At 40.8% G+C, this 253,644-nt stretch overlaps 7 protein-coding genes and 1 pseudogene across 17 annotated transcripts; 5 read left to right on the forward strand and 3 right to left on the reverse strand.

The window, feature by feature from the left end:
• Positions 1-6,307: 6,307 nt before the first annotated feature.
• PRSS37 (serine protease 37) lies at positions 6,308-12,006 on the reverse strand. The gene is made up of 6 exons (XM_003983114.5): positions 11,947-12,006; positions 11,508-11,605; positions 9,329-9,470; positions 7,814-8,067; positions 7,098-7,234; positions 6,308-6,553 (listed from the first exon to the last, which is right to left on the reverse strand). The coding sequence occupies exons 2-6, from the start codon at positions 11,539-11,541 to the stop codon at positions 6,413-6,415; spliced, it is 708 nt and encodes a 235-aa protein (XP_003983163.1). The 5' UTR covers positions 11,542-11,605; positions 11,947-12,006; the 3' UTR covers positions 6,308-6,412.
• Positions 12,007-12,124: 118 nt separating this feature from the next.
• Positions 12,125-242,209, forward strand: MGAM (maltase-glucoamylase). Of its 10 annotated transcripts, none has more exons than XM_045052868.1 (57): positions 12,125-12,447; positions 14,576-14,917; positions 25,340-25,481; positions 31,167-31,414; positions 32,234-32,370; positions 70,977-71,053; positions 98,127-98,176; positions 98,974-99,086; positions 136,953-137,055; positions 145,201-145,337; positions 168,522-168,648; positions 170,241-170,335; positions 177,766-177,886; positions 179,098-179,207; positions 179,763-179,914; positions 180,506-180,677; positions 182,881-182,980; positions 185,108-185,220; positions 185,750-185,875; positions 187,170-187,301; positions 187,462-187,578; positions 189,283-189,396; positions 190,492-190,576; positions 192,294-192,411; positions 193,533-193,704; positions 195,001-195,117; positions 195,670-195,824; positions 197,145-197,229; positions 197,975-198,031; positions 198,535-198,659; positions 201,920-202,008; positions 202,674-202,723; positions 203,951-204,118; positions 207,313-207,465; positions 207,803-208,003; positions 209,987-210,141; positions 211,122-211,290; positions 211,546-211,642; positions 213,250-213,362; positions 214,358-214,483; positions 215,426-215,554; positions 215,815-215,925; positions 216,240-216,302; positions 220,331-220,465; positions 220,894-220,981; positions 222,044-222,182; positions 223,021-223,154; positions 223,287-223,321; positions 223,415-223,531; positions 227,058-227,206; positions 227,817-227,901; positions 228,531-228,587; positions 236,226-236,350; positions 237,465-237,553; positions 239,049-239,098; positions 239,867-240,037; positions 242,009-242,209. In XM_045052868.1, exons 11-57 carry the CDS (start codon positions 168,522-168,524, stop codon positions 242,090-242,092), a joined length of 5,475 nt encoding a protein of 1,824 aa, XP_044908803.1. In that variant the 5' UTR covers positions 12,125-12,447; positions 14,576-14,917; positions 25,340-25,481; positions 31,167-31,414; positions 32,234-32,370; positions 70,977-71,053; positions 98,127-98,176; positions 98,974-99,086; positions 136,953-137,055; positions 145,201-145,337; the 3' UTR covers positions 242,093-242,209. The 10 variants fall into 10 exon arrangements, with proteins under 10 accessions (XP_044908803.1, XP_044908804.1, XP_044908802.1 ...); XM_045052869.1 differs by having other exon boundaries at positions 14,618-14,917; XM_045052867.1 differs by lacking the exon at positions 12,125-12,447 and adding an exon at positions 24,120-24,241 and having other exon boundaries at positions 14,395-14,917.
• On the forward strand, positions 47,567-53,196 carry LOC123384058 (annotated as a pseudogene).
• On the forward strand, positions 63,018-66,532 carry LOC101083668 (putative olfactory receptor 9A1). The gene has a single exon (XM_045052874.1). It carries the CDS (start codon positions 65,523-65,525, stop codon positions 66,465-66,467), a length of 945 nt encoding a protein of 314 aa, XP_044908809.1. The 5' UTR covers positions 63,018-65,522; the 3' UTR covers positions 66,468-66,532.
• LOC101083922 (olfactory receptor 9A4-like) lies at positions 82,316-84,463 on the forward strand. The gene has a single exon (XM_003983116.5). It carries the CDS (start codon positions 82,577-82,579, stop codon positions 83,519-83,521), a length of 945 nt encoding a protein of 314 aa, XP_003983165.3. The 5' UTR covers positions 82,316-82,576; the 3' UTR covers positions 83,522-84,463.
• LOC101084183 (olfactory receptor 9A4) lies at positions 92,342-96,422 on the forward strand. The gene has a single exon (XM_045052873.1). It carries the CDS (start codon positions 95,307-95,309, stop codon positions 96,249-96,251), a length of 945 nt encoding a protein of 314 aa, XP_044908808.1. The 5' UTR covers positions 92,342-95,306; the 3' UTR covers positions 96,252-96,422.
• On the reverse strand, positions 107,201-118,313 carry CLEC5A (C-type lectin domain containing 5A). Of its 2 annotated transcripts, XM_003983118.5 has the most exons (7): positions 118,140-118,313; positions 117,556-117,654; positions 116,669-116,728; positions 114,712-114,771; positions 114,261-114,397; positions 111,038-111,141; positions 107,201-109,857 (listed from the first exon to the last, which is right to left on the reverse strand). In XM_003983118.5, the coding sequence occupies exons 2-7, from the start codon at positions 117,632-117,634 to the stop codon at positions 109,743-109,745; spliced, it is 555 nt and encodes a 184-aa protein (XP_003983167.1). In that variant the 5' UTR covers positions 117,635-117,654; positions 118,140-118,313; the 3' UTR covers positions 107,201-109,742. The 2 variants fall into 2 exon arrangements, with proteins under 2 accessions (XP_003983167.1, XP_019681490.1); XM_019825931.3 differs by lacking the exon at positions 116,669-116,728.
• On the reverse strand, positions 138,648-139,652 carry TAS2R38 (taste 2 receptor member 38). The gene has a single exon (XM_003983119.2). The coding sequence runs from the start codon at positions 139,650-139,652 to the stop codon at positions 138,648-138,650; it is 1,005 nt and encodes a 334-aa protein (XP_003983168.2).
• Positions 242,210-253,644: the final 11,435 nt, after the last annotated feature.

Raw genomic sequence — 253,644 nt, forward strand, 5'->3', positions numbered from 1 at the left:
CTATACTATGTTATAAACTGAACTTTATACTTAAAGTTTTCTTGCCATTACATATTCTTCTACAAAACCATTTTCCTTTTTTATTTTTATGTTTTTTTTTAATCTGAGTATAGTTGACACACATTGGTACATTAGTTACAGGTGTATGACATACTGTTTCAACTTCTCTACATGTTATGCTGTACTCACCAGAAGTATAGTGACCATCTGTCACCACACAATGGTACTGCGATATCATTGAAATACCCTATGCTATGCCTCCCCCCCCCATGACTTATTCATTCCATAACTAGAAGCTTGTATCTCCTACTCCCCTTCACCCATTTTGACCATCCCCCACCCCCTTTCCTCCAGCAAACTTCAATTTGTTCTCTGTATTTATACGTCTGATTCTGCTCTTTCTACAATACCATTTAAAAATTTTTTTTTCAACTTTTATTTATTTTTGGGACAGAGAGAGAGAGAGCATGAACGGGGGAGGGGCAGACAGAGAGGGAGACACAGAATCGGAAGCAGGCTCCAGGCTCTGAGCCATCAGCCCAGAGCCTGACGCGGGGCTCGAACTCACGGACCGCGAGATTGTGACCTGGCTGAAGTCGGACGCTTAACCGACTGCGCCACCCAGGCGCCCCTACAATACCATTTTAAATGACCGGATATATTATTGTTTATGATTGCAATGCTTTTTATTTTTTTTATAAGCAACAGTCTATGGCTGGACATTTTTTAAAATGAAATTTATTGTCAAATTGGTTTCCATACACCACCCAGTGCTCATCCCGACAAGTGCTCTCCTCAATGCCCATCACCCACTTTCCCCTCTCCCCCACCCCCCATCAACCCTCAGTTTGTTCTCAGTATTTAAGAGTCTCTTATGGTTTGCCTCCTTCTCTCTCTGTAACTTTTTTTCCCCCTTTCCCCTCCCCCCTGGTCCTCTGCTGAGTTTCTCAGAATCCACATATGAGTGAAAACATATGGTACCTGTTCTTCTCTGCCTGACTTATTTCACTTAGCATAACACTTTCCAGTTCCATCCACGTTGCTACAAATGGCCAGATTTCATTCTTTCTCATTGCCAAGTAGTTTTCCACTGTATATATAAACCACATCTTCTTTATCCATTCGTCGGTTGATGGACATTTAGGCTCTTTCCATAATTTGGCTATTGTTGAAAGTGCTGCCATAAACACCGGGGTACAAATGCCCCTGTGCATCAGCACTCCTGTATCCCTTGGGTAAATTCCTAGCAGTGCTATTGCTGGGTCACAGGGTAGATCTATTTTTAATTTTTTGAGGAATCTCCACAGTGTTTTCCAGAGCAGCTGCACCAGTTTGCATTCCCACCAACAGTGCAAGAGGGTTTCCATTTCTCCACAGCCTTTTGGCTGGACATTTTTATTACCACCACCAATCACCCTGTTTTTTGCTCTTTATAGTGCTACAGCAAACATCTTTGAAAAGCTGTAAAAGCAGAAGCCTAAAAGCAGTGAATAAGCATAATTATAAGGTTTCTCATATGCATTGTCAGATTTTCATAGAAGATGAATATTTACATGTACTTCCATCAGTGGTGGGGGTTCTAATTTTAAACAGGGTAGTCAGATAAGACTTTGCTGAGAAAATAACATTTAAGCAAAAATTTTAGGAAGTAAGCCATGCATGCATCTGGGAAAAGTACAAAAATTTTGAGGCAAGTAAGTGTCTCACATGCTCAAAGAAGAGCTAGAAGGCTGGTGTGGCTGGAGGAGAGGTGGGAGATTAGATCAAAGGGGCTTGGGATTTTTAAGGTCCTTATAGACCACTGTGCAGACTTAGTCCTTTATTCTGAGATGGGGAGCCTTTGGAGGGTTTTTAGCAGAGGCAAGTGGTAAAACTTGGCTTACATTTTAAAAGATCACTTTGGAGGCTCCTGGGTGGCCCAGTCGGTTGAGTGTCCGGCTTTGGCTCAGATCATGATCTGAGTTCAAGCCCTGAGTCAGGCTCTGTGCTGACAGCTCGGAGCCTGGAGCCTGTTTCAGATTCCGTGTCTCCCTGTTTCTCTGCTCCTCCCCTGCTGGTGCTCTGTCTCTCTCTCTCTCTCTCAAAAATAAATAAATAAGCACTAAAAAACATTTAAAAGATCACTTTGGTCATTGTATTGAGAATAGGTTGAGTTTAATAAGGCAAAGGTAGCAGAAGAGAGATGAGTTAAGAGGATATCACAATAATCTAGGCTTACCAGGGTGGTAGCAGTGGAGGCAGGGAAAAGTAATAAGATCGTGGAAATGTTTTGAAGTGGAACTGGCAAGATTTTCCTGTAGATTGAAAATGAGACAACAGAGAGGAATCAAAAGTGACTCCAGAATTTTTGGCCTGAGTAAATTGCAGGCTCCTCAGATTGTCATCAGTTTATATGGGGAAGACTGTGGGTGGAGCAGGTCCATCTTCAATAAGACTTGGAGTTCAGTTGGACATATTAAGTTTGAGATATAGATTAGATATCAAAATGTAGCTGTTGAGTAGACAGCTGAGTATATGAGACTGACAGTCAAGGGCAAAGCCCAAGCTGGAGATACACATTTGGGCACTGTTAGATTATGTATGGTATAGATCACTAAGGAAGTAGGTGAGTATAGATAGAAGAAGTCCAAGACTAAACTTGGGGAGCTGTGATGTTAGGAGGTTGGAGAGATGTGGTGGAATCAGCACAGCAGACTGGTTCCTCCTTCAAAGCTATTTAACAAAATACGTAATTTGAAATGATATTGCCAATCACCTGTTGATAGCTAGTTATACCTATCTTGGGATTAAATCTATCGCTTTCTGGAATATAGAAATAGAATATTATGAAGTGGTCCCCAGAGAAGCCTTAATTTTAGATAGGAACCCTGAAGACTCTCTATCTACAGACCTCAAAGAATATTTCACTGGGAGCTAAAATCAGAGATCATGGGAGAAGCCATAAAACTTCTTATGTTATCTAAATAGGAGCTTTTTGCCTTATGTGAGGAAAAAAGCAAGAGTAAGTATGTAGGAAACATCTGTGTATTTAGAAATGTAGTTATGGGAAAACAGAAAGGAAATGGCACAGGCTTTGGAGTCAGTTGGATCAAGGTTTGTATCCTTGGTCTGCTGTTTATTAACTATATGGTCTTGGGAAAGTTACTAGCTGTGTTTTTTTCAGAAACCTCAAGTAAGTGGAGGAATATAAATTTGAAGAGTTACATGCAAAGAATGCATATCAAAATGTCTAACACAGTGCCTAATGTATAGTAGATGTTCAAACTATAATGGCCTATGTGCCTTTATTATTTTTATTAAGTTCATGCAAATGAACAAAGCAGATTTTGTTATGACACTCCAGGCTCCAGTGTGTTTCCAGGTTCCAGATGAGGCCATGGCCCTGAGGATCTCTATAATGAGAAGTAGAGATCTAAGAAAGAAATGAGAATTGGGTGACCCTCAATGGCCCCTGTTTAAAACTATATTTTTATTTTGGAGTAAACTTGCCTCTGTCCAAGGCAGAATGCAATATAAAAAACCCTTTTGGGGACGTAGGGATTGAGATCAGTGAAATAACATTAGTGAAGTCCAGCTGGCACTTCCCTCAAGGGGAGAACACAGTACAACCTTGGATGTAGGAGTCAGGAGTGCAGGGAATAGTAGAGGGAAAGGGATCTGTGAAATGCAGCTTGGCACTCAGAGAAGTCTTGATGGTTCATAGTCTTGATAGTTCAGCCCCTAAACCCATGCTGCTGGTCACTGTGCTTGGATAAGTCACTCTAATAATTGGGGCTGAAAAAATTGTTAGAAAAAACTTATACTGAGGAGTTGATTGAATAGTGATCAATATGATTTGTTTTTGTGTAAGTCATAGGCAATGGGTGAAGAGGAAATATCTTGCCTGGAATATGGTTGCTCTTGCCTTCAACACTTGAAGACTTGACTTCAGCTTGAGGAATTTTTTTTTGTTAAAGGTTTATTTGTAAACCTTTTAATTTTTTTTTTTACCGTTTATTTATTTTTCAGAGAGAGAGAGAGAGAGAGAGAGAGAGAGAGAGAGAGAGAGAGAGAATGTGAGCAGGGGAGGGGCAGAGACAGAGGGAGACACAGAATCCGAAGCAGGCTCCAGGCTCTGAGCTGTCAGCACAGAGCCCCACGCGGGGCTCGAACTCACGAGCTGTGAGATGGTGATCTGAGCTGAAGTTGGACACTTAACCGACTGAGCCACCCAGGTGCCCCAAGGAATTTTTTTTAATGGCTCTAACTTTGTTAAATCTGGGTCTTGACCAGGTTGCCAACTTAAAATACAGAGAGCACTGGGCTTTTTTTTTTTTTTTTTAACATTTTCTTCTGATATTTCTTTTACTCATATTTGCATTTCACAGAGTCAAGTGGCAGAAGATATATTTAGAAATATTTTGGGAGTATATGGGTAGGGTGGGTGGGAGGTCTCAAGGAGGTTTGGATGCCATTCTGATGGTTTTAGAGTTTATTTCAGGACAATTGGGAACAATTGAAGGTTTTTACCTCCCAATATAGAAACCAGTTCTTTTATTTTTTAAATGTTTATTTATTTATCAGAGAGAGATTGGGGGTGGGGAGAAGGGCTGAGAGAGAGAGAGGGAGAGAGAAAATCCCAAGCAGGCTCCTCACTGTCAGCACAGAGCCCAATGTGGGGGTTAATCTCATGAACCAGGAGATCATGACCTGAGCTATAATCAAGAGTTAGATGCTTAACCAGCTGAGCACCCCAGAAAGAAGTTCTTCTAGAGACTATGTTTTAAAGGTTGTATTGGTTTTCTATGGCTCCTATAACAAATTATCAGAAACACCTTAACACAAATTTCTTATGTTACAATACTGTAGGTCAGAAGTTTGACCAGTTTTAATGGGCTAAAATCAAAGTGTTGTCAAGGTTGTGCTTCTTGTTAGAGAGAATCCATTTCCTTGCCTATTTTGGTTGTTGTTAGAATTCAGTTCCTTGCAATTGTAGTACTAAAGTTCCCATTTCTTTGCTAGCTGGAAGCTGAGGTTCGCTCTCAGTTTCTAGAGACTGCTTACATTTCTTGCTTTGTAGCTCCCTTCTTCCATTTTCAAAACCTGCAATGGCAGCTCAGGTCTTTCTCATGCTTTGAATCTCTGCTGCCTTTCTGTTGTCACATCTCTTTGCCCAAATATTCTCTCTTCTTCTTCTATTTTTAACAGCCCATATGATTGCACTGGCCCCACCCACATAATCCAGGATAATCTCCCCATCCTCAAGTCCATAAGCATAATCACAGCTGCAAAACTGGCTTTTTCATGGAAAAAAACCCATATTTATGGGTTCTGGGGATTAGGGTGTGGACATCTTTGGGGAGCCATTATTCTGCCTAACACCAAGGTCTTTAATGTATAGATTGTGTTTTAAATTTAGGGAATAGGAAATATTATCCAAGGGTAGTGTGTGGTTGTTTCCTCAGTCTACATCTGTTGGAAGATTACCCATCCTTGTCCTGTATTCCCCAGTCTCTTGGATATCCAGAATTCCCTGATCATTTCCAGATTTGGGGCCCTGGAGTTCTCAGTTTTCAAGTTCTTTACCATGTCTTCAACCAGAGGACTGGTACCTGCTTTCTTGACCTTATTAATCCCGTGGTCTGTGTGTAGCTAAGCCCAATTTCTGCCCTTCCTTCACCTCCTCTCAGCCATATCTGCTTCTGGAATCTTCCACTGCCCTGAGATTATACTCTTCTTGGATCTAGATGACTTCTTCACCCTGTTCTGGAGCTGCCAGGCTTCCTGTTGGACTTGATTTATGGCAGTGACCCTGTCCTGAAGTTCTCTTTGTTAGCCTCTTATGCATCCGCTAACTCTCTCCCTGTAGCATGCTGCAGTCAGTGTAGCAGTGAGAGGGAGCATGGCCGTTCTTAGGAGAGATTATTCCAGTACCCAGGATTTTAGCCACAAGGGAAAGCTTCAAGCTCTTTGAATGATAAGAGAAGTGGCAGAAAAACAGAAGCCAAAATCTGTTGTGATGCCACAGACTCCCCTATAATTTTGAGGCTGAGAGCATGGGATTGAGAAACGATATTTGGAGGTTCTATTCTAGGCTCTGATGTCTGTCAGCTTTGGATAATGTTAAGTACTCTCTTTTAGTCTCATTTTTCTCATTTGTAAAGTGAGGATAAAAGATAACCTCAGAGGATTGTTGTGAGCATTAAACGAGATAATGGGTACAACCCTACTACTGTGTGAAGAGTGCTCATGTCATGTTTTGTCCTTGGTTCTTCACATCGTTATGGGATATGGGAAGAGACACAACCAAGAAAACATAGGCTACTGGTGTAATGCATTTCTGTTTGGAGATTTTTATTTTGAGTTTGGAGGAAATAGTGGCCTGTATAGTCAATGACTAGAGCCAGTGGGATACAGAGAGCGTAGAAGGGTGTCATTTATCCTTAGTGATGTTCTCGATCCAGGAGGTATATTTGTGAACATTGGTGTAGATTCCGACATCCCCTCCCATGAAGTGACCGACCTCGATTCCCTGGAGCTTGTTTTTGCAGATGACAGTAGCGACGGCCACCTCCTACCAGAGATCATGCAGAGGGAGAGAGACAAGAGAGATATGATCGGATCTTCTCACAGGAGCCCTCTAGTCCCCCAGTGGGATGAGCCCTGCCCAGAGGTAGGCTCATGGGTTATGAAAACAGCACCGAATTGGGAGATAGGAAACTGGAGTCATTTACCTAGCTTTGTTGTAACTAGCCTTGTTTCATCTTGAGAAAGTCAGAGAAAAACTTCTCTAGAACTCACATGTAAAATGAGTCAAACCCCATTTATTTGGACTGGTGAAGCGAGTTTCCCTTGTGAAAAATTTGAATTCTTTTTTAAAGCAATGCCTGTTTTTTCTTGCAGCTATGAGAGTAATAAATCTAGCAAAGTGTTATTAACTAGAGCAATTGCATGCCACACTTTAATGGATAAAGGCATCTGTAAGGAGGGCCTGGTGCAGCCTTATCAAATTCTCAAAAGATTGCGAGAGGATGAGGGCTTTCTAATTTTCTAATCGCTGTCATGATTAAACTAGACACATACAAGCAAATGAATGTTGAATATAGAGGAAAGATTACCCCAAAAATTCGGCTGAACACTTTCACAAATTTCACGCATAAGGAGTTCCTGTGGCTTTTTCCTTGTTCAGTTTTCTGGCAATCTTTATCAGACATCACAGGAGCCTCCAGGTTCTGCCTTAAATCAGGATGCCTGCCTGAGGGAAGACAGGATAAAAAAGGTTGACTGCTCGCAATTGTTATTTAGACTCTTCAGTCACTGCCCTGTGTTTCAACTGGTGTTTTGTGTGTATGTCTGAAGAAAAAAGGGCTGAGAAAAGGCAAGGATCTTGTGCATGGTTATGAGAGTTAATCTAGAGGATTGAAAAAATAGCCTGCATGACTCTTTTAAGAAGTGGTTTTCTTTCCATCGTATCTAGTCTTGGAGGAATATGGGGTGACCTGACTCAAGTCCTCAGAGGTGTCCCCTATGTGCAAAATGAGCCTGGATGCAAGGGAGGAGCACAGCCTCCCTGATGTGAACCATGTGTCTGGCAGTCAGGAATAGTGTGGCCTGTGTGCAGAGTCCGATGGCCTGGTGGCCCCGGCTGCTGGAGCCTGGAGGAGGTAGCTCTGTGTCATCGTGTCATCACTGGGTTGGGAGGAGCTTTGGACTTCCGGATGAGTCTCTTTTTCCTAGCACCCTCATGGTCTCCATCCATTCTCCTCTCCTCTCTTCTCAGCTCTGTGGACATGGGTGACTGATGACCCTGATTTGCTGTGGAAGGTACACTCACCATTGTTATCTTGGCTCCAGTCCAAACCTGAGAGCAGACAGACAGTGCCTGGCCGGACATTGCTGGTGGCGAGGGAAAGTGGCTGGACTTTGTTGTTGAAGTTGGCAGGCTTAGCCAGCTTAATGAGCATGAGGTCATCCTGGGGAGCGCTATGGCTGTAGTTCCAGTAGCGGATAATCTGAATGGGGTTAATTGTCTGCTCTGTGCCATCTCTGACTCTGATCCTGAAATTTCCCAGCATCACTTTCAGGTTTCTGGAGGGAGAAGGGGGTGGGAGTAATCACTGTCATCATCACCATCACCGCCACCACCACCACCACCACCACCATCATCATCAAAGATATTAAATGTTATAATGTGTCAGGTACTATGCCAATTGCTCGGTCTGCATTCTGGATTACCTCATTTACTACTTACAACAAAACTATGAAGTGTATTCTATCTTTAATCCATTTAACAGATGATGGAACCACATAGCAGTAATTCCTCCATGGTCACACAGTAGGTGGTGGAGCCTTAACCACTGTGTTTTCATGTAGCATCCTTAATGTCGTAAAGAGGAAAATCATGCATGGCATAGAAATAATATTTTCCCTCCACTCCAGCTCCAGCCTCTCCAACTGAGCATTTCCATTCTGGTGGAGGTAAGACAATGGCATGACCTGAGTGGTGGAGATCCGTTGGTTTCATTAGACCCACTCACAACCCTGCTTCATCCTGCTCTCTGCCTTTGGAAGGTGTTACATATGGATTAAGCCAATGGGTTCTCCTGTCCTCTGCTCTCTGCTTGGGTTTCGGTTGATAGCAAGCACCAGGAAGTAGTTAGAGGAGAAGAGTGAGGTTCGAGTATTTATCCTCCAAGCTCCCTTCATGCAGGGCTGCCCCAGCTTCTATCAGGCAATCCCTGTACACAGGGCTTCCTCTCTTCCTTTCTCTCTCCTCCCACCCTCCCCTGCTCCCCTCTCCTTTGAACCAACCTCTCCTCTTGCCCCTTTAGGTCTAGGGGGAGTAACTATACCCTTCTAATACTAATCCTGGGGGCACTGAACTCTTCTTTGTGCTTCCCCTATAACTTGTCCGTGCCTTTGTCGTTAGTCATTTTTAAAAATTCTCCTCAATTTGTCCAATTTGAGTGTACCCTCAGTTACCTGCTGGTCCCTTAATTAATAAAACACATTTATCTCATCAGTAAAAAACTTGAAACAAACTGATGGGAGACTGAGGAGGCACAGTGTATGGAACAGGTTTCCTTCCCAGCAGCAGTAGTGACATTTGGAGCCGGGTAATTGTTGAGGGGGTGCACATTGTAGAATGTTTAGTAGCATCCTTGCCATGGGCCCTATTCTCTAGATAGATGCCAGTAGCACAGCACCCCTCAGTCCACTGTGACAACCGAAAATATCTTCACTTTGCCAAATGTACCCTGGAAGGAAAAGTTGCCTCCCTTTGAGAACCACTCATGTAGAATGAATCAGGCTGTTTCAGGGGGTGGGAGTGAGGGTTCCCAACACTCACGGTAAGTAGCAGTGAGCTGGAGCCAGCACCCAGTTGTTTTTGATGAGGACACCCACACAGGGGTTGAAGTGTGACTTGAGGTATACCAAGTAGGGAGCATGGTCGTCTTTCTGTACAGATGCGTGAGTAGAGAAAACTGTCCCTGAGAAAATAATTAGTATTCTTAACATATAAAACATTCTTAATATAGAAGACATATCTTAGGACAAATAAGACAGTTAACAGTTTCCTAGTTGAAAGGAACATGGATAGTTTTCTTTCTTTCTTTCTTTCTTTCTTTCTTTCTTTCTTTCTTTCTTTCTTTCTTTCTTTCTCTCTCTCTCTCTCTCTCTCTCTCTCTCTCTCTCTCTCTCTCTTTCTTTCTTTCTTTCTTTCTTTCTTTCTTTCTTTTTTTCTTTCTTATTATTTTAATGTCTATTTCATTTTTGAGAGAGAGAGAGCCAGAGTATGAGCAGGGAGGGGGAGAGAGGGAGACAGAATCTGAAGCAGGCTTCAGGCTCTGAGCTGTTAGCCCAGAGCCCGAGATGGGGTTCGAACTCATGAACCGTGAGATCATGACCTGAGCCAAAGTCAGATGCTTAGCTGACTGAGCCACCCAGGTGCCCCTAGAATATGGATAATTTTAAAGAAATAATTGATTGGCCAGGAAATATGAAAATGTTTGACCCTCTTTTTCTAATAAAATGTAAATTAAAATGATATACCATTTTATCTGATACTTATAATATTAATTTTTGGTTTAATGTTGATAATATTGAATCTAAGAAAGTACAATGAAGAGACTCTTTTACTACATGTAGCAACGTGAATTGATTCTTTTTGAAAAGCAATTTAGAAATAGGCATCAAAAGTGTAAATAGTTCATCACTTGTGACCTAATAGTTCCAACCCTAAGAATCTGTCCTAAAATAATCAGATATAGACAAAGATTATGAATGTGTGCTCATTTTAACACTATTTATAATAGGTAAACACTGGAAATATAAGTGTCCAATATAGTAATGAAATAAAAAAGTACATCAATATATGGAAATATTAAAATTGTATTTATAAAGAATATTAAACAGCAAAGAAAATATTAATAACCTTTCTTTAAGTTAAAAATGATAATGAAATGTATATTAATCTAGTAATCCAGTTGTCTAAAAACAAGCAAAGAAACAAAAAGATAAACCATTTGCATGACAAATAAATAAATGAAGCCTGAGAGTAAGTTGAAGTGTTAGCATGTGTAGACTGTGAGGTGAGGTTATGAAGTGTTTATTTTTTTCCTACTTTTTAATATTTCTAACTTTTTAATATTAACATGTAATATTTAAAAAATGACTTATTAAAGAAAAACACTTAAGAAAGGGAGGAAGGCTGCTTGTAGTATCAGAAATAAAATACTGTTCTTACCTCGGCTGCCCTTGGTTCTTCCATTTATCCTTCCCAAGTCTTGGCCTCCACCTCCCCATACCCTTTTATGATCACATAGTTAGAAATCCCAAGGGAAAAAGGACAGGAGGCATTGAGGCATTGAGCTCTTGTTCTAAGTGCTTTACATGGATTTATTTAACACTTTCACAACATCTCTATGATGTAGTTAGTAATATCCCCATTTTGATTGAAGAAACTAAAGCATGGGTAGATTGACTTGTCTGTGCTCACACGGCTAATAGTGATGCAACATAGATGGTCTGGAGGTGGTGGGAGATGCCTCACCAGCAAATTCTGCCATCAGAAGGACTCGTGGAAGTCAGGGAGTGCAGGGGTTAGGGCCCTTGCATTTGATCTTTTGTTTCTACCTTCTTCATTCCCTGCTTTCTGAGTCTCTAAGCTTCTGGAATAGGGGGGATATCAGACTTCGGAATGTGTTCTTTGTCCCTGTGACCACACTGGGACTTGCCCAGTGGGTGATGAAGCCCACATTTTGGAATCACCAGTGGGGAATGCTCACTGTTGAGCACTCTCCAAGGCAAGTGAGCACCATCACCCGTCCCATAGCTTAGCACTGGAAGGGTGAGCTCAGCCTCATGGGAGCCTATGGGTGTGGTCTGGGACAGGAGATACCTACTTCTGTCCATGACCGCTTTTCTTGGACTCTTCTTTTGTATCCTCTACACACCCCAATCTGCCTTCCTCCAGCCTGCATTAACCTGTGCCTTATAGGACAGAGTAGAAGCTCATGGATACATACCAGCAAGGACACCCAAATAAAAGATAAATTTCATAGCAGTCCAGATCTTTCCCCGTGAGATGCAGAAGATCAGCAGAGTATGGAACTCTCAGGAACACCTGGTAGAATCAATGGCTATGGTTAGGCGTGGGGACCCAAAATAGGATGGGAAAGCAGATCTGGGCATAAATGGGGGGAGGGAAGAAGGCCCCAGGTAGACAGATGAAGGTCCTTCTGCTCCAGGGAGGCTGGGGGATGGGAGACTGTGCCTCTCTTGGGTCTTTCAAAGAAGGAAAAAGAAGCCTTGTTCCTTAGACTTCCAGATCCAGGCTCCTCTCCCTGCTATGCCTCAAAGCCCATCTGCCCAAGTCAGCTGTCTATGGGAAAGGGACTCTGGCTCAGGACTCATCTTCCTCAGGGAGTTTCTGAGGCCAGGGCTGTGGGGGACAAGATGCTCCACCTTAGCTCAGGTAGACAGTGTCCCCAGGTTTGCTCTGAACACCCTAATGGTTACTTATACTTTCCCTTAGCCCCTCCCATCTTTATTACACTGGCTTCACCTTTCCCTGTGACCACTGTTTCATCACTCAGTCATCATCACCACCAGGTCTGGTGGTCCTGATCACCAGCTTTGAGCCAAGGAAATGTGGAAATGAAAAGCACTCACAGAACAGTTATTTTGGCAGTTGGAGAATGGTGTACATTCTGGATTATATTAAATTTAGGATCTTCTGTGTTTTGGTGACAGTTCACAAGGCAGGACCTGTTGGTGCTTTTTACCGAATGGAAAGATTTCTCTGGCAATGATAAATGGCTAGGGTCATCCTTGGCTAATTTGGAGACACTCTAACAAGAACAGTTTCACTATTAGCTAACATTCATTGAACACTTGCCAAATCCGAGGCACTGAGCTACATTCTTTACTTCTGTATGGACATTGTCCATGGGGATCTTGTATCAGGTCAGTCTGAGATTTGTAAAATTACTATACTTTGTGCCACTCTAATCCTTCAGGGTTTCTTAAACCCATAATCTCATTCCAGTGGCACAACAAGCTGCAAAGAGGAGACAGGGCTGGGGTGGTTTTTTTCTTGATCTGTAGGTGGCCGAACTGAAACAGAATTTAAGTCATTTTCTCAAAGTCACACATGATTGGAAAGATAGAAGTAGAATCCTGATCTCCTTATTGGGTACACACAGCTTTTCAACTATATCCTCCAGGCTTTGACTAATCAACTAGCATTCCTAGACCTTGGAAGGTCCATTCCATCATGCAACTTCCCTGAGAATAGGGCTTCGGTATGAAATATGCTTGAGGTTCAAAGACAGGATGGAGCTATGGAAGGTTTTCTGTTGGTGAGGGTAGGAGTAGTTAGCACAGGTGAAAAGTTGAGAAAGAGATATTCTTTACTCTGACGTTGTTTGTCCTAGATTTTTTGTAAAGTTTATGGACCAGGAAGGGAGTTTGGGTCCTTTCCAAAAACAACAGATTTTCTGGAGGAGGCTGTTACTGGGGACAGCTACCGGTCTATGAGTCTCAAATTAGTATCTCCAGCCCAGACCACCTGTCCCACAGATACAACTGCCTCCTGGAAACCTTTTTTTTTTTTTTTTTTTTTGCATCTGCTTTAGCTCCCTGAGATCTTGAGATTTAGCATGTCAAAATTTAACCCTTCATGCCTCCAGCCTTTTAAATGCATTCTTTGCCTGTTTTTCTTATTTTAGGAGATAACTCTGCCTTCCATTTGTTTGATTTCTCTCTTTCTGACCACTCAACCTCAAACCATCCTACTTCCAGATGTCTCTTAAATCCATCCTGATCTTTCCATCCTCACTGCTGTCATCCTGATCTAGGCCACAATCGTTGTGCTTGAACTCCTGTATATGCCCATCTAGTGTTGCTCAACTTGGCCTTCTCTTTTGTACTCAGAATTGGTTTTTTCCCCCTGAAATGCAGATGAGATCATTCCAGTCTCCTTTTAAAAACTCTTCAGTAGTTCCCTGCTGCCAGTAGCATAATCCCCCAGCATGCTTTAGGGGCCTCCCTTGATCCTCATCCCATTTTGTCCTCTTCAGTCCTCTCTGCTCAGCTTCTCTCTGCCTCCCCTCTCCCACCCACCTACCCCACACACTTTTCTCCAGGCCTACCAAACCACTTTCAGTTGCAGGTTTTCTTGTTTCAATACTAATACCTTTTTAACATTAGCCTTTGAATGCTCTCTGCAGTTTGCTAATCCCATTTATTTTTTCCTTTTTTGTTTTAGGATACTGATATCTGATATGGACATTGTTCTTTAAGCTTCTTTTTGAAAAAATAATTTTAGAATTCTATGGAGGGATGGATGGGTGTGTGTGCGTGTGTGTGCGTGTGTGTGTGTGTGTGTGTGTGTGTGTGTGAGATATTAAATATTTCCTCATATGTTCGTAATTTTTTGTTATGAAGTTCCTTATTGGTATTATCACAGATTCTGTGTACACATGGGGACATATCTGTCCATAGCCTCATTCCACAAACCATCAGGTTTATAGAGACTCTAATTGTAGTGTTGCATTTTGCCATCTGACTGATTTTCTGTTTAGGTAATATTCTTCTTATATTCTGCCACCAAAAATCAATTTGAAAAAGGCAGCTACAGAGAAAGGAGAGAATGAGAGAGAGAGACAGCGAGTGAGAGAGAGAGAGAGAGAGCGAGCGAGCTGCAGCCAGGAGGGCAGTGTAATAACAGATTTAGAGATCTGACAAGAACCACTTGTGTTGGTATTGATTGGGAACTTTTATTCAAATGGTGTCTGTGGTTGTGAGACAAGACCTGCGCAAGTCAAGCAGTTCTGAGGAGGGGTGGTCTGGGCATCACCTGCATAGAGGGGAGGGGGTCAGTGTCACACAGAAGGGTGGGACTCAGCTCTGCTTCATCAGAGTGGCCCGGAAAGGAAAAGGGTCAATGGGACATGTAGAAGGAGGGATGCTAGTCACACATTGTGGGGAAGGGACCAGTGGAAAGAACTGAGAGGCCAGGGGAGAAACTTGGGATGAATTTGAACTCCACAGAAGGTCTGCTTGACTCCTGCTTTGGAATTCTTTTCCCTAGATGAGGTGGATAAAGCTCAGATCCCTGCTCATCTTCCCATAGGGCCGGCCTCGTCAGACTGAGGTTTCCGTGCCTACTGACAGAGGTGGGCGGCTGCGACTGATGAACCTGCTTTCACACTGAGGGTCCAGAGTGGAAGGAGATGCCCCTAGATGATAGACTTCTGTAGAATCCGTATCCTCGGATCTCCTGCCTGCACCTTCTTCACCTGCTGTTCAGAATCCCCAAGCAGGGCATAAGTTCTGTCCCTGTCTTGTGCATGTTAGTTTCCATCCATATCCTCAGCACAGGATTCAGACATCAGCATGAATCGTATCCTGTTAACCTTGCTGATGGTGACTGGTAAGTGACCGAAGGGATCTCTTTGTCACGGTTATTAGGACGCTGTCGTCTATTAGGACGCTGTCTGGGGGTGAGGCTATGGAGCTGTGTCGGGGAGGAGAGCTGGAGGGTCAAGGGCATGCAAGTTTGGGAGGGGGAGGATACGTTACTCCTTTTCTGTACAGTCTCAGTCATTTGTAGGACCTAAGTAAAACTTTCTTTTTGGGATTCAAATCTCCTCTCAATATATGATAAAGTTCTTGGGCAATCCGGAAAGGAAGGTGGAGATAGGAGCCTGGAAGGGTGTATAGGAACTTATAAAACACGTAGGAAACAAAGCAGCAAGTATTCTGCTGTAGGGTTCAAAAGGAAAATGTCACTTTTGCCCTTTGTGGTTTAAATGTAATGTGCAATGATAATAATAATAATAATAATAATCATCATCATCATCATCACCATCACTGCCGCCACCATAAAAACATATACCTATATAGTGCTTATATAATAGACACTGCTCTTTACGTGTTAACTCATTAAATTCTTTTTTTAAGTTTATTTATTTTTGAGAGAGAAAGAGAGAGTGCTAGTGCACATGCTTGTGCAGGGGAGCACAGGAGGCAGGGAGGGGCCGAGAGAAAGGGAGAGAGAGAATCCCAGGAGCCCCACAGGGGGCTCAAACCCACGAACCTCTGATATCATGACCTGAGCCGAAATCAAGAGTTAGTCGCTGAGCCAAGTGAGCCACCCAGGTGCCTCTAACCCATTTAATTCTTAAAACAACTTTGTGCCATAAGTATTATTGCTGTCATTTTTTTTTGATGAGGAAACCAAGGCACAGAGTAATTATAACATGCCCATAATGAAGTTGGTATGGCTCTGTAATTAGGCATTTATGCTCTCTTACCTAGTTAGGGACAGATACCCTAACCTCTCTGAACCTCAGTTTCTGTATGTGCAACATGAGAAAAATATGTATCTTTTAACGACATGCCGTGATTCCTATATACCTATGTTAGAATGAGTGGAGTTAACCAAGTTAATTGGGTAGGGACTGGGTAGGTCATTTTAGATAGAGGAGCCAGTAAGTGTGAAGGTCATGAGGTGTGACATGTTTAACTAAAAGCCCATCTGTGTGGTTGGAGCACAGAGGAAGGAAGTAGATTAAGAATCATATAGTAGAGGGTCTTTTAGCCTTAATTTTAGAAATGATCCTGAGTATAATAGGAATCCTTTAAAGAGTTTTAAATATGAGAGTTATATTACCACATTTATGATTGTAAAATATTCATGTGACTTCAGTAGGAGAATGGATTTGAGTAGAGATATGGGTTGTGGGTGGGAAAGATCTGGGGAGAAATTTAAGAGACTGTTGCAACTCTCAGGGCAACAGAGTAGACTAGGGTGGTGGCAGTGAGGATGTAAGAAAGTAAAAGGATTCCGGAGGTAACAAGGAGATAGAAGTTGTGATCAGTTGAATGTGAGGAATGAAGGGTAGGAAAAAGTAAAGGGTGTCATCCAGATTTCTGGTTGGGTGAATGGTGGTACAATTTACTGAAATAGGGAACACTGGAAAAGAAGGAGGCATTTGGGGAAGAAGACAAATTACATTTTTGACTTACTGAGTTCGAAGTGCTTTTGAGATATCAAATGGAGATGTCCACCTGAATCCAAGGGTCGGGAACCCACGACAGGAGTCTGAGCTGGGATACAGATTTGGGAATTTGGGAATTTTGAAAGGATTTGAATTCATAGGAATGAGTGAAAAAGATTACTTGGAAAGAATTTACAGAAAATAAATGTGTAAAAGACAGAACTATGAAGAATTCCAGTTGCCTTTCTTGGTTTAAAATTTTTATTTTGAAATAATTATGCATTTATAGGAAGTTGCAAGAAATGTACAGAGGAGTCCCACGTGTCCTTCCTGTAGTTTCCACCATGGTAACATCTTGTGTAACTATGGCACGATAGCAAATCATGGGAGTAACATTGGTATGATCCACAGAGTTTATTCAGCTTTCCCCAGTTTTACCTGTGTGTGTGTGTGTGTGTGTGTGTGTGTGTGTGTGTGTGTGTGTACAACTTCACATGTGTAGGTCTGTGCATCCACCACCATTTTCAGGACACAGAACAGTCCATCAGCAGAGCCTCCTTCCTATTGCCCTTCTACCCACACACCATTTCATTCTCCCTCCTCCACACCGCCCCCCTTCCCTAACCCATGGCAACTACTAACGTGTTCTCCATTTCTGTAATTTTCTTGTTTCAAGAATATTATACAAATGGAATCGTACAGTATATTGTATTTTAGGATTGGCTCTTTTCATTTAGCATAATCCCCTAGAGATTTGTCCAAGATGTGTGTATATTAACTATTAATTCTTTTTATTATTATTATTCTGTGGAATGGATGTACTCTGGTTTGCTTAATCATTCATCCATTGAAGGACATCTAGGTTGTTTTCAGGTTTTAACTTTTAAGAATAAACCTGATGCATTTTTGTTTGATAGTAAGTTTTTGTTTGTCTGGGATGTAAGTCCAAGAGTGCAGTTTCTGCCATATGGTAATTGTATGTTTAGTTTTATAGCATATTGTTTTTCAGGTTGGCTTCACCATTTTAGATTCTCACCAACAATATGTAAGTGACCTATTTTCTCTACCTCCATGCCAGCATTTGGTGTTGTCACCAAATTGCACTATTTTTCATACTAGCTGTTCTGTTAGATACATAGTAATACCTCATTGAAATTTTAATGTTTATTTTTCCTGTGACTGAGGATGTTGAATATCTCTTCATATGCCTGTTTACCTCATGGATATTTTCTTTAGTGAAGCGTTTTTTCTTGTCTTTTTCCTATTTTCTAATCAGACTGTTGAGTCTGAGAGTATGTATATAGATCAGATACAAGTCTTTTCTCAGCTAGGAGGTTTGCACATATATTTCCAAGTCTATAACTTGTCTTTAAACTGTCTTCAGAGGGTCTTTTATAAAGCAATTGTTTTTAATTTTGATGAGTATACCCAGGGAAGTTGGTGTTAGGCTGTTCCTTAAGTCCCCAGGTTCCTTAGGCAGTCCCCTTACTTCTTTCCATTATTCAGAGGCTTTCTATCTTTGTTTGTTGTGTTTGTTGTGCAGGGGCTTTCAGTTGAGGAACTGAAGAGCTGGGGGGAATGGGGCTACTTTCTTGGATCAAATAGAAAGGTGAGCTCTAATGCTTTAGGGGCTGCTGGAAGAGGAGAGCCCAGGAAAGTACCTTATGAGGCAGGAGAAAATAAAAGTGTAATATACACCATCAGAGGAGCTGTTTCTAGGAGGAGGAGGTAGTTAATGTGTTCTGTGTCTGTGGCAAGTTAAGAAACTTAAAGCTGCAGACGCAGTGGAGGCAGATGTTGCGTGAATACGGAGTTAAGATTTGCCCAGTTGAAGTATGACTCAAGGACATTAGGACAAGGGAGTTCTGAAGAGTAATAAGAATATCATTAAAATGATGAATAAAGGAATCTGACTCAGGTAGAGAGGGAAGGTAAAACAGGCAAGGACCGATTGGAATGGAAGGAAAGGAGGCAATGTGTAAGTTTCTAGCACATTCTTAGAATCAGTGACTTTGTAAAGCTCAGTCAAGAGTGAGTTAGGGCACCAGGGGTTTGGTGGAAAGAAATCTGAGAAGTTTTAGAGTAAATGACCCATATTTAGTTGGGGGCTCAGCCAGGTATATTAGGAGAAAATGTGTTCCTCAGCTTTCCTTGGAAGTCCCTGTGGCTTGAAGGAGCTCTGTCTTGTTGCTGCAGGTAAGAAGGAGCTAGTGTAGTGCATACTTCTTAAAGGCCAACCAGAGAAGGTCTGGAGTCAGGGACAGATTGTGGGAATTAAATAAGACTTAGATTTATACACTGGAATATCTTAGAGTGAAGGAACGTGAAGATTTTCTGTGTCAATGGTTCTCAACTTTTCTGAGCATGAGAACCCCTTTTAGTCTTAAAATTTATTTATTTATTTATTTATTTACTTACTTACTTACTTACTTATAGTGCAAGTGGGGGAGAGGAGCAGAAGGAAAGAGAGAGAGAGAGAGAGAGAGAGAGAGAGAATCCCAAGTAGGCAAGTAGGCTCCACTCTCAGCATGGAGCCTGACACAGGGCTTGATCCCACAACCCTGGGATCATGACCTGAGTTGAAATCAAGAGTCAGATGCTCAACTGATTGAGCCACCCAGGCACCCCTATTTTGAATCTTTTAATGATAATTATTGATTGAATACTTATGTAATGAGAAGGTAGATAATCTTTGTTAAAGCAATGTGTATCTTATTATCAGAATACTGTTTAAATGGATTTCCTGTCAGTTTTATTTTTGAAATAGGTCTTATGTCCATCCATCCACTTAGATGCTCTTCTCCAACTCCCCCACTGCTACTTCAGTGCAAGGCACATCACTTTTTGCCAGGTCACTTCAGTAAGCGCGACTGTTTCTATAATCCATTTCTAATAAAAATCCAGTGATTTTTTTTTTAAATCCAGTGATTTTTAAAAAAATTATTGGATCACATGACTTCTGTACATTCAAATTCTTTAATAGATTTTTTATTACACTTAGAATAAAATCCTCCTCTCAAGGCTCCTCTTTGGCCAATCTTTTCCTCTCCCACTAGGCTTCAATTTCTTTGGCTCTCTTCAGACTCCTGAGCATTTCCCAGTTCTTTCCCATCCTTGAGCCTTTGCACATGCAGTTCTGGAAAAGCTCTTTCTTCTGCTCTTCCCATGGCTGGTTTTTCTCATCTTTGCTGTCTCAGATTACCCGTCACCCAGCAAGTACTTTTTTGCCCACGCAAACTAAATTAGATCCTTTGTTTACCCTCTCTTCTTATTCTTTCTCATGGAACATTCTATCTCATCCAACTTATAGCTATCTATTGATGTGTTTATTTGCTTATTGTCTCCCTCCCTCATTTCATGAAGGCAAAGTCTACTTCTATTGAATACCCTTTTATATTAACAGCAAATATGTTTCCTGGCACATAGTGGATATTCAGGAAATATTTTTTTAAACAAATGCATGCATATATGAATTTGGGAAAAAAGTACACACACATATACATAACATTAGGTCTTAGTCTTCTGATGATGGTTGCTTCACTTATGGATTCAGAAAACCATTTCATTAATTTCAGAGCCTCCCAGTGGATCCCTGCATACAAGGTGAATTTTACTCCAATCACTCATACATTTTGAGTTCCTACCATGTGCCAGACACTGTCCCAGATAGTGGGGGATATTGTACACATCATTGTTCCTTCACTACTTATCGTCTATAGGTGAAAACCCTAGGACCCAGAAACATAAATTGACAAAGCAAGAGAAACCCAAATTGGAACAAAGTGACAAAGACAAGAAAGGATCAGAGAAAATCTCCAGAAACAATAACAAAACAAGTAATAAAATGGCAGTAAATACATATCTATCAATAATTACTTTGAATGTAAGTGGACTAAATGCTCCAATCAAAAGACAGAGGTGTACGAATGTATTTAAAAACAGACCCAACTAGGTGTGCCTAGGTGGCTCAGTCGGTTAAGTGTCTGACTTTGGCTCAGGTCATGATATCATGGTTCATGAGTTCAAGCCCCACGTTGGGCTGTGTGCTGACAGCTCAGAGCCTGGAGCCTGCTTCAGATTCTGTGTCTCCCTCTCTCTCTGCCCCTCCCCAACTCACACTCTGTCACTCTCTCTCTCAAAAACAAATAAACATTAAAAAAAACCCAACTATATACTGCCTATAAGAAACTCATTTTATACCTGAAAACACCTGCAGATTGAAAGTGAGGGGGTGGAGAAACATTTATCATGTAAATGGAGGTCAAAAGAAAGCACAGAGTAGCAATATTTATATCAGACCAGCTAAACTTTAAAACAAAGACTGTTACAAGATAAAAGAAGGGTACTATATAATAGTAAAGGGGACAATCCAACAAGATCTAATAATTATAAATATTTATGCCTCCAACATGAAAACACCCAAATATGTAAAAGTTAATAACAAGCATAAAGGAACTGATTGATAATAACACAATAATAGTAGGGGACTTTAACACCCCACTTACATCAATGGATAGAGCATCTAAACAGAAAATAGACAAGAAAACAGTGGCTTTGAATGACACTGGACCAGATGGATATAACATATATTCAGAATATTCCATCCTAAACCAGCAGAATACACATTCTTTTCAAGTGCACATGGAAAATTCTCCAGAATAGGTCTCAAGTTAGGTCATAAAACAGGCCTCAATAAATACTAAAAAGATTGAAATCATATGGTACACCTTTTTTTGACCACAACATTATGAACCTAGAATTCAACCACAAGAAAATTTGTGGAGACTACAAATGCATGGAAGTTAAACTACATGCTACTAAAACTGAACCAGGGAATCAAAGAAGAAATTTTAAAAATATATGGAAACACATAAAAATGAAAACACAACAGTCCAAAACATTGGGATACAGCAAAAGCAGTCCTAAGAGGGAAATATGTAGCAATACAGGTCTACGTCAAGAAGCAAAAGAAATCTCAAATAAACAACCTAACCTTACACCTAAAGGAGCTAGAAGAAGAACAACAAACAAAGCCTAAAGCCAGCAGAAGGAAGGAAATTACAAAGATTAGAGCAGAAATAAAGGATGTAGAAACTAAAAAACAAAACAAAAATAGAACAGATGAATGAAACCAGGAGTTGGTTCTTTGAAAAAATTAATAAAATTGATAATTAATAAAATCACAAATGAGAGAGGAGAAATAACAACCAGCATCACAGAAATACAAACAATTGTAAGAGCATATTATGAAAAACTATGCAAACAAGTTGGATAACCTAGAAGAAATGGATAAATTCCTAGAAACATATAAACTACCAAAACTGAAATAGGAATCAACATTTAGAAATCTGTTGCATTTCTATATACCAGTAATGAGGCAGCAGAAAGAGAAATTAAGGAATCAGTCCCATTTACAACTGCACCAAAACCCTTAAGATACCTAAGCTAAACCAAACCAAAGAGGTGAAAGACCTGTACTCTGAAAACTATAAAACACTGATGAAAGAAATTGAAGATGACACAAAGAAACAGACATTCCATGCTCATGGATTGGAAGAAAAATATTATTAAAATGTCTATACTACCCAAAGCAATCTACGCATTTATTGCAATCCTTATCAAAATATCAATAGCATTTCTCATAGAACTTGAACAAAGAATCCTAAAATCCCGCAAAAGACCTGAACAGCCAAAGCAATCTTGAAGAAAAAACCATTCAAAATGGATTAAAGACCTAAATGTGAGACCTGAAGCCATAAAAATGGTCTTTGACATTGGCAATAGCAACTTTTTTCTAGATATGTCCCCTGAGGCAAGGGAAACAAAAGTAAACATAAACTATAGGGGCTTCATAAAATAAAAAGCATATGCACAGTGAAGGAAATAATCAACAAAAGTAAAAGGCAGTCTACTGAATGGGAGAAAATATTTGCAAATGACATACCTGATAAAGGGTTAGTACCCAAAATATATAAAGAACTTATAAAACTTAGTACCCCCCCCCAAATGAATAATCCAATTAAAAAATGGGCAGAAGACATAAGTAGACATTTGTCAGAAGAAGACATACAGATGGCCAACAGATACATGAAGAGATGCTCAACATCACTCATCAGAGAAGTGCAACTCAAAACCACAATGAGATCACCTCACATGTGTGAGAATGGCTAAAATCAAAAACAAAATAAACAAGTGTTGGGTGAGGATGTGGGAAAAAAAGAACTCATACTGCTGGTGGGAATGCAAACTGGTACAGTCACTGTGGAAACCAGTATGGAGGTTCCTCAAAAAGTTAAAAACAGAACTACCCTGTGATCTAGCACATCTGCTAGTTGAAAGGAATACATGCACCCCAATGTTTATAGCAGCATTATCTACCATAGCCAAACTATGGAAGCAATCCAAGTATCCATTGACCGATAAATGGATAAAGATGTGATATATATTCACAATGGAATATTACTCAGCCATAAAAAAGAATGAAATCTTGCCATATGCAATGATGTTGATAGAGCTAGAGAGTATTATGCCAAATGAAATAAGTTAGAGAAAGACAAATACCATGATTTCACTCCTGTGTGGTATTTAAAAAACAAAGCAAACAAGCAAAGAGGAAAAAAGAGAGGCAAACCAAGAAACAGACTCTTAACTATAGAGAACAAACTGATGGTTAGGAAGAGAGGTGGGCGGGGGGATGGATGAAATAGGTGATAAGGATTAAGGAGGGCACTTGTTGTGATGGGTGCTGGGTGTTGTATGGAAGTGTTAAATTACTATATTGTACACTCAGAACTGACAGCACTGTATATTAACTAACTGGAATTAAAATAAAAACTTAAAAAATAGTTTTCTATTTTCCTGCTGTTCCTAAACTGGAGAAAGCAGGATTTAATCTGCCTTTGTTGTACCCATCAACCAAATGGCACCAAGAACACAGCAATAATGAGAATAGTGAGGTGTTTTATTTTTCTTTATGCAGTGGGAAGAACACACTCCAGAGAACCTCAGAAGTACCCCAGATGGGAGGGGCATCTTACAGGGTTTGAGCTTATGCTGGATAATTTTGAAGATGGATTTAGAGAAATGGGATCAGTTCAGAATTGGGTTTCTCAAAAGGTTTTTTTTAAGGAAGTGGAGGATTAAAATAGAGCTGTCACTGATAATAGCAATAATGCAAAGAAAAGACGTATCAGTTAATAGCTGGTGTTTAGTCATTTTGGGGATCATGAAAGGGCTTTGTCTTTGTCTCATTTTGAACATTGTTTTGCACTTTCTCAACATTAAAATATACTTGAAGCTGAATTAGTAAGAAATAACATTTACTGAACACACATTATACATGAAACATTCTTCCAAACAATTTACATATATTACCACATTTATTTCTCACAGAAACCCTAGGAAAGAAGTTGTTATGATCTCAGTGTACAAGTAAGGAAATTAACATAGGGATCTACATAATTTGTTCAAGTCCATACTACTAAGGATACAGCCCAAATTTGAATCAAGGCATCTGTTTCCAGAGGATAAGTAGTGTACTATACTTCAGTGTCTGTATAGAGTATCTCTCTCTATATTCTTTTGCCAGAATTAAAGTTTTATTTTTAATTACTTATTTTTTTTTTCCTGCAGGAGTTATGATGACTGGTCTCAGAGTGTCCCTGTAGTCAACCAGTAGGAAAAATCAGGGAGCTATAGGAAAGGCTGCATTGCTTGACTGTGGATACAGCCAAGAATCCTTAAGCCTTTGGAAGGTTAGAAATGAGCTAAGTCACTCTGGAAAGCAGCAAACTGGGTGAGGAGAGGCAGGGAGGTCCTGTAGAAGAGAAGTGCGTAAATGGGATTTGGAATCACATGGACTGAAGTCTGAATCCTTGAACCAACCATCATTCACTGGTCGTATGACCTCGTGTGCTAATTTTATTTAAATAAAAAAATTGAATACAGTTGACACACAACATTACAGGTCTACAGCATAGTGATTCAGTGATTCCACGAGTTTATACATTATACTATGCTCACCATAATTATAGTTACCATCTGGCACCATACTAGCTTTTAGAATATCATGGACTGTATTCCCATGACTTATTTATTCTATAGAAACTTGTGCCCATTTTTTCCATCCTCTCATCCCCCTGCCCTCTGTTAACCATCAGTTTGTTCTCTGTATTTATAGGCCTATTTCTCTTTTTTGTTTGTTTATTTATCAGATTTTTTTAGATTCCACGTATGTGGTATTTGTCTTTCTCAGTCTGACATATTTCACTTTGCATGATACCCTCTAGGTCTATTCATATCATTGCAAATGGCACTATCACATCCTTTTTTATGGCTGCCTAATATTCCATTATATTGTCTATCTTGAGAAAGAACAACAAAGCTGGAGACCTCGCAATTCCAGGTTTCAAGTCGTACTACAAAGCTGTATAGTAAAACAGTATGGTACTGTCACAAAAACACATAGATCACTGGAACAGAATAGAGAGCCCAGAAATAAACCCATGATTATATGGCCAATTAATCTATGACAAAGAAGACTAGAATATTCAATGTGGAAAAGACACTCTCTTCAATAAATTCTTAATCTGTAAGATAATATAAAATTTATACACCCTATAGTTTTTTTTCCTGTGAAAAATAAAAAAAAAAATTAAAAAGTACATCAAGTACTTTAATACAGTGTTTTGTACAGTATGGTTCTCTAGTACCTTAGAGTAGGGGCTAAGTGATTAATAAGTGGTAAATATTCATATTAACTGATACCAGCATTCTGAAATCTCTATAAGCACCTTGAGTTCTCTTTAGTCAGCCAGTTTATATCCCTTGATTCTCTTCTCTCTGTCTTCCAGGTGGTGTTTCATTTGTTAGTGAAGACATAGAAGGGTTAAATCACCTTCTCTACTTATTTTACCTGAATTCCAGTTATCGGTCCTGTGTGGGGACTCTGATTGCCCCTCAGTGGGTGTTGACGGCTGCACACTGCTTCTTACCGTAAGTGATGGGGGTCCATCCACTCTGTTCCCAGGCTCCGAGGCTGGGCCTCCGCACTTCTTATGGGAATTCTAAAAACTTTGTGGTCAAGAAATTCTAGGACTATCATGGTAAAAGGGAGGTCAGCTACTCAGATACAACTTGACTAAGGAATGTTCCACATTCTTATGTTTGACATGTCCCAAAAGGAAAAGTAATACGGTGTAATATGATACCTTACATATAGGTAAAAATAACTTTGCAGGTCACTCTTTTTTTAAAAAATATTTATTTATTTATTTTTGAGAGAGAGAGAGAGAGATAAAGAGTGATCAGGGGAGGGGCAGAGAGAGAGGGAGACAGAATCCCAAGCAGGCTCTGCACTGTCAGCCCAGAGCCCGTTGCGGGGCTCCAACTCCCCAACTGTGAGATCATGACCTGAGCAGAAATCAAGAGTCGATGCTCAACTGACTGAGCCACCCAGGCACCCTGACCTTGCAAATCATTCTTAATGTTTTTAAGATTCATCCAAAATGTTAGGGATATGATTATATTTCATTTTTCATTACAGTATAATATTTAAATGTGACTATCACAATTTGTTCATTCTTTTCTTGGTAGACATTTGAGTTATTTCTAGGTTTCTGCTATTGTGAATGGTTACTGTAATCATAGTTGTACCATGTACCTTGGAAGGTATTCTCATGTGTATATCTGCAATACACACACACATATAGATGTATATATATACACATATACATACATACATATCGGTGTATCTGCAACAACATCTCCTGGATGTCATAGAGGATGAAAATGTTCACTTTACACATCCTCCAGCAATTTAGAAGCATTTTCCAGCAATGAGTATTGTCCAACTTTTTTATTATTTTGCTGATTGTGTTAAATTTCTTGTTATGCTCATAATTTTATTATCTTTATTAGTAGCGATGATTGGCTTATTTTTTTCTCCTCCTCCTTGTCCTTCTCCATCCTCTTCCTTCTGCTATTAATATTTCTTCTGGGAAATATTCTTTCATGTTTTTTGAACATTTTGTGACTTTTCAAAAAAAATTGCTTTGTAGAACTTCTATAAATGCCCTAGATATAACTCTTTTGTCAATTACGTATGTTGAAAATATCTTCTTTGTGGCTTGATCTTCTCTTTAATGGTGTATTTTGATTAATAAGAGCTCTTCATTTGACTATAATATGATTTAACACTTAAATTATCAATCTTTATTTGTGGTTGTTGGGTATTGTGATTGGTTGAAAATATTCTTTATGACATCAAGATCAGAAAGATATTTCTTTAAGGTTATTTCTAGAGATTCTAAAGACTTGATTTTATATTTAAGTATTTATATCATTTGGAACTGATTTTTGTGAATGCTGTGAAGTAGGGATCCAGTTTTGTTGTTTTTAACATAGTAAGCTAAATATCCACATGCCATTTATCTAATGGTCTCTTCTTTCTCCAACAACCTGCAACACCACTTCTGACATCTATCAAAATTCTTTATTTTTGCATGGGTCTGTTTTGGGTCTCTCTGTCTCTGTACTGCTCTTTGGGTTATTTATTATAGACCAATTCCACAGTGTCTTAACAATTATGACTTTATTATAATTTGTGATGTCTGATAGGGTAGGCCAACCATGTTTTTATTTATCAGGAACACTTAGGTATTCTTTTAAATAACTTTTCAAGCTTTATGAAAAACTCTGTTGTGATTTATTTGGAATTGCTTTAGCTCTATGTATCAGCTGAGGAGAATTGATATTTTTCTGATATTGATTATTCCCAGCCATGGATCTGGCATATCTCTCCACTTATTTAGCTCTCCCTTTAATGCGTTTCAAGACATTTATTTTATCTGAATACATGTCTTGCACATATCTTATTAAATTTATTCTTAAAGTGCTTTATATTTTGCTATTATATTTTAATTGATGTACTTTCAGAAAATTATATTTTCTACTTGTTAGTGATGATGGAAATGTAATTGGTGTTCATAAATTGATCTAATGGCTTGTTGATTTGTTATATTCTCCTACTGTTTCTAGTAATTTATATATATGTTCCTGTGGATTTTCTATTTGCCATCTTTGAAAAGGGCCATTTTCATTATTATTTTAATTCTAAATAATTTTTAAAAATTTCCTCATGATTAAATCTTTCATTCATAATTTTAGAATATGGAGGGGTAAATTTTGAGGGGTAACTTTCCAAATTAAAAAAAATTCTTTGGGTTCTAGTTTAGTTGTTTTTGTGGTCAGAGAGTGTGATCTATGTGATACTAATTCTTTGAAAAGAATTGGGACTTGCTTTTCAGACCAGTATCAAGTCAATTTTTGCAACCCCCCATGTTATGAAAGAATGTATACACTCTAATTTTAGGGTAGAAGTCTCTCTATATATCAAACTTCAATTGTGTAGTTTAAGTCTTTGGTATCCTTACTATTTTTGTTTTTGTTTTTGTTTTTGTTTTGCTTAATAAATCAATAATTGAGAGATTTAAGTTGAAATATTCTTCTGTATTAGTAGATTGAGCAAAATAGTCCTATAACTTTATTACTTTTTTAAAAAATGTTTTTTAGGGTATTTTATTAAATATATGTAAATTTAGGTACATTTATAATGTAGGTACTTTGTGTACATTCCCAATAAATCAAGGCTATTACTGTATGTCATTACTTTCTCTCATATATATAATATTGTTTGTCTTAGAGCCTATTTATCAGATATTAACATGCCAATTCTGGTTGGTTGTTTGGTTGGTTAGTATTGTCCTGGTATATCATTTTACATCTTTACTTTTCTGCATCTTTTTAATTTAAGCACATCTCTTAATTTACATATAGCAGGATTTCTAAAAATACAGTTTGTAATTTCTGTCTTTTAACTGATGAGTTTAGGCCATTTGTATTTATTTTGATTATTATTATTATACTCAGATTTTTTCTACCTATTTTGAATTTCTACTCTTTATATTTGTGTGAAAATGCTTTTCCCCTTTTACTTGATTAATATTTTAGATACCTTTTAATTCTTCTTTCATTTTTGTTGTCGAATATACACATGTCCTATTCTTTTAGTCATTGCTTTATAAATTTTAATATGGAAATTTAATGTAACAGAATTCAAAGTTAAACAATATCTGAATGCCTTCCTTATACCCCTTTTTCATTATGGTCCATCCATATCCCTCAGAGGCAACCACTATTCTCTTGTTTTTCCACCATAGTTTAGTTTTACATGTCATAGAGCTGCCTTAAACTGAAATGCACTCACTATAATTTGCCTGAATCATCTATTTATCATAAATTCTTTAAAATATAAACTTCTGCAATTACTTATAAATATATTTTATGATAAGTCACAAAATTTCTTAACAGAAGGAAAAAAGAGAAATAGAGGAAGGATAAAATATTAGAGGGCACTGGTTTTAGTTATTAAATCAACACTATAAACATGAATGACTTTCCTTCAGCAAGAAAGGAGAGTAATCTTAGAAACAGAAAAAGCCAATTTGACACACAAGACACACAAGAGAGTTGCTAAAACTGATTTAAACAAGTTTGTTTATTTATTTTGAGAGAGAGAGAGAGAGAGAGAGAGAGAGAGCACATGCATGGGAGGGGCAGAGAGAGAGAGAGAGGGAGAGAGAGAGAAACCCAAGCAGGCTCCGCACTGTCAGCGTGGAGCCTGATGTGGGGCTTGAACCCATGAACCGTGAGATCATGCACTGAGCCAAAATCAAGAATTGGACGCCTAACTGACTGAACCACCCAGGTTCAGCTGTAGAAGTTGTATAATTTAAGTTGTATAATTAAAACACCAGTACTCATTAATTCCCAAGGTATGGAAATGGAGGGACGAAGGTCATTAAGTGATCTCTCATTTAGAAAGATAAAAGAGAAAGAATCTTATCATGAAGGCTTCTTTCCTTTTTGTTCTAATGTATCTATCAAATGGACAACCTTGCTCTTGTCAAAAGTTCCTCTGAGGGGCGACTGTACTTTCTTATTGTCCTTGGGGAATTATGCCAACTGGAGAGCTATCACATGAATTTAAACACAAAGGGAGCATGTGTTTGGTACAAAGAACCAAATAGACTAAGATGATCCAATGAGAACTGTAACAGTCAGTTACGATACCCTGGCCAAAGACCAGTCATCCCCATCTAAGCACCTAGCAGAATCCTTCACTCCAAGCAGATGAAACTAAGTATGGTAGTTCTCAGGAACACAACAAAACTAAAGAAAGTCCTTATAATGTATAATATCTTGTAAAAGCGAGCCAAAGCAAAATTTGTCTAAAGGATGCTGCTCTGATGAGATCTTTTAAACTTGTCAGTCCTTGGGATTGACTGAAGGATGAATTTATCAGGCCTATTTCTGTCCTCTCTCTTTAGACTTTATCTGATAACTGTCCATAAGGCGACAAAGACAGACTGAGAGACAAATGGTACTGTTGTTAGGAGACAATATAAACTTAGCATTTGGGAGCTCAACAACAACAAAAATTGATGCTCAGTACCAGTGTGGTACCTATCTCACTGTTGTCGCTAGAGAAATCCCTGCGTGACTGACTCAGGGGCCTCACAGGAGTGCCCTGTTCTGAATTTCGGGTTAAAAAAATTTTTTTTAACATTTATTCATTTATGAGAGACGGAGAGCACAAGCAGGGGAGGGGAAAAGAGAGGGAGACACAGAATCCAAAGCAGTCTCCAGGCTCCGAGCTGTCAGCACAGAGCCCAACGCAGGGCTCAAACTCACAAGCTGTGAGATCATGATCTGAGCCAAAGTCAGACGCTTAACCGACTGAGCCACCCAGGTGCCCCTGAATTTAGGGTTTTGAGCCATGTTAGTGAGAGTGGATCTCAACTGGATCTCAGTGGAAAACCAGGATCTTTCACTACTGTTTTCCCAAAGATCTACCGGAAGACCCTGTTAATCCAGCAGTTTTGATAGACATGAGTAAAGCATAGTATGTTCAGGTGATCCTCCATACCTTTAAAATATTTAACCTCTCGAAGCTGTTACTCATTTCCTCTTTACAATTTCACATTTCCTGTTTCCCCAACTCCCAAAGAAGCCTCCCTAACAGAACCTACTACTTTCATAAAAGCCTTGACTATCCATTTGCATGCTTCTTTCTGCTGTTTCTAGGTCTTGAATTGGAGCTTCTCTCGAGAATTATGCTAAGAGTAGAGCCCAAGCCATTGCACTGCTTAACTCCTGGAGGCACCATCCCCATTATAGTCTATGTGAATGGTAACCCATTGACTTGTATAGTGTATCACCTGCATGACCCCATGTGGCACCTACATATAAAAGATCAAATGGACAGGGGCACTGGGTGGCTCAGTCATTTGAGCGTCTGACTTTGGCTCAGGTTGTGATCTCATGGTTTGTGGGTTCGAGCCCTGTGTCAGCCTCTGTGCCGATAGCTCAGAGCCTGGAGCCTGTTTTGGATTCTGTGTCTCCTTCTCTCTCTGCCCCTCCCCTGCTCGCGCCCTCTCTCTCTCAAAAATAAATAAACATTAAAAAAATTAAAAAAGATCAAATGGGCAAACATGAGAGGAAAAGATTAAATGGGTTACTATAGAAGGAAATTGTGTGTGTGTGTGTGGGGGGGGGCGCGGTGATAAGCCTTGTGACCTGTGAGTGTCAATCCTTTTTTTTTTCTTTTTCATTTTCCAGAGATCTTTGGGTCATCTTTCATGATAGTTCCGCAAATCTTCGAGACTTTCATGGGGAGATTTTACCTTATGAGAAGATCATTGTTCACCCAAACTTCACTGCCACCTCTCCTAAAAATGACCTCATGCTGATAAAGTTGTCTGTACCTTTCACTTTCTTCTCCACCAATATGTTTCAGTTGCCTACTCTCAAGAATGCAGTTAAAGATTGCTTGATTCACACCTGGTTACAGACTAAAGACTTTATTGGTGAGTGACTATCAAAAAGAAGAGATAGTTCTAGGATATATTCACATCTTCAAGATCTCTGAGGAATTAGGGGAAGGAATTGGAACTTAGAGGCCTAGTGTCAGATTTCTAAGCCTGTGTGGAAAACTAGAAATGGCACGAGCGGTATTGGCTTTCTACAGGAGAAGAGATGATCTTTTGGGCCTTGAGAATCGATTCCTAGATCAAGGTGTTACATGTGTGTATCCCATTGGCACACCCTGCAGGGACTGGAACTCAGGGATCTATGTTTGAGTATTGGTTCTACCATTCATTGTAGGTTTATGAACAAATTCTTTAACTTCTTTGGATCTTAATTTGCAAATTGGTGAAAAATCCTACTTTCCCTTGACCTAACAGGAGTGATATTGTTATCAATTACAATGATAATGACTACCATTTGCTGATCGCTGATTACCTACCAAGCACTAAGCATCCTATAGATATTATACAGTCATCATCACATATCATGTAGATAAGTTTTCTTGGGATTAATACCTTATAAAAGAGGAAACTAAGACTTTGGGAAATTAATTATCCAAGATCATGAACTTGGTGATGACAGAGCTTGGATTCAGATCTTGTTTGATGTGTGGAGTGTCTTCTCACCAACCATCCCTTGATGCTCATCATCTTTCAGAGATGATAAACAGAGCAGGAGAATGTGTTTGACCCATGGTGTGTTCCATCAGTTCTTCTGCAGTCCATTCTTACTGAGAAGAAGGCTTGAAGGAGAAGGAGGTAGGATGTCTTATGAAAAGGCAAACAGGAATGAAAGTCTCCTTTATTTCTTGTGCTTAGGAAATTCACATAGTAAGCTGCAAAGTGTCACGGCTCAATTGAACTTTAATGTAAACTGCAAAAAAATACTGGGTGAAAAACTCCTTGAAGACATGTTCTGTATGGGACCCACGCTAGGAAGTCAGGATCACTGCCAGGTAAGTCTTCTTACCTCATTTGTGCATAAACTCAGTCTCTGTGTCTCTCCTCCTTCATCGAGGGTCCATCTGGATTTTTCAGTAGGCTAGGAGCTCAGAGAATAAGGGGGTAAAGAATGATGACTCTTCTCCACCCTGTGATAGAGACAAGAGAAATAGATTTTCGAGGAGTGGAAAGCTGTCTTCCAGATAGTTCTTTGAAATATCTGTCTAGGGATGAGTGGGAGGTATAAGGGTAGTTAGTGCATTGGAAAGAAGCTTTCATACTAGATTCTTATATCCTGGACCCCTTTGCATGACAAATATAGTGGCTTTCATTTTTGTTCAGGTATGAAATCTCAGGTGGTAAGGAAGTTCTCATTCCTGTACTCTATCTGGCAGGTGGTCACAGCTGCACCAGCCATATGTGGCGGTGAATTACAAGGGATTTTGTCTTGGGAAACCGGATGTATTCTAACAGGATACATTGTTGTCTTCACTGACCTACACAGCTACATGCCATGGATCAAGAACATTATTTCTACAAAATAAGCTGATGTAGAGCTCCACTGATACCCTTACCTCCCAGCTGATCCACGGCAACCACATTATGTATCACAGTCCCAGTCTTTCCTAGGATCTAGGCTTGATTGGAGTTTCAAAAAAGATCATTGATGATTCCTGGGTGTTGGCATGACTCTAGTCTCTCTTTTTATTTTATTTTTTTTTAACATTTATTCATTTTTGAGAGACAGAGAGAGCATGAGTGGGGGAATGGCACAGAGAGAGCGAGACACGATCTGAAGCAGGCTGCAAACTCTGAGCTGTCAGCACAGAACCCAGCCTGGGGCTCCAACTCATGGAGCACGAGATCATGACCTGAGCTGAAGTCAGATGCTTAACTGACTGAGGCACCCAGGCATTCCTAGTATCTCTTTTTAAATGTTATTTATTTTTGAGAGAGAGCGCATGTGTGAGAGAGAGCAGGGGAGGGACAGAGAGAGAGGGAGACAGAGAATCCAAAGCAGGCTGTGTGCTGTCCAGCGCAAAGCCCTATGTGGGTCTCCAACCCACAAATTGTGAGATTATGACCTGAACTGAAGTCAGACACTCAACCAACTGAGCCACCCAGGCACCCTGACTCTAGTCTCTTTAATGTTCCTAACACTGAAAACGTGAATGCTGGCCTCAAGAAGTGGAGTTCACCCAGGAGGCTTTTGGGATTCTACCAATTCAGATATTTCTGTTAAAATACTCCCTGCCATATCTTAAGAACACAAAAAACGAGTGGAAATGAGGGATAATAACTACCAAGAGTTTATTTGAGCGAAGTGTAAACCACATAGCTGAGCAGTAATTTGCCAAAAGTTGGCCAGATGATTAGCACTTTTTCTAATGACCAAGTGTCTCCTGGGTATGTGTATGCGTGTATGTGTGTGCACGTTTGTGTGTACAGGTGGTGTAGTTAGTTTCCATTAGTTACTTAAAAGATCTATAGAATTCAAGTTTGCCTAGGTTTACTGAGGCCACCCAAATGTCTTTGTAATATTTGGAATAAGGATTTCTGTATTTTGAACTATAGCTGTAATGCATACTCATAAATGATAGATGAGGTGTTTTTCCAGGACATTTTCCTTTCAGTTTATTGCTTTTTATTTAAAATCACACATACTTTCTTAAAGGGGTACAAAGTGGTGGAATTCATGAGGATTTTGCCTTGGAGTTTTCATACATGCCCCTGAATACAACCTTCGATACGACGTGTGAATTCATGAGCACACACTTCCATCCACAAGCACACTCAAAAAACACTTGTCATTCCAAAAATGTGTTCTCTACATATTATTTTTCTTTAGTTCATGATAGATTAAACTGATTTTAAACTAAAGCCTGTCTATTTTCATATAAAATATTGACTTCAAGAAATTTGTGCCTGAAATGTGAAATGCATTTTTGTTTTTCCCATGCTGTGAAATGTTGGGATTTCCTAAAATTAAAATTGCCACCCAGTTGATTAAATCACATACTTTTCCAAAGATTCAGAAAACTAAAACAGTTTTCTTTTTAAGACTCTTATGGGGATCAGAGATAATGTGGGAAACGTTTTGTATGCAGAGGAATAGTATAGGGATTGGCAGCGGTTAGTAGTTTTGACAGTTTCCACCTGTTTCACCCTTTTGCCTATTTAATTCCTACTACTCCAAGTTGCTAACAATCCTTTTCGCCTTTATCATATGCCAGGCTGTCTATTGTCATCAGCCGGCTGAACTTGTTGCAACTGAACTTTTTACTGAGATGATCTTCCTAACAACCTACCCTGATTCCTGTCCTTTGTTTTTTTTCTTGCCTCTTACCTAGAGCTCTTACTGTCTCCATTCCACTGCAGTTGTTCTAGGCTGAATTGGATGTTTTAATTATAAGCCTTTCCTTATTGATTAGGTCATAAATTCTTCCATTATTGGGCATTTTTACTTCTTTATATTTTCTGGACTTGAGTTTTCCTTGTATGAGTTTTCCTTCTCTCCATCTCATCTCACTCCTCAATTTGAAAAGGAAAAGGTAAGTCTGTCTCTCCAGCTGTGTCTGTCTGTCTATCTATCTATCTATCTATCTATCTATCTATCTATCCATCTAATCAACATCTCATCATCATCTGCTTGTCTAACCGAGACTGGGCTGTTTGTCGCACGACTAATTTTTGGAGTGTGCAAAAACGTTTCTAATTATCCTGTCAATTTCACCTAAACTCCAATTCTGCATATGACTGGTTCCAAAGACTATTTTAAGTTAGTTTACCAAGAATTTCACGTGTCACATCCACCTTCCCCTCCTGACATTCCCACCAACCACAGCTCATTTCCTTTCTGGTTCCTTATTCTCTCGTACATGGGCTGGAGCTAATGCTCCATGACCTACCTTCTCTGTAGCTTAAGTACATTGCAGTAAAATGGATCCCTGATACCAACCAACAGATTTCAGCATAGTAAATGGAGAATAGGGACAGGAATGCTTGCCCTGTTTGATCAAGTGGATGGCTCTTCTCTGCACTCTGGTTTCCCATCTTATCTCCAAGCTTGTGATTCAATCATGTCTGACCTTCAGCTCAGGAGGAGAGGGATCACCTCTTGGGTACATAATTTTATTTATATATTACTTCAAAGATCCTTTCTGAATTCGTGTGTATATGTTACATATTTGGCTTCTATTTACCCCTCACTTATTTATTCATCTTAGACCCATTCCAGCTTCCTGGGGAGTTCATTCAGAAATCTGTTTCTGGGTCTTCATGTCTATTGTTTCCCTGGGTAAACTATTGTAACCTCACCATACTTGCCGACCACTTAATGCTTCTGGCATCACAGTTTTTCTTCCTCAGTCCATGTCCTTCTTTGGAGGAGATTGATATCCAGTTTCAGTAGACTGTGGTTCAGTTCTTAGCCTAGAATTGACAAACTATAAATTTGGGAAATCAATGAGCTTTGATTTTTAGATTGGCTTTATGTATAAAACAAAAAGAGTTAGACTGGATGATCTCAGTAATGGACACTGTAACTGCCCTCCCACAGTCCTCTCCACCCCTCCTCTGTTAGGTCACAGTCATCCCCTAGGGTGCAGTCTGACCTAAACTTATCAGTGAGCTCCCTGTGTCTGGCTCAGGGATGGATATATGATGCAATTTGGCCTATGAAACATCAGTGTCTTAATGTTCAGTGTTGAGATAACATTGTAATGAGCTCTGTTGAGACCTTGTGTGGGCAGTGTGGCAGGTGAATGAGACATCAGAATTGCTGCTGTCGGGGAAGCTGCCTAAGGATCACATGCATTCACAGAGGAAGTTGAAACAAGAGAATGGCCCAGAAATGTAGCTATAGCTGAAGTCCTGATTAAACCATTCCAGAATTTAAGTCTTTTCTCTGGATAGTTTTAGTAATATAATCTACTACTAAATTCCTTTCAGTGTTTAGGACAATTTGAGTTGGGCTTTCTGTTGCTATAATTAAAAACATCTCCAGGGATACAGTTTCCAAGTCCCTTCTGTCTCTGCTATCAATCTAGACTAATGTGTGCTAAATGCCCGATGTATCCATTCTTATTAATTTTCAGAAATACCTGTGGGCTCATTTTTATTAGACACAAACATTCTGCATCTTCTCAAATTTTTAGTTTTATTCATTATAGTCAGAAAATACACTTTGAATGATTTCAGTCTTTGTAACCTTATTGAGACTTGTGGCCTAATGTGACCTATCTTGGATAATGTTCTGTGTGCACTTGAGAAGAATGTGTATTCTCTGCTTTTGTTGGGTGGAGTGAACTCTGTTTATTAGGCCTAGTTAGTTTATTTTATTGTTCAAGTATTCTATTTCCTTACTAATCTTCTGTTTACATGTTTTACTGAAAGTGACATAATGAAGTTCTTCCTTCAATTTTGTTAATATTTGCTTCATATAATGTGGGTCTTTGTTGTTTGGAACATATATAATCATTTTTTTTTGCTAAATTGAATTTTTTATTAATGTATAATGTCTTTTGTCTTTTGCAACAGTTTTTGACTCAAAGTCTATTTTGTCTGATATTAGTATAGTTACTTTAGCTCTCTTTTGGGTAGTATTTATATGGAGTATCTTCTTCCATCTGCTCAACCTATTTGTGTCTTTGGATCTAAAGTGAATTTCATGTAGCTTATGAAAGAAATTGAAGGATACACAAAGAAATGGAAAAATATTCCATGCTTAAAGATTGGAATAACAAATATTGTTAAAATTTCAATACTATCCAAAGCAATCAACACATTCAGTGCAATCCCTACCAAAATAGCACCAGCATTCTTCACAGAGCTAGAACAAACAATCCTAAAATTTGTATGGAACCACAAAAGACCCCAAATGGCCAAAGTAATGTTGGAAAAGAAAACTAAAGCTGGAAGCATCCAAATATCAGACTTTTAACCTGTACTACAAAGCTGTAATCATCAAGACAGATGGTATTGGCATAAAAACAGACACATAGATCAATGGAACAGAATAGAGAACCCAGAAATGGACCCACAAATACATGGTCAACTAATCTTCAACAAAACAGGAAAGAGTATCCAGTGGAAAAAAGACAGTCTCTTTAGCAAATGGTGCTGGGAGCACTGGACAACAACATGCAGAATGAAACTAGACCACTGTCTTACACCATACACAAAAATAAATCCAAAATGGGTGAAAGACCTAAACGTGAGACAGGAAACCATCAAAATCCTAGAGAAGAAAACAGGCAGCAACCTCTTTGACCTAGGCTGCAGCAACTTCTCACTTGACATGTTTCTAGAGGCAAGGGAAACAAAAGCAAAAGTGATCTATTGGGACCTCATTGAGATAAAAAGCTTCTACGGGTGTCCTGGTGGCTCAGTTAAGCATGCCACTTCAGCTCAGGTCATGATCTCATGGTTTGTGAGTTTGAGCCCTGCATCCGGCTCTGTGCTGACAGCTAAGAGCGTGGAGCCTGCTTCAGATTCTCTCTCTCTCTCTCTCTCTCTCTCTCTCTCTCTCTGCCCCTCCCCACTCACGCTCTGTCTGTCTCTCTTAAAAATGAATAAACATTAAAAAATTAAAAGATAAAAAGCTTCTGCACAGCAAAGGAAACAATCAATAAAACTAAAGGCAAACAACAGAATGGGAGAAGATATTTGCAAATGACATATCGCATAAAGGGTTAGTATCTAAAATCTATAAAGAACTTATCTAACTCAACACCCAAAAAACAAATAATCCAGTGAAGAAATTGACAGAAGACATGAATAGACACTTTTCCAAAGAAGACATCCAGATTACTAACAGACACATGAAAAGATGCTCAACACCACTCATCATCAGGGAAATATAAATCAAAGCCACAATGAGATACCACCTCACACCTGTCAGAATGGTTAAAATTAAGAACTCAGAAAATAGCAGATGTTGGTGAGGATGTGGAGAAAGGGGATCCCTATTGCACTGGCACATTGGGAATGCAAACTGGTGTTGCCACTCTGGGAAACAATGTGGAGGTTCCTCAAAAAATTAAAAATAGAACTACTGTATGACAGCAATTGCGCTACAAGGAATTTATCCAAAGGACAAACATGCTGATTTGAAGGGGCACATGCACCCCAATGTTTATAGCAGCACTATCAACAACAACTATTGGAAAGAGCCCAAATGTCCATCAACTGATGAATGGATTAAGAAGATGTGGTACACACACACACACACACACACACACACACACACACACACACACACTGGAATACTACTTGGCAATTAAAAAGAATGAAATCTTGCCATTTGCAACAACATGGATGCTATTGGAGGGTATTATGCTAAACAAAATAAGTCATAGAAAGAAAGATACCACATGATCTCATTCATATGTAGAAGTTGAGAAACTTAACAGATGAACATAGGGGAAAGGAAGAAAAAACAAGATAAAAACAAAGAGGGAGGAGAAGCGGCAAGATGGCGGCTTAGGAGGACGCTGGGCTCACCGCGCGTCCTGCTGATCACTTAGATTCCACCTACACCTGCCTAAATAACCCAGAAAATCGTCAGAGGATTAGCAGAACGGAGTCGCTGGAGCCAAACGCAGACGAGAGGCCCACGGAATAGGGTAGGAAGGGCGGCGAGGCGGTGCGCGCTCCACGGACTGGCGGGAGGGAGCCGGGGCGGAGGGGCGGCTCGCCGGCCAAGCAGAGCCCCCGAGTCTGGCTTGCAAAAGCGGAGGGGCCTGAAGGACTGTGTTCCCACAACAAGCGCGACTTAGCGTCTGGGAGGTCATAAGTTAACAGCTCTGCTTGGAAAGCGGGAAGGCTGGAGGACAAAGGGAGGGAGAGCTGCTGAGCCCCCTGACGACAGAGCTCAGCTTGGTGGGGAACAAAGGCGCTCGCCAGCGCCATCTCCCCCGCCCATCCCCCAGCCAAAATCCCAAAGAGAACCAGTTCCTGCCAGGGAACTTGCTCGCTCCGCGCAAACACCCAACTCTGTGCTTCTGTGGAGCCAAACCTCCGGCAGCGGATCTGACTCCCTCCCGCTGCCACAGGGCCCCTCCTGAAGAGGATCACCTAAGGAGAAGCGATCTAAGCCTGCCCCTCCTGCCCCCGTGCACCTTGCCTACCCACCCCAGCTAATACACCAGATCCCCAGCATCACAAGCCCGGCAGTGTGCAAGTAGCCCAGACGGGCCACACCACCCCACAGTGAATCCCGCCCCTAGGAGAGGGGAAGAGAAGGCACACACCAGTCTGACTGTGGCCCCAGCGGTGGGCTGGGGGCAGACATCAGGTCTGACTGCGGCCCCGCCCACCAACTCCAGTTATACACCACAACACAGGGGAAGGGCCCTGCAGGTCCTCACCACGCCAGGGACTATCCAAAATGACCAAGCGGAAGAATTCCCCTCAGAAGAATCTCCAGGAAATAACAACAGCTAATGAGCTGATCAAAAAGGATTTAAATAATATCACAGAAAGTGAATTTAGAATAATAGTCATAAAATTAATCGCTGGGCTTGAAAACAGTATACAGGACAGCAGAGAATCTCTTGCTACAGAGATCAAGGGACTAAGGAACAGTCACGAGGAGCTGAAAAACGCTTTAAACGAAATGCATAACAAAATGGAAACCACCACAGCTCGGCTTGAAGAGGCAGAGGAGAGAATAGGTGAACTAGAGGATAAAGTTATGGAAAAAGAGGAAGCTGAGAAAAAGAGAGATAAAAAAATCCAGGAGTATGAGGGGAAAATTAGAGAACTAAGTGATACACTAAAAAGAAATAATATACGCATAATTGGTATCCCAGAGGAGGAAGAGAGAGGGAAAGGTGCTGAAGGGGTACTTGAAGAAATAATAGCTGAGAACTTCCCTGAACTGGGGAAGGAAAAAGGCATTGAAATCCAAGAGGCACAGAGAACTCCCTTCAGACGTAACTTGAATCGATCTTCTGCACGACATATCATAGTGAAACTGGCAAAATACAAGGATAAAGAGAAAATTCTGAAAGCAGCAAGGGGTAAACGTGCCCTCACATATAAAGGGAGACCTATAAGACTCGTGACTGATCTCTCTTTTGAAACTTGGCAGGCCAGAAAGAATTGGCAGGAGATTTTCAGGGTGCTAGACAGAAAAAATATGCAGCCGAGAATCCTTTACCCAGCAAGTCTGTCATTTAGAATAGAAGGAGAGATAAAGGTTTTCCCAAACAAACAAAAACTGAAGGAATTTGTCACCACTAAACCAGCCCTACAAGAGATCCTAAGGGGGACCCTGTGAGACAAAGTCCCAGAGACATCACTACAAGCATAAAACATACAGACATCACAATGACTCCAACCTGTATCTTTCTATAATAACACTGAATGTAAATGGATTAAATGCACCAACCAAAAGACATAGGGTATCAGAATGGATAAAAAAACAAGACCCATCTATTTGCTGTCTACAAGAGACTCATTTTAGACCTGAGGACACCTTTAGATTGAGAGTGAGGGGATGGAGAACTATTTATCATGCGACTGGAAGCCAAAAGAAAGCTGGAGTAGCCATACTTATATCAGACAAACTAGACTTTAAATTAAAGGCCATAACAAGAGATGAAGAAGGACATTATATAATAGTTACAGGGTCTATCCATCAGGAAGAGCTAACAATTATAAATGTCTATGCGCCGAATACCGGAGCCCCCAAATATATAAAACAATTACTCATAAACATAAGCAACCTTATTGATAAGAATGTGGTAATTGCAGGGGACTTTAACACCCCACTCACAGAAATGGACAGATCATCTAGACACACGGTCAATAAAGAAACAAGGGCCCTGAATGAGACATTGGATCAGATGGACTTGACAGATATATTTAGAACTCTACATCCCAAAGCAACAGAATATACTTTCTTCTCGAGTGCACATGGAACATTCTCCAAGATAGATCATATACTGGGTCACAAAACAGCCCTTCATAAGTTTACAAGAATTGAAATTATACCATGCATACTTTCAGACCACAATGCTATGAAGCTTGAAATCAACCACAGGAAAAAGTCTGGAAAACCTCCAAAGGCATGGAGGTTAAAGAACACCCTACTAACGAATGAGTGGGTCAACCAGGCAATTAGAGAAGAAATTAAAAAATATATGGAAACAAACGAAAATGAAAATACAACAATCCAAACGCTTTGGGACGCAGCGAAGGCAGTCCTGAGAGGAAAATACATTGCAATCCAGGCCTATCTCAAGAAACAAGAAAAATCCCAAATACAAAATCTAACAGCACACCTAAAGGAACTAGAAGCAGAACAGCAAAGGCAGCCTAAACCCAGCAGAAGAAGAGAAATAATAAAGATCAGAGCAGAAATAAACAATATAGAATCTAAAAAAACTGTAGAGCAGATCAACGAAACCAAGAGTTGGTTTTTTGAAAAAATAAACAAAATTGACAAACCTCTAGCCAGGCTTCTCAAAAAGAAAAGGGAAATGACCCAAATAGATAAAATCATGAATGAAAATGGAATTATTACAACCAATCCCTCAGAGATACAAACAATTATCAGGGAATACTATGAAAAATTATATGCCAACAAATTGGACAACCTGGAAGAAATGGACAAATTCCTGAACACCCACACTCTTCCAAAACTCAATCAGGAGGAAATAGAAAGCTTGAACAGACCCATAACCAGCGAAGAAATTGAATCGGTTATCAAAAATCTCCCAACAAATAAGAGTCCAGGACCAGACGGCTTCCCAGGGGAGTTCTACCAGACGTTTAAAGCAGAGATAATACCTATCCTTCTCAAGCTATTCCAAGAAATAGAAAGGGAAGGAAAACTTCCAGACTCATTCTATGAAGCCAGTATTACTTTGATTCCTAAACCAGACAGAGACCCAGTCAAAAAAGAGAACTACAGGCCAATATCCCTGATGAATACGGATGCAAAAATTCTCAATAAGATACTAGCAAATCGAATTCAACGGCATATAAAAAGAATTATTCACCATGATCAAGTGGGATTCATTCCTGGGATGCAGGGCTGGTTCAACATCCGCAAATCAATCAATGTGATACATCACATCAACAAAAAAAAAGAGAAGAACCATATGATCCTGTCAATCGATGCAGAAAAGGCCTTTGACAAAATCCAGCACCCTTTCTTAATAAAAACCCTTGAGAAAGTCGGGATAGAAGGAACATACTTAAAGATCATAAAAGCCATTTATGAAAAGCCCACAGCTAACATCATCCTCAACGGGGAAAAACTGAGAGCTTTTTCCCTGAGATCAGGAACACGACAAGGATGCCCACTCTCACCGCTGCTGTTTAACATAGTGCTGGAAGTTCTAGCATCAGCAATCAGACAACAAAAGGAAATCAAAGGCATCAAAATTGGCAAAGACGAAGTCAAGCTTTCGCTTTTTGCAGATGACATGATATTATACATGGAAAATCCGATAGACTCCACCAAAAGTCTACTAGAACTGATACATGAATTCAGCAAAGTTGCAGGATACAAAATCAATGTACAGAAATCAGTTGCATTCTTATACACTAACAATGAAGCAACAGAAAGACAAATAAAGAAACTGATCCCATTCACAATTGCACCAAGAAGCATAAAATACCTAGGAATAAATCTAACCAAAGATGTAAAGGATCTGTATGCTGAAAACTATAGAAAGCTTATGAAGGAAATTGAAGAAGATTTAAAGAAATGGAAAGACATTCCCTGCTCATGGATTGGAAAAATAAATATTGTCAAAATGTCAATACTACCCAAAGCTATCTACACATTCAATGCAATCCCAATAAAAATTGCACCAGCATTCTTCTCGAAGCTAGAACAAGCAATCCTAAAATTCATATGGAACCACAAAAGGCCCCGAATAGCCAAAGGAATTTTGAAGAAGAAGACCAAAGCAGGAGGCATCACAATCCCAGACTTTAGCCTCTACTACAAAGCTGTCATCATCAAGACAGCATGGTATTGGCACAGAAACAGACACATAGACCAATGGAATAGAATAGAAACCCCAGAACTAGACCCACAAACGTATGGCCAACTCATCTTCGACAAAGCAGGAAAGAACATCCAATGGAAAAAAGACAGCCTCTTTAACAAATGGTGCTGGGAGAACTGGACAGCAACATGCAGAAGGTTGAAACTAGACCACTTTCTCACACCATTTACAAAAATAAACTCCAAATGGATAAAGGACCTAAACGTGAGACAGGAAACCATCAAAACCTTAGAGGAGAAAGCAGGAAAAGACCTCTCTGACCTCAGCCGTAGCAATCTCTTACTCGACACATCCCCAAAGGCAAGGGAATTAAAAGCAAAATTGAATTATTGGGACCTTATGAAGATAAAAAGCTTCTGCACAGCAAAGGAAACAACCAACAAAACTAAAAGGCAACCAACGGAATGGGAAAAGATATTCGCAAATGACATATCGGACAAAGGGCTAGTATCCAAAATCTATAAAGAGCTCACCAAACTCCACACCCAAAAAACAAATAACCCAGTGAAGAAATGGGCAGAAAACATGAATAGACACTTCTCTAAAGAGGACATCCGGATGGCCAACAGGCACATGAAAAGATGTTCAGCGTCGCTCCTTATCAGGGAAATACAAATCAAAACCACACTCAGGTATCACCTCACGCCAGTCAGAGTGGCCAAAATGAACAAATCAGGAGACTCTAGATGCTGGAGAGGATGTGGAGAAACGGGAACCCTCTTGCACTGTTGGTGGGAATGCAAATTGGTGCAGCCGCTCTGGAAAGCAGTGTGGAGGTTCCTCAGAAAATTAAAAATAGACCTACCCTATGACCCAGCAATAGCACTGCTAGGAATTTATCCAAGGGATACAGGAGTACTGATGCATAGGGCCACTTGTACCCCAATGTTCATAGCAGCACTCTCAACAATAGCCAAATTATGGAAAGAGCCTAAATGTCCATCAGTTGATGAATGGATAAAGAAATTGTGGTTTATATACACAATGGAATATTACGTGGCAATGAGAAAAAATGAAATATGGCCTTTTGTAGCAACGTGGATGGAACTGGAGAGTGTGATGCTAAGTGAAATAAGCCATACAGAGAAAGACAGATACCATATGGTTTCACTCTTATGTGGACCCTGAGAAATTAACAGGAACCCATGGGGGAGGGGAAGGAAAAAAAAAAAAAAACAGGTTAGAGTGGGAGAGAGCCAAAGCATAAGAGACTCTTAAAAACTGAGAACAAACTGAGGGTTGATGGGGGGTGGGAGGGAGGAGAGGGTGGGTGATGGGTAATGAGGAGGGCACCTTTTGGGATGAGCACTGGGTGTTGTATGGAAACTAATTTGTCAATAAATTTCATAAAAAAAATAAATAAATAAATAAATAAAAACAAAGAGGGAGGCAAATCATAAGAGACTCTTAAACACAGAGGGTTGATGGGAGGGGTGAGTGGGGGGATCGGTTAAATGGGTTATAGTCATCATAGAGGGCACTTTCTGGGATCAGCACTGGTTGTCATATGTAAGAGATGAATCACTGGGTTCTACTCTGAAGCCAAGACTACACTCTATGTTAATTAACTTGAGAATAAAAAAAATAAGTAAAGGGAGTTTCATGTAGACAGCGTACACACAGGCTAATTTAAAAAAATTCCTGCTAGTCTCTGTATTTTGATTGAAGAATTTAATCCATTTTATGTTGAAAGTAGTTGCTGATAAGGAAGGACTTCTGTAATTTTGCTGTTTGTTTTGTGCAAGTCTTAGACTTTTCTGTCTTTCATTTTCTTCATCCCTTTATTTCCTTCATTACTGTCTTCTGTTTTGTTGTGTTGATTTTTCTTGCAGTAAACTGATTCCCTTATATTTTCCTTCTGTGTATATATTTTTAGCTATTTTTTTCTGTGATTATATTTAACATCCTAAATTTATAACATGTAGTTTGAATTGATACCAACTTTACTTTAGTAGCATACAAAAACTCTGTTCTATATAGCACTATTCCCCTTTATATGTTGTCAAAAGTTACGTAATTATACATTATTTGCCCAATAAAATGGATTTATAATATTTTATGCATTTGTATTTTAAATTATGTATAAAATGAAATGTGGAGTTACAAAAACCAAAAATACAATAAAGCTGACTTTAATATTAGCCCATTAGTTATCTTTAGTGGAGATCTTTATATTTTTATTTTCAAGTTACTGTCTGTTGTTCTTTGATTTCAAACTGAAGTATTTCCTTTAGCATTTCATTTAGGACAAGTCTACTGGCAACAGACTCTCTCAGCTTTTATTTATCCAGAATTATCTTCATTTCTCACTCATTTTTGAAGGACAGTTTTGCTGGATTCAGAATTTTTTGGTTGACATTTTTTTCTTTCAGCACTTTAAATATGCCACCCCACTGCCCTCTGTCCTATATAATTTTTTATGAAAATTTGGCTGTTAATCTTCTGAGAATTCCTTGTATGTGAAAAGGTGCTTCTCTCTTGCTGCTTTCAGATTGTCCCTTGTCTTTGTCTTTTTACTGATTATAATGTGCCTTGATGTGGATCTGAGTTTATCCTACATAAAGCAAAAGATTAGGGTCTTCTCAGGTCTTTTCTGAGCATGCATCTTTCCCTGTACATGGGTGTGGTTTTTAAGTTCCCCGGTGTATGTAGCTGCTTTTAAATTCCTTAATTTCCCAAAGACGCTTACCCCAACTTTCCCTGTGAGTCTTTAGATGGTCTATTGTATGTCTCAACAGTAACTTTTCTTGCCCCACATCTGCTCTGCTTCCTCAGGGACTGAGGTCCCACAATGAGAATGCAGGTTGCCATTTTCAAGACTTCTGCCAGGCTAGAAAGAGTGTGGGCAAGGGTAAATGAAAATACCACAAAGCTTTCCTAGCATTTTTCAATTTTCTTTTTCTTGAACCAGTGTTTCCATGGTTGCTATAAATCTTTTAATGTTTTCCAGAGTTCTGACACAGTTTTGACAGTTTCTGCTTGTTTTCTATGGTTTCTGTGGAGGGACAATAGCTTAGGGCTGCCTGTCCACCATTTCGCTCACATTATTACTCATCTCTGGCATGCGAGTTTTTGCTTTATGTCTTGAATTGTTTGTGGTGTCTTCTACTTGGGGGTGTCAAGGCTCTGTAGGGCAAATGTAATCAGGCAGATGCACAGAAGAGAGCAGGGTCTGGTTTGAACTGGTTTGTGGTAACCAGGACTTGGAGCCTGGGAGGAGGGCAGCCTGCAGGCTGAGAAACTTCCAACAAGGGAGATTTCAAGTTTGGCCACTAAAAAAACTTTCAAGAGTTCTAAAATTTGATTAACCTCAGGGGATAAGGGCTGAAAGTTTCTCTGGGTTTCCCTTGACTGCGTCAGACTTGGTTCCTCAGTGCATAACCCTTCTTGGGGACAATGAAGAGTAGGAAAGAAGGAGAGAGAAAGTCAGAGGGAGATAGTTGGCTTCCATAGCACTATTATTACTGGACTTTTCCCTAAGTTCTTGTGTGAAGACAGTTTTCTCTTGCACTGAGAATGAGAACAGCAGCAGCTTTCTTTGGGCCACACAGCACTAGTCAGGCAGGAGGAAGCCTGGGCTGATCCCTGGAGAGCTGTAGAACATTCCAGTTCAGTCTCTTTCTCTGGAGGTGAGTGTCTGCCAGGGTTCCCCTCTGTAAAGGAGAGAGCAAGAGAGGATCAGCATGGGAAGTTCTGGGCCTAGATGCTCTCTAGAACAAGGACATCTACAGCAGAATGGATGACCTCATCTTCAAATCTGCCATGCACAGCAGAGAGCAGATTTGACCTGACTCAGTGCTGGGCATAGGCATAGACCCTTGCTCTTGTCAGGACACTCTTCTATCCTTTGATTGTATCTCGTCCTGGCTAAACAAAAATTATGGAAGGAGACTTCTGCTAATAAGTCTGTTCTTGATCCTTGTCACCCAACTGTCATTTCCAAAGGGATCTCCAGAGAGAGGGCTGCATATTGACAGGGCAGCATTTCAGCAAAGACCAAAGGGAGAGGAAGCAGAGTTTGGTCATAGCTGGGGGTGCCTGGGTGACTCAGTTGGTTGAACTTCTGACTCTTGATTTTGGCTCAGGTCATGATCTCAGGCTGGGATCAAGTCCTGTGTCAGGCTCTGTGCTGAGCATTGAGCCTGCTTAGGATTCTCTTTCTCTCTTCCTCCGCCCCTCTCCCCTGCTCACTTGCTCTTTCTCTAAAATAAAAAAAAAAAATCAAAAGTTTGGCCATAGCCAGGACTAAATAAGCTTTGTTCATAGATTTCGTTCTTAATTGATTCATTGATTTATTCATTTAAAAATAATTGAATGTCAGGAACAGTAAACAAGCATGACAAAGTTTTTACTTTTTATGGTGCTTACCTTATAATAGGAGACAGATAGTAAACAAAAAGTAAAAACACAATTTTAGATGAGGAGAGCAAAGGAGATAAATAGATTCTGGTGAGCTGATAGGGAGTAAAGGGTAGAATGTGTTTTTTGTTTTGTTTTGTTTTTTTTGTTTTTTTAGGAAGGATCATGAGGAAAGGCTCCCTGAGCTTGGGCACTTGAGCAAATACCTGAAGGAAATGGGGGATGTATGTCAGAAATTGTAAGGGGCTCAGGACCTTGGGTCTGTTTTATTGACAGCTGAATTTTTTCATTTGATTTTGGAGGAAAAACCTATTTGTTATCTCTGAGAAGACTCGCCTTACTTTCTGTTGGATTGAGACCATGGCTACTTATGTGTAGGCCTTGGGCTGAGCCCAGAGTTCACATTTGGTGGCTTTGGCTCCCTGCTGGATCCAGGGTTTTGAGCTCTCACGAAGGCAGGGGGTGTTGAAATTGGACCTTTAGCCTCTTGTCTGCCAGTTCCAACATGAGGTGATATGGGACAGCTGGAGGTTGAGGATGGCAGTTCCTCCCATGCCCTCTTCTGGACTTCCCCTATCAGTCTGGTGGATTGTTGGTATGAGGGTTGGGAGAGAGAGGCCTCTGACTAATTAAGCCTGGGTGCTGTTTAGCCTGTCACCTATGAAAAGACACATTTACTGGGGAGAAAAGCAAGGCAGGATTCCCCTTCCAAGAATAGAGGGCATAAAGTGAGAATTCACTCCAGCAGCTAGCTGACCTGTAGTCGGAGAAATACTCAGGCCTTGCCCTCAAGATCTTACAGAAAATCCTCAAAGAGTTGTCCATACCCATGCCTAACAGTGTGACACCTATGGTGATACAAGTAAAAGGAAAAACTTTCAAATGGATCTAGGGCAAATGGACCTTATGTCTTGGAGAAGCAAAGTAAACATGTACCTGCTCTGGGTAGGAGTGGGCAGAAAGACTTTTCTATAGTCTGGAGCAGGACTCAAAGGACAGAATATATTTGGTGGATCGCATAGTTTAGGACATTCATGATGGAAGTGAGTTAGTGGTAAAAAGGAACACACTGGTCAGGGAGGCAGACTCGGTGGCTATTCACAGCACGATGGAAGGCAGGAAGACCTGTGGAATGAGAGATGTGGGTGGTGCACCCTGGGCAGGAGCTGGCTGTCTTGCCTATGGTATGCCATTGGTGACTGGGCTCGTCTTCCTGGCCAGATTTAATTTTCTTCATATATCATGATGGTCTTTAAAAAGATCAATACTGATCATGTAGGGGGAACAGTAGGACATGAACCCTTCCTAGACATGTTGTGGAGTCTGTGAACAGGAGAGGAATATTTTCTTTACCTGAAACTGTTTTTATTTTGGGATCAGAAGCAGTGTGATCTCTTTTTTACTCTCTAGATTTCACAAGGAACAACCTCTCAGGACTAAATGTTGGAGAGTCACTCTAGTGCCACTGACTTCTATCTCATAGGCTTCCCTGGATCCCCAGAATTATGCCATCTTCTATTTGCTACCTTCTTCTTCTTCTGTTTGGTGACTCATGGGGAACATGTTCATCCTTGTGATTGTCTGTGTTGATAAATGTTTGCAGTCCCTCATGTATTTCTTCCTTGGCCACCTCTCTGTCCTAGAAATCTTGCTCATATCTACTGCTGTTCCCTTGGTGCTCTGCAGGTTGCTGCTTCCTGGGATGCAGACAATATCTTTGACAACATGTGGTGCACAATTATATTTATACCTTTCTTTGGGCACGTCGGAATTCATATTAATGGGAGTGATGGCTGTAGACCGTTATGTGGCTGTCTGTAACCCTTTGAGGTACAACATCATTATGGACAGCCACACCTGCATCTGGGTGGTTATTGTGTCATGGGTGTTTTGGTTTCTATTTCAAATCTGGCCAGTCTATGCCATGTTTCAGCTTACCTTCTGCAAATCAAATGTGATAGACCATTTTTTTATGTGACCGAGGGCAATTGTTTGAACTATCCTGTGATGACAGCCATTTCACACAGTTTATTCTTTTTTAAATGGCTGTATTCATTATTGTTGGTTCTATGATCCCTACAATCATCTCCTACACCTACATCATCTCTACCATCCTCAAGATCCCCTCAGCCTCAGGCCGGAGCAAAGCCTTCCCTACGTGTGCCTCTCACTTCACATTTGTTGTGATCGGCTGTGGCACCTGCTTGTTCCTCTATGTGAAACCCAAGCAAATGCAGGCAGCTTGAGTACAACAGGGTAGCGTCACTGATGGTTTTAGTGGTGACCCCTTTCCTGAACCCATTCATCTTCACCCTCCGGAATGACAAATTCATAGAGGCCTTTCGAGATGTCATGAAACGCTGCTCACTGCTATCAACTCCTCAAGGATTAGCTGTGTCCTAAAGACAATCATGAACTCATTATTGTGGACATGAATAATCTCAAAGCACTAATTCAGTCTGAAATGATCATTTTCAACACCACGTGGTTTGTGATCTACAAGGGCATTTTAAGACACAGCTAGCCTTCCAATTTATAATCAGATGATTCCTACATGGGAGATCACATTATTTTTTTACCTGGACATATATGTTTATATACTCTTCTGTAGTTATAATACAACTTACAATATAGATTTAACAGGTGTAAATGTACAAAATATGTGTGTTTTTTTTAAAGAACACTCAGCTTTTTGAATGGGAAAATCCAGGAAAAGTATAATTCTCTCCATGGCCGCTGACACACATGTTTGATTCTAGGTGCTGGAGTCATCTTCCCATATGTTTTCCTCTGCTTTCATGATTTCCTCACTGCCTAAAGCACCTTCTGTTTCTTTTTTTTTTTTAATATATGAAATTTATTATCAAATTGGTTTCCATACAACACCCAGTGCTCATCCCAAAAGGAAGCACCTTCTGTCTCTTATGTGAGTGGCTTCAAATCCAGCTTAAGGTCCTACCCTTTCTTGAGATTCCCTCCCCAACGTCCAACAGGGATGTACATACCTCTCTGTAAATCTTCTCAACTGGCAGTTGTGAGAGTGAACTCACTCCACAGTCCTGACTCCTCCCCAACCTCAGGGCCAGATGATTCAGATACATCTCTAATTGTTGTACTTTCTCATAGTGAGGAGGTCGGGCAATGCCTTAGAAAGAGGCATTTTCTCATCTGGCATGAGTCTCATGATCACACCAGTCCCAAATGTGGGAGGGCAACTGGCTGGTTTTGGGAATTGAAGTGACAAGGGTGAACTGATCTTGCTGTGCCCCTGGGCTGAAGCAGGTGTGCATGGAGGGCAGGAAAAGGGCAGCTGGTCACTTCTCCTCATAGTCCTCACATTGGTCAATCCTGACACAGGGCATTCCATCTCCCTTCTCTCTCAGCTACATTTCTGGGTTCCCTTCCTTCTCCCCCCTCACAAGGACCAGGTTTACCAAGCTGTCTTCCGGCTCTACAGTGAGCTTTCTCATCCACTTTGCAGTTCCAGTATTGTGCCATCCTGGCCCCTTTCCTGTCACAACAGTATTTCAACTAATATTTCTGTGTCATATGACACTGGTTTACTGATTTTTTTCTGTATCACTATTTGTAAATACACAAATAGAATATTAGTCATCCAAATGTATTATCAAAAGGAGGCTACTTAAAGAATTTACGTAACTTCCAGACTATCAGATATTTTACAGCTGTAAGAACAATGAGGAAGTTTTCTGTGCCATTAAGAGAAAGATCTCCACGATACACTGTTGAGTAAGAAAAGCAAAGTGCAGAGCATTTTGTTTAGTTTCTTAACTTTTTCTAAGACAAAAGTAGAATATACTTTATATTATTATTTGCATGGAGAGAAGTTTGGGAAGGGAGCACAGGAGGCTGGTGGTTGGGGAGGTGGCAGTGAGAGGGGGACTGAGGAGGAGTGCTGGGAGTGAGGTCTTTACATGGTTCTGAACTCCACATCATTCTATGCCTTACTAAGTCAAAAATAAAAGTAACCATCCTGCCTCTAATTGCCAAAAACGTTTGCTTGTTTCTACAAATACATCACTGTAGCAGAGAAGACATTTTGGCAGAAGAATCTTTGGTAAGTCTGGACGCTCTATAAGGTTTCCGTAGGGCTGAGTAGAGCAAATGGGAGAAGAGTTGGGATGGAACAGAGCAACAGAGCTTCACATTTTTCTTGTCCTGAGTCCTTGGCTACTTTTGTAGGGATATGGAGATCATCTTTAAATATCACGGATATACACCTCTTGTTATCTGATGGTTATGTTGGAAGTACCTTTTGTGAATCGGGGTTTTGTCTTTTCACTTTTTAATTGAAATATTCTGTCATGCAGAAGTGTTAACTTTGTTGTTGTCAAACGTAATTTTTATCTGTGATGTGTATGTGTGTATATTGCTTTAAAAGTGCTTTTCCATTCAAAGGACGTGAACAACAGTCTCTTGTGATAACTATAGCCTCTGACAATGTAGATATAGGACAACCATTCTTTAAAATAGGAGAAGAATGGGAAGAGCACATGCAAAGTATTTTTTAACAGTTTTCAGTAATGACAGTGGTGGAGATAGTATTAGCAGTATTATTCTAGGACTGTTGTGTGTGTAACATAAGCTAAAGACAATGAATAATTATGGAATATTCTAGTTCTGAAAATAATATAGAGGAGGTTAGGTAAAGCCTCTAGGGTCTTGTATTTAAATTGTATATATCAGGATGGACTCATTTTATATAAATGGGCCCATTTTATATGTCCCTAGGTGTAGGTTGTTGCATTCTTGCAATACTATTTCCCAAGATGAGTAATAGGACTTCTTGGAGAAATGGCTCTTTCCAGGTCTGGGCAAGAAATCTGTAAGATGAGCTTGTAATATCTTATCATAATGGGGATCAAAGATTACTGGGGTGATGTTAACAGGTATCAGGAGCTGACTGGAGGAGACTTCTACTGGCCAAAGATGAGAGAAGGTACACTTCAAAAAAATACAGTGGTTGCAACCATTGGAAATCTATCAAATATATTTAAGTCCATGAGTTCATAATGGTGTTCCAAAAGCAGCCACCCTCAAAAGGTTACCTTCATTATTTGTCAGACCCAAGCCAGATCAAGGCTCTGGAACCAGCTACTAGTTACAGAAAGACATGCAGAGAACAGAAAGACATGTTTAACTGTGCCCTGAAGATGGAGTCACCATAATGTGGACTGTGGGAAACTCTACAGTAAAAACCCCGATTCTTCAACAAAGAGATTGGAAGAAAATTAAAGAGCTGTAGAGAGAATCTATAGATTAAAATAGACTAAAAAACATATGAAATAAAAATGTAGAATACTAAGCTATAGTGTGTAGCACTTCAGACTGGCCTGATAAAATTGTTAAGAAGTGCAAGGAAGTGATTACTTCAAGGTCTGGATTGCAGTCACTTTTTTTTTTTAATTTTTTTTCAACGTTTATTTATTTTTGGGACAGAGAGAGACAGGGCATGAACGGGGGAGGGGCAGAGAGAGAGGGAGACACAGAGTCGGAAACAGGCTCCAGGCTCTGAGCCATCAGCCCAGAGCCCGATGCGGGGCTCGAACTCAGGGACTGCGAGATCGTGACCTGGCTGAAGTCGGATGCTTAACCGACTGCGCCACCCAGGCGCCCCTGGATTGCAGTCACTTTTGAGAATATGAGGATTGCAGTTGGAATGGGGCAATGGAAATGTTTCTGGGGTTGCTATCAAATCTCTATTTCTTGATCTGGGTAGTGGTTTATAAGGGTATTCACCTCATAATTTATTAAGCTATATGTATGTTCAGTGTGGTCTTTCTGTATTCATGTTTTATATTAAAATGAAATGATTAAAAAGGCCTTCTACGGTGCAGCCACTGTGGGAGTCAGTATGGAAATTCCTCAAAAAATTAAAAACAGAATTACCATACGATCCAGGAATTCTACAACTGGGCATTTACCTGAAGGAAATGAAAACACTACTTTGAAAAGACATACGTATCCCCATGTTTATTGCAGCATTATTTACAATAGCCAAGATATGGAAGCAGTCCAAGTGTCCACTGATCGGTGAATGGCTAATGAGGATGTGGTTGTATATAGTGGAATATTACCCAGCCACAAAAAAGAATGGAATCTTTTGTTTGCAATGATGTGGATGGAGCTAGAGAGTATAATGCAAAGTGAAATAAGACAGTCAGAGAAAGACAAATACCATGTGATTTCACTCGTATGTGGAATTTAAGAAACAAAACAAATGAAAAAGAAAAAAAGAGACAAACAGAAAAGTATTGTCCTAAATAGAGAACAAACTGGTGGTTACCAGAGGGAAGGTGGCTAGGGGGATGGGTGAAATAGATAAAGGGGATTAAGAGGATGCTTATCATGATGAGCACTGAAAAATGTGTAGAATTATTGAATAATTATATTGTATACCTGAAACCAGTGTAACACTGTGTGTTAATTATACTTGAATAAAAAATAATTGAAAAAAGTCTTGTATATATTCTAATAGTTTTAATTTTTGGAGTTAGACATTTATATTTTTTAAACAAATGATTATTAATTTTGGGACAGGCAAAAGGTTAGTGATAACCTGCATTCTCTACAAATCATGAGCCTTAGGCAAGGATTAGCCTCTAAAGACTTATTTAGGAGGCTATAATCTGAGTAGAGCAAAAGTACAAGAAATTAGACAGAAAAGGATGGGAAACAATGCAGTGTGATAAATACCATGCTGACTACTGTTTTGTGATGGGTCTTGACTGTGCAGGATAATTGTGGTCAGGTTTTCTGGAGAAATTGTGCTCTGAAGAGTCCTTTGAAGTGAGATAGGGATAGGGAATTTGCTTGTCTCTTCCAAGTAGGGATTCTGGGAGTGGGGCTTGTTTGCCTAAGGAGGTGGTAGTTAGGACTGAACAAAAGATGGAAGAAACATGTAAGGTTAAGAAATAATAGAGATCTAATGTTTTATTCCTATGTAGATAATCGGTTGTTACAGTACAGTTTATTGAAAAATCAGGCCTTTCCACATTGATTTGAAATGTCATACTGTCTTATAAGGAGTGCTTTTATTTCATGGATCTGTTTCTGAGCTCTCTATTTTATTTATATGATGTATTGGTTTATGCTTATAGTACAGACCCCATACAGATTTATAATAAATATTACTATTAGTAGGCCTTATCCAATCTCCTTTTTCATTAGAACTAATTTGGCTATTCTTGACTATCTCCAAACTCTTACATATGAGTTTAAAATAATTTTGCATTTGTGTGTAGATGTGTGTGTGTGTGTGTGTGTGTGTGTGTGTGTGTGTCTATGTCATGAACAAATGTCCTGAGGATTTTAATTGACATTTCATTGACACTCCCAAATCATTTAATGAGGCCAGCATTGCATTAATATAAAAACCATACAGAGCAACAAAAGTTTACAACATTATCTCTTATGAATGCAGGCACTGAAACCTCAACGCCATTTTAGCAAATCCCATCCAGCAACACATAAAAAGGATAACATATCACAAACAAGTAGATTTCATTCCAAGATATATGATTGTTTCAGGATTCAACAATTAATCAATATAATTAATCATATAAATAGATTAAAAAAGAAAAAATATGATCATGTTAGTATAGAAAGAGCCTTTGACAAATTCAACAACCATTCATTATAAAACTTTCAATATGGGGTACTAAAAAACCCTACTGCTAACATCTTCTATAGTGGGGACAGACTGAATGCCTTCTCCCCTGCTAAGGTTGGGAACAAGGCAAGGATGTCCTCTCTCACTACTCCTATTTAATATTGTACTGGAAGTCCTAGCTAGTGTGGTTACGTGAGATAAAATAAAGGGCATATGGAATGTAAAAAAAGAAAAATTTGTCTTTATTCACAGATGACATGATTGTCTATGTAGAAGTCCCCTAAGAATCTACCGAAAAACCTCTTGAAAGTAATAAGTGATTTTAGCAAAGTCTCAGTATACAAAGTCATTATGCGAAAGTCAATTGTTTTCCTACGTATTAACAACAATTATAATTGAAATATAAGAAGTAATACAATTTTTGATAGCAACAAAGAAGCGAAGTTCTTAGATATAAATCTAATAAAATGTGTTCAGAATCTGTAGTGGAAAACTATGAATCACCAATGAAAGCTCCAAGTAAATACAAAAGTATACAATGAGTATGGATTGGAAGACTCAATAGTGTTATGATGTTAATTCTTTCCAATTTCATTCTATAGGTACATTGCAATCCCAAATAAATTCTAGCAGGCTTTTATGTAGATATTGACAAAATGATTATACAATTTATAAGGAAATGCAAAGGAGTAGAATAGCCAAAGCAATTGTAAAAATTCATAGGACTCATATTATCCGATTTCAAGGTTTTCCATGGAGTTATATTGATCAACACGGTATAGTATTGTAAACACAATAGACAGATTAATGGAAGATAATAGAGAGCCCAGAAATAGACCTAAACAAATACAACTTATTTTTGACAAAGTTTCAAAGGAAATTCAATAAAGAAATGTTAATCTTTTCCAAAAATACTGCTGGAAAAATTGGCTGTCTCTATGCGGTAAAATGAGCCTCAACACATACCTTGCACTTTACATAAAAATTATCTAAAATTACCTAAATGTAAATGCAAAACTATGAAACTTCTAGGAGAACATCTGCATGACCTTGGGTTTGGTGGTGAGTTTTTAGATACAACACCAAAGCATCATCCATGAAAGAAGAGAATGAAAAATGGAAGTTTATCAAGTTGAAACGTTTTACTGTGCTAAAGTCACTGTGAATAGAATGAAAAGATTAGTCACAGACTGGTGCAAGTATTTGAAAACTCACAGATATGATAATTGATATGTGTATCCAGAATACATACATAAAAAATAAAACTTAGTTTTTTAATATCTGCTTTTGAGCTCCCTCAGGCTGTTGGAAGAATTTATCTCCTTTTTAAAAAGTTTATTTATTTATTTTTGAGAGAGAGAAAGAGAGAGAGAGAGAGAATGTGAATGGGTGGGGGGCAGAGAAAGAGGGAGAGAGAGAATCCCAAGTAGGCTCCATGCTGTCAGCACAGAGCCTGACATGGGGCTCTATCTCTTGAACCATGAGATCATGACCTGAACTTAAATCAAGGGATACTTAGCCAACTGAGACACCCAGGTGCCCCCCAAAATAAAACATTTAAAACTTAACACTAAGAAACAAACAGCCCCCAAAATGGGGAAATGATCTGAGCACATGCATGCCAGAGAAGATATAAGGATGGCAACTTAGAGTATGAAAAGATGTTTAACATCATTTGTGATAGGTGAATGCAAATTAAAACAACAATGAGATACCACTATATACCTACTAGAATAGCTAAAAATTAAAAAAAAAACCCTGACATTTCCACATGTTAGAGAGGATATATAAAAAATCAGAAATGCTCATTCATTGCTGCTTGAAATGCAGAATGTCACAACCACTTTGGAAGGCAGTTTGGCAACATCTTATAAAGTTAAAGATAGACTTAGCATACAACCCAGAAATTGTGCCTCCAAAATGAATGGAAAATTTACTTCCACACAAAACCTTGTGCACAAATGTTTATAGAAACTTTAGTCATAATTGGAAACGACCACAGTGTTTCTCAGTAGGTGAATAGATGAACAAACTATGATCCATCCATACAATGTGAATACTATTCAACAATAAACAGGGATGAGCTAATAACTCACATAATAACATGAAAAAAATCTTAAATGCATTTTACCAAAGGAAAGAAGCCAGAACAAAAGGCTACATGTTGTATAATTCAATTCTAATGACATTATGCAAAAAGGAAAAACTACAAGGGATGGAAAATAGATAAGTGGATACATATCTCTTTAGGAGAAGTAAGGGGACAGTGACTAGGGAAATGCAGGGAATTCGGGAGCAATGGAATGAATCTGTTTGGCACTCTAGTGGTGGATACATTATTTTGTCAAACTCATAGGAGTTTACAGTATATAAAGTGAACTATAATGTATACAAATTGAAAAAAAATCAACCAGGAGTTTGGGGGATCCCAGGACGGAATGCAGACAAAAGAATTTACTGTGATATGAATGTGTGATACAGGCTTACTGAAGAGGTTGGTGTAAAAGGACCAAGGAAACTTTGGATATCAGCATAGTTCTAAGCAAGTCCTATGCAACTTTGGAAAACAGTATTTTGACTAAAAACTCCAGGGCTAAAGACCAAAAGAACTGTGTATAATCACTGTACTCTAACTGGCAATGCTGCTTCTGTAAAATAAATTTTCAACATGAATTAATCATAATTCAGAGGCATTTACAAATATGAAACAACACTGGAAATTAGAAAACTTAACCCTCAGAATAGAAATGCACAAGAAAACAGATTGTGAAGAACTATTAAGTAAATTCAAGAAGTTGAAAAAAGTCAAAATCATCTCAACCAAAGACTGAATTACAGGGTACTCAAGGAGGACTATATTTTGTGAAAATAAGTGATATTGGGAAGAGGAAGCAAAGGACAACAATGACAACAAAAACCTAAAATAAAATAAAAAGCTAGAAATTATCAGAGAAAATGTGATCAATTAAAACAAATTAAAAAGACAAAGTAATCAAACGAACCTTAAGAGGATCTTTGATTTAAAAAAAAAGGTATAAATATATTGGGGGAAATTTTGGAAAATTTCAATATGGACTATACATTTTATATTACTGAATTAAAGGTTAGTTTTCTCATATGTGATAATGGGATTCTTGTTACGTAGGAGAATGTCCTTATTCAACATAAAGTTTTTGCTCTGCACTGTGAGCATAGTAGGTACAATCGCTAACCAGGATGCAGGTGAAGCATATGGGAAGCATCGTGATCCACAAGACGAAACCCCAGCAAGCCATTTTAGGCTACTCTTGCGGAAGAGTAGTGAATAGATGACATAAGTAGTCTCTGTGCTGTGCTCACCATCAATCAGTCAGATAAGGAATTGAAAAATCAACTCTGCTCTTTGGGTTTTAAAAGAGACACTGTGAAACGAATCCAAGGATTCCATCTAGCAAGCTGCTAGATGCCTCACTGCAAACCCCATCCCAGAGTTGCTCACATTATATTACATACACCCATGGTCCCTGTTAAATCAAGAGAAAGTGTAAGGACGCCAAAGAATCTATGGCTCAATCTTTCCAGGACAGATTTTTTCCCAATTTTCAAGACACCCTTTCTTCCAATCCTAATGAGGTTATGGAAACTGAAAGATTTGGTATAGCCTATTCAAGTCAAGAGTTCCTTTTATTTTATTTTTAAAAATTTATTTAAATTCAAGTTAGTTAACATAAGGTGTAGTATTAGTTTCAGGGTAGAACCCAGTGACTCATCACTTATTTATAACACCTGGTTCATTCCAACAAGTGCCCTCCTTAATACCCATTGCCCATCCAGCCCATCCTCCCACCCAACACCCCACCAGCAACCCTCTAGTTGTTCTCTGTATCTAAGAGTCTCTTATGGTTTGCCTCCCTCTCTGTTTTTATCATATTTTTTCTTCCCTATGTTCATCTGTTGTGTTTCATAAATTCCATATATGAGTGAAATCATATGATATTTGTCTTTCTCTGACTGACTTAGTGGAGGAAGAGATTATTGTAGATGTTGGAGAAGGTAAAAATGAATTTGTTCTTAAAAGATTGTACCCACATTGTACTACTACCTTTTGTAGCTATTACCACTATCTTTTGGGCAGTTGAAATGTGTTTAGTCCGCATTGAGATGTGCTGTAAGTGTTAAAATATATTGAGTGGCTTAAATGAACAATTCAGGAAACAACAGATGTTGGCCAGGATGTGGAGAAAGAGGAACCCTTTTGCACTGTTGGTGGGAATGCAAACTGATGCAGCCACTGTGGAAAACAGTATGGAGGTTCCTCAAAAAATTAAAAATAGAACTACCCCATAACCCAGGAATTTCACTACTAGGTATTTATCCAGGGGATACAAAAATGGTAAATCAAAGGGCTACACGCACCCCAATGTTTATAGCAACCCTACCAACAATAGCCAAAGTATGGAAAGAGCCCAAATGTCCATTGAGTGATGAATGGATAAAGAAGATGTGGTGTATATAATCAATGGAATATTGCTGAGTGATCAGAAAGAATGAAATCTTGCCATTTGTAACAACATGGATGAAACTAGAGTATATTATGCTAAGTAAGTCAGAACAAGACAAATAGCAAGTCAAGCATTCTCAGGTTCTAACCCTCAGAACTCTATCTCCAGAAATGGGATATGGAAAATAGTTACCAAGGAAAAAGGTCTTTAGAAATTAATGGCAAATACTTCATTAAATATTAAGTACTCCTTTAGCAGGGTCCTCCAGGCCCCAAGATTAGGAAAATATCTAATAATGGCCTGATAAATTTTATTTTATAAATAACCTCATTTAAAAATTAAAAAACAATTTTTTTGATGTTTATTCATTTTTGAGAGAAAGAGAGACAGCATGTGAGCAGGGGAGGGGCAGAGAGAGAGGGAGACACAGAATCTGAAGCAGGCTGCAGGCTCTGAGCTGTCAGCACAGAGCCTGACGTGGAGCTCAAACCTATGAGCTGTGAGATCATGACCTGAGTCGAGGTCAGACACCCAACCAACTGAGCCACCTAGGCATCCCTCATTTTTAAAATTTAAACCTGAGACAGGGTTGTTCCTCTGTGATGGTGGTGATGCTGGGGTAATTACTTTTTCCTAAACCAAGTTCCTAAAACCCAGAAGTCAACAATTAAATCACTTTAGAAGGGGAGAGTAAGAAAAAAAAAAAAAGAGCTTTCTGTGGTTGATTTGTGATGGGAGGAGAGGCATGATTAAGTGGGTGGAGAGTTGCAGTGGAGAGTCCCTGAAGATAAAATTCTGAGTGATTTTGTGCCCTGACATATTAGTAGGAGCTGAGTGAAGGTGAATGCCATCTAGGAAGGAGATAATTGCTTTTATGCCTTACAAAGTTTTCAAGTGAGGAAATTAATTAGTCCCTTGTGAGCCAGTACAAAAAAAACTTTTCAGGTGGAGAAAAATGTTTTCCTAGTTTAGAGATGATTTCCAACACTTACACATGCTCAAAGATGGAGAAATCTCCACCTTACTGTCCAGTGTCACTTGGAGACACCTCTTAATTAAGGGTTAAACAGTTATATATTTACTAGAGATTGACATCCATAAGTTGTGTTTCTATGATGTGTTCATGTGTACGCATGCATGCACGTGCCCACACACTGGAGTGTAACCAGTCTCTCCACCTCCAGTGCGACACCAGCAACCTTGATCAGAGGGTAGCCCTGCTCTGTGAGATCTGTGTTACAGATTATGAGGGGTGCTTCTTGTCCAGTTATAGTGAAATGGCATTAACTTCGGAAGTGACCTAGCTTGGTTCCTTGAGCTATTTAGGACCTATTTATAACTGTTCTTTTTTCTACTTTCCTAATCCTGACCCTTTTTCCAAGCTCAGTCTAGACCAAGAAAACAGGATATTTTCCAAGGCTCTGTGATCTGAGCTATTCAAACAGGCATCCTCCCCATGACTCCCTAAGCAAAAGAGAGAGCTCAGAGAAGGCATCTCTCCTAAATCTGCCCTTTTTTCGACCCTTATTCCTCTCTCTTCACCAAAACACAGCCCTAGTTCATTCTTCCTCTAGTCCACATTGGACCATGTTCACTCTAAATGAATGCCCTAATAAGTCCAGGGCCAGTGGTGCCTGGGTGGCTCAGTCAGTGAAGCTTCTGATTCTTGGTTTTGGCTTAGGACATGATGTCATGGTTTGTGAGATTGAGCCCCACGGCAGGCTCTGCACTGACAGAGTCTGCTTGGAATTCTCTCCTCTCTTTCTCTCCCCCACCCCTCTCTCTTTCTCTCTCAAAATAAATAAATAAAAATTAAAGAGAATAAGTCCAGGGCCAGAAGATAGGGGAGAAAGCATCGGGGAGGACCAAGGTAACTGACAAGCAGACAACTAACCCTTCCTTTAAGATGCTATGGTTAAGTTCTAGAGAAAAGAAGAAATAAGTAGCCTGACTTTCTGTTTATGATCAACTGATCATCCATTTTCCCTTCCTCCCCTAACTATATTAAGAGGCATTATGAGAATACAGAAAAATAAGGTAATTAACAGGGGCAAAGAGAATGTGGAAAATGGTACGATGGATGATATTTTGTGAATTATTTTTGATGAGGGGAAGCAGAGAGAAGTGTTTCCAAAGCAACAAGACTGTAATACAAATGAAGCTTTTGCAAAGGAAACAATAACAGCAGCCCCCCCCCCCCCCCCCCCCCCCCGCAATTGCGTTTCCTCAACAGAACTGTTAAAAGGATCTACCATGGAAGGTGAGGGTGAGGAATTGAAATGGGGGTATTGGTTAAAAGTTTGTTTATACAGCCATTGGGCACCAACAGTCCCTTGCATTTTCTGAGTAGCCAACGAAATATCTGTTTCACAGGCAGGGTGCTGCTTGTCTCACTTTGCCAAGGGCTGTCCCAGTTTTATTTTTTTATTAAAATTTTTTTTTAACATTTATTCATCTTTGAGAGAGAGAGAGAGAGACAGAGCATGAATGGAGAAGGGGCAGAGGGAGGGAGACACAAAATCTGAAGCAGGCTCCAGGCTTCTGAGCTGTCAGCACAGAGCCTGACATGGGGCTTGAACCCATGAGCTGCAAGATCATAACCCAAGCCGAAGTCGGACGCTCAACCTACTGAGCCACCCAGGCACCCCAGGGCTGTCCCAGTTTTAAAATGGCAAGTGCCACATCCTGGGAGCTCCCCGTGTCGGCTGGCTACCCAGGCTACCCAGTTCGCTCTATGGACCTTCCACCCAACCCCTCCCCCCCAACAGCCGGAAGAGACAAGACTTTATTGTCATTAAGAAGAATTGAACTGGGAAAGTTCCAGATTTTAGGACCACAGGTATAAAATGTATGGCTTAAAACAAATGACCTTGCAAGTGCCGCAAACACTGATATCGCAGTTAAAAATAAACTTCAGCGAGTAGATGAATTTACAAGTATGGAATCTGTGAATGAGGAGGAATGACTATCATTCTCTTATTGATGGGTGTTTATTTTGTGTCAGTTGTTATAATGAATTAAACCGCTGTGAACATTTTTTTAAATTTTTATTAAAAAAAATTTTTTTACACTTATTTATTTTTGATAAAGACAGAGCACAAGTGGGGGAGGGGCAGAGAGAGAAGGAGACACAGAATCTGAAGCAGGCTCCAGGCTCTGAGCTGTCAGCACAGAGCTATTTGTTGGCCACTTGGTTTTTGGCAAGTGTCTTGGAATCATTTGCGGTGTTTTCTGCTTACGGGTCGCTCCGCCTCTCGCGGGACTAATTGGAATGAGGTAGTGGCACAAAACAGAGCAGGGGTTGGCTGTTTAGGGCTCAGACTATCTGATGATTACCAGGACTTGAGGTCTGGGTACAAGGCAGCCTGGGTGTTAAGAAACTCCTGACTAGGAGATTCCAAGTTTGTAATGACCTACATCATTACACAAAACTTGCCCATGTTCTAAAAACTTGATTAGCCTCAGGAGGGAAGGGTGAAAGTTTTTCTGGCTTTTCCTTGACTGCATCCCCAGGGTTTCTCTGAATTTGACAAATGTAGTTTCTTAGAGAATAACTCGCCTTGGGACAGACAGTAGAAGGAAAGAAGGAGAGAGAGAGAGAGAGACAGAGGAGACAACAGGGCTTCCACAGCACTGTTATCACTGGACTTTTCCTTAAGTGCTCATATGAAGACAGTTTTCTCTTGCACTGAGAGTGAGGACAGCACACAGAGCATGCTCTGCCCTAGTCAGGCAGGAGGTAGCCTGGGCTGATCCCTGGAGAGCTGTAGGATTTTCCAGGTCAGTCTCTTTCTCTAGAGGTGAGTGTCTGCTCGGGGCTCCCCTCTGCGAAGGAGAGTAAGAGAGGATCAGCATGGGAAGTTCTGGGCTTCATTGCTGTCTAAAATGAGGACACCTTCCCTGGAGCATGAACAGTAGGCTAGGGGAGCCGCATAATGGAGGAGCTCAAATCAAATCCTCCCTCCACAGCAGAGAGCATATTCAGCTCTTTTCGGTACTTGTGATAGACACAGCTCTCTGCTCTGACCTAAGACTCTGCTCTCTCATTTGTCCTTATTTCTTGTTTTTGTAATCTGGCCATTGTGTAGGGGATCTCCAGGGAGAGGACCACAGCTTGACCAGACAATGCCTTAGTAAAGAGTGAAGAGAGACTATTTTATAACAAGAGGAAAAGCAGATCAGGGTGGATAGTTTTTGCTCATTCACTGACACGTTTGAACAAATGTTTCGAATAAATATTAAAAGAGCACATACTTACCCTGTGTCAGACTCTGTTCTTGGCACTGGAGATGTGAGAGTGAACAAGAAAGACAAAAGTGCTTCAATATCAGCTATTGATGAGAGCCAGTAAGAAGAAAATCCCACCAAATAAGAGGGTAAAATGTGAGGCACTTTTGCTGTTTTAGAGAGGATGATTGGAGAGGGCCCCTGGGTTGGAGACATTTGAGCAATGACCTGCATGTGTGAGGGAAGGAGCCCAGATTTACTGACCAGATCAGTGTGAGCCTTTTGGGTGTTTTCTGACACTTTTCCATATTTGTAGGTCTCTGGAGAAAGCAGGAGGACACAGACAGCAGATAATCTCTGGGGACTTCTCCAAGGTTCTCTATAGGATGCAGACCATGGCTGGTTGGAAATAGACACAGACTGCCTTTTGGGAGGTCTTATCTCCTTGCTGAAACTAGAGATTTGAGACATGGGGAAGGCAGAGGGTGTTGCTTGTTTTCTTGTTCCCTGGTGCCAGGGTGGAGATTATACAGGACAGATGGGAGTTGGGGATAAAAGTCCCAGCCCCCTCTTTACTCCTCTGGACTCCTACTCCCTGGTGTCCTCTGGTGTCAGAAGGAACAATCTCAGAGCTACAAGTTTCCAACTGGAAGCTAATGAGGTTCTTCCTACCAGGAAGAACAGTCGCCGAAATGAGAGACAGAGATGGCATTCATGATAAGAATAAGGAGGAAAAAAGTGGATAATCCACTTCAGGGAGTCAGCTCCCCAGAAGTCAGGGAAAGACTCCGTGCTTTGTTTCGAAATAGCTGTTATCTTATGACAGTTTTCTGGGTAGACCCACCACCCTGCCGGCTGGCTCTACTGATGGGCTGAAATGATGATACAGGTAGCCGAAGCAAGAACTGTAAGTGGACAGAAGTTAAATGGAGCCCACATTCAGAGGAGATGAAGGAAATATGTAAACGTATCTGGGTGGGATTGGCAAGATTTTGTAGGACATGGACGTAAGAGACAGAGAAGAAATCGTAGGGCATTTAGGGTGGAAGCATTGGTGGCATAAATGAACACACTGTGGTCAGGGAACTGGACAGGGTGGCAGGTCAGAGCAGAGATGGAGGCAGGATGATGATGAATTGAAAGACAAGAGTGCCTACAGGGGTGGGTGGGCTTTCAAGCCTAGGCTGTGGTGTTAGTGACTATTGCTCATCTTCTTGCATATATATGTTTATTTTCATATGTATTTTCTTCATAAAACATTCAACATCAGCCTTGTACAGCAAATAGTGGAAGATGAACCCGCTTGGTCATGATGCAGCCTAAGAGCAGAGATGATATTTCCTCCACCTGGGAATAGCTTTAGTCCTGTGAAATTAGAAGGCTGTGAACTCTCCTTTGTTCCCTAGATTCCATAAAGAACAAGAGCACAGGACTAAATGTTGAAGAATTATTCTAGCGCCACTGAATTTTATCTACTTGGCTTCCATGGCTCCAAAGAACTACACGATATTCTTTTTGCCACTTTCTTCTTTCTCTACTCAGTGACAGTCATGGGGAACATGGTCATCATTGTGATTGTCTGTGTTGATAAACGTCTGCAGTCCCCCATGTATTTCTTCCTTCGCCACCTCTCAGTCCTAGAGATCCTGATCACATCGGTTGCTGTCCCCTTAATGCTCTGGGGGCTGCTGCTTCCAGGGATGCAGGCAATGTCTTTGACAGCCTGTAGTGCACAATTATATTTGTACCTCTCTTTGGGTACGTCGGAGTTAGTATTAATTGGAGCAATGGCTGTGGACCGTTATGTGGCTGTCTGTAACCCTCTGAGGTACAACATCATTATGGACAGCCACACCTGCATCTGGGTGGTCATTGTGTCATGGGTGTTTGGGTTCCTATTTCAAATCTGGCCAGTCTATGCCACATTTCAGCTTACCTTCTGCAAATCAAATGTGATAGACCATTTTTTATGTGACCGAGGGCAACTGCTCAAACTATCCTGTGATGATAGCCTTTTCACAGAGTTTATCCTTTTCTTAATGGCTGTATTCATTATTGTTGGTTCTATGATCCCTACAATCATCTCCTACACCTACATCATCTCTACCATCCTCAAGATCCCCTCAGCCTCGGGCCGGAGGAAAGCTTTCTCTACTTGTGCCTCTCACTTCACCTTTGTTGTGATTGGCTATGGTACCTGCTTGTTCCTCTATGTGAAACCCAAGCAAACGCAGGCAGCTGAGTACAACAGGGTAGCGTCACTGATGGTTTTAGTGGTGACCCCTTTCCTGAACCCATTCATCTTCACCCTTCGGAATGACAAATTCATAGAGGCCTTTCGAGATGTCATGAAACGCTGCTATCAACTCCTCAAGGATTAGCTGTGTCCTAAGGACAATAATGAACTCATCATCATGGACCTGAGTAATCTTAAAACACTAATTCAACCTGAAATGATCATTTTCATCATCAAATAGTTTGTGATGCACAAAGGAATCCTAAAAATTTTTCATAGGAATTTTAAAACATGGCTGGTTCTCCAATTTATAATTAGATGATTCCTACATGGGAGATCACATTATTATTTTTTATATTATATGTTTATACACTCTTCTATACTTATGATACATCTTACAATATAAAGTTAACAGGTGTAAATGTACAAAATATGGGGTTTTTTTAGAACTCTGAACTCTGACTGGGAAAAGCAAGGAAAAGCATAATTCACTCCATGGTTGCTGAGCTATGTGTTTGATTCTAGGTACTAGGGTCATTTTCCCATATTTTGTCCTGTGATTTGATGATATTTTCACTGCCTAAAGACCTTCTGTTTCTTCTGTAAGTGACAAGTCCAGCCTCATGTACAACCTTTTCCTGAGGTTCCTGCTCCAACGTTCAACAGGGACAGTACCTCCCTGTGGTTCTCAACTGACAGTTGTGAGAGTGAACTCACTCCATAGTCCTGACACCTCCCAACCTCAGGGCTAAATGTGTGTTAATTCAGGCACATCTACAATTGGTAGACTTTCTCAGAGTGAAGAGGGAGGGTTTTGGAAAGAAGTATTTTCTCATCTGTCATTGACTCTCATTATAACACCAGCCCCACATGTGGGAGGGGAACTGGCTAGTTTTGGGAATTGAAGTGACGAGGCTGAGCTGATCTTGCTGTGTCCCTGGGCTGAAGCAGGTGTGCATGGAGGGCAGAAAAATGGCAGCTCTGGTCACTTCTCCCCATAGTCCTCACATTGGTCAATCCTGACACAGGGCATTCCATCTCCCTTCTCTCTCAGCTACATTTCTAGGTTCCCTTCCTCCTCCCCCCCTCACAAGGACCAACTTTGCCAAGCTGTCTTCCAACGCTACGGTGAGTTTCCTTGTCCGCATCTCAATTCCTTTATTGTCCCATCCTGGCCTCTCTCCTTTCACACCACCATTGTCAATATTTCTGCCATTCTTATGTGGCTAAGCAGGGGTCAAAAGACTGTGCACATGAAACTTCCTTCCCAACATTATACATGTATGTTGTGAACTCACTGAAGGGACTGGGAAAAAAGAATGTGACATACATAACTGAAAAATAGTGTTTTGACTGGAATCTGTAAGACTAGGAGTGGAACTGAGCATGATCATAATAGTATTGTTAATAAAGTTGTTTCCCACTGAGAGTATGAGTTAACAATTCTGCAATTGCTATACTTGTATACTACAGGTGAACAAATAAAGATAACAACTGGTGGGAGCCAGGTCTGTCACTGTGGATGGGTATGTTACAGAGAAGCAAGAGGAGAAGGCTAGAATTAGCCATGTGGCACTGGATTCAAATTGGTGCATCAGTGTGCACGCATATTAGAAGATTATATGTATGTAGGTGGGTTGATTAATATATGATATAAATAAATGATATGAAAAATGACTCTTCTTTTTCATAACTATTTTGGCTATTGTCATTCTCTTTCCATATAAATTTAGGAGTCAGTTTGTAGATATCTACAAAATGCTTGCTGGGCTATTGATTGGGACTGTGTTCAATTGTTAGTTAGATTATTAAAACGCTGAGATCTAGGACTCCTTGCATTTGTATATGATTGTAAATTTTCTGCCTGACCATGGGGTTGAGTAGGGGTTCTTTGACGGTAAGAGGTCAATCCCTGTTCTTTCCTCCCTCTCATGTACTTGTTCTCTATGGCTCTTTTCAAATGTAGGCAAATATTTGTCTTTCTTCTGTGACATTAGGCTTGCTCCTGAATCTTTCACTGGCACACACCAATGGCTTGACCTTTACATTTTATACCTTTATATTGTGTCAGTACCATTGTACAGAAGTGTCTCGTAGGCTTTACAACTCCTCAGAGGCCATTTACATGTATCAGGCCATCCTAGTCTATTAGAGTCCTCCTCCATTTTTCCTGCAACCTCCATCCCTCCAGTCCAACGAGCCAGTATTGTTTTTGAGCACTGTGCCTGATGTCATCTGCCCCTCTCAGGGGCACCACCAGTAGTCAGAAACTGTGTTCCTTATTTAGACTCTGAATCAGGGCCGCTGCCCCACATGCTGGAGATTTTCCTGTTCACATGCTGTATGTGAACACTTGCTTTTATACCGAAACATTCATATAACTTGGTATTAATAATTCTTAAGACTCCAAAGCAAGAGGAAACAGAAGCTTTATTCACAATCAAAGCAGCATTCCTTACAATTGTCAAAAAGTGGAAGTGACCCAAAAGCCTCTCCACAGATAAGGAAACAGATGAATGTGTAAACAAAAGGTGGTATATGCGTACAATGAAATTTTATTCAGACTTAAAAAACAACGAAATTCTGATACATGCTGTCATATAGACGACCCTTGAAAATATTGCTAAATGAAAGAAAGTGAATATAAAAGGGAAAATATTGTATGTTTCCATTTATGTGAGGTACTTAGAATAGTCCAGTTCCTAGAGACAGAAAGTAGAATAGTGAGCAGCAGGGGTTGGGGAAGGGGGAAATGGGAGCTACTAATTAATGGCGGCCAAGAGTCAGCTTAGGATGGTAAAGTGTTCTGGAGATGGAGGGTGGTGATGGTCGCACAACAGTGTGAATGGACTTAATGCTACTGAATTGATCACTTAAGATGGTTAAAAATGGCAAAATTGTGTTATATATTTTTTACCACAATAAAAAAGAAAAAATATTAAATAATTCTAAATGATTTTTTATGATGAATCATCAGAGCTTTGATCCCCTCTTTGTTTTTTTTCCAATTTTTTATTTTTATTTTTTTCAATATATGAAGTTTATTGTCAAATTGGTTTCCATACAACACCCAGTGCTCATCCCAAAAGGTGCCCTCCTCAATACCCATCACCCACCCACCCCTCCCTCCCACCCCTCATCAACCCTCAGTTAGTTCTCAGTTTTTAACAGTCTCTTATGCTTTGGCTCTCTCCCACTCTAACCTCTTTTTTTTTTTCTTCCCCTCCCCCATGGGTTTCTGTTAAGTTTCTCAGGATCCACATAAGAGTGAAACCATATGGTATCTGTCTTTCTCTGTATGGCTTATTTCACTTAGCATAACACTCTCCAGTTCCATCCATGTTGCTACAAAGGGCCATATTTCATTCTTTCTCATTGCCACGTAGTACTCCATTGTGTATATAAACCACAATTTCTTTATCCATTCATCAGTTGATGGACATTTAGGCTCTTTCCATAATTTGGCTATTGTTGAGAGTGCTTCTATAAACATTGGGGTACAAGTGCCCCTATGCATCAGTACTCCTGTATCCCTTGGGTAAGTTCCTAGCAGTGCTATTGCTGGGTCCTAGGGTAGGTCTATTTTTAATTTTTTGAGGAACCTCCACACTGTTTTCCAGAGTGGCTGCACCAATTTGCATTCCCACCAAGAGTGCAAGAGGGTTCCTGTTTCTCCACATCCTCTCCAGCATCTATAGTCTCTTGATTTGTTCATTTTGGCCACTCTGACTGGCGTGAGGTGATATCTGAGTGTGGTTTTGATTTGTATTTCCCTGATGAGGAGCGACATTGAGCATCTTTTCATGTGCCTGTTGGCCATCTGGATGTCTTCTTCAGAGAAGTGTCTATTCATGTTTTCTGCCCATTTCTTCACTGGATTATTTGTTTTTTGGGTGTGGAGTTTGGTGAGCTCCTTATAGATTTTGGATACTAGCCCTTTGTCTGATATGTCATTTGCAAATATCTTTTCCCATTCCGTTGGTTGCCTTTTAGTTTTGTTGGTTGTTTCCTTTGCTGTGCAGAAGCTTTTTATCTTCATAAGGTCCAAGTAGTTCATTTTTGCTTTTAATTCCCTTGCCTTTGGGGATGTGTCAAGTAAGAAATTGCTACGGCTGAGGTCAGAGAGGTCTTTTCCTGCTTTCTCCTCTAGGGTTTTGATAGTTTCCTGTCTCACATTCAGGTCCTTTATCCATTTTGAGTTTATTTTTGTGAATGGTGTGAGAAAGCGGTCTAGTTTCAGTCTTCTGCATGTTGCTGTCCAGTTCTTCCAGCACCATTTGTTAAAGAGACTGTCTTTTTTCCATTGGATATTCTTTCCTGCTTTGTCAAAGATGAGTTGGCCATATGTTTGTGGGTCTAGTCCTGGGGTTTCTATTCTATTCCATTGGTCTATGTGTCTGTTTTTGTGCCAATACCCTTTGATCCCCTCTTTGATTCTCTTCACACTCTTCAGAGGTGACTGTGTTCAACTGTTTCTACTGGGATATATAGATAATATACCGACATTTTGTGATTTATCAAGTTGTTTTTTCTTTAGTTAATCACCTTATTTTAAAATTTTGATCAAATATTCATCCTGTTTTTTCTTCTTGTTTACCCTTACAGATACCATAAACCTAACAATAAATTATTCCTTGTGCTTTGTGCTCCATAGGTCTTCTTACTTGGTGTGCTTCTAAGTTTTGATGGGGCAGATTTTCCAGCATCCCTCTAACAGAGAACTCATAAAAGGTAAGCTATTTTGGATGTTTTTATTCCAGCTTCATACTTCATTGTCACTTTGGTCAGATGAAAACACCCACACACCAGCCACTGGGGATGCCTTGGCTGCAGATCCCCCAGCATCTAATGTACCTCACCCTGGTGCCCAGACCCAAAGGCAGCTTGGATGAGCTTTGGGCACAGGCTATTGAACACGCCCAGAAACTCACCCAGAATCTGTAGGCCAAAGAGAGACCACAAATGTGAGCATTAGCTCTTTCCTTTGGGAAAGCTAAAGGGAGGTTTTCAGCACCTGGCCTGGTGCATTACATGATCTAGAAGACAAACAAGCTGAAGAATTCACCAAGAGAGGGCTCAAGAAACAAGTGTATCCATACAAGTCCTGAGAAAGCCTCTGAATCACTAGAATCACTCAGAATCAGTAGCCTAGCCTGGCTGATAGTAGGTCTTTTTCTCCTGAAGCCAGTCACTAACTTAATCTGATCCATTAATGAGAAATGAAGTATTATTCAACCATAAAAAAGAAGAAAATCCTGTCATTTGCTAACAACATGAATAGCAAAATAGTAACATGGATAAATCTTGAGGGCATTATGCCAAGGGAAATAGATCAGACAGAGGAAGACAAATATTGTATATTTTCCCTTATATGTGGAATCTAAAAAAGCCAAACTCCTAGGAATAGAGAGTAGACTGGTGGTTACTAGGGGCTGGGGAATGGGGGAAATTTTGAGCTGTTGCTTGTAACTCTTATAAGTTATAACTCCCAGTTGTAAGATAGGTAAGTTTGTGGACCTAATGTACAGCATGGTGACTACAGAACTATGCTACGTTGTATACTTGAAAGTTACTAATAGAATAGATATTAAATGTCCTCACCATGAAATAAAAAGTAATTTTGTGAGGGGACAGATGTGCTAACTAAATTTATTATGGTAATCAGTTCACAGCATATATGTATATCAAATTATTCATATTTGCATAATTACATGAGGAAAAGTCTGAAAGTCAAGGTAGGTAACTGATTACCAACTGGGCTATTAGGAGTAGGAGTGAAAGAAGTATTTCTTATTGAATAACCTTTTATATTGTTTTGGTGTGTGTTTCATGAGAATGTATTACCAATGAAATTCTATATTATCAATTTAAAAATAAAAGCATAAGAGACTCTTAAAAACTGAGAACAAACTGAGGGTTGATGGGGGGTGGGAGGGAGGGGAGGGTGAGGGATGGGTATTGAGGAGGGCACCTTTTGGGATGAACACTGGGTGTTGTATGGAAACTAATTTGACAATAAATTTCATATATTGAAAAAAAATAAAAGAAGTAAAATTATTGTGTGTTTTTCCAATGTCTTTGAGTCATACTAATTAAACTCTAGCTTTCAATTGCCAGGAAGGTTTGATTGTTTATGAGGATATCTCATTATTTTTAGCAAACTTTACTCTGTAAAGTTTCTGTTTAGCTGAAGGTAGAAAATGGGAGAACAGTAGGGGAGGAGGGATGGAATTTCACATTTTTCTACTTGGGCCTTTGGTTACTTTGCATGACATTCAGGGGTTCTTCAGATATTGAGCACACGTATCCGATATTATCTTACATGCACATTGGAAATACCTTTTATCAGTCTAGTTTTTCTATTCGTTAAAAAAAATTCAATTCCAGCATGGCTAACGTGCAGCGTTGTTTCAGGTGTACAATATAGCAATTCAACAGTTCTATACATTACTCAGTGCTCATGAAGGTTAAGTGTGCTCTCAATCCCCAACCCCTATTTCACCCATCCCCCTACCCACCTCCCCTTAGGTAGCCATGTTTGTTCCCTATAGTTAATAGTGTATTTGTTGGTTTGTCTAATTTTTTCTTCGTTTGTTTTATTTCTTACATTCCATATATGAGTGAAATCATATGGTAATTGTCTTTCTCTAACTTATTTCACTTAGTACAATACATTTTAGACTTTGGATCCATCCATACTGTTGCAAATGGCAACATTTCATTCTTCTTATGGATGAGTAATATTTCATTATATATATTGAATATATATATACACACATTACATACACACACGTGTGTATATATATATATATATATGTATATATATATATATATATATATATATATATATATATACCCTCTTTTCTTTATCCATTTGCTTATCAATGGACATTTGGGTTGTTTATGTAGTTTGGCTATTTCAGTAATGCTATAATAAACATAGAGGTGCATATATCTTTTTGAATTAGTGTTTTTGTATTCTTTGGGTAAATACCTAGTAGTGGAATTACTGGGTTATATGGCCATTCTATGTTTAATTTTTTGAGGAACCTCTGTACTGTTTCCGCAGTGGCTGCGCCAGTTTGCATTCTCACCAACAGTGTGAGAGGGTTCCTTTTTCTCCACATCCTTACCAACTCCTTACCAACCATTCAGTAGGTTGTCTTTGTTTTCTTGTGTTTCTGATTTTAGCCATTCTGACAGGTGTGAGGTGATAGCTCATTGTAGTTTTGATTTGAATTTCCCTGATGATGAGTGATGTTGAGCATCTTTTCATGTGTCTGTTGACCATCCATATGTTTTCTTTGGAGAAATGTCTGTTAATGTCTTCTGCCCATTTTTAATTTTGTTTTTTGGGTGTTGAGTTGTATCAGTTCTGTATACATTTTGGAAAGTAACCCTTTATTGGGTATGTCATTGCAAATATCTTCTCCCATTCAGTAGGTTGTCTTTTTGCTTTGTTGAGTGTTTCTTTTGCTATGCAGAAGCTTTTCATTTCAGTATAGTCCCAATTCTTTATTTTTGCTTTTGTTTTCCTTGCTTCCGGAGACACATCTGGAAAAATGTTTCCACTGATGTCAGAGAAATGACTGCCTGTGCTCTCTCCTAGGATGTTTATGGTTTCAGGTTTCACATTTTGGTGTTTCACCCATTCTGAGTTTATTTTTGTTTATGGTGTAAGAAAGTGGTCCAGTTTCATTCATTCTTTTTGCATGTTGCTGCCCAGTTATCCCAGCGCCATTTGTTGAAGAGACCGTCTTTCCCATTCATGTTCTTGCCTCCTGTGTCAAAGATTAATTGACCTGTAAGTGTTGGTTTATTTCTTGTTTCTCTATTGTGTTTCCTTGATTATGAGCCTGTTTTTGTGCCAGTATTGTACTGCTTTGATCACTACAGCTTTGTAGTATATCTTGAAATCTGAGATTGTGTTAATACCTCCAGTTTTCTTCTTTTTTTCAACATTACTTGGGCTATTGAGGGTCTTTTGTGGTTCCATATAATTTTTAAGATTGTTTGTTCTAGTTCCATGAAACACGCTGTTGGTATTTTGGTAGGGATTGCAGTAAAGCTGTAGATGGCTTTGGGTTGTATCGACATTTTAATAATATTTATTCTCCCAATCCATGAGCATGGATATCATTGCATTTGTTTGTATCCTATACAATTTCTTTCATCAATGTTTTATAGTTTTCAGAGTACAGGTCTTTTACCTCCTCAATTAAGTTTATTCCTAGGTTTCTTATTATTTTTGGTGCAATTATAAACGGGATTTGTTCCTTGATTTCTCTTTATGTTGCTTCATTAATGGTGTATAGAAAAGCAACAGATTTTTGAATGTTGATTTTGTATTCTGTGACTTGACTAAATTTGTGTATCTGTTCTAGCAACTTTTTGGTGGAGTTTATTGGGTTTTGAATTTAGAGTATCATGTTACCTGCAAAAAGTGAAAGTCTGATTTCTACCCTGTTGATTTGGATGCCTTTTATTTATTTTGTTGTCTGACTGCTGAGGCTAGGTATTCCAGTACTATGTGAAATAACAGTGGTGAGAGTGGACATCCCTGTCTTGTTCCTGACCGTAGGGGAAAGCTCTCACTTTTTCCCCATTGAGGATGTTGTTAGCTGTGGGTTTTCCATATATGGACTTTATTTTGTTGAGGTATGTCCCTCTAAACCTACTTTGTTGAGGGTTTTTATCATGTATTTTACTTTGTCACATGCTTTTTCTGCATCTATTGAAATGATCATATAGTTTTTATCCTTTCTCTTATTGAAGTGATGTATCATGTTGATTGATTTGTGAAGATTGAACCACCTTGCATCGTAGGAATTTATCCCACTTGATCGTGGTGAATGACTTTTTAAATTATTTAAATCATTGGCTTCTGTTTGTTAATATTTTTGTGGGGATTATCACATCTATGTTCATCAGCAATATGGGTCTGTAGTTCCCTGTTTTTTGTAGCATCTTTTAAAAAGTTTATTTATTTTTGAGAGAGGGGGAGGGCAGAGAGAGAGGAGACAGAGAATTATAAGCGTGGAGCCTGATGCGGGGCTCAAACTCATGAACCATAAGATCATGACGAGCTGAAATCAAGAGTTAGGCCCTTAACTGCCTGAGCCACCCAGGAGTCCCTTTTGTAGTGCCTTTATCTGGGTATTTATTATTATTGGGTAATGCTAGCCTCACAGAATGAATTTGGAACCTTTCCTTTCTCTGCTATTATTTGGAATAGTTTGAGAAGATTAAGTTTTCTTTAAAGTTAATTTTTTTAAAGTTTATTCATTTATTTTGAGGAGAGACAGAGTGAGTAGGGGAGGGACAGAGAGAGAGTGGGAGGGAGAGATTCCCAAGTGGCCTCCATGCTGCTAGCACAGAGCCCAACACAGGGCTCGAACTCATTTAACTGAGATCATGACCTGAGCCGAAACCAAGAGTCAGATGCTTAACCAACTGAGCTGCCCAGGTATCCCATGTCTTCTTTACATTTTTTGTTGAATTCGCTTGTGAAGTCATCTGGTCCTGGATTTTGTTTGTTGGGATTTTTTTATTTTATTACTGATTCAATTTTGTAGCTGGTAATCAATGTGTTCAAATTTTCTATTTCTTCTGGATTCAGTTTTGGATTCAGTTATGTTTCTAGGAATCTATCCATTTTTTCTAGGTGTCCAAGTTCTTGACATATAATTTTTTAATAACATTCTCTTATAATCCTTTGTATTTCTGATTCAGTTATTTCTCTCTTTAATTTCTGATTGTCAACCAAATCCCAGTAAGTTATTTTGTAGATAATGACAAGGTGATACTAATGTTTATATGGAAAGGGAAAAGGCTCAGAATAGCCAATATAATAGAAGAACAGAGTTGAAGGTATTGTCTCTACTCAACTTCAAGACTTATTATAGAGCTGTAGTTTTCAAGACAGAGTGTTATTGGTGAAATAATAGAGAAATATATCAGTGGAAAAGAACAGAAAGCCCAGAAATAGACACACACAGATATCATCAACTGATGTGTAACAAAAAACAAAGGCAGTTCCATGAAGAAGGATAGTCTTTTCAACAAAAGGTGCCGGAACAACTGGACATCTTCATGAAAAATAATTCTGGACACAGACTTTACACCTTTCACAAAAGCAAACTCAACTTGGAACAGAGACCTAAATGTCAAATGCAAAGCTACAAAACATCATAACGTAACAGTGGAGAAAACTAGGTGACCTTGTGTTTGATGACTATGTTTTAGATACAACACCAAAAGCATGATTTAGGAAACAAAAAATTGAAAACATGAACTTCTGCTCTGGGAAAGACTGTTAAGAGAATGAAATGACAAACCACAGTTTGGGAGAAGATACTTATAAAGCACATATGAAATATTGCACATGTATCCAAAATATACAAAGAACTCTTCAAACTCAACAATAAGAACACATAACTAGACGGACATTGAGGAGGGCACCTGTTGGGATGAGCACTGGATGTTGTATAGAAACTAATTTGACAGTAAATTTCATATTAAAAAAATAAGAACACATAACTCAATTAAAAAATGGACAAAAGATCTGAACAGACCCTTCACTAAAGAACATATGCAGGTGATAAATAAGCATATAAAAAATGGTCAATATCCTATGTCATCAGGAAATTGCAAATTAAACAACAATGAATGTTAATGAATGTTAACACCTAAGAGAATGGCTAGAATCTAAAACACCAAATGCTGGTGACAATGTGGAACAAGTGGAATTCTCATTATTGCTGTTGGGAATGAAAAATGGTACAGTCACTTTGAAAGACAATTTGGCAATTTCTTGCAAAGCTAAATATACTCTTACCATTCAACCCAGCAATTATCTTCCTTAGTATACACACAAATGAGTTGAAAACTTATGTCCACACATAATCTTGCACAGAATGTTTACTGTAAGTATATTCATATTTTCCCCAATTTGGAAGGAGCCAAGACCTCTGTTATGGGTTGAATTATGTCTGTCAACATTCATATGTTGAAGTTCTAACCTCCCAGTACATCAGCATGTGAACTTGGTTGGAAATGGGGTGGTTGCAGATGTAATCAGTGAAGACGAGGCCATAGTGGATCCCTATCCTAATGATTGGCACCCTTATAAATAGAATACCATATGAAGAGACACACATAGGGATAATGCCTTGAGCACATGAAACTTAAACCAGATAGCAATAGAGAAGACTCAATAAAGCCAAATGTAATGTCTTGGAAAAGAATAATATAATTGGTCAATCCCTAACAAGAATGACCGAGGAAAAAATAGAAACACAAATTACCAACGTCACAAATGGAAACAAGGGATATCACAATGGTACCATAATTCTTAAATCTATAAAAATGGGTATCATGAACAACTTTGTCAATAAACTTGACAGATGAATTAAGCAATTCACCTTGCAAACACAATCTGAAGTAGAAGTTTTGAATAGACCTTTAGCTACTAAAGATGTTTCACCTGTAAATACTTTCTCATAGAGAAAACTCTTGGGCTAGAGGTCCTCACTAGACATGGAGTTTCCCCAACAACTTAGAAGGAGATAATACAAACTTTTCCCACATAAAATAGGAGAGAGCATATTTTCCAATTCATTTTATGATAACCAAAATTACCTTCATGCCAAAACCTGACAAGGACCTTACATAAAGGAAAATTAAAGCTAATGCCTTTCATTAACATAGAGGCCAAAATCCTGAATAAAAGGCTAATCTATATAATCCAATAAGTTAAAAATGATAGTGAACATACCTCCATACAATATGCATTTTTGGTGTCTGACCTTTTCATTCATTGTAATGTACTTGAATTCAACCATTTTGTGTCTATCAACAGTTTGTTACTTTTTGTTGCTGAGTAGTATTTCTTCATATGAATATATCCATCTCTGTTGATACATATTTATTTTATGTTATTTTAGTTACAATGAATACAGGCACTATGAACATTATAACAGAAGTATGTTTTGATTCATTTTAGGAAACTGTTTACAAGTAGAATTGCTGAATCATTCATATATATATATATGTATATATATATATACATATATATATATATGAACATATATATATTATTTAAGTTTTTAAGAAATGAAACTTTTTCTGAAGGAGTTTTAATACTTTATGTTCCTTCTTCCTTCTCCATTTCTACTCTTCCAGTGTATAGTGGAAAATACTGTAAAGGTATCTAGAAAACTGAACCATGCCTTGAATTAAGAAAATTGATTCTGGGGGAGCCTGGGTGGCTCAGTCGGTTGGGTGTCCAACTCTTGATTTCCGCTTAGGTCTTGATTTCACCTTTTGTGAGTTTGAGCCCCGCATCGGACTTGTACTGGCAACCCAGGGCCTGCTTGGTATTCTCTCTCTCTCTCTCTCTCTCTCTCTCTCTCTCTCTCTCTCTCTGCCCCTCCCCCACTCGTGCTCTGTCTGTCTGTCTCTCTCTCACTCTCTCTCTCAAAAAAAAAGAAACATTAAAAAAATTTTAAAAAAAGAAAAGAAATACCTGACCAGAGACTCTTTGGATGGGCCCAATACAATCTCATTTAAAAAAACAAAACAAATGAGCAAAGGAGAAAAATGATAGAGAAGTAAACCAAGAAAGACTCTTAACTATAGAAAACAAACTGATGATTACCAGAGGGGAGGTGGGGGTGGGTGGGTGAAGTGGGTGATGGGGATTAAGGAGGGCACTTGTTATGATGATCACCAGGTGATGTATGGAAGTGTTGAATCATTGTATTGTACACCTGAAACTACTATTCCACTGCATGTTAACTAACAGGAATTTAAATAAAAACTTAAAAAAAAGATTATAAATTATTGTAACTTTGGAGAATGAATGGTAACAGCTAATAATTTAATACAATTAAAAAGTTGTACAAATCATACAAGAGAGTATTTATTGCATCAATAATATACACATGAAAAATTGGAGAAGATGTTTGTGAATCAGCATATTCATTAATTAATGATCAGTATTTTCATAAGCAAATATTTGTTAAGCAATTACATAAAATGTGATTAACATATTTTTAATATGGAAAAGTTTAATAGACACACAAGCATGTGTACATACACACATATATATATTAAGAAGAAGGTAGCAGGAAAGTATGTTAATTAAAACATATTTTACTTAAAAAGAATATATAAAGATATTCTTGTAAACACACAGAAAATTCTGTATGAATAGACTAGAAATTTTTAATAATAATTTATAATAATATTTAGCTCTAGGAGATGGATCAGGAGAATCAAGCAGATGGGGAGAGAGATATTTATGCTTTACCTTACATCCTTCCATTTGATTTTTAAATAACACCTGTGCTAATTTCATGAAAGATGGCAGTTGTTTTCAACGTTAAAAGTAAATGTTTTAAGTGTGATTTTGCTTTTAAACTCAGCATCCCAGCCATTCTCTCTTTTATGCAGTATTTTGTTGTTGTTGTTGTTGTTGTTAACTCTGAATAGTGTTTCTTCAAGTTTGACCCCTCAGTTCAAGCAGCACAGGGAGGTGACCTGAGAGCATTTGAAGATCTAGAAGGGAAATGTATGGCTGAACACCCAGAGTTGGGTGCATGTTGGAGGGACTGGAATGGGCTGTGGCATTATCAGAAGGTGACATTGGAGTAGGTGGCAGGTCCTCTCTATTTGTCTTGCCAGGTTCCCATAACTGTGGACAGAGGGTATGTGGTTTCGAGTGTGCAGAGATCATCGGGAAAGCTGTGCTTCCGGAAACCTTGGAGATGAAGAAGAAGAAGATTTAGTGGCCCCTAAGTTTGTGAGTCTGTCCTGGAGTCATCAGCTTGGGGGCAGCGCAGGCTCTGTAGGGCTAAACGGAGTCAGGGAGAAGCAGAGAGCAGATGAGGGGGCTGAGTGTTCACAGCTTGGTAGTGGTGATAACTAAGGGTCTGGGAGGATGGCAGCCTGAAAGTTGAGAAATTCCTGAGTAGGAGTGTTTAAGTTTTCCCAATGCAGAGAACTTTACCGGGATCTAAAACTTGATTATCCTCAGGAGGGAAGAGTGAAAGTTTCTTCAGCTTTTCCTTGACTACATCCCTAGTGTGTCGCTGAACCTGTGCAAATTATTCCTCAGTGTATAACTATCCATCCCTAAGGATGGATAGTTAGAAGGCAGAGAGAATGAGGGGGAGGGAGATAGCTAGATTCCTCTCAGCACTACTTCTGCACTTTTTCCGGAGCTCCTGTGTGTCGATAGTATTTTTCACCATGAGTGGAGACAGCAGGAACTACTCATTGTCTCCCAAGCATGGCTCTTTACTAACCATGGGTAGCCTGGGTTGATGCTTGAAGAGCCAAAGGACGTTCCAACCCTTTTCTGGAGGTGAGTGTCTTTCAGGCATGCCCCTCGGTGAAGGAGAGAGTTCAAGGGCATTATCATTGGGAGGGTCTAGGCTTGGCTGCCTGGTGGAATAAGGACACCTAGAGCCTGAAGAGTAGGACTAAGGCAGCGGCAGATTAGATGACCTTCCATCAAATCATCCCTCCATAGTAAAGAGCAGCTTCATGGTGCCCAGTGCTGGTGACGAGCACACGCTCTGCCATCACCTAAGTTCCTGTTCTCTCATATGTCTTCATCTCTTCCATATACCTCCTTGCCATCTTGTGGGGATCTCTGGGAAGAAAGATTGCAGGTTGACTGGGCGATGCTTTGGAGAAAAGTGAATGGAAGGAAAGATGCTCTTTGTTTATTCATTGATTTGTTCTTTAACCTGTTAATTGTTAAAGCCATTTAAAAATATTTATAGAACACGTACTTTGTGAGACTCTGTTCTTGTCACAAGTAGTAATACCAGAAAGATAAAAAACTTGCCTCAAGGTACTTAATTCTAATGTGGGATTTTGATGATGATAAATTAATAAACAAATGTATTATATTATTTGAGCTATTTCTGAGAGCCAGTAGCAAAATACAATCCAAAGAGGTTGGAAGTGAAATTATGCATGGTGCATGAATTATTTGAAGGGGATGTGTGAGAAAGTGCTGTGGAGAGGAGATATTTGAGCAAAGACCTGCATGTGCTGAGGCAAGGAGCTCACACCTCCTGAGGAACTCAGTATGATTTATATCAGTGTCTTCTAACTATTTTCTTACCCTAGGGTCTGGGGAAAATAGAAGGTCATAGAAAAGCATATGTGCTCTTTGGAATTTTCTAAATTGTTCTACAAGACTGGGATCCTGGCAGTTCAGTTAGAGGGATAGGTTGCCCATTTGGAGGTCTTGTCTCTCATCTGGAACTAGACATTTGTGACCTGGGGGAATATGGAGGATTTTGTCTCTATATGACAGCTGTTTTCTTGCCTTCTGACCCCAGGGTGGAGACTGCAGTACAGACAGGACTTCCTTCTGCAGACATCCTTCCTGTTGTCATTTACTGACCAGGAGAATCATAATCTCAGTGTTAGTGGTCACTATAGGGGAAATTAGAGTGTCTTTGCTCTTGGAGGATAAACATTCACTGAAATGAGAAAAGGAGGATGACTCATTATGAGAACAAGAAGGAGGAGGTGAATAATCCATCCAGGGAGGCAGCTTTTTAGAAGTCAGGGAAAGACTCACTAGTTTGTCTCAAAATAGCTGTTCTCTTATGACAGTGTGCTAGAAATGTCTCACTTGGTAGCCACACCATAAAGTTGATAATATAATCGAGGCAGAAATTTAATATGAATACAATGCAAATGGAGTCTGTGTTTAGAGGACACAAAGAAAGGAGGAACCATGTCTGGGTGTGCTTGGGTATCATGGGGATTGGTTATTCTCAGAACTCTTGAAATGTAGCAAGATTATGCAGAGGATGCATATGAGAGGCAGAGAAGACACTTTTGGGCCCTGGAGATGGAGGAGTGGATGGTATAAATGAGAACAATGTGGTCAGGGACGGGGTGGCAGGTCAGGGCAGGGCTGGAGGCAGGATGGCTGGTGAACTGGGAGACGGGTACATACTGGGTGGGTGGGTTTTCATGCCTCAGGTGTGGTGTTGGTGGCTACTGCTCTTCTTTTTGGGCATTTACGTTTACCTTCATATATTACACATATCCTTCATAAAACATTTAACACCAACCTTGTATAAAATAGTAGCATTATGTTGTGAAGTCGAAGAGTAGGATATATTTCCTCAAACTGGAATTGCCTTGAATCTTCCTGTGATCAGAAACTTGTTTTCTCTCTTTGGTCTTTAGATTCAACAAGGAACAAGAGCTCAGAACTAAATGTTGGGGAATCACTCTAGTGCCACTGAATTTTATCTCCTTGGCTTCCCTGGCTCCCGAGAACTACATCATATTCTCTTTGCTATCTTCTTCTTCTTCTACTCAGTGACATTAATGGGAAACATGGTCATCATTGTGATTGTCTGTGTGGACAGACGTCTGCAGTCCCCCATGTATTTCTTCCTTGGTCATCTCTCTGCCTTGGAGATCTTGGTTACTACTAATATCGTGCCCATGATGCTTTGGGGGCTGCTGCTCCCTGGGATGCAGACAATATCTCTGGCTGCATGTGTCACCCAGCTCTTCCTGTACCTTTCTTTGGGGACCACAGAGTTTGCATTACTGGGAGCGATGGCTGTGGACCGTTACGTGGCTGTCTGTAACCCTCTGAGGTACGACATCATTATGAACAGCCGCACCTGCATCTGGGTGGTCATTATGTCATGGGTGTTTGGGTTCCTTTCTGAAATCTGGCCAATTTATGCCACATTTCAGCTTACCTTCTGCAAATCAAATGTGGTGAACAATTTCTTCTGTGACCGAGGGCAATTGCTCAATCTATCCTGCAATAATACCCTTTTCATAGAGTTTGTCCTATTCTTAATGGCTGTTTTTATTCTTTTTGGTTCTCTTATCCCTACAATCATCTCCTACACCTATATCATCTCCACTATCATCAAGATTCCCTCAGTCTCTGGCCGGAGGAAAGCCTTCTCTACTTGTGCATCCCACTTCACTTGTGTTGTGATCGGCTATGGGACCTGCTTGTTCCTCTATGTGAAACCCAAGCAAACGCAGGCAGCTGAGTACAACAGGGTAGCGTCACTGATGGTTTTAGTGGTGACCCCTTTTCTAAACCCATTTATCTTCACCCTACGGAATGAAAAATTCATAGAGGTCTTTCGAGATGTCATGAAACGCTGCTCTCAACTCCTCAAGGGTTAGCTGGTTCCTAAGTACAAACATGAACTCATCATCATGGACCTGAGCAGTCACATAGCACTAACTCATTTTCATCATCAAATAGTTTGTCATCTGCAAGGGATTCTACAAAATTCTTCAAGGGAATTTTAAGACACTGATAGTCCACCAACTTATATTCGGATTTTTCCTTATTGGAGGTCACATTATTATTTTCTAATTGAATATAGACATTTGTATATTCTTCTGTAGTTATAGTACCTCTTACAATATACATTTTCGAAGTGTAAGTGTACAAAATATATGTAATATTTTTAAGGACACTCAGCTCTGGGAGCCCCTGGGTCATTTAGTCGGTAAGCGACTAACTTCATCTCAGGTCATGATCTTGTGGTTCATGAATTGAGCACGATCATAATATTATTGTTAATAAAGTTGTTTCCCACTGGGGGTATGAGTTAGCAATTCTGCAATTGCTGTACACATATACTACAGGTGAACGAATGAAGATAACAACTAGTGGGAGCCAGTTTCTTATGTGGACAGGTATGTTCCAGAGAAGCAAGAGGAGAAGGCTAGAATCAGCCATGTGGCACTGGATTCAAATTGGTGCATCAGTGTGCACGCATATTAGAAGATTATATGTATGTAGGTGGGTTGATTAATATGTGATATAAATAAATGATATGAAAAATGACTCTTCTTTTTCATAACTATTTTGGCTATTCTCTTGTCATTCTCTTTCCATATAAATTTTGAAGTCGGTTTGTAGATATCTACAAAATGCTTGCTGGGCTATTGATTGGGACTGTGTTCAATCGTTAGTTAGATTATTAAAACGCTGAGATCTAGGACTCCTTGCATTTGTATATGATTGTAAATTTTCTGCCTGACCATGGGGTTGAGTAGGGGTTCTTTGACGGTAAGAGGTCAATCCCTGTTCTTTTCTCCCTCTCGCGTACTTGTTCTCTATGTCTCTTTTCTTTTTTTTTAATACGAAATATTGTCAAATTGGTTTCCATACAACACCCAGTGCTCATCCCAAAAGGTGCCCTCCTCAATACCCATGACCCACCCTCCCCTCCCTCCCACCCCCCATCAACCCTCAGTTTGTTCTCAGTTTTTAAGAGTCTCTTATGCTTTGGCTCTCTCCCTCTCTAATCTATTTTTTTTCCTTCCCCTGCCCCATAGACTTCTGTTAAGTTTCTCAGGATCCACATAAGAGTGAAAACATATGGTATCTATCTTTCTCTGTATGACTTATTTCACTTAGCATAACACTCTCCAGTTCCATCCACATTGCTACAAAAGGCCATATTTCATTCTTTCTCATTGCCATGTAGTATTCCATTGTGTATATAAACCACAATTTCTTTATCCATTCGTCAGTTGATGGACATTTAGGCTCTTTCCAGATCCCATCGAAGCAGGACCACAAGTCTATGGCTCTTTTCAAATGTAGGCAAATATTTGTCATTCTTCTGTGACATTAGGCTTGCTCCTGAATCTTTCACTGGCACACACCAATGGCTTGACCTTTACATTTTATGCCTTTATATTGTGTCAGTACCATTGTACAGAAGTGTCTCGTAAGCTTTACAACTCCTCAGAGGCCATTTACGTGTATCAGGCCATCCTAGTCTATTAGAGTCCTCCTCCATTTTTCCTGCAACCTCCATCCCTCCAGTCCAACGAGCCAGTATTGTTTTTGAGCACTGTGCCTGATGTCATCTGTCCCTCTCAGGGGCACCACCAGTAGTCAGAAACTGTGTTCCTTATTTAGACTCTGAATCAGGGCCGCTGCCCCACATGCTGGAGATTTTCCTGTTCACATGCTGTATGTGAACACTTGCTTTTATACCGAAACATTCATATAACTTGGTATTAAGAATTCTTAAGACTCCGAAGCAAGAGGAAACAGAAGCTTTATTCACAATCAAAGCAGCATTCCTTACAATTGTCAAAAAGTGGAAGTGACCCAAAAGCCTCTCCACAGATGAGGAAACAGATGAATGTGTAAACAAAAGGTGGTATATGCGTACAATGGAATTTTATTCAGACTTAAAAAACAACGAAATTCTGATACATGCTGTCATATAGACGACCCTTGAAAATATTGCTAAATGAAAGAAAGTGAATATAAAAGGGAAAATATTGTATGTTTCCGTTTATGTGAGGTACTTAGAATAGCCCAGTTCCTAGAGACAGAAAGTAGAATAGTGAGCAGCAGGGGTTGGGGAAGGGGGAAATGGGAGCTACTAATTAATGGCGGCCAAGAGTCAGCTTAGGATGGTAAAGTGTTCTGGAGATGGAGGGTGGTGATGGTCGCACAATAATGTGAGTGGACTTAATGCTACTGAATTGATCACTTAAGATGGTTAAAAATGGCAAACTTGTGTTATATATTTTTTACCACAATAAAAAAGAAAAAATATCCAATAATTCTAAATGATTTTCATAGTGAATCATCAGACTGTTGCCATTTCCCTTCTGATCCATGGTTCTCTTCACACTCTTCAGAGGTGACTGTCTTCAAGTGTTTCTACTGGGATATATTTATAAACAATATAAAGGTATTTCTTGACTTGTCAGGTTGTTCTTCCTTATGTTAATAATTGCCTTGTTTAAAAATTCTACTGAGTACGTACACTAATTTTTTTTCTGCTTGTATACTCTTATCGATATCATGAGCCTCACAATAAACTATTCCTTGTGCTTTGTGCTCTGTAGGCCTTCTTACTTGGTGTGCTTCCACGTTTTGATGGGGCAGCCTTTCTACCATCCCTGTAAGAGAACTCGTCAGTGGTAGGCTTTTTTTGATGTTTTTATTCCAGCATCATACTTCATTGTCACTTTGGCCAGATAAAAACACCTGCATGTCAGCCACTGGGGATACCTTGCCTGCAGTTCCCCTCAACTGATCTATGGGCAGTCCAGCCTCACCCAGGCCCCTTGACTCAATGGCAGTGAAGAAATAAAAGAACTAAAAGTGAAGAAACAAAGGCTTTCTTGGACAGAATTTGAAGGAATTTGTCATGAGTACACCTGCTTTGCAAGCAATGTTAAAACAGTTGTTTAAGGAGAAGGAAAATAATATAGTTCATAAATTTATCCTGTAGAAAGAAAGGAGGAACTTTAGAGAAGGAATAAAATAAAACCTTTAATTTTTCTTGTACTTACCCGATCTCAGAGACAACAGTTTTCAGAATGACACAGCAGCATGTTGGATGATTATAGCTTATGAATAAGTGAAGTGTATAACAGCAATGTTTAGGAATATGTATGAGGAACTGAGGATATTCTGTTATAAGATACCTGTACTATCAGTGAAGTGGTATAGATAGTGTTATTTAAAAATGATTATAGCAAGGTCGCAGGATATGTTTGGTATACAAAGTAAATCGCTTTCCTGTGTACTTGTGAACTTATATACTAGCAATGAAAAACTAGATTTTGAAATTAAAAACACAGTGCTTTTGAAATTAGCACCAAAAAATAGGTACAAAACTAACAAAATTCATGCAAGATCTACATGAGGAAAACTACGGAATCTTTCAAACTCTGATGAAAGAAATAAAAGGATCTATATAAGCGCAGAAATACCCCATATGCATGCACAGGAAAGAAGTGTTATGAAGATATCAATCTTTGTCAACCTGATCTAGAGATTCAATTAAATCTCAGCTAAATCCCAGTAGGTATTATATAGATAATGACAAAGTGATACTAATGTTTATATGGAAAGGGGAAAGGCCCTGAATAGCCAACACAATCCTGTGAAGAACAGTTGAAGGTATTGTCTCTACTCAACTTCAAGACTTATTATAAAGCTGTAATGATCAAGACAGTATGTTATTGGTGAAATAATAGAGAAATGTATCAGAGGAAGAGAACAGAAAGCCCAGAAATAGACACACACAGATATCATCAACTGACCTGTAACAAAAAACAAAGGCAGTTCCATGAAGAAGGGATAGTCTTTTCAACAAAAGATGCCAGAACAACTGGAGATCTTTATGAAAAATAATTCTGGACACAGACCTTACACCGTTCACAAAAATAAACTCAACCTGCAGCAGACACCTAAATGTCAAATGCAAAGCTACAAAACATCACAACCTAACAGAGGAGGAAACTAGGTGACCTTGTGTTTGATGACTATGTTTTAGATACAACACCAAAAGCATGATTTAGGAAACAAAAAATTGAAAACATGAACTTCTGCTCTGGGAAAGACTGTTAAGAGAATGAAAAGACAAGCCACCATTTGGGAGAACATACTTGCAAAGCACATATGAAAAATTGCTCATGTATCCAAAATATACAAAGAACTCCTAAAAGTCAAAAATAAGAACACACAACTCAATTAAAAAATGGACGGGGGCGCCTGGGTGGCACAGTCGGTTAAGCGTCCGACTTCAGCCAGGTCACGATCTCACAGTCTGTGAGTTCGAGCCCCGCGTCAGGCTCTGGGCTGATGGCTCAGAGCCTGGAGCCTGTTTCCGATTCTGTGTCTCCCTCTCTCTCTGCCCCTCCCCCGTTCATGCTCTGTCTCTCTCTGTCCCAAAAATAAATAAACGTTGAAAAAAAAATTAAAAAAAAATGGACAAAAGATCTGAACAGACCCTTCACTAAAGAACATATGCAGGTGATAAATAAACACATAAAAAATGATCAACATCCTATGTCATCAGGAAATTGCAAATTAAAAAAGTAATGAAATACCACCCCGCACCCAGTAGAATGACTAAAATTCCAAAATACCGAACATTGGAGAGGATGGGAGCTACCAGAACTCTCATTCATTGCTGGTGGGAATGCAAAATGGTACAGTCACTTTGAAAGACAATTGGGCAAATTCTTGCAAAGCTAAATTATACTCTTACCATACAAACCAGCAATTATCTTCCTTAGTATATGCACAAATGAATTGAAAGCTTATGTCTACACGTAATTTTGAACCTGAATGTTTACTATATTCATAATTGCCCCAAATTGGAAGAAAACAAGACTTCTGTTACGGATGGAAATATGTCTGTCAACATTCTTATGTTGAAGTTCTACCCTCCCAGTACGTTGGAATGTGAAAGTGCTGCTATAATTTGATTGGGAATGGGTCTTTGCAGATATAATTATAGAAGATGAAGTCATAGTGGAGTAGGGTGGGTCCCTAATCCTAATGACTGTTGTCTTTACAAGTAGGACACCCTGTGTGAAGAGACACACATAGGGAGAATGACTTGAGAACATGAAATATGAGCCAGATATCTGCTTTATATTATATTCCATATTCCAGAAATGGAAATAAGAGGTATCACAATAGTAAAATAATCCTTAAAAGTGTAAAAATGGGTATCATGAACAGCTTTATGTCAATAAACTTGACAACTTAGATGAATTAAGCAATTCACCTGAAAAACTCAAACTGAAGTTGAAGTTTTGAGTAGTCCTATAGCTACGAAAGACGTTTCACCTATAAATACTTTCTCACAAAGAGAACTCCTGGCCTAGATGTCCTCACTGGTGGATTTTTCCACACATTTTAGGAGGAAATAATACATTTTCCCCCATAAAATAAAGGGGGCAGGAGAGCATATTTTCCAACTCATTTTATGATAACCAAAATTGCCATCATGCAAAACATGACAAGGACCTTACATAAAAGAAAACTATAGGCCAATATCTCTCATTAACAGGCCAAAATGCTGAATAAAAAGCTAATCAATATAATCCAATAATTTAAAAATGATGGCTGTCAAACCTCAGACTACTCATCTAATCTTTCCCAATTTCTCTTCAGCACTGAGGCAATCATTGTTGGGGTTTCTTTAACTACAGATTATTTTGTATCTATTCTAGAGTATATGACACCATACAGTATGCATTTTTTTGGTGTCTGACCTTTTCATTCATTGTAATTTATTTGAATTCATCCATTTGGTGTCTATCAGCAGGTTTTTACTTTTTGTTGCCGAATAACAGTTCCTCATAACAATATATCATTCTCTGTTGATGGATATTTATTTTCTGTCACAATTAGTTATAATGAATGAAGGCACTGTGAACATTATAACAGAGGTATTTGTGAGGACATACATTTTGATTTATTTTAGGGAACTACCTACAGATAGAATTGCTGAATCATACGGAGATATATATTTAAGTTTATGAGAAACTACTTTTTCCAAAGTAGTTTTTTTTTATATGACTTCCTACTTCTCCATTTCTGCTCTTCCAATGTATAGTTGAAAATACTAGAAAGGTATCTAGAGGAAACCAACCATGCCTTAAATTAAGAAAGCTGGTTCTTTTGTATATATAAACCACATCTTCTTTATCCATTCGTCAGCTGATGGACATTTAGGCTCTTTCCATAATTTGACTATTGTTGAAAGTGCTGCTATAAATATTGGGGTACTGGTGCCCCTGTGCATCACCACTCCTGTATCCTTTGGGTAGATCCCTAGCAGTGCTATTACTGGGTCATAGGGCAGTTTTATTTTTAATTTTTTGAGGAACCTCCACACTGTTTTCCAGAGCGGCTGCACCAGTTTGCATTCCCACCAGCTGTGCAAGAGGGTTCCCATTTCTCCACATCCTCACCAGCATCTATAGTCTCCTGATTTGTTCATTTTGGCCAATACTACTTGGCAATGAGAAAGAATGAAATCTGGCCATTTGCAGCAACGTGGATGCAACTGGAGGGTATTATGCTATGTGAAATAAGTGAGGCAGAGAAAGACAGATACCATATGTGTTCACTCATAAGTGGATCCTGAGAAACTTAACAGAAGACCATGGGGGAGGGGAAGGGGGGAAAAGTTACAGAGAGGGAGGGAGGCAAACCATAGGATACTCTTAAGGACTGAGAACAAACTAAGGGTTGATGAGGGGTGGGGAGGGAGGGGAAAGTGGGTGATGGGCATTGAGGAGGGCACCTGTTGGGATGAGCACTGGGTGTTGTATGGAAACCAATTTGACACTAAATTATATTAAAAATAATAAAATAAAATAAAATAAAATAAAATGATGATTAAAAGAAAAAGAAAAAAGAGAAAGCTGGTTCTTCAGTAAAGGTTCTGAGACAGAGTCCATTCTCCTCAGATTTCCTCATTTGACAGCAACCTTCCTTCACTTTTGTCCAAGAGTCATAACAAGCCCCAACACAGCCACTCAGAGGCTAACAGGCAGATGCTGGGACGAAGGTGTTGTGGGCAGCTATCAGCACACTTGCCATGGGGATGAGGCCCTCAAGCTTGGGTCTTTACTTCACAGTATGATCAGTGACTCCTGTTATGTTAGTATCATTCTAGGATCTGCATGGGAAGTACTACACTGAAATAGAAATGCCCTGACCACAGGCTCTCAGGAGAGGCCTGATACAATCTCATTTAAGAAACAAAATAAAGAAATGGCGCTTGGGTGGCTCAGTCAGTTAAGTCTCCAACTCTTGATTTCAGCTCAGGTCATGATCTCACAATTCATGAGATCAAGCCCTGTATTGGGCTCTGTGCTGACATCATGGAGCCTGCTTGGGATTCTCTCTTTGCCTCTCTCTCTCTCTCTCTGCCCCTTCCTGGCTCAAAATAAGTGAGTAGACTTTAAAAAAAAGAAACAAATGAGCAATAAGGAAAATAAAGGAGACAGAAAGGCAAACCAAGAAACCGACTCTTAACTACAGAGAACATTCTGATGGTTACCAGAGGGGAGGTGGGGGTGGGTGGGTGACATAGTTGATGGGGATTTAGGAGGGTACTTGTGATGACCAACAGGTATGGTATGGAAGTGTTGAATCACTGTATTGTACACCTGAAACTAATATTACAGTGTATGTTAACTAACAGGAATTTAAATAAAACTTAAAAAGAAGACATTATAAATTAATGCAACTTTTTGAGAGTGATTTGATAACAGCTCATAATTTAATGCAATTAAAAAGTTGTATTTGTACAACTTTTCAGACATGAAAATATTTTTTAATATAATTTATTGACAAATTGGTTTCCATAGAACACCCAGTGCTCATCCCAAAAAGTGCCCTCCTCAATGCCCATCACGCACTTTCCCCTCTTCCCCAGCCCTCATTAATGTTCAGTTTGTTCTCAGTATCCAAGAGTCTCTTATGGTTTGCCTCCCATTCTCTCTGTAACTTTTTTTTCCCCTTCCCCTCCCCCATGGTCTTCTATTAAGTTTCTCAGACATGAGAATATTTAGTGCAGCAGCAATACAGACATGAAAAATTGGAGAAAATGCAATGTTCATCAGCACATTCATTAAACAATGATCAGTATTTCATAAGTGAGTATTAGATAAGCAGTAACTTAAAATGTGATTGACATATTATTTTATTTGAGAGAGAGAGAGAGTGAGAGAGCATGTAAGCAGGAGAATGGGGCAGAGGGAGAGAGAAAGAGAACTTTAAGGAGGCTCCATGGTCAGCTCTGAGCCCAATGCAGGGCTAAATCCCACGACACGGGGTACACGACCTGAGCCGAATCAAGAGTCGGTCGGTCAACCGAATGAGCCACCCAAGAGCCCCATATATCATCAACAATATGGGGAGTTTAATATACACCCAAACATGCATATGCGCACACACACACACACACAGACATACACACACACACACATCAAGAAAAAGGAAGCAGGAAAGTATTTTTATTTAAATATATATATATATATATTTAAATATAATTTATTAAAAACTATATATATATATATATACTCTTGTAAACACACAGAAAACTTCTGTATGAATATGCTGGAAAATTATAATAATAATAATTTATAATATTTAGCTCTAGCAGATGGATCAGGAGAATCAAGCAGATAGGGAGAGAGATATTTATGCTTTACCTTATATCCTTCCATTTGATTTTTAAATAATACCTGTGCTAATTTTATGAAAGATGGCAGTTGTTTTTCAACATTAAAAGTAAATGTTTTAAGTATGATTTTGCTTTTAAACTCAGCATCCCAGCCATTCTCTCTTTTATGCAGTATTTTGTTGTTGTTGTTGTTGTTGTTGTTAACTCTGAATAGTGTTTCTTCAAGTTTGACCCCTCAGTTCAAGCAGCACAGGGAGGTGACCTGAGAGCATTTGAAGATCTAGAAGGGAAATGTATGGCTGAACACCCAGAGTTGGGTGCATGTTGGAAGGACTGGAATGGGCTGTGGCATTATCAGAAGGTGACATTGGAGTAGGTGGCAGGTCCTCTCTGTCTTGCCAGGTTCCCATAACTGTGGACAGAGGGTATGTGGTTTCGAGTGTGCAGAGATCATCGGGAAAGCTGTGCTTCCGGAAACCTTGGAGATGAAGAAGAAGAAGATTTAGTGGCCCCTAAGTTTGTGAGTCTGTCCTGGAGTCATCAGCTTGGGGGCAGCGCAGGCTCTGTAGGGCTAAACGGAGTCAGGGAGAAGCAGAGAGCAGATGAGGGGGCTGAGTGTTCACAGCTTGGTAGTGGTGATAACTAAGGGTCTGGGAGGATGGCAGCCTGAAAGTTGAGAAATTCCTGAGTAGGAGTGTTTAAGTTTCCCCAATGCAGAGAACTTTACCGGGATCTAAAACTTGATTATCCTCAGGAGGGAAGAGTGAAAGTTTCTCCAGCTTTTCCTTGACTACATCCCTAGTGTGTCGCTGAACCTGTGCAAATTATTCCTCAGTGTATAACTATCCATCCCTAAGGATGGATAGTTAGAAGGCAGAGAGAATGAGGGGGAGGGAGATAGCTAGATTCCTCTCAGCACTACTTCTGCACTTTTTCCTGAGCTCCTGGGTGTGGACAGTGTTCTTCACCATGAGTGGAGACAGCAGGAGCTGCCCTTGTCTCCGAAGCATGGCTCTTTACTAGCTGTGGGAGCCTGCGTGATGCCTGAAGTGCAATAGAACTTTCCAGTCCAGTCCGTTCCCTACAGGTGAGTGTCTTCCAGGTATGCCCCTCGGTGAAGGAGAGAGTTACCAGAGCATTAGGAGGGGGAGGGTCTAGGTTTGGCTGCCAGGTACAATAAGGACACCTAGAGCCTGAAGAGTGGATTAAGGCAGCTGCAGGTTAGATGGCCCTCCATCAAATCATCCCTCCATAGCAGAGAGCAGCTTCACGGTGCCCAGTGCTGGCGATGAGCACACTCTCTGCCATCACCTCAGTTCCTGTTCTCTCATATCTCTTCATTTCTTCCTTTTATCTGCTTGCCTTCTTGTGGGGATCTCTGGGAAGAGAGATTGCAGGTTGGCTGGGCAATGCTTTAGAGAAAAGTGAATGGAGGGAAAGGTAGAAAGGTTGGGTACTCTTTGTTTATTCATTGGTTTGTTCTTTAGCCTGTTAATTGATAAAGTCACTTAAAAATATTTATAGAACACATACTTTGTCAGACTCTGTTCTTGTCACAGGTGATAATACAAGAAAGCTAAAGAACTTGCTTCAAGTTACTTAATTCTAATGTGGGATTTTGAGGATGATAAACTAATAAACAATTAAACACATAATATGGTTTGAGCTACTGATGAGAGCCAATAGAATAAAAATACAGCCTAACAAGGTTAGAGAGTGAAACTGTGCATGTAGTGTTTTGAAGGGGATGTTGGGAAAGTGCTGTGGAGAGGAGATATTTGAGCAAAGACCTGCATGTGGTGAGGGAAGAAGTCCAGACCTCCTGAAGAACTCAGTATGATTTATATTGATGTCTTCTAACATTTTCTTACCCTAGGGCTCTAGAGAAAATAGAAGGTCGTAGATAAGCATATGCACTCTTTGAGTTTTCCAAGTTGCTCTATGGGACTGAGACCATTGCAGTTCGGTTAGAGCGATAGGCTGCCCATTTCGAGGTTTTGTCTCTGTCTGGAACTAGACATTTGAGACCGGGGGAATATGGAGGATTTTGCCTCTATATCACCACTGTTTTCTTGTCTTCTGGTCCCAGGGTGGAGACTGCAGTACAGACAGGACTTCCTTCTGGCACCCGCCTCCCCATTGTCATCTACAGAACAGAGGAATAAAAGATCTCAGAGTTAGAGGTCACTAACAGGGAATTGGAGAGGCCTTCCTTCCTGGAGGATATACATTCACAGATATGAGAAATGGTGGATGCCTTTCATCCTGAGAATAAGGAGGGAGAAGTTGATAATCCACACCACGGAGCCAGCTTCCAGAAGTCAGGAAAAGACTCAATATTTTGTCTCAAAACAGTTCTTATGACAATGTCCTAGATAGGTCCCACTTGCTAACAACATTGCAGAGTTCTTAGTATAATTGAGGCAGAAACTTAGAATGAATATAATGCAAATGGAACCTATGTTAAAGGATACAAACAAAAGAAGTAATCATGTCTTTGTGTGATTGGCTAAGGTTGGGATTCTCTGAACTGTTGAAATGTAGCAGGAGTTTGCAGGACATGGATACAAGAGGCAGAGAAGACACTTTTGGGCACTGGAGATGAAGTGTTGGTGGCATGAATGAGCACTTTGTGACCAGGGAAGTGAATAGAATGGCAGGTCAGGACAGGGTTGGAGGCAGGATGGCTGGTGAACTGGGAGACGGGTACATACGGGGTGAGTGGGTTTTCATGCCTCAGGTGTGGTGTTGGTGGCTACTGCTCATCTTCTTGGGCATTTACGTTTACCTTCATAAGTTACACATATCCTTCATGAAACATTTAATATCAACCTTGTATAAAATAGTAGCATTATGTTGTGAAGTCTAGGAGTAGGATATATTTCCTCAAACTGGAATTGCCTTGAATCTTCCTGTGGTCAGAAACTTGTTTTCTCTCTTTTGCTCTTTAGATTCCACAAGGAACAAGAGCTCAGAACTAAATGTTGGGGAATCACTCTAGTGCCACTGAATTTTATCTCCTTGGCTTCCCTGGCTCCCGAGAACTACATCATATTCTCTTTGCTATCTTCTTCTTCTTCTACTCAGTGACATTAATGGGAAACATGGTCATCATTGTGATTGTCTGTGTGGACAGACGTCTGCAGTCCCCCATGTATTTCTTCCTTGGTCATCTCTCTGCCTTGGAGATCTTGGTTACAACTATTATCGTGCCCATGATGCTTTGGGGGCTGCTGCTCCCTGGGATGCAGACAATATCTCTGGCTGCATGTGTCACCCAGCTCTTCCTGTACCTTTCTTTGGGGACCACAGAGTTTGCATTACTGGGAGCGATGGCTGTGGACCGTTACGTGGCTGTCTGTAACCCTCTGAGGTACGACATCATTATGAACAGCCGCACCTGCATCTGGGTGGTCATTATGTCATGGGTGTTTGGGTTCCTTTTTCAAATCTGGCCAGTTTATGCCACATTTCAGCTTACCTTCTGCAAATCAAATGTGGTGAACAATTTCTTCTGTGACCGAGGGCAATTGCTCAAACTGTCCTGCAACAATACCCTTTTTATAGAGTTCATACTGTTCTTAATGGCTGTTTTTGTTCTTTTTGGTTCTCTTATCCCTACAGTCATCTCGTACAGCTATATCATCTCCACAATCCTCAGGATCCCCTCAGCCTCTGGCCGGAGGAAAGCCTTTTCTACATGTGCCTCTCACTTCACATGTGTCGTGATTGGGTACGGCAGTTGCTTGTTCCTCTATGTGAAACCCAAGCAAACTCAAGCAGCTGATTACAATAGGGTGGTGTCCTTGATGGTTTCAGTAGTTACTCCTTTCCTCAATCCCTTCATCTTCACCCTCCGAAATGACAAAGTCATAGAAGCCCTTCGGGACGGAGCAAAGCACTGGTGTCAACTATTCAGGAATTAGTCTTGTCTTAATTATTATGGATTTTATAATGCTCTGAAAAAACATACTCCTCTTTGATCTGCATCATAACCATCATCAAATATTCTGTGTACAACAAAAGCCTTTTAAGTTATGGCCATGGTTTTTAACATGGTTGTTTGTTATTAAAAATTCACTTCTTTTTAAACATATATCTATACATGTGTACATATGTGTGTGTGTATATATATATATAGTTATAGATATACATATACATACTGTTATCAAAATATGATACATTTCACAATAAAAGTTAAAAATTAAATGTAAAAATAATACATGTATGTGTGATATTTGTATTTCTGAACAGGAAAAGCTAGGAAAAATATTCCCCAACTGCAAAATGGAATGACTACTCATTTCTAGGTTGCTGATTCATCTCTTCATGTAAAATGTCCTGTGGTTTAGGTTCTCTGGCCATGTAAGCTCCCTACTCCTTCCCTGACTCAAACATATTCTCTCTCTCTCAACAGATACAACGAGACTATTCTTTCACTTCTATAAATGTGACATTTCTAATTTCAATGATAGATATGAAGACCTAAGACACTGCCCTCAATCACCTGGGGATCTTGTTGAAATGCACATTATAATTCAGAGGTCTAGACTAAAGCTGGAGAGTCTACATTTCTAATCAGCTTCAGCTGATGTTGATGCTGTTGGGGGTGAGGGTGAGGGACGAATTACCTCTGCCCTTGGTTTCCTGTTCCAAAGTCTGTTGCCTTAGTACTTCTCTGCATATTTTCTTGGCTGGCATAATTCCACAATTCTGGACACCATTACAATCCCAGGAATGGTTGTTTTTTAAAAGACACATCTCTAATTAGTGGGCTTCCTCAGGGTGTGGGAGGAAGAGCTAGATAAGGTGGTATTCTCTCACCTGAAAGCACCCACATCATGGTGCCTGCTGCCCAAAGGATGTGGGACAACAACAGAGCTGCCGTGACAAGGGAGAGCTGGCCCCGCGGGGTCCCTGGGCTCTGGAGGAGTGTAGAGAGGGCAGAGGAAGAGGCAGCCTCTGGCCCCTCTCACATTCCTCAGTCCTTTCAAGGTTCATGTTACCTGGCCCCTGATTCCTATCCCCTTCAATTGTTCATCCTCTCTTGCCCACTTTCTTTCCTGATTCTTCTTTGTAGCTCTCTTTCTGTGGCTCCAGTTCCCCATCTCACTTCTGCATTCCTCGTTGCCTTTCCCCCTCATGGACCAAGCTTAGCGTGCTGTCATCCAGCTTCCCACAAGGCAGCCCTTGCGCCTCTGTGCCAGCACATCAACCTCACTCACTCTTCCCCTAGTCAGCCCCTCTTTGGTTCCAATCAGTGATTCCCTTTCTGATGTCATAAGCACACATTTTATCCACTATGGCATTTTTGTAATAACAAAATATTGATAACCAAATGGATATCAGTAGGTGACTGGTTAAATAAATTGTTTCACTGATACAATGAAATACTATGCAGCCATAAAAAGAATAAAAAACCTCTTTCTGCAATGATTAGAAATGATCCCCAGGCTGTATTGTTACGTGAGAAAAGCAAAGCACATTGAACTTAGTATTCACTTTTGGGTAAGAAAGAAGTAGAAATAATATTCATATAATAATATTCATATTTGCTTGTGGACCACATTGTAAGAAATTAAGAAGTAATTACTTGTAGAACTATGGACAGGTAGAATGGGAAAAGAATGAGACTTCTCACTGTTTGCCTTCTAATATTCTCTCTGTTTTTTTTGTAACCATGTTTAGGTATTGCCTATAAAAATAAAATAATAAATTTCATTTATGTACTTTAAGGGATGTAGTAATTCAATCTTACCTTTTTATTTATTCAAATATTTATTTATTTTTCTCTTATTCAGGAGCACCTGCTTATTTATATGAATACATTTCTCTAACTGGAAGATATGTGGTAAGTGGAGCTTCCGTTAAATTAAAATATTTTGGAAAATATTCCTGGAGCATAACATAGAAGCCAGGAGCTCAAGAAGAATATCAAGAGAAGGAGGCCTGTGTAGAAGTGACTATATGCTTTCTTGAACTTGGGGTCTCGGTTAGTGTGTCTGATAGGGAAGAAATATCACTCTCAGCAGAAGAGAAGAGGCTGTTCCATTCTAAAGAATCTTGCTCTGTCACACAGTACTTACTTATTTGTATACTAGGTAATTAGAACCAGAGAGAACTATCCATCTAGAGCTCCATACTCCAAAGCAGTATAGCACTGAAGTTAAATACTCGAGAAGCCCAGTGCCTAAACTCCCTATCCCCAACTTTTCAGGCAATAATTTTCTGCTATGCTGAATACCTCTCTCTACTTCCCAAAATGGATCACAGAAATGCTTGATGTATATGTATGATGTGAACAATAATAATGATATTAACAACCAATACTTCATATTATGCATGTCAGGAATGCTTTTCAAATTTAGCCCTAGGGATTCCCTGTTGATTTCACCAAAAAGGGACCTACTTGGCATCCAAGTCCATGCATGGACAGCCCAGAAATTGTGGGAAGTTACTCCCAATTGGATGTAATATGACCAATGAAAGTAGACACCAGTAGATAATTTTTCCCCTTTTCCCCTCTGAGGGATAGTTATGAAACAGAGTTTATACATATCCTAAGGTGTGAGTAGTACCAAAGATCACACAATTAGTTGCACTTAGGGGCAGGAAGCTTGATAAAGCATCCTTTTATTGGTTTTACAGTGTTCCATGGTTCATATCTTTTGTCATTCATGCCTGCCCTCATGGACTGTATTCCCCAATGAATAGCCGATAAGTCCTTGGCCTCTTGAGGAAACCAAGCTAAGAAATACTGCGTAAGTCTCACTCTTTAATTTTTACTACTAAACAACTCATTTAAATCATATAAGAACTCCCTAGGGTAACTACTATTATTACTCAAGGAACTCTGGCACAGAGACAATAAGTGACTTACCCAAAGTCACATTGTTAGTATGCAAAGGCCTAGGATCCAAACCTAGGCAGTCTGGCTCCGGTTTATTCTCTTAACCACTATGCTAGATAGCCTACAGTGCTACATCATGAAATGCTAATTGTTTATCTTTATCTGAGCTACTTGTTATTTATTCTTACATCAGTCAGGATAGTCTAGGTTATGTTGTGGTAAAAGTAGTCTCAAGATCCTTGTATCCCACAACAACAAATGCTTGTTTCTGTTCCCATTATTTGTCTGCTATGGGTCAGTTGCTCCTCTGCTCCCTATCATCTTTATTTTGGTTAAGGCTAATGGGGCAGTCTCTAACTGGGACTTGGCTGGTCTTGAGATAGTGGGAAAAGAGTATGGCAAATCATGGTCAGATTCACCAAAGTAAGGGACCAGGCCAAACTTGCTGTCAGTGTTAATGCCTAATTTCAACCTAGAATATAAAATTTTATATATATATATATACATATACATATATATATATGTATATGTATATGTATATATGTATATGTATATATATGTGTGTGTGTATATATATATATATATATATATATGAAAAAATTAACTTTATATGTTGTAATTTTCTTGGATTGTTATAGTCTGTTTCTTCCATAACCTAGATACATACTTATACACAGTGTAAAGAAGGGAAAAACTCATATGATATTTGTCTTTCTCTGACTTATTTTGCTTAGCATATTACTCTAGTTCCATCCGTGTTACTCTAAATGGCAAGATTTCATTCTTCTTGATTGCTGAGTAGTATTCCATTGTATATATATGCCACACCTTTATTCATTCTTTTTAAAAAAAAATTTTTTTTTTCAACGTTTATTTATTTTTTTGGGGACAGAGAGAGACAGAGCATGAACGGGGGAGGGGCAGAGAGAGAGGGAGACACAGAATTGGAAACAGGCTCCAGGCTCCCAGCCATCAGCCCAGAGCCCGACGCGGGGCTCGAACTCACGGACCGCGAGATCGTGACCTGGCTGAAGTCGGATGCTTAACCGACTGCGCCACCCAGGCGCCCCTATTCATTCTTTAGTCAATGGACATTTGGGCTCTTTCCATAATTTGGCTATTGTTGTTAGTGCTGCTATAAACATTGGGGTGTGTGTGCCCCTTTGAATCAGCATTTTTGTATCCTTTGGATAAATACCTAGTAGTGCAATTGCTGGGCGATAGGGTAGTTCTATTTTTAATTTTTTTGTGGAACCTCCATACTGTTTTCTAGAGTGGCTGTACCAGTTTGCATTACAACTGTGCAGGAGGGTTCCCCTTCCTCTGCATCCTCTCTAACATCTGTTGTTGCCTGAGTTGTTAATTTTAGCCATTCTGACAGGTGTGAGGTGGTATCTAACTGGGGTTTTGATTTGTCTTTTTTTGATGATGAGTGATGTTGAGCATCTTTTCATGTGTCTGTTAGCCATCTGGTTGTCTTCTTTGGAAAAGTGTCTATTTATGTCTTCTACCCATTTCTTCACTGGATTGTTTGGTTTTTGGGTGTTGGGTTTGATAAGTACTTTATAGATTTTTGGATACTAACCCTTTAACAGATATGTCATTTGCAAATAATCTTCTCCCATTCTGTCAGCCTTTTAGTTTTGTTAATTGTTTCCTTCGCTGTGCAGAAGATTTTTATCTTAATGAGGTCCCAATAGTTCAGTTTTGCTTTTGTTTCCCTTGCCTCTGGGATATGTCTAGTAGGAAGTTGCTGCAGCCAAGGTCAAAGAGGTTGTTCTGTCTTCTCCTCTAGAATTTTTTTAAGTTTAATTAATTTATTTTGAAAGAGAGAGAGAGAGAGAGAGAGAGAGAGAGAGAGACAGAGAGAGAGAACAAGTGGCGGAGGGGCAGAGAGAGAGAGAGAGAGAGAGAGAGAGAGAGAGGATCCCAAGCAGGCTCCACACTGTCAGAACAGAGCCCGATATGGAGCTTGAACTAATGAACCATGATGACCTGAGCTGAAATCAAGAGTTGGACGCTTAATTGACTGAGCCACCCAGGCACCCTTCTCCTCTAGGATTTTGATGTTTTCTTGTCTCGCATTTAGGTCTTTCCTCCATTTTGAGTTGATTTTTGTATATGGTGTAAGAAAGTGGTCCAGGTTCATTCTTCTGCATGTCACTGTCCCGTTTTCTCAACACCATTTGCTGAAGAGACTGTCTTTTTTCCATTAGATATTCTTTCTCGATTTGTTGAAGATTAGTTGACCATACATTTGTAGGTCAATTTCTGGGTTCTGTATTCTGTACCATTGATCTATGTGTCTATTTTTGTGCCAGTGCCATACTGTCTTGATGATTATAGCTTTGTGATACAGCTTGAAGTCCGGGATTGTGATGCTTCCAGATTTTTGTTTTCAACATTACTTTGGCTATTTGGCGTCTTTTCTGGTTCCATACAAATTTTAGAATTGTTTGTTCTAGCTCTGTGAAGAACGCTGGTGTTATTTTGATAGGGATTTCATTGAATATGGAGATTGCTTTGGGTGGTATCAACATTTTAACAATATTTGTTTTTCCAGTCCATGTGCAGGCTTTATTTTTGAGGTGATCATTGCAATTATCTGTGAATATACCAAAAAGCATTTAATTGTGCAGTTTAAATGGGTGACTTTTGTGCTATGTGAATTATATCTCAATAAACTTGTTAAAAATAGTATGTTAGATTGTGAAAAAGTTTTATGAAGAAAAGTGAAATAGGACTGTATGGGACCATCTATTGATGGAGTCTTGAAATTTTAAGTAGGGTTGTTAGGGAAAGCTTGAGAGAATGAAGTACAAAGCCCTTTGGATGCCCATTACAGAACACCCCAGGCATAGTGAACAACAAATGGAGAGACCCTTGGGCAAGCGTAGGTAAAGATGCCGGAATGGAGCAAGTATAGGGAGTGTAAGAGCAAATTCAGTCAGAGAAGTAATCAGGATTTAGATCATACAGAGCCTTGTAAGCTTTTAAAAGACTTTTGCCTTTTCGAGGAGTGAGTTGGAAAGTATTGCAAGTTGTTGAAAAAGAGTGACAGAATCTGTCCAATGTTTTAATGAGATTATTCTGACTGCTATGTAGACAGTTGATTAAAGGCCAGTAAGAGAGAAGGAGGGAGACCACTTAGGAGATTATATCAGTTAGCTTCTGCTATATAAGAGCTAAGCATAAAACTCCAGGGGCATACAACAATAAACTTTTATTTTTATGCATTAGGGCTTCAGCCTATCTAGGCCAGGCTCAGCTGGTGGTTCTGCTAATCTCAGGTCAGCTTGTGTGTGAGTCAAAGGGTTGGATGGCAGGTGGCTGGTCTAGGCTGGGTCCACACTGATGTTTCAACTGGGGTGTCTCTCCTCTTCTTCTTGGCGCCAGCAGGCTTACCTGAGCACTTCTTCCTCTGATAGTGGCAGGACACAAGAAAACACAGATGGAAATACTAAAGGCCTCCTAAGGCCTGGGCTGAGAACTGGCACACTGAAGTTTCGGTCTCATTCTGTTGATCAAAGCCAGTTACATGGAAGAATCCAGAATCAATGTATGGAGAAGTGCATCACTTGAGGAAATTAGGGCAGAAAGGGGTTGACCAAGACAGCCATAGTGTTTCTCTTGCCTCTCTGAACTTTAGATAGGCTTCTTCCTGACTCCAGACCCTTGCCATCCCTATTCTTAGATTATTTACTTTAGAGCACTTATAATTGTAAATTCTTTTTCTTCACCCTTTACAGACTCAGGAGCAGCTCAATGTGCTTACCCCATTGATCAATCTCTCCATTAAGGTACTTCAGTACTTTTCTGGTAGCACATCTCAGGGCTTAAAAACTCTCCCATTCTTTGTTTTAGTGGAGTTGAATTCAGGCTGAGTTCTGGCCCCCCTCTCCTATTTCAGTAACCTTGAATAAAGTCTTCTAGGCCTGTTTAACTTTGTCTGGGGGAAATTTTTGCTTTGATGGGTGAAAAGTGAATATTTTCAATAGTCTAATTTACCACAAAGACTGTTACAGTGATGTAACCTAGAGATGATAAGCACCTGGATCAGAATGAAAGCAGTGAAGGGGGCCACACAAGCAAATAGATAGGAATCAACAAAGGAGGCGGGGGACTAGTGGCCACACAACTAGACACAAACCAGGAGAAGATGGTGTCTCAAAAGCTCAGTGGAGGATGTTTTTTAAGGAGTTGATGAAGAATGTCACATGGTCCTTGGAGATCAAGTAAAGTGACACCTAAGAATTGACCACTAGACTTAGCTATTTGGAGGTCATTGATGACTTTGATTGACATTGTGATGACCTCACAAGCGAAATTCTTGTGAAACGTTTTCTCTATCACTCTGAAACTCAGGGAACATCAAAGTGTTTTATATCTTCAACTTCTGAATGTTTCCCTGATCCTCATGCTTTATTTGAAACATACATCCTCTAAGGACGCCCACAGCTCCTCTGACGTCATGATTTGTTTTCACTCCTCTGAGCCTGGGTGTGGGTTAGGTGTCTTTCTTATTTATTATTACCTTCTTATAACCACTATGCATTTCCCCCACCCTTGGCTTTAAGTTTTGCCTAGCTTTGAAGCTGTTGTTCTGCCAGCCATTTTTTCCCTGCTAGTTGCAGTCATCTGCAAACCTTTGGGCCATGTTAGCTAATTTTTTAAAAAGATTTTAATATCTAGATCACCATCATTTTCTATATTTCTACTGTTGTCTCACTAATTCTGGTTCCCAAAGACTTCTGGCCTCATCACCTAATACTCTCTTTCTCATTCATTGTGTTACAAACATAGTAGCCTCCTTGGTATTTCTTGAATCCACTGAGAACAGTCTTGTCCCAGGACCAGGTGGAATTACCCAAGATATTTGTATGAAGCAGTTTCTCACTTGCCAGAAATTACTTCTTCAAAGTCACCTCAAGGAAGCTTCCTCTAAACATTAAATGAAAAATAACAAACCTACACCTACACTCTAACAGTCCTTGTCCCCCTATAATTCTGCATTTTATTCATAATACTTATTACCACCTAATACACATTAATTAATTTATTTATTGTTGGTATCATCCCACTAGATTATATGCTTTGTGAGGACAGATACTTTGTTTTATTTTCTGCTGTATCGTTAGTACCTTAAAATAGTGCTTGGCACTAAGTTGTTTTTTTTTAATTTTATTTTTTATTTTTTAAAATTTACATCCAAATTAGTTAGCATGTGGTGAAACAATGATTTCAGGAGTAGATTCCTTAATGCCCCTTACCCATTTAGCCCATCCCCCCCTCCCACAACCCCTCCAGCAACCCTCAGTTTGTTCTCCATATTTATGAGTCTCTTCTGTTTTGTCCCCCTCCCTGTTTTTATATTATTTTTGTTTCCCATCGTTTATGTTCATCTGTTTTGTCTCTTAAAGTCCTCATATGAGTGAAGTCATATGATTTTTGTCTTTCTCTGACTCACTTAGCATAATACACTCCAGTTCCATCCACGTAGTTGCAAATGGCAAGATTTCATTCTTTTTGATTGCCGAGTAATACATCCCATTCATTATATGCTTTGTGAGGACAGGTACTTTGTTTTATTTTCTGCTGTATCCTTAGTACCTTAAAACAGTGCTTGGCACTAAGTTTTTGAGAGATTAGGTAATTTCTCCAAGGCTTCCCAAATAGGAAATGAACAGAACAAAGATTCTACCAATAGATATCTAATTTAAGGTGTATGTTTTTAACTAGTACATTCTACATCATTTTGGCAGTATCATGGTAATACAAGATTAGTTACAGCTAAGTGATTCAGTATTAATCAGAGACCATCATACAGGAGTGAGAGGAAGGATGCCGAGCATCCTCTGTCTGTAGCTTCAGGGCTTTGGAACAGAGAAGCAAAGCTCCAGGCAAGATGGTAGATAAAAGGGTAAGGGTCAGAGTGAATTATTCTAGAGTAAGTGAGTTACACTTCAGGAGAAGCAACTGGTGGCATGCTTAGTTTACTCAAAGACACAAGATAAATCATGTCACATTATCCTTAAGTATCAATTTTATTGATGGTAAGTAAACATTGTGCATATTAAAGCAAATCTATCTTCAATTTCTTGCATAAGCTTTCTATAATTTTTAGCATACAGATCTTTTACCTCTTTGGTCAGGCTTATTCCTAGGTATTTTATGGTTTTCAGTGCATATATAAATGGGATCGATTCCTTTATTTCTCTTTCTGCTGCTTCATTATTGGTGGATAGAAATGCAACCAATTTGTGTACATTGATTTTGTATCCTGTGACTTCAGAGGTTCTAGCCGTTTTTTGGTGGAGTCTTTCAGGTTTTCACGAAATGGAAAAACATTCCATGCTCATGGATTAGAAGAACAAATATTGTTAAAATGTTGATACTACCCAAAACAATCTACACATTCAGTGCAATCCCTATCAAAATAACACTAGCATTTTTCACAGAGCTAGAACAAACAATTCTAAAATTTGTATGGAACCAGAAAAGACCCCAAAAAGCCAAAGTAATGTTGAAAAAGAAAACCAAACCTGGAGGCATCACAATCTCAGACTTCAAGCTGTATTACAAAGCTGTAATCATCAAGAAAGTATGGTGTTGGCACAAGAACAGACACATATAGATCAATAGAACAAAATAGAGAACCCAGAAATGAACCCACAAGTGTATGGCCAACTAATCTTCCAAAAATCAAGAAAGAATATCTAATGGGAAAAAAAGCAGTCTCTTCAGCAAATTGTGCTGGGAAAACTGGATAGTGACATGCAGAAGAATGAACCTGGACTGCTTTCTTACACCATACCCAAAAATAAACTCAAAATGGAGGAAAGACCTCAATGTGAGACAGGAAAACATCAAAATCCTAGAGGAGAAAACAGACAACAACCTCTTTGACTCCAGCCACAGCAACCTCTTACTTGACATGTCTCCAGGGGCAAGGGAAACAATAGCAAAAATGAATTATTGGGACCTCATTAAGATAAAACGCTTCTGCACAGTGAAGGAGAAAATCAGCAAAATTAAAAGGCAACTGACAGAACGGGAGAAGATTATTTGCAAATGACGTATCACATAAAGGGTTAGTATCCAAAAATCTATAAAGTACTTATCAAACTCAACACCCGAAAAACAAATAATCCAGTTAAGAAATGGGCATAAGACATGAATAAATACTTTTCCAAAGAAGACATCCAGATGGCTAACAGACATATGAAAAGATGCTCAACATCATTCATCATCAGAAAAAGACAAATCAAGACCACAATGAGACACCACCCATCTGTCAGAATGACTAAAATTAACAACTCAAGCAATAACGGATGTTGGAGTGGATGCAGAGAAAGGTGTCCCCTCTTGCTCTGTTGGTGGGAATGCAAACTGGTACAGCCACTCAAGAAAACAGTATGGAGGTTCCAAAAAAAAATTAAAAATAGAACTACCCTATCGCCTAGCAGTTGCACTACTAGGTGTTTATCCAAAGGATAAAAAAATGCTGATTTGAAGGGGCACATGCACCCCAATGTTTATAGCAGTGCTATCTACAATAGCCAAATTATGGAAAGAGCCCAAATGCCATCGACTATGAATGGATAAAGAAGATGTTATATATATAACATCATAGTTGACATAATAGTTGAGTGACCAATTCCTTGCAGGAGTTCTAGTCTCTATGAGAGGGTATGGTAAAAGTGGAGGGTAAGACTTTTGCTGCATTAATACTTAGCCTGTGCTGAAGGAGACCCAGGAAGTGAAGCAGGACTATTCAGAAGGCACAGGTCACCAAAGGATATGGCTTCTGAGGATGGGATTTGGCAACAGCAGGGAAAATAGGTAAAGGTTACCCATACCTGATGTTTTCAGGCCTGAACAGTACTGATCTGTCAATATCCGAGGACAGGGTTCAGTGACTTTGGTCATTGGACCATTAGCTCACACAGACAAGATGGGTGATTTGAATGTAAGTCAGAGTCATGGAAAGTATGTTTTTGACAATTAATAGAATTTTTGAAGCACTTGACTTAGGCATATTTTTATTCTCATATTTTAAATGAATAAACAGAAAATCTGAGAAATTAAGTGGCTTTTCTACATTCAGCTTTTAGCAAACTGAAGAGCCACTTTGATAAAGATCTCAACTTCAAATCTTCCACAGAGTGCTTCCCCCATTGTTTATTGCCACGAGGGACATAGTGGGAGTTTTGTTTAATATACACAAGAATTTTGTGATGGGGGTATTACTGCCTCATTTTATAGTAAAGAAATTAAGGGACAGAAAGAGTAAGAAATATGTAAAAATTCACATTGTATATTGGAAGCAAAGTAAAAAACTCTAATCTAGTGGCTTAGTAAATTTCTGTTGCTTGAAAAAAACCCATACACTGCTGCCCAATAAGGTCACATTTACCTACCCTCTTAAGGATCCGGCAGCCCCTGCACCCCCAGGAATGAATTTAAAACAAAGTGTTCATATTCCCCATGTGCTCCCTACCCCTACCCCTCCCCCACCTTAGCCCGCTGGGCTTCTTTTAGAACCTTCACAGAAGTATGCCCTCATCTTGGGTGAAATTTGGGCTGTCTGCTAGGGAAATTACTAGATGTCTACATTTCCTGACTATAGACATCTGAAGTTTGTTATGTCATAAAACAGGAAGTGTGGCAATAACTTTCCCTTCTCAAAACAGAAGGGCTGCAGTTTCCTTTCTATTATCTGGATCGTGGGGATTACTTTTGGTGTAGAATTCTGTTTATTTCTTTATCTACTATAGACTCGGCCTCTCCCCTCTCCTCAACTGCAGTATTTATTCTTTGCTAACACCACAAAAGAACTTGTGTCTTCACAGAATACTGATATAATTCTAACATCCCCTCCACCCCAACACATATTATTGCTGGTAACTTCCTTTAGGCAAGTTCTAACACTTAATGTATTATCTCATTTTTTAAAACTATAGGTGACCATGCAAATTGGACAAAAATTAAGAATCATAGGAATATAGGACTAGAGCTTAGTAATAAAAAATAAAATGACAATTTTCTTTGACATATATCTGATGATATTCATAGTCATTGTGGTATGTTGTTACTAGACATAGATTGGTGAGCAGTTCACTTAGGTGACTATAATTTCCATTAGTTTTATAGTTTTCCCTTATGGCTTAATTCTTTTTACTCAGAACACACAGACATCTCTTTTTTCCATTTACTGAGAAAGGTATGTAGTTAATTTTGTTGCAAGTGCAGAGAATAGCCAGGATGCTCCAAGACTTTTCTACCCTTTTCTTGCCTTTCTTCCAGTGTGGCCAAATGAGCTCTGTTTCCTCCTGGAAATGATTTCCATTTGTCTCTGGTGTTCCCTTGCTACTACTGTATGCCTACTTTTTGCCTACTCCCCATGCTTCCTTGAGCAGTCCTCCTCATTTTTACTGTTTGGTCAACTGGACCAGCTCTGAGTTGGTGTGATGCCAACGTGGATAAGGCTGTGGCATCTTTGGGTCACTAAGCTGTACCTGCTCATAGAGTCTTTCTAAACTGTAGGCAGGAATATCTTCTGAACACTGGGGTCCAAGAGACTATTACAAATTCTTAAAATATACTAGAAAAAACCATGATCAAGAGTAAATATCTACTGAAATGGAGATTCAGCTCAAGACCAGGAAAATTTAAGCATGAGTATGTCTTCAGGGCTTTGTTGAAAAACATTGATCAGTTTGCTTGGTCATGTTAGCTGTCTGATTATTTTCAAAGGGGTTTTCTGGAAGATTCCTGCTCTGGCCAGACCTTTGTCCATTCCCATGAATAAGCCAAGCTTGGCTCCAGGAGCCCTTCCCCAGGCCTGACCTCAATTCAGACTGAGGAGGACCTCTGCTATCCTATCTTGGGTAGGGGTGGGATGCATGTGAACATGGGTCTCTTGGGAACACAGGTGAAGTCAACAAGCTGAGTTTATCCCTCTTCTACCCTGGCTACTCTCTAAATCATGTTTTTGCCTGCTCAGTCTGCACTTTCTCTGTGGTGCTGGGTATGTGCTCTGAGGATAAAACAGACCTGGCAATAGGCCAAAATAAACCCTGTCGATCAGTCAGAAATGCTCAGTTCTATACAAACAGACCTCATCACTATATCAACTGAGTTGTCTATCTAAAAGTGACCCTGTCTCCTGGAGGTGACTGACATCCAGTCCTCCAAAGCAGAAGATCACTTCCAACACAGGCAAGGGCCTCTCATAGTAGAGAGATGGAGAAAGGGATCATTGATTAGATGTCTGGTACAGATCTAAAAAGAGTCACAGCTATGACACTCATAGGAAGTGGAGTGTTGGGGGGAACTGCTGACTCAGAATGGGAAGTTTGTCTCTGTTATGTGTATGCAAGTATATTTGTGGAGGGGCTGGAGCATTAGCCCCAAGGATTTGGTCAGGGAGCTCTGCCAGTAACCCGTGGAAGATGGACACAGTAATTTGATGTTCTGTATTTCCTGTACCAATCCCAATCATATTCTTTTTGCTTTCTCCACAAGTGTGTTTGTTATTCTTGTCAGAGGCCACAGAGAACTGCAATCATTTCGCCAGCTTCTCACAAATCCAGCGCAAGTTGATGTTACATGGTGCAGCATCGAATGTATTTGTTAGGCCTATGGTCACACAGTCGAAGTTCTGATGCTGATTGACAATGCTAAATGGGAAAGGAAGTGTGGTTAAGGCCCATTGTTTCAGTCCTGCCTTTTGCCAATTCCAGTCCCCCTTCTCCTATCCCCAAATCTAGCCCTACGCTGGCCCTTTTCTGTGAGCCTTCTCACAGCCTTCTCCTGTGAGGTGGACTCACAGTCTTGGATTAAATCACTCTTGTGCGTGGTAGAAACATCTCATCTGTCTTTGTCTCCTAGAAATAATGTTTTAGTACTGTATGTGCTATGTTCACAGCAGGAGGATCGAGAGGTTGCTCTTCCTTTCCTAGGCACCAGCTGGCTTTAGGAGAAACTCTGTTGGCCTTTCCCCACCTCTTTTTCTCCCATTCAGCCCCTTTCAATCTGACTGGAAAGGGTCTGGTTTCATGGAAATGCCATGAGTTTTGGAGTCAAGTGGATGTGGCAGAGCCACAATTTAATCTACCCAGCTTGGTGATATTCAATACATTTTTAAGCCTCCCATCCTCAGTTCACCTGTCTGTTAAATGAGAATTAATAAAAGCTTTGTCTACAGCATCATTGTGAATACTGCAGGAAATGACATGAGTAAATGCTTAGCAAGTGCCTGGCATTTAGTAGACAGTGAATGAATCTTCCTTGCCTTCCTTCTGTGAGAAGCCCAATTATAGGCTGGGGAACTGACTTGCTTTCTGTCTGACTCCACATCTTCTTGTGTATACCAGGAGTGTCACATTCTCCACCAACACTTATGTCCATGGAATGATACACAGGAGGTAGCTCTTGGGAATTGACGTTCATAGCTTTAAGGTATAGACAGTTGCTAATAATAAACTTCCTTTACATAAAGAAGTCCCATCTGAGGAACTTGTAAAAACTTCGTAATAAAATGTAGTCTGTGAGTTAAAAGAGACTTATGAGATATATCAAACAAATGGTATGTATGTGCATTTGTCTGCATCTTGATTTGAACAGAAAAACTCATTGGATGAATACTCTTCTCTCTACTTAGAAAAGTTTGACATTTTCCTTACTAAAAGTTTACCAAAAATGTATCTCTGAGAATAGGTGCACTGGAAGAAAGGAGAGGAATAAAACAAAAAGCCAAGTCTCAGCTTTTGTGCTCTTCCAGGATAAACTCACTGAATCTCAGGTCTGGTCTCTTTAGGCAAACTAAGATTCTTAGAAAAACGTGAGATATTCACATACTTGCCATTGAATGGGGAGTTGTTGATCCAACGCCATGTTTTCTCTGTATCCTGGTATAAGCCAATAAAATACTTCTCAGCACCAATTATGTCCTGCAGAAATTTCTAGAAGTTAAAAAATAAACAGTTCAACAAAAAGGTTTATTTTTTATTTTTTATTATTATTAAAAAAAATTTTTTTTCTGTCGTCTCCCTTGTGCCAAAAGGCCCTGATTATATCTGATTCTGGGAACAGGAAGGCTGGTAAGGGACTCTGGGGCTGGCTGTAGCTGGCATCACCATAAACCCTAGAGTAGTTTTCGGTATACACAGAGCATCAGGATCACCTAGAGGTCTTGTTAAAACACAGCTTGATGGGCTCCTGATCCCTGGGAGGTCTAGTTTAGGGGACCAAGAATTTACATTCCTACCAAATTCCCAGGTGATGCTGATGCTGCTTTCCAGGGACCACACTATGAAAATGAAGAGGAAGGGTACTATATGATCTAAAAAGGGACAATTTCAAATAATTCTTTTTTTACTTAGCATGCCTCTCTGTTTCACTGCCAGAAAGTTTACATTCCAAATGAGGTTGGATCGAGTGAATTTCTTGAATTCTTAGCAAGGCAATATAGTTGGGGAGATTTAAAAGTGTGTTGAGAAATAATCAGTGAATTTTGAGTATTTGCTAAATTGACCCAATCTATGATATCTTAGTTTCTTTATTAAACTAATGAATCACAAATCACTCTAGCCAGAAGTCTGGGAGCCCCTGGGCTCTTTTCTGTACTCTTTATAAACCTCCTGTCATAAGTGAATGGGTATCCAAGTTCACTTGGATATTTCTCTATCCCAGGGATATTGGCTTTATTCCTCTTTTTCCAATATTCTCCTTCCCTGAAATGTCTCATTTCATTATTCTTTAAGATTAATTACTGTATTTACTTATTTAACAAAGATTTCTTGAGTATCCCGTGAGCCATTGTATGAGGCTGGGACATGGAAACAAATTGGTTTCTCCTTAAAAAATTTATGATCTGAAACAAGGGTTGGCAAACTACAGCCAGTGGTCAAAATCCAGACTTTAGCCTGTTTTGTAAATAAGGTTTTAGTGGAACACATCCAGGCCCATTTTTTACATATCATCTATGGCTGCTTTGAGCTACCAGGGCAGCATTAAGCGGTTGTGATAGAGACCGTATGACCTAAAAATATAAAATATTTACTCTCTGACCACCTGACCATTTTTTAAGAAAAATTTGCTGACAAATGGTTTAAAATAAGGGTTCTTAACCCTTAACTCTCTTGCACTGATCCATGGATGGTTATGAAGGGGATTCATGAAGCTGTTGGAACTTTACTCAAAATATTATGCTTATGCAATGTTTCTGGGAAGAGGTGTATAGCTTTCATCACCATTGTTAAAATGTCAGTGATCCCAACATGTTGAAGATCCACAGGTCTAATAAGAGAAGATAGATGAGTTAATAAGCATAGTGAGGTCTCCCAGGTGTAGAGCTAGGGAATATGTACTAGGTATAGAACAGACAGAAAGGAGGAAGTGATCAATTCTACATGGATTTGGGGTCTTCTAGAAAGATGAAGTGATACTTGAGATGAATTCTGAAAAATAGCTGTTTGTCAGGAAAATGCTAGGGGAGGGTGTGGGATTCCCTGGAAAAGGGAGCATCCGATCACAGGTGGACTTCAGGGCGCCTGAATGTGGTTATGTAGAGGGAGAAGGGAGGCTGGTGGAGAGACAAGACTGGCAAGAAGGGAGGTGCTAGACTACACAAGGCCTTATATGTCATGCTAGGAAAACTGGACTTTAACCCACGTTGATTTGGAAAATGGCACAGACAGTTTAGAGTCTTAGAGATATTTTTGTGTGGGTTCTATGGAGGATAGGTAAGAAGGGGCAAAATCGGGGGTAAGGAGAGGAGTTGGAAGAATTCTGAAGAAATCCAGGTGAAAGATGAATAATTTTCTTTGGGGACAGAGAGGAAAAGAGTTGGTTAGCAACTCATTTGGGGGAGAAGAGAAGAGGTAAAGTCTCAGAAAACCATCAGCATTCAATCTTGGGTGACATGACTACTCGCCAGTATTTGGATCACAAAAGGAGGAAGAGCATTTGAGGTAAAATATAATTCGGCTCAGTTTTGAACATGATGAGTTTGGGGTGCTTTTGAAGGATCAAAGTGGATTTTGATATACAGTCTGGTCTAGAGAAGACTAGCTAGGGATACATACTTGAGATCACTAGCAAATTGTTAGCATGATGAGCTTTTTCTGCAGAATGCCAAGGATGACACTTGAGATGCACCAGAACTTGAGGGTTGAGTAGAGGAAGAGTCAATTTCCTCTACTCAACCCCCTTTTCCCCTCTCCTTTTCTCCTTTCTGCCCCACAGCTTACTCCTGGCTTTCTACTGTAAGGCATTTCCCCTTAGCCTCAGAGGATCTGTAGCATCCTGACCCCTGCTCTTTGTTGGACACCTGTCACCAAGATTCAGAGAGGGCCCTCTTATGAGTTCTCTTCAATCACAGGAGGACTTTATAGATGAGAGGTGAAAGATAGAGAGCAGAGAAGCAGCAGTGGAGTATGTAGCACATGCCTACCACTCAGCAGATGTTGGGATTTGAAGGAGAGGCAATGATCAAGAAGAAAACTTATGATCTAAAATTGATTAGAGCATGGGTTTTAGAGTTAGAGAGAACTCAATTCAATCCTGTCCTGTCATTAGTGTGTGTACAACCTGGATCAAATTATTTTTCTCTACCTTAGCTTCCTCATATACAAGATGTGGGTAATGATACCCCCTCATAATCTTTATGAGGATAAAAAGAGGTAGTAAAATAAAGGTTTTTCCATTGTGTTTCCCTTTTTAACTATCCTAACTGTATACCACTATCCCAGTTCTATGACTTGATGCTTTCATGCACATCAGCTCATTTGGTCATTCCCTGCACTTTAAATGTAGTGACCCATCCTGAGGACTGGACCAGTGCACTGCTAAGCTTCATGGGAGAGACGATACAGTGTGGATTTCCCTAGCTCAAATGACCTGAGGAATATACCCCACTGCTACTGTAGTCTCCCACCTTCCGATTCAGAGCAAGGAACTTGGGCTCTCAGCCAGCCACCTCTCCATGTCTCACCTCCACCCTGCCCCTACTCTACCAAATCACCCCACCATCTCCACCTGCTGAGGCTACTGTAGCATGGGCTTTTCCCAGTGCACTCACCAGTTTCTCTGGTGTGTTGACAATGGCCAAAGTGGATCCTTCTGTTTTGCAAAAGTCCCTGCTTTTGTTCCAAGACATTTCAAAAGGGGACAACCAAAAGCATTCTCCTTGATGAAAATACCACCTGTTGGGGCAGACTAAAGAAATGCGACAAAAGAGAGTATAGGATTAGTGGTTTGGAGCGTGAACCCTGGAATGGAGTCATAACATAGTAGGGCATGAATGTCTTTATAGCAGTTATATCTCTAGAAATCATCCTCAATCCAGGAAGAAATCCCATGCAGTCTAGTATTAGTTTCCCTGTGGACAACATGACAGGGATGAATTGGAAGGTCTTTATGGCCCTTTTGGGCAAAAAAGTTCCATAAGAAAGGAGACAATGGGAGAAGTGTCTAAGAATTCAGCACTTAAGAACCTCATGTCGAGGGGAGATAATTGTCATGCACTTTACCTGTTCCATAGCTCTGTGTGGGAAGTAGGGTGACATTACTGCTCCTGAAAGTCAGTGGGACTGAAACAAAAAGAAATTCTGAAGGCAACTGCATCATGAATACAACACAGAGCAGGTACTGCGTCCCTGATTTGTCTCTGGACAGTGGCAAAGACGAGACACTCTTGGCCACCCCCTGCGAGAATTTTTCATTTTCTTTCTTTGAAGCTTCCAGCTAACTACTACTATTTTTTGTCATGCCCTGCACCCCAAGTCCTATTTCATATCTTTGTGTGTGTGTGTGTGTGTGTGTGTGTGTGTGTGTGTGGCAGTAGGTGTGAAATGTTGAGAAAAAGAACAGGAGAAAAGAAGAGGAGTGGGTGAATTTAGTACCAGGAGGGAAATTTCTCACTCCTTTCTATATATACTTTTGACAGTGTTCCCCTCTCCCAGGCGCTGTTTGGAGCACTGCCCTCTGGGCTCCACAGAGCAGGTGCCACTCATCCCATGTCTGATCTCCCACCACCCCCCTCCCACCCCGCTCCCCACCCCTGTGAGCCCTCCTTCCGCAGGCATCTCTTGGCTCCCTCTTATGGGAACCTGTCAATTCTAAGAATTGAGGCTAACTGGAACTAGGTTCAAGACTGGGGGTACTGGCAGACATGGAGGCAGGTGAACATTCCAGAGATTTCCTACAAGCAGAGTCCATTTATTTCTTTAAACATAAATAGGGGAACTGATAGGCCTCTAAGAAGTCTCATTTTCCCCAGTTGGCCAAGCAGATATTGCAGTGGCTTCAGACGCTGGTCAAAACCTCTCCTCAGCTGCCCAGTTATTTGTCTTGTGTGGTTGAAGACCAATTTAGTTTACCCAGTCACCAAATCAGCAACTTAAATTATATTAATGAAACATACAAGTGAGCATTCACTTTTCATTTCAGTCCCCAGCTCAAAGGCTCTTTGTAATGTAAAATAACCTGGTTTTCATGAGAAACTATTTTGGGATTATAGCTGCACAGAACTTTATAAGTATTTCATGAATATTTCCTCCATTTAACTCACTGTTCTGGGAGCCTCAGCTGATATGAAGATGAACAAGAAATTATCTTTCTCCTAAAGATGTTTGTAGTAATTAATGTTTTAAGAGGAAGTGAGAGGGAGGTCCTTGGAAAAGCTTTAAGAGGAGGAGGTTTGATAGGGAAAGCCCTCGTTTTTGCCCCTTCGCTTCTGGCATGGGGCTTTGTGCTTTATAGAGGACAGCTGACTGGTATCTCCTGTTCGCACTCTTCTGTTGGTCTAGCAGAGTGATCGGCACACAAAAAAATAGTGATTATAATCTTTGAGTTTTTTTGTGGGACATGTTTTTTTTTTTTTTTTATGGCAATTCCTGTAGGTGTACAACATGTCAGAGTTTATAAGGTACTTTCTAATTACATTATGGTAATTATATACAAATCATCCTCATACCCAGGAGGAAAACTGAGGATCAGAAATTTCAATCAGCTTAGTCTAGGTTTCCCATCGATAAAAGCGAGGAAGTTAATTAGATCCTTTTTCTTCTGGGAGTGCTGCACTTTCCCCCCTCACTTTGAGATATAAACATTGTGTAAGTTTAATTAGGTGTACAAGGTGATGATTTGATCCATGTATATATTACAAAATTATTAACTACACAGTAAGGCTAGTTAACACCCCCGTCACGTCACATAATTCCCCCCCCCCTCTTTTTTGGTGGTGAGAATATTTAAGATCTAGTCTTTTAGCAACTTTCAAGTAGTGTGTAATACAGTCTTGTAAACTATAGTCATCACGCTATACGTTAGATCCCCAGAATGTATTCTTCTTATAGCAATTAGAGTATCTTTATGGACCCTTCCTGCAAATGAATTTCTTGAGAAAGAAGGGCTGGAGAAAGGTCTGTAAGAAGTCAGCACACAAGAACCTGGAGGTGCAGAGGAGATACTTGTCATGCACATTACCTGTTCCATAGCTCTCTGTGGGAAGGAAGCTGACATTACTTCCGCCAAAAATCTGTGGGACTGCAAAGAAAATCAGTTGTTGGCTCAGTCCCAAAGGTGGCTACACGATGAATATAACAAACCAACATCACTGCGGGGGCTTCTGGGGCGCCATGATTGTTACTGTGTGATCAGAAGCTCTCTGACTCAGGTCAACAAAGATGTGTAGGTGGTTTTTTTTTTTTTTTTGTAAATGTGTTTACTTATTCATATTCATATTTTCTTCCTGCTCTCTTCTGTGATAGGAAATGCAGCTTCAGTTTGAGTCAGAGGGAAGACACCTTTTACTCAACTGCCTCTTTCACTCGTGTTTCCTTCCTCATTCATGTTCCCTACCAGTTTCTGGGGCTGGAGAAGATTCTCACTACAACTGCAGTGAAACCCTTTGCTATGGAGACTCTTCTCCTAAGCATCTGGATGGAAGTTTCTATGGACACAGGGGGAAATCTGTCCCCTAGTAAGATCCCATTACCTTATTACGCAGCTCTTACCTCAGCCTTGTCATTGGGTTGAACTGACACTGATTTTCAAGTTTGAGCAGCAATAAGAAGCACTGACAAGTATTTTACCTCAGATTACCCAACTAACATTGTAGTGGCGAAAGCTTTGTGTGGTGTTCAACCGTCAGACACTGGTCGGTTCTACATACCCAAGGCAGACCAAGGCACCTGGCCCATTGTGTGTGCTGGGAAGTGAGACGAGTGTTGTCAGTTGCCCCTACACTGGGTCCCTGCCCTCAACTGGAAAGACTTAGGCACATAACCTTTATATTCAACTACACATTTTGGGAAAAAAGTCAAAGAACAAGACCGTATGAGGTTAGGGTAAGAGGTTGCTCAGATACTCACAATAAAGCAGGAAAAAGGTCATTCCAACCATTTTAAGCACCACTATGATAAGCCCAGAGATTATCATATGCCAATTCATGATGAAGGAGATGAGAAGGCCTGTGGGGATTAGAGCGCAGTACCACATTCAGAATCTGGGAACAAGGCTTCTTTCCGGCAGGACTTATGCCTCTTTTCCAGAGCACCCTTGGGGGGCTTGGAAGGCAGGCATGCCATTGACAGCTAGCTACAAGTATGAGATTTGACCCATGCCCAGAAGATGCATAGGATCTTGTACTGATGGAATGCTCCCTCTCCTTCACCCACACTTTAGCTCTAGACTTTATCCATGTCTATTTGTGGCCTCCTAAACTCTGTCTAATGAAATAAATCCTCTCCTGGACTCTTTGAGAACCTTTAGCTTTGAAATGACCCTGATCTCTGGGACCTACTCTGTGGTCTTGGCCATACAGACTACAGCTGTCAGAAGACCCAGTCTCTAAAAGCCTATGCCAGGACTCTGACAGACAGGACAGGTGTCCCCGAAGGTCTTGGCGTTGGGGAAGGGCCAACAATCTGTGCCGAGAACAGACAAACAGACTCACCTGCTCTCTCTTGGGAAGGTTGGCTTAGTTTGCAGATGGGGTCTTATGCTTGGTGTGGTGGGGAGAGGCACCTTCAGAGAATATGCTCCTTCTGTTCAAGCACCGTCCTTCCTTCTTCACACAGTGTTTCTATCTTAGCAGCATCCCTGAGCAAACACTTCTTCCTGTTAAGTCTTCTTGGTAATGGGAGTGGGTGGGGCAAGGAGGAGAAGGGAGATTTTAGACTCTGCAAGAGGAAGCTTCCTGCCAGAGGGGATCTAGTAAAGGGGAACATTTTTAGAGGACTTCGGAAAACCACCTTGACACAGACTCACCCTTTCTATGTGTCTGAATCTACTTGAAATACAGTAGAAAGGAAAGGTAGTAAAAGGTTAACAAATAGGGAATCTGGGTGAAGGATATCTGGAAATTATTTGTACTTTCCTTGCAACATTTCTGCATAGCTGAAATTATGTCAAAAATAAAAATTTTAAGCAAAAGAAATCCATCTGAAGTCACTAATGTTAATGAGAAGGTCCACTCACTGTCTGCTCCATTCACTGCCATACAGCTCTGCACAGTACCTTTCATCATGGACTCCTCTCTGGTCCCAGACCAGGTGCCACCTGAAGATGGGGACCATTCAGTATTTCTTGAGCATGGCACTCTGCTAGATGGAGGAAGTGAAGTGAGGGTGAACAATACTAACGTCTTATTATCAGGGAATTTTTACTGCATATTAAATTTGAAGTTTTCCTTTTATTATATTTCCCTAATAGAAAAGCTACATGTGCTTATTACAAAAAATGGTTAGAAAATATTCACAGGGAAAATTGAAAAAACAAAAATGTCTACATAAATCCACACATTCAGCTGTGATCACTGTTAACATCTCTGGTCGTATATTCTTTCTAAATGAGTAGATAATAGAAAGATAGATGGTAGATTAGATAGATAGATAGATGATAGATTAGATAGATAGATAGATAGATAGATAGATAGATAGATAGATAATAGACGACAGGTAGATGCTGGTTCATTTAGAAAAATGGTATCGTATTATATATGTTGTTTTGTAACCAAATCCTATAGGTTAAGCTGGCACTATATGGATATCCTTCCATATTAAAATATGGATTTTGGTAATGTATTATTTTAAAGTTTATTTATTTATTCATTATTTATTTTAAAGTAATCTCTATACCCAACGTGGCCTAGAACTCACAACTCTGAGATCAAGTCACATGCTCCACCGACTGAGCCAGCCAGGTGTCCTGGTAATATATTATTTAATATACATATAGTATTTAAGTATAAACATATATGATTTACTTAACAATTGACATCTGTAATCCTTCGGGTAAAGTGTACTGGATATGAAAAAAAGTTTTAAGTTAGTCCTGGGTTACTGGTAACTTTAAGTTAGTCTTGGTTACTGCTTCTGCCATTTACTAGCTAGGATGTCCTTGACTAAGTTCCTTAATCTCTTTCCATTTCTTCATTTAGTAATAGGAGTAATTATAGTAAATGCCAGATAACATTGTTGTGAGAATTAGCCAAGGTAATGCTTACAATTTTATTAGCATGATACCTGTCACCTTGATATAATTTCTTAGTACTCTACCTATTTTGTAATGTTGACATCAAAAGCTTTTGGAGTCCACAGCCCATTTGGGAAGATTACTGGAAAGGGCCTTCTAGCTGCATGGTTGTAAGGAAGGTGTCATACATTGTTCTCTGAAGAAAGATGAGATCACTGTAATCCTCAATCAGATGTTATAGGCTGAGATATAAGATTTTCTGCTTTGTGGGTCCAATTAGACATTTTTCCTCCAGACCAAGCCCTAAAAATACAGGAGAAAGTCTTTCTTAAAGAAGAAAACTGAGTTTAATGGGTATAGAGTTTGATTTTACAAGAAGACAAGAGCTATGGAAATGGATGGTGGTGATGGCTGCACAAAATTATGAGTGCACTTACCAGTGGTCAAGGTGGAAAATTTGATGTATATTTTACCACCATTAAAATATTGAAAAAGAAACCCTGAAGTTTGACTTTGGTAGTCTTCACATGATATAAAGATGAAAATGCAGTCTTTAGGATGTATATTATGCAATATGATAATTGTCTTTCTAAGACAGTGGAGTCCCCTGTAAACTGAAAGCACCAAAGAGATCAGGGAGATAGAAAGCCTTTCCCATACCTGTTTTTGGAAAAACTTTGAAGGGGACACAGTATATAGCTAAACAAGGCTTCTGGGTGTACTCTGGGTGTGTTGGGGGGGGAAATAGCATGTGTGTGTGTGTGTGTGTGTGTGTGTGTGTGAGAGAGAGAGAGAGAGAGAGAGAGAGAGAGAGAGAGAGGGAATTGAAATGGATAGTCATTAACAGCTCTTCTAAGGAAGAACAGAAGTAGAGACAATGGAGTATCCCTTCCCTCAGCTTCCAGGATCAATGATTAAAGCGGCCAGAGTATGGCACCAAATAGATGGATTGCCTGTTTTCAGAATCTACACCCTGTGATGACAATGGCAGCAAAAATACCAGTGACAGTGGGGACTGCGACTGCCCTCTTTGGACTGATAAGCAACCATGGATATTGTGTGGAGGTATCTGGGAAGGAAATCTAGAAGAAGGGGCTCTTATGATTCATTGCTTGGTGTTTTGGAGTAGTATCAATATGACCGTTTGCAAAAATGACTACATTTTATACCTCACACACAGAAAGATAGACGAATCCTGTCTCTTGAGCTTTATTAGGCACATATACATTTAAATGTATGTATGTCCCTCACTCTATATTGCAGGAATTCTTTCAAGCAGTTTAATGAGAAAACTTGGAAATTGAAAGAGACCTGTTGTTTCCTCTTTTCTTCCCAGTCCCAATCTTGAAAGGATTGTCAGTTTTTACTGCCTCCTCTCCCTTGCCTCCCACTTTCTCCTCAGCTCCCTCCAGTCTGAATCCCACCATGACTACATCATGAAGTAATGATTCCTACTCAATAGTTAAATGAATACCATTTGGTCTTCAAATTTCCTGATCTTGAACAGGGCCCCACAGCATCTTATGTTGTATACTTTTCCTTGGCCTCCATGACTCCACGTTCTCCCGGTTTCCCGTCTTTCTCTCTAGACTCTCTTTACTTTCTTCTCTGCCTATTCCTAAAATTATATACTTATCCCTCTTCTCTTCCAAGTCTCATGGTTTCAGTCACCATGCTCATGAAGATGATTCTCAAATCTTCACTCTGAATTTCGGATCTGTGTATCTTTTGACTAGTTTCACTTTTTCACTGAGATGTTCCACAGACAATCTGGAGTTCGCATGTCCCTAAAGATATTAATTAATTAATTAACTCTCTTTTAAAACACATTCATCCTCTTATGTTCTCTGTCTGAGAATGTGAAGATCATCTGTTCAGTTTCCCAAATCATAGAAGGTGGGTCTTCTCCTTGGCTCCTCTCTCTCTTCCCTCTCTCTTCTCTTCTCTTCCCATCCACTCGAACTCCACACCATGATGATTCTGTCTCCTCAAGTGTGTCAGACCTGTGTTCTTGTCTCCTTTCTCACAGCTGCCCCTTGCGGTCTCACCAGCTCCCCCTTCCATCTTCTCAACTATCTCCAAAAAACCCTCTCACCATACTCTTGCTTCAACAGTTCACTCCGCAGTCAGGATGATTTTCCTAAAATGCAGACTTGATTAGATCATTTCCCGGGTGAAATGTGTGAGTAACTTTCCGTTGCTGTTAGCATAAGGTCTGGGTTCCTCATCGTGGTCTATGAGTCTTTGTGCGTTCATTATTGCAGCAAATGTTGCTGAGTGCTTGCCACGTGCCGGACATGTTTCTTGGGATGTGCGTTCTGGTTTTTCTGTGCATCTCAGGATACCACATCTACCCGTGCACCGTCTGCTAGCAACATTACACTTCTAGTTCTTTATTCACTCTCCTGGATCCAAGTCTTCACATATTCACCTGACATATATTTATTGAGCACATAATATGTGCAAAGCCGTAATTGAATCACCTCGCCTCTCCCAAGGACATATACATTCTTATATATTCTCTTTAACTAGATAATTTTGACTCATTCTTTGAGTCTAAGGGGAAATGTGACTTCATTCAGGAAAATCTCCCTGATTCTCCTTTCTTGGGTTTAGGTGCCCTTTATCTATGGACTCATGATATCATGTCCTTTTTCCCTGAGGGCTAAGGTAAAGGCATGATAAAGTACTTGTTTGCTTCCCCTGCTAAACTCTATGAAGTCATGAAGACGGGGCTGAGCTTATTTTCATCAGCACCGGAACCCTGGCATATCCACAGTGTGTGGAACACTGCACTGTGGCATTAGGCTTCTAGGCTTGCTGGATTTTTATCATGTACTCACGGGAATGTGGTAGGGCCTCTAAAATACTTTTAATCAATTAAAAATTTGTGTAATATTCTATGTGCAAATTAAGTCATTTTCAATAAGGATAATTTAAGAGCCAGACCACCTCTGAAGGTATTGATTCCTGGTTAGAAAATGTCATATCTTACTTAAATAACCATCCTGAAGTATGGATTGTGACTATAGTACCTCAGATGATAACTAACCACCTCCTAGTTTATATAGAGTTCATTTATGTTCACATATATGTTACTAATACTGTGTCATTTTAAAGTAAATTGCCACTCAGACAGTGCAAGCCCCAAAATTCATAGAATGCATGGAATAAGTCTGCTTTTGGAATAACAAGAAGAATCCTCCATTAGAACAGTATTATGTATACTCAAACCTGAAGAGTCAAGAGCTGGAGGTGAGGGGCGGCTGGAGAGCCTGGAATGGAGAAGATTTAGAGCCTCTGGGAAGGTTGTCAGGTTCTGGAACCTACCAGGAGCAGCATGGAAACCCTAATAGTTGGCTTCCACTTTGTGCAGTGACTCACTGAGTAAACTAGAAGTCGTGCTCTAGAGGACAGTCATCCAATTGGATAATGAGGGCATTTCTGCATTACTAGCAAGCTCCCGTGGCACAATAAAAAAGCGCTATACTCAGTGGTTAGATTTCTGCTCAGATTGTCTCTAGTTGGGCAAAACAGAACTGAGGAGGTAAAAATAACTTTCTCCGTGTTTCTTCATCAGACCCTATAAAATTTGACCCTTTCGATATTGATCCCATCCCATTGCGACCTTGAATGTGGAGAGGACGTCCTCATCTCCCATTTCAGAGTTTAACATAGAGGAGAATACAGTCACTCAAAATAAGTGAATCTTGTGAAGAAAGACATGCACATCTGTCTGTGCCACAAAGCCCTTAGGAGACACAGGAGATGCTGGAAAACATCTCTCTTGTGTTTTCATTGAAATTTTAAAGAACACTGACTGGTCCTATAAAAAGAATGTGCCCTCATATCGTGAAATGGATGAATAAGTGCTTTGAGATGTATTGGCTGATGTTTGAAGCAATTAGTGGAGTGAAGGGTTCCAAATAGCAGATTAGATACTGCAGAAAAAGAATGAGAATATTTGAAGATAGTACTAAAGTGTCAATTCAGAATTCATAGAGAGAGGGAAAAAAAGAAAGAAATGTGATTAGAGGAGGAAGAGGATGTGGTGCTGGGTCCAACAGAACTGTTACATACACTGTGCCTTGCAGAAGAGAGAACCCAAAAACTTCATAATAAATATAAGAGCAGCAATAATCAAAGAAATTGTGGAAGAAATGTAAGCAAAAAAATAAAAAGCTGAAAGTTACACAAAATCAATGAAAAGGGATCCAAACCTACAAAACTGGGGATTTTTTTTTAAAAAGTGTAAAATGAGGGGCACTTGGGTGGCTCAGTCGGTTGGGCGTCCGACTTCGGCTCAGGTCGTGATCTCCTGGTTCGTGAGTTCAGCCCTGCGTCGGGCTCTGTGCTGACAGCTCAGAGCCTGGAGCCTGCTTCGGATTCTGTGTTTCCCTTTCTCTCTGCCCCTCTCCCACTCGTGCTCTGTCTGTCTGTCTCTCTCTCTCTCTCAAAAATAAATAAACATTTTTTAAAAAGAGTAAAAAGAAAACACAGTCTAGAGGGCTTTGGGTAGAAAGATCTATGAAAGAAGTAACATACTAGGTTTGTTTGGGATCTTTGTTTAAAAAAACTCTAAGTCCCAGAAGATCATAAATCAACATCTAGAGTTTTGATGGGGATGCTCAGGAACTAATAGAAGTGAAATACATGACAGAGTTTAACTTAAACTTGCTCATGGGATATGGTTGGTAGAACTCCACATTGGGAGAGCCCAGAGCCTGTCTGTGGTCCCTGGGGTCCAATCCTAACTGATGGGAAGCCTGATAGGAGGCAGGAGTCTACCCTTCTTTCTAGTCTGGAAACTCAGCAACCTTCAGGAGAATTTTCTCGGAGCGATGTTCTTGTTTTGTTACCCTTAATAGAAAAATGACACTTGAATAGAATAATTCACCATTACATTCTGGGTTATTCGACCCGAATACCACCTTCTTAAGAGCTTCTCTCATGGTTCTTAGTCTCTTGTGAGCAAGTGCTCAAGCAGAAAAAAACGCTTTCACACCACATGAGAGAGAGGTTGTGAATTGGTAACACAGGTGGTCCACAGATCGCGTTCAGCATGTGGCTATATTGTGTTTGATTTGTTCAGTGTTTTAAGAAACTTGAGCCAACATTTTGAAATTTTGGAGCTTTCAACAGATAGCCAGGCATCTAGAAGTTCTTACGCTGCTGAGAGCACAATCCCACAAAGGGCAGTTGGCTGGAGGCTAGAGCAGGAGTCTGCTGACTGGGTCTGTCTCCAGTCTCGCCAGCCACCGAGGTGGCGAGAATCCAATGGCCATTGTCTTGCTTGCAAAGCTGTTTAGTGTTTCTTTTGTTTTGTTGTTGTTTTTGTTAGAGTAGAGCAAGAGTCAGGCCTCTACTGAAAGAGGGAAAACAGGATGAGGCCACATGCTTCTGGAAAAATGGGAGAGAATGCATTTCTTTGTGAAAAGTAAAATTTTCTTAAAAAGAAAATTAAGTACTGAAAATTTGAAATACGGCTTTGCCAAAAAAAAAAAAAAATGTAAGAGACCATTACAAAACAAATCAAAGAACAATTGCTATATAGAAAAGATATATGATGAAAATTTAATGAACTGAAAGAAAGAACTAGAATTTCCACAGGATTAATTTCTGAATGCAGATGAATTAGGTGACGGCTCTTGTAAAAAAAAAAAAGTGGCCATAAAATCTTTTACAATGCATTTCTGAAAGAATGTCTGTGGAGAGAACGAGAGATTATAACTTCTACATAGTCAAACATTCACGAATACATTATAGCCAGAAATACTGTTATATTCAGAATATTGAAGATAGCTGAGAATTTGCTGGAGAAGAATGAAATAATCCATAATATTTTATAATTGCAGCTGATATAAACAAACATGTAAATGATAATTCCAAACAACAGCTATATTACCTGTGGCACTGAAGAAAAAGGTTTTGTACTAAACCAAACCTATAACATAAATATATCATATTGGATATAATATCTTACATAATAAAAAATACAAATTGAAAATTCTTTTTTTTTTTTCAATGTTTATTTATTTTTGGGACAGAGAGAGACAGAGCATGAACAGGGGAGGGGCAGAGAGAGAGGGAGACACAGAATCGGAAACAGGCTCCAGGCTCTGAGCCATTAGTCCAGAGCCTGACGCGGGGCTCGAACTCACAGACCACGAGATCGTGACCTGGCTGAAGTCGGACGCTTAACCGACTGCGCCACCCAGGCGCCCCTACAAATTGAAAATTCAAAATGTTTAATTATTAGATTATGTTTTCATAATTTTATAGTGTTTTTGATTTGGAACTTGAGGCCTAATACTTTTTCTTCTACAGATTACAATTTCAATTTAATCTTGTGCATTGAGATTTTAACCAGATGCAATATTGAATTGGATTCTGCTTCATAATGGAAAATAGTTGTTTTCAAGTAGATTTTTAAAGATATGAATAGAATGATAGCTGACCAATTTTGAAATCAGAGAACATATGTTGAAATTAATCTTTTATTTTGTAACTTCAGAAATTTATTCCATGTCATCTGTTTCACTTCTGAAAATTATTGGCATAGCAATAGGCTAGATTATTTAGTGTTAAAAAATTTTTCCAAAATCAGACTTTTTGTAGAAAGAGTGAAGCTAATTTATACACTTGTGTATCTATACATGAATGTTGTGGCAAAGAAGTGTCCAAGATGTTTGAATAGCTTGTAATGCCAACAAAAACAAAGCTGAGTCTTTGGCGCAATCTTTTAAAAAAAAATGTATCTTGTTATGTTTCATGTGCACAAAGAAGAATAAGGAAGAATATAATGAATGCCCATCTCCTAACCCCAGAAATGAAACATCAGAACATTAAATGAAAGTCCTTTTTGCACATCCACCAAGAAAGAGCATTCTGTTTCACTTCTGCCACCAGAAACCACTCTCCGGAATTTGATGTTTGTGATTCTTGTGTATTTTTTCATACTTTGTTACGCACTTATTTAACTCTATATAAAATGTGGTGGTGTTTTAAAGGTATTTAAGACCTACGTAAATAGTATCATAATGTACCAGTTCTCCTAAAACATGCTTTTTACGTTTGACAGTATGTTTGTGAAGTGATCCGTGTCCAATTTCGTATACAATTGCATACATATATCACAACGTATTCATCCGTGCGTCTATTAAGAGACATTTTGGCGTTTCAAATTTAGTCAGCTGTTGTAGCTGAGATTTGAAACTGTCAGGCATTGTGACTCTGGAATATTCCCTAACTGCACTACAAATTGTAACTCTCTATGAGTTTGTATCCTTGAAGCAAAGAGGATGCTAGAGAAAGCATCCGTGCCTGATATTTCTTCAAAGTCATTGCTCGAAGATCCAAATAGAAAATGAAAGGAAAAAGATGGTGCAGTAGAAAATCCCAGGTTCATTATGCCAAACTAAATTCTGTGTATAAACAATTGCTCAGTTCCATCTAGTGTTTAGACAAGCCTCAGAGGCCCTCAAATGTCACCTCCCCCAGGGAGCCTGCTAATCATTCCAAGGCTGGAACGTTTGAGATGAATGCTGGAAATCCTTAGTTCGTAGATGGGTGGTTAGGTTTCTTACGTTTCCTGCGTGTATGTGTGCTTTCACTTATGAAGATTTCCACTGCCTTGCTGGCCAAACTGGAAGGTGCCAGGAGACCTTAATTTTGTTTGCACTTGGCAGATGCTACTCTTCAGCAAAACAGGGAAGTGCCCACACTGTCCCAGCTCTTTTTCCGTTGCCCCTACCTCCGCTTTTGGCGTGAATACCCCTCAGCTATATAAAGAAAAACTGCTGAATAATTAGGAGGAGAAATTATCTAGGGTGAGAGATTTGGGGGCTTTTCCACCAAGTACTTACAAAAGGAGTTGTGCATATTTAGGGCCTCCTTTGTATAGAGAGCTTAGGGTGGACTCCTATACCAACATCTCCTTCTCGCCCCAATACCTTTTGAAAGCATGATAGCTTCTCAGGCAATATTTCAGTGAGTGGCACCATTAAATAAATAAATAAAGTTTATTTAAGCTCAGTCATAAACATGTTAAATTAACTACGCATTGTGAACAAAATAGACAAAATAGAAAAAAATGTATTATGAAAGAGGCCCCATGACTATTTATCTTTTTTTCTTTCGATTACTGAAGTTAATCCTCTGTTATTTAGATTTCCCACTGAGTCTGAGACGGGACATTCTAAGAATAATGCTTTTTTCTTCCTGGTCCACAGCTAACTGAAATGTTATACCTTCTTTCTGTGTCTGTTCGTGGACTTACTGGTTCCATTTATAGATTGTGCATCACACATCCTATCATAGATCTTTGGGTTGCAAGTGTAAGAACTTCAATCCGAACACATTTAGACAAAAGTAGTATGTATTTGGTTTTTTTTTTTAATTTTTTTTTACATTGATTTATTTTTGAGAAACAGAGTGAGACAAAGCGTGAGCGGGGGAGGGGCAGAGAGAGAAGGAGACACAGAATCTGAAGCAGGCTCCAGGCTCTGAGCAAGCGGTCAGCACAGAGCCTGATGCCGGGCTCGAACCCACGAACTGTGAGATCATGACCTGAGCTGAAGTCGGACGCTCAACCTACTGAGCCACCCAGGCACCCCGAAAAGTAGTATGTATTTGGCTCATAGACTATGATAAAGGATTTCACAGTCAAACCTAACCAGGGCAAGGATGTAGTTGGACTTTGGAAACGTCAAGAATCAAATAAAACCAGGTTTTGCCATTACCCACCTCTTGTTTGTGCTCATTTCTGCTTGGAATGGAATATGGCAGGAAACTAGCCATGAGAAGTTGCTGGATTTCATGTCTCACAAAATTTTCTTGGATCAGGTTTAAAAGGTCCAACAGGTAGACTGTGATGGGCTTGGGTTCTTCAAAATGCACTCTTCAAATATGGCCAGGAGCAAGGATCCTGGTGCACATCGTAGTTGTAGCATGAGGAGCAGGTGGTGGAGGCAAAGAAAGTGCCAGGAAGGCAATGAACAAAAATCTAGTCCATTCTTGGGGCGCCTGGGTGGCGCAGTCGGTTAAGCATCCGACTTCAGCCAGGTCACGATCTCGCGGTCCGGGAGTTCGAGCCCCGCGTCAGGCTCTGGGCTGATGGCTCAGAGCCTGGAGCCTGTTTCCGATTCTGTGTCTCCCTCTCTCTCTGCCCCTCCCCCGTTCATGCTTTGTCTCTCTCTGTCCCAAAAATAAATAAACGTTGAAAAAAAAAATTTAAAAAAAAATCTAGTCCATTCCAAGTATCCTCACTACCTCTTATCCACTTGCTCCTCCCATAAATTTACGGCCTCCAACCTTGATAGTATGTTTTTTTCTCTACCTTTATAACCCAATTCAAGATTTACAGTTTTCAGAATAGCTTCCCTTTGGATGATGACAAGTCTATTGGTTCTGTCTTCTGATCTGAATTTCAGTTCATTTCCAAAACTAAGCTGGTGTTTTCCAATTAAATAACATGATTTATATATAATCAACCCAGTTGCAGTAAGTTCCACACCACATATACCATTTTCCTCAAATTCAACCCCACTTACTTTCTCAACTTCTTTATTTTTGTTAGTTATATCCTATTACAACACACTCACACACTGAAAACCTTGATTCTTCCTTGTCTATCAACCACCATATCAAGGTGCTAGTTGATGATGTTTTTCAAAAGTTCTCTCATATTTATTCTGTATTCTCCATTTGTACTACCACATCCTAGTCCAAATCTCTCATTGCGGTTGAAGTTCAAATGGTTCAAACCCTTTGCCTGCAACTCTTTGAATCAATATTAGACAAATCTTTATAAAATCGCTGCTGTGATCACATCACTTCCCTATTTAAGGTTTTTTCATAACCAGTCACATGAACAGCCTCAACTTTTGAGTCTTGGAGAAGATATTTGTACACTACACATGTGTTAAGGGATCAACATGCAAAATATAAAAAAGGATCTCATACAACTCAATAGCAAAAGAATAAACAGCCTGATTAAAACAATGGGCAGAGGTTCTCAACATCACTAATTATCAGAAATGCAAATCAAAACCACAATGAAATGCCATGTCACACCTGTTAGAATAGCTACTATCAAAAAGACAAGGGGCGCCTGAGTACCTTGGTTGATTATCTGACTTCGGCTCAGGTCATGATCTCACAGTTTGTGAGTTAGAGCCCTGCGTTGGGCTGTGTGCTGACAGCTCTGAGCCTGGAGCCTGCTTTGGAATCTGTGTCTCCTCCTCCTCTCTCTCTGCCCCTCCTTGCTTGTGCTCTCTCTCTCTCTCTCAAAAGTAAATAAAGAAACTTAAAAAAAAAAAGAGCTGGGGTGCCCAGGTGGCTCAGTAGCTTACGTGTCTGACTCTTGATTTCTGCCAGGTTATGATCTCCCAGTTCATGAGTTGGAGCTCTTCATTGGGCTCTATGCTAACAGTACTGAGCTTGCTTGAGATTCTCTCTCTCTCTCTCTCTCTCTCTCTCTCTCTCTCTCTCTCTGCCCCTCCCCCACTAGTTCTGTCTGTATCTCAAAATAAATAAATAAAATAGAAAAAAAAAGACAAGAGCTGACAAATGCTGGTGAAGAGGTGGAATATTTGTGTGCTGTTGGTGGCAACATGAATTGGTGCAGCCACTGTGGAAAACAGTATGGGGGATCCTCAAAATGTTAAAAGCACAACTACCATATGATCCAGCAGTCCCACTTTTGAGTATGCATCTAAAAGAAATGAAAATAGGATATTGAAGAGATACCTACACTTTCATGTTTATTGTAGCATTATTCACAATGGCCAAGATATGGAAATTACCTAGGTATCTATTGGTGGATGAATGGACAAAGAAAATGTAATATATATTACTCAGCCATAAAAAAGAGAAGGAAGCCTTGTGATTTGTGACAATATGGATGGATCTTGAGGGTATTATACTAAGTTCAATAAGTCAAAGACAAATACTGTATGATCTCACTTACTTTTAAGATCTAAAATCATTGGACTTATAGAAACAGAGAAGACTGGTGGTTGCCAGGGCTTGGGGGTAGGGGAAATAGGGAAGGTGTTGGTCAAAGGCTACAGACTCTCAATTATAAGATGAATAGGTTCTGGGGATCTAACATGAAACATGGTGACTAGAGTTAACAATATTGTGTTCTGTACTTGAAAGTTTCTATGAGAGTAAAGATTTAATACTTGTACCATGACCAGAGAAAACAACAAAATGGTAATTATGTGAGACAAAGGAGGTGTTAACAAATTTTATTGCGGTAGATATTTTGCAATATATATGTGTATCAAATCATCACAGTGTACACCTTAATATTACAAATGTTATAGGTCAATTATATTAATAAACCTAGGAGAGAATACAATATATTGAAATTTGTGAGATATGGCAAAACATATTTAGCAGAAAACTTAAAGCCTTAAATGTTTATGTTAGAACAGAAAAAAAGATTTAAAATCAGTAATATAATTCTCTGCCTTAAGAAGCTAAATCAGGCAGAGAAATTGAACCTACAAAAGTAGGAGGAAGAAAATAGTAAATAATAGGAAATAATGAGTAGAAGAAAATAAAAGTAGAGGTAATAAAATGAAACAAGAAGTTTATTCTTGGAAATATTATCAATAAATTGATAAATCCCTAACTAAAATGATGAATTCAAAAGAGAACAAAAGTTACCAAAATTGAGAATGAAAGAGAGGATCTCAAAACAAATGCTACAGACATTAAAATGATAATAAAGGGGTATTAATCACATTTATGGCAATAAATTTAAAAACTTATAAAATAGACAAATTATTTGAAAAATATAACTTAAAATAGACACAGTAAGAAATAAAAAATCTTGGTAATACTATGTAAATTAAGTAAATTATAATTATAATAATTTGGAAAACCTCCCTGAATAGAAAATTTCAATCCCATATGATTTCTCTGATTAATGCTACCAAATATTTAGGGAAAGAATAATACCAATTTTACACAAAGTCTTCAATAAAATTAAGATGGAGGAAACATTTCCCCACTTGTGTTATGAGGTCAGAATAACCCCAATACCAAACTTGAAACAGGTTAAGAATATATAGAAAGGTTAGTATTCTTTACGAACATAGATGCAAAAATTCTTAACAATATATTAGAAAGTCAAATAGAACAACACATAAAATAATAATACATATAATACATTATGACTAAGTGAAGGCTTATCCCAGGAATATAAGATTGATTTAACATTTAAAAATTATTCAGTGTAAATCTTTGTTTTAACAAAGTAGAGGAGAGAAATTATACAATCATCTCAATAAATATAGAAAAAACTTTTGATAAATTCAACCCTCATTAATAATAAAAACTCTTAACACACTAGGAATAAAAATGGTCTTTCTTAATCTAATAAATGAGAATTGTAAGAGATCTATAGCTAACATTGTACTTAATGACAAAAATACTGATGTTTCCCCCTTAAGATCAGTCATGAGGCAAGGATGTATACTCATGTTACTACTAATCAATATTGTACTAAAGATCTCAGCCAGTGGAATAAGGTAATAAATGAAGGGCATAAAGATTGGGAAGGAAGAAGTAAAACTGTCTCTATTTGCTAATGACATGAGTATTTAAGTATAAAATTTGAAAGAATCTACAACTACTCGAACTATAAATTAATTAAGGAAAGTCTCAAGATACATGTTTAGTATACAAGAATCAATTATATTTTATATACTAGCAGCAAATAATTGAAAAAGGAAAGTTAAAAAATTCCATACATGATAAGATTATAAAATATTAAGTACTTAGAGATAATTTTATCAACAGATATGTAAGACCTCTATACTAAAATCTATAAAATATTTCTGAGAGAAATTAAAGACTTAACTAAATGAAGAGATATATCATATTCATAGACTATCAGACAATATTTTTAAGAAGTCACTCCCCCAGATTGATATCTAGATTTAACACAATTACAATTCCAACAAGCTTTTTTTTTTCATTTTTACAAATAAATGAATAGTGAAAGTTAGACCTCCTCCTGACCGATTTGGATGCCTTTTATTTCTTTGTGTTGTCTGATTGCAGAGGCTAAGACTTCCCATACTATGTTGAATAACAGTGGTGAGAGTGGACATCCCTGTCTTGTTCCTGACCTTAGGGGGAAAGCTCTCAGTTTTTCCCCATTGAGGATGATATTAGTGTTGGGTCGTTTATATATGGCTTTTATGATCTCAAGATATGCTCATTCAATCCCTACTTTCTTGAGGGTTCTTATCAAGAAAGGATGCTGTATTTTGTCAAATGCTTTCTCTGCATCTACTGAGAGGATCATATGGTTCTTGTCCTTTCTTTTATTGATGTGATGAATCACGTTAATTGTTTTGCAGATATTGAACCAGCTCTGCATCCCAGGTATAAATCCCGCTTGGTCATGGTGGATAATTTTTTTAATGTATTGTTGGATCCAGTTGGGTAATATCTTGTTGAGGAGTTTTGCATCCATGTTCATCAGGGAAATTGGTCTATATTTCTCCTTTTTAGTGGGGTGTCTGTCTGGTTTTGGAATCAAGGAAATGCTGGCTTCATGGAAAGAGTTTGGAAGTTTTCCTTCCATTTCTACTTTTTGGAACAGTTTCAAGAGAATAGGTGTTAACTCTTCCTTAAATGTTTGGTAGAATTCCCCTGGAAAGCCATCTGGCCCTGGACTCTTGTTTTTTGGCAAATTTTTGATTACTAATTTGGAGGTCAAACTGTCACTCTTCGCAGATGACATGATACTCTATGGAAAACCTAAAAGATTCCACCAAAAAACTGGTAGAATTGATTCATGAATTCAGCAAAGTTGCAGGATATAAAGTCAATGCACAGAAATCGGTTGCATTCCTATACACCAACAATGAAGCAACAGAAAGAGAAATCAAGGAATTGATCCCATTTACAGTTGCACAAAAAACCATAAAATACCTAGGAATAAATCTAACCAAAGAGGTGAAAAATCTATGCACTGAAAACTATAGAAAGCTTATGAAAGAAATCGAAGAAGACACAAAAAAATGAAAAAAGATTCCATGCTCCTGGATAGGAAGAACAAATATTGTTAAAATGTCGATACTACCCAAAGCAATCTACATATTCAATGCAATCTCTATCAAAGTAACACCAGCATTCTTCACAGAGCTAGAACAAATAATCCTAAAATTCGTATGGAACCAGAAAAGTCCCCGAATAGCCAAAGCAATCTTGAAAAAGAAAACCAAAGCAGGAGGCATCACAATCCCAGACTTCAAGCTATACTACAAAGCTGTAATCATCAAGACAGTATGGTACTGGCACAAGAACAGACAGATCAATGGAACAGAATAGAGAACCCAGAAATGGACCCACAAACGTATGGCCAACTCATCTTTGACAAAGCAGGAAAGAATATCCAATGGAATAAAGACAGTCTCTTCAGCAAGTGGTGCTGGGAAAACTGGACAGCGACATGCAGAAGAATGAACCTGGACCACTTTCTTATACCATACACAAAAATAAACTCAAAATGGATGAAAGACCTAAATGTAAGACAGGAAGCCATCAAAATCCTCGAGGAGAAGGCAAAAGCCTCTTTGATCTTGCCTGCAGCAACTTCTTACTCAACGCGTCTCCGGAGGCAAGGGAAACAAAAGCAAAAATGAACTACTGGGACCTCATCAAAATAAAATCTTCTGCACAGCGAAGAAAACAATCAGCAAAACTAAAAGCAACCGACAGAATGGGAGAAGATATTTGCAAATGACATATCAGATAAAGGGTTAGTATCCAAAATCTGTAAAGAACTTATCAAACTCAACACCCAAAAAACAAATAATCCAGTGAAGAAATGGGCAAAAGACATGAATAGACACTTCTCTAAAGAAGACATCCAGATGGCCAACCGACACATGAAAAAATGTTCAACATCACTCATCATCAGGGAAATACAAATCAAAACCACAATGCGATACCACCTTACACCTGTCATAATGGCTAACATTAACAACTCAGGCAAAAACAGATGTTGGCAAGGATGCAGAGAAAGAGGATCTCTTTTGCACTGCTGGTGGGAATGCAAGCTGGTGCAGCCACTCTGGAAAACAGTATGGAGGTTCCTCAAAAAACTAAAAATAGAACTACCCTACAACCCAGCAATTGCACCACTAGGCATTTATCCACGGGATACAGGTGTGCTGTTTTGAAGGGACACATGCACCCCCATGTTTATAGCAGCACTATCAACAATAGCCAAAGTATGGAAAGAGCCCAAATGTTCATTGATGGATGAATGGATAAAGATGTCGTGTGTGTGTGTGTGTACACACACACACACACACACACACACACACACACACACACATACAATGGAGTCTTACTCGGCAATCAAAAAGAATGAAATCTTGCCAGTTGCAACTCCATGGATGGAACTGGAGGGTATTATGCTAAGTGAAATTAATCAGTCAGAGAAAGACAAAAATCATATGACTTCACTCATATGAGGACTTTAAGGGACAAAACAGATGAACATAAGGGAAGGGAAACAAAAATAATATAAAAACAAGGAGGGGGACAAAATAGAAGACTCATAAATATGGAGAACAAACTGAGAGTTATGGGAGGGGTTGTGGAGGGGGCATGGGCTAAATGGGTAAGAGGCATTAAGGAATCTACTCCTGAAATCATTGTTGCACTATATGCTAACTAATTTGGATGTAAATTGTAAAAAATAAAAAATAAAATAAAATAAAAGGAAATTTGGAAAAATCACCATATCTTGTTTTAAATTTCACTATTGATCTACAGTAATCAAGAAAGGTGAATGGAACATAATATAGAAACCAGAAAATCAGAAAGAGATCTGTGAATACACAATCATATGTTTTTCAAAATAGGCAGTAATTCAATGAAGAGAGGGAAGTCCTCAACAAATGGTACTGGAATACCTGAATACACTTATGGAAAAAATAAAAAGTTCAACCCTGCTTAACATTAGATACAAAAATTAATTCAAGATGAATTATAGTTGTAAATAGAAAAGTGAAAACTATTAAAATTCTAGAGGAAATCATAGTTGACTATTTTTGCACATTAGAGGCAGGCATATATTTCTTATAGAGGACATAGAAAGTGCTAAGTATGGAAGGAAAAATATGATAAATTGGATTTTTTTAAATTCAAAATTTCTGCTCATCAAAAGACACCATTAAGAAAATGAAAAGGCAAACCATAGTCTGGGTTACAAGTGTCACAATACATGTATCAGACAAAGGGCTTTTATCCAGAAAAACAACAACAAAAACTATACATGTTACACACACACACACACACACACACACACACACACACACACATGCTACCAAACTCCCACCAATTAATAAAAAATAATATAAAAAAGTCATCAACTATACTTAATGCATTTTATAAAAGATGAAACAAATCAAAATTACTTTATAATGGAAGATATACAAATGGCCCAGAAACATGAAAAAAGTGCTCCATATCATTAATTATCGGAGAAATGCAAATTAAAATCACAATGAGACATTCATTAGATTGGTCAGTTCATCCCACTAGAATGGCCAAAATTTCCAAAGACTGACTATACCAAATGCCTGTAAAAATATGGAACAACTCTCTTACATTGTTGATGGGAGCACAAAAAGCTAGAGTCACTCTGGAAAACCCCTTTGCAATTTCTTATAAAGTCAAATGTACACCGACTTAATGACAAAGTAATTCTGCTCCTAGGTATTTAAGAGAAATGAAAAGATGGATTCAAGAAAATTAAGAAAAAAACCCAACTTTATTCATAATAGCCCCAAACTGTGACCAAGACAAATGTTCATCAGTAGTGATAGATAAACAAGCTGTAACTCATGCACTATTCAGGATGAATCTCAAAAACATTATGTGGAGCAAAAGTAGCAGAAATAAAGGAATATCTTTAGGATTGATACAAGAACAGGCAAAACTAATCTATGTGAAGAAATTAGTATAGTAGTTGCCCATAGTGGATGGGGATTGACTGGAAGAGAATACTAGAACTTTCTGTTCTGATTAAATATTGATTATCTTATTTGGAGTGTTGGTTACATGTGTGTATATGTTTATCAAACTTCACATCATATTCTGTTGTACATTTAGCATCTGTGCATTTTGCTGTATGTAAATTTTACCTAAAAATGAAAAAATACCATAAACAAATAATTGAATTCTAGTTATTCATTTTGCTTTTTGGAGTCCTATAAGGATAGCAATTCCAAAACCATTTTTCTCTGTCTTCTAGGCATAACTGAATGAGAAAATATATCGAGCATAAATGGAATATATTTCTCATGGTTAGAGAAGAAAACTAAAGTAGACTGTGTATTACTGGATTGGAACTGGAGGTATCTGTATGGGGGAGTGGAGGGAGAGAGAAATGGGGTGAAATATAAATAATGAGTGAATGTGGGCAACTTACAACTTTTCCATGAATTTGAAACTTTATCAAAATATGATGTTAAAAACAAAGCCAGGGAGAGGAGTAAAAGGTAATGGAGACCGGTATAAATTCTCTCTGGAGAATTTATACACGAAGAAGGAAAGCAAAGTAAGAAGGGATGTCCTCTACTATTGTATGATTATACTTCTTCAAGTATGGAAACTGGAATGAAAAGGCCCACAATGTAGGTCCACAAGAGGGTCTGACATCATCCAGCTCAAGAAAAAGGGCATCGAGAACAGTGGTTCTCAACATTGGCTGCACCCTGGAATCATGTGGGGAGCTTTAAAGTGATCCCTGGGTTCTACCTCTCGAGATCTGATTGAATTGGCGTGGTATGGGGCCTGAATGCTGAGATTTTAAAAAGCTACTCAGGCAATTTTAATGTGCAGCCAAGAGTGGGACCCCTGCTTTTGAGGGAAACCAAAGAAAAGAGACCAGATGAAGTTATCAACCGTTTAGCCCAGTGGAGGTGACAAAAGGTTAGTTAGTTTGGGAGAGTAAGTAGGGGGAGGAATTAGGTGCCGGAGAGGAGGAAGCAGTTCCTCGGGGGTACCCACAGCCAGTAGCGCTACAAGCCTCTGTGGGTGACCTGCCATGCCTTTGAAGCCTGTCAAGGTTTATCTGTCTTGTTTATCTTTCTCTCTCCTGAGTCTTGTAGGATCTGATTTGAGGAGCTTTCCTGGCTAGGTTCCCATGCAGGCAGAGAACTCTGAATGTCCACAAACATGGCTTTTTTAGGCGGGCTGTTTTGGCAGGTTCTCATGCTTGGTGCCAGGCAAAGCATTATGTTCAAGGGCAAATAGAGAAGAGCCGGAAGGCATACACCAGGGCTGGTGTCCAGGCCACCCACCAAGCAAATATCTACCTCTCTTCCCCTCCCCACCCTCACTATAAAGCAGGTCGAGTGTGCATTTCTGCAGCAGTGTATTTTTAGACCAAGACCCCTGTTCTCTGATTCATGTAGGAGTTTTGCGTAGTACCTCTTGAAGCTGAAGCAACGACAATTGATCTTCCACGTCTGTCTTTTCGTATCTTCTGTTTCCAAACTTCCGAACTTGTGGAGTTTAAAGAGGGTTATGTAATTGCCACGGTCGTCAATATTTTCCAATATTAAGTGAGCACCTGCTTTAAGAAATAGGTTTATCAGTCATGTCAAAAGCCAACCATGCTATCTTGGTGTTTAGATATTATTTGGGAAGAGGTGATTTCTCATAGTTTGGTTCATACCAAACACTAATGAACTATAGTGTTCAAAGCATTTACCTCGCCTGAGTACCTCGCCTCTCAATTTCACTCATTTTATCAAAACAAACTTGGGGAACTTGTGCCATTCTTGACTAGGCCATGGTTAGAGCTTTGATTCTTTTATTCCACTCTGGGTGAGTTCACTGATGTAAAGTTATGTTTACAGAAGAAACTGGAATAGCTTTCTGAAGGCTTTCTGAACAATCAGAGGCATATCTATGAAGAGCTCGTTTCGTCTCGTGTCTGCTTTCAACATAGGCCTGGAGTCCTGGCATCTGCCTTGTGGTCTGCCCCTATCTTTAGGCTGTTCTGAACCCAGAGTAGAATGGTCTCCACAGCTCTCCTCAGCTTGGCATTGCCTGAGATCAGGATTGCTGCATGTATCGAGGGACAAGCTGCTAGGATCCCCACACAGATCATTACCCCGATCTTGTTGTGCCACAGCATCAGTAAAGGCACTGAAACGAGGGCAGCACAGAATGACACCACATAGAGGCAGAGAAAGGAGACAAGAGATCGGAGGGCTTTGATATGGGCTTCCAGGCTGGGGTCGTGGGAGTCTTTGGTTTTGGCCCTCATTGTCCTCATGTGCCTCCCCAGGGAGACAATCAGCACCCCAGAAGAAATCAGAAAAAATAACAACGACGGGATGGACGCCAGTGTGCAGAAGATGAAGGAGTGATAGAAACTGAGTTTTGCAATTTGCAAATTGAATTCTGTATTATTCACGAATAGCATAGTTGTGAATGTGAAGCCAGATCTACTAAAAAAGTCCCCCAAACAGATGGCGGTGCAGATACAAGAGAAAAGCATTGCACCCAGGAGCATCTGGGGGACCTTCCGGGAGACCCAGCTTGCCACACAGTGCAGGAGGGTGTGAGAGAAACGGGCAATCTTGGAGCAGTAGAGAAGACTGAGGCAGGTGGTGAGCCACAGCCCAACTTGGTTTGTGATCATCCAGAGCATGATGATGGTCTGGTAGCTGAGGCTCAGCGGATCTTTCATCCTCTGGAAGTATGTAAGCTGGAGGGCATCCAGAAACAGCAGCCCGTGCAGGAAAAGCCGGGTGAGGCTGAGACTCAGAAGAATAAGATCACAGTTGCTCAGTGGCTGCTTCCTCACCACGTCCCAAAAATTCACCAGGAAAATGAAGGCATTGGCCAGGACCCCCACTGTAAATTCCAGGATTGAAAGGAATAGAAATGCACTCTTGACTTCATAGGACACAGTTATGACAGGAGTCAGAGCCAACATGATGTCTCTTCTTACTTGGTTAATCTAAGTCTCACATACCCCCCAGCAGAGAAGGGTCAGTGTACATTACAAGCCAGGACTTCTCCTTCACAAAGCATCACGCTTTTGCCCTAGATCGATGCCCAAGAGAGTGCACAAAAAATTCGGACAGCAAACTTAGAGGGATATTGTTGCTTTAGAATATCTCTTGGATACACACAAGAGCTCATTGTAAGAGTAGAAGGAGGATGGTTCTTTCTCTTGGGTGATGCAGAAGCTTTTAATAAACCTAGGTGTGTCTGTACAGCAGCCCTCCCAGAGGGCCCTAGCATAGCATCAGGGATGCAAACAAGACAGGTCTCGGTTTCCCAAGTCCAGTTTTGCATGCCCATCTGGACCTGCATGGTAGGAGAAGGGAGTGGGATTTGCTTATGGGTTTGAAGGGGACTGGCAGCAGGCAAATCGTATCTTCTTGATGAACTAAGGTTTGAAATGGTGCCTCTTTCCATTTGCATGACTTCTGTCATCTCGGAGGAAGGGCTCTTACCATAGACTCTGTTTTTAGTGTGGACGAATGCACGGTTCCTCCCCAGGCATCCGCACAGGAGTTGTGGCTACCAATGCCAAAGATTTCGTTCAAGCATCATCCTCATTCTAAGCCCTGGGCTGGCAACAGCACCATTTCCATGAACAAGGCCAGCAGCTGCCATGAAGGGAGAGGGTCGGGGGTGATCTGGCCTGGATTATTGCAGAAGCCTTTTAACAGCTTGCACTGTCTTTGTCCCCACTCCTTTACCCCGTTTTCCACAAAGCAACGATAGTGATCCTGTTATAAATATAAGATCATGTCATTGCTCTGTCCAGGCCTTTCGGGACCTCTGTTATCCCTCGCCATAAAAGCAAAGTCCTTACAGTGTCCCGTGGGTCCTGTTGTATACCTGTATACCCCTGATATCTAATCAGGGCCTCTGTCCTTCTCGGATGTTATTTGGGGTACTTGCTTCCCCTTTTGCTCCACTCCAGCCATATGGGCCTCTTTCATGGTCTGTGAGCTCACCATGCACGCTCCCACTCACCATGCACGCTGCACACTTGAACTTTCCATTGCCTGAATTGTTTTTCCTCTACTTACTCAGGTGTCTCCGTTTCTTCTCAGAAGTCGCCTCATCAGAGGGACTTCCTTGATCATCTCAGAAGTGGCATTACTTAGCCACATCTTGAATGCTTGTTATCATCGTTACCCTATTCTATATTCCTGCATATACTCAGTTATTTATTGCCCTCTAAAACTACAAGCTTCATGAAGACACGTAGCAAGGACCCAGTACATATTTTTTGAATGAATGAAGTGTCCACAAATTAAGCATTTATTAGTCTTTAACATCCCTGTGGATTGTTAATCTAGTTTTAACATTCCCAGGCATTATATTCTAACATACACCTAACATACTTGGCTGTAATTTCTGACGTTGTAGCTTTCTCCCCTTTAAAAAATTTTTTAATGTTTATTTATTTTGGGGAGACATGGAGACAGAGTGCAAGCAGGGGAGGGGCAGAAAGAGAGGGAGACACAGAATCCGAAGCAGGCTCCAGGCTCCGAGCTGTCAGCACAGAGCCTGACGCGGGGCTTGAACCCACAAAGCGCAGGATCATGACCTGGGCTGAAGTCAGATGCTTAACCAACTGACTGAGCCACCCAGGCGCCCCAATCCCCTTTTAAACATTTCCACATATTTGGTGTGCTTGGGCCTTCTGGCATCGCTAATTGTCCTTGATCTCTAAAGGAATATGAACTGATTTTATGATTGCTTCTGCAAGCTCTGTAAAAGTTCAGGCTAGTTACTCAATGAAGATTTGGAGAACTGATCACTTAGAGACTGGATGTTGTTTTATAACACTTCTGCCTGATCTGGTGCTTCTTCTTCACTCTTACAAATATAACTTTTCCAGTTCTTTTATTATTGTCCTTCTTGCCTCATCCAGTCACTCCCCCATGTTGTGGAGTGGATGATGGGGAAAGGAAAGGAGAAGTTGAATGGTTGGTTTGCAACCTGTCATATTGTAACATTTCCTCTAAGAGGTGGACCCTTTCCACTTCTGCTCTACTGTGTGCTCCCAGCCTTGTGCCTCATTGTCCCTTTTTGCTAACTTTTCACAGCCTCACTCTGGGAAGACTGCTCCTGTGAGTGGGCTCAGAGTTGCATAAAGCACCCTTGAGGAGGGGTGCTCTGTGCTGAAACTGTGGAACCAGGCGCCTGTGGAACCAGCCTCCCTAAGGTTGAGGACTGGCTCTGCCACTTACCCTCTGTGTGACCTTGGCAAGTGATGGAATCTTCTGTGCTTATCTCATATGAACGGAGATGACAATCAAAATAACACCTGCCTCAGAGGGTTGAGAGGATTGCCTGAAGTGACACATACATCATGCTTGGCATCATGCTTGGCATAGGATGTTTGATCAGTAAATGTTAGTTATAGGACCACCATACTGCCTAGCAATCACTCTTCTGAATATATCACCGAGGAAATGAAGTCGGTACCTTGAAGAGGTATCTGTGCTGCCATGTCCATTGCATCATTGTTCCCAATAGCTGAGATATGGAAACAACCTAAGTGTCTGTCAGTGGACGGATGGATAAGGAAATTGTGGCATATGCATATTATGGAGTATTATCCGCCTTAAAAATGGGGATCCTACCATTTGCAACAACATGGATGAAACTGGAGAAAATTATGTTAAGTGAAAGCAAGAAAAACACTGCGTGATCTCACTTATATACCTCACTCTTATAAAAAGAGTTGAATTTATAGAAGCAGAGAGTAGATTGGTGATTGCCAGGGGTGGAGGATGATGGGGAGATGTTGGTCAAATGATAACCTACTTTCAGGAAGTGGAGGCTGAGGACGAGTCTCCATGTCTCCAATGTCTCCAGATAATTAGACAAAGAAATGGGTGCCAACAAACCAGAAGAGTCCTCCAAATCACTGCCATTTTCCCAGAAGTTCAAACCAGCTTGAGATCCAGAATCCTTCTTGAGATCCAGAATCCAAAAGCAAGGAATATATATTATTCATGATTTAACAGCTCCCACCACGAGGGGGTGACAGACCACTGTGAGGCCTGGGAGTCCTGGCTTGCTTACTGTGCCAGCTCAGCCCAGGCATTTCATATTGCAAAAACGTGGCCCCATATTCTACAGAATTGAAATTGTCACCTCTACTCACTATTTTATAGCAGGATGAGTATAAGCTCACAGTTACCCTGTGAAGACCATAATGCCACTTCCATTTTTATTTTATTTTATTTTATTTTATTTTATTTTATTTTATTTTATTTTATCTTATTTTATTTTATCTTATTTTATTTTATTATTCTATTCTGTTCTATTCTATTCTATTCTATTCTATTCTATTCTATTCTATTCTATTTTTGAGGGAGAGAGAGTGCAAGTGGGGAGAGGGGCAGAGAGAGAGGGAGAGAGAATCTTAAGCAGGCTTCACACCCAGTGTGGAGCCCGACATGGGGGTTGATCTCACAATCCTGAGATCATGACCTGAGCTGAAATCAAGAATTGGACGCTTAACTGACTGAGCCACCCAGGCACCCCACTACTTCCATTTTATTGACAAACCAAGTGGAGTTTCAGGAAGGTTAAATTCACGATATCTGCCAGGATAACTAAAGTGCTAAGTGAGGAGCTGGGTCTCCAAGTCTAGACATTCTGACTTCATGTTTGGTGTTCTTTCCGCTAAGTCCAGCTACCAATCTGTAGAGCAGGGAGCAATGGCTATCCTTATTTGAATAAAGTGCCTGGTAAACATTCTTTCCAACCTGAGCCCTATTTGAATGAGTTTATTTTGGGGGATGGCTGCTGAACCCTTGTGAAGTGCCTTGTGAAGGGTAGAGGGAAAGGAAGAGGGAGGGATGAGCTATCATCTCATTCTAAAGAAAGATAGGACAGTTGAGCCTGGTGGGTTCATATCTCAGGAAACCACTATTCTGGGAGGGAAGGGGGTGGGGGAAATCTCTATAGGCTCAGTTAAGATCACTGAAAGAAAATGTCCTTCTGCCCAGGAGGTTAACAGTGCTATTAGCAACGTATAAGCATAAATGAAATTCCTCAGAATTTCGAGTAGAGCTGGGCTGAGGCTGTCCTTGATTCCCTCCTATTGACTTCCTATATCGTCTTTGCTTCCATACCACCACTCTGTCCACAGCATTATTATATCACTTACCATATTTATTAAACTATGTGTTGCTTTACAAGTGTGTGTCCCCAATTACACGGAGTTATTCAAAAGCAGGGATTATATATTGTTCATTCTTTGCTCCTCATGGTACATGACACATGATTTTTGCTCATTTATTTGGCCATTCGCTTTAAGCCCAGGGCAGTGATGTGATCAATTGTGCTTTCTTATGAATATAGTATGTAGGCCTTGCTTGAATGTAGATGAATTCACTGAAGGAATTCAAACATGTTTCCTGCACTGAAGATTAAAGGCTGAAAGTCTCTCACAACCTGGTGTGGAGCCATTCAGGAGAGCACTCAGCCTAAGGGAAGAAAAAATCAGGCGGTGGAACTTGACCCAGTGACAACTGGAGCCCCCAGAGTGCAGGCAGGGCTCTGAGCGACATGGTGTTTGTCATTAGACCTTGTTCCCCATCTGGTCTTATGCACTTCTGTCTATCCAAAGGGTGTATCAAGCAGTTTCTTTTAGCCGCAAGAAGTCAAGATTCATTCCGGTGATCTCCAGTGATGTGAGTGCCCTATGAGTCATACCAGGCCAGGGAGATCAGCATCAGCAGAGAACTTGTTGGGAATGCAAATCTTTGGGCCTTACTTAGAACCACTGAACCCAAGTCTCAAAGGCAGAACCCAGAAATCTGTGATTTAACTAGATGTTCACCTGATCCTGATGCACACTCACATTTGAGAACCCCTGGGATAAAAGGGCAGAAGGGATTTCCCAGAACACCAGCAGTCGCCACACCTCAGAGTCTGGAACGTGGCTCAGGCACTAGAACTCTATTCAGAACCCATGTTGTCTTAGCACCAAGAATTGCCACTATCTTGACTGCTCCACCATAGATGAGATTCAGACTGTTGTTAGAAATTGAAGATAGGTGCTGACACTTGTAGATGGCACATAGCTAAGAAAGAACCCCAGGAATTCCCAAACCCAGCTCTGCCAGTCACTCCTATTCTGTGAGAACAGCAGTGAAATGGGATGGAGGGTGTGTATTATCTTATTAAAAGCTAGACTAGCACCCGAAGGCTCCCAAGGCAGAGCTGTGTGGTGCAGGTTGGACTGGAGCACAGAGTTGACTTAGGCAGGGTCCACATACTCGATTTGCCACCGTGTTCATGGTAGATATTGCTGATTACCTATGCTTTTCATTACCAGCAGGACCCCTGTGTTACGGGGTATGTCAATATTCCTAACTAAAAGTAAATGACACTTCCCCCCTTTCTTGTAGATAGGAGTGGCATTTGGGACTCATGAAGAAGTGATTGGGTGGGATATTTTAGAAAACTTCTGTTGCCTTTTCTTCTTTCTGTGCCAGCATTTGAATGTTACGGTCAGAGTTCCAACAACGAGGGAAAAGCCAAGAGAATCGCAAAGCTGTCACCCTGAATTTTTTGAGTACTTGGAACCACACCAGCAACTACTCTGCTCCAGGCTTCTCATTCTGTGAGAAAGGTAGTCTCTTTATGGTTTTAAGTCATAGTGGTTGAGACAACTTTCCTGGAAGATGAGTGCCACGATTAGCCAATAAGCTGCCTGCAGGAAGGGCCCTGGGAATCTCTTTGCCCATCTAGGCACGGAAGGGAGGGAAGGTCACCCTGCCTCTGTCTGGGTGCCCTAGTCATGAAGAGGCAGAAAACAGGAAGTTCAAGAGAGGAAGCAAAAGGAAGGATGTCTCTACTTCCTGCATTTTAACACCTACTTTGCTCATAGTTGTCAAGAGGATGTGGGCAGAGTGGCACTGGTGTGGGGAGAGAAGGTTCAAGATGGTCTCACTATAGCTCTTATTTCTGAATCTCTGTCTTTACATTTTGCTCCTGCTACTAACTGATTCTGCTGCAAATCCTCTCTCTGCCTCATACTCAGAAAGGGAATCTAAGTTGTCTTGTGATCACAGAGCAAGCCACTTCACAAGAGGCCGGTTGAAATAAGGATTAGCTGTCTTTGGGTTATGTGCTCATGCTCGGAAGCTGGTACCGCCATGGGATCTGGTGATTCAGGACATATATAAGATGACTTTCCTCGGCAGGGACCTGGGGAAGGCACTCCTTTAGAGGGGTCTCTGGGCCCGTCTTCAACTTCACCTTTGCCCACTAAAATGAATTAAGGAAGAGGGGGTTTTAAGTAAAAGCTGATAGAGCTGTAGGGCACTAAATGAGAATGAGCCCAGGTCTGTTGCTCTGTAACACAACAAAGTAGGAGAATATTGTTCGGCACTGGCACCTAGCAGAGATGGGGGACGTTGTGGGCATGTTGCTTCCCGGAGAGCAGAGCAGAGAGGGAAGCATGTGGAGATAGAGGCTGAGCCAGAGAGAGGGCAGCAGTGACAGAAAGAGCCTGTGCACGGCTCTAAGACATTGTCAGTGCCTTTAAGACATTTCCTGTGGCTTTCTTTTCACCCGTTTTCCCTTGGGCCGAGGGCCAAGGGGGAGGCATACTTACTAGGATCTCATCACAGGGGGACATTTCTGTAGACCTGAGTATTTTGTGTCAAAAAATGTCATGCAAATTTGCATGCTATTACTTTATCCTGTCACTTTTTTCATAATTCAAAATACTGATCCGAATTATTTACTCTTCTCCAGTGCTCCTGGACTAAAATGGAATGTCCGAGAAAAGCATGTTATGTACCTCTCAGCACATCACCACATCAGCCTAGGTTGCATGTGTCCTGATCTAAAAATACAGTTCTATGGGGATGCCAAACAATTCAGAGACTTTGTGGAGATTTCAAGGTGATTATTACAAGTGGTTGTAAAAGCCAGAACCACACGGATAGTAGCAGGGTATGTTTTGACTGGAGTGGGTCGGGATTTTTGGTGCAGATATTTACACGGAACAAAGGGAGAAAGTAAGAGCCTGTCACAGCAGGCCCAACGCAGGCTGTGTGGTTGCCAGGCAAGGAAACGCCCAGAAACCGTCTGGAAGAAAGGACGACGATGACGGTGGTGGTGGTGGTTGGTAGTAGAAGAGGTGATGGTGGTAAGAGCAGAGCTGACATTTTGGCGAAGAAGCGGGAGCCATCAGGTGAGATTCAGTTGTACCTTGGCTTTCCCAGAAATAGGAAAAATTGCGGCACCGAGTCTCTGCCGTTCCTTCTTTGGATTTGAGTGGTCTCTTATTTCTGCCACTTTCTTCATGTTATTCATGAAGGGGTAAACATGAGGGGTAAACAAGTGTTTTCAGTGAAGGTTTCGTTTCTCTCTTGATAACATGACACGGCCCCACCGATTTAGCGCCCGGTGCAACATGATTCAGACTCTGTGTCTAAAACCCTAATTTCGGAGAGAGGGACTTCACTGGACCAGGTTGGGTCAGCCGTCCAGTGCTGTGACCGGGGGGTCGGGGTGATGCTGGGCTCCCTTGCCGGTGTGGGCAGGTGTTCTCTGGGCCTGGGGCGGGGGAGCCGTGGTGGAGACCATGGGAATCTCTAGTACAATATTTGGGCTTAAGGAGAAGTGGCCATCTGTAAGGTATGGATGGTAGAATTTGATAACTGATAGGATCCGAGATGTTCCCCTTTGGGAGACGTGGTCGAGAATAAACTTGGAACTGGTTGAATGAACGATTACATATTTAGTCTGAAAAAGAAATTTCTGTATTTGCTGAAGTATTTACCGACTTCAGAGCCTGTGAACGTCAGACTCCTGTATTGTTTATTTATTATTTTATTTATTTTATTTTATATTATTTTTGAGAGAGAAAGAGATGGATGGGGAGGGGCAGAGACAGAGGGAGACACAGAATCCGAAGCAGGCTCCAGGCTGTGAGCTGTCAGCACAGAGCCCGATACGGGGCTCGAACTCACGAACTGTGAGATCATGACCTGAACCGAAGTCAGACACTTAACCGACTGAGCCACCCAGGTGCCCCTGGACTCCTGTATTGAAATGAAATTACTGCAAGTTTGACTGTGCCATTCTTTGAGTGGCCTTTACCGAGTCATTTTTCTTCGTGTCTGTTTCCTCATTTTTTCCATGGGGATTAAAATACCTGCCCTATCACATGGGCTTGTTGTGATGAAAGAAATAATGCAGTTTAAAGTGCCCTGAGAACTACTCGGAGTGACGTAAATCGACGCTTTACGACTCACACGTGAATAATAGGTCACGTATTATTCCTAACAACGCCCTCCTTGGACCCACACCTGCGTGCACATGTGTGTCAAACTGCTGACTAATAGGTATTTCCCAAGGGAAGGAAATGCTGTAATGCTCAGCACTGGTCACTTGTACCACCCCCACCTTTCCTCTGAACACTTCTGAGCAGAGAAATCACTCCTACTCCAACCAGGAGTTTTCCCACCCCCCAGGTAGCCTCTGCTGTGAAGAGCTTATACCTGGAACAAAAGAAGGAAGACCAAGGACAATACAACAAAAGAGGTACAACTTAAAGCTTGTGGGCTGTAGTGACCGTGAGAGACGACTTGTGACAGGAAGGGTGTGGATGGCATGTGCTTGTGAGTGTGAGTGCCCTAGTGTGTGCGTGTGTGTGCGTGTGTGTGCAGGGGGGGGGGGCGGTGGTCCTGTAGAACAAAGTTCTGGGCTAGGCCTGGCTTTCCTCCACCCTCCTGGGCCCTGGGAATGTGTGGGAGCCAGTGGTCCATGGAGGGAAGAGCCCACCTCTTCCAGCCCAACCCTCCCGTGGGGTTCTTCCTGGCGGCTGGTGGGCTGGAGGAAGAGGATTTTGTTTCTTGTTTTTTTAAGGGGGGGAGGGGCACAGAGAGAGGGCGGGGAGTGTGTGTGTGTGTGTGTGTGTGTGTGTGTGTGTGTGTGTGAGAGAGAGAGAGAGAGAGAGAGAGAGAGAGAGAGAGAATCCTAAGCAGGTTCCACACTCAGCCAGGAGCCCAATGCAGGGGATCCCATGACCCCGGGATCATGACCTGAGCCGAAATCAAGAGTCCAAAGCTCAACTGACAGGCCACCCAGGTGCCCTGAGGAGGAAGAATTCTAAACAGAATTGAAGCTAATGCCACTGCGTGTTGGATTTTCTTTGACTTTATTTTCAGAAAAGATCATTTAGGGAGAGACTGGAAAACTGACACTGGATGTCAGGTGCTGACTATCTCAGCTTAGGCTCAAAATAATACCATGTCATGCATATTGTCCCCTCTAATTTACAGAGAATTAGGTAACTAGGCTTCAGAGGATTTAAATGAGTATAGCAAGTAAGTAGAGACTCTGATAGCCAAGCCCAGGCTAGTTTGATTCCAAACACTATGCTCTTTCCAGGACGCCAGATGGGGGGAACCACTAAACCACCATCTGAAGATTTCACATGGAAACACTCCCCAAGAGATGACTTATCTCTAGTCAAACACTGCATGCAACTGTTTCAGATTAACGAGCTATCAGGGATATCTTACCCACCCAGTTTATTGCTGGCAAAATACAAGCGGATGCATATCTTGTTTTCTATGGGATTTTCTTCCAGGAAGGGAGAATCTGATAACGTGTTCAGTGCTAGGAAGGTGGAGACACACACTACCGGTGCTCAGCTGTCTCTTCTTAGCTCCATCCCTACCAGGGGCTGGCTCTGATGGAGCCTTTGAGGGAACTCAGCCAGTAGGGGCTTGATGAGCGGCTAGCACTCTTGAGAGCTCTTAGGGGTATGCACGTCTATAAAATAGATCCATATACTTTTTTTTTTAAAAGGAGGCATTTTCTTTAATTTTTTAATGTGTACGTATTTTTGAGAGATTGAGAGAGACAGAGCATGAGCATCAGAGGAGCAGAGAGAGAAGGAGACACAGAATGCGAAGCAGGCTCCAGGCTCTGAGCTGTCAGTACAAAGCCCGATGCGGGGCTCAAACTCACAAACCACGAGATCATGATCTGAGCCGAAGTGAGATGCTTAACCGACTGAGCCACCCAGGCGCCCCATGGATCCATATACTCTTGAACGTACTGTTACTTGAGTAGTTCAGAAAGGGGGAAACATACATCAACATGAATTGAGTGTTTAGAGAAATTTCGTGGGAAGTGAGTTTAAACTTGGCTTTGCAATAAGAGCAGAGTTTACAGGAAAGGGCAGGAAAACAGGGGACAAGGATATTTCAGGTTGTACCACATATGCAGAAAGAGCCATGAGCCAGGCTGATTGGTGAATGCTGAAAAAAATATCGGAATGGTAGAATTGAGAATGAACAAGGGACCTTAAGGAGAAAGAGGCGTTTGCAATCTATCCTGGGGAACAGATTCCGACTATTTTAGGGTTTAGGAGAGAAGCCAAAAGCAAGTGTCGTTTCGGGAAGGTCAGCACGGGGAGAGACAGGTGTTCTCATCAGTACCGGCCAGGTGGTTGACCGCTCTCCTGATCTTTAGATCTCTAAGCGGTAGAGTTGCCCATTTCTGTGTCATGCCAATGGACAGGCAGCTTGTGCAGCTTCCAGAGTTCACTGCTGATACAAACTTGTCTGTTTGGAGGTGTGGGGGGACTAAATATTCTGACCAAAGATTTAAAGGGACAGATACTTCAGCATTTTGAGGCCTGGGCAGAGAGCTCAGAAATCTATTTCATGCTCTGACCGCTCTGGGCAGTTTCCTATCTGTGATGGTTCCCTGTGGCTCAAGGCTAGAATCTCCACAGTGCGACTCCAATGTGTTTTGCCATTAGTGTCCCTGACTCTCCTGCAACCATCTTCGCTGGCCATATCTTTTTGCTGCGGTTTCTAAAACAAGTCCTGTTCCTCCTAACCTCTGAGCCTCGCGTATGCCGATCCCTCGGCTCAAAATGTCTTTCCTTCTTCCCTGCCCGCTCCCATCTGTCCATGCCTCTGCTTTCTTTCTCGTCTCTCCCAATGGTGTACTTAGTCAGTGCTGTCTTGTCTTTTGTACAGTAGCCACTTGACTTCTTACATTCTCCTGGCCATGAGGTTATGGGAACACCGCTCACATTCACGTGCTAGTGCAGGTTGGAGCAGACCGCCTGGGTTTGCATTGTGGTTTCACCTCTTGCTGGTTACATAAGTTAGGGCAAGTTGCTCTCTGTGTGTCTCAGGTTTCTGGTCTGTGAAACTGGGATGACGGTTGCTCCTTCAGAGGGTAGTGAAGAGGAGGAAATAAAAACCATGCATATGAACCCTTTAACATAACGTGTAGGATCCAGGAAGCACGCGTGTTGCTGCTATTCTGATAGTGTCTTGTTTATAGCACACATACACCTATCTGTCGAATTGACCTGTGTTTTGGAAGTGGTTGGTGTTGTGTTTTCAGGGGGTGGAAGCAAGGACAGGAGGTGATGAAAGTCTAAATAAGGGTTCTGTCTAGGGAATGGGGAGGGGAGGAGGTTTTGGCATCACGTTATGGTCCCTGTATCTGCACGTCCTCCATGGCTCCTGAATAGATGTGTTTTCCTGACATCCTCAGGCCAGGTAAGGCTGTGTCGCTAGGGCAGCAAACGCCTCTATGCACCATGGTCCTCGTACCTCAGCCTGGCCTGAATCATCTCTTTTGTTTTCATCCAGGGGCTAAACTTTTATTTTTGATTTTTTATAGTTTATTTATTTTGAGGGAGAGAGAGAGTGTGCACACACACATGCACATGAGTGGGGGAGGGACAGAGAGAGGGAGACAGAGAATCCCAGGGGGGCTCCGCACTGTCAGCGCAGAGCCCGATGTGGGGCTCACGCTCATGGCCTATGAGGTCAAGACCTGAGCTGAAGTCGGACACTTAACCTGTTGAGCCACCAGGTGCCCCGGGGCTAAACTTTTAAACTGTTGCAGTCAGGCAACGACATAGATGTCAGTATGTAGTACAGGGCCTTGTGCCAAGTAGGTGCTTGATGAGTTTTCTTTTTTAAACATCAGTGAGTACCTACGGCATTCAGAAACCTGATTTGGGAGCAAAGGAGGTATTGGCATAGTTGAAGGTTGCCTTGGGTTGGGAGTGCAGGGTCTGGGCTCCAGTCATGGCTGTGAAGATGCAAAATAATCTTAATAAATGTGACTGGCTTAGTGAGTAGCTATTAGGTAACATTGAGTCTTCTACTTGTATTATAGCATTTGTCTCTCTATCTCCTTCTAATGTGGCTGAATAGGATCGTTTCCGGCTTCCTGTAGGTTGAGGACATTGAGGCCTGTGCGGCTGTGCGTCCGCAGCCAGTAAGCAGACCTGGGCTTGGAATTCAGGTTTGCCCGATGTCGTATCTGGACCTTCTGTCACTACGCTTATGCAAACCTCACAAAGTTCCTGGGCCCCAGGTTCTTCATCTGTATAATGCGGGGACGGTAGCTGGTGTTCCTTAGACATAACACCAGATGCCCCAACCCACCTGGTCCCTAACGCTGAGCAGACAAGCATTCGGATGGCACTTCAGGCCCTTGCTGCCGCGGGGCCGTTGTGAATCTCGGCCACATGATGTAGACAGAAGGCCTTGGTGCCCCGCAGGCCTCCTTGCTCCTTGGTTTCCCTTCCCTTCCTCTCTTAGCTCTAAATTCTCTGACTCGGTGAGGCCAAAGGAATCTGGTAGGTGTGTGTTTCCCAAAATCTGGTCTTCAGGCTTCGTTGGCTCCTGACATTTCACTGGTTCACTGGTGGTCAGTGATGAAAAAAATAAGGACAAGTAAGTAAACTGTTCAAAAAGATAAATTGATTCCATTTTAGTAGTCTGTGTCCCCTATAAAATGGCAATGATAATAAATCATGACTTTAGCTTTTCCAGGTGATAGGCACAATTTATAGATTTAGGTCTAATGGTCCAAATTTTTCTGAATTTTCACTGGTCCATGAAAGCAATTAATTGTCTAGGAATCTAGGAATAACAGTTGGGTGGGGTTTTTTATACTCTCTATGCTGAAGAGAATTTTTTTTTTTTTATTTCCACCATGTCACAGACTGAGATTTTTGTAAACTTAAGATACAAATGAATTACAAGAGAAAGGAAATGAAAAACCAGGCATACACAAATACCCACTCCATTTTTTAATTATTAGGGTCAAAGAACATAAAATTATTCTGTCATATTGCAGCAAAGCCTTCTAATTTTAGTACTTATTTCCTCGGGGACTGGCAAAAACAGGCTTATGGGTCACACTTGGAGGGGCACATTTGAGGGGGGATCTGCCAGGAAATTTTAGAGCAGAGCTCTAAAATCCTGGGATTCGTGGATATAATTCAGATATAATTCATGGATGTAATTCAGAAAGCAAGTGAACTTAGAAGGGGCAATATTTATGTATTTTTTTCTTTGCTAAAATCCAGCTAAAATTTGTCTTTTAAGTATAAAGTGAGGTCACAAACATGAGTAGTGTTAGAGGTACCTAAGAATTTGGTTCCAAGAGAAGCTGTAGTTACTTTTGTATCATATTCTGAAGATAATCTCAAGATAATTTATACTTATCACTGTTTTGAGATTGTAATAGCGGTTAGTCCTCTTACTAGATTTGTTAGCTAATATATCATTAAAGAAACACATGCACTGTCATATTGCAATTAAAAAAATCCTCGGGGTGCCTGGGTGGCTCAGTCTGTTGAGTGTCTGACTTCGTCTCAGGTCATGATCTCATGGTTTGTGAGTTCGAGCCCTGCATTGGGCTCTGTGCTGACAGCCTGGAGCCTGCTTCAGATTCTGTGTCTCCCTCTCTCTCTCTGCCCTCCCCCTGCTCTCTCTCTCTCTCTCTCTCTCTCTCTCTCTCTCTCTCTGTGTCTCTCAAAAATAAACATTAAAAATTAAAAAAAAAATTTTAGTAACTAATTCAATCAAATCTGTTTTCTTTGTATCCTTATGTATTTTGTCTCATGCTTTTGAAAATATAATTTTAGGGACGCCTGAGTGCCTTAATCGGTTAAGCATCCAACTCGATTTCAGCTCAAGTCATGATCCTGGGGTCGTGGGATCGAGCCTCGAGTCAGGCTCTGCACTGACAGTGTGGAGCCTGCTTGGGATCCTCTCTCTCCCTCTCTCTCTTCCCCTCCCCCCTTCAAAATACATAAATAAACATTTTTAAAAAATAAAAAAATAAGAATGTAATTTTAAGAGAGGTTCCCGGAGGCAACAGAGTGCCAAAGGGTCTCCATAGCATAAAAATGCTTGCGGACAACTCTTCTGGAGACCAGAGAAGACTATTCTAAAAACATTTTCAAAATTATTTCCTTCAAACCACAGATCAGAAGGTTGTGTTAGTAAATGTCAATGGGACACTGAGATGGTTTCCGTTTTGCTTTTTATCATCTACTGGTTGCGTCGGTCTGTGTTCCCTCACGAGGCGCCTGAACGTGCTCACCTCTGAATGTACATTCGGCACCTGGAGGGGTCAGAGAGGGTCAGGGCGATCACGTCTTCCTCCGGGTTCTTAGGGATGTTCTCGGAGGAAGACCATGATTACTAATTAACTAGCAAATCTGATCTTGAGAATGAAAGCTGGGCACTCATCTGCATTTGAAACCCATTGGCGTGGACACAGTAACCGCTCAGCAGGGCTGTGACTGCACTCTGTGGACTGTGCTCCTTCTTTCTCTTACTAGGCCGTCCTTCGGGAGAGTGGCGACAGTGGTAGGAAGTGATGAGGTATGTTTGTGAACGGTGTGTTTATTTATGGCTCTAGATGTGTGTGTGCAAGTGTGTGTGGACTGGTGCTGATCTCCTTTAGTCAGACCGTCCTTGCCACTGATGAAACACAGAACTACACAGCAAACATAATTACACAAACACACACTGAAAACAAGGTTCAACTCATTTAATTTTTTTTCTTGCTCTGTGTGTGTGTGTGTGTGTGTGTGTGTGCTTGCGTGCACGTGTGTGCCTTCTTCTGGACCAAGGCTGGGTCTACAAGCCCTACTGTAGCTAAGCCTTTGTGCATGTGTGTGTTGTGTGTGTGCATTTAGGGGAGGGTGATTAAAGAACAAATACTCGAGGTAGCAGTTCTTCCTGATTCAGGAGGTGAGGTGGGGGAAGGGAGGCAGAGGGGTTAGAATAGAGTCCGTCAGGACATTCCTTCTGGAAGGATGCTGAGTTGTGGTTGAGCGGTGGTAATCAGAGAGTCCATTGTGGTCAGGAAATTGAGAAATCTATTGCTACCTCCATGAGTTGGGTGCCTCAGTGATGGAATAAAGAATTATTCTAGGGAAGAGTCCAGGTAGTATGTGAATTACAGGGGCGTGGGCAGGCGTTGGCGTGCGAGGGGCTGTGGGGAGTGTGAGAGACTTCCTGTGGAGTCAGAGAGGAGAGCACGGAGGGGAAGACACAGGGCCTGCACTGGCAGCCTTGTGTGAAACAGAACGAAGTGCTGAGGGAAGGGGAAGGCAGCAACTTGTTGCTGATGGTCTCTCTCTGGTAAAGCCTGAAGAAAGCTGGGTCCTCACTGGTGCTAGACCCATGTGGGCATTTCCTGGTTACTGAGGTGGGAAGGAAGAGTTTCTGTTGGGGAAAGAGAAGGAGGCCAAGATCAGTTGCATGGGCTCACTAGAAAAGGCTACCAGTGGTCCCTGATATGGGGTCCGGACCGTGGCCTTCATGTGCCAAAGGGACCTCCCGCTGTCCACACTGGCTATTGCTCTGAGGTCATGTTGCAGAACAGGGAGCGCACGTGTGCTGGGCCGGGTGGGAGTGAAAGGGGAGGGGTCTGTGGTTTGTTGTGCTGGGCAGGGCCAACGTGTATCAGTGACCACATGATGCACAAGGACATTCTGTCCTTTACCCCACTTTTAAGACAGCTCATCACTATTTCACTCATGCTTAGACACGCGATGTCAGTGATCTTTTTATTGTCAACCATTCCCTTGTAAAATGAGCTTTGATGAGCTGATAAAGTTACTTTACAAACTGCTCCATAAGTGTGGAATACCCGTGAGCTGGTGGACTTGGAAGAAGACAGTTTCCATTTAAAGTAGGTTCATGGGGCGCCTGGGTGGCGCAGTCGGTTAAGCGTCCGACTTCAGCCAGGTCACGATCTCGCAGTCCGTGAGTTCGAGCCCCGCGTCAGGCTCTGGGCTGATGGCTCGGACGGAGCCTGGAGCCTGTTTCCGATTCTGTGTCTCCCTCTCTCTCTGCCCCTCCCCCGTTCATGCTCTGTCTCTCTCTGTCCCAAAAATAAATAAAAAAAAACGTTGAAAAAAAATTAAAAAAAAATAAATAAAGTGGGTTCAGGAGTTAGCTGCAGAAGGTGACGAGGCAGAAAAGCCTTTGCCCACCCTGGTGCTGGGGTCATGGTAGGCCACACCTGTCTTCTAGAGATGATCCCTTTGTGGTTCAGACAGGGAAACTGAGGCCCGGGGGGTTAGACAGTAGCTGGGAGACAATGAACCAACACAGTAAGTTTTGCCCAGAAATTTTGAGGAATAGCCATAACTGGCTGGGCTCCTCTTTGAAAATTCTCAGTCTCTATAAAACTAACCCTCTCTTTTCCACTCGATCTCTTGCCTTGTGTTATCAAAGGATTTTTAAAAGAAAGGCTTAGATCATCATATGCAAATACAGACACTGTATTTAGAAAATATGACAATAGATTATCCAGTTTTCTGGAATTACTTTTGATAGCTATTTCAATAGTTCAGGCCCCTACCTGGTTTAATCTACCTGCTTTGCCTAAATAGTTATAACAATACCAGGAAAATGACCTTTGGCAATTATTCATATAACCAGTTTACTTTATTTTATTTTTGAAATGTTTATTTATTTTTGAGAAAGAGAGAGAGAGAGAGAGAGAGAGAGAGAGAGAGCGCAGAGGAGGGACAGAGAGAGAGAGAGAGAGAGAGAGAGAGAGAGACAGTGGGTCTGAAACAGGCACTTCACTAACAGCAGAGAGCCAGGTGCGGGGCTCAAACTCATGAGCCGTAATATCATGACCTGAGCCGAAGTCAGATGCTTAACTGACTAAGCCACCCAGGCACCTAATATAACCATTTTAATTCAAGAGGAAAGAATGACTGTTGGAGTCTGCACAGTTTACATACAGTAATCGTTTGGTCTTTGCAAGTGAGCTCCTCCATGAGCAGTCTAATTGAAAGTGCAACCCTCACCCCCACCTTCCTTATCTTCCTCCTTCTCCATTGCACTTAGCACAGCCTTACCTAGATGACAGGTGCACTTGTTTTGTTTATTGCATCTTTTTCTAACCACAAGAGCATAAGTCCCGTGAGGACAAGAAGCTTTATCTGTTGTGTTTGTTGTTGTAGAACCAGCTCCTGGAAGAATGCTTGGCACATTGTGGGAGCTTAATAAATAATTGAGGAGTGAATAAATACACTGCAATCAGATCTACCCTCCCCCCAAAGACGTAGCATTGATAACTCGATGATGAATAATTATGGAAAGTGTGCATCAGCTGCTCGTTCTTGGTCTCATGGAGAACTCAACAGAGTGCTGTGGGCCACACCCTTAAAGTGAATTGACTTCTATGGATGCTTACAAAAGCACTTTTGAAGCCCCCAGGTGCTGTGGGGACTGAAATGTTGCAGAATTTTTGTGTCCTTTTCTCTCCATAAAGCTTCCAACCCCATGATTATCTCGGAAAGGACACAGCTATCTCTCATGTACCTCCTCTTAATTTAGGAGCCTTAATTATTCAGAAATACAGAAGTTTCCTGCATTGCATGACATTTGGATTCAGACTCCCTGGTTTGAAGCTGAGCTCTGAGTGCTGGACCTTGGGCACCGTAACTTCTATCAAGCTCGGTTAACTATTGGTAACCTGGAGATAATTACAGTCCCTCCTCGTAAAGTGGTTGTGAGGACTGATGGAAATAATGCATGGAGTATTTAGCCTTGTACTGTGCACATTCTGAGTACTTAGTTAATGACCCAGATACTGTCTGATAAAACTGCAATCTCACAAAAAGCCTGAGCTGGTGTACAACATGGGGCATTATAACTTAGACTACAGAGTAATGGTTGAAAATTCTGGCTGTGGAGTCCAAAGGCCAGTGTTGAAATTGTGGCTTTGCTTGTTATCAGCTGTGTGACATCAGGCAAATTATTCGACCTTGCTGAAATTTTAATTTCCTCATCTGAAAGTGGGGCTGTCACAATAATTAACTTGGAGTTGTCATGAGGATTTCATGCAAAAAATTATGTAGCCTTTTAGCACATTCACTCAATCATCATTAGTTATTTTTATCATTATCAAATTGCACAATTTTTGTTATGTGGAATAAAATATTTAAAGATTGATGACAGACTGCCAAATAACAGGTTTTTTAAACATTTTTCTTTTAAAAGCAATTTAAATTACTTTCTTATTGTATTTGCCTTTTGCCATTTGTCTCGATTTTGTTTTCCTAAGTTGCATTCCTAAATTCGATTGTAGATTTCACCATCAAGATCCCTGTGATTCAGAAAGTAATGTCAGCTAGAAGATGCTGAAGGTTTTTTTTTTTCAATAAGGTTTAAGGAAATGTTTCTCTTCTACAGGGAGAAAATAATTATTTTTGTTCTAGGGGTGCCTGGGTGGCTCAGTTGCTTAAGTATCCGACTGTTGATTTCACCTAAGTTCATGATCTCGTGACTCATGGAATGGAGCCCTGCTTCAGGCTTTACACTGACAGAGTGGAGCCTGCTTGGGATTCTCTCCCTCTCTCTCTCTCTCTCTCTCTCTCTCTCTCTCTCTCTGTCCCTCCCCTCCTCTCTCTCTCTCAAAATAAACAAATATTAAAAAAATTATTATCATTGTTCCATAGAACAGGTAACCATATTTAAATATATGACACAAAAAGACTTTTGATAAGAGGCAGAAAGATTTTTTTAAATGCAAATGATACATTATTCAAGAAGTCTTATTATCCATGCCTATTAATTATCTATTGCTGCATAGTAAATTACTCCCAAATTTCACAGCTCAAAACAAGAAATATTTTTTATTTCACAGTTTCTATGGGTTAGAAATGCAGGAGCAGCTTAGCTAGGTGGTTCTGGGTCAAGATGTCTCATGAAATTGTGGCCAAGATGTTGCCAGGGGCTGTAGTCATTTGAAGGCTTGACTCGGCCTGGAAAACCCACTTCTGAGATGATGCCCTCCCTTGGCTATTGGCTAATTGCCTCAGTTTCTCGCTGGTTGTTGGACCTTCTCATAGGCCTCCTTGAGTGTCGCTGTGACGTGGAAGCTGGCTTCTCCAAGAAACGAGCCAAGAAAAAGAGCAAGGAAATGATCCAAGAGAAATAGAAAGGAAGAAGCTGTAGTACCGTTTATAACCTAGCCTTGGGAGTCACACACCATTCCTTCCACCCATTCTGTTTGTTAGAAGTGAGTCACTGAGTCCAGCCTGCTCTCAAAGAGTGAGGGACAGGGGATTTGACTCCCTGTCTGAAGGGAGGAATATCAAAGAATGTGTGGACTTTTTTAAAAAACCACCATATCAGGGGCACCTGGGTGGCTCAGTCAGTTAAGCACCTGACTGGCTCCGGTCATGATCTCGCGGTTCATGAGTTCAAGCTCCCCTTTGGGCTCTGTGCTGACAGCTCAGCCTGCTGCAGATTCTGTGTCTCCCCCTCTGCCCTCCCCCATTCACTCTCTGTCTGTCTCTCTCTCAGAAATAAACATTAAAAAAATTTAAAAACCTACCATATCATAATTTTGAAAAATAATGAATTTTATTTTATTGCAACACTTTACTCACTCCTGTCTATGGATATTTACACTATTCTCAGTCTTTTGCTGTTATATATGTTTCGTATCAGCCGCAGTGAAAAACCTTGATCTTATCTCGATGTGCAAGTGTATGTGTGGGCTAAATGTGTACAAAGGAAATTCCAGATTGTATGTGGTTTTAATAGTTTTTGTCAAATCTTCATTAAGTATATGGTGTTTACGGTTTGACTGTGGGTACAATGTGTGGGTACCTTTCACTTCATAGTGTCTCACATAGTGCGTTTATAAACATTGGAGAAACTTAACATAAGCAGTCTCCTATCTCACAGCTACTAGCAACCATCAAAGGGAAGAAGACACAACCATTCAGATAGGCGTTCTGATAACTCCTGTCCTTGCCAGTGAACATGAGATCACTCTTTACCTCACTAGCCAACTTCATTATATCAGGCATGGAAGGTTATTAATTTTTATGGAATTTTATATGTAAAATTAATATTACGGGATACCTTATAAGGCCTTTGGGAGTATGAGGTATTGGGGACAGAACAGGTAAGAAAGATTGGAGTTGGGTAATTTAGTTTAGAAAACCAAAGTCATCCTCATAGGGAAAGGTACAGCCGCTACATTTCCTTTCACAAAGTAAGAGGGCATTATATTGACAAAGGGCAATTTCTTTTTATTTTTTTAACGTTTATTTTTGTTTTGAGAGAGAGAGAGAGAGAGAGAGAGACAGACAGACAGACAGACAGACAGACCTTGAGTGAGGGAGGGGTAGAGAGAGAGGGAAACACAGAATCCAAAGTAGGCTCCAGGCTCCGTGCTGTCAGTACAGAGCCTGACTCGGGACCCAAACTTGCAAACCATGAAATCATGACCTGAGCTGAAGTCGGACGCTTAACCGACCAAGCCACCCAGTCGCCCCAATAAAGAGCAATTTCTCATCAGTGTATAGGAAGAGAATCCTCTTGTCATTTAACCCTTGGGTGAAGGACCGTGGAGAATGTGGAGCTTGCATGGGGACACACTGATTGGGTAGAGAACGAGGCTACAATGCAGAATGAAACAGTAAGTTTCAGATTCCCAAGCTGGGAGCGTTAGATTGAGGCCTGAGGGAAGAAGAACCGGGCTGTGCTTTTTGAGTGAAGCTAGCATGATTTACAAGACAGCGTGGGAGAGGAGCTGTGGATGTGGGTACAGAAAGTGGGTCTTGAACAGACAAGACTGACACTTTGCCTCCCATTGTTTCCTCCTGACTTTGTGCACCTGTGTCTCAGGTAATGAGTGATTCACCCAACACGTGAGGCTCTAAAGCGCTTAGCAGCTAGGAGGGTAGATCAGAAAGGGTTCATAAAGACAGGAGCCAGGAACACACATCTGCCATTTCGTGAAACACCGAGTGAGATGCGCTGCCACACTCACTGAAAGTGGAGTGAACGTATGTCTTAAGAACATCCTGCTTCTTACCCAGCACCCACTATCTTCTCTAAGGCAAATAATAACATAATGACATGTAATGCTTTGAAATGTGAAGTGTTTTTATTTGATTTTCACAGTAAGAAAGTGATGATAGGTAATAATTACAATAGGTATTGTTAGTTTCACTTTTTACAGATAAGAAAACCAAGACTCAAGGGGCACCTGGGTGGCTCAGTCACTTAAGCGTCCGACTTCAGCTCAGGTCATGATCTCACGGTTTGTGGGTTTGAGCCCCACATCGGATTCTGTGCTGACAGCTCAGAGCCTGGAGCTGGCTTCGGATTCCGGGTCTCCCTCTCTTTCTGCCCCTCCCCTACTCACACTCTGTCTCTCTCTCCTTCAAAAATAAATTAGCATCAAAAAAAATTTCAAAGAAAACCAAGACTCAGGAGTATTAGGGAAATTCTTTTGACTATGACAGCAAGAAATGGTAGGGCAGGAAGTCAAGCTCCAGTATTCTCATGCCCTATTTAGCATGTTCTTTGTTCTGAGAAGGAGAACTTGGGGATAAGATGAAGGAAAATACTAATGAAATATTTAGCAGAGTAATCAACCAGAGAGTAAAATATTATTGATCAATAAGTATTGATTATGCAGATTCTACCAGTAGATACTTAAGGAAATAAAGAGGAAGAAGCAGGCATAATTTTTATGCCCTGGGAGCTCACACTTTGAGGAAGAAAAGGAGAAGAAAAGGGTGTGTCTAAGGAAGTAGACACACCTTTGGGAAGAACATCTTCGGAAAACTTACGTGCTTGACCACAAATGAGCTGGGGGTAGAGAGGGTACATTGACATAGTAGGGGTGTTTTGATGGGGTTGATAATTTCACAAGGGACCATCCATCCCCTAAGACTCCCTCCAAATGTGTTATTTGGTTTTTTGTTTTTACAGTCTCCAACTTAATATTTGTCCCATTTTTCACTGTCCTCAATGTATACCTGCCATTCCTCCTCCCACCCTATAAGATAGTGTCATATGATATTATTAAATACACTGATCAACTCAAAATTCCCAACGTGATTTTAAAACAGTAGTGGAGGGAACTGAATATCAAACTCATTTGGGGAACTTTTAAAACCTACCCAGAAAGGTTTAAGATGGTAGACGGATCATATGACTTTACCTGTTTTCCTTTCCAAACTTCCACTGATATTCTTATAAAGATGTACCAAATGAAATGAGTCTGTAACAAAATGGAAAAGAAAAGCAGACATGACCGTTGTGCTGGGTATAACAGAGCAGAGACTATCTCAGCTCATAATCAGCCTGAGGAAAGGGGTCTGTAGAGTTGGAGGCAGTTCTACACAGAGAGATCACTGGGCCCTGAGCTAAGAGTAGGGAGGATAGAGCAGCAGAGGGGTATAACCAGTGTTCAGCTATGGTTGGACTTAATAAACGGGCTGTGAAGAGCATTATCTTCCAGAAAGTGGACTTACTAATGTATGTTCTCCTTATAAAGAGATGGTTTCCAGCTATTTATTTTTTATGTTTACAACTCATATGAAGGCTGTTATTCATATGAAAAAATAGTTACAAAGGTCATATGGAGAGGGAATGGCTGTATATTCTGAAAAAAATCTCCCTAGAGATAATGATTACCTCTCCTTAATACTTCAAAAATGGTTGATTAAAAGAAACCTTGACTTGGATCCTTTTGTAAAATAAATAACTGCATTCCAATTTATATTATTTTTTATATCCATTTCTTTCTTTTTCTTTTTTTCATTTGGATTCCTGTGGTTACTGGCAAGATTCCTGGGATGAAGGCACATGGTTTCTCATTTTGTCCCTCCCTTATCCCTCAGGAAAGAGGAATGAGGTCCCTGAAGTGCACCTGTGATATAGAGCATCTTATAGTGTTGTTTCCACTCAGTCTTGCTCCTGAATCAGCAAATACTCATTTAGAGCACCTGCCAGGGGCATCCCATGAGGCACTGTGGAATTCTTCCCAACATTTTCCCCATCATAGAGCACAGAGAAAATGATGGTGGCATCATTAGGCTAACTGAAAGGGCTCTGGATTCCCAAAAGAGGCAACTCTCAACAGGAGAATGGCCCAGTCCTGGACTCTCTACCAGTGCCCCCCCCCCCCCCCCCCGCAACCTGTCAACAGAACCAGGGAGTCAGTATCTCTGACTGTCAGGCTGAGACAGATAACTCAGGGAGGAGTGAGATATTCTCACTCACTGGCCTCTAGCAGCTTAAAACTTAGGAGAGGAAGACAGATTGTCCTCAGAGTTATGAGTATAGATACAGATAGATTGCTTGGGAGCAAGAGAGGGAGGGAGGGTTAATTTTAAGTCCCAGAAGAGATGTTGTTTGAAGTGAAGAAACATGATTCTTGTAAGTGTAGAAGATAGGGTTGGGGGAGGGTGTGGGTTTTGCTGTAGTCATGAAGAGAAGCATGCCTTTGGAGTATAGACTTAGAGTGAATTTCAGCTCTACTGTTTATCACTGCTGATAAGTTTTATACCTTTCTGACCTCTGTTTCATTGCTCATAAAATAGAGATGAATAATACCTGTATTTCAGGATTATAAAGATGACTAGTAATGTTTGGAACATACCTGGAATATAGAAGCCCCAAAACCTTAGCTAGAGTGATTATTAAGAGTTAGACTATAGGGGTGCCTGGGGGGCTCAGTCAGTTAAGCATCTGACTTTGCTTCAGGTCAGGATCTCATGGTTTTTGGGTTCAGGCACTGTCAGTGCTTGGGATGCTCTCTCTTTCCCTCCCTCTCTGCCCGTCTCCTACTTACTCTCTCTCTCTCAAAATAAATACATAAACCTAAAAAAAAGATTTAGACTACAGATGATACCATTTCATCTTGTAAGTAACGGCAGCCATTACAAACTCATGAAGCCTCAAAACCGCTGGCCTTGCACATGGAGCAATTCATTCCTATAACTTAAGGGGATACAAGAAACTAGTTAGATTAATGAAACTCATTTTAGAAATTATTCTATCACACCATCCAATGTGACAATGGATTTGTTCCCTGCTTCTATGTAGGATCTTACAGGGAAATTTCTTTTTCCATTCTGCGTGATGTATTGATTGTAACTCATCAGCTGCACTGTCTGTTGAGTGACACATTTCTGCATTATAGTATGGCTCTACAGAGTTTCTCATGCTTTTGAAGCAGTGCTGTATCTGTGTCTATAGATGTACATTCTCACCCAAAATGTGAAAGACAGAGTGTGCCCTTTACCTAAGAGGCAGTGAGGTCATAAGGACAATCCTTAAGGTGGAAGTCAGGATCCCTAATTGTGCCGTGGACTTGTCCTGAGCCTTGGGAGTGTGTCATTTAAACACATAGACCCCCAGTCCTTCTTTCACTGGTAAAATAGAAAATTAGCCTGGTCATTCTCATGTGTCAGTATTGTTGCAAATATAGAATGCAACATCCTGAGTAGGATGTTGCTATCTTAGGTCAACAGATAGGATATTGCTGTGGTTCTCAAAACTTAGCTCAGCTAATGGCATGAAATGTCAAGCTTTCCCTTTCAAAGGCAGCAAACATTGTCTAATAAAATGCCATTGGAATTTTACACAAGTGGCCAAAAGATACGACTTAGTTAATGTTCAAGAGAGAATAACAAGAGAATGGTAGTAGCGGGTCAGAAGAAGGAGGTGGTAAATGCAGTGGCATCTGGGGTAACCCTGGGAAGAACATGGAGTGGGTGACCGGGGAGTTATGTTCCTTGCTACTGATGGAGGGTAGTGCCACAGCTCAGGCCAGAATGAAAATTGTCCTTCACAAGGGACAAAGTCCCACAATGGAGGCACCGAGGGAAATTTCTAGAAAGGACTGCCTGCAAGGCATAATCCTCATCTGAACATGCACATGGTGTTTAGCTCCATGTCAGGAAAAAACCTTAAACGTGGTCTGTGCGTTTCTGGTCTAAGGGAACCTGCTCAGAGACCCAGTGACAGTGCCAGTCACGGTGGTTCCTGCTTTAACAGCTGCGAGTTCTTCCTTCCTTTAGTTCCTGTTTTGTTGTCAACATACTCACTCTTAGGAATGTGGTATTTTATTTTTTATTTATTATTTATTTTTTATTTATTTTTATTATTATTTTTTAAATATATGAAATTTATTGTCAAATTGGTTTCCATACAACACCCAGTGCTCATCCCAAAAGATGCCCTCTTCAATACCCATCACCCAGCCTCCTCTCCCTCCCACCCCCCCATCAGCCCTCAGTTTTTTCTCATTTTTTAAGAGTCTCTTATGCTTTGGCTCTCTCCCACTCTAACCTCTCTCTCTTTTTTTTTTCCTTCCCCTCCCCCATGGGTTCCTGTTAAGTTTCTCAGGATCCACATAAGAGTGAACACATATGGTATCTGTCTTTCTCTGTATGGCTTATTTCACTTAGCATAACACTCTCCAGTTCCGTCCACGTTGCTACAGAGGGCCATATTTCATTCTTTGTCATTGCCACATAGTACTCCATTGTGTATATAAACCACAATTTCTTTATCCATTCATCAGTTGATGGACATTTAGGCTCTTTCCATAATTTGGCTATTGTTGAGAGTGCTGCTATAAACATTGGGGTACAAGTGCCCCTCTGTATCAGTACTCCTGTATCCCTTGGGTAAATTCCTAGCAGTGCTACTGCTGGGTCATAGGGTAGGTGGTATTTTATGTTTTATTAGGACATTTGCCATGTTGCTGGGCTCCATATCTGGACCGATGGCGTCAGTATCCATCCTGAGAGCAGTTCAGCTGCTCTCAGGGCACAGGTCTCCCTTTATCTTCCCCTGGTATGACAAGGTTGAATGAGTGAGGATGACTTTGCCTAGTCCTCCCTTATTAGTGAGAGGATATTTCAAAGCCTACTTTATGCTCGACCTCTGAAGATGAAGGATAATGGATTTAGAGTTTGAATTCTATGAATCTTTAAGACACAAATTCTGACTTAAAATACTGTCCATATTTAGGGGCGCCTGGGTGGCTCGGTCGGTTGAGTGTCCGACTTCAGCTCAGGTCATGATCTCACGGTCCGTGAGTTCGAGCCCCGCGTCGGGCTCTGGGCTGACAGCTCAGAGCCTGGAGCCTGTTTCAGATTCTGTGTCTCCCTCTCTCTCTGCCCCTCCCCTGTTCATGCTCTGTCTCTCTCTGTCTCAAAAATAAATAAACGTTAAAAAATTAAAAAAAAAATACTGTCCATATTTAGCGCCCCAACAAGACCAGCTTCATGGTTGTCTCCAGCATGTAGTTTGTTTGGTAGGAAGCACTGAACTGGGGACCACAAGCTGCTGCCTCAGACTCCACAGAGGGAGGGTACCATCTGTGCGGGAAGTTCTCTGGTAGGAAGTTCTGGAAGTTAGATGTATTGAGGAGAAGGACACTCAGTTCCAAGACAGCTTATAGTGGCCATCAGTTGATGGGTATCAAGTCCTTTACAGTCTGGAAGGCAGTACCTTGAATCGAATCTGATGGAGATCAAGAGTGGACTGGAAGAAGGGGACAGGAATAGGTTGAAGTGAGTTTTGAAGATTGAGGTTGTGGTAAGCTCAAGAATATTCTATTCGTGAGGGACCCACCAAGAGCTGCCAGGATAGGTACAGTAGCCACAGAGAACTACATTCAGCTGTTTGGAAAATTTGGTTCTAGTCCTTGACCATGTGACTCTGAACAAGGCGCTTTGCTTACTGTGCCTTCGTTTATTTATGCATAAAACGAAGGGGCTTGAGTAGCTATTGGCTCCACTTCTAGTTTTTAACTTCATGGACACCATTTCTTAATATAGTTTGCCTAATAAAATGTGTTTATTACAGTTTATAAGCCTATAATAAGGTCACTGTTTCTGAAACATACTTGCATATCAGAATTATCTGTGGAGTTTTTTTTTTTTTTTAAATCAGGTATCTAGGCCTTAACCCCAGAGATTCCAAATGCTGAACATCTTCTTTAAACTGCTGGGCAAAATATTTTAATCCCTAGTGAGGATTTATAACAACTTTAGGCATAGGTAAATGTGTTCTTTCTGTATTTGTTTGAAATTGACCATTCTCCCTGGGAATTCAGAGATAGCCACCTGGTCAGGATGACCCATCAGTTATATTCAGTTGTAGAATTCAACAGCTCTCATCCAAACTGTGGTTTCTAAATATTGTTCCCACTGAAAAGAACAAAGCCTCTTCAGAGACATTTGATTTGAGACTGGGGCAGGAAATGTGCAAAATGAGCCTAGGTCATCAGTCATAACAGAGACAAGGAAACTATTAAAGACTACCAGGAACCGACTTGAAGAGACTCCCACTGGGTAAAGATGAGGCAAAATGAGCATTAATGATAATAATATCAATGTGTTAGGATAGATGTGTTTCAATCCATGAGTTCATAAAAATATCGGACAAATATTCTCACTGGTCCTCTTTGGAGGTTGCTAGGGCAACAACTCCTTCTGAAAGCCAGGAAATAGAGTCAAATGTTGATACTACCTCTCCTATATGCACTGTACCTTTATGATCCAAGTAATAGATGAGGGGAAATTTCTCTCTACAGTAATATTTTATCCAGTACATAAAGAATGATAGCATTATAGTATCATTGTCACAACTAATCGAATAATGGATCTAAGAAATGCTTGCCAATGGCTATTAATATGACAAAAGGAGAATCTGCTAGATTTTATGTGTCTCCTGCTGTGAGCCATTCTTGCCAGAAAATCAAACCTGTATCTGGTCAAAACTCTAAATCTGATCATTAATTTACAGGAAATATAAGAGTAGAGAAACATGTTAGTTTACGGATGCGATCTACAAAATCCAGATTGTGGGGAAATCAACAGAACAAACCTGTTGATTAAAAAACGTTTAACAGACACAAACCAATTACAATATATAAATCTTGCTTGCATCCTGATGAAAGTAGAACAAATTATAAAATATCACACAAGGAAGGAAATTTCAACATTGACTAGATATTTGCTGATTAAGGAATTATTTTTAAAATATTTTTGGTATAACAACAGTAAGTTATTTGGCTTTCATGAAATTTATTTGTAATGCTTAAATATTAAAGAAAAAATTTTTAAGTAATCTCTACACCCATCATGGGGCTCAAACTCACAACGCCGAGATCAAGAGTCTCACGTGCCACCACCTGAGCCAGCCAGGTGCCCCAATACTTAGATATTTTCAGATTAAAAGCCATCTAAGTAAGATTTGCTTCAAAATAATCCTGAGTTAGGGAGAGAAGTAACTGGAAATAAAGACAAAATGAGATTGGCCATGATTTGATCATTTTTTTTAACATTTATTTTTGAGACAGAGAGAGACAGAGCATGAGTGGGGGAGGGGCAGAGAGAGAGAGAGGGAGACACAGAATCCGAAGTAGGTTCCAGGCTCAGAGCTGTCAGCACAGAGCCTGATGTGGGGCTTAAACTCCATGAACTGGGAGATCATGACCTGAGCCGAAGTCAGACACTTAACCAACTGAGCCACCCAGGCGCCCCTGAATTGGTCATTTTTAATCCAGGTGATGGGTACATCCATAAGGGTTTATGAGTTACTCATATTATTTATGTTAGATTTAGATTTGAGCTTTGCCATTAAAAAATTACCAGCTCTATATTAAATAAAACTCAAATCTTAAATTCCTCCCCCCCTCCTTATTTTTGTAGATGGCAAGAAAGAAGTTGAAATATTTCACGAGTTTGGAGCTTATGCTCAGTGTTCTTCTGCTTGTGGTGTTTATCATCACTATTCCTCTGTTCGTGCTTTCAGCCATGGATTCTTCAGAATCTAAAGGTAACAAGGGACTCTGGTATTCTCCCTCTGTGCGTTCGTTGCCCTTGTCAGAGCAGTAACCTCATAAATGGCAGGGAAGTGATGCTCTCCTATACACTGGTGTGAGTATGTGTGAATGTGTGAGTTTGTGTGTGTGTAGGGGGAGGGGGATGTGATATGTGCCTCGGTGAGTCCCTGACTGAAACTGTGGCAGCCACTTAGGTATTCTCTGTAGGCCTAAGGTGATACTTTTATTTCCTAGTTAACGCAGTGCAGGATTCCACAGCTGACTCTTGAAATAAATTTACTGAATTGCATTGAATAATTCTACCTTTGTTAACAATATTAATTAACCCTTATTAACTAATTACCCCTTATGTGCAAGGCAATTGGGTAAGTATATAATCAATTAAAATATTTTAGGCCAAAGTTCTGTTTTTTAAAAAATAACAACTACCAGAGTTAATTAAAAGTTTGTTGAGCTGTCTTACTCTGAAAGAGGGGCTGGAGTGTGCTGAGTGGTTCATCTAGGAACAGCTTCTATGAACCAAGTGATGAAAGGTTAGTCTGTGGCTAGAAGACTTCTCTGCCCCTCCTACCTCCATCCCAGCCCTGACAATTTCTACTTTTGTGGGGAGTTAGAGCAAATGATCTCAAAGGTCGCTCAACTCTTAAGATCCTATGATCTCGAAGATGGAACCAAAATCCTTATGCAGAAACTGGCACAATGGAGTTCTCTTAATCCACCACTTTTGAATTGGAAAAGAAATGAAAGCTAATGGAAAGCCTCACTGTTTTGTCTTAATGTCCTTATTAACATTGTAGTGACCTAAATAAATCTCACTTCCTTATTTTAGAATGCAGGAAGTGTGTCTTTTTTTATTTGACTGAGTTTTAAATCGGAATCAAGGCGCTTGGGCAGATGCTAACTGCCAGTTTTTAGATTGGTGGCCTCCCTTTACATTTTTTGTCATAGGAGGCTTTTATATTTACAGAAGTATGCCACCACTCAGAAGTATTCTATGTTGAGGGAATGAACGCCCATTGACTGAGCCACCAGAATTGAGGTTATGATGATTAGGGCAGTGACATTCAAGACAACCACATACACTGGACATGTCCTGTGTGCAAACCTATTGTGAACCAGCCGCTGGGGGTGAAAATAAAGGACCAGAGCAGTCTGCAGATGTTTCTGTTCAGGGGCAGGTACTTAATACTTTAGATTTTGCAGGCCATACGGTCTCTGCCAAAACTACTTAATTTTGCCATGGTAGCACACAAGCAGATAGAGATGATACATTAAAAAATGGGTGTGGCTGTGTTCCAGCAGTACTTTATTTAAAAATCAGGCTGTGACCTGATTTGGCCCACAAGCTATAGTCTCCTGACCCCCAGACTGCAGAAGGTGGATTTGGTTCTTAGTAAATACAGTCAGCTAGAACAAAAATGAAGCTTTCTAAAGTGAAAGTGTACATTTCAAGGACATCGGCGTGAAGCCCAATCAGTAGCGGAGTTCATACCATTGGAGGCGTTGAGAACTGTGACGATACCGAATGCCTGTGATATTAGGTCTGTCTGATGGTCATTTTATGTTTGTTTGTGGGGCATCCCAGATCCTGGGACGAGTACCACTCCGGGTTCTGCTGAGTGCCCAGTGGTCAGTGAAGTGGAACGGATAAACTGCATCCCTGACCAGCCACCAACAAAGGTTTGAATTATGGATCTTGTTTGCACTTACGAGTTTATGCCAGTGGGTAGTTTCTGCTGTTGTTTATTTTTGTTGTTTTGTTTGTTCGTTATCTGTGTGTCGCTCCCAGAGAATTGCTTACATTGTAGCTACTGGTGCCTCAGGCAAACGAATCCTGTATCCATGCTTGTATGGCCGTACAGCTTCGGGAGAGGAAGAGCTAGAAAATTCCTTTGTGTTGACAGATTAAGTTACTTATGAATTTCAGATAACCCATGAATGCGTTTTTAGTATAAGGATGTCCCATGCAAGATTTGGGACTTATTTATACTAAAAATAGATTTGTCTTTTTTCTGGGCAGCACTACTTGGTCACTGGTTCTCTCTCTCTCTCTTACTGCCTCTGTTTCTCGCCTTTCCTCTGTCTCTCTTTCTCCTGTCATGATTCCGAAAGGTTATCTAGGATCTACAATAAAAAGTCATACACATGCGTAAAACATTATTTAAAATAAGGACCAAGTTTTAAGAGCCATGTTTGGGATGGCTGAAAACAAATACCAGGGTAAGATAGTGCTGGCATCTCGGTATTTACCTTGGGGCAGTGTTTCTTGATCATCTGCTGAAGTCCTGTTGAATATTATGACTATAAAATTCATTGTATACACTGCGTCAGTTGCTTTTCACATTGAGAATGAATGAAAGCCAAATGCAGCCACCTGAGTGAAGTCCACTGATGTCAAACGGCACATTTGTATCGGACACAGATAGGATGCCCGCTGCATGTGATGCCTGGGCATGTGGCACTCTCACGTGTGTCTGTCCAGCCATCCTGTTGTTTGTACACTGGGCTAATCTGTGATGCTCTTGAGAGTGGCTATATTGGTTTATCTGAAGGTCCTAGTACCAAAAGACATTTTTCTTTTCTATTTTTTTTTCTCTCACACTTCTGGAGGCTAGAAGTCCCAAGTCAAGATGCTGGCAAGGTTGGTTCCTTTTGAGGGCTCTCAGGAAGAAGCTGTCCGTGCCTCTCTCCTAGCCTCTGGTGGTGGTGGTCAATCCTTAGCATTCCTTGGCTTGTAGCTACATCACTCCAATTCTGTCTCTGTCTTCACATGGCTTCTCCCTGTGTGTGTGTCTGTGCTCAAATTTCCCGTTTCAAAAATACTTGGCATATTGGATTAAGGGCTTAATCTACTCCAATATGATCTCACCTTAACTAATTACATCCGCAACAATCCTATTTCCAAATAAGGTCACAAGATGAAGTAGTAAGGATCAGGACTCCAACGTGTCTTTTTTGGCAACATAATTCAGCCTATAACATGGCAAAGTCACATACATGGGAACTATGGAAAGTGGGAATTGTTACAACTTTAGCCTTTGGTGTTGACTGACTGACTGGGCATAGATGCTGAGTCAGTGAGAAGCAACACAGCATAGAAACCGACGAGATCAGCCATAAGATGTGATGGACTGGGGTTGAGGGGAGTGGGAAGTTAAGGCAGAGAAGGGAACCAGAGCCAGATAAGTAGCTTGGCCTAGATAAGATGTCTAAGATTGGAGTGGAGTGATGGGATAAAACTAGTCAGGAAGTCCAGATGCTGTGTTGAAGGCAAGAGAGAGATCCAATCTGGTAGATAGCTCAGGATCAGGAGATCCCCTGGACAGGACAATGCAATGTTCTGCCCAGCTGTCACAGCACTGAAGGGCAGCAGCCTGGACAGCAAGCCTGCTAAGGTAGGAAATAATTCCAGTTAGGCCAACCTCCCTTACCAAGACTATCATAGTGTTCAGTCCCCTTCATCTGGCATCTTGCCCTGGCTGAAATGACCTTGACCTTCTCTTGGATTAGTGAAGAGAGTTGCCTGCTGGGAGTAGGAAGAAATGAAGCTGAACAGAAAAGGCTGATTTAAATTTTAGAAGACCTTGGAACTCAGATAGAGGAAGTTGAGTTTTGACATGATACACAGCAGCTGGGAGCCACGAACCACTTCAGGCTGAATGGAATCATGTCATGAGAAACAAAGAAAAAAATGTAAAATGCAGGAATAAAGGACAAAGAAGATATCAGGGATAAAGAAGAGCCAGAGCACTCTGGTAGGGGGCCACGTGTCATAAAGTTCAGCATTTGGGTGATAGGTTCAATTGAACTAAATATTTTTCTTCTCATACTTTCTTGTCGAAGAGAGAAGCCGTGTAAATAAATAACTGGAATATAAAACAACAGATCATAAGATACAAAAGAAATATGATGAGGACCACGGAATAGAAGAGATTGTTATAAAGGAGAAGGTGACAATATAGAATTAAAGATGAGTAAGATTTTGACACACGTGGGAGGAAGGCAAAGTGAATTCGAGATAGAAGAGGCGTGTAAACAAAGTAACGGAAGAGGAAATTGTGGGGCACACACGTGGCATATCAAATGGTCCAGTATGGCCGAGATACGGGGTGGGTGCCAGGGAGAAGATAATGCCTGAGACTGGAAGGTAGAGTAGAGCTTGATGAGAGAGGATCATGAATGTGCTGCTTTGTTCATAGGAATGGGAAGTTGTGAGCTAGATAGGCTGCACCTAAGCAGGATGTTTGGCACACTAGGTTCGCAGAAAGTTGACCCACACCCATTCACTTGACCCCGTTACACTGTGCTAGAAGCCTCATTGCTCGGAAGCCCACTAGAAGACGAAGGCCTCCTAAGTCCGTTCCCTCTCCTACAACACCCCAGCTTGTCATTGTTTCTTGAACTTTGGATGTCATTACTGCCTCAGGAATGTTTCTTTGGTGTTTTATTATAAAAACTTTTAACAAATTCTGGGGTATCAAGATTATAGCTCAATAAAACGAACTTTGCCTTTTTCTATATATTGTGCTCAACCAAAATAATCCATGACCTTGGCGTTCATTCCTTGGCCCACTCCTCTTTAGCTCAGCTGGAGAAAAATGCTCTGGGAGTATTTTCAATGGTCTGTTTTTTCACAGGAGGTATATCTTTGGTATTTTGTTGCATGTTTTAAGTATCCTCGTGACGATATGCTGCTCTGCACTGTTGTTGACAGGCCGAGTCTATGGATAATGATGTATTTGTATGATGTACAAATTAAAGGGAAGTATATGGCTGTATGGAGGAAAGAAATTATGAAATTATGAATATGACACCAGACTAGCAGAAGCTTCCAGTGTTGAGGCCATTGCTGTACCATTTTATCGCTCCTATCTCTTTCTCTCCCCCAGGGTTACTTATAAAGAACTAATAGTAGATTTCCCTTCAGATGATTCTTTGTTGTAGACCCCCTTGTTTCTCACTCCCAATAACGAGAGGGAATCCTATGAATCTATTTGTGAAACCACATGGAGTACTCTTGGGAGACATTTTGGGAGAGAATGAGCTCCAGGAGACCCATCCGTGAGTCTCAGAGGAAAAAAAATACTACCTAGTCAGTATTATGTCTGGAAATCATGATAATTTGGCTTTATTCTTTTTTTTTAAATTCTTTTATGTTTATTTTTGAGAGAGAGAGAGACAGAGACAGAGCATGAGCAGGGGATGGGGAAAGAGAGAGAGAGGGAGACACAGAATCCGAAGCAGGCCAGACTCTGAGCTGTCAGCACAGAGCCCAAGGTAGGGCTCGAACCCATGAACCATGAGATCATGACTTGAGCCAAAGTTGGGAGCTTAACTGACTGAGCCACCCAGGTGCCCCTTGGCTTTCTTCTTTTCCATCTTACAAAGTGTCTTTTTTTTCTTGGCCTATTGTGTTGTTGAGACCTTCAATATACTTTTAATTCTAGAAGTCACCTAATATTTTTTTTTAACGGGAACGTTTCTGACATTTTCCCATTTAGTAACATGCTTATTGTAGTTTTTTGATAGATACCCATTATCCAACTGAGGAAGTTACTTTTTACTCCAGTTTGCTAAGAATTTTATCATGAAGAGCTGGTGAATGTAAATGACTATAAGGTGTACTTTCTTTAATAAGTTATTGTGGTGAATTACAAAAGTGGATTTTCTAATATCAAAAGATCTGTGTATTCCTAGAAGGAACACTACTTGGTCATTACTTAATATATTGCTAAGTTCTGTTTTTAATGCTGTGTGTACTTTTTCTTTTAGGCTTTTGCATTTGTGTTTATGGATACAGCTGGGCCCTAGTTTTCCTTTTTCTTTCATGTCTCATTTAGGTGTAAAATATCTCCTTCTTTGTTTCTTTTCTTGCTTTTTTTTAAAGACTACTTTTTTATGTTTATTTATTTTTGAGGAGGGGAGGGGCGGGGGGGTGGGCAGAGGACCTGAAGTGCAAGCTCTGTGCTGAGAGCAGAGAGCCCGATGTGGGGCTCAAACTCACAAACTGTGAGATCATGACCTGAGCCAAAGTCAGATGCTTAACTGACGGAGCCACCTGGGCGCTCCATTCACTCACTCTTTTAATTGTTAAGAAACATCGAGGTTGGGGGAGACCTCAGTGAGGACTTGGGTAGAGCAGAGCTTGATCCGGTCTTAAACAGTCCTCAGCATCTGGTTTCTCACCATCTCTGAGTCAACCTCAGTTCTCTTTGTGTTGGTGCAGGAGCCTGTATATATCCATCATGTAAAAAGCAAAATAAGTGGAAACATCTTTACTTTTTTTGTGTACTTTGTCCATTAATTAACTGAGGAGGCTCTTTAAAAATATTCCATATTGTACTATCTTCTTCTGTTTTGCCTCGTTAGAGTCTTTAAAACCTTTCTGTAAATATGTTCTGTAAATATGTGAAAAAAACTTCAGCGCATATCAAGTTTGTGATGTCATATCTCCCTGGAGCCTTTTGTCATTATTTAGTGACTCTGTCTCCCTAATGGTGCAATTTTACTTGAGGGCTATTTGTCAGGTGTTGCTAAAGTGACACTAGCTTTTGGTTAGCATCCTACTCACATAACCTATTTCTGCCTCTTTTATGTACTTTTGTGAGCTTAAATTTTAGGTGTGGCATTTCAGCTGAATTGATTTCTAAGCAGTCATCGCTGAATTTATTTCTGTAAATTTAATCTGTTTTTGTCTTTTAAGTTAAGTTTTTAAAGCACATGATATTTGACCTAACCCATTTTTTCCTAAGGTCTCATTTTGTGTTTTGCATTGGTTCTGTTTCTCTATGTCCTGCTCCCTACCTGTTCCCCACCCCACCCCCCACCTGCATGTTTTCTTTCCTTAGTTTTTGCATCGAGGATTTTTTCCCCTGAGCTTTTAATTCTGTATTGGAAGTTACACATGTTTTATTATTTTGTCAGTGCCTCTTAAACTTAAATCCTCACATCCAACTTAAAGGACGTTCGTGTCTTTGATCTGATTCTTCTTTTTAGGGTTTTTCAATCCTATTCACATCATCAGTTTTCATAGCTTCTCTTTACGAAACTATTTTCCTAGGTTTCACATCCTTTCTACTTTCTTATTTACGTGCATCAGGCTTCTCTTTCTGCTTCTCGTGACTGCTTGGTTCCACTGCAGGAACTGCTGTTTTCAAGTTGGCCAACAGAGCCTGTTCACTTTTCTGGCTACTGCAGCCAATTCTTTGATCTTTACCCTTTCCAGTTCAATGAAGACGTTATTAAGCGCTGGGAAGCATGCAAAAACCACTCTGTTTAACGCCCTTTTCAGCACCTTTCTCTTTTCCTGATGCACCGAGGCTTCATCTGAGTGGACTTGGAAAGGAAAAAACAAAAACTGTTGATGGAAGTTGGGTTTGCAGTGAAACCCGATCCCATCGCATACTGTCTGCAGATAGACAGTTTTCCCTTCCTTAAATTGGTATCCACATAAAAATAAGCATGGGGGCTCCTGGGTGGCTCTGTTGGTTAAGCATCCAACTTCTGCTAAGGTTATGATCTCGTGGTTCATGGGTTCAAGCCCTGAGTTGGGCTCTCTGTGGTCAGCGCAGAGCTCGCTTCGGACCCTCCGTCTCCCTCTCTCTGCCCCTCCCCCACACTCTGTCTTTCTCTCAAAAGTAAATAAATACACTTAAAAATTAGCATGTGATTAGATCTAATTGTTCATATATCTAAGCAAGTGCTTTTTGTCTTATCATTTACAAACCATGGCCATGTCCTCCTGGCAACGTGCTTAACAGAAACTCAACCCGGAGTATAGGAAAAAGGCAACGGATACCAGAGAACTAAGTTTTGGTCCTTGCCTTCTCAATAGCTAACTAAGTAACCTTTGGCAGGTCAGTTCACCTCTGTGAACCTCTGTCTGTCTGAGGTTCCTCATCTGTAAAATCTGTGTAGCGGGATGTATTAGTTATTTATTGCTTTGTGACATTATCCCCAAATTTAATGGCTTAACACAAAAACAATCTTTTCTCACATTTTTTTTATGGTCACAAATCTGGCTTTGATGTGGCTGGGTGCCTTTGGCTCAAAGTCTTTTAGAAGACTGCAACCAAGGTGTCTGCTGGGGCTGTGGTGGAATACTTTTCAGGCTCATTCATGTGATTGTTGGCAGGATCGAGATCCTCCAGTGTTGCTGGGTGAGAACCTCAGTTCCTAGCAGGCCATTGGCCAGAGACCTCCCTTAGTTCCTTCCCGTGTGGTTCCATCCACAATACATCTCGCCTCCCCAGAGTGAGGGCTCCAGTAGAGCAAGGGAAAGAGAGCAAGCAAGACAGGAGGCATCATCTTTCTGTAATCTAATATTAGAAGCAATATCCCATTATTTTTGTGTTATTCTATTAGTTACAAGTCACTAGGTCTAGTTCACACTCAAGAGGAAGAGGTTTCTTTGTACTTGTTTATAGTTAACTTGGTTGCTTCTCTCAAATAAATTAGTTGAAGTGAGAAAGGGATTGTATTCATTTTAGTCTCCACTGGATTCTGTCTTTAATTGTGGTATAAGGCAGGCGCTTTTCTTAACTAAAAATTAGACTGTATTTGGGTTTCAAGGAACAATTACTTTCTACCTTTGGGGACGTTGAGAGATTATCTATCTATCTATCTATCTATCTATCTATTATCTATCTTTCTATCCATATACATCACACACACACACACACACACACACACACACACACAATAGATGTGTTTAAAAGTCAAAGAAAACTGATTTGATTTCAAAGCTTCTGAATAAAGCAAGGTCCTTTTTCTGAAAAAACAAAACCAGTATAAATGAAGCTTCTTTTGTAATTTTGGGTTACTGGTGATATACCTATATTGTAGTTTAGGATATTTAAATAAATATATCAGTTTTGTTGTGATGGCAGATACGGGACTGCATTGCATTCCCTATATCATTATATAATAACACTAGCAGGATAGGACATTGGCCATAAAAATTAGTCTTTGAGTACAAGGTGTGCATTGACTGAGATATGGCACAATGTCTCTAAATATCATTGTAAAACGAGGTTAATGATACCACAAGCTGAAATTTTATTTGTAAGTGATAATGTTCTATAAATTACTTGACAAATCTCTTATTTTAGGCCACATGTGATCAGCGTGGGTGCTGCTGGAGACCGCAGGGGACTATAAGTGTGCCCTGGTGCTACTATTCTAAAAGCCATGGTTATCAAATGGAGGGTGACCTTGTAAAAACAAATGCAGGTAAGCCAGACAATGAGGCAGGAGCTCCAGATCCTCTGGACGTTGGCTCTGTTTGCAGCAAAGGAAAGCCTTAGTGGCATGCAGAGTATCACCCTGCACAGCCACACGACTGCAGGTGACAGAAGGTGGGCACTGCTCTAAGGCAAGGGCGACGATCTCTTTCGGCATCAAGAAAAAAAAATCCAATCTTGGGAGTTAGAAGGCATGTTCTATTCCTGGCTCCACCTTTATGTCCCTTGGTAACCTTGTACAAACATTGTGAGCTCTTTGGCCCCCACGTTTCTAACTTTTAAAGTTTGTTTGTTTGTTTAGAGACAGAGACAGCACGAGTGGGAAGGGGCAGAGAGAGGGAGAGAGAATTCCAAGCAGGCTCCACACTGCCGGTACAGAGACAGACATAGGGCTTGAAACCATGAACTGCGAGATCGTGACCTGAGCCAAAAATCAAGAGTCAGACGCTTAATGGACTAAGCCACCCAGGCGCCCCCAAGTTTCTAACTTTTAAAGAGAGGGGTTTGAACTTAGTAACCTCTGAGACTGCTTGCAACTCTAACGTGATTTTGCTGATATGGAAACCATTCCAATTTCATATACATTTTATGTCAATGTCAGTATTTATGAACTAAACACCTTCTCTTCTTTCTCCCACCCTAAAATGTAGGGATACTAATGAACATTCTGGAGGTTAACAGAGGGTGACCACTTTGGGGAGGTTCTTAGCATAAAGGAAGGGGCACGTTGCCCCTCCAAGGCTCTTGGCCTGATGGCCTTTACTAATAAGGTCTCAGTTATCACCTGCCTTATCACAGAACCTGGGACATGGCATCAGTGTATATGATCACCTGTAATGTAACATGAGAATAACTGAGAATGAACAGAGTATATACATACAAGTTGAAGGCCAAGTGTGCAAAGGGTATATGATTAACACAGAATGGCTGATGGACTGATTGAAAGAGAATTAGGCCTTTGCATGGGAGATTTCAAGCAGATTTTGTAAGAGAGGCATGAGTTTTAGAGGGAAGTGACAGTACCCAGATTCACAATCTGGCCCAAGGTAATATGTGTGTATGACAGGTGTATATCTATCTTTTCCCTTTTTTAAGAAAAAAAGACTGACAGTCCGTTTGACATAAAGCTTAATTTGTATTAGCTATTGTTTGCTAGTTTACACAGACAGCTATGTAAACCTTTTCCCCTCTACATACTAGGATTCACAGCCCAGTTGGACAGGTTGCCTTCTCCATCCCTGTTTGGAAATGATGTCAACAGTGTCCTTCTCACAGCAGAATACCAGACAGCCAACCGTTTCCACTTTAAGGTTGTGATTTCTTTATTCTTTAAACATCTTTTTGAAATGTTCTTGTTCTCTACCTGGTGGCCACAGTTACTACAAAATAGGCAATGCTGCTAATGGAGGTTTTTTTCTCTACTGACATTATTCTTACCTAGTACCTCTATGTTGAAGGCATCTGTTGCCTTCCTTCAGTGTGACTGCCTCATGAATATATTTTATAGAGTCAACTGGTAAAACTTGGCTTTCATTTATGTGTCCTTGAGACCATGTGAAGTGTATTCAGGAGGGAAAAAAAGGAAAGAATTATCACAGCTGTGCACACTCTAGAGATAGTCCTTCTCTGTAGACTTACAATGTGTATTTCTACCAAAAGACTAACTTCTGCCCAAGTGTTAACCATTTGACTTGGTAATATAATGGGTACATCTACCTCAGACATAATGCCATTTGGATCAGTGCTTGAGTTCAGTACTGTGAGCATAGACATTGGGGAGCACTGCTATTGGTAGGGAGGCTTCTATCTTGGAAATACTGAGAAGTTTCCATTTTGACTTTCTTTTCCTTCATGTCTCTGGCCAGTTGACCGACCAGAGCAAGGACAGGTATGAAGTGCCCCATGAACATGTGCAACCATTCAAAGGAAATGCTGCTTCTCCTTTGACCTATGAGGTTGTTGTCTCCAAACAGCCATTTAGCATCAAAGTGATCAGAAGAAGCAATAATCGTGTCCTGTAAGTTTTGAAAACCTTCTGGGGATCAGAGTAGGAAGGATGGGGGGAGGGAGGTTTGCAAGCCTGAGGAAGAAGGGTACATGCATTTCACATTCCTGAAGGTTGTGAGCCCACTGTTGGTGAACAGACTGTCTCCAAATGTATACTTTTGTCCACCTTCCTCTCTCCTCCCCTTCCTCCACCTCTTCCTCCTCCTCCTCCCTTCTTTTCTTGTTGTTGTGGTTATTACTAAGCACTTATTATAGGCCAGGCACTGGGCTGTGTCCTTTTTTCCATTTTTCCTGCTGTGTGCTCAGTTTTTCCTCTTTATTTCCCCCTTTCCTCCATCCATCTGACCATGTGTCCACCAGTAACTATTTACGGAACATCTATTATAATGTAAGAATAGTATTTTGGTCATGCAGTAGGGTGTCTAAGGGAAAAAGAAGTCCTGATCTCTTGGCATCTATGGGAAAACATCACAGAAGGGCAAATGGCGCCAGTTAAATAGGGGATATTGAGTCATCAAAACATAGAGGACACTTTTCTAAGAGGCTGTGTCCTTTCCACTCCACTTGCCCACCTGTCCCTGCATTTTGCATCGACGTCTAGGTTGGACTCGAGCATCGGACCCCTCCTGTTTGCTGATCAGTTCCTGCAGTTCTCCACCCGACTGCCCAGTCCTAATGTGTATGGTCTGGGAGAACATGTGCACCGACAGTACCGGCATGACATGAATTGGAAGACCTGGTCCATGTTTGCCAGGGACACAATCCCCAATGGGGTAAGCTCTCAGGATGGCCCCCTCTGCACTGAAGGTCATAGACTCATCCTTGACAGTCACTGCTAGCAGTGTAGGATGATAGTTGAGTGAGACTCTGGGGTGAGGCTGTTGAGGTTTGCATTTTGACACTGCCTGCCACTCACCAATTACGTGATTCCGGGCAAGTTACCTGTACGGGTCCTCAGTTTCTCATCTATAAAATGGGGGAATATACTCCCCTCATAGGGTTGTGATAGGAATTAAAGGAATTTATAGATACAGAATCTCTAGAACAGTCTGGATAAAGGAGATCATTGAAATGATTAAGTGATTCTTGCTATATAGCATCTCTATTTACCGAAAGAACTCTAAAAACATACGTCTAATTTATTCCATTTAACAGGTGAGAAACTGAGGCTCAGAAATAGCCCAATGTTTAAAAAAAAGTTTGAAGTAACAAAAATAGGATCTCATCCCTGGCCCGTCTAATGGAAAGCCCATGCCCTTGTTCTACCACATGCCTATCAGAAGGACAGAAAAGGTGATGAGTCAAAGCAGCTCATCCATCTGTGAATGACTGGTGATGGTTATCTGATGAAGACCCTCAGATCCTTGCTACTCAAATGGGCATCACCATGTGAGAAATGTGGGCTCTAAGTTCCCTCTTCCATCTATTGAATTAGAATCTGCATTTAGGCGTAACTGGGTGGCTCAGTTGGTTGAGCATCTGACTCTTGATTTAGGCTCAGGTCATGACCCCAGAGTCATGGGATCGAGCCCTGTGTTGGTCTCTGTGCTGAGTGTGGAGCCTGCTTTGGATTCTCTTTCTTCCTCTCTCCCTCTTCCCCCTCCCCTGCATGTGCACTCTCTCTACCTCTCTCTAAAAAACAAAAAACAAGAAACAAAAAACTGCATTTAACATTCATATATAATTTCTTTCAATTTTTTTAATGTTTATTTTTGAGAGAGAGAGAAAGAGCACAAGCTGGGGAGGGGCAGAGAGAGAGAGAAAGAGAGAGACATGGAATCCAAAGCAGGCTCCAGGCTCTGAGCGTCAGCACAGAGCCCAATGCAGGGCTCAAACTCACAAACCACGAGATCATGACCTGAACCAAAGTTGGACACTTAACTGACTGAGCCACCCAGGTGCCCCCAATGTAATTTCTAATGCATACCAAGTTTTGAGAACTGCTTTTCTAGAGCAGTGATTTCAAGCATGACTACACACTGGAATCACCTGGAGACATTTAACAAACTCTCCACCCACAGTAACTCTGTTTTCACTGGACTAGGATGCAGCCCAGGTTGAGAACTACTGTTCTAAAGTCTTAGAAAATCAGCTTAAGTTTTCAAGTCTACTGTTCTGAAGACTGGAAGACCAGTTATCTTGAGTAGAGCTTGATCTAGTTGCACGTTAGAAAGATGTTTGATTCATATTAAGGCTTGATGGAGCTTTTGCAGATGTGGTTAGGTTAAGCCTCTTTGACAGAAGAGACCTTTTGAACTACAGCTTCCAAATTCTTGTTCTCCCACATTTTAACAGATATCACAGGCTTTCACATTTCTACTAGGTAAATGGTCATAGCTGGCTCATTCAATAAAAGAACTATAATTCACTTGGCTGACATCAACTAAATGTAGACTTGATATTTTATTTTATTATTATTATTATTTTAATCTTTATTTATTTGTGTGTGAGAGAGAAACAGAGCATTAGTGGGGAGGGGCAGAGAGAGTGGGAGACACAGAATTGGAAGCAGGATCCAGGCTCTGAGATGTCAGCACAGAGCCTAATGTGGGACTTGAACTCGTGACTGTGCGATCATGACCTGAGTGGAAGTTGAATGCTCAGCCGACTGAGCCACCCAAGCACCCCTGAACTTGATATTTTAAAGATTTATTTGTTGGGGTGCCTGGGTGGTTGTGAGTTCGAGCCCCGCATCAGGCTCTGTGCTGACAGCTCAGAGCCTGGAGCCTACTTCAGATTCTGTGTCTCCCCCTGTCTCTACCCGTCCTCTGCTCACGCTCTGTGTCTCTCTGTCTCTCAATAATAAATAAACGTTAAAAAAAACAAAAATTTTAAAAAAAGATTTGTCTCTTCTTTGACCATGAGGTCCCTGTCAATTACTCACATGATTAACACTGATTTCTTAGGTCATTTCCAGCCATTTGCGGTTTAGATTGTTAGATGGCAAATTTTTTATTTTTCATTTTCTTTCTGCAGGATGGAACTAACTTGTATGGCACACAGACATTCTTCCTGTGTCTTGAAGATGCCAGCGGATTGTCCTTTGGACTGTTTCTGATGAATAGCAATGCCATGGGTAAAAAACTAAGGGAATATTCATGAAAAAATGCGTAAGAGCAATTTTCAGGCCTGTGATAAGAGCAGGGGAGCCCTTTAGGAATGGCTGAACCACAGCTCAGGGGCTATGTTCTCTGATCGTCTCTTCCCTACTTCATTACCGGTTGTTGTATGGTAGCCACGAATAAGGCTTTCTCTCCTAGCTTGTGATTTTCCTGAATCTGGTTGCCTCTTTTGGAATATTTTTCTATTATAGAGTTAGAACAACTAAGCCTATTATTCTATAATCTACTCAGAGGCAGTTTCTACCAATTTGTTCTTTTTCCTTCTTTAGACTTCCATCCTGTATAGTGGTTGATATAAACTCTGGTAGGAAACAGCCAATTGCCCTGGGCCTACGATGACAGTAGCAGGGCCTAACCAGGGAGCTACAACTGAGCAGTGAATATTTCATTTAGATAATACAAAGATAGCAAGGTGAAGTGGAGTGGCAAGGTCATCCACAGTAAGATCAGTTTGTTTAAGAAAAAACATTGTAACATCATAGGACTCCAAGAAGTCTGCTAGCTTCCCCATCTTTAAAGGTTTAGACTGGATCATTGGTTCCCAACTTTTTTTTCTGCTTGTACCAGTAACAGTGGATCTCAGAGGTCATGAATCAATCACTACATGGGAAGAGGAGATATGTTAGAATTTTCCAGGGTTGATTGTATTGATCCCTACCCTCTTCTCAACTGAATCAATGGACTGGATAAGAGCTGCTCAAAGCATGGCCCACCGCTCATTCACAAACTGAGTCTAGAAATGGAAAGTAAACATTGCTGTAGCATCCAAGGGCATGCATGAACCCATTCCTGTTAATTTTCACGCTATTTTACAAAAGCATCAGGTTGCAAAGAATTGCAAATAAAAAGTAAAGCTCTGATCCTTTACTACCGATTGTTTGAGACCCACTCTAGGTGACCTAACATGATTCTAAGATACCTAATAGTCTAAGAATAGACTGAGTTAGTGCAGGGATTGTACAATTATTTCAGGGTGTTGAAAGGAACTAGAAAACAAGTTGAGTGAGGCTTAAAGGGAAAGGCCCCAGGATCCTAGATATTCCATGTGAGTTATTCTTGTGACCTAAGAGTACACTTCAGTAGATCTTGAATGTTTTTATTCCTTTATTCCTAAATGCAAACCAAGGCTATGGGGAGACTTCACCTCTGAGAACAGTGACTGGGGCTTAGAGGGATTTTGAATTTATAATATAATCTCTGACTTTTTTTTTTTTAACTTGGCTTTTGCTTGATGTGAGATTAACTGAGGCTAGTACCTCAGTGTATCTAATTGGGTTCCATAGCTGCAGTGATGATGGGGCATGGGGTGGGAGCAATGTGTTTTGTAGCTGTGAATGTCAGAGAAGAAAAACTTGTCCTCTTGCCCTCATCAGTGTGGTATTTGGGGGCCTGTGAATCAAACTGACAAGAGATGGGCTAGCAAGAGAAAAGACAGTTTATTTATATGTGTAACATGGGAATACAGAAGAATGCTCAGCCAAGAGTAACTCAGGGGGGTGTTTAGAACTTGGGGCTTATATTCCACCCTGATACATAAATGGGAGGGGAAGAAAGGACACTTATGAAAAACCAAAGGACTTTTTGGAAAGATAATGAGCCCTTAGTGGGAAGATAGAATATTCTTGTGACGATGTCTGCTTGGGTGTGGTGCCGAAGTTTTGTCTCTCCAGGGGTGGGAATTTATGACAAGCGAGTTATTCTGGAAGCCCTGCTTTTTGGTTGATAAGGGATTTCGGAAACTCAAATGTTTTCAGCTTGAAATAACTTCTGTGCTACAGTGGCTTATCTGGACCCCTTCAAGAAATTGATTGCTTTTTCATGAAAGCCTGAATCCTGACATAGGGAGTGAAGACACTCTAATCACCAATTATTGAGATCTGTTCTCAGAACAAATGCGTTGCCTTTCCCGTGCTGTGAGGGCAGACTCGATCAGCAGAAATGTGCCTCTTTGTATACAAAATTTGAGGCACTGGATTCACTTTATTAATATTCAGATGATTGAGGATCCTGCAGTCTAAAACTTTGTAATTAAAACTAGAGTAAATTCTAATATTTATTTTTTTCGCTTTTAATCTTGCAAGAGGTTACCCTCCAGCCCGCCCCAGCTGTCACTTACCGCACCATTGGAGGCATCCTCGACTTCTATGTGTTTTTGGGAAATACTCCAGAGCAAGTTGTTCAAGAATATCTAGAGGTAAACTTATGATATCATGATTATGACTGAGGGAATAAATCCTAAATAGTACAAAGAAAAGTAAATTTAATAGGCAAGCACGAGTCACAAAAAATCTGCTATTATAAGTCGCTGCTGTAAATCTGAAACTACAAATTGACCCTACCTTCAATGATTTATAAAAGGGGCTAGGAAAATAGACTAATATTCTAACATTAGGAAATGGTATCTTGGGAAATGGAATACGTCTTATGCCACCCAATCAATGCTTACAAAGTTTTGTTTAAAATAGAGTATCTGTGGGGTGCCTGGGTGGCTCAGTCAGTTAAGCACCTGACTCTTGATCTTGGCTCAGGTCATGATCTCATGGTGGTGAGATTGAGTTGGGCATTGGGCTCCCCACTAGGCATGAAGACTACTTGGGATTCTCTCTCTCCCTCTCTTGCTGCCCCTCTCTTGTTCCTGCACTTGCTCTCTCTCTCTCTCAAAATAAATAAAACTTTAAAAAAATAGAGTATTTGCTAACTTTTATTTCACATACTTCTATCAGCTCATTGGACGGCCAGCCCTTCCCTCATACTGGGCACTTGGATTTCATCTCAGTCGGTATGATTATGGAACCCTACAGAACATGAGAGAAGTCGTGGAGAGAAACCGTGCCGCACAGCTCCCTTATGTAAGTAAGGCTTTAAACATCTTCCAGTAATAAAGGAATTCCCTTGGGGAATAAACAAAACTGTTTATACTGTCTCCCCTTGGATTTTTTTTTAAATATACAATACAAAGATTTTTATATATTCAGGAGGCTAGACATTTTGTTGGGCTAGCCATTCCTTTAAGGAACTAGTTCTTTTTAGTAGGAAATAGTAGAGACCACAATTTTGGAGTTAGGAGGCAATATGTTTGTCTTTGTTTTTCTTTAAAATTTTTTTTTGATGTTTATTTATATTTGAGAGAGAGAGAGAGAGAGTGCGAGCTGGGGAGGGGGAGAGAGAGAGGGAGACACAGAATCTGAAGCAGGCTCCAGGCTCCGAGCTGTCAGCACAGAGCCTGATGTGGGGGGCTCGAACTCACAAACCATGAGATCGTGACCTGAGCCGAAGTCAGATGCTTAACCAACTGAGCCACCCAGGCACCCCAGTCTCTGTTTTTCTTATAACATTTTATTAGCAAAACTTTCTTATGCTTACTCTATTGACTACATTTATAGAATGTGTTTTTATTTAAATTCTCAAAGGATTTCTTTCCCTAGTTTAAGTGAGCAAAAGTGCATAGTACATACACATGATAATAGCATATTTTAATATTTTGGGTGGTCACATCTGAATGTATCTGGTATATCATGGAGAGTGAGGTTTTTCAAGAGTGAGGTTTTGCAATGGGAAAAACCCAGTAGTGCCTGGAATAACACTCCTCTCTCCCCAACCCCAGATACATACGTCCTAAAGCAAGAGTCCATTTCATTCCGGGCTCCACTATTTTCATACAGGCCAAATTAGGAAAAAATAGGTGCCAAAGAAAACTTGAATTATGAGAGAAGCAATGAAACAAAATGTGGGGCAGTACAATGTGGGAGACATGGGACAGACAGCTCCTTCTTCCCCCTTGTCTTGTGGATGGCGTAGGATTTAGGTATGGATATGTTTTTGATAGCCTTAGTGATTTGTTGTAATTGTTGTGGCTTGTTTGTTAGAATGGCTTTTAAGGCCAGAGGGCCAGGCAGCAAGGTCAGATGATACAGTTAACCTGATTCCAGGGGTGGGAGTCAGGTCTTAGGGAAAACAATGGGTCCTCTGTTTTTGAAATTACTATTGGAGCAAAAGCACCTAGATGCCAGGGACCGATCCAGAACCCTGTGCAGGGCACAGCACAGAGTGTGTATTGTGGATAATAACAATGATAATAGGACTGAGTCATTCGAACAGGGAAATTCCTGAGCACAAGGTTGTGGACTTTGTGTATTCTTTCAGGATGTTCAGCATGCTGATATTGATTATATGGACGAGAGGAAGGACTTCACTTATGACCCAGTAAATTTTAAAGGCTTCCCTGAGTTTGTTAAGGAGTTACACAATAACGGACAGAAATTGGTCGTCATTGTGGTACGTGCCACCCTCTTTGTCCTCCAGGTCAGGTGCTTGCTCTTCCTTGTCATTACATCCACCTCCCTCTCCACCGCCCCCCCCCCGCCCCAATTCCCAACCTCCTTTCTGTGCCTCAAGCTTGAAGCTGGGTCCTTCACTGTATTTTTCCTCGTCTTAGGATCCAGCCATCTCCAACAACTCTTCCCCAAGCAACCCCTATGGCCCGTATGACAGGGGTTCAGATGCGAAGATATGGGTGAATGTTTCAGATGGGGTGACTCCGCTCATTGGGGAGGTAATTGAAAGGGGGATATGGGGGCTGGTGCTGGCACAGGGGCTGTGGCAGTGTGTGTGTGTGTGTGTGTGTGTGTGTGTGTGTGTGTGTAGTTGTCTTGTTGGATACTTTCAGATGCCTTATACACATGGTGGGGATAAACTTGCCCCTGTCGTCTCATCCCCAGACACCTACCAGCCATCTCACTCATGCATTCCCCTCACAGCCAAGTCCCTTTAAACAATAGCCTGCACACTGAATACCCTGTCCTCACCCTCACGCCCCTTCCCTCTCCAGCTGACTGTAGGTGGCTGTCCTCCCCTCCATGTCACTGGTGCTGCCCTGATGGATACCACCACATACCTCCTAACTGCCAGATCCAAAGGAACCATTTCATTCCACTTTGTACTCTGTTTCTTTGTAGTATTTCACCAGTTTGACTACCTCTGCCTCAAACTTTTACTCGTCCATGTTTTCACAAGGGTGTTATCTGTTGGTTCAATTCTTTTCTTTTTTTTTTATTTTAGAGAGAGAATGTGAGTGAGAGCATGGGAGAGAGAGAATCTTTTTTTTTTTCAATTATTCTAAAGTTTATTTATTTTGAGAGAGAGAGAGAGAGAGAGAGAGAGAGAGAGAGAGAGAGAGTGAGAGAGAGCACATGAGCAGGGGAGAGGCAGAGACAGGGAGAGAAAGAATCCCAGGCAGGCTTCTTGCTGCCAGCATGGAGCCCAATACAGGGCTTGAACACACAAACTGTGAAATCATGACCTGAACCAAAATCAGGAGTCAGATGCTCAACTAACTAAGCCACCCAGGACCACCTCCCTCCCCCACCCCCCTCCCGAGAGAAAGAATCTTGAACAGGTGTCACACTCAGTGTGGAGCCCGATGCATAGATCATGACTCTGGGATCATGACCTGGGCCGAAATCAAGAGTTGGATGCTCAACCACTGAGCCACCCGGGTGCCCCTCTGCTGGGTCACTTTGTTTTTGTTTTTGTTTTTCCTGCCGGTTCTCTTCTACTGCTTCTGTTGACCCTGTGTCCGAGAGAAAGCAGATAGCAGGGAATACAGAAGAGGAACCGATGCTGCAAACCCACAACTTGTAACAGCTCAGTTGACATTTCAATGGGACTCTCCCACATTTACCAACCTGGGCCTGGGCCTAGACAAAGTGAGTGGGAACTGTGAAGCAGAGGTCAGAGGTGAAGATTAATGAGATAGATGATGCTGGGTCCATGGATTCAATCATTTAGGTTTTAACCATTTTTTATTATTTATCTATTTATTTAATTATAATTTTTTAATTCTTATTTATTTTTGAGAGAGACTGAGAGTGTGTGAGTGGAGGAGGGACAGAGAGAGACACACAAAATCTGAAGCAGGCTCCAGGCTCTGAGCTGTCAGCACAGAGCCCAGTGTGGGGCTTGAGCCAAAAACTGCAAGATCATGACCTGAGCCAAAGTCAGACACTTAACCGACCGAGCCACCGAGGCGCCCCAAGGGCTTAACCATTTTTTAAAATGTGTTTTTCCACAAGTGACCAATCACATCCTCCTGATGTTTACTCTAAGTATCCAGAGTGCTTCACATTCCTAACTGGAAAGAATCTGTACCTGGACACCGTGATTGCCATGACCACATTAGGAATCTCTGCAAAGTGCTCTATTTTACTCTATATTCATTTAATTGACTCTGATCAATGTTTTTCTTTTTCTCCTCTAGGTCTGGCCTGGAAAAACTGTGTTTCCTGATTATACCAACCCCAACTGTGCTGTTTGGTGGGCAAAGGAATTTGAGCTTTTCTACAAGCAAGTGGAGTTTGACGGAATCTGGATTGTGAGTTCTTAATATTTTGAATATTTGGTGACTAATGTTCACACGGCATGTGTCTATATCATTGAGTCAAGGAACATACTGGGAATAGGAAGAAAGGAAAGCACATATGGCAATAATTCTAATATTCCCAATCCCAGTATGTAAATAATCTTACCAAAACATGTAGCTTAGGACCTAAATCAGATCATTAGATCTGGAAGTAAACTCAGAAATTTGTTTTTTATTTTCTGAATCCAGCTCTTCTTTTAAAAAGGAATGAGCTGAATGAAGTAAAAATAGGTCATAGATGCCTTACGTTGTCACAAAGTACACAGATTGTTTGATTGCCAGTTCGGGGCTCTTTCATTTGGACACGTTGGACAAATTGGCCAGAACCAAGGTACCCAGGTGCATGACCAAACTATGGCTGTGGTAAGGACAAATGTCATGTATAATACCAAAGGAAACCAAACGCAAAGCAGCAGATGCTCAGCAAAACTGGGGGAGCTCTAGAGCTAAACTTTTTTCTATTTAGAAAATTCTATTTAGAAAATTCCAACAATACAGAATGCTAAAAAGATGACAGCAAAAACCCTCTAAGATGTTGTCAGCCAAAGACATCTATCATCGACATTTTGGTGTGCGTCTTCCCGGACCACTCACTTGCCCATCTGTTGGCACAGGCTCGCCCCCTCACTGTCTCCAAATAGGTATTTGTGTGTGTGTGTGTGTGTGTGTGTGTGTGTGTGTGTGTGTGTGCGTATTGATACGTGTGTGCATTTGTAACTATATTTGGATATATAGAGAATATGTAAGTTGATATATATGGAACCATATAAATTGAAATCTTTTTTTGCCTAATGTTTTTGGAAATTTTTCATTTTTTTTTGTAATTATAGACATACAGCATTTTGAAGGGATGTTGAGAACCTTCCCTGTGAAGCCTTCAATGGGTAGAGAAGACAGGATCATCTATTTCCCTCCATGTGCATAAGAACCTCTTCAAAGACAAAATATCTGGAATCATTTCTCTGAATCCTCAAAAAAAGGGGAAGGCAAACATCAGTACAACATAGTTACTTTTCCTTAGTGGTAGTTTTGTTCTTTGTTTTGTAGGATATGAATGAAGTTTCCAACTTCGTTGATGGTTCTGTTTCAGGATGTTCCACGAGCAACCTAAATTACCCCCCATTCACTCCCAGTAAGTCTTGGTGGTAGTGTGATTAAAGTGGCGATGCATAGTTGGCATTTTTAATTCATAAGGATAGATATGAACAGCCTGGAAAGGGAGTTTGGACATAAATCTGCATAGGCAGGGGCTAATGTGGGTAATATATACAGGAAATTAGGAAAGAAAAATTGAAGCACTCCATGCTTTCCTGAATAAGGTATAAATTTGAAGGGGGCCATCTAGTCTTTCCACCTACAGTCTGAGCTGTTTCTAGGGGAAGGTCAAGAGAAGATACAGTGCAGAAGCCAGAGGCTAGTGGTTAGTTTGTGTTGCTCTCGAGTGCATACGCCCGAAGGTCATCAGGACTTAGCACAGAGAGACCAGGTAACCGGGCTTGGTCTGTGGATGGCAGTGAAGCTTGGTGACTTCAAGAGTGTGAAGAACAGACATGAACTATAAGGATGAAAAAAAGCCAGAACCCATGGCCTTGAAGGTCAAAGTCAGAGTCAGTGAATATGATGCTGGTGAGCTCTGATGGAACTTTGAACAACACCATTGCTCAGGGTATGGCCCCAGAATTATGGCATTTATCATAGTTTGAAGAAAGCTAGAGGCTCACAGACACATTTCATCTTGATTAAGGGAAGAATGACTTAAAGGGAAGACACTAGCATTATTTAAATGACTTATTTTAATGACTTAAATATTTAATGACTTAAATGACTTATTTAGCATTATTTAAATGACTTATTTAAATGACTTAAATAAGAATGACTTAAAGGGAAGACACTAGCATTATAGTGTCTTAGGAATACTTCCAATCTGGCAAGAAAATGGGAAAATGGGGGTATCTGGGTGACTCAGTCGGTTGCGTGACTGACTCTTGATTTCGGCTTAGGTTGTGATCTCATTGTCATGAGATCAAGTTCTGAGCTGGGTGTAGAGTCTGCCTAAGATTCTCTCTCCCCCTCTCTCTTTGCCCCTCCCCAGCTCTCTCTCTCGCTCTCTCTCTCTCTCTTTCAAAAAAAGAAAAAAGAAAAAGAAAAGGAAAAAAATAGGAAATTGGGGCAGATGGGCCAGGAACTTGGGTGGGGGAGCTACAGAGTTAGCACTTCATTCTTTTGGTGACAGAAACTATTTATGTTTTAGTCTAAGGGAAATATGATAATCAAATGGTTTTGGAAATATTAACCTGACATTAGTATGAGTATGAATTAGAAGATCAGTCGATCGGAAGTCAATAAGCTATTAAGAAACCATTGCAGTAGTTAAGATGCAAAGGTAATTTGGATCAGAGTCAGAATGGTACAATGGGAGCAGAAAAGAATGGGTGCACGAAAGAGATTGGGGAGTCAGCCTTTATACTATCGTGTCTGAAGACAAAGGGGGAACAATGAATTTACTCTTTCATCCAATATTTCTGTTCTCGAACCACATAATTTGGCTCAGTTTGAAGAATTCAGATTCAGTCTCAAATCTAATTGAATCCTCTGGCTTCCAGATGCCTGCCTGTAGTCACATGAGCACCCGGGGTGGAAGAATGTGCACGGGTCGGCACAATTTATTTATATATCAGAGAAACTACTGCAAATGTATAACCCTCTGGTAGTGAGGAAGCGGTGTGATCATTTACAGGATGGCCACAATAAGCCCCGCCCAGAGTGCCACCGTTTCAGGTTCTGCAGTAGTCAAGGAGCAGGGAACGTGCATCTCAGGCTCTCATTGACTGCTCCCTCTTTTGCCCCAGGAATCCTGGATGGGTACCTGTTCTGCAGGAGCCTCTGCATGGATGCTGTGCAGCACTGGGGCAAGCAGTACGATGTCCACAATCTGTACGGCTACTCCATGGCGATTGCCACCACGCAGTAAGGCCCCTGTTGCTACAAATCAATACACCATGAAATTATTGATCTCGTTACGTGCCAGCTGCCAGGGTGTTGTTTTTAAAAACTCTGAAAGATAAATATGGTTATTAATACTGAATGAATGGAGAAACCACCTGGCCCATAGGGAAGAAGAAATCTGATAAATATTTGTGGAATGTATAAAATGAGAGAATGGATGAATAAATAAATGAATGAATGGGTGGTTGGAAGAAATAAAGAGAGGTAACTTGACCAAGGGCAAAGAGTTGATGCATTGTAAAAGCAAAATTTAAACTCAGTTTTGCATGAGTGCAAGGTCCATCTATCTTCCTCTGTGCCACACTGTATAGACAGGAGGGGATGTGCCTCAGGGCTTTAGATACTGGCTTAGCATCCTTATACATTGCTGTGTCCACCTTTGTGTATAGACTCAAATTCTACAGTGAGGGAAATGTCCTCAGAATTGACTGCACTTACTGTAGCTATGGCAGCAGGAAGCCAGACTGAAACCACATTCAGTCATTAGCAAAGTCATAGCATAAGTTTAGCCTTCTTGAAAGATGTTTAAAATATTATAGAGTGAGTTTTTAATATATGCATAGACTTCTAAAATATAGATGATATATATTTATAGTTACTTATAAAAGTACACACATGCATCTATATATTTAAAATGTCTTTATACTACAAAATTACGAGTGAAGTGTTTCTACTTTAAAAGAATTTAAGTTCTAAAAGGCTGTTCATAAATTCATTTTTGTGTATGTTTAAAATCACACAGTGTGAAAGATCCATGGACATACATCTGTGTAAAGTTAGATTTCACCTTTGTTCCATAAAAATTGTATACCTCTAGTTACTAGCCTTTTCAAGGCTGCTTTTAAAAATCTTGGGCATTATGGATTTAATAATGTACATAAAACACCTTAAGACAAAGCAAAACAATATGTAAACATACGTAAAGGTGCAGCCTACTTCCACAGCAACTCTGACCCTACTAGGAAGGAGCTGAAAGAGAATGAGGTATGAACTTTTGAGATCCTCGGCATTATCACTGTATCTGCTAGGTTGAGACACGCTAAGGTCACACATTGACTACTTAAGCATTTCTCCCCTTCTAGAGCTGTCAAGACTGTGTTCCCTAATAAGAGAAGCTTCATTATAACCCGTTCGACCTTTGCGGGATCTGGCAAGTTTGCAGCCCATTGGTTAGGAGACAACGCAGCCACCTGGAATGATCTCCGGTGGTCTATCCCTGGCATGCTCGAGTTCAACCTTTTTGGTATCCCAATGGTGAGTCCACGTCCCAACCTCAATTCCAGAACGACTCATCCTAGAAAATTTTCAAAGTGTAAAGCTCACCTCTCCTACCCTTCCTGGCCCAGGGATTTAGTGTCTTGAGAACAATGGCTTCATCTACATCAGTATGACTCTGATACTACAACATTCTTTCCTGCACTATCTTATTAGGATAGAAGGTGCAACCTTGAAGTGATATCATTGGAATATTTTTCTATCAAAGTATAATATACACGAAAAAGTACACATATACTTAAGTATACAGTTGATGAATTTTACAAGCTGAACGCATCTGTGTATCCAGTACCTAGACGAGAAAACATGACATTGCCAGGTCCCTAGAGGTGGTTTTGACATCTTTTAGTTAAATTCAACCTATATATTTATGGAGCTCTTAGTGTGTGCAAGGTATTAAGGTAGGTATGCATGGTGAGGGGGAGAGAAAAGCATAAATATAGTAACAGAAACACCTTCTATTTCCCCTGAAAGTTTACAAATTTTACATATATTTTATATATATATTAAATTATGAATGTTTGTATGTTTATATAAATTTATATGTATATAGGTAAGCTAGGGACATATAAATTAAATGTTGAGGGAGATCCTGAGAAAGAGACTTACTAATCCTGACAAAATTACAAGAAACAGGGAGTCAAGGAAGGGAGTCAGGAGAAGCTTCATGCAAAAGGTTGCACTTGAGTTTTCCCTTGAAAAGTGGGTTTATGTTATCAGACTAATGGGAAGGTCACTTTCAGATTGAGAAAGAAACAGGACGCAGAGCAGTAAGGGGGCGATTGATGTGGCTCTAAGGATTGGTTTATAGGACTGGAGTGGTAAGTGATGCTAGAAAGGTATGTTAGAACCAGTTTTGAGGAGCCACCAGCTCAGCTGTATGGAGACCCTGGAAAGTTTTGAATAGGTGAGTGATGGAACCCGATTTAGGCTTTGGAAAGTTAATTCTGATAGTGGTGTGGTCAAAATAATAGTATCAACAGTATTTCTCATTCTGTTCATCAAAAAACTGTTGCATGTCAACTGTTTTACTTACAGTATCCACACCACAGAATCTCATAAAACTCCGTGTAGCTAATTAACGGCCACTTTAACACAGGGAGGACGCTGAGGCACAGAAGGGTTGAGTAGCTTACCCACAGTCATCTGACAGTAAAGAGTGGACATGGGATGTAACCCATTTCAGATCACACTACATAAGCCTTCTCTGTAAAAGTTCAGTGGGAAGCAGGATGATGGAAGTGAGGTGTACATTCTGTCTGTGTGTCCCTCCAGGTCGGTGCTGACATATGTGGCTTTGCATTGGATGCCTCTGAGGAACTCTGCAGGCGGTGGATGCAGCTGGGAGCATTTTATCCATTTTCCAGGAATCACAATGGCCAAGGCTACAAGGTGAGGCTCCCAGGAGACACGATAAGTTTGGCACACGTTAGAGCCGGGTCTGTCCGCATCCTCGCCAAGACATCTGTTGAGCCCACCTCCTACCTGGTGCTTCACTTAGCCTAATTCGCAATTAACCAGGACCTCCGAAGATGCACCATTAAAATGCTCTGCTGTCACAGACTCTGCTATTTGCACTGCAGCAGTCAGGGAGATGGCGAGTCTGTGAAGGTCTTTATCAAACGTCTGTACGTTCAATCTACATTGCTCATTTTGTAATAAGAATCAAATGGGGGAACTACTTAAAAACTATTGAAAAGGCAGTCTGCTGCGAGAGCTGTCCTGAGTGTGATGGAGGTGGACAGGCTGCAAGGTGAAGAAGGGCACTTACTTAGTGAAGTGATCCCCCCCTGCCACCCATACCGCTTAGAGGCGAAGCTTGTACCCTAGGCCCTGGGTCTTTCAGGAACGAAACTCTTGGTTCTGATGAATGGCGTCTGGAGTTCTCCAGTTGCTTCTGTCATTCTTAGCTGGATCATAATCGCAACCTTTCCTTTCTCCCAGGCCCAGGATCCTGCCTCCTTTGGAGCTACCTCCCTGCTGCTGAATTCCTCCAGGCACTACCTTACCATCCGCTACACCCTGTTACCCTACCTCTATACCCTCTTCTATTGGGCCCACAGCCGGGGGGACACAGTGGCCAGGCCCCTTCTGCATGAGTAAGTTACCCTAATCCATAGGGATTTTGCTTTTTTAAATTTTTCTTAATGTTTATTTATTTTTGAGAGAGAGAGAGAGAGAGAGAGAGAGAGAGACAGAGTGCAAGCAGGGGAGGAGCAGAGAGAGAGAGAGAGAGAGAGAGAGAGAGAGACAGAATCTGAAGCAGGCTCCAGGCTCTGAGCTATCAGCACAGAGCCCAATGCAGGGCTCAAACTCATGAACTGTGAGATCATGACCTGAGCCGAAGTTGGACGCTTACCTGACTGAGCCACTCAGGCGCCCCCAAAGGGACTTTGTTAATGCAACTGGTGACATGGACTGTTTCAAAATATTGGAGTGAACAGTGAAATACTTCTATTTTTAATATAGATAGAATAGTCCATTGGTATTTGCAAGGCTAGTGCTGCCTACATACTGTTCCCGAGGTATATTTAAGTGTTTTAGCCTGTTCCCTTGGGGATAGAACTAGACCAACATCAGGGAACTTTGGGATCTTTTCTTTGTTCTGCTACCAGTGAACTCTTTATCTTAGACAAATCATTAAAGTTCTGTCATCCTTCATTTCTTGATTCTTAGTTTAAAGGACTTGAACACTTGAACAGGATGGTCTCTTCTGTAATGCCTTATGTTCAGGCCCTGGGATGAACTTGTCATTTACACAAAAATAAGAATTTTACAGAGGATTTCTAGAATTCCAGAATTTTTACTGCCAGCCAATCCAATGAGCATCTCCAACTTAACTCTACAAAAGGGCACAGAACAGTCTTTCCTTGTCAAAATTCAGTGAACTCTCTTAAGTGTCTGATGTTCTAGACCCTCAGGCACATATCTTCTATTATGATTATTATTATTCCTATTATTATACATTCATTACTTTGAATCCGTTTTTACTGTCTCCTGGAATTCCCTGTTAAAATAAGGCAACTACCCTACAAGAGAATTGAGTAGAATTTTATTATTTGCTATTTGTTGTGATTACATCCAGTTCTTTCTTCATGGTCAGCTGAAGCTTTAAGATGTATTGCTTCACTTTTATTGTATTTAAAGGGGCATATGGCGAATAGACTTCAGTCTGGACCTTGCCTAGCATATGTCCTGGAATAAACACCTGTGTCCAACCAGGGGGAAGAAAAGGAGGGTTCACGGATTGGGGGACGTGGGTCTGTCTGCCACAGTGGTGGAGGTAGGGGTCAAGTACATGTCCCAGAATAATTTAGGGGGTTACCGCAGGCAGGCAGCCTGCATGTTTTGGACAGTTGTGGGGAGAGTTGTCAGGAAGCATTGACCCAGATCTCTGTGAACGTCTCTCTGATCTCCAGGTTCTACAGGGACAGCAACACGTGGGATGTACACCAACAGTTTTTATGGGGACCTGGCCTCCTTATCACTCCAGTTCTGGAAGAGGCAAGTGTCCCACAGAGGCACACAGATGGCCTCCACTTCTGTTCCTGCTGCCCTCCAAACTCTTCTCTTCCCGGAACGATTTATCTTCTTTTTATCCCAAGCCCATTTCCAGCCTCCATGGCTGAGTCGGCCCTGAAGACAGTGTGCTGAGGTTTGGGGAAATTGAGGATCTGTTACTTACATATTTTTTTCTATGAGTCTTTTTTCTTGACCAAGAGTCCAACCAGGGTAGAAGCATCTACTGGGAGGGACTCTGTGTTTAGGGACGGTCCTGTTCGTCATTACATTCTCACAGCTCCTTGAGATAGAGGCAGAATGGAGCAGGGGCCCAACACCCTCTCTAAGGTTGGATGGAATTGGGGTGTGATCTCTACCTCTTCCTCTTAGCACCTTGTGGTCTGGCATGGTTCCTCGGCTGGAAAGGTGAGATCATGAGAGTACCTGCCACTGGGGACAGTTGGGAGGATTTCATGAGTTAATGTAAAGTTGGAATTTTTGCCACAACGTGATTTTCAATATTATTATTATTCCTGATGGGATTCCACTGGGATTTTTCTTTGGGTTTCCAAGTTATTGCTCCTATTATTCCTATTAGAAGAAAGGCACGGTTTGATAACAGAGAAAAGAAAGGCTGTTTTTGCTCTCTCAGTATATGGTTCAGAAGCTCCCTTGGGAATGCTAAGAAATCCATCTTATACTCTTCAGAGACTGGGCCATGAAGAACAACAGTTTGTTTTAATTTCAGGGTGCAGAGAAAGTGATGGCTTATATGCCTGATGCCATCTGGTATGATTACGAGACTGTAAGTAGCTTTGACTTTTCTTAAACTCCTCATGACCACAGCTGCATAGACAGGGCCCCTCCCTGGAGACAGGAACATCTATCCATGCACCTAGGAGTGTTTTTGCCATGTTTTCTGTAATTTCATAGCATAAGTCACTTAACGTCAGTCATGATGAGATCCGGAAAAAACCCACTTTCATATACTTTATTCAACAGTAAGATAAGGGCAAATGGCAGAGGGTCCAATAGGGAATTTCAGCCTGGTCAGGAGTCAGCTGACTTGTTTAAAACTGTCAGTTCATCTGCTGTATGTGAATTGGTGTAAATGCTCCCCCAAATTCCTAAGTGATGGCAAAACCTGTTGCTCTTAATTGGTTTTCCTTCCTCTCGTTCGATTGCCTGACTAGACAGTAACTCAGCTGGGTGGAGAAAGAGGGAGCTGTAGATAACTCGGCGCCTGGAGAAGAGGGGGGGCATGGATGTGCTGTCGTAACAGGTGCTTGATTTGTGTGCTTGCCTCAGGGGGCCCGAACGAGATGGAGGAAGCAAAGAGTGGAGATGGAACTTCCTGGAGACAAAATCGGACTCCACCTTCGCGGAGGTCATGTATTCCCCACACAACAGCCCGCCACCACCACTGTGGTCAGGTACAATGCGGCGGGAGTTTCCTCTAAGGCGGGTGCTGCTGATAAAGTTGGTCATTGCCGTTCCCATCTGTTGCCCAGGCAGAAGATGCTGAAGCTTTATGTGGCGTGTGGGGAGGAAGGGGATGGGGGTGGGGGGTGTGGTCATCAGACACTGTGATTTACAAGAAGTTGTGGAAGTTGTGGTTTACAAGATGGATGTTGAAAGAATTTAATCCCTGTTCTTTAACTTTTTTTAATGTTTATTTATTTTTGAGAGACAGAGAGAGAGAGAGAGAGAGAGAATGTGAGTGGGGGAAGCGCAGAGAGAGAGGGAGACACAGAATCTGAAGTAGGCTCCAGGCTCTGAGCTGTCAGCACAGAGCCCAATGCGGGGCTCGATCTCATGAACCTTGAGATCATGACCTGACCCAAAGTCAGAGACTTAAACGACTGAGCCACCCAGGCGCCCCAATCCCTGTTCTTTCTTAAACCGCTGCATTTCTCCTCAAAGCACACTGACTGCTGGGGTGGTCATCCTTCCTGGTTTTCCTGGGACCACTTCAATTCTAGACCTGAAAGTTTCATGTCTTGGGAAGCCTCTCATTAGCAATATCGGTCTGTTGATCACCCTACCTGGTTGGCCAGATCACCCATCCATCGTGCTGTGCTCTTGACTCATTCATCCTCATTTCTAGGGACAGCAAGTCCACATTTTATTCCCCTATAATCTCAATTCCCCATTCCTTTCCTCCCATGAGCCATTTCTTTCTTATGATGCAAAACAAGGTCCAAAAATTACTTATTCAATTCAAATCACCCTCATACCCCTGTTTTCTCCTTTACAACTCTGTGATTCTGAAATTATAGATTCCATCTGTACTAAAGAGGTACACAGCTCTATGTGTCTCTAAAAATATTAGCTTATTTATTTTTAACAGACTGGGCATTCTTTTTTTTTTTTTTAATTTTTTTTTCAACGTTTATTTATTTTTGGGACAGAGAGAGACAGAGCATGAACGGGGGAGGGGCAGAGAGAGAGGGAGACACAGAATCGGAAACAGGCTCCAGGCTCTGAGCCATCAGCCCAGAGCCTGACGCGGGGCTCGAACTCACGGACCGCGAGATCGTGACCTGGCTGAAGTCGGGCGCTTAACCGACTGCACCACCCAGGCACCCCACAGACTGGGCATTCTTTGGAAGTTAGAAATCTTTCTTTTCCTTTGAACTTTCCTTACTACCTTAATTTTTCAAATTGCAGGCTTTTTTTTTTTTTTAATGATACTTCTACATCTAATACCAAATGGTTTCCTTTTCTCTAGCTGTTCAGCTTCAGGCTATTCTGCATGCTGATACTAAAATTATCTTTCCAAGATGAAGATTTTTGACTTGTTGCTCCCCTGCATGAAATCCAGACTCTTTCATGAGTAGGGGTGTTCAAGGCCAATCACAATCTGGTTCCAAGTTAACTACTGTGCCTCCTGATGCATCGGAATACACGCCTATGGACCAGCCCCAAACCTCTGGTCCTCAGATATACCCATCTATCCAACTGTGTTTGGGCTTCTGCACTTATTACCCTCTCCAACATCCTTCCCCCGTGCCTTCTTAACGACTCTCCAAAGATTTCATCTGCAAGATATCTTCCTCAATTCTTCCAGCAGAGGGAGTGCTGCCGCTCCAAACTTTTTAAATACTCTTTTTGTATACTCTTAATTATTTTTTGCTCTTTAGCTGACTTTTTTTCTTTCCTTAATTTTTTTAATGTTTATTTATTTTTGACAGAGAAAGAGAGACAGAGCTTGAGTGGAAGAGGGGCAGAGAGAGAGAGGGAGACACAGAATCTGAAGCAGGCTCCAAGCTCTGAGCTGTCAGCACAGAGCCCGATGTGGGGCTCACAATCTGTGAGACAGTATGATGTGAGCTGAAGTCGGACACTTAACCGACTGAGCCACCCAGGCGCCACAATCTTCTTAATATTTTAAGCATTTCGATCATAGTTACTTTATACCTTGTATTTGGAAATTCTATTGTCTAAAATCCTTTGGAGAATCCAAATTATTTTTCATTGCTTTTGCCAACTTTCTTTCATGCTGGCTTATCACCTTGTGTGTTCAGTAATTTTTTTGTGTGTTTCAAATATAGTGATCTTAAGGATCCAAAAAAAGTCCCTCCAGAGGGGATTTGCCCATTTCTTCAGTTGTGAGTCAGGACTTCTGTCACCTGAGGTCATCTTAAGCTCCCTTCAAAGACCATGTGTTGGGTGGGTCTTTTAGGGTGTCTGGTGTCCTTCAGATTATCTAATCCACCACTCCTAGAAGTCTTCCAACTTTTGTGTCTCTCTTTGCTTTCTGCCTGGATTATTTAGCGAATATGTTTAATCTTCCTTATAATATTTAAGGTCATCCATCAATAGAGTTGTGATCTATTTATCTTTGTGTCTCTTGGACTTGCTAACAAATGAAAGCTACTTCATACATGTGTGTTGAGTGAAAGCAGGTGATTTGGTTGATAACAGAACCTGACTTGCTCAGGGCACAGTGGAGGGCTGACATGTGAAAGAAGAGAAAACGTGAGGTCAGTGATGGGCCAATGGGATCAGGAAACGGGGAGGTAGTCCAGGAGAGTCGTGAAATAAGGAGGGATTCCACATGAAATGGCCCTTTCCCCCTCCTTCTCTATGCCCACCTACTTCATCACCTTTCTGAGTCATGTTTTGTGCTTCATACTCTAAATTATGAAGCAGAGTACTATAGGGTTTGATTTTGCTCTCAAAATGAAATAATAATGAGTAATCAAATTAGGAAAGTTGCCATTAAACTTTATTGTATTTTGTTGCTTTCTGAGTCAAAATGGTTCTTAGGCAGGGAAAACAAATATATCCCCCCAACCATAATTAACACTTCCCCTGCACGAATCATCTCTAAAATTAGGCTGAACCAATTATTGTCTAAGATCTCTTTCTCTTCTAATAGTCTGTTTTCTAAGGAATAGTTGCACCAGCAACTTTTATAGTAGCTGTTGCAGGGATTTTGGCACTTAAATTCTGGCCTCCTACATAGATGTGTATTGCTAATGTTTGCAGTATTTCTGTCTCCTGTGACGTTATTGATTCTAGAGAGAGATGCGCCCGTTGATTTTGCTTTTGTGCCTGAAGAAAAGCCAAGCCATCTGCTGCTAGTAACCTTTCCCATGTGAAATCTCATGGAAACATTCCCATCTCTTTTGGCCAAGTTCTCTGAGTCTTTAGTCTTTATCTCCCACCTAAACCTTGTTTCCCACAGTCGACGGAACCCTCTTGGTCTCATCATCGCCCTAGATGAGAACAAAGAAGCCAAAGGCGAACTTTTCTGGGATGATGGGGAAACTAAAGGTAGGTACTGTTAGGACAACCTGCATCTGTGAGTTACATCCTCAGGCCATTCAGGCGTGGGAGAAATCTCACCAGACACAGCAGCGTTAATCACTCAAGAGGAGGATTTTGGTTTCAGTTGCACTGTTCACAGCTAGTGGCAGGCGGACCACAGATGGAAGGAAAACACATTTCTACCTTTTAGAATGCTTCCATCAGACAAGCAGTATATACAGGCTCTCATTTTATTGTCAACAGGCATCTGAAAGAGATGTTTTCAAGACTGTTCCTGCCATTCACTGTAGATCTCTTCCCCAAAAACGCTTCTGTACAAATATCAATGATATGAAACATACCCATGCCGGTGAGTCAGAGTGAGACTATATTCTTCTTATGTGCCTGACTCTGGCCATGCTTCTTAGCACATTTCTCTGGCTCCAGTATACTAACAACTCTTGTGGCTCAAGCTTAGGAAACAGATTCACTTGGGGCATACGCCTTAGAAGCACTTGGAAGGGAATCTTTTCAAGGCTAAGGTAGGAAGGAAAAGGGAAAACAGTGGCCTGGCCTTGGAGACTGTTTATAATCTTGCCATTCTCAGGATGTAGCTTTCAGTACAACGAGAGTGAAATCTGTTCTTCTGGGTGGGCAGGCCAGAGGTTGACTCATCTTTCTCTCACTTGCAGATACTGTGGCCAGTAAAATCTATCTCTTATGTGAGTTTTCTGTCACCCAAGTAAGTAGCGTATTTTTATGAATCTTAGGTGTGAGCTTTGTCTGACCGTTAGCTCATGTATGTTTGTGTATGTGTGTAATTATATTCGTAGCTTCATATGCCTTTATGACTGTGGAGCACATTTCCTTTTTTTTTGAAAATAAAAGAAATTTATTTTTTAAGGTTTTTTTTTTAATGTTTATTTGTTTATGAGAGAGAAAGGGCACAAGCAGGGGAGGGGCAGACAGAGAGAGAGAGACATGATCTGAAGCGGCCTCTACTCTGACAGCAGAGAATCCGATGTGGGGCTCAAACTCACAAACCGTGAGGTTATGACCTGAGCCAAAATCAAGAGTCAGACACTTAAACGACCGAGCCATCCAGGTGCCCCTATTTTTTAAGTTTTTATTTTATTATTCTTTAAATATTTTTAATGTTTATTTATTTTTGAGAGAGAGATAGACAGAGAGAGAGACAGAGACAGAGCATGAGTGCGGGAGGGGCAGAGAGAGAGGGAGACACAGAACCTGAAGCATGGTCCAGGCTCCAAGATAGCAGCACAGAGCCTGAGGCAGGGCTTGAACCCATGAACTCTGAGATCATGACTTGAGCCAAAGTTGGATACTTAACCAACTGAGCCACCCAGGCACCCCTTAAGTTTTATTTTAATTCCAGTTAGTTCACATACAGTGTTGTATTAATTTTAGGTGTACAATATAATGATTCAACAATTCCATACATCAACCAGTGCTTAGATGAGTGCATTTCAACTTATGCCTTAACTCCCAACATTGAATTATCCATGTTAGTAAAAAGAGCAATCATATGGATAAATCAAAGCCATCAGCCTTTTAAAATACAGTTTAAAAGAATTTCTCAGGGCACATGGGTGACTCAGTGGGTTAAGCATTTGACTTCTGCTCAGGTCATGATCTCGCAGTTCTTGAGTTCAGACTCCGCATTAGGTTCTGTGCTGACAACTTGGAGCCTGGAACCCCCTGTCTCTCTCTGTCTCTCAAAAATGAGTAAGTTTTTAAAAAATTAAAAAAAAATTCTCTGTGCATATGTGTGTTTCTCTCTCTCTCTTTTTACTCAGGGAAGTATTAAAGTAAGTTTGTACTCCTCAAGCACATGTGAGTAGAGACAGCTAAGAGGTACTCAAAGCAGTTTTGGGTATTTGGTCTAGGACAGAATATTTGAGTGCCTTGACAATCTATCAGTGGATCTTTGTGCTTAATTGTTTTGCAGAACCGCTTGGATGTGAAGATTTTGCAGTCAACCTACAAAGACCCCAATAATTTAGTATTTAAAGAGATTAAAATTCTTGGGATCCAGGAGCCTAACAATGTTATAGTGAAACACAATGGTGTCCCAAGTCAGATTTCTCCTAATGTCACTTATGATTCTAACCTACAGGTAAAAATTCATTTTGTTGAGATAGTTTATCAAGAATTTATAGCTTATGGTGGTCCTTCTTGCCAAGGTCGCCTGGGTCCTGAAGGACCAGGGCACATTCTGAGGTCTGGAGTGGGGAAGAAGAGGGTTAGGAGAGACAAAAAAGGAGGCAGTAGACCTGAGCTAGAATAGATCAGGGAGGTACTGAGGTACTGGAATCAGATAAAATGGCCTTTCCATCCCTATTCTTGTATTTGCCCCTCAGTCTTCTGTTCTCTCTGACTGGGACAGAAGAGCAAAGTGAGGAGTGTGGGGGACAGGGTTAGAGGGAATGTGGGTCTGGCCACTGCTGGCTGAAGCAAGAAAGGCAAAGTGGGAGTTGGGATTCCCATTAATTAAAAATTTGAAGTGCATTTTTTTTTACTGTGTTCAGATATAAAAACTTTCTCCAACACATACATTTCAAAGAAATATTTCAAGTCAAAGAATCTGATAAGCCTAGCTAATGCTGCTTATTTGGTTAGAGAATATTAAATAATAACAATAATAATAAAAAACCCACCGCTTTTCATCAGTTATAATGAGACCCAATGCTTTTGAGCAGATTGTAATCAGTTCCTCTGGTATCTCATGCTATGAGGAATCCTTCCCCATCCTCCTTCACTCCAGGCCCTGTAGGTGATCTGGGACTGGGGGCTGCTGGGTCAGCATGTTTGTGAGAGATCTTCCAAATTTGGAGTAAATGCGTAAATGTGGTATTCTCCTTTAATGTTGTATTGATGATGTTGGCCATTTTGCCTTACAACAGATATTGAGGATGCCTACATTATGAAGTTAGAAATAAAGTACAGTTGACCCTTGAACATCATGGGGAGACACTGACCCTCCCACACTGTCAAAAATCTGTGAATAACATTTGACTCCCCAAATCCTTGCTAATAGCCTACTATTGACCAGAAGCCTTACAGATAATATGTTATCAATTAACACATATTCTGTGTGTCATATGAATTATAAACTATATTTTTACAATACAGCAAGCTAGAGAAAAAATGTTATTAAGAGAAGCATTCAGAAGAGAAACTACATTTACAGTTCTGTACTGTATTTATTGAAAAAAGTGCACATGTAAGTGGACACGTGCAGTTCAAACCCATATTGTTCAAAGGACAACTGTATCATATGGTTAGTTATGTGGACAGCACCGGGCAAACCATTTGAAGAGTGCATATATGAAAACAAACTCAGTAAATATTTGTTAAATAAGTTAATTAATGCAAGAGCAAAGGAATTCTTATTGCTTGAATTTGGATGGTGGGGAGACACAATTTGTACACATGAAACTACTGGGCAGGGGACAGGCAGTCCAAAGCAACACAAAGGAAATGTTCAGTTACAGTATACCTAATTTCAATGTCAAAGCCTAATGGAGTAGCTGAGCAAAGCCATTGGGGAAGTCACGGTTTGAGCTGGACTTTGAACGATGATGTATCAGGTAGAGATTCGTTCATCTACCAGTGATAGGCAACTGAGCTAAATGGGACTTTAAACAAATTGGAATTTTCTTCCTCACACAATAACAAGTCTAGAAAGTGGTCAGCTGCTGGCGTTGGTTCAGTGGCTCAAGGCTGTCAGGGTTGATTGGCCAGTAGCAGAATAAAAGAAGAGGCAGGAAAGAAAAGGTGGAGGGAAGGAGCAGGCCCTTAAATCCAGAAGGAAACTCTGGGCCAGCAACTCCCAGTGGACTTGGACTTACCTATGAATGGCCACAGCTATGTTACATGGATTAAAAGGAACTTAATTAGGAACTTAAGTTCCTTAATCAGGAACTTTAATATTCCAAACTGAAATAGTGAGTAAGAAAGGAACTTTTATATAAAGCAAGCAATTAGCCATGCATTCCACAAAAGGGCACCATTTTCCCAGAAAGAGTATTTGCCTAGATAACATATTCAAAGTTGAGATGTCAGAATAAGCCAATCTAAGGACTGAGAATAGCCTTACATTATTTAGTCTGTGAGTATTGTATGACTAGAATAGGGAAGAGATCAGCTTGGACAAATAGTGTGTGGTTAGATTTGGGAGGGTCTTAGGCATCAAAGTGAGAAGGATCTGATTCTCAAAGTGTGTCATATGGATCCTTGAATCAAGGCTGTGGAGAATGGGATTTGTAGAACAGGGAAGTTTAAGGTGAATTTAGTCTGAGAAGAGCCTGGAAGAAGGGTGATTATCCTTAAAATGTGATTTTATAGCTCTGGACAAATGAGAGCCTTCACTATTGAAATTGCTAATTAAATTTTTTTTTTCAAGGTTTATTTATTTTTGGGACAGAGAGAGACAGAGCATGAACGGGGGAGGGGCAGAGAGAGAGGGAGACACAGAATCAGAAACAGGCTCCAGGCTCCGAGCCATCAGCCCAGAGCCTGACGCGGGGCTCGAACTTACGGACCGCGAGATCGTGACCTGGCTGAAGTCGGACGCTTAACCGACTGCGCCACCCAGGCACCTCGGAAATTGCTAATTAAAGAAGAGATAAAAATATGTAGAAAAGTTAAATATTTGAATTAGTGGGACTCAAAGAAGCAGGTTTTAGGCTTTGAGGCTTTGCTCTTGGAGAAATGAAAAGGTTGGGATGTTAGAAACAGAAGGAACTGTAATGATGTTGCCAGCTCCCCAGTTTTGCCTTTGATGAAACTGAGGCCCAACGAATTAGAATAATTTGGCTAAGTTTCCACAGCAGAATGGAGATGAGAACCCAAGCCACATGTTCTTACTCCTGTGTTCTTGCCACCACTCCAGACCACGGTGGGACACTGGTCTGAAAAATGGAGGGCAAGAATATAAGCTCGATTTGGTATGACCCCGTGAGCTTGTGTGTGTTATGCTTCAAGGGGAAATGCTTGTAGGGAAATACTTCTTGACCAAGTAAGGATGAGGAAGGGGAGTCAGGGAAGGAAAGAAAATGGGTGATCACAGAAGATTTTATTCTCCCTAATTCCCTTCTGAACATGATGTACAAGATTCGGATAGAGTTGGTACCTTTGCTCTCTTCCCCCCTCCCTCCATATAGCCCTCTTTATAGCAGCTGCAGTGCTGTGTTACTTAGATGTTGAGAGTCCGGTCTGGTTTCTATCTCCTCTCCTAAGAGAGGTTTCGTATCTTGCGAGGGTTTTGTCCTGAGCATTAATTTCCTTGTCACTTACCCATCCCTGCAGGTCGCCCTTATCACGGAAATTGATCTTGTCCTGGGAGAAGCATACACAGTGGAGTGGGGCCTGAAGATAAGGGATGCAGAAAAAATAGACTGTTATCCCGATGAGAGTGGTGCTTCTGCAGAAAACTGTACTGCCCGTGGCTGTGCCTGGGAGGTAACCCTGCTGATGACGCTGACACACGCCAAAATCCACGGCACTTCATCTCCAGCTTCATGAGTGTAGCCCAATCCCTATGTCACTACTTAAAACCCATAGAAAGGAAAGATTTCCAAAAGAACCTGAGTTTTTATCTGACTGTAAAGAATAGGTAGGGACATGAGTAGGACCTTTCTTTTTTTTATAACTACTTTGCAAGGAGACCAGGAATTTAAATGTAGGTTGCTACCAAAGAGTATCTGGCTTTGTCTCCCTGCAGATTGACTCTTCTAGCCCCCTTATATTTGATCATTCTAGGAACACATACTGAGCTGACGTTAGCTTTCCTTTTCAGGCACCTAGCTCTCCTGGGGTCCCATTTTGTTATTTTGTCAATGACCTGTACTCTGTCGGCGACATTCAGTACGACTCACGTGGTGCCACTGCTACCGTCTCATTAAAGTCTTCTTTATATGCCTCCGCTCTGCCCTCGGTACCCGTGACCTCCCTCCGTGTGCAAGTGACCTACCATAAGAACGACATGGTGCAGTTTAAGGTGTGTGTTCACAGTGCGTCTATGTATCAAGTACTGCCTGGGAGGTTGGCAGTTCCATTACTTTTGCCAGTGGAGGTTGCAGAGCACTAAAGTAAGTGTGCCCTTCTAAGCTAACCCTGCCCCAATATACTAGATCATTATCCTAGAGCACCGAGAAACCGTTGACGAAACAGTGCTCTCTGTTCTATTTTGAAGAGATCGCGGTGTCTACTGTAAGGAAAGTGGTTGGGAGAACAAGAGTGAAAGAGGAGGCTGCCAGTTAGGTCATCCACGTGGGAGACCAAGTGTAGAGCAGGAATAGGAAAGGAGAAGAATGGCGGGCATCTGGGAGGACTGAAAAGGTAGGACCACAGGATCGGGTGATGCCTTCAAGTACGTGATGAGGGAGAGAGAGGCATCAAGAATGATTACCACGTTTCCGGCATGTGTCTCTATATGGATGGTGGTGCTATTAACTGGATGGGAAAATGGGAAAGGCTTGGGCTTGGGCAAAATAAGAGATGAGTTCAGTTTGGGATGCTGAATTCAGGGTGTCTATGCAATAGCCATACAAGTGTAGTGATCTTTTTTTCCTATGATTTAATCACAACTAAGGATTAGTGATAGGCTGTTCTTACGTCTTTCTCTACTAAATCGTCAGTTTCTCAAAGACAGGAATTTCTCTGTTCATCTCTGTGTTTCTAAAATCTGACATAGAGCTTGCATGTAGTTAGTAATCAGATGTTTATTGAGAGAGTAAACGAAAGACATCAGGCATTGCCCGAAGCATTCTTCACCACCTGCTATCAACCTGGACTCTGAGTCCCCTTACAACTTCTAATACAGGGAAAATGCTCTATTATCTTTCTGTCCTCACCAAAGCACTGGCCTGTAGTAGGCACCTAATGAGTTTGAAGAAAATGAACTTGCTTGCATTTCCTTCATTAACCCTTTCTTACTCTACCTCCTGATCATACCATAGCTCCCTTTCCAGGATTTGACTTTTTTTTTAAGTTTATCTTGAGAGAGACAGAGACAGTGGGAGCAGGGGAGGCTCAGAGAGAGACGGGGAAAGAGAGAGAATCCCAAGCAGGCTTCATGCTGCTGGCTGGAGAGCCTGACGTGGGGCTCGAACCCACAAACTGTGAGATCGTGACCCGAGCCAAAACCAAGAGCCGGATGCTTAACCAATTAAGCCACCCAGGGGACCCAGGATTTGTCTCTTTTTGACCCTGCTTCAATACTCTGTGCCTTTGCATTTATTTCTCTACCAGAAATGACTTTATCTCCTTGCTGTGTTTGGTTAATAATAGCTGCCAAGTTTTTAACACTCAGCCTGCATTTTTCTCGTGAAACCTTCTCAGTCTTCCAGTAACTGTGTTAGGCGTTTTCTTCTCTATAATCTCACAACACTCCTACATCGCTCCACATTAGCACATATCATCACCCGGGTATTGCGGGTACTTCTTTTACCTCCCAGGAGCATGTGAATTTCTTAAAAACAACAGTCGTGTCTTATTTGATTTAGTGTGTCTGGTGTCCAGTACAGCATCAGGCAGGAGTAGAGTAGGTATTCAGTGAATCAATCTAGACCCCATTTTTAGCAAGAACACCTGTGATTATTTTAATCAAATAGTGTTTTTGATGGATTTTTTTTCAATCACAGTAGCTTTCAGATATTCACATACACCCACATGCAAAGTAATAAATAATATATTCATACATACCAAACTGATTTCTAGACTGATTTTTCCAAGGTATCACCAATGTCAAAGGGAATGTGTTACTGTGATAGGGGCCTTAAAAATGAGATATGACAGGCTCAGATCAGAATGTGAAGTCTATTGTTCTTTGATATTGTAACTAAATCCCTGGTATCATGAGCTTCCAGAGACAAAGAAATATTAGCATTCAGACTCTGTGTCAAAGATACCAAGTTTCTGCTAAGGATATGGTTTTCTAGAGTACTATATTTTCCTAATTTTTTTTCCCCACTCACCCTAGATTTATGATCCTAACAACAATCGGTATGAAGTCCCGGTGCCTCTCAACATACCCAGGGTTCCATCCAGCACCACAGAGGGTCAGCTGTATGATGTCCTCATCAAGAAGAATCCATTTGGGATTGAAATTCGCCGGAAGAGTACGGGCTCTGTAATGTAGGTAGCTCCTAGTCGGATTTGGAATTGATGGTTACCTATACATGCACTGCCAGGTCCATTGTCCTTGGAGATACCCTGGCTCAAAGCATCGCACCATCCATTTCCAGATTTATGAATATGTTATTCCTTTTGGGTCTGTTCTTATGAGAAATCTTTACTTCCCTGGCAGTAATTACTGAGGCACTTACATGTATTAGGGATTCATTCAACCAATGTTTATGGGGTGGTTAGTATCTATTATCTCTATATTAGGTGGTTATAGAAGATGAGGTCTCTCTTCTCATGCCAAAGATTCATGGTAAATAACAAAGATAATTTAAGTTAAAATATACATAAGGAAGTTTAGATAGTGACAACTGCTATGTAGGAAAAAGAACAGGGTAATCAGGAGTTATGGGGGGTTGACTGCTTTTGATACTGTGGTCAGAGGAGGGCTCTCAGAGAAGGTGACATTTGAAATAGGACTCAGATGAGAAGGATCCACCCATGTGGATCTGGGGGAAGGGGAAGAACACTTCAGACAGATGGAAAAATAGGTGCACACGGCCGTGAAGCAGGAGCAAGCTCGCCATATTAAGGGAGGAGATGTCCATTGTGGCTGGAGCATATTGTGGTCGGATCGCTCCAGATGTTATGTAGCAAGTGGACTGTAGAAGAGAAGGAATAGGACCCGGGGCTGGTGTGGAGTGGTAGCAATGGAGGTGGTGACATGTGATGGGATGTGGCATCCTGGGGACAGAACTGAAGGAAGGCAGTGGGAGAGGAAAATAGGAGAATGAAGGCTGGCTCCAGGGCTGGTAGCAAGTGCATCTAAGATCATTTTAATGAAATAGGCTTTGCGTTTGTGTGGAAGATTAACAGGGCTCTTGGGGGGAGAGGGGACCAAGAGTTCTGTTGTCCTGGCAAACAGGGTGTTGACTGTTTGAAGCCAATAGGATAACCCATTTCTTTTCCAAATACACCCTTTTGTGTTGCAGTTGGGACTCTCAGCTCCTTGGCTTTACCTTCAATGACATGTTCATCCGCATCTCCACTCGCCTTCCCTCCCAATACGTCTATGGCTTTGGGGAAACTGAGCACACAGCCTTTCGGAGAGACTTGAACTGGCACACGTGGGGGATGTTCTCCCGAGACCAACCCCCGGGGGTAAGGAGAAAGCACTGGGGGATCTGTGTCTGCCTCTCTCTGCTCCTACTGTGTGCACTTCATGCTTCATCTTCCCTGGCTAACCTTAGATGGTCACATTCTGCATTTGGACAGAGGGCCAATTTGTTGTCAGACTCCTTTGTTCGTATGTATTTAGTTCAGTGCATGGACCTTATCAGTCATTTTTTGTTGAGTTTCTTTCTCAGCCATGATGTCTTTTAACCTCTTACCGCTTCTCCCCCACAACTCTCCCAGTACAAGAAGAATTCCTATGGCGTCCACCCCTACTACATGGCACTGGAGCAGGATGGCAGTGCCCATGGAGTGCTCCTGCTAAACAGCAACGCCATGGGTAAGATGACACCAACATCTCCTCTTATTTCTGTGAACCAGTCATTCTTCTTTTTTTTTTTTTAATTTTATCTAAATCCAAGTTAGTTAACATATAGTATTGGTTTCAGGAGTAGAATTTAGTGATTCATCACTTATGTATAATACCCAGTGCTCATCCCAACAGGTGCCCTCCTTAATGCCCATCACCCATTTAGCCCACCCCTTCACCTAACACCCCTCCAGCAACCCTTAGTTTGTTCTCTGTATTTAAGAGTCTCTCATGGTTTGCCTCCCTCTCTGTTTTTATCTTATTTTTCCTTCCTTTTCCCTATAGTCATCTGTTTTGTTTCTTAAATTCCACATATGAGTGAAATCATGTGGTATTTGTCTCTCTCTGATTGACTTTTTTCACTTAGTGTAATATATTCTAGTTCCATCCACATCATTGCAAACGGCAAGTTTTCATTCTTTTTGATAGCTGAGTAATATTTCATTGTGTATAAATACCACATCTTCTTTATACATTCTTCAGTTGGTGGACATTTGGGTCCTTTCCATAATTTGGGTATTGTTGATAGTGAACCAGTCATTCTTGAGTAATGTTAGAATGTGTTTGACTGAGGGGTGCCTGGCTGGCTTAGTTGGTTAAGCATCTGACTTTGGCTCATGTCATGATCTCACAGTTAATGGGCTGAAGCCCCACATTGGGTTCTGTGCTGACAGTTCAGAGCCTAGAGCCTGGTTCAGATTCCGTGTCTCCCGCTCTCTCTCTGCCCCTCCCCTGCTCTCTCTCTCTCTTTCAAAAATAAATAAACATTAAAAAAAAAAACAACAGAATGTGTTTGACCTAGCTGCTCCCTAAAGTCAAAATTATCACCCTGGGGACAGTGTTTTTGTTTTTTGTTTTTATTTTCTATCTAGGCTTTCTGTTTGTTTCAGTTCAGTAACATGTGGTAACAAGAGTTAACTCTTATTTGGCAAAAATGTAAGAAGGGATAGCAAGACCAAGGAAGTCCCCAAAATCCTGTAGGTCAGCCAGTGGGAACCATCTTTTTATTTTGAATTAGTGGTGAAGCTCTGGGTAAGAGTAGTCACCCTGGGGGTATGGGAGTGTGAAGAAAATTTGTATGGTCTCTTGGAAAGAGGGTGGGAAATCAGGAGGTGGAGGGGAAAGTATGCACGTAAAAACTGGTGGAATCAGAGTAAGGTCTGTTCCTGACTTCAGAGTTTTATATGGATGTCAACTCCTGGTTTCGACAATGTACAATGGTTACATAAGATGTTGTCATTGGGGGAAATTGGATGAACTGTACAAAGGACTCTAGTACTATTTTTGGAAATTCTCATAAGTCTTAAACTATTCTAAAGTAAGAGTAATAATTTGAAAAGAGCAGAATGGCAAAACATATTATAAAATAATAATAAACCCAATGGCAAAAAAAATCCAGGGGTAGCACCCTGTAGACTTTCACTTCTTTAAAGTGCCTATATGTAGGCATAGTAAAAATACTTTTTCTTCATATTCTATAATAAAGAGGCATTGGGAGAAGGAAAAGGTAAGAATTTCAGGGGTAATTCTTCCCCTTGGAAGTTTCCAGCTTGATTGATATTTTCCTATATCCTCAGATGTGACATTCCAGCCCCTGCCCGCCTTGACGTACCGCACCATAGGGGGAATTCTGGACTTTTACGTGTTCTTGGGGCCAACTCCCGAGCTTGTCACTCAGCAGTATACTGAGGTAGGAGGGAATTAAATTGATAATCAAGTATTCACGTAGTATCTTCTGAGTTCCCAAATCTACCTTTCTTAGTATAGCTCTCAGATGATAACTGGAATTGTTGGTCTTTCTGGAAGATAGATATAGACTATAAAATGAGGAGACAAAAGACATCCCAAGAACTATTAAATTTGCAGCCTCTCAAGGCATTGCAGAGTAGCAGAAGTACTAGTGGTGCTACTGGTGGGGGTGGGGGTGGGGGTGAGGGTGGCGGTAACAGTGATGGCGGTGGGGGTGGGGGTGGGGGTGGTGGTAACAGTATGGCGGGGGTGGCGGTGGGGGTGGAGGTGGCGGTAACAGTGACGGCGGGGGTGGCGGCGGTAATGGTACGTTAACGGTGATGTGTTAGAGGTGGTGGTGGTAGTGATGGAGGTGGTGGACGTGGTGGTACAGTAATGGTGATGGTGATGTGGTAACAGTGATGGTGCTTGTAGTAATGGTGGTCATAGGGGCCACGACAGTTACTTTGGCAGCAGCAACGAGCATGCATATAACGTACTGCGTGTCATGGATCATTTTACATATATTAACTCATCCAGTCCTCACGGGAGCACCATGAAGCAAATACCAGTATTATCCCCAATTTACAGGTGCAGGAAGTGATGAACAAGAGGTTTTTACCTTCTGCATAGGGCCACCTAGCCAGCAGGGATTGGAGCCTGGATGGTAAGCCAGGCATTTTGCCTCTAGATGCTGAGTTTTTAACCAGTAAGCTACAATGCCTCTAGGATTCAGAGTAAAATCAGATTTTCCAAACCTCTTAGGGAAGAAGGTAAGATCCAGCAGAAAGCTTTCTCCAAGGTGTCCCTGTGGCTTTTCATCCTCTTAGTTTCTCTCCGTATTTGAATTTGCTGCTTATCTAGCTTGGGGCACTGGAAAGATGTTCTTATTAATTTGTTGACAATGTCAATCCAGATTCTCCTTTTGAAGGATGAAGTTTTCTGTCTATTTTCTAGTTGATCGGTCGGCCAGTGATGGTTCCTTACTGGGCCTTGGGATTTCAGCTGTGTCGCTATGGATACCAGAATGACTCTGAGATTGCCAGCTTGTATGATGAGATGGTGGCTGCCCAGATTCCTTATGTACGTTCTCCATATGTGGTGTACTGGCTCTGGGATCTTATGGCCAACACTAGCTGTCTCTGTATGGGGATTAGCTTGACTTGGGGGGCAGGGGTTCTATAACTACACAATTTTAAAACATTTAGCCAAAAACATCATTGGTATCATAAAAATGAAAGGTTACTCAAACAGCAGTTTTGCTTAAAACAATAAAATGGCCCAAATTCAGCCATACCACCACATGTGTAGATATAACCTCAGTTCCAACACTCTGCTGGTACAGCACAGTCTTCCCTCAGCTTTGAGCTAAGCTTGTAGATAGGGATCTGGTTTCCTGATGAAATACATATGGAAACAAATTCTGTCCTTCACTTGAGGACAAGAGGGGTCCAATAATCAGAGAAATTGATCCCATGAACTTCTTACATTTTTAATTTTCTTCTATTTTCTTGTTGTTTACAATTGTTGCTATTAATGATAAGTATAGCATGCAATATTTTATTTTTAAGAAAGCTTGTCTGGTAACCCCCAGGATTGGATATTCTAAAGCAATTACAGGGGATTTTTTTTGTTAAAGTAGATTTGCCATCCATCCAGTTGTATTAGTACTGGGTAGGTTACATTATATTATTTTCTCTGAAAGTGAACCACTGATCCCAGGGCCAGCCTCCTGGAACAGGTAACCACAATCATTCATACCAGCCATTCACAAGGCACTTTCTCATCTGCCCTTTTCATTGATCCTCATAGTAGCCTTGATAGATATGCATTATCGTCTTTTTTTTTTTCTATTTTACAACTGAAAATTTGAAAATTTCCCAGAACATAATACCTGATACCTGGGATTAGAAAAAGTAAAAAACAACCATATGAAATCCACCATCAGTTAGTAGAGGCGTGTTCTCACCTGGAACCTGGCCTTTATAATGGGGAACCTCTCACTTTCCTTGTGTGCTTCCCTAGGACGTTCAGTACTCAGACATCGACTACATGGAGCGGCAGCTGGACTTCACCCTCAGCCCCAAGTTTGCAGGATTTCCAGCTCTGATCACTCGCATGAAGGCCGACGGGATGCGGGTCATCCTTATTCTGGTTGGTCCCTCTCTGAATGGGTGAAGTTCGTTGAGGACAGCGAATGGGCTTAGTGAGGGGGGAAGCTTCATATTGTGTTTCCCTCCATGTTATGAGCAGAGAAGTTGAGGTTCAGTGAGAAAGTGTATTTCCCAGAATGCACAGAAGCCCTACAGTTCAGGAGGAAGTTTGTGCCCTTCTGTTTGAAGAGTTCTCCTTTCTTCTGTCCTGAGATGTTCTCTGGCTTTGATCTTCTCACCTGATCTGAGCTTCGATTTCAGGACCCAGCCATTTCTGGGAACGAGACACAGCCCTATCCTGCATTCACCCGGGGTGTGGAGGATGATGTCTTCATCAAAGCTCCAAATGGTGGCGGCATTGTCTGGGGAAAGGTATGACCAGAGTGGTGATCCGCTAATCCCCAGCCTGGGGTTGGGTAACTGTTGGTGTGTTTGTGCATGTTGTTTCTGGGCCTTTTCCGTTTGGGTCCTGAGATCAGAAGGTCTCATTTTCTCAGTCAATATTTGTCAACACGATTGACATTTTTAGAGAATGTACATGTGTATGTGCATTATGGGATCTACTTTTCTCTAGAACAAAATCAAAGAATTACCATCCCTAGGACCTATGGTATATAATTTCTCAGGAAATACTATATAACATAAATTATTTAGTGCATTGCTTTTGAACAGTTTTCTCTCCACAGGTGTGGCCTGATTTCCCTAATGTCGTTGTAAACGGGTCTCTAGACTGGGAGAGTCAAGTGGAGGTAAAGGGCCCTTTGTGGATGTGGGTGAAGTCATGACTGCCAGGAGGGTGCAGCTGTACCCGGGATAGCGGACATCCCCATGCCATGGGTGGGGGTGTGGCCAGGAATACACTGAGGGATTTTGTCCTGTGTGCCCATCTGTGTGCCAGTCACTTTACATGTAATATTTTACTCCCCGTTGGGATGTAGGTATTATCATCCTCAGCATAAGTAGGATTCAATGAGCTTAAATTACTGGTCCATGGTTTTAGGTGACTGAGTGATGACTTCAAATCCAAGGCTGTCAGATTCCAAAAGCCCATGAAATTTCCACCTCCAAGAAATACTGTTTGCCTAGAAATAGTATATTTGTTGTTGTTCTTGTTTTTGAGTATCCCTTTTAAACATAGTCTCCAAACCCTGTCTTTAGCAGTGGGATCTTTTTCTCTGTAAATTTGTTTTCCATGGACAAGCTTCTCCATCTTCGCTCTTATACATCCCTTATCTTTCTTTGGGTTTCTCAATTGTGCTCTTACCTTCCAGTTCCCAACCTTGCGTTAAAACTTGCTTTCTCCAGGGTACAAGTGCTTACTTGTAATCGCTCTTAGATAGGGATTCAAGGCAGAGGACCTAGCTTCCTCTTCTCTCTGTTGCTTCTCAGAGGAAGCCACTTGAAGTTTATTGGTCCAGGCAGACCACATGGACCCAGGCATCTGCCAGGCCAGAGAAGGTCAGGGTCTCCTTGGCAGACAGACATTGATTCATTCATTTGTTTATTAATTAATTCATTAATTCATTCATTTATTCTTTTTTTTTTTTTTAGTGTTTTTCCCCTAGCACAACTGAAGTATAACTGACAAAATTGTATATTTATTTAAAGTGTACAGCGTGGTGATTTAATACATATATATCATGAAATGATTATCACAGTCTGGTTAATTAACACGTCCATCACCTCACATATTTATCATTTATCTATGTGGGGTGAGAATACTTAAGATCTACAGTCACAGCAATCTATAAGTGTATAATACAGTGTTTTTAACTATAGTCACCAGGCTATACATTAGATCCCCAGAACTTATTCATCTTAACAATGAAAGTTTATACCCTTTGACCAGTATCTGCTCATTTCCCCCACCCATTCCCCCCGGTAACCACCATGCTACTGTCTATTTCTATGAATTCAACTTTTTTTTTTTTTTTAGATTCCACATATAAGTGAGATCATATAGTATTTGTTTCTCTCTGTGTAACTTTTTCATTTAGCATAATATCCTCTAAGTTCATGTATGCTGTTGCAAATGGCAGGATTTCCTTCTTTCTCATGGCTAAATAATATTTCATCATATATATATATATATATATATATATATATATATATATGAATGCATACATATGCACACCACATCTTCTTTATAAATTCATCAATTGATGGATGCTTAGGTTATTTCCACATCTTGGCTCTTGTGAATAATGCTGCAATGAACATGACAGTACATATATATCTCTTTAAGGTACTGATTTCATTTTATTCAGGATACATATCCAGAAGTGGGATTGCTAGATCACATGGTAATTCTATTTTTAAGTTCTTGAGGAACTTCCATATTATTTTCCATAATGTCCATGCAAATTTATATTCCCAACAGTATGCAATGGTTCCCATGTCCTTGCCAACAGTTGTTATCTCTTGTCTTTTTGGTAAGAGCTATCTTAACAGGTATAAGATGATATCTCATTGTGGTTTTGATTTGCATTTCCCTGATGATTACTGATGTTGTGTACCTTTCCGTGTACCTGTTGGCCATTTGTATGATTTCTTTAGAAATATGCCTATTCAGGTCTTCTATCTAATTTTTAATCTGTGTATTTGTTTTTTTAATTTTTTTAAGTGTTTTTATTCATTTGTGAGAGAGCAAGAGATGGAGCATGAGGAGGGGAAAGGCAGAGAGAGAGGGAGACACAGAATCTGAAGCAGGCTCCAGGCTCTGAGTTGTCAGCACAGAGCCCAACGCGAGGCTCAAACTCGTGAACCAACCACGAGATCGTGACCTGAGCCAAAGTCAGGTGCTCAACTGACTGAGCCACCCAGGTGCCCCATAATCTGTTTATTTGTTTTGCTTTATGTTTTGCTATTGAGTTGTGTGAATTCCTTATATATTTTGGAAGTTAATTTCTTATCAGATATATGGTTTGCAAATATTTTCTCTTATTCCCTGGGTTGCCTTTTCCTTTTGTTGACTGTTTCCTCTGCTGTGCAGAAGTTTTTCAGTTCTATATAGTCCCACCTATTTTTTATTTTTGGTTTTGTTGCTGATGCACGTGGTGTCAGACCCCATCTCCCCACATCATTGCCGAGACCAACGTCGAGGAGCTTTCCCCCTGTTTTCTTCTGGAAGTTTTATGGTTTCAGGTCTTATATTTAAGTCTTTAAAAATTTTTTTTAAGGTTTTATTTATTTTTGAGAGAGAGAGAGAGAGCGAAAGAGAGTGCAAGCAGGGGAGAGGCAGAGAGGGAGACAGAATCTGAAGCAGGCTCAGCACAGAGCCTGACACAGGGCTCAAACTCATAAACTGCGAGATCATGACCTGAGCCAAAGTCGGACACTTAACAGACTGAGCCACTCAGGCGCCCCTATGTAAGTCTTTAAAACAGGTTGAAAATTTTTTGTGAGTAGTGCAAGATAAAGGTTTTGTTTCATTCATTTGCATGTGGACATCCAGTTTTCCTAACACTGTTTATTGAAGAGACTATTTTTTCCCATTGTGTGTTCTTAGCATGCTTGTCAAAGATTAACGGATGATATATGTATAGACTTCTTTCTGGGCTTTCTATTCTGTGTCATTGGTCTACGTATCTGTTTTTATACCAGTACCATGACTTTTAAATCGTTATACTAGGAAAGGGCCCGCTCTCAAAAACCTTACAATATAGTTAAGCTTTCGATCCACTCTCCAGGTTAAAATAAAGACAGATTTTAGGGGTGCCTGGGTGGCTCAGTTATTTAAGCATCTGACTTCACCTTAGGTCGTGATCTCAGAGTTTGTGGGTTGAGCCCCACATTGGGCTCTGTGCTGACAGCTCGGAGCCTTCTTTGGATTCTGTGTCTCCCTCTCTCTGTCCCCCTCCCCTGCTCACACTCTGTCTCTGTCTCATCTCTCTGTCTCTCTCTTTCCCTCAGAAATAAATAAAAAAAGACATAAAAATAATTTTAAAAAAAGACAAAAAGGAAGCTTTTATTATTTGAGGAAGACAAAGAGAAGGGGTGGCAGTGTTAAACTTCCCCTTTAGCTCCTCCTAAATTACTTGACACTGTAATTCTCAAGTGATTCTGCAACTGTAGTAAACAGTTGCCCACTAGTTAGAGATCTTTTCCCTCATCTCCTTTTTCCAGTGAGAATGAGACAGGAGAGCACCTGGATGTTTCTTTCCAGACTGTTGACTGTTTCAAGCTGTAGTCTCTCCCTGGCTCCTGTTTTGTCCGTCTATCTATCTATCTATCTATCTATCCATCCATCTATCTATTTAAATTCAGGTTAGTTATCATATATGTAGTATTGGTTTCAGGGGTAGAATTTGTGATTCCTTACAAACACCCAGTGCTCATCCAACAAGTGCCCTTCTTAATACCCATCACCCGTTTAGTCCATCCCCCCAACCACCTCCCCTCCAGCAACCCTCAGCTTACTCTCTGTGTTTCCTGCAAAAAGTGATCCTATGGCCAGGCGTGCTTAGGCAATGGCAGGACAGAAGTTGAAAGTTAACCATCTAACATGTGAGACAGTGACTGCTACCATTCATGTTGATACAAAGAGGAAGACAGTCCATGGATGCTTTCCAAATGCTAAGAAGGTGTCTAACTTATGCTAATGTCTCTTCTGTGCACTCATTATATTTCAAATAAGCCGAGAAGGTTATTTAGGCTCTGTTTGGATTATCTGTCACCATGTGGTACAGGGATGTGTATGAGTTATGCTCTCAAGAAGTGCCTTTAGGCTATCTAATATCATTTTGATGGACAAACCCACTATGTTTAATGTCTACAGCAATACCGAGCTTATGTGGCCTTCCCAGACTTTTTCCGTAATTCAACTGCCACATGGTGGAAGAGGGAGATGCGAGAACTATATACCAATCCACGGGATCCAGAGAAGAGCTTGAAGTTTGATGGCATATGGATTGTAAGTGTGTGGGTTTATGTCTGTGCCCATGTGGACAGGTGAGTTTCTGTCTTTGTGTGTCTAATCTTATGTGACCATGACCTTTAATTAAGAGGGATAATAATCATCCAAGAAAGACCTTGGACATATCTGATTGGAGCTCCTCCAGTAAAACACCAAGGTGATTACTAAGGAATTTCTTGGAATTGAGCCTTGCCTCATACCCTGAGGGAGGATTTTTTTTTTTTTTTTAAATCTTCTAGCCAGTTATTCTGGAGAGCTTAATTGATCATTCTAGTCAGTTCTCAGCTGGATTTGATGAGTCTCCCTGGGCTGGTATCTACAGGATTGCTGGAAGGTTAATGATTTGTTCACTGCTTCCTTGTCTCTGAGTTGATGGGATGTGATGATTTTAAAAAGTAAGATATATCTGTGTTTGACATTTCTAGGATATGAACGAGCCAGCGAGTTTTGTGAATGGAGCAGTGCCCCCAGGCTGCAGGGATGCCACTCTGAACCACCCTCCCTATATGCCATGTAAGAGCCCTCGGCCTCCTCTGTTGGCAGAGTCTGGGCTGCAAGGAGTGACCTCTGCAAGGGCCCGGCAGTCAGGGTTTATCCTGACTGTTCAGGGCACACCTTAATTGGTGTTGTGTTTTTTTGTTTGTTTTTTATTTATTTATTTATTTTTGAGAGAGAGAAAGAGAGACAGAGTGTAAGTGGGGGAGGGGCAGACAGAGAGGGAGACACAGAATCCAAAGCAGGCTCCAGGCTCTGAGCTGTCAACACAGAGCCCAGCACAGGTCTTGAACTCACGGACTGCGAGATTATGACCTGAGCCGAAGTCAGACACTTAACCAACTGAGCCACCCAGGCACCCATGGTGCTGTGGTTTTTAGGGGGCCAAAGATTAGCACACATCAAGCACTTTACCCAGTTGAGTGTGTGTACAAGTTACTGACCCTATTGGCTGAATTTCTCAAATTTGTTCGAAAAAACTTAACAGTGGTGATGTCCCCAAAGGATTCTAGAACTAAGTTTCTTAATTCTTCAGACTTGTGTGAATCCCTCCATGGGAGTTTGTTGTGCCACCAGTGGGGGGAAAGTAGCAGCTTCCCCTTATCGTGGAGTCTTTGGACTTTGGCGCTAACACTTGTGTTCATGTCTTGGCTCCAGAAATTAGATTCACTATGAATTGTATGACCTTCAACAGATTACTCGATGTTTCCAAATCTCAGCTGTTTGAATCGTAAAGGGAGATAGTGATATCTTTTTATAGAGTTATGATAAGAATTACCTGAAATGATTTACAAGAAAAAAGCTTAGACTACATCCTGTCACGTGGTCAGGTGTTTGGCAGCTTTGTCTTCTCCCCCTTGCCCCTGCTTGCTCCTGGAGAACTTTGCTCCTGTGAAAACACCCGTGGGCTCCATTGCAGCTCAGAACCATGCACATTCCCCTGCCCCTGGGGAGGAAGGAGGAGAGGGACCCACGTAGGGGTCAGATTAGTCTTAAGCTCCAGCGTCCAATCCCTTAAAGGGAGGTCAGGGGTAAAGAGGATTGAGCATGACATTTATATCACTAGCTCTTTCTCCTCAGATTTGGAGTCCAGGGATATGGGCCTTAGCAGCAAGACCCTGTGCATGGAGAGTCAGCAGATCCTGCCAGACGGCTCACGGGTGCGACACTATGACGTGCACAGCCTGTACGGATGGGCCCAGACCAGACCCACCTACGAGTGAGTGGCCCTCTCCCTTCTCTGGTCCACACGACCCGCAGGGCCAGCCAGTGGCTGATAGAGTTGCTCTGCTTTTCCTTTCACGCACCCTCTCAGGGTCAAGAAGATTTTAATTATGACTGGGTCACAATTCTTATTTATTAAGTGAACACGAGCATGGAGCCAGGCATTGTTAGAAGGACAGGTTTAAGCAAGACATGGTTCTGCCGGGGGGAGACTCGATAGTCCTCGTGCAGGAGGCACATACGGAGACCCAGGCAATGATCACACAGAGCAGCCGATGCCGTGATTAATTACAAGAGGTGAAGGGAACACAGAGGACTGGCTATCTCTTTCCTTTATTTCATAAGGGACTCATCTCTGTTGGGGTTGTTTATTCGTTTCTATTTCTGGTTGGAGAGCCAACTGATGGTCTCCTGAACTAGCACTATCCCATTTTGTGAGCTCAGTCAATGAATAAGAAGAATTATTCTAAAGAAGCCTTCTAAAGGAATTCACCTTCTTCCTCCCCAAATATCAAACCTTAGTACTTAGTAAATACGTAGTTATTTGTTACTACTTGTTATTTTTAAGGTTACTTGTTATTTTTAGGTGATGCAGTAAGTTTACTATAAAGTTCTTTGTAAAACACTATGTAAAGGCACAACTTATTCTTCTCTCTATCATCTGGGGTCAGTCAGTGAGGATGCCATTATGGCTCAGATGTCTGTATTTCTTCCAGTAATGCAGGAGACATTTCGTCACCATGCCTCACGCTCAGAAACCCCAGGAGGAGAAGCTCTGTGGCCTTTCCTCCCCTAATCTCCCCTATATCACCCCCTTGCTCCCCTCCATCCAGAGCTGTGCAGGAGGTGACGGGACAGAGAGGGATCGTCATCACCCGCTCCACATTCCCCTCTTCTGGCCGCTGGGGAGGTCACTGGCTGGGAGACAACACAGCTGCCTGGGACCAGCTGAAGAAGTCTATCATTGGTGTGTGGGCTTATCCCAAGGGGCTTCTGCTGGTGGGAAAGGGGGTTAGGAATCTTGGTAAAGGATTCTTGAGTGGGGAGAAAAAGGCAGATCACGAGTACTGCCTCTGACACAGCTGTGGTCTCATTGCAGGCATGTTGGAGTTCAGCCTCTTTGGCATATCTTATGTAAGTGTCTTTAGGGTCACTTCTAATCCACAAGCAGGTTGTCACATCTTTCAGAAATCACCAACAGGCTTGTTTTATTCTACCTTGCTTCAGACAGGAGCAGATATTTGTGGATTCTTTCAAGATGCTGAATATGAGATGTGTGCTCGCTGGATGCAACTGGGGGCCTTTTACCCCTTCTCGAGGAACCACAACACCATTGGGACCAGGGTATGATGCTAGCTCATAGCTCAAAAGTTTTATATCACTAGGAATACGGCCTCCAAATCTGAGCTACAATTAATGCATTCTGTATTCTCCGTGACATCTTCAAAACCATTAAACCCTTATCTTTCTTGCTTGTTTTATTTGATACACTTAAGTGTTGTGAAATGACTACCACAGCAGGATTAGTTAATACCTCCATCACCTCACATAATTACCATTTCTTTTTTGTGGTGAGAACATTTAGTATTTGCTCTTTTGGCAACTTTCAAGTATATGATATAGTATTGTTAGCTATAGTCACCATGCTGTGCATTAGATTACCAGGATATATGCATCTTGTATCTGGAAGTTTGTATCCTTTGACTGACACATCTCCATTTCTCCCATCCTCCAGCCCCTTGATAACCACTGTTCTTCTCTTTAATAGATGTGAGGTGATACTTCATTGTGGTTTTGATGTGCATTTCCCCGATGACACATGATGTTGAACAGCTTCTCATGTATCTGTTGGCCATCTGTATGTCTTCTTTGGAAACTGGAAACCGATAATAGGAGGAAAACTGGAAAACCCACAAATATGTGAAAATTAAACAACCAATGGGTCAAAGATGAAATTGAAAGAAAAATTTTAAAATATCTTGAAACAGATGAAAATGGAAGCATAACATATCAAAACCTGCAGGAGGCAGTGAATGCATTTCTAAGTGAATGCATTTCACCTACATTAGAAAAGAAGAAGCCGAATCTCAAATAAACAACCTGACTTTATACCTCAAGGAACTAGCAAAAGAACTAAGTCCAGAGTTACCAAAAGATCAGAAGAGGAATAAGTGAAGCAGAGCCCAGAAAAACAACAGAAAAGATCAACCAAACTAAGAGCTGGTTCTTTGAATAGATAAACAAAATGACTTGCTAAGGAAAATAGACAAAAGCCTCAAATAAATAAAATTATAAATGATAAAGGAGACATTAGGACTGATACTACAGAAATACAAAGGATCACAGGAGACTACAATTATAAACCAACAAATTGGACAACCTAGAAGAAATGAATAAGTTCCTATGAACATACAGCTTACCAAGACTGAATCATGAGGAAACAGAAAAGCTAAACAGATAAATAATGAATAGGAGATTGAATTAGTAATAAAAAAATCATCCCTCCCGCCCCAAGGAAGCTCAGGACCATATGTTTTCCCTGGTGAATTGTATTGAAAATTTAAAGAAGAATCAACGCCAGGACCTCCTCAAACACTTCCAAAACATTGAAGAGGAGGGAGCACTCCCAAGCTCATTTTATAAGACCAGCATTACCCTGACACGAAGGCCAGATAAGAACCCTACAAGAAAACTATAGGTCGATATCCCTCATGAATATAGATCCAAAAATTTGCAACAAAATACTAGCACACCAACACATTGGAAGAATCATACACCATGATCAAGTGGGATTTAACCATGGGATGTGAAGATGATTCAACATACACAAATAAATAAATGTAATACATCATATTAATAGAATGGAAGATAAAATTCATATGATCATCTCAATACATGCAGAAAAAAATTTTTTTGACAAAATATAACCTCCTTCCATGATGAAAGCTCTCAACAAATTGGGTGTAGAAGGAATGTACCTCAACATTATAAAGCCATGTGTGACAAGCCCACACCTAATATTATGCTTAATGGTAGAAGCTTGAAAGCTTTTTCTCTAAGATCAGGAATAAGACGTGTGCCCACTCTCACTAGTCCTATTTAACACAGTACTGGGAAGTCCTAGTCAGAACAGTCAGGCAAGAAAAAGAAATGCAAAATATTTAAATCAGGAAGGAAGTAAAATTGTCTCTGTTTACAGTTTATATGATTTTATAGTAGAAAAACCTAAAGGTATCATTGAAAAACTATTAGAATGAACCAATTCAGTAAAGTTGCAGAATGCAAAATCAACATACGGAAATCAGTTGTGTTTCTATCCATGAACAGCAAATATCTAAAAAAGAAATAAAGCAATCCCATTCACAGTAGCATCAAAACTCAATAAAATGCTTAGGAATAAATTTAACCAGGGAGGTGAAAGATCTAGACATTGAAAACTCTAAGACATTCCTGAAAGGAGTTGAAGAATACACAAATAAATGGAAAGATATTCCATGTTCATGGATTAGAATTAACATTATCAGTGTCCATACTACCCAAAACCATTTATAGATTCAATGCAATGTCAAAATCCCAATAGCACTTTTCACAGAAATAGAAAAAACAATTCTAAAGTTCACATGGAATTACAAACAACCCCAAATAGCTAAAACAATCCTGAGAATGAAGAACAAAGCTGAAGGTATCACGTGTCCTGGTTTCAAACTATATCACAAAGCTATTGTAACCAAACAGTATGCTATTGACATAAAAATAGATAAATGGAATAGAATCAAACATACAGAAATAAACCTTGCACTTTACTATGGTTTGACAAGAGAGGCAAGAATACTCAGTGGAGAAAAGACAGTCTCTTCAATAAATGCTGTTGGGAAAACTGGATAATGACATTCAAAAGAATGAAACTGGACCCCTATCTTATACCACTCACAAAAATTAACTCAAAATGTAGTAGTAATTTAAATGTATGACCCAAAACAGTAAAACTTCTAAAAGAAAACATAGGGAAAAGCTACTTGACATTGTCCTTGGCAATGATTTCTTTGGACATGACACTGGGAGCACAGACAACAGCAATAAAAATAAGTAAGTAGAACTATATCAAACTCAAAAGCTTCTGCACAGCAAAAGAAATAATCAAAAACTGAAAAGGCAGCCTATGAAATGGGAGAAAACATTTGTTGTTTTTTGATTTTTAAAAAATGTTTTATTTTAATTTTGAGAGAGAGTGAGTGGGCAAGGGGAAAAGAGAGAGGGAGACATAGAATCGGAAGCAGGGTCCAGACTCTGAGCTGTCAGCACAGGGCTCAAACCCATGAACTGTGGGATCATGACCTGAAGCAAAGTCAGACACTTAACTGACTGAGCCACCGAGGCACCCCAAATATTTGTAAACCATCTATCTGAAAAGGAATTAATATCCAAAATATGTAAGGCACTCATTCAAATCAGTAGCAAAAAGCCACAAACAACGTGATTTAAAAATGGGTAAAGGACCCACACAGACATTTTTCCAAGAAGACATACAAATGGCTAACAGGTACTTGGAAAGAGCGTCATGTTTTAGTGAACCAGATTCCTCAGTGTTCTTTACGTTATTTTGTTTTGTTTGGTTAGGCTGTGTTGTACCAAATATATACCCAAAAAATTTCATCAGCTGTATTGGGAAAGCGTCAGTGACTTCTTTAAGTATATTAAGAATATTCTTTGCCTCAAAAAAAAGTCTAAAAAAAAAGAATATTCTCAGTCTCATCTGTAATCAATTTTGGTTTAGCTATATATGATCTTCATTTGTAATAAGCGTTCAGGGACTTCTTTAGGTCCCCAGGTTCCCTTAGTGAGCTCTAAACATTCTTCTTTTCTCCTTTAGAGGCAAGACCCTGTGTCCTGGGATGCAACCTTTGTGAATATCTCCAGAAGTGTCCTGAAGACCAGATATACCCTGTTGCCATATCTCTACACCCTGATGCACATGGCCCACACGGAGGGCAGCACTGTCGTCCGGCCTCTTCTCCATGAGTGAGTGTCAGATGGAATCCCAATGACTAACGAATAATATCATTCTATGTAGTGGCTCCTGAAGAAAAAATTTCCTCCAAATTAAGTTAAAGACAGTTGCCCTTTGCCATAAGCTTTCTGGGACAGACCATACATTATAATTCCTTTTAGCACAGTGTCAGTCATGCACTAGGTCCTTGACAAAAGGCTACTGAATGAAAAAAATTCAAAGTGATACAGTACAACACAGAATAATTTCTTTCTAAGTTGGGCCTATGAAAAGCTACCTATCTTTTGTAGCCACTCAGGTCACAAGACAAGGCCAGATGTGAGGGCTGAAGATGTGAGGGCTGAAGGCCATTCTTGCATTTAAAATATGCCATGGTTAAGAAACATGGAGGTATTGATAGGTGAGAACATGTCTCAGTTCATCCATTTCTGGGGTTTGAAGAACATGATAGACAGAAAGTAAGTATACAGCTGGTTAAGGGAGACATAGGGAAAGAGTAAAGGAAGACGAAGAACGCAGCTGGATTTCTGACTTGGGTCTGAACTTGAGGAGTTTTCTTCAGGGTCTTGGCCTGAAGCCCTGTTGGGTTCCTGATTGTGGTACCTTGGTTTCTCTTTCCAGGTTCGTGTCAGACCGGGTGACCTGGGATGTGGACCGTCAGTTTCTGCTGGGCCCAGCCTTCCTGGTCAGCCCTGTCCTGGAGGCTGTGAGTACGGAGGCGTCTGATGACTAGAGAATTACAGCTCTGAGACCCAGTGACTAGAGGCAACAAAAGAGGACTGGTCTGCTGGGGCTCCTGAGATGTGGTCTCTTACTCCATTAAAACAAATTTTGCAGGATTGTTTGTACCACGTGCATAACCTTGTTGCCAGCTAGCCCTTCGCTTCCTTCTGTAAGACATCCTCAGGAAGCAAAAGCCGTATTTCACTTTTTCTATCGATGTATGTAGGCTTCTGGTTAAAATACCAGCCAATTGCATTCCCCCCCAAACTTACTGCACTGATCAGAATCCCTGAAGTACTGGTACCATAAAATCTACAAAAATTTTTTTCTGCCCAAGACCCAACCTCAGTTTATCTCTTCAGAGAGAATATGGGGTGACTGTATAAGCAGATGACTTTTCCCCACAGTCCTGATCCCAAAGGGCTTTATGGAAACTGCCAGTCTGAGGCAGGCAAATCTCCCATTTGGGAAGAAGGGCGGGAAGAAAGGTTTCCCCAACATTGCTGGTCTTTAAAAAGATGAGCACGTTGGTCCAAGGCCACCACTATTGTTTTGACCCTTTTACTGTACAAATTGGTACCTTGCCCAAGCCTTGTTTGTGCTTAATTTTAGAATGCCCGAAACGTCACTGCATATTTCCCCAGAGCCCGCTGGTATGATTACTACACGGTAAGTTTTTCTGATGATTTATACAATTTGGGGAAAATGGTAGAGTGCACAGGCTTTAGAATCTGATAGCCCACTGGTCGAAATCTGGCGCTATAACTCATTTGATGTATGATCTTGGACAAGTCACTTTTAACCTTGTAGCCTCAATTTTTTTTCACCTCCAAATTGGATAAGAGCAGTCTCCTCACAGAATTGCTATAAAATAATTTATTTTGTGAGTGTTCTTTATGTGTGAGTTTTTATCTTCCTCTAGACCACAATGGAGTGTACAATGAAGACACTAGAAGACACTTGAAATTGTTCTGTAAACTGTAGTTTTTGTTCATATCATCCCTTACGGGACTGTAAGTTCATATGTATAGGGGCCTTTCCTCTCTGTCTTTTTATTAAATGTCTCCGTCTATAGCACAGATGCTCAAGGAGTTGTTAAATATAATCTCCCGAGGTAAGCATAGTCTTAGGCAGTGTGTAAAATGCACGTGGAGGTACGGGACCCAACCGTTGTGTGTGGAAGCAACACAAGTGCATTCAGAAATGCAAGATGAACACGTCATTCTCTGTCCTAGAACATCTGCAGGCTAGTCTGAGCCCAGGAGACTCAGCTGGGAAAATGGGGCCTCTCAAAGCAACCTCAGGGCCGTTTACTCCCATGGGGACACAAGTCAGGCTTCGATTCTCAAGGAAAATCAAAAGAGGCATTTCCTCTCCTTGTAACCGGGCCTACCTTCTGACTTTTCTGCAGAGAGCAAAGCAGAGGGCTCGAAATACAGCAAAAGGGGACCGGCAGGAGGGCAAGAGGCGGAACATACTCTGGTTCTTTCAGTCAGTGGCTTTGCAGTGGGATTAGGTGAAAACTGTACAAGGACAGTGGAAGTCCTCCTCCTCCTCTCTGTTTCATGGAGCCCCGAGTCCTGACACTCACCCCACCACACACACATTTTTTTTTTCTGGGCTGGATCTGTCCTCTGGATGGCCCTACATTAGGACTCTGCTATGTGCTTCCCAACCAGGGCTTTCTAGGAGGGAACAGCCAACTGTTTTTAAGTGACCTAGCCCTTGTCCTGAATTTGCATGTTGACTGCCCCATTCACTGACAGTCCGTGATTCTGGGTACAGTGAGGTTCCCTGGTGCAGCAAGTGAGGTGCCTGGGCATGAAGTTTAAAAAGGTACTCCTTCTTAAGGCTGAGCTGGCATTTGCATGACCCTGACAGTGAGCACTGCCTTAAATCGTGCACCCTAGGCACCTCGCTTATTTCATTCTAGTCCCAGCCTGGCCCAGGAGCAAGCCACCCTGCTGAGCTCCAGGTATCAGAATACTGGAACAGTTTCCCCACGGAGTTCACCACCTAACCTGGAGCTGATATTTGTGTGTCTTGAACAGTAGTGCTTATGTACATAATCGTATGTACTATATGAAAGAAACTGATGTGTGAGAGCTAACAGAGGACGGTGTCCTGGGATTGTTGATTTTATACGTGGCTTTTAAATAAAAGAGCTTTGGTTGAGGAAAGAAAGGGAAAAAAAAAACCACTTATGAAGCCACAGATTGATGGGGCAAGCCATTTGGAAAAAAAAGTAAGTTTTGATGTTAAATTCAGATGAAGATTCCATGGTTGGGATTAATGGAGAAATGTCTTCTTAGTTAATCTGCACACATTTCGGTGACTACTTTTGTAAGAGAGCAGAGGTTGCCAAACTACCACCCACAGCCAAATCAGATTCATACCTGTTTTTATAAATCATTTTGTTAGAACACAGTCATGAACATTTGTTCACTTATTGTCCACAATAACTGTGCTCACAATACAACAGCAGAGTCCAGTGGTTTCACCGGAGACCTTCTGGCCTGTAAAGCCTAAAACACTTACTATCTGGTCCTTCATAGACAAAGTTTGCTGATTCCAGTTCTAGAGGACATACGTACACTATGAGACCTAGTCTACCATCTGATCGTTTCCTTTCCTGTGAAAAGGAACAAATTAATTATTCAGTATAAGGAGCAGTGTGGAATGTTAAAACATGGCATCAGAATTTAGAAGAAGAGGTGTAGATGTACTGGTTAAAGAATGAAAGTCCCCTGGGGGAATCTAAGATTGAAAAGGTACTTTGAAAGATATATAAGGTGCCAAAAATACATTAGGAAAGTAGAAACACCTCTACTGGTAAAAAGCCAAACACTGGAGAAGGTCAAGCACTGGAAAATGGAAAGTGAAATTCACCATTCTCCCTATCTTCCAACCCTTGGCCCCCCTTCTAAAGCTAACCCCCATTAACAATCTGTTATATATCTTTGCTGATAAAAATTTGTACATAGACTAACATTGCGTATTCTCTTTGTATTTACACAAGTAGTGTCTTACTGTACATGCTGTTCGGCTCCTTGATTAGTTCACTGAATAATATTTTTTAAAGATCTTTGTATATCAAAGGACTTTGAACTTGAACTCTTTGAATGTGAAGCTCTCCCCACCCCACCTCCTTTTTTAAGCAACTTTATTATATTCCACTTATGGAATCATTTAGCAAACCCCTTGTGTTCTTGTTTTCTTTTTCTAAATAATGGTGCAAGGCTGCAGGAAACACCATTGTATCTGTATCTCTAAGTTTTTGTCAGTAGGATTTCTGGGATTTAAAAATTTGACAGATATTGGCAGATTGCTTTCCAGAAAGGTTTTATCAGCACCCAGTCCCACTGACAGTTTACTGAAGTGCCAGGTAAAGATACTTAATATTTTAAAAGATGAAGAGGAAGGATGTTTTTACAGATGCTAGCAAAAGCATGGAAGAGGCTTGCACTTGGCAAATAAGAATGGGGACTCGGGGAGCCTGGGTGGCTCAGTCGGTTCAGCATCAGACTCTTGATCTGGGCTCAGGTCATGATCTCACAGTTTGTGAGTTTGAGCCCTGCGTCGCACTCTGAGCTGATGGCGCGGAGCCTGCTTAGGATTCTGTCTCTCCTCTCTGCCCCTCCCCTGCTTGTGCTCTCTTTCTCTCTCTCAAAATGAATAAATAAACTTAAAAGAAATTTAAAAAAAAAAGAATGGAGATTCAGGTCCCCCACTTGGAGCAGATGATTCAAGCACATCCTATTTCTGAACTAGGCTCCTTTGTTGTCACACAGGTTATTGTATGCTTAAATGAGGCAGGAGTTCAAGTGTAATTCATGCGATTCCAGTTTCTGGAGTTAGCCTAAGGCTCCGTCTCTTTCATTCAACAGAACTCTTCGTTAGCCTGAATTTCCATCTTGTCTATCCAAGGGTTCCATCTTACCTACCCTAGCATGGGCTCCACCCGGTAGTCATCTGAATTTCCAGATGGAGAAGATGGTTAATACAAGAATCCTCAAAGTAAACTGGCAACTTTCAGAAACAATTTACATTCCTACCAGCACTTAATGAGAGTGTTCATCTCCCTACATCTTTGTTGGGTTTGACTATTAGGTGTTTGTTTTTTTTTTAATCTTCATATTCATCTTTGTATCATTCTTGGAGGCAATGTGGTTCCTAATGCTCATCATTGATTTGATTTGTGATTATCCTTGACAGGCTATTTATATTTCTGGGACCACTACTATTCTTTTACCAGTTTCTTATTAAGATATTTAAACTATTCACACTGATTTGAAAAGATCTTTAGATATTTAAGTCAATAACACTTTGCCATATTCATTGGAAATATTTTTCCACTTTGTCATTTGCTTTTTAATTGTTTCTAACTTTAGATAGAAATTTTAACGTTTACATCATCAAATTAATGTTTTAAGTCACTGGAAAGAATTTATCAATAAAGGTCAGGATATAACTTTTTTCCCTTCCAAATTGCCAAATTTACCAATATTTTTGCTTTGCTAGACTCATGTTGTCATGCACTGCTCTTTTTTTTTTTACACATCTCCAAATATGTATCCTCTTTAATGCTAATGAGATTATACACAGAGATATAATGAACATATCGATTTGCGTTTACACATTACATTTTTAGAGTTTATCTAAGATTTCCCTTTACTATCTTTGATATGTTCATTTATGAATTGTTTATTCTGTCAGTCCTGAGCATTTTTAAGGACTGCATATTTAGACTACAGTTTGGTATGTGTTAGACTAACACGCCATCCTTTTTCAGAAATGTTTTTGATTGCTATTTTTATATATTTTGCCAGATAACACTAAAACAATTTTATCAATCCAGAAAATAGAAATAAACTTGCACTACATGATATGATACGTGATATCATACGTATCATCATACATATTATATAGTATATTAATATTTTATATATGGGAAGAAATGAAAAAGTTACAGATTTATTCCTAGAGTGTATATATTGTTACCAAAAAAACATGTCCAAGAATATTTCATAGCATTATTTGTAAACTAGCAAACAACTGGAAATAAACCAAATGATTAATAGTAAAGTAGATAAATAGATTATATTCTATTTTTAAAAGGAATAATATAGGTCAGTATAAGTAATGAACTATTGCCACACAAGTGAAAATGATGAATATCACAAACATAAGATTGAGCACAAAGAGCCAGATACAGGAAAGTTAAAGCATGTATGAAATATAAGTTCAAAAACAGGCAAAAGTGACAGAAATCAGAGTAGTAGTTGCCTTTGGTGTGGTGATTATGAGAGGGAATGAGAAAGCCTCTGGGGTGCTGGTATATTCACTTCTTGATCTAGTTGGTGGCTTAAGGGGTGTATTCACTGGTAAAATTGTACTGAGTTATATACTTATGTTATTTCAAAGCTTAATGAGAAAATTTATATCCTCAGAGAGATAAGAAGATATACTGAAAACAAGAAAGCATGCTATAAGAAAAGGCATACTAACACCTTGGAAATTAGAGGCATGATGCAGAAATTTTAAATTTTGTTTAAAAACAAATTATAATAGCACCTACCCAGAAAATAGGACAAAAAAGCAAAGAGAAGAAAAGCAGGAGAGAAAACATAAGGAAGTCCCACTTAGCTTATAACTACCACTTTTTGCACGATTTTTTTGTTCTGTCCAATGGAACTTGGGAATTAGCAAATGCCTTGAATGAAAGACGGGTGAAGAATGTAAGACTCCTGGGGGGCCTGGGGACATCAGTCAGTTAAGCATCTGACTTTGGCTCAGGTCATTATCTCCTAGGTTATGATCTCATGGTTTCTAACTTTGAGCCCCACATCAGGCTCTCTGTTGTCAGCACAAAGTCCGTTTCAGATCCTCTGCCTCCCTCTCTCTCTGCTCCTCCCCTGCTTTCCCTCTCTCTCTCTCTCAAAAAATAAATAAACATTTTTTTTTAATATGAGACTCTTATCTTGGGGGATGGTTCCCATTTCTCCAGGAACATGACTCCTATCATAGCGGCCTTGGTAGCTATGAATTCCCGTCCCTGCACTGTCCCATCTGTGTTCATCTGACTAGCAGAAGCAACAGGCACCCCTTACTGCTTGGCCTTTAGGCCTGGCTTGTTTTGTGAAGTGGCAGGTGCCTTGAGGCAGGAAAGGTTGATGTGCTTCAGTAAGACTGGGCCTTCATCTGCACTGACTCTTAGGTTCTCCAAATAAGCTACAAAAACCGGCACTTTCCATCTCCTTCTAGAGTTCTTTCCTTGCCTCAGGCATGCCTATGTGATTGAGCATGCCGTGAGGTGCCTTCTATCCATTCCCCCTCCTTTCTGTCATACTGGACACTGCAGTTTGTAGACTTGATTCAGGAGAGTGGGAGGCATGGGACTATTCTGCCTTGTCTTTTTGATTACCTGGTCACCTATTTTTATGAAGCTTAAGACCAGGCAGTGTGTACGAATTAAAGTTTTTATCTACTTGTGGCCATTTTCTTTGTTGACAGCGTAGAACATATGTTGGGTTTTTAAAACCGTGCTTCTCCAGCATAATCAATGACTATGCAGTTGATGTAGATTCCCCTGTGCAAAGGCATTTGGGTTGTCTGTTCTTATTTTAACAGGGCTGCTTTTAAATTTTATCTTACAGCCGTTATCTTAATGGATATTTAAACAGGAATTCCTTACACTAGCCAGGTCAGAAGCCATCTACAGGAAAGTAGACAAGCTGGTGACACACTGGGTCTTAGAAATGTAATCATGAGATTAAAATCACATCATATTTACGTCATGTGTGGTAGAAGGGAAATACCGTGGAGAGAAGTAAAGAATTTGGTAGGGAGATAACTTGGACAGCTTTACGTATGTCGAGTTTCACTTGACGGTGGGATAATCGATGGAGGAAATGTCCAGTGTTCATAAGATATCAGAGTGAAATGTCGTTAGAGATCATATAATCGAATTTTCTCACGTTATCAGTGAGAAACCTAAAGAAGCCCAGAGACGTGGGGCTGGAATTTTATTTATTTATTTATTTTTTATTAAAAAAAATTTTTTTTTCAACGTTTATTTATTTTTGGGACAGAGAGAGACAGAGCATGAACGGGGGAGGGGCAGAGAGAGAGGGAGACACAGAATCGGAAACAGGCTCCAGGCTCTGAGCCATCAGCCCAGAGCCCGACGCGGGGCTCGAACTCACGGACCGCGAGATCGTGACCTGGCTGAAGTCGGACGCTCAACCGACTGCGCCACCCAGGCGCCCCCAGGAATTTTATTAAATCCTGTGGACTTTGGAGTCCTGAGGCAGGCCCGTGAAGCAGAGTCCGCCCCAGGGAGCATGGCACCTGTCACCGTGCGTCCTCTTGACCACCTACCCCTACAGTTCCTACAGGCTGAATATGTCCAAAATGAACATAGGGGACCAGATGGAGGAGTGTTATGGTAGCTTTGCTCCTTACCTTTAAAATAGCAGTTATCAAATGGGGGTGTTTTGTCATGGGGACATTTGGCAATGTCTGGAGACCTTTAGATTGTCACGTGTGGTGGTGGGGCAGGGGGCATCTAGTGGATAGTCAGAGGTAAGCGTCTGAAAAGCATAGGACAGCCCCCACAGCAAAGAATTATCTGGCCCCAAATGTCCACAGTGCTGGAGCTGGGAAGCCCTGCCTGAGGTGGAAGAAATGTGGAAGGCTGGCTTCTTAGAAACTGAGCCTGGCTCAGAGTAAGAGAGCCCTGCCACACAGGAGGCAGGATGAAAACGTTAAACATAAAGGAAGTTGTAGCGAGTTAAAGATAAGGATTTGTAAAGTGAGTCAGCTCCATTTAGTACTATCTGTCAAGTAGGAGTCAAGGTGTCAGTTAAGTTGGTGGGGTGGGGAGTGGAGGCAGTGAAAGGAGACAGAGCGGGGACAAAGTGAAAGGGAAGGTCTAGAAATGCCATTGCAAGGTGTGTGTCGGGAGCCAACCAGAAATAAGTAGGAGGATTGCTCAGCCGCCCCTGGCAGTGCTCTCTGGCACAGAAACAGGATGTGGGGGACATAGGCAGAGATCCACGCTAGGATCTCTTGTCCTAAGTACAGTAGAAACCCTGAAAGACATGGGGTCCTGCGGCGATGTTGTAGCAGCCGTGCAAGAGTCCACGCAGTAGCTGAGTGAATGTCAAAAAGTGTAATAGCAGCTGTGTGCTGAAGGGTCACGGACAGACAGCAAGTTCGGGAAAGCGGGCAAGACGTCTGGTAAATGCATCGTTCAGGGAGATCTGTTCACTCCCTCATCCTGTCTTACCTTCCTCTGGCCCTCAGGGTGTGGACATCAAAGCAAGGGGAGAATGGAAGGCCTTGCTGGCCCCTCTTGACCACATTAATCTACACGTCCGTGGGGGCTTCATCCTGCCCTGGCAACAGCCTGCACAGAACACCCACTTAAGGTAAATGACACGACAAGATTTCTCCTTTACCGCCAGTCAGCTCAGATCTGGGTGAAGCCTGACAATTTGTATGTAATCAGTGCCTGATTCACGCTAGTTTTAGAAGACTTTCTGGATCTTTTTTTTTTTTCAATGTTTTTTTATTTATTTTTGGGACAGAGAGAGACAGAGCATGAACGGGGGAGGGGCAGAGAGAGAGGGAGACACAGAATCGGAAACAGGCTCCAGGCTCCGAGCCATCAGCCCAGAGCCCGACGCGGGGCTCGAACTCAGGGACCGCGAGATCGTGACCTGGCTGAAGTCGGACGCTCAACCGACTGCGCCACCCAGGCGCCCCAGAAGACTTTCTGGATCTTAATTGACTCTGCTAAGAAACCTGTTGCTGGAAAATTGTGTAAGCCACATCGCCATTGATGCCTGAGGCATCATATATAGGATTTTAAAATTTTAAATCTAAGTCTATATAATAATTAATAATAGCTAACATCAAGTGAATGCTTGCTCTGTGCCTAAAACTCTACTAGTATGGAGGTTTCTGTTTGGAAATTATTTTTCTTAACAAAAGGAGAAAATAAACTCTGTGACGTGAGTACTCTTATCCCCATTTTACAGATGAGCAAAGAGAGGCTTCAGGTGGCTAAGAGATTTACTCAGAGTCACACACTTAATAACTAGTTGAGCAGGAACTAAAATCCATGTCTGCCTGATGTCAAACTAAAATTCTTAGGTCCATACTCATTTAATTCAAGAAATTCAGTTAAAAACTGAAGACCTTAGGACATTTGTGAGTGGAGCTCACCTTACATGTGCTTAGGAAATTACGTCATGAAAAGAGAAAGATCACTTCAGGATTTTTCTCACAGATCCAGTGAGTTGGCTTGCAGTTTCTTGCTGTACTTTTAAAGGAAAATTCCATCCATCCATCCATTCATTCATTCATTCATTCCTGACGTAAAGTAAGATAGCCACTGGAGACAGAACTAGAACCAGATGACAAGTCTCTTGAATCCTACTACCCAGTATTGATACCATGAAGCACTTCTGTCAGGCTTCTATGAAAACCCTTGGTTTATGGTTTTGTTTTTAGCTAATGGCTCTTCCTACCCCATTGCAGCCGTCAGAAATTCATTGGCTTCAAGGTTGCCTTGGATGATGAGGGGACTGCTAAAGGTTGGCTCTTCTGGGATGATGGGCAAAGCATTGGTGAGTAAGGGTTGCCTTGGATTCATGTCAATACCACTGACTAGGGGGGCAGGCCTGCTTTTTTTTCTTGTCCATGTTAAAACAATGTTGCATTCTGAAACATGGCCATTTGTTACTTTAAGTGCATAATACACATTGTGTATGATCTTTATGCCTCATGTAGAGGAAGCAGAGCTCTGAATGTCTCACCATTACCCAACTGTCCTAATTCGCTGTGGGAGATAGCAGTGTAGAAGCTATAGGAGAAGTTTCTTTGTAGCCAACTGAGATAGACTTCCCTATGGTTTATGTTCAAGGCCACATTCCCCAATTACAAAGCTTACTATCCCAATAAGAAAGGCAGTGCCTCTATCAGCTGTGCTATTTATCTGGAGGGATTTTCCATTAGGAGTTTATAGGAATTGGTAAACTCTCGGGAGGAAGGCTTAAGTACCATTAGCTATGTCTAAGCCAATGCTGTCCACTGCAGTGATGGAAGTAAGTCAGTATCTGTGTTGCCCAATATGGTAGCCATTAGGCACAGGTGACTATTAAGCACTTGAAATGTGACAAGTGCTTCTGAGGAACTGAATTTTTTAATTTTGTTTAATTATAATTCATTTTATTTTAAATAGATATGTATTGTGCGTGGTTACTATCTAGGACAACACAGCTCTAGAGGGTAGCCAGTGCCCCCTGGTTGAGTGGTAAGCAAAATAGAAAGAGTCCAGAATATGTGGAAGAGTGAGAAAGCCCCAAAGGTAGGAGGTAGGGTGGGGGATACCTATACTAGATATACCGAGCTCATAGTTTCCCAGGACAAAGAAGTCTTTTTTTTTTTTTTTTTTTTTTTTTGGTATTCTTTGTTCTCTGGAGATTGCATTGAAAAAATTACCTAATACTCCTCAAGATAAGCTGACCAAGACACCAGTGTTGATGTTTGTGATGGGAGTGTACGTGCATGTATGTACACATATGTGTGCCTCTAGCAGGTGGAATCTGGAAATTCTGAGGTGACCAGGAAGATGTTGGGAATGGTATAGACCATGAGTAAGAAACGTGGGTTAAGAGTGGTATCAGGAAACTGCATTATGTGAGGTTACTCTGTTAGATATATTGATATTCATTTCAAACATTTTGGGTATGGGGCACCTGGATGGTTCAGTCAGTTAAGTGTCTGACTCTTTATTTCAGCTCAGGTTATGGTCTCATGGTTTGTTGGTTTGAGCCCCAAGTCGGGCTCCGTGCTGGCGGTGCAGATTCTCTCTCTCCGTCTCTTTCTGCCCCTCCCTTGCTTGCACACGTATGCTCTCTCTTTCTCAAAAACCCTTAAAAAACACATTTTGTGTAAACAGAGTTTGGGGCAAAGTCTGACTGATCTCACAAAATGGAACCCTATAAAGAAGAAAAACAAAATGAAACACAAACAAAAATCGTCCCTACTTTCTCAACAAGCAAGCAATTAGAATTCAAGAACGTAGCTCCAGATCATACTTACCTTGTTGCTTATTTGCAGATACCTATGGAAAAGGACTCTATTACCTGGCCAACTTTTCTGCCAGCCAAGTGAGTGCAACTGATACTATGGGGGGTGAACAGAGTTCTGCTGGGTTAGCTGGATGCTGGATATCATAAGGGTACATAGAGTGCCTCCTTGAATCCCTTCACAGCGCATCTCGTTAATTTGCATCTTTTCCTTCCTCTAGACTTCAGATGGACATTTTATATACTCTCAGGAAGTTTTCTGTGATTAAACCATTCGTGCTTCATCAGTAATTTATTCCAGTTCACCAAGGCACAGATGGACAGATTGTTTCTGTGTTATCTAGCCCTTCCTTGTTCCTCTCTTTCCTTGGAATGGCCTGTATATTTTGTGACTTCTCTACATGTATAATATAGAATGTTCCAGATACACACACACACACACACACACGTTTATATACATACATCCAGATTTATATATGGATATATATACATATATATACATCCATATATACATATATATAAATCCATACATGTGTATGTGTGTGTGTGTGTGTGTGTGTATATAAACATACATATCCTTATATATAAAGTTCCTGATAGCTAAGACTCTTTGTCTTCTTAGAGTTCAGGGTGAGTCTAGAGATCCTGCAGGTGCTTAGCCAATGCAAAGTTGAATGGTAGTTGGAAGCAGGAGATAGAGGGCTGAAATCATGGTCTGCTTTATCCAAGGGCACAAGATGGTGACCCTCACAGTGTCTTACTTCGTGGTTTACATTTGTGCCTAAAAAAGAGGTTGAGAAAAATTTAAATGGATTTTTGCCTCTGGTTTCTTTTATTCCCAACTGACAGAATACGATGCAGAGTCATATAATTTTCAACAAATATATCACCGATACAAACCCTTTGAAACTGGGCTACGTGGAGATCTGGGGAGTGGGCAGCGTCTCCATTTCCAGTGTCAGCATCTCTGCGAGCGGCATGGTGATCACACCCACCTTCACTTATAACCCTGCATCACAGGTTTGTGACCCGTATTTCCCAATCCTGAGACAGCCAGAGCAGTTCCTGCCTACCTCCCTTCCAAACGACCCCCTCTCCTGTAGAGCCATTTGGGAAGCCCTCCGTGTTGAGTGCATCAGCAGTAGACAGCCTGGAGGTGAAGGGAAACTTCCTGACTCATCATCATTGGGAACTGAGAGTCTGGAGCCTTACTTGCCATGTGTGTTTTCTTGTCTGCAAATTTATATAAAGCTTTGTCTTGACTCCTTCACTCTGCCTCAGAGATCTATTTCCCAAACAGCCCAAACTACCATATTTCATCAAATATATGACACCTTCAAAGTTGCCCCATTATTTCATGTACCACGATGAAGAAAAAGAGGATTACAGAAGTATGGTGCGATACTTTAGTATCACTTAAAATTTCTACTTTATGGGGCACCTGGGTGGTGCAGTCGGTCAAGCATCCAACTTCAGCCAGGTCACGATCTCGCGGTCCGTGAGTTCGAGCCCCGCGTCAGGCTCTGGGCTGATGGCTCGGAGGCTGGAGCCTGTTTCCGATTCTGTGTCTCCTTCTCTCTCTGCCCCTCCCCCGTTCATGCTCTGTCTCGCTCTGTCCCAAAAATAAATAAAAAAACGTTGAAAAAAAAATTTTAAAATTTCTACTTTAAACACATAGAGAGTTTTGCAAACTTTGTTTAAACCAAGATTTCTATCCTTTTAATGTTAGTGATAAGACAGAGGAAAATATTGGGTAGAGACACACGGACATTGATAAATCTGCATCAAAGTAATTTAGATAAGGTAAACTCTGAACGTGAAGAAATATTAGAAATGCCTTAACCAATTTGTATCCCATGTTTTATTATGAAAATTTTATGTAAATATTTTAAATTATCATTTTATTTATTATTATGTAAAATAAAAGTATGCAGCATGAATGGGTTAAGGTATTTCCTCTGTGCTATCAGAGGCACCGGTGATACATCATTTCATAAAATTTCTTCCACTAATATCTATGGAATTTTCTCCAAAGCTAGCAACATATTTTATACAAGTTTTCATCCTAGCACTTTCTTGATCTCGCTGTCAGCTGGGATTCATATTCTTTCCTAAAATAATCTTTAAGTGGTCTGTACCATCCATTCATAATACTGGTAATAGCAATGAAGTTCATGCTTGCACAGATAATAACAACTGTCACAAGTGCTGCTTAGCTCACAGTAATTCCAAGGCTGTTGATTGCAAGACACATTCTGAGCTCATGAATGTTGTATACATGGAAAATGTGCACCTGAGGATCAATGTAGTGTGGCATTTCCAACACCTAGCCTCACTGGAAATGGGTCTTTCTTCGTGTGCTTGCTTCTCGCTTTTTCCTAGACTCTTTTTTTCTTCCATAATCCTTCCTGATTAAAAGGCCCGAAACAAAATTTTCCTTCTGTTTTGTGTTCTTCATTCATTTCCTCATATTTGCGGCTTTCTTGTTAACCAATTGCCCCAACCTTACCAAGAGCTCATAAAGGACTTTGCCCAACTTTGTTGCTGACCAATGGACTGTTATACAAGCTAACACCTGCACCTGCAGTGACATTTATGGAAAACATTTGCCTAGAAAAAAGCTGAACCATTGGACTTTCACTGGGCGATCTCCAAGTCACTATTGGGGAACAGGAAAAGGAAGATCAAAGGAGCATTGTGTGGAATGGAAATAAGGGCTTCTTCTCCCACTTGTCTATGCCGTCGTGTCTCTGCAGTCATTTGTAGTGCGTTATTTAGGGCCTGTTGTCTTTTCCCTATCCCTGAACTAGTTTTGTACTCTAAGGAATCAAGAAACACCCTCCTCACCTGAACATTCGAGGGCTCCCTGACAGCAATGCATTGTGAAAGTAGCAGAGCAGCATGTGGACCATAGCCTTGTACCTGATTTGCTTGAGTGCAGGAAATTTCAATCACCAGATACCCTCTACTTTTCCTTTTGGTTCCCAACAGGTGTTAAGCGTTGATATGACCAGCACAGACATCAGCCTCCATAAGTTCGTCTCACTGACGTGGAGAAGCACTCTGAATTTTTAGAGCAAGATACTGATGAACAGCTTTGAAACTACTTACACTTCATGCTCATAAAATTATTGCGTGGTGTTAATTGGCTCATGCCCAGTACGGGTAAAGTATTTTATTAATTTTGTGACGCATTTTGTCTGTGTCTCAGCTCTGTGGGATAGGCCATAGGGAAGTATTGGAAATCTGTGAGTTGTCTGACTGTCCCTGTGTGATTAACATGGTAATGACGGCCCATCACACAATAGCCCCTGAAGAGGCACTGGGTCCGTGGTGAAGTTGCACGTATGTGTGTGTGTATGTGTGTAATCAGGGAATGGGCCCCACTCTTGCTAAATACATAAGCAAAAGCTTGCCAGGTCAGTTCCAGGGCCTAGGGTTGACTAAGGCCTCAAGAAAGTATCAAGAAAGAACATCCGTTTGTTGGTTATAGGGAGAAGGGAGCAATAGCATGACATAGGGAAAGGAAAGGTCAGCAGGAAAGGTGAGAGGAAACAGAAGATGGTGATAAAAACAATCCTCACATGTAAGAAGAAAACGCAAAAATCTCAGGAATAGTTAGCCTCATGGGGAGGAGGAAGGAAGGAGCCTACTCGTGTGAAAGCGGGGTGGGGGGTGGGGGGTGGGGTGGGGGGACACTTAGCATATGGGAAGTGGGGTGGGGATGAGATTTAAGCAGGCAAAGCCGAGGGAGGGAGTTTGAACGTAAAAAATGTAACTTATCTTTGCAGTGGTGTGCTTTGAAATGTGTAAAATTATTTCCTTGCTCTGTGCCTAACATACATAACCACAGTTCACACAAACGCATGCAACTTAAATGCCAGAGAAAAATAAAACAAGCAAATTTACAAGAAATTTTGAACTTTGTGACATTTTTACCTTGGGTAACCTCCCTTTGGGGTTAAGTCTTCTTGTTTGGCAAGCCCTCGTAAGTTGGTCTTGTTCTCCTTGGCATCAGAGTTCCTGGAGTCTCACCGACCAATGGGATGATCAGATCTGTGATTCTCCACACTTTGCCTCACACCTCCAGCATCGGGTGTTCATGAGATTGAGGTGTGTGGTAGCATGTACAAGAGCGGTTGTTGCTGTTTTACTCATCACAGCAGTTGCTATATCTGGTAAAATGTCAACCGGGAAAAACAGAATTTGCAACACTATGGGTTATAACATGAGATGATTAAAATTTGGGATAAAATAATTACATATTAATGTTCAACAGAGATGTTTACTTTTGGTATTCCTTGAAAATGAGTGTGTTGGAAACGAGTATGTTTACTTCCCTAAGTCTTTCTTTCTCTTTTGTGTTTTAAAACACCAGGAGGCCAGAGTCTGCTTCTGCACTCATGTATCAGTGCCTGTCTAAGGTTAGAGAAAATGGTATTGTTAAATTGGCTTAATGTTCTAATTAGCCAAATAAGGGGCTCTTGGGTGAGGACTTGAGCTAATTATGCAGCTAGAGAAACATGGAAAGATACAATGGGACTTCTTTGATCAGAAATATGGGATGCTCAGGGCACCTGGGTGGCTCACTTGGTTGAGCCTCTGACTCTTTGATTTCAGCTTTGGTTGTGATCTCATGGTCATGGGATCAAGCCCCCCTCCAGTTCCATGCTGGAGTCTGATTTGGATTCTCTTTATCCCTCTCTCGCTGCTCCTTCCGCCATAAAATATATATATATATAATATATATATATAATATATATATATAGGAGGGTGCCTGGGTGGCTCAGTCAATTGAGTATCCGACCTCAGCTCAGGTCATGATCTCATGGTCCGTGAGTTTGATCCCTGCGTTGGGCTCTGTGCTGACAGCTCAGAGCCGAAGCCTGCTTCTGATTCTGTGTCTCCCTCTCTCTCTGTCTCTCTCTCTCTCTCTCTCTGCCCCTTCCCCACTCACAGTCTCTCTGTCTTGAAAAATAAACATTAAAAAAAATAAAAACAATATGGGATGCTCAACATCACTCATCATCAGGGAAAAACAAATCAAAACCGCAATGATACACCACACCACACCTGTTGAATGGCTAAAATTAACAACATAAACAACAGGTATTGGCGAGGATGCTGAGAAAGGGGAAACTTCTTGCACTGCTGGTGGGAATGCAAACTGGTGCAGCCACTCTGGAGAACAATATGGAGGTTCCTCAAAAAACTACAACTAGAACTACCCTATGATCCAACAATTGCATTATTAGGTATTTACCCAAAGGATACAAAAATACAGATTCAAAGGAGTACATGCAGCCCAATGTTTATATCATTATCAACAATAATCAAACCATGGAGAGAGCCCAAATGTCCATCAACTGATAAATGGAGAAAGAAGATGTGGTCGATATATGCAGTGGAATATTACACAGCCATCAAAAGAATTAAAACTTAACCATTTGCAATGATATGCATGGAGCTAGAGTGTATTATGCCAACGAAAATAAGTCAGTCCGAGAAAGACAAATATCACACGACTTCACTCATGTGGAATTTAAGAAACAAAACAAATGAACGTAAGAGAAGCAGGACAAAAAGAGAGAGGGAAGCAAGCCAAAAGAGACTCTTAGAACAATCTGACGGTTGACGGAGGGAAGGGGGTGGCGGGATGGACTCGATGGCAGATGGGCATTAAGGAGGACACTTGTTGGGATGAGCACTGGGTGTTGAATGTAAGTGGCGAATCACTGAATTCTACTCCTGAAAACAGTGTTGCCCTGCATGTTAACTAAAATAAATTTTAAGACATATGGGAAACTTGTTAGCTATCTTCTAATCCACCTAGGAAGGCTACAAGGAGGAAAGCATCATTCACTTAATATTTGAGAAATATTTTTATGTTATCATCAAGGACATCTTGGTAGGAGTTAGCTCTGGCTGCCACTGAAAACTCAAAAAGAGGATTTCTGTTAGAGAATCATGATCACCACATCTGGGAGTGAGGCTGAACACAGTTGTAGTGTCATCGACCCCACTGGCAGTCTGCTGAGACCTATGAAAGCCCTCTGAAGAATGATGTTCTTAGAGGCATAAAATAAAATGCGTACCATTTTAAAGGAATCCTGGGCTGCCTGGGTGGCTCAGTCGGTTAAGCGTCCGACTTTGACTCAGGTCATGATCTCACAGTTCGTGAGTTTGAGCCCCGCATCGGGCTCTGTGCTGACAGCTCAGAGGCTGGAGCCTGCTTTGGATTCTGTGTCTTCCTCTCTCTCTGCCCCTCCCCTGCTCATGCTCGCTCTCTCTCTCTCTCTCTCTCTCTCTCTCAAGAATAAATATTAAAAAAAATATTTAAAGGAATCCTAATATATTAAAATACATTTATATTAATATTTTTAAAATTTAATATAGTAACACATGAGGAATTTTTAAATTATCACACTATATAATAAGATTGAGCCATGGGCTTCATAATATCATAATTTCCATGTGATGATCAGCATAAGCAATGTTTTGAGATATCTGCTACAATTTCATAATGTGATTTGAAAATATCTGTGATTCTGTTTTGACTCGTGCTGCTAAAACTGCTGTGCTGTGCTATCCACATATATAATGTAAGAAAATGCTAAATTTCAGTTAAAAATTAGTGAAAAAAGATGTATTTTTTCCCATCAATGCTTGCAGATTCCCTAAGTTATACCCCTTGGAGTTCTGGGGACCCTAGTTCAAGAATTCCTAGATTAAGGCACATCTGCTTCCCAGACTTCAGTTTAGCAACTCGGTCCCTTGTACCTATAACAACTTTAAGTGTTCCCAAGCCTCAGTCGCTCACTTGTCTCTTGAATTCATTCATTCTTTTGGCTTTTAAATAGCCAGTTCCTTAAGGACATGAAGACCTTTAGTCTAGGACTGAAAAGATTCTCAGCAGCTCTGAGAAGGGGGTCAGTGAAGGAAAGGATCTGCAGCTCCCTTGATTCTCTGAGCAGAGTTGTCCTTCTGTAGGTAGAAGTTGCATCCTGCCTCACCCCATTGCAAGTGTTTCATCTACTGGTCGAGCATTTTCTTTTCCTTTCAGCTGCGTGAGAACTCAGAAGCAATATTTAGGGTCCAGAGACTTGGTTGGGTCACTTTGTCTCTCTGGGATCATGTTTCTTCATCGGCTGGTGTCAGAGTAAAGCTGTGATTTCCAAATTCTGCAAAGGGGCTCTGCATTGCTCTCTGGAAGAGGGAAGAAGGCGGATTGGCAGGATCTGAGCTCCCCACCCTAGCTTCAGTTATTTCATTCAATTACATACTGGAATTACATCTGAATAAAGAATTTTAAGGGGTGCCTGGGTGATGCTCAGTCGGTTGAACATCTAACTTGGTTTTGGCTCAGGTCATGATCTCATAATCATGGGTCAAGCTCTGCATCAGACTCCATGCTGAGCATGGAATCTGCTTGGGATTCTCTCTCTCTCTCTCTCTCTCTCTCTCTCTCTCTCTCTCTCTCCCCACCCCCCCCGCCTCTCTCTCACTCACATGTCCTCTTCTCTCTCTCTCTCTCTAAACAATAAAAAAATGAATTTTACATATATATGTAATATACATATATACTTAACATATAAAAATATATAATATGTACTTAAAATCTTTATCTGAGTGGAATATACGTACCCTCATATACATTTTATATATCATATTTATGTAAGAAGTTTGAAAATCAGTATGCCAGATAAGCAGTCCACAAACATTTTGGTCCCAGAACCTCTTTATACTCTTAAAAATTATTGAGGATTCCAAGAGCTTTTGTTCATGGGGTTAGATCTATTGATATTTTTTATAGCTATTGATATTTATTATATTAAAACTTAAAATAGTTCATTGTACACGCAAAACTAATGTTATACTGTATGTTAACTAACTGGAATTCAAATAAAAACTTTAAAATGTTAAAATAGTTATATTTTCCAAAGAAAATTAGAAGAATTGCATTTTTACATTTTTGAAAATCTCTTTAAAATCTGGTTTAATAGAAGGGGCGCCTGGGTGGCGCAGTCGGTTAAGCGTCCAACTTCAGCCAGGTCACGATCTCGTGGTCCGTGAGTTCGAGCCCCGCGTCGGGCTCTGGGCTGATGGCTCAGAGCCTGGAGCCTGTTTCCGATTCTGTGTCTCCCTCTCTCTCTGCCCCTCCCCCGTTCATGCTCTGTCTCTCTCTGTCCCAAAAATAAATAAACGTTGAAAAAAAAAATTTTAAAAAAAATCTGGTTTAATAGAAAAAGATCCCAAAACCTCAAATGTGCTTCTACATCCAACCTTTTGTGATATCACATGTTATATAGTCTCTTGAAAACTTCACTGTACACTTAGGAAAGAAAGAGAGTGAGAAAGGCAAATATCTTCTTAGGGTTTTTTATGAAAATAGTTTTACCTCACACACACCCTGAAGAGGTCTCAAAGACCTCTCAGAGGTTGGTCTCCAGAGCATACTTTAAGAACCGCTTCAGAGGTTCCTCAAAACGTTAAAAATAGAACTACCCTGGGGTCCAGCAATTGTGCTACCAGGTATTTACCCAAAGGATACAAAAAATACTAATTCGAAGGGATCCATGTACCCAGATGTTTATAGCAGCACTATCAACAATAGCCAAATTATGGAAAGAGCCCAGATGTCCACTGACTGATGAATGGATAAAGAAGAAGTGGTACATATATACACAATGGAAAATTACTCAGCCATACAAAAGAATAAAATCTTGCCATTTGCAAAGACATGGATGGAGCTAGAGAGTACAATGTAAGCGAAATAAGTCAATCAGAGAAAAAACGAATACCATATGATTTCACTCATGTGTGGATTTTAAGAAACCAAACAAATGAACACAGGGGAAAAAGAAAGAAGAAAACCAAGAAACAGACTCTTACTGTGAAGAACAAACTGATGGTTACCTGAGGGGATGTGGGTAGGGAGATGGATGAAATAGGTGATGGGGATGAAGGAGGACCCTTGTCATGATGAACACCTGGTATTGTGTGGAAGTGAATGACTACATTTTACACCTGAAACTAATATTACACTCTATTGTAACTAACTGGAATTTACATTAAAACTTGGGAAAGAAGTAAGAATGACTACACCTGGAGCCATATACACTTGTGGCTACCTTGAGGCAGACCCAGCAACATGGACCTACACTTGTAACTCCTGGCAAGCTATTAGCAGAAAGGTTGGAGTCTTTTTGAGATATTCTCTTCTCCAGAGATCACATAATGTCACTTTATGTCTTTGTAGGTATGTCAAAATAAAGAAACAGCCATCTGAAACCCTTTCACTAAAAGAGGAAGAAATTCATTCCATTTCTTATGGAAAGCATCCTTATGGGGCGCCTGGGTGGTGCAGTCGGTTAAGCGTCCGACTTCAGCCAGGTCATGATCTCACAGTCCGTGAGTTCGAGCCCCGCGTCGGGCTCTGGGCTGATGGCTCAGAGCCTGGAGCCTGCTTCCGGTTCTGTGTCTCCCTCTCTCTCTGCCCCTCCCCCGTTCATGCTCTGTCTCTCTCTGTCTTAAAAATAAATAAACGTTAAAAAAAATAAAAAAATAAAAGCATCCTTATTATAACATTACTTAACATAAATACCTACAAAGACAAGGCTGTGTGGGCCTCGGCAGATATGTGTCTGCAACATTCCCTTCTTGTCAATGCAGCAGTATCACTGAGATTTTTGCATCTTGTCTTGGAGGATGGTGCTTTGAAAGTTAAGGGTGATACATATTGTTGGTTTCTGACTTGGCCATTCAATCATCTGCTTGCTTTGATCACTTTATAAGTTCTGCCAGGAGCTAACTTCACCATGCTTTCTTGCTAAGAAACAACTGGAAGATACTGGTGACATGCTTGTTTTTTCCCTTCAAAATGTCTCTTTTTCATTGGTCGACACAAGCATGTGACCCAGTACCTTCCAGTTGCTAGTAAGCAAGAAGGGATGGCAAAGTGAGCTAATTTCTGCACTTCAGGAAACGGAGGCTAGCTGTGGTTGTTGGTCAACACTGTAATGTAAATGATGTCATAAATGAGCATGGGATATGAGGAGCCAAGAGTAAAGTATCACACAAAGAATAGAATGACCTTGTGTAGCAATAAATCTCCTTTCCTAATCTCTTGCCAAGATATCGTCCCAACTTGAAGTGAGATCCTGGTACATTTTTAAACAAAGGCCCTGTTCTACTGGAATGAAAGATAAGGTAGATATCTCATTTCTGAAGTTAATCAGGGTAGAAACCAAGTTTCTGTGTGTGTGTGTGTGTGTGTGTGTGTGTGTGTGTACTTGCCATACATTGAGCATTTGAAGGAAACATGGACTGCTCTGTCTACTATATTACTTATGGATCTTAGATGCCATTAAAAGATGGCATGCCTTCATATTTTGTTATATATAGGATATGCAGTCTCCTACACATACTATATACCCTCATATATTGCTGGTGGGGATGTAAAATGTTGCCTGGAATTTTACATTTTGGAAAACAGTTCCGCAATTCTTCATAAAGTTAAGGATGGAGCTCCCATATGATCCTGAAATTTCACTCCAAGGCATATCCCGAAAGAATTGAAAATATATATCCACACAAAAACTTGTACATGCATGTTCAGAGCAGCATTGCTCATATAGCCGAAAAGTATAAACAACCCAAATGTACATCAACTGATGAGTATATAAACAAAATGTATTGATATAATGATATGATCCAGCCTTAGAAAGAAATAAGGTACTGATACCTGAGGGTGTCTAATACCTACAACAACATGGTGGAATTGTGAAAACATTATGCCAAGTGACAGAAGCCAGACACCAATGGTCATACATTGTATGATTCTATTTATATGAAATGTTTGGAATAGGCAAATCCATAGAGATAGAAAGTAGATCAGTGGTTGCAGGGATGGAGAAGAGGAGAATGGGGAATGACCACAGATGAGTGATATCTTCCTTTTGGGATGATGAAAATGTTCTGGAAGAAGATAGTGGTGATGGTTGCAAAACTCTGTGAATATACAAAAAACCACTGAGTTGTATACTTTGAGAGGGTAAATGTCATGGTATGTGAATTATATTTCAATAAAAACCCACATTGGCTAGCTTAAGAAGAAAAAAAATTTTTTTTGAAGATGTTAGTGACTCATTGAAAGTCCAAGAGGGCTAAGAGTATCAGGTTTGTAGGCTATGTGGCTAGGAACAATAGTCTTATTACCAAGTGGGGGGTTCCATTGCCCTTAGCCTATGTCCAGCAGCCTGTACTTTCAATACTGGACATAGGATGCCACTAGGTTGCCTGTCCCTACTGCCTCCGAAACAATGTCTCTTCACCATCCTGGATGCCACATGATACCTCCTTCTCTCCACCGTCTTCTGGGTCATAGGCACGCCTCACTGGCCCAGCACAGGCCAGTTGCCTCTACCTTGGCTGAAAGGGAGATTATGAAAGAGAATTTCTAGCCTTTTCCTTGGGGAGGCAGAATTCCCAAGATGCAAATTTCCTTAAATATTAGAAGTTTTTTTTTTTAAAAATACCCATCAGTCAAAGACCATGATAAATTTCCAGTGAAGGTGTCTTCTCACTTCAATATTATATAATTTCTACTTTAATGGTGCTTCTTTTATTTAGAATAATTGGTGGGAACACTTATTCAAATTAATGGATGGGCACCTGGGTGGCTCAGTCAGTTAAACACCCAACTCTTTATCTCAGCTCAGGTCATGATCTCATGGCTTGTGAGACTGAGCCCCACATGAGACTCTGCACAATCAGTGCTTGGGATTCTCTCTCTCCTCTCTCTCTCTCTCTCTGCTATGCTTATACATGTGCACGCTCTCTCATTCCCTCTCTCTCTCTCTCAAATAAATCAACTTGAAAAAAAGTGGAAAGCTGAGTTATGCAAGAGAACTTTGGGTGGCAAAATGGAGAAAGGAACAATGTAGTGAAGCAAAAGCTATTCATTTTTTCACTTACATATTCAACGAATAGCCATATATTTAAAACTATCTATGAATGTTAGGCTAAGCACAGGAGACACTGATACAAAAGTGAAGATCCAGGGGCGCCTGGGTGGCGCAGTCGGTTGAGCGTCCGACTTCAGCCAGGTCACGATCTCACGGTCCGTGAGTTCGAGCCCCGTGTCAGGCTCTGGGCTGATGGCTCAGAGCCTGGAGCCTGTTTCCGATTCTGTGTCTCCCTCTCTCTCTGCCCCTCCCCCGTTCATGCTCTGTCTCTCTCTGTCCCAAAAGTAAATAAACGTTGAAAAAAAAAAATTAAAAAAAAAAAAAGTGAAGATCCAGCTCCTGAGCTCTTTAGGCGACATGGACAGTCAAGCAAGTATAATGTGACAAGCAAAGTAATTGGATATTAACAGGAACACAGAAGAGGCATAACTATTAGAATAAAACCCCACCTTCCTCTTTTATTAACAAATGGAGCTCACTCTAAGTCCCAGGGAAAGCAAGGGCCATTTTATGGTCAATTGGAAAACCCTCCTCTCCTCCAATCACCGTCAAATTTACAGGGCAATAAATCAATCCTAGCAGAAGCTGGCTACATCAACCTACTCACCTTTGCTCAGTGCTCCTCAAGAACCACCAAGGGATAGACATAGCAAATAAAGGGATACGGCTATGAGGTGAGTACTTTTCTCCATGCATGTGGTGTTTTGAGTAAGTAGTGTTCCTTTTTTATTTTAAATGTCCCTGTCTCCTCTGCAAAATGATCTGAACAACTCACACTTTTCTTTTGGACCTGATATTTTCTTCCTTTTCCAGAGACCATGAGGAGTGGGAATGAGATAGTGCATGAAGTCACAGGCTGACTGAAGAGATTGTGTGTGTGTGTGTGTGTGTGTGTGTGTGTGTGTGTGTGTGTATAACAGACAGGGAGGGTTGAATCCAAGATGTTCCTCTCTCACTGGGAGAAAACTCTCACTGGGAGCTTCCTTCTGGAAGTTGGCTAAAAGTGCCATGGATTAGAAGTACAATGAATGCACCTCTTTGGGCAGGGAGGGAAATGGTATACAATCATTAAGGTTTTTTAATCATAATCTGGATTTTAATTATTCTAAAATTCTGTTTGATGAAAAGTGGCTCTGGGTAGGGAGGGTTTCTGAGTAGGAAATACTTTATACCTTTTGGAATCCCCACCTACCCACTTGCTGGCAGGATGGCAGTAGTCCCTGAGTCAGGAAAATGCCTAGGGTTGTCCTCAGAGGATCCTGAACTTCCAGAGCCTGTTCCCCTGGGAGGTGTTGAGCCTGCTCCCCTGGGAGGATTCAGAAGCTGTGGAAGAGGCATGTGCCTTGGGTTTGTAGAGGCTGGGAACAAAGTTTCCTCATGGAGAGACACAGTGCTTGGAGAAGGGAAGCTGAGTGACAGAGTGTTTGCTGTGGTAGTGAGTCATGGGCTCTGTGTATAAGAAACAAAGTCATGTACTGTGAGCACATGGGGTGGGTCTCTCAGACTTCTTTCACTGCCTGAAATTTCACCATTGGAGATCCAGCCTCTAGATCTGTAAGCTCTACAGTCCAGGAGACATTGTGGAGAGAGTGAGAACACTCAAGGACTGGTTTAAGAAGCAGAGCCTCAGTGTTTGCCTCAGTTACACCACTAACCATGGTTAGGCACAATTCCTTAACATTGACATAAAATGGGCATCATGTTGCCCGCCTGGTCAACTTCACTGTAAGGGTATCATGGGAATATAATAACATGATATATATCTTACAGGGATTAGAGTAAACCTTTGAAGAGTTTTGAGGAGAGATACCTGATAGATTTAGGCTAATATGAAAAGATAGTTAATAAACTCCACCTTCAATCCCAAGCCTCAATCCTAACTCCCTGCAACCCGTGGCAAATTATTTGTAGATCCTTGCTCCTTACTTCCATTTCAAAATTAAGGTGTTTTTTTGCTTGTCTTTTTACACATTAACCAAAGCCTGTCTCAATTAAAAAAATGAAGCTATACAGGTATGAAAATACTTACAGAAATGGTCATGGCATTGGGCCAGGGCTGAGAAGAACAGGGTTTCAGGGAAATGCAAAGTTAAAAGAGAGGTGAAGTTAAAAAAAAGTAAGAAAGTCTATTCACCTGGATTTATAGATTATTACTACACAGTTGTTGGTTTGGTATAGCTGGAGCATAGGGGAGAGAAGAGGCAGGGCGGCGGGCATAGGAGATGTCATGAAGACCTGTGAATACAAAGCTAAAGCATTTATATTTTATTTGGGAAACCACTGAGGACTTGAATAGAGGAAAACTAAATGACCCCATTTGTGCAGAAGAAAGAGCAATCCATCTGCAGAGAGGAAGCAGAGAGCCGGGAGGAAGCTGTGGTCACAGTTCAGGCCAGAAATGATGGCCTGACTAAAGCATTTCCAGTAGGGATGGAGAGGAAGAAATAGATTTGAAAGATATTGGGAAAGGAGTCTGACTGAACTGGTGACTGGCTGGAAGGACTAAAAAAAAAAAGAGGAGTCAAAAAATTTACTTAGGTTTTTGACAAAATTGTGATTCTGTTCTTCAAGATATTAATCATGTTAGGAGAGGCCAACTGGGCAGAATTGGCATAGGCTGGGACTGGGGTGTGGGGAGAGATGAGTGCAGGTTTAAGCATG

The sequence above is a fragment of the Felis catus genome, chromosome A2 (genome assembly GCF_018350175.1).
Source record: "Felis catus isolate Fca126 chromosome A2, F.catus_Fca126_mat1.0, whole genome shotgun sequence".
Lineage (NCBI taxonomy): Eukaryota > Metazoa > Chordata > Mammalia > Carnivora > Felidae > Felis > Felis catus.

What these genes read in the sequence shown, in the direction of transcription:
- PRSS37 (XM_003983114.5), bottom strand. Translation starts at nt 11,541, where the DNA reads ATGAAATTTATCTTTTATTTGGGTGTCCTTGCTG. An exon ending in TTATTTGGGTGTCCTTGCTG is followed by an intron (nt 9,471 to 11,507) that starts GTATGTATCCAT and finishes TTATTTTCTCAG; the next exon opens with GGACAGTTTTCTCTACTCAC. An exon ending in CTGGAGCCAAGATAACAATG is followed by an intron (nt 7,235 to 7,813) that starts GTGAGTGTACCT and finishes GTCTTCCCTCAG; the next exon opens with GCAGGCATCCTGATTTAAGG.
- LOC101083668 (XM_045052874.1), top strand. Translation starts at nt 65,523, where the DNA reads ATGTTGAAGAATTATTCTAGCGCCACTGAATTTTATCTACTTGGCTTC.
- LOC101083922 (XM_003983116.5), top strand. Translation starts at nt 82,577, where the DNA reads ATGTTGGGGAATCACTCTAGTGCCACTGAATTTTATCTCCTTGGCTTC.
- LOC101084183 (XM_045052873.1), top strand. Translation starts at nt 95,307, where the DNA reads ATGTTGGGGAATCACTCTAGTGCCACTGAATTTTATCTCCTTGGCTTC.
- CLEC5A (XM_003983118.5), bottom strand. Translation starts at nt 117,634, where the DNA reads ATGAATTGGCATATGATAATCTCTGGGCTTATCATAGTGGTGCTTAAA. An exon ending in GACCTTTTTCCTGCTTTATT is followed by an intron (nt 116,729 to 117,555) that starts GTGAGTATCTGA and finishes TTTTCTTTGCAG; the next exon opens with TCCCACAGATTTTTGGCGGA. An exon ending in TCAACACACCAGAGAAACTG is followed by an intron (nt 111,142 to 114,260) that starts GTGAGTGCACTG and finishes TTTAACTTCTAG; the next exon opens with AAATTTCTGCAGGACATAAT.
- TAS2R38 (XM_003983119.2), bottom strand. Translation starts at nt 139,652, where the DNA reads ATGTTGGCTCTGACTCCTGTCATAACTGTGTCCTATGAAGTCAAGAGT.
- MGAM (XM_045052868.1), top strand. Translation starts at nt 168,522, where the DNA reads ATGGCAAGAAAGAAGTTGAAATATTTCACGAGTTTGGAGCTTATGCTC. An exon ending in AGTTTGACGGAATCTGGATT is followed by an intron (nt 189,397 to 190,491) that starts GTGAGTTCTTAA and finishes TTTGTTTTGTAG; the next exon opens with GATATGAATGAAGTTTCCAA. An exon ending in GTGAGTTTTCTGTCACCCAA is followed by an intron (nt 202,724 to 203,950) that starts GTAAGTAGCGTA and finishes ATTGTTTTGCAG; the next exon opens with AACCGCTTGGATGTGAAGAT.